At 40.2% G+C, this 223,316-nt stretch overlaps 13 protein-coding genes and 3 long non-coding RNA genes across 37 annotated transcripts in view; 10 read left to right on the top strand and 6 right to left on the bottom strand.

The window, feature by feature from the left end:
* Positions 1–15,613: 15,613 nt before the first annotated feature.
* LOC310737909 (uncharacterized protein) lies at positions 15,614–27,344 on the bottom strand. Of its 7 annotated transcripts, none has more exons than XM_083562666.1 (11): positions 27,180–27,344; positions 25,981–27,062; positions 25,821–25,911; positions 25,623–25,749; positions 25,392–25,502; positions 22,390–22,506; positions 22,115–22,260; positions 21,193–21,316; positions 21,025–21,111; positions 20,377–20,496; positions 15,614–17,310 (listed from the first exon to the last, which is right to left on the bottom strand). In XM_083562666.1, exons 7-11 carry the CDS (start codon positions 22,175–22,177, stop codon positions 15,995–15,997), a joined length of 1,710 nt encoding a protein of 569 aa, XP_083418792.1. In that variant the 5' UTR covers positions 22,178–22,260; positions 22,390–22,506; positions 25,392–25,502; positions 25,623–25,749; positions 25,821–25,911; positions 25,981–27,062; positions 27,180–27,344; the 3' UTR covers positions 15,614–15,994. The 7 variants fall into 7 exon arrangements, with proteins under 7 accessions (XP_083418792.1, XP_083418789.1, XP_083418790.1 ...); XM_083562663.1 differs by having other exon boundaries at positions 25,821–26,143; positions 27,031–27,062; positions 27,180–27,293; XM_083562664.1 differs by having other exon boundaries at positions 25,392–25,543; positions 25,821–27,062.
* Positions 24,573–160,151, bottom strand: LOC310737887 (NLR family CARD domain-containing protein 3-like). Of its 3 annotated transcripts, XR_014536914.1 has the most exons (12): positions 159,803–160,151; positions 158,962–159,078; positions 155,960–156,076; positions 154,941–154,989; positions 154,611–154,806; positions 152,179–153,955; positions 149,996–150,169; positions 148,759–148,935; positions 147,436–147,534; positions 105,675–105,869; positions 57,490–57,625; positions 24,573–24,648 (listed from the first exon to the last, which is right to left on the bottom strand). XR_014536914.1 is itself a non-coding variant. In XM_083562625.1 (9 exons), the coding sequence occupies exons 1-9, from the start codon at positions 159,853–159,855 to the stop codon at positions 147,516–147,518; spliced, it is 2,679 nt and encodes an 892-aa protein (XP_083418751.1). In that variant the 5' UTR covers positions 159,856–160,151; the 3' UTR covers positions 147,229–147,515. The 3 variants fall into 3 exon arrangements, 2 of the variants coding, with proteins under 2 accessions (XP_083418751.1, XP_083418752.1); XM_083562625.1 differs by lacking the exons at positions 24,573–24,648; positions 57,490–57,625; positions 105,675–105,869 and having other exon boundaries at positions 147,229–147,534; XM_083562626.1 differs by lacking the exons at positions 24,573–24,648; positions 57,490–57,625; positions 105,675–105,869; positions 158,962–159,078 and having other exon boundaries at positions 147,229–147,534; positions 159,803–160,140.
* On the bottom strand, positions 38,796–53,776 carry ilvbl (ilvB (bacterial acetolactate synthase)-like). The gene is made up of 15 exons (XM_083562658.1): positions 53,326–53,776; positions 50,251–50,452; positions 48,918–49,045; positions 47,044–47,182; positions 46,844–46,955; positions 46,653–46,752; positions 46,245–46,342; positions 45,890–46,026; positions 45,614–45,748; positions 43,439–43,553; positions 43,134–43,303; positions 40,421–40,491; positions 40,225–40,296; positions 39,924–40,029; positions 38,796–39,485 (listed from the first exon to the last, which is right to left on the bottom strand). Exons 1-15 carry the CDS (start codon positions 53,428–53,430, stop codon positions 39,307–39,309), a joined length of 1,869 nt encoding a protein of 622 aa, XP_083418784.1. The 5' UTR covers positions 53,431–53,776; the 3' UTR covers positions 38,796–39,306.
* Positions 59,552–65,418, top strand: LOC310737919 (uncharacterized protein). Of its 5 annotated transcripts, none has more exons than XM_083562685.1 (8): positions 59,552–59,682; positions 60,017–60,118; positions 61,380–61,479; positions 61,692–61,784; positions 62,822–62,938; positions 63,154–63,246; positions 63,386–63,502; positions 64,459–65,418. In XM_083562685.1, exons 2-8 carry the CDS (start codon positions 60,047–60,049, stop codon positions 65,298–65,300), a joined length of 1,434 nt encoding a protein of 477 aa, XP_083418811.1. In that variant the 5' UTR covers positions 59,552–59,682; positions 60,017–60,046; the 3' UTR covers positions 65,301–65,418. The 5 variants fall into 5 exon arrangements, with proteins under 5 accessions (XP_083418811.1, XP_083418814.1, XP_083418812.1 ...); XM_083562686.1 differs by lacking the exon at positions 59,552–59,682 and adding an exon at positions 59,713–59,877 and having other exon boundaries at positions 60,029–60,118; XM_083562687.1 differs by lacking the exon at positions 59,552–59,682 and adding an exon at positions 59,713–59,877 and having other exon boundaries at positions 60,029–60,118; positions 61,380–61,531.
* Positions 59,699–101,652, top strand: LOC310737991. 3 transcript variants are annotated; one of them, XR_014536934.1, is made up of 6 exons: positions 59,699–59,713; positions 84,877–85,041; positions 96,946–97,047; positions 98,078–98,210; positions 98,371–98,463; positions 98,541–98,607. It is a non-coding gene; the product is annotated as an uncharacterized lncRNA (long non-coding RNA). The 3 variants fall into 3 exon arrangements; XR_014536932.1 differs by lacking the exons at positions 59,699–59,713; positions 84,877–85,041 and adding exons at positions 96,625–96,805; positions 100,215–101,652 and having other exon boundaries at positions 98,541–98,658; XR_014536933.1 differs by lacking the exons at positions 59,699–59,713; positions 84,877–85,041 and adding an exon at positions 96,426–96,610 and having other exon boundaries at positions 98,541–98,616.
* LOC310737936 (uncharacterized protein) lies at positions 71,472–79,349 on the top strand. 2 transcript variants are annotated; one of them, XM_083562730.1, is made up of 6 exons: positions 71,472–72,256; positions 72,294–73,849; positions 76,381–76,513; positions 76,642–76,749; positions 76,827–76,934; positions 77,732–79,349. In XM_083562730.1, the coding sequence occupies exons 2-6, from the start codon at positions 73,799–73,801 to the stop codon at positions 78,565–78,567; spliced, it is 1,236 nt and encodes a 411-aa protein (XP_083418856.1). In that variant the 5' UTR covers positions 71,472–72,256; positions 72,294–73,798; the 3' UTR covers positions 78,568–79,349. The 2 variants fall into 2 exon arrangements, with proteins under 2 accessions (XP_083418856.1, XP_083418855.1); XM_083562729.1 differs by having other exon boundaries at positions 71,473–71,765; positions 73,781–73,849.
* On the top strand, positions 84,889–94,158 carry LOC310737905 (uncharacterized protein). The gene is made up of 6 exons (XM_083562657.1): positions 84,889–85,455; positions 85,595–85,708; positions 85,786–85,902; positions 90,069–91,253; positions 91,387–91,767; positions 91,842–94,158. Exons 1-5 carry the CDS (start codon positions 85,347–85,349, stop codon positions 91,602–91,604), a joined length of 1,743 nt encoding a protein of 580 aa, XP_083418783.1. The 5' UTR covers positions 84,889–85,346; the 3' UTR covers positions 91,605–91,767; positions 91,842–94,158.
* On the top strand, positions 106,262–126,685 carry LOC310737891 (uncharacterized protein). 2 transcript variants are annotated; one of them, XM_083562633.1, is made up of 7 exons: positions 106,262–106,635; positions 106,788–106,877; positions 107,928–108,060; positions 108,199–108,306; positions 108,384–108,500; positions 110,183–112,867; positions 126,584–126,685. In XM_083562633.1, exons 2-6 carry the CDS (start codon positions 106,806–106,808, stop codon positions 111,997–111,999), a joined length of 2,247 nt encoding a protein of 748 aa, XP_083418759.1. In that variant the 5' UTR covers positions 106,262–106,635; positions 106,788–106,805; the 3' UTR covers positions 112,000–112,867; positions 126,584–126,685. The 2 variants fall into 2 exon arrangements, with proteins under 2 accessions (XP_083418759.1, XP_083418758.1); XM_083562632.1 differs by having other exon boundaries at positions 106,776–106,877.
* LOC310737926 (uncharacterized protein) lies at positions 114,968–122,743 on the top strand. 4 transcript variants are annotated; one of them, XM_083562700.1, is made up of 7 exons: positions 114,968–115,382; positions 115,730–115,819; positions 116,397–116,529; positions 116,683–116,790; positions 116,865–116,981; positions 117,651–119,746; positions 120,766–122,743. In XM_083562700.1, exons 2-6 carry the CDS (start codon positions 115,748–115,750, stop codon positions 118,541–118,543), a joined length of 1,323 nt encoding a protein of 440 aa, XP_083418826.1. In that variant the 5' UTR covers positions 114,968–115,382; positions 115,730–115,747; the 3' UTR covers positions 118,544–119,746; positions 120,766–122,743. The 4 variants fall into 4 exon arrangements, with proteins under 4 accessions (XP_083418826.1, XP_083418824.1, XP_083418825.1 ...); XM_083562698.1 differs by having other exon boundaries at positions 115,718–115,819; XM_083562699.1 differs by having other exon boundaries at positions 114,968–115,577.
* LOC310738003 lies at positions 129,400–129,997 on the top strand. Its single transcript, XR_014536947.1, has 2 exons — positions 129,400–129,461; positions 129,541–129,997. It is a non-coding gene; the product is annotated as an uncharacterized lncRNA (long non-coding RNA).
* LOC310737899 (uncharacterized protein) lies at positions 131,506–137,512 on the top strand. The gene is made up of 6 exons (XM_083562647.1): positions 131,506–131,520; positions 131,869–131,958; positions 132,932–133,064; positions 133,203–133,310; positions 133,405–133,521; positions 134,906–137,512. Exons 2-6 carry the CDS (start codon positions 131,887–131,889, stop codon positions 136,468–136,470), a joined length of 1,995 nt encoding a protein of 664 aa, XP_083418773.1. The 5' UTR covers positions 131,506–131,520; positions 131,869–131,886; the 3' UTR covers positions 136,471–137,512.
* A 539-nt stretch (positions 160,152–160,690) lies between the features above and the next one.
* LOC310737918 (uncharacterized protein) lies at positions 160,691–166,745 on the bottom strand. Its single transcript, XM_083562683.1, has 5 exons — positions 165,943–166,745; positions 163,190–163,310; positions 163,023–163,109; positions 162,662–162,778; positions 160,691–161,997 (listed from the first exon to the last, which is right to left on the bottom strand). The coding sequence occupies exons 1-5, from the start codon at positions 166,006–166,008 to the stop codon at positions 160,937–160,939; spliced, it is 1,452 nt and encodes a 483-aa protein (XP_083418809.1). The 5' UTR covers positions 166,009–166,745; the 3' UTR covers positions 160,691–160,936.
* Positions 166,746–171,941: 5,196 nt separating this feature from the next.
* On the bottom strand, positions 171,942–188,862 carry LOC310738004. Its single transcript, XR_014536948.1, has 3 exons — positions 188,637–188,862; positions 187,804–187,892; positions 171,942–172,208 (listed from the first exon to the last, which is right to left on the bottom strand). It is a non-coding gene; the product is annotated as an uncharacterized lncRNA (long non-coding RNA).
* LOC310737538 (uncharacterized protein) lies at positions 175,027–181,545 on the top strand. Its single transcript, XM_083561889.1, has 6 exons — positions 175,027–175,502; positions 178,387–178,478; positions 178,679–178,751; positions 178,837–178,926; positions 179,006–179,134; positions 180,530–181,545. Exons 1-6 carry the CDS (start codon positions 175,100–175,102, stop codon positions 181,234–181,236), a joined length of 1,494 nt encoding a protein of 497 aa, XP_083418015.1. The 5' UTR covers positions 175,027–175,099; the 3' UTR covers positions 181,237–181,545.
* A 16,608-nt stretch (positions 188,863–205,470) lies between the features above and the next one.
* Positions 205,471–217,447, top strand: calm1b (calmodulin 1b). The gene is made up of 6 exons (XM_083562796.1): positions 205,471–205,625; positions 208,784–208,814; positions 211,390–211,533; positions 215,574–215,680; positions 215,770–215,905; positions 216,570–217,447. Exons 1-6 carry the CDS (start codon positions 205,623–205,625, stop codon positions 216,596–216,598), a joined length of 450 nt encoding a protein of 149 aa, XP_083418922.1. The 5' UTR covers positions 205,471–205,622; the 3' UTR covers positions 216,599–217,447.
* An 842-nt stretch (positions 217,448–218,289) lies between these two features.
* Positions 218,290–223,316, bottom strand: part of LOC310737925 (26S proteasome regulatory subunit 4-like) — an 8,213-nt gene continuing 3,186 nt past the window's right edge. The window contains exons 6-12 of one of the 3 annotated variants that reach the window (XM_083562694.1): positions 222,509–222,637; positions 222,151–222,247; positions 220,402–220,591; positions 219,822–219,973; positions 219,504–219,658; positions 218,378–218,554; positions 218,290–218,329 (exon numbers count right to left, since the gene is read on the bottom strand). In XM_083562694.1, the coding sequence (XP_083418820.1) occupies positions 218,420–218,554; positions 219,504–219,658; positions 219,822–219,973; positions 220,402–220,591; positions 222,151–222,247; positions 222,509–222,637 (858 nt within the window). In that variant the 3' untranslated portion in view covers positions 218,290–218,329; positions 218,378–218,419. The remainder of the gene's footprint in view (positions 218,330–218,377; positions 218,555–219,503; positions 219,659–219,821; positions 219,974–220,401; positions 220,592–222,150; positions 222,248–222,508; positions 222,638–223,316) is intronic. The other 2 variants (XM_083562695.1, XM_083562696.1) reach the window with 2 other exon arrangements.

The raw sequence follows: 223,316 nt of genomic DNA, 5'->3' as shown, positions 1-223,316 counted from the left end.
TACCCTAACCATAACCCTAGCCCTTACCCTAACCATAACCCTTACCTTTACCCTTACTCTAACCCTTATGCTAACCCTAACCCTAACCCTCACTTTTACCCTTACCCTATGGAATTTTACTACCTGACGAAATTATGGATTTTTAGGTGACGGGACATCAGGCTGTGTGGGACATGTTACTGATGTGATGAACAGAGTTGAGGGTTTATAGAAAAAGCATGTAGAAGAAGAGGAAGATGTTATCTGGAAGCCAGAGTTCGGTCTGAGGGTCAAGTCTGGGGTATACAATAGATATGAGGGATGACTGCTGTATGTCTAACTTCAATGCCATTCACTGTTCGGTCTCCTTCCAGATTGTCAGCACTGCCAGTCCTTTTAGATAAACAAGTGTGAAGTTCATGGTCCAGCTCTCTTCATCCATGATACACCTGTTCCATATAGGGTCACTGGCAGAGCCAGACAGACTCTTCCACCTCATCTGGAGATCCGGGTGTCTGGTATTCCTGAAGCAGGGCTGGGAGTGTTTAATAAAGTGGGAAACTGTTTCTGTTGGTGCACACTTTGGGCCTTACTCCGGTCACACTGTTGTCAGAGCTCCCAAATGGTCTAGCGGTTAGGATTCCTGGTTTTCACCCAGGCGGCCTGGGTTCGACTCCCGGTATGGGAAGGGGATTTTTTCTTAACTTACATTTTTTTTTACAATTTCTAATGTAACAATCGCTTTGTATTAGGTATTTTTAATATTATATCATTTTTATATTAATTCATTATTAACACTAGCCCTTACCCTTGCCATAACCCTTACAGTTACCCTTACCATCATGTTTCTATTGCTTTATAATCTGGAGGCTACTCACTATTATAATCCATCTTCAGTGATTCGTACTGGTCAAAATACAGTAAATATATTCTACCGGTTAATTAAGGAAACTGCATCAATTAAAGACACATTTTACTGTATAACCCCGACCCTAACCTTAACCCTTACCTTTCCCCTTACCCTTACCCTAACCCTTACCTTTAAACTTACCCTTACTCTAACCCTTACCCTAACTCTTACACTAACCCTTACCCTAACCCTTACCCTAACTCTTACACTAACCCTTACCTTTACCCTTACCCTTGCTCTAACCCTTACCCTAACTCTTACACTAACCCTTACCTTTACCCTTACCCTTGCTCTAACCCTTACCCTAACCCTTACTCTAACCCTTACCCTAACCCCTACCCTTACCTTTACCATTACTCTAACCCTTACCCTAACCTTAACCCTAACCCTAAATCCTAACCCTAACAGCTAACCTGAACACCAACACTTACCTTTATGCTAACCCTAACCCTTACCCTAACCTTTACCCTAACCCTTACCTTTACCCTAACCCTAACCGAACCCTTACCCTTACCCCAACACTTACCTTTATGCTAACCCTAACCCTTACCTTTACCCTTAGAACCCTTATCCTGACCCTAACCCTAAACCTTAATCTAACACTTATCCTTACCCTAACCCTAACCCGTACCTTTTACCTTACTCTAAACGTTACCCTTACCCTAACCCTTACACTATCTTTTACCCTAACCCTAACCCTTACCTTTACTCTAACCCTTATACTGACCCTAACCGTAACCCTAACCCTTACCCTAAACCTAACCCTAACCCTTACCTTTACCCTTACTCTAACCCTTACCCTAACCCTTATTCTAACCCTAACCTTTACCTTAACCCTTACTCTAACCCTTACCCTTACCCTTACCCTTACAGTAACCCTAACCCTTAACTTTACCCTTACTCTAACCCTTACGCTAACCCTAACTCTAACCCTTACCCTTACCCTTACCCTATGGAATTTTAATACCTGAAGAAATGATAGATGTTTAGGTGACGGGACATAAGGCTGTGTGGGACATGTTACTGATGTGATGAACAGAGTTGAGGGTTTATAGAAAAAGCATGTAGAAGAAGAGGAAGATGTTATCTGAAAGCCAGAGTTCGGTCTAAAGGGGTCAAGTCTGGGGTATACGATAGATATGAGGGATGACTGCTGTAGGTCTTCAATGCCATTCGCTGTTCGGCCTCCTTCCAGATTGTCAGCACTGCCAGTCCTTTTACATCAACAAGTGTGAAGTTCATGGTCCAGCTCTCTTCATCCATGATACACCTGTTCCAATTGGGGTCACTGGCAGAGCCAGACAGACTCTTCCACCTCATCTGGAGATCCGGGTGTCTGGTATTCCTGATGCAGGGCTGGGAGTGTTTAATAAAGGGGGAGACGGTTTCTGTTGGTGCATACCTAGCGCCTTACTCCGGTCACACTGTTGTCAGAGCTCCCATATGGTCTAGTGGTTAGGATTCCTGGTTTTCACCCAGGCAGCCTGGGTTCGACTCCCGGTATGGAAAGTGGATTTTTTTCTTAACTAAATTTGTTTTTTACAATTTCTAATGTAACAATTACTTTGTATAACCCTAACCCGAACCCTTACCTTTATCCTAACCCTAACCCTAACCCTTAACCTAACCCTTACCTTAACCCTTACCTTTATCCTAACCCTAACCCTTACCTTTACCCTTACTCCAACCCTTTTCCTGACCCTAACCCTTAATCTTACACTTACCCTTACCCTAACCCTTACCCTAACCCTTACCTTTAACCTTACTCTAACCCTTACCCTAACCGTAACCCTAACCCTAAACCTAACCCTTACCTTTACCCTTACACTTACCCTAACCCTTACCTTTATCCTTACTCTAAACCTTACCCTTACCCTTACCTTTACACTACATTTTACCCTAACCCTAACCCTTACTTATATCTTTACTCTAACCCTTACCCTAACCATAACCCTAACCCTTACCCTAAACCTAACCCTTACCTTTACCCTTACTCTAAACCTTACCCTAACCCTTACTCTAACCCTTACCCTAACCCTAACCTTTACCTTAACCCTTACTCTAACCCTTACCCTAACCCTTACCCTTAACCTTACCCTTACCTTTACCCTTACTCTAACCCTAACCCTTACCTTTACCCTTACCCTATGGAATTTCAATACTTGATGAAATGATGGATTTTTAGGTGACGGGACATCAGGCTGAGTGGGACATGTTACTGATGTGATGAACAGAGTGGAGGGTTTATAAAAAAAGCATGCAGAAGAGGATGATGTTATCTGGAAGCCAGAGTTTCGGTCTGAGGGTCAAGTCTGGGGTATACAATAGATATAAGGGATGACTGCTGTATGTCTAACTTCAATGCCATTCGCTGTTCGGTCTCCTTCCAGATTGTCAGCACTGCCAGTCCTTTTACATCAACAAGTGTGAAGTTCATGGTCCAGCTCTCTTCATCCATGACACACCTGTTCCAATTGGGGTCACTGACAGAGCCAGACAGACTCTTTCACCTCATCTGAAGATCCGGGTGTCTGGTATTCCTGATGCACGGTCTGTTTGTGCACACTTTGGGCCTTACTCCGGTCACACTGTTGTCAGCGCTCCCATATGGTCTAGCGGTTGGGATTCCTGGTTAGGGTTAGGGTTGGTGGACAGAGAAGAAGCAATGACCAGTGGCTACTTATTGGTTGTGAGTTACTTTGTGAACATGCATGTTACTGCAGGACCCGAGTTGGATAAAAGTAGATCTTTTGGATATGTTTGTTTTAAGATATACAAGAGGCAACAATTTGAGCGATACATTGATGCCAAGAGAGACATGAAGGCTAACTGGATGAGGTAAAAAACACTTTCATAACTCTGTAAGTCTATCAGGTCAGTGGTGTGGGTATTTTATTTTTGATTATATTAGAATATATTTCTTTCCCTGTTATCCCTTACTGGTGTCTCCTCATCCCTTTATCTTTCATCTCTTTTCTCTCTTGTGCTGTCTGTTTGTCTGGTTATTTTTTAGATACGTGAACTGTGCTCATGACATTGAAGAGCAGAATCTCGGGAAGCAGTTTACTCAGCAAAATACACTCCATCGACACCGGCGCATTCACACAGGCAAGAAACTGTATTACTGCACAACAGTGTGGGAAGAATTTTAATGAAGGGGGTAATCTCAGGACATCCCAGCATATTCACAACAGGTGTGGAAAGTGTTGTTTTTGAGAAAAGAGCTCTTAAAGCACACCCACGCATTCACCAGCGAAAAAAACGTTCGTTGCATCGAGTGCGGAAAACGTTTTAATCAACAGAGTCATCTGCAGCATCAGCAGCGCATTCACACCGGAGAGAAACTGTATCATTGCTTGCAGTGTAGAAAGAGATTTAAGGGCAAAGTGAATTTCCGAACCCACCAGCGCATTCACACGGGAGAGAAACTGTATTACTGCACACAGTGTGGGAAGAGCTTTACGCAAAAGAGTCACCTCGATGGTCATAAACACCTTCACACGGGGGAGAAACCGCATCAGTGCAGGCAGTGTGGGAAGACTTTCATCCGACAAAGTGATCTCAAGCAACACCAGCGCCTTTACACAGGAGAGAAACCCTTCTGCTGCTTGGAGTGTGGGAAGAGCATTAATAAAGCTAGTTCTTTCCAACATCACAGGAGAAAGGCCGTACCAGTGCTCCGGGTGCGGGAAGAGTTTCACTCAGCAAAGCCATCTTCAGTTTCATGAGTGAGTTCACTCAGAGGAGAAGCCACACAGTTGCTCGGAGTAAGAGTTTTATTCGAAAAAGTGATTTTCAGAAACATCGCCAAATTCACACAGGAGTAAGGTCCTATCAGTGCTCAGAGTGCGGGAGGAGCTTCACCCAACTGAGCAATCTTCAAAGACACCAGCGCATCCATGCCATCGAGAAGCCATATCTCTGCTCAAAGTGTGGAAAAGGTTTTTCACGTCAATGTCAACTGTGATTTCCGAACACACCAGTGCACTCATACTGGGGAGAAACCATATCATTGCACTCGGTGTGGGAAGAGTTTCTCCACTGTCAGTAACTTCTTGCTAAACACTATCTTGTATCTCCCTTGTAATTTGGATAGTTTATAAGCAAATGTTTCGGCAGAAAATACTTCCAAAAGACTTCATGAAGCAATTCCAATTCCTCGAGTAAATGTTTGGAGGTCTGAAAGGAATTTAAGCTCTACGAACCCAGTGTGTAAATAAATTTGTTCTCGGATTTTCTTTTTAAATACATAGTAATTTACTGAGGTGTTTCAGTGGTTTTTAACAGCACCTACAGAAAATCCTTACATTTTTAAATGGGTGTGGGATTTACAGAGCAGTATACGAGAAAAAAACGAAGACTTTTTGTATACAATGGTTTTGTGTTCACACATTTTAATATTTCACTGAACATCTCTAGAATAAAATGTTTTTACAGCAATATATAGATTATTTATGATAATTTGTTATAAGATAAACTCACTCACCTGACCAACTGATGTACAGTCTCATCCACAAGTAGATTAGATTAGATTAGATTAGATTTAACTTTATTGTCATTACACATGTACAAGTACAAGGCAACGAAATGCAGTTTGGGTCTAACCAGAGTGCAATAACAGCAAGTGCAGGATATACAGTTTTTACATGATTTACATAAGTTAAATAAATGTGTAATATAGGACTATAAACAGTCATTTACAGATGTATATGTACTATGAATATAATATAATATACAGATGGATATATATGTACCATGAACATAATATACAGATGCCTATTACTATACACAGAAATTTGCAGAAGGATGTGAACGGTGAGCATAATATTTTGCTATTACTATAAACAGTAAACAGGGTATATATATACAATGTTAGTACTGGAAAAGCTGGTAGGAATGTGCTTCCAGAAAGTTGAAGCTTTACCATCTTCTCAATGGGCTGAGGGTATGTTTAGGTCTGTGGTGTTTTGGGTTAGTTGAAAGCTGAACCTGCTTCAAACCTGCTAAAAACCTGCTTATTTCCAGCCTCCCTTGTAGCAAAAACTGGACCTGCTCATGGTAACCCACACGAATTCATAAGATTAGGTAACATTCAGGTTGACTAGAACTCCCACTGAATTTAGATACATTAAGTGGTCTGTTTTGATCCAAATGATCTTTGCTCATTTACCATGAGACTGTTCACTGTAGTGTACAAGGAGATGTTAGACATGCTCTTGGAGGCCTGCCCCTTACCTGCACCCTCTGATCTACAGTGGTGTCAGAATATAGAACAATAAAATGAAATCCCTTCTGTTGAAAATACATTTACACAATTACCTGTTCAAGAGCAACGAGGGCATGAAGAGTGCAGCCCCACAGACCCAGACTAACAGACAGGCTTTAAAGGTTTATACAATCAATCCTTTTTCTTAAAATGTGTCCTAGCATTTCTCATTGTGGCCTTGGAAACTATCTTTCCAGGTGTGCCTCTGTCCTAATGGTTCTTTATGGGATTAGAAACTTTCCAGCCAGGTTTTAAACCCCAGAGGCTGGGCTGATGCCAGAATTGAAGTTCAGAGCCTTCAGATTACTCAGCATGCCACTTCTTTTTATTCCACTGGGATGAAAAGCATCCATTTAATGTCCAGAACAGTTGCGTTATACAAGTCATGATATTTGGCCATTTGAGGTTCATAAAATGCTGATGGAACTTCTGGATTGTGCCAGACACACATGATATGGTCTATAAATCATATCAGTGGTGATCTGCTCTGTCTGGAGTGAATCTGTTTAACTTATTCGCAAAGTAAATTAATAGTTGCAGATGAGATTTTTTTCCATGCATCATGCTTGAGTCAATGTTGTAGGACCTCAGCAGGATATCAGAAGTAGCTCCATAGGAACCCATTGGCTATTACTCTCTACAGATGGTAAAATCCAGGTTGGACTTGTTTCCAGGCCTTCTGAAGCCAAAGTTATATTTTGCAGCCCAGCTATCAGTTTACATTCAGCTGAAAAATATTGCAGAATCTTAACCCTCTACTGCACACATTTTGCTGGTTCATGATAGAAATAATTTCGCATCATTTTGGGATATTTTATTGATAAAAATCCTTTTTGATTTTTTTCAACCACCCCTCCAAAAAAATGTTTTTTGTTGTCTAGGGGCAAAGTTGTGCAACAATGGTACAGAATCACAGAGAAAACTGTGAATTCACAGATCATATAACAAAACTCAAAAGTGTAACACATTTACAAAATCCTTTAAAAATGTAACAAAATAATTCAGCGCAAACGTTAAAAGCACTTTAAACATATTTACATATTAGATTTGATCCAGGTGTGTGTTTGTTTCATGTAGTGTGTTGTGTTATTTTATGTACCTCGTTCTGTGTAAAATTTCAAAAAACAGTTCTCTGCTGTTTTATACGTCACTTAGGGTGTTCCAGTACACCCCGGAACTATGCACCTTCTCTTCTTGTCACACATTATTGGCCAATGTGAGGTATTGTCCAAGCTGACATCCTGGTTAGGAATGGGAGCCATGGGCCCCTGCCCCTGCTTCCTCCCATCATTTTATGATTTGCACAGACTATGTGGTATTTGGGACTTGAAGGCATTCAGCGAATCCAACAAGTCAACACCTCCCATGTGCTAATTGTAAGTGAAGACTGCTGCAGGGAATGGGACCTCGATCTTTCTCTTTTAGCCTCTGTCCCATCTTTTGACATAAGATATAGTGTAAGCACCAACCAGTTGTCAAAGAACAATGAAATTAAAATCTTTTGATATTGTTTTTGCTAGGTGCAGTACTACATTCCCACTTGCCCCTACATCTGGAAGCTCAGGTGGATAGGCAGCTTTCCCAGTATAAATCTTAAAATTGTGTGGAATGCCGTCCTCCAAGAATTTGTAACCCCATTTTTTTGGTTTACTGGGGAGGTATTGCTTGAATCTGCTCTTGCCCTTAAAGAGTAATATTTGTTCATCCACACTTAATGTCTCACACATAGGCAGTTCTTTTAGCTTGGTAAGGATGTGATTTATAAAAGGCCGAATCTTGTATAGCACATTGTAGTCAGCCATTCTTGTGGGCTGTAAACTGTTTTTGCTGCAATAAAAAAAAAATCTTTTGATTACCTTTCACCATGCAAAAGGCATCACATCAGCAACACATGCAATGCAATGTGTTAAAAAACACAAGGGTTTATACTGTGCATAAATACAGTCATATGCGATGTCATAATATGTGATGACATCAAAACACATTGTCAGCAAAAACATCCTTAAATACTACCCCTTATTGCACAACGTTGCATTTACATTTACATTTGCGGCATTTAGCAGACGCCCTTATCCAGAGCAACGTACAAAAGTGCTTTGAGTCTCTAGTAATGAAAAAATCTACACTGGTATGCAATATAACAAACTTAATATAAATATAACCCTTGAATTCTACAAGCTTGGAAGTGCTTGTAGAATTCAAGGGTTATATTTTATATTAAGTTTGTAATCTTGCATACCAGTGCAGGTTTTGTTGTCCTGAGGCAACAAAAAGAAAAACGTAATTTCTAAAAATTCAAAATAACAAAAAATCTTTAGACCATGATAAAAAGCTTCTCTATGCCTTCACACATGCACATATATTTTAATTTACAGTTCATTTCAATTTAAATAAGATTACCAAAGTAAACAATATTACCTTGTCCTCACACCATGTGGCAGAAAAGGAAGTCCCGCCTTCAAATAATGATGCATATGGACTCCCAGACCTTATTGGATTGTTCCTTTATACTTTTTAACTATTCTAGTTGATTGCAAAATATTTAAAGAGACATCCACTAGATATAGGGTTTAAGAAATTATTTTGTTGCCCGAGGGCAACGCTGTGCAGTAGAGGGTTAATATTTTATTGACTCGACAAAAACTAAAAGTCAAACCTTGTTATTGCCAATTTAATTACATTTTATTTATACAGCACAAAGGGTAAAGGTGGTGAGGAAAAACTCTTTCAGATATCATGAGGAAGAAACCTTAAGAGATCAGACCCAAAAGGGAACTTTATCATAAATAATTTCTCTATAAATTTAAAAACATTAAATATACTCCTGGTTTGAGCAGAAACTTGTTACAGGTTTAAGTCTGTTGTACCAATTAGTAACTGTTCAATGATGGAAACTGTAAAGCAAACTGTTCTTAACGGTTCTTTTGAAGAGCATCTACAGTCCTTTTTACAGTTTCTGACTGGTACCATCCACACTAATCCCATTGTGATCTTCATGCTGTCCATCTGGGGCCCTCTTTAGCAGCAAAGAGTTTTTTTCAGTGGTAACTTTGATCAGAAGTAGGGCATCAGATTGGATTAAAGGCGGTGTCAAAGATGAAGAACTTTTTTTGTAGCTATGATGGCTGAACCCAATTCAAATTATACCAGACCTTCTAGCAGAACCTGAAACCCTTCCCGCACTCAGCATCTTTTATTTCTGGAACAAAAACATTAAGAAGTATTAGAATTAAAATGGTGCAAAGTGCCTGTGATTTCAACAGAAAACTCACTAATTTTTTACAAGAGTTACATTTACCCCATACTGTCGTTGTACAGAGATCTTCCTCATCATCCTCATCATCACTGATATGGTTCCTCCCCCGTGTGAATGTGTAAATGTGTTTGGAGGTGACTCTGTTGATTAAAACTTTTCCCGCAGTCCGAGCAGCAATGCGGCTTTTCTCCGGTGTGAACGCGCCGGTGTATCTGGAGGTCGCAAAGAGTACACCTGGAGCAGGAGATGATTTTAAACTCAGCATCTTTTATTTCTGGAACAAAAACATTAAGAAGTATTAGAATTAAAATGGAGCAAAGTGCCTGTGATTTCAAAAGAAAACTCACCAATTTTTAACAAGAGTTACATTTACCCCATACTGTCGTTGTACAGAGATCATCCTCATCATCCTCATCATCATCTTCATAATCAGACACCCCTCCTAAATATTTTTGCTCTGATGGTCCACAACCTCCACAATACAAATTCACCATGATGACTTACGGAGATCTTCAGGTTGTTCCTTTTTTACATGTTTCTGCTGGTCCACAGATAAAGATCTTGGGTCACCTGAAATTAACATGAAATACAAAACCACAATATGAAAGTTCTGTGAGTGCTGTGGAGCATCAGACTGGACAGTGATGCACATTTCTGTCTTACAGAACATGTCCTCATCTTCAGGTTCTTTCTTTTTTACAAGTTTCTGATGTTCTAGAGAGCTTGATGTCCCTTCACCTAAAGCCAAACAAGTTTCTGTTGGAGCAGGAGCATGTAGGTTTGTTTTGGAGACGCATGGTCGGACCTCTGATGATTCCATCGTAAGATCTTATTAAGAGATCCTGGAAGAGGAGAAAACTCCACTCACTACAGAACAAACTAAACACGTCAGTTTTGTAAGCATCTCCGCTTACCATCTTAAATGGTCATTTAAGAAATAAATGCTAATGCTAACAACTAGCAGTGTCTGGTCATGCCATCGTCATCACCCCGAGAGAGTTTTAGCAATTTCCTGATCACTAGTGATTAGAAGATCAGATCAGTTTACCGACTCTGATCTTTGAATCTTTGTTCAACAAAGTCAACAAATAAACAAAATGAAATTATTCCGACAAGTCTAATGATGTGAACGTTTTAATTGCAGGACAAAGAAAGAGAAAATTTGAATGCAGCCAAGAACAAATACTTAGAAACAGAAATAATTTTGTTCACGTTGTGTTTGGTGCAACATGATCAGTTTATTAGTTCATTTGTTAGTTGTAGAGAAATGTTTGAGTAAATAAGCGTAGATCTGCTTTACTTAGTGTTAAAACAGCTTATGCCAATATCCTCCAGCATTATTTAGTATTCAGCATTAATTTCAGCAGTATTACCCTCAGTGGTCGTCTAACACAGTGGTCCCCAACCCCCGGGCTGTGGACCAGCACCGGTCTGCTGGTTAATTGGTACCGGGCCGCACAAAAAGAATACATAACTTACATTATTTCCGTTTTATTTATTATCTAATTCTGAATGATGTTTTATTTTGGAAAATGACCGGATTCTCTGCTCCACATGTGTCTGTGACTCACTCTCGATGCATGTCATGATGTTTCGGTCACATGTCTTACCTCCATCCTCTACCTTCTTAAAGGGGCTCCGGCCGCTAACACATAATACATTACTGCTAAATTCAAACCCCCAAGCGATCAAAATGAACAAACAACAACACAGTGATTCATGTTTATTATTAGATTTAGAAAATTCCAGATTTAATGGTCGTATCATTTTATTTTGTTGTATTTATCCACCACACCTTAAAGACCGGGTTGTGAAAATATTGTCCCACATTAAACCGGTCCGTGGCGCAGAAAAGGTTGGAGACCGCTGGTATAACAGTTCTGCATTATGTAGAGATACTTAGTTATGTAACGAGTGAATGTACAGAGGAACTGCAGTGGACGAGCGCCTTGTAGTACGAGAATATCTGTGTATGAGACGTTTTACTAGTAAAAACCTTTGTAGGAGAACGAGCATATTTCTGGAAGACGAGCATTTCGTTTTGCTGCATTTGGTTCCAGTCATTAGTTTTGCTCGTCGCTTATCACATCCGTCCCCAGGCTTCATGCTCAGTCACCTTATGGACATTGAGTAAAAGACAGGATGTGGAGCTGGAGGTAGCAAAGCTGAAGATGTTGAGATGTTCGTTGGGAGTGATGAGAATGGACAGGATTAGAAATTAGTTTATTAGAGGGAAAGCGCATGTAGGACATTTTGGTGACAAGGTGAGGGAGGTGAGATTAAGATGGTTTGGACATGTGCAGAGAAGGGACATGGGGTATATCAGTAGGAAAATGCTGAGGATGGAGACACCAGGAAGGAGGAAAAGAGAAAGAGCAAGGAGGAGGTTCATGGATGTGGTGAGCAGTGTTGGGCAGTAACGTGTTACTAGTTACTAGTAACGCGTTACTTTTAAAAATAAAGTAACTTCGTTAGCGTTAGCGTGTGGTGCGTTACCCGTTAAATGAATGAATTTGGGCTGAAGTGTAGACTACAGCCTAACCTGCTTACAGCAGGAAGCATTGTAGGATTACCGGATTACCCTCTGTATACACGAAGAAGATGCACTGTGGGCGTGTCTCTGTTTATTCAGGTCTGTGCGGCAGTAATGGCGAGTCGAGGCGAGAGCAAGACGAGTTTCTCAAAGTGGAAATATGATCATTATTTCACTTTAGTTGAGCATAAAGACAAAAACTTTTTAGTCAAATGTAAGCTGTGTGTTTCTGGTTCGAAGCTCGTATCTACTGCGATAAACAGCAACTCCAATCTGTTGAAGCTCCTCCAGGAACTCCATGCCTGAGGAGCTAGAAGCTATGCGCTAACCCGGTGTTCTGTTCTACATTGTTGATAGTTTTTATACTTCAGCTGTGAAAGGAACATGTTTAAGAGCTCAACACAACAGCAGAAGCAACTTTAGTGTTTGATTGTGAATCTATTATTCAGTTTGTTTTGTTGTTTATTTCAGAAATCCTTGTGATATATTCAGTTTGTGCTGCTCTGACTTATATAAAATATAAAATAGTGTTTATAAAATAGTGTTTATAAATTACTGTGTTTAAGTCAGTTTTGTGTTTGTATGGATCATAACGCATAAAAGGGCATTAATGGAAACATTAAAGAACGTTCTTTAAAAAGTAACTAAAAAGTTACTTTTAACAGTAACGCATTACTTTTTGATGTAAGTATTTACCAAAGTAAAGGAGTTACTTTTTGAATGAAGTAACGAGTAACTAACTAGTTACTATTTTTTAGTAACTAGCACAACACTGGTGGTGAGGGAAGACATGCAGGTAGTTGGTGTGAAAGAGGCAGATGTAGAGGACAGGGGGGTATTGAGGCAGATGATCTGCTGTGGCGACCCCTAATGGGAGCAGCCGAAAGAAGAAGAAAAAGTCTCTTCTGGTCCAAATGGTTCATTTCCGTTACCAGGACCAGGGGTTTAATTTTCACCTGACAAATAAACAATGACTCGGATTGAATCAAATCATTTCAGTTTTTTGTACAGAAACTACGGCTCATTTACAGCCAACACCGAAAATACGAAACACTCGATCCTGAGTTCACTCTCCGATTTTTTTCTCAGAATACATTCTTTAAGACCTTTCATAGTGAATTTACATTATTAATGACCACTAGTGACCTTCAAGCAGTAATCAAAATTATTCCAAATAGTGTATACTTGTACACAATTTCAGCAACAATTAATTTAAGAAATTAACTGCATTATTTTACATGGATGAATCTCAAATAGGAAATAAAAATACTCTTCCACTCATTAAATAAATCATAAAATAAAATAAATATTTCACTATATTAAACTTCGCAGATTTGAATGGTTTTGTCATTAATCCGTTTTTCACTCGGACTGTATTCCGAATCTCTCGTTTTGATTATGTAGTGCACTATATCTAGGGTTCATACGCCCTGTATCCGGTGTTCACTTTAAAGGGAGTACATAGGGATTTGGGATTCGGCTGCTCCTGTTGAGGAAGTAGCAGAGATGCTCATTAAACTTACCTCAGGTTTTAGAGCAGAACACAGAGAAAATTCTCAAAACTGGAACAAAAACACGGGTTTATAGTTAAATTCATTAAATCTGTGAGATATTTTATATTATATATATATATATATATATATATATATATATATATACAGTGGGTACGGAAAGTATTCAGACCCCCTTAAATTTTTCACTCTGTTATATTGCAGCCATTTGCTAAAATTATTTAAGTTGATTCTTCTTCCTCATGAATGTACACACAGCTCCCCATACTGACAGAAAAACACAGAATTGTTGACATTGTTGCAGATTTATTAAAAAAGAAAAACTGAAATATCACACGGTCCTAAGTATTCAGACCCTTTGCTGTGACACTCATATATTTAACTCAGGTGCTCTCCATTTCTTCTGATCATCCTTGAGATGGTTCTACACCTTCATTTGAGTCCAGCTGTGTTTGATTATACTGATTGGACTTGATTAGGAAAGCCACACACCTGTCTATATAAGACCTTCCAGATCACAATGCATGTCAGAGCAAATGAGAATCATGAGGTCAAAGGAACTGCCTGAAGAGCTCAGAGACAGAATTGTGGCAAGGCACAGATCTGGCCAAGGTTACAAAAAGATTTCTGCTGCACTTAAGGTTCCTAAGAGCACAGTGGCCTCCATAATCCTCAAATGGAAGACGTTTGGGACGACCAGAACCCTTCCTAGAGCTGGCCGTCCGGCCAAACTGAGCTATCGGGGGAGAAGAGCCTTGGTGAGAGAGGTAAAGAAGAACCCAAAGATCACTGTGGCTGAGCTCCAGAGATGCAGTCAGGAGATGGGAAAAAGTTGTAGAATGTCAACCATCACTGCAGCCCTCCACCAGTCGGGGCTTTATGGCAGAGTGGCCCGACGGAAGCCTCTCCTCAGTGTAAGACACATGAAAGCCCGCATGGAGTTTGCTAAAAAACACCTGAAGGACTCCAAGATGGTGAGAAATAAGATTCTCTGGTCTGATGAGACCAAAATAGAACTTTTTGGCCTTAATTCTAAACGGTATGTGTGGAGAAAACCAGGCACTGCTCATCACCTGTCCAATACAGTCCCAACAGTGAAGCATGGTGGTGGCAGCATCATGCTGTGGGGGTGTTTTTCAGCTGCAGGGACAGGACGACTGGTTGCAATCGAGGAAAAGATGAATGCGGCCAAGTACAGGGATATCCTGGACAAAAACCTTCTCCAGAGTGCTCTGGACCTCAGACTGGGCCGAAGGTTTACCTTCCAACAAGACAATGACCCTAAGCACACAGCTAAAATAACGAAGGAGTGGCTTCACAACAACTCCGTGACTGTTCTTGAATGGCCCAGCCAGAGCCCTGACTTAAACCCAATTGAGCATCTCTGGAGAGACCTAAAAATGGCTGTCCACCAACGTTTACCATCCAACCTGACAGAACTGGAGAGGACCTGCAAGGAGGAATGGCAGAGGATCCCCAAATCCAGGTGTGAAAGACTTGTTGCATCTTTCCCAAAAAGACTCCTGGCTGTATTAGATCAAAAGGGGGCTTCTACTAAATACTGAGCAAAGGGTCTGAATACTTAGGACCATGTGATATTTTAGTTTTTCTTTTTTAATAAATCTGCAACAATGTCAACAATTCTGTGTTTTTCTGTCAGTATAGGGAGCTGTGTACATTCATGAGGAAGAAGAATGAACCTAAATGATTTTAGCAAATGGCTGCAATATAACAAAGAGTGAAGAATTTAAGGGGGTCTAAATACTTTCCGTACCCACTGTATATAAAAAGAGATATGTATCGATGTTTACCTCAGTGAGGAAAATCTACCGGAAAAGATCTGCAGCTTCTCTTCCACTGGTGCTGAGTTCATGATCACAGCGCCACCTGCTTATTTTATTATTTTATTTATTTATTTGTCACCTCCTATTTCAGTTAAACTAGAGATCCATTTGGTGAAATATGACTCCACTAAAAGTGCCCCTTTACACTTTCACTTGTTTTTGCCTTCAAATGTCTTTAAGTATCCAAAGTAGTGATTTATTATAACTATAATGTTCCTACTACTATTTTAATCACAAGATTCTTTAATCACCTCAGTTTATGTGAAAAGACTCGAATGTGACTCTCAGCACACTGATCTATTAATAGAATGATATTAATGACTCAGACACTGATTTATTACAATTATAAAGAGCACAAAACCTTCTTGTCGTCTATTTTAAAAAAATCATATGAGACCACGTGTGGTGGTGAGTTCGAGTCTGGAGTTTCTTCATTTATTCCTCTCTAAATGTTGTGCTTGCTGTTGAACTGATGCTGACCTGTATGTTGGTGATAAATAGATACACCAAGCACCGTAACGGAACGACTGACTTCACAAAATGTAGATGAGTAAAAAGATATTTGACTTTGAAATGTAGTGAAGTTACAGTAAAAGTCTCTCCAAATGGAAACACTTCAGTAAAGTACAGACACGTGAAAAGGCGACTGGTAAAGGAGCCTATTGGCTGTTAAAGGTATACAAATAAATCAGTTTCTATGAGATGTGAACATGTTGGTGTTGTTCAAGACTACTTTTCTGGGTGAAACCCTTCCCACACTGTGAGCACTGATGCTGCTTCTCTCCCGTGTGGATTTGCAGGTGTCTCTTCAGGTGGCTCTGTTGATTAAAACTCTTCCCACACTGTGCACAGCCATATGGCTTTTCTCCACTGTGAACACGCTGGTGTATTGTGAGACTGCCTTTTTCTCTGAACATCTTCTGACAATATGAGCACTGAAACAGCTTTTCTCCCGAGTGAGTGCGTTGGTGTCGCTGTAGATGGCTGCGTTGATTAAAACTCTTCCCGCACTCTGAGCAGTGATACGGTTTCTCTCCCGAATGAATGCGCAGGTGCAGATCGAGATTGCACTGGCGGTTAAAACTCTTGCCGCACTGCGAGCAGGAATACGGCTTCTCCCCCGTGTGAATGTTCAAGTGCCTTTGAAGGTTGTTGAGCTGATTAAAACTCTTTCCGCACTGTGTGCAGTGATAGGGCTTTTCTCCATTGTGAATGCGCTGATGAACTCGGAGATGACGTTTACCGGTAAACATCTTCCCACACTGGGAGCAGCGGTATGGTTTTTCCCCCGTGTGAACGTGTAAGTGCGCTCGGAGGTGACTCTGTTGATTAAAACTCGTTCCACACTGGGAGCAGCGGTACGACTTGTCCCTACTGTGAATGCGCTGGTGCACGTTGAGGTTACCTTTATCTATAAACATCTTCGTACAGTACGAGCACTGATAGGGTTTTTCTCCCGAGTGGATGCGCTGATGTCTCTGAAGGTTACTCTGTTTCGAAAAACTCTTGCCACACTCCAAGCAGTGGTATGGCTTCTCTCCGGTGTGAATGCGCTCGTGGAGTTGGAGATCACTTTTCCGTATAAAACTTTTCCCGCACTCTGAGCAGCGATAGGGATTTTCTCCGTTGTGTGTACGCTGGTGTACTTGGAGATTGTAGTGTTGGGTAAAACTCTTGCCACACTCCAAGCACTGATACTTCTTCTCTCCTTTGTGAATCTTCTGGTGTCGTCTGAGATAACGCAGGTCAGTAAAACTCTTTCCACACTGGGAGCAGGGATAGACCTCTTCCTGCATCTGTTTATTAGGCATGTTAGTGCCAAGTATATTAGAGGTGGATTGCTGAATGCTGGAGCTTGTTGTGGTCATGACAGTCTCATTTTTTATCTCCCCTAATTTCATGAGTCTCTCATATTCCTTATAGTGGTGCCTTTGGATGTGTTTGTGGAGGGAAATTTGAGATGTATAGAAAAATGAACACCAGGAGCAGTAGAAGATTCCATGGTTCATGTCTGGAGCAGAAAATAAACAGTATTAGAAACTCATTGTGGAAAACAGCTACCAGAATAAAAATTTAAGATTTAAGTGTAGACTGCATGTCATGCCTGGTCAGTGTGTGTATATATATATATATATATATATATATATATATATATATATATATATATATATATATATATATATATATATATATATATATATATATATATACAGTGAGGAAAATAAGTATTTGAACACCCTGCTATTTTGCAAGTTCTCCCACTTAGAAATCTTGGAGGGGTCTAAAATTGTCATCGTAGGTGCATGTCCACTGTGAGAGACATAATGTAAATAAAAAAATCCAGAAATCACAATGTATGATTTTTTAACTATTTATTTGTGTGATGCAGCTGCAAATAAGTATTGAACACCTGAGAAAGTCAATGTTAATATTTGTTTGTTTGCAATTACAGAGGTCAAATGTTTCCTGTAGTTTTTCACCAGGTTTGCACACACTGCAGGAGGGATTTTGACCCACTCCTCCACACAGATCTTCTCTAGATCAGTCAGGTTTCTGGCCTGTCGCTGAGAAACATGGAGTTTGAGCTCCCTCCAAAGATTCTCTATTGGGTTTAGGTCTGGAGACTGGCTAGGCCACGCCAGAACCTTGATATGCTTCTTACAGAGCCACTCCTTGGTTATCCTGGCTGTGTGCTTCGGGTCATTGTCATGTTGGAAGACCCAGCCTCGACCCATCTTCAATGCTCTAACTGAGGGAAGGTGGTTGTTTCCCAAAATCTCGCAATACATGGCCCCGGTCATCCTCTCCTTAATACAGTGCAGTCGCCCTGTCCCATGTGCAGAAAAACACCCCCAAAGCATGATGCTACCACCCCCATGCTTCACAGTAGGGATGGTGTTCTTGGGATGGTACTCATCATTCTTCCTCCTCCAAACACGTTTAGTGGAATTATGACCCAAAAGTTCTATTTTGGTCTCATCTGACCACATGACTTTCTCCCATGACTCCTCTGGATCATCCAAATGGTCATTGGCAAACTAAAGACATGCCTGGACATGTGCTGGTTTAAGCAGGGGAACCTTCCGTGCCATGCATGATTTCAAACCATGACGTCTTAGTGTATTACCAACAGTAACCTTGGAAACGGTGGTCCCAGCTCTTTTCAGGTCATTGACCAGCTCCTCCCATGTAGTTCTGGGCTGATTTCTCACCTTCCTTAGGATTATTGAGACCCCACGAGGTGAGATCTTGCATGGAGCCCCAGTCCGAGGGAGATTGACAGTCATGTTTAGCGTCTTCCATTTTCTAATGATTGCTCCAACAGTGGACCTTTTTTCGCCAAGCTGCTTGGCAATTTCCCCGTAGCCCTTTCCAGCCTTGTGGAGGTGTACAATTTTGTCTCTAGTGTCTTTGGACAGCTCTTTGGTCTTGGCCATGTTAGTAGTTGGATTCTTACTGATTGTATGGGGTGGACAGGTGTCTTTATGCAGCTAACGACCTCAAACAGGTGCATCTAATTTAGGATAAAATGTAGTGGAGGTGGACATTTTAAAGGAAGACTAACAGGTCTTTGAGGGTCAGAATTCTAGCTGATAGACAGGTGTTCAAATACTTATTTGCAGCTGTATCATACAAATAAATAGTTTAAAAATCATACATTGTGATTTCTGGATTTTTTTTTCTCACAGTGGACATGCACCTACGATGACAATTTCAGACCCCTCCATGATTTCTAAGTGGGAGAACTTGCAAAATAGCAGGGTGTTCAAATACTTATTTTCCTCACTGTATACATATATATATATATATATATATATATAAACCCTGTTCTCTGGGTTACTGAGCTAAAAACACACTTTATCCAGCCTGTAAGGAAATTGACAGTTGGCAACATAAAGGGTAATGTCAGCTAGAAATTCACTAAAGGTAAAAGTGTATAGGCCTTTGTTTCTAATTAGAATATAAAACCAACAACATTCCATATCCTGCGTTTGAGCTGCAACATCTAACAATCCCACAGAAGAGGTAATGTAGCAAAAACTGCTGAAAAAGTTAATGCTGGCTCTGACAGAAAAAAGTCAAAACATTCAGCTTGTTGTATATGGAGCCGTGTAACTGCAGAGCAGAGAGCCCACGCCAAGCCCTGTACCCCACCTACAGCTACCCCATGCATGCACCAGAACTGGACAAGGGAGCAACAGAAGATGGCCTGAGCTGAAAAATCATGTTTTCTTTTACATCATGTGGATGGCCAGGTGTGGTTTACCTGGGGAGGAGATAGCACCAAGAGGCCTTATGAGAATAAGGTGAAGTGACACAGGCAGTGTGATGCTGTGGGTGATGATCTGCTGGGAAATCTTGCTTCCTGGCATTCATTCAGATCGTTACTTATACCGTCTACCTAAACATTGTTACAAGACTAAGATACATATCTGCATTATAACACTTTCCTAATGGCCAGAGCTTCTTTCAGCACAGAACAGAACACCTTCAGGTTTTGTGGAATCCAGGCTCTGACAAGTCAAAAACGTTTTTGGTGGTACAAGCGAAACTGCAGAATATTAGTCAGGTGGTTTTTAAGCTGTGGCTGGTCAGAGTTCCTCTGGGGTGACTTGGCAAACTCAAAAAGAAAAATGTCCCGCTGTTGTATATAAAAAAAAATCTCAAGGAACTACACCCAATCAAACCAGGTAGGTACCTCAGGCATTATCCTCAAGTGAAGAGGTACAAGTCCTCAAGACAACACGCTTAACAAGTCCTAGTCAAGAGTCTTGTCATATTGTTGACATTAGCTGACAATACCATCTACATCACCTTCTTTTCAGGCATGAAAATTTTTTTTTTCTCATCAGTAGAATAGAGAAAGCTTGGTATCCTATACTGTGCTCTACCAAGTAAACTGATTAAGGGGTAAAACAAGCAGTTGGACTACCTGACCACTCTTTACTGAAGATCATCGTGATGTAGATGATGCTCGCTTACCCACATGATTCATAAGGTGTCTCCTGACTTATACTAATATATCGTAAAGCATACCAAATGTTGTATGAGAATGTAAGTGTCAGAAATACTCAACCCCAGTCTGTACTTGTACAGAGGTAGCCTTCATCTTCAGACTCCTCCTCTTTCACATGTTTCCTTTCAAATCCTCCATATTGGTTGTCTACATCTTCTACAGTGTTTGATGTTTCATCACCTGAAATGTAACAAGGTACATTTAGTTTCAGCTAAAGTTAATCTAAGAAAAATCAGGTGGAAACCAGTCCTTCAGCACTGGTCCAGTCCCAAATAAAATCTAGATAAATCTTAAAACTAGGTTCAAATTCTTATTGCATAAATAAAGTTAATAACTTGGGGAACTTAAGGAAGATGGATCATAATCAGCTTTAGAGCAGTTACTAAGGTGTCCTTTATGCAGTTATTCGAGCTCCAACATTGGTGGTGTTTCTGTATCGTTTATAAGATATTCCAGTGAGTGCGATGTATTGCTTTTGGTCACTTTACAAGTGCAGACGATTGCATCTTGATTATGTTAATGGTGCATAATTTACAGGAATTTGATCATGTGACCTGCAAGCCCACTTAATATTTTAAATAATTATGATTGTGACCTCTGCAGTTCAAATATTGTATTTACACAAATATTCCCAAAGTCTGGCTCACAATATCCAGTTACACCACTAGATAATGCAGTCAGGGCCATAACACTCTGCTGTTGTCTTACAGAGATAGTCGTCAGGTTCTTCCTTTTTCACATTATACTGTTGGTCCATGGGTGTGATGTATCCCACAGAGACTGGTGTGGCGTCACCTGAAATTTCAATTACTACATTTAAGTGATGTACAAATCCCAAATTGGGAAAAGTCATTGTAATGTGCTGTGTTGACTTACATGGGAATTCCTCATCTACAGTCTCTTCCTTTTTAACGTGTATTTGAAGGTTTACAAAGGTGATGTGCTCTTCAGATTCAGATGTTCCTCCATAAGCTCCAGCTGTATATTTTCCCCCACAATGCTAATGGCCAAAGAATAATAACACTTCAAATAAAGCAATATTGCATGAGCACAAATTGACTTATATGTGACTCACATGACAGTGATATCCCATATGAAAGACACAATACAGGAAAATATTGGTTATATGGTTTATTTTTGCTCCGTCTCACAGCTAGATATAGCTTTTGCATGTTGTAATGAAATGTGGTCTTGACACTGGGCACTTTTTGTTGCGGTCTGACTCTAATGGTTCCCAGCTCACCTCACACAGCATTGATCTGGTTTCAGACTCAATTCTCTCAAAACCGACTCACCATATTTAAACATTTACATCTACGGCATTTAGCAGATGCACTGGTTTCAGTGCCACTGTCTCCGTCAATTAATAAATCAACAATGGTTTACTAGGTTACAAACTCAGGATACCATCAGCCTAAAACTCTGCTGGGTGGTGTTTCCATTCATGGTAGAAGTCACAGCACTTCCTACAGGTAGTTGGGTTTTCCTTTCACTTGGCCAACTTTTTATGCCTGAAAAGAGTGAAACAGAGCATGTTTCACTCTGAAACATGCTCTGTTTCAGAGTGAAATTCCTCTGACTGGAGAAACTGAAGTAACTATTTCAATATCATGAACAACTGCTAGATTTTATCTAGAAACAGATAAATGGAGTAAATGTCCCTGTGATGATGTACGAAACATCAGAACTCTTTAGGAACTCCAACTGACCAATCAGGATAGTGGGGACAAACTAACTTTGCAAATAACCAACCAATTGTGGGAACACAACATTTAGTTAATGATCATGTGTCAGTTACCTGGGAGTCTGTAGAAGCAGGAGGATGTGGAAGGTTTCTCAGCTGTATCACTGCTGACTCCATTATCAACTCTTATGATCAGGTCTTTATGGTGTCTCCAGTTTTAAGCAGAGCTGCAGAACCCACTAAAATCTTCTTGCTAAACACTTTTCATGAGAAAATGATTAGTCACATCATTTGCTACATCACTGTTCCTGTCTCTATATCCTGCACTTCCACACCACTGGTTTGGGATTCACTGGCTAACTGTTAGCCAAGCAGGTACTTCAACTTACCTCAGGTTTTACAGTAAAACATGCTGAAGGTCCTCACATTGTTCCGTTAATATAGATATAGACCTAATATGTCATCATGAAGCCCAGCCAGGAGTATTTTCATGCAGAAATGTTTACCTAAGGGACAAAAATCAACGGTTCCCTCAAAATAATAGGGAGAAAAAAACAGCCATCGTCTTCTTCTGTTGTGAGTTCACAGCGCCCCCTGCTGGAGCGTTTTGTTAAGAGCGTTAAACACAAAACATCCCAATGCAATTCATCGCTATTTCTGGAACAAAGAGTATACAGTATGTTTAAATATTATTTGTATTATATGTTTTAAATGACTAAGTGTTAGCTTTGGACACATTAACACGTTTTTTATATATAATGTATATAATGTATAATCATCCTATAATGTATTAATCTCGTTCTGAGAAGCAACAATCAAAATCAAGATCAACAGTGAAACAAAATCAAAAATCAGTTTCTGTAATCTGTACAAATCGGTTAAAACATAAAAATCATGAGATATTTGAGGAATAAAAAATATATAAAATTTTAATTGGATTATCTGCTCATAGTACTGAGCAAGCAGCAAAATATGTCTGCAAAATATCTCAATTAGAGTTTAATAAAATAATAATAATAATAATAATTATTATTATTATTATTATTATTATTATTATTATTATTATTATTATAATATCATGAAGCACATCTGCAAACGTTTCCTTTGTTCACTTTATGGCGATTTGGGATGGATTGTTGACATTTGATTGTTGATCTCTCCTGTGACTTGCTGAAGAAGTCTATTACTTATTACACCACCATATTTCTACTGGTACTAATGATAATAATGATAATATATTTAAGAGTCCTCTGAAAATAACTCAACATACAGACATTATTATCTAAATAACTGGCAACAAAAATGAGTACCCTCAGTGATAATTCAATTCAATTCAATTCAATTCATTTTTATTTGTATAGCGCTTTTAACAATGAACATTGTCTCAAAGCAGCTTTACACAAATAATGCGGTGATTAAAAATGAATATGTTATATGAATATATATAACAGTACAGTGTGTACGTCTGAGGTTCTTCTGTTCGGTAAAATGTTTCCCACACTGAGAGCAGGGGTAGACTTCCTTCTGCGCTGGTTGGCTGAGAGTAGAAGAAATTTTTTGCTGAATACTGGCACTTCTGGTGAGTCTAAGGTCCTGATCTTTTAACTCTCCGACGTTCATCAGCCTCTGGTGTTCCTCACGGTGCCATCTTCTGATGTGTTTGTGGAGGTAAATTTGAGATGTAAAGGAAAGGGTACACCAGGAGCAGGAGAAGGTGTGTAAGTGGGGATTGTTCATTTCTGTAATAGAAAATGGAATGAAAAGGAATTGAAGAAAGTATGGATTGCTGTAGATGGTCAGAAGCAATCAGAAATATAAGCAGATTCCAGGGAACTTTAACAAAAGAGTTTGTGTACTGTTTTTAGATAGATATCATCCTATTACTTAGAGTTTGCCAACAGGCAATTGTCCTCAATTCTAAACACCATGTCCTTTAGGAAACCAGGCACCGCTCATCACCTGCCGAAACCATTACAAAAGTGAAGCATGACGGTGGCAGCATCATGTGGTCTGGGTGTTTTACTTCAGCAGGGACTTGCTAATTGTTCAGGGTTAAGGGAAAGCTGAAGTTTGCAAAGTACAGATATCGCCTCAATAAAAACCTGTTTCAGAGCATTTAGGACCTCAGTCTGGGCCAAAGGTTCACCTTCCAACATGATAACAACCTTGAGCCCTCAGCCGAAACAACACAGGAGTGGCTTATGGATGACCCTGGGAATGTGCTGGAGTGTCTGAATACTGGACATGTGATATTCTGATATGTTCTAATTTATAATAAAAATACATTTTAAAAATGCTACAGAATTTCTAGAATTGTTTTCACTTGTTGTAATTATGTGTAGATAAATGAGGAAAACAATCAATTTGAATGATTGTAGTATCAGTCTGCACTATAGAAGATACACTGAATACACTGTAGATGTTTCTCATGCTTCTATTTGCACTTCTGCTGGATGTAAATGCAGATGGGTTCACAAATGTGTGGTTGTCAACAAAAAAATTAAAGGGGGAAATAACAACCAAATTGCCCACAAAGCACTACAAGCAGCAGAGTGAGAAGGTAGAACCAGGGCACTCTTCAGAGCAAGGAATATTCCTTTATATTTAATCACTTAGAGTAGATGCTTTGCTAATATAAGGTCACTGGCCTACAAAGATGAAGAGGAGCCCAACAAGATATAACAAACATCATGGGATCAATTATTCAGGTCATTTACTTGATTTAAGAGGCAGAATTTGCCACCGGGGCAAATACGGCATCAAGAAGACAGAGGGTAAGATGTTACATTTACAGGATTTGGCAGATGTCCGCCTATCAAGAGCCTGAGCAGTTGAGGGATAAGGTCCCTGCTCAAGGGTGTAGCAGTGGCAGCTTGATTGTGCTGAGATTTTACCTTCCTATTAGAAGGACAACTGAGCTACCACTTATAAAGTACATATCAAGCTAGAACATTTCAAACAGTGACAATAGGTTCTCAGGAAAAAGAAAAATGCGAAAACCATCCAGATATCAAGGCGACTTTTAAACATGAAAACACGTGTCTTCAGGCAGTTGGATGAAGGTGTGGTGTCATAGTATTTATCATGGGGCATTACGTATGCCTGGCTCATAACATTCAGACGATTGCTGAAGGTAATCTGAGTGGGAATTAACCTAACTTTAAACTTAACTTTAGATGATTTCCTCCACCAGAGCCAGGAGGTCCATCCTAAATTAGAAATGCAATCACAATCCAAGAGTAGGGGATAAAAGTAAATAAATAAATAAATAAATGACATCCTGGAAATCTACTACAGGACTTTGGTTGGCTTCCAAAAAACCTCTATCATCTCACCATGTAAATATCTTGTTTAATATAAAAAGATTCGTAGAAATGAAACACTTATCAACCTGTTGTACAGAGGTAGAATTCATCTTCTGTCTCTTCCTCTTTCACATGCTTACTCTGAAATGTTCGATTCGGTTGGTCCAGTTTGTCTAACGAGTCAAATATTTCTCCACCTGAAATTCCACATGTAGATACCATCAGCTCAAATAACGCCCTTAAGAATGAGAACTGCCCTTGAGTGGTATAAATAGAACTGGCTAGTAGCTCCAAACAAGTACTCCATGTTATCTTACAGAGATAACCTTCATATTCAGGTTCTTCCTTTTTTACACATTGGTCCACAGGTGTGACGTGTCCTTTACTGCCTAAATTTCCTCCTCCTGAAGCCATACAGGTTTCCATCCAGAGGTCCCTATAAAGCTAAAGGCCAATGAGTAATCGTAATTACATACAGTTCAAACATCTAAAACTTTGAAAAAATATGGTGTTACCTCTGAGCCAGCTGTTTTTCTTTCTGATGTTTTTAGAAGAGCATGGCGATTCCATCATCAGCTCTTATTTTAGTTTTAATGGATCATTATCCTGAAAAAAGTAGCTCAAATCAATAGCACAACTTCAAAAGGGTTTATTAAGCAATACACTTCATGATACCTTCAAGAAGACGTGAAAAGACCAGGAGATCTTTGGTTAGAATGCATTTTTGCTCCATCATTTTCTATCAAACAGAGAACAAGGATTTAAAGTTCATCCAAACTGTTGAAGGCACATAGATGTACAGGACATCTTTAGATGATCAGGTGTCCAAAACCTTTTTCTATAAAGTGTTTATCACACAGTTGGATTTCAATCCAGCATATTAACGTAAATAGTCCAAGTTTCCTTTATGAGAACAACTAGTGAAGAAGACCTTCGGTAAGATTTGCAAGAAGCACAGCAAAGTATTTCAGCTGAATGTTTGGAGAAAAGATGTTTTAGAAACGAGTTTATTAGAGGGACAGGATTAGAAATGAGTTTATTAGAGGGACAGCGCATGTAGGACGTTTTGGAGACAAGGTGAGGGAGGTGAGATTGAGATGGTTTGGACATGTGCAGAGGAGGGACATGGGGTATATCAGTAGGAGAATGCTGAGGATGGAGACACCAGGAAGGAGGAAAAGAGGAAGAACAAGGAGGAGGTTAATGGATGTGGTGAGGGAAGACATGCAGGTAGTTGGTGTGAAAGAGGCAGATGTAGAGGACGGGGGGGATGGAGACGGATGATCCGCTGTGGCGCCACCTAATGGGAGAAACTGAAAGAAGAAGAAAAAGTTTGGAGAAAAGATGTAAAGCTGGTATAAAGCTGTTCTTCACGTCATACTTTTAGGATTTTTTTAATGTAAATAAGGTGGAACAACTGGACATTTATAGATTTGTTTATTAAAGTCAGTGTTCATACTGTTACATTACAGAGTTTGTTGCATTGAAGAAAAAGGAACATAAATGTGTATCTGAAAAACCCCAAAAAACATAGATGTTTCCACACTTTTTCCACACACTATGTCTCGTTGATACAATATTTCAAATGTCAAGATGACATTAGAAAGGCATTAATACCTGCAAGTCATTAACTATAATGTATTATTATTATTACTATTATTATTATTCCAAAGAAGAATAGCCATAATGGTTAAATAAAGTTTAATAAAGTAAAGCAAACATTACCTGTAGAAAGAGGAAAGAAAACTGGGAACACCCTTAAATACAGACACAATAACAGGCTTCAGCATTAATTCCATAGAGAGAGAGAGAGAGAGAGAGAGAGAGAGAGAGAGAGAGAGAGAGAGAGAGAGAGAGAGAGAGAGAACTCCAACCTGCATCTCCTCTTCTTCTGGTGTGAGTTTGAGGAGGAACTCATATTCACAGCGCCACCTGCTGGAGCTCTCTCTGGCTCACAAGGGTTGAACATGGCGCATCTGAGAACTTCCTGCTGAAGTAGCACTGTGTACTAATACAACTGTTTGACTGGTACAACCAAAGTACTCTAGGACTCAGGGGTGTAGCCATCATTTCAAAAGTGGGGGGGACGAAATGTGTAGTGTTACCTGTTTTTTTTCCCTCCACTAAAAAGAGTGAGGGGGACGAATTAACTTTTTATAAAACGTGCGGGGGACATGTCCCTCGCGTCCCCCGCATAATCTAAGCCCCTGCTAGGACTGCTTTACGTAATAAAGAATATTTATGAATAGTAAATAATCTGGTCCAAGACTTTATAAATACAGAACAACGCTTGGGTCTGATTTGTGTATTTGAGAATCTGTTTTTAGAATTGTACACGATCAAATTATTTATATCGTTCTTTAAATTCTACTTCCATTCACTTTTTTTGAAGATACGATTGTGTCATTTGTGTGTATATATACTGGATATAAAGTCATACTCCAGGTGTAGGTGTGAGCCGTTACAGTATTTTGGTGCACGATGTGGAGGTGAAGAACGGCCCGAGGATTCCGTGGATTATCACCTTGTACCTTTGGCACTTCCCAGCATTGAGAAGTTCAAGCTGTTATTGATGTTTGCAGGACAAAACTGACTGAATGGATCCAAAGAGTGATTTCTTTATTACATGTTTTATATACGACTCGTTACAGCTACAATTCCTCTGCTCTAAATCACACCCCGAGATAAAGTAGTGCCAGAAGATTACATTTATTTACATGAGTAAAATTTAATAAATACTTATTGATAGTGAATAAAGCTGCTTTTCTTCTCCAGTTCATCTCCAAATTCATGTTGTGCTTCGAGCCGTTTATCCGAAATCTCCATATTTACCATACAAGTTTCACCACAGGCAAAACTCCTCCATGGAGCTCAGTAAGGTCATTACATAATGTCTACAATAGCTGTCTCACTCTGGATGGAACCAGAACCGGATGTTACAAGGTGGTAGGATTTGAGACTAGTTTTGTAACACGCCAATAGATGGCAGTACAAGGCTGTGTGCACACTCACAGGAAGCACCGACCTTCATACATCAGTGTGTCAAAAGACATCGTCCTGTGTACGTTGGGATCTGTGCAACTGGTGGTATTCTGACCACGTGTGTTACCACGACTACTATTCTGACCAGGTGCACACCTTCATGCGCAACCACATTGTCTCACTTCCGCACCCATCCTACTCGCCAGCTTTTGCTCCTGTGGACTTCGTCCTCTTCCAGTAGTTGAAGATCCAGCTCGCCGTTTTGAAACCGTTGAGAACATCCGGCGCAGATCGCAGAAGATGCTCAACACGCTTCTAAAAGAAGATTGTCAGAAAATGTTCCAGAACAACACTGGGAGCACTATATTACTGTGCAAAGGGACTATTTAGAAGGTGAAAGTGTGTAAACGTAGATTATAAAGTACTTTCTTGTAATCAGAGCGAGTCTCCAAACTTTCTGATTCCACCTCGTACTTATGTTACAGGTGTTTATATGCAGCGTATTCATTTAGAACACTGATTCAACTACATGTGTGTTCAACCCGCACCTGAACTACAATCACAATCCAGGACTCAAACTTGACTGTGGTTTCTCAATGTTAGACGTTTGAAAGCACTGACTCTGTGTTGGAACACTTGTGTAGGTCGAATGCCCCCGAATTAGTAAATGTTCGTCCACATTGTACACACCGAAACGTTTTCCCAGCTACATGAAGGCACTGGTGTTGGACGAGATGGCGCTTGGTGGTAAAACTCCTTCCACATTGTACACAGCGATATGTTTTTTTCAGCTCGTCATGAATGTGTTGGTGTCGTTGGAGTTTGCTTTGCTTTGCTGGGCAAAACCTTTGCCACACTGGGAACAGCGGTACGGCTTCTGTCCCGTGTGAATAAACTGGTGCGCATTGAGAGTGCTTTGCTGGTTAAAACTCTTGCCACACTGTGAGCAGTGGTACGGTTTCTCCCCGTTGTGAATGCGCTGGTGTCTCTGAAGGTTTCCCTGCTGAGCGAAACTCTTTCCACACTCTGGACAGAGGTACGGTTTCTCCCCCGTATGGACCAAGTAATGGATCTGGAGATTGCCCTTGGTGGTAAAACTTTTGCCACAGTCCGAGCAGCGGTACGGCTTCTCCCCCGTGTGGCCACGCCGGTGTATCTGAAGGTCGCTGTGTCGGACGAAACTCTTTCCACACTGTGAGCAGTGATGCGGCTTCTCTCCCGTGTGGATGCGCTGATGGCGTCGCAGGTTGCTCTGATCGCTGAAACTCCTCCCGCACTCCGAACAGGGATAGACGTCTCTCTGCGTTTGCTGATCGCACGCATTCCTGCGAAGAGATCCCTCAACTCCGGAGATTCTCCCTGTCTCATCTTGTATCTCTCCAGATTGGACCAGTTGTTCGTATTCCTCATAGTGGTGTCTTTGGACGTGCTTGTGGAGGTACATTTGAGATGTATAGGAAAGTGAACACCAGGAGCAGGTGAAGACTCGTAACTGGGCATTGTCGATTTCTGGAACAATATACAGAAAAATAGATGTTCAAAGTATATTTTTTGCAAAATGTATTATCCAAAAAAAGACAGCATTTTTTTATTGTATAAGTCTCTGCTAAAACAACTGAAACAAGTTTACGTATCTGAGTGAAGTCACATCCACCCAAGGCTCTAAAGCAGGTCATTATATTATTACACTATATTACACTAAAAGGCTAAATATTTTTGGACATCTGACCATTAGATAGGAGATTTCTGCTCCATCAGTCATAACAGTGTGAGTAAGTCAGGCTCTGATGTATTTGAGGTGAGGAGGCCTGGGTTCAGTCAGCAATGAAAACACTCGAAATATTTTTCTGATGTAGGTAATCTGAAAGGCCATACATCAACCTCGTCATAATCCGCAAATGCTGGGAACAGAACCCCGACATCTGACTCTTCTACATCTTCCTCCTTCTTCTCCTTCTCATTTTATTTTCTGAGTGAGTGTTACAGTGTTGGTGTTACTTAACCACAGACTTTAGTGGTACAGAAGTAATCTTCATCTTCAGACTCTTCCTCCTTCATACACTTCATTTGAAACCCTCCGCTCTGCAGACCGACGTTTTCCGCCGAACTTGGTGTTCCTTCACCTGAAATCCCACTCTGACCTTCAGGGGTCTTACAGAGGTAATCTTCACCTCCTGGTTCTTCCTTTTTGACATGTATGTGGTGGTCCTCAGGTGTGATGCATCCCACTGCCACATCTGAAATTTCATCACAGAACATCAATGGTTCAGTCCCAAATTGGAATAAGAATAAATAATGAGTATCTGACTGAACAAGTCTTACATATGTAGCCTTCCTCTTCAGGTTCTTCCTTTTTTGTATGTCTCTGATGGTCCATGGGGAAGATGGGTCCCACATAGCCTGAAGTTCTACCACCTGAATCTGTACACGTTTCTCCACAAAGCTAGTGATCAAAAAATTATACTTATTTGCCAAAGATCATGAGAGTAGTGTCTGACGAGACAATGATACAATTGAACAATGTCAAATCAGAAAACAATGACAAAAACAGCCAGAAGAACATCTAAGCAATGTAGTGTCCAATATTCTGTCCTCAAGCTTTAACCTGTGACAAACCATTACCTGGAAACAAACAGGAGCAAGAAATGGTTGAAGACTATTGGAGGAGAACACTCAGACCTCTAATGAGTCTATTAGAAGGTCTTCTTGTGCTTCTTGTGAGGTCTAAATGGCTGTGATTCTGTAAAAGGAGATCAAATCACAAGCAGTGGATCAAATACTGGAATCTCCTTCATCCTCATACAAATGGGAACTTTTTAGGTTGTTCACATAAAAGGACATCAGAAGGAACACTGGGCTCTCCAAAGAAGGTGTCACATCATGAGGTCTAAGAAGTTCATAATTTTTTGCTAATCTCCAGCTAATCAGTGTGGATGAGATCTGTGGCCATGGCAACCTGGGGTTCTTATTCATGTCAGACAGGAGCAGAACCTGACCTGATGTTATATTGTAGCTCATCCATCTCAACGTTTGATGCTTTTCAGCTTAACAGGGTTCCAAGGAGTAACTATTTAAGTAACCTTTTCCTCCCTGACAGTTTGTTAGGCTTAATCCTAATCTCCTCCATTTACAGAAGTGTCCTTCAGTCAGTGGTTTTTGTTTTTGCACCACTCTGTATAAACTATAAAGATCACAGGAGATCAGAGCAACAGATTCTAAAAATGTTATTTTTAGAATCTGAATTTTTAGAATCATAGCAGGTCATCTTAGATTCTTAGGAAAGCACAGGTTCTCTAAGATAGTTTTTCACATAGGAGCTAATGATATACGCCTTCGACAGTCAGAGGTTACTAAGAGTAATATTATAGAGGTGTGTAAATTAGCAAAGGCAATGTCCGATGCAGTAATATGCTCTGGCCCCATCCCAATGCAACGTGGCGATGTAGCCTACAGCAGGTTATGGTCGCTGAACTGCTGGATGTCCGAGTGGTGCCCCAAAAACAATGTGGGCTTCATTAATAATTGGAGCATTTTTGAGGGCAAGGCTGGCCTGTTAGGGCGGGACGGTGTCCATCCCACTCGGGAAGGTGCTGCTCTCATTTCTTGTAGTATAGGTCATAGTCTCAGAACAGCACTAGTTAACAAGTGACTGTCTAGAGCCAAGGCCAGGCTAAACCGACCGTCTGCTAGCTGCACAGAGTCGTCACTCAGGATCCATCAAATTGAGACTGTGTCTGTCCCCCGAGCGAAACCAAAATATAGGAATTCTCAGAAAGTCTGTTTTAGTAACCTGATTAACATTAAATTAAATAGGACTGAACGCACAGCCAGCACCTCTGATCTAAAGATAGGATTGCTGAATATTAGATCTCTCACTTCTAAAGCGCTTAATGTAAACGAAATTATTACCGACCAGGAGTTTAAAATAATGTGTTCAACAGAAACATGGATTAAACCGAATGAATATTTAGCATTAAATGAAGCGAGTCCTCCTGGGTATAGTTACATACACCAACCCCGTCTAAATGGCAGAGGAGGCGGAGTCACAGCTATTTATAATAATAATCTAAGCGTCACACAAAAGACTAAACACAAATGTAAAACATTTGAAGTTCTTTACACCAGCATAAAATATTCAGTGTCTGAAAGCAGGTCCAGTCAGACAATTCCACTAATTATTATTTATAGACCCCCAGGGCCCGACTCTGATTTTCTCATAGAATTTACAGATTTCATCACAAATTTAGTTACTTCTCTAGACAAAGCATTAATTGTTGGTGACTTTAATATTGATTTTGATAATCAGGAAGACTCCTTAAGAGCAGCTGTTGTGTCCATTCTAGATTTAGTTGGAATTAATCAGAATGTTATAGGACCCACTCATAGTGGTGACACACTCTCGATTTGTTGTTAACATTTGGATTAAAAATAAAAAACGTAGTCATAATTCCACAGTCTGAAGCTATTTCAGACCATTATCTCATCTCTTTTAAAATCTGCCTCAGTCATTGCATTACTACTTCACCACGTTACTGTCAAGTCAAGTCAAGTTTATTTGTATAGCGCTTTTCACAACAGACATTGTCTCAAAGCAGCTTTACAGAAAACAACAGTGTTAAGCGTACCTTCACGTCAGCTACAGCAGCGCGTTTTATTAACAATCTTCCAGAAATTACGATATTAGATAGATCTCCGTCTGACCCTGCAGAGCTCGACTGGGCCACTGAACACCTAGAATCAACATTACGTTATACCCTAGATGATGTAGCTCCCCTTAAGACCAAAATGATCAGGGAGAAAAATTAGCACAGTGGTATAATGATCATACACGCACCTTAAAACAGACCACTCGAAAATTAGAACGTAAATGGCGTCAAACAAAATTAACAGTATTTCAAATAGCATGGAAGGAGAGCCTCCTAATTTATAGAAAATCTCTTAGTGCTGCTGATCAGCATATTTCTCCACCCTCATAGAAAATAACAAGCATAATCCTAGATTTTTATTCAGCACGGTAGCAAAATTAACAGGGAATAAAAGCATCAATAGGTAGTAATGATTTCATGAACTTTTTTAATAATAAAATTGAAAACATCAGGCAAAAAATCCAGACGGTTAATATAAATCCAAATTATTTTACAAGTAACCCTGTAGACAGCAGTGTCATAATAACAGACAATCAATTACAAAGTTTTACTCCTATTCATGAGAATGACTTAATTTCATTAATTTCCTCATCAAAATCATCAACCTGCATTCTCGATCCCTTGCCTACAAGTTTCTTTAAACAGATCATTCCAGAGGTAATTGAACCTGTTTTAAAAATAATAAACTCTTCCATTAGCACTGGTTTTGTACCAAAATCCTTCAAACTGGCAGTTATCCACCCCCTAATTAAGAAACCTGACCTTGACCCATGTCAGCTGTCCAACTACAGACCAATATCAAATCTCCCCTTCATAGCCAAAATTTTGGAAAAGGTTGTAGCACAGCAGTTATGCTCACACCTACTTATGAATAATATTTTTGAAATGTATCAGTCAGGATTTCGGCCTCATCATAGCACAGAGACGGCGCTAGTTAAGGTGGTAAATGACCTGTTATTGGCCTCTGATCAGGGTTTTGTCTCCTCACTTGTTTTGCTCGACCTTAGTGCAGCTTTTGACACCATTGATCACACTATACTACTTGCTAGACTTGAGAACGTTGTTGGAATAAAGGGAACGGCTCTCTCTTGGCTCAGGTCTTATTTGACTGATCGCTATCAGTTTGTTGATGTAAATGGTGAGTTCTCTACACTCTCTGAGGTAAAGTTTGTTGTTCCTCAAGGATCTGTCTTAGGCCCTCTGCTTTTCTCTTTATATATGCTGCATCTTGGAGAAATTATTCATAAACATGGTATTAGATTCCATTGCTATGCTGATACATGATACACAGCTGTAAATTTCAGCAAAGCCAGATGAGAGAGATCAGCTTAACAATGTTGAAAAATGTATAAAGGACATTAGACAGTGGATGCTCGATAACTTTCTTCTGCTAAACTCAGATAAGACAGAAGTACTTTTACTAGGACCACATGCAGCTAGAAGTGAACTTTCCGATTACGTAGCATCTCTGGATAGTGTTTCTGTTTCAGCGTGTACGGCTGTCAAAGACCTTGGTGTGATTATTGACTCGAGTCTTTCCTTTGAGTCTCATGTGAATAATATCACCAGGATCGCCTTCTTTCACCTTAGAAATATTGCTAAAATTATAAATATGATGTCGTTACAGGATGCAGAAAAACTAGTAGATGTTTTTGTAACATCTAGATTAGACTACTGTAACGCTTTACTGTCTGGGTGTTGGAGTAAGTGCAGAAATAAGCTTCAGTTAGTTCAGAATGCAGCAGCAAGAGTCCTCACTAGATCTAGAAAATATGAGCACATCAGCCCTGTTTTAATCATCTACACTGCTCCCAATTACATCTCACACTGATTATAAAATACTACTACTGACGTATAAAACACTTAACGCTCTCACGCCGCAGTATCTGAGTGAACTTCTGTACCAGGATGATCCTCCACGCCTACTTAGATCAAAAGGTGCAGGCTATTTGTTGGTACCTCAAATAATGAAGATTACAGCAGGGGGCAGATCTTTCTCTTATAAACCCCACAGTTATGGAACAGCCTTCCAACCAGTGTTCGGGACTCAGACACAGTCTCAGTGTTCAAGTCGAGGTTGAAAACATATTTATTCAGTCAAGCCTTTAATCAGTAAATTTTTTCTCAGGTAAAGGCTCAGATCTGGAGGAAATCTGCCAGAGTGAATCTTGCCGGAGTCCAAACTGCACAGTGACATTAACTTTCATACACCAACAGGGACACTTAATAATCCATATCCTTCTCTTCCTGTCACCCTCTTCTCTTTTTCTCTCTCTCTCTCTCTCTCTCTCTCTCTCTCTCTCGGTCGAGTTAAACATGCTCCTGAGGCTCCAGTGACCACTGTTCCTGCCCCTCTCCCCTCCGTGGATCTTCCCACTTCGTCCAGGCCTGCCTCTGGATAGTGTTCTCTTTGACTGAAGGCCACTCTGTGCAGCTGGGGAAGGTTTGTCATCAACGCCTTGGGTGGTTCCATGAAATTCCGGAGTAAGAACGGGAGCTTTGAGGATGGATTGGACTGTAGTTGATGTCAACAGTCTCCTACACTGACTCAGGAATACAGTTCGCTTCTGATCATCATCACTGCACCCCACAACATCGTATACCTGCTACAAATGGACATTCGGTGTAACCCAGATGAGGATGGGTTCCCTCTTGAGTCTGGTTCCTCTCAAGGTTTCTTCCTTATGCCATCTCGGGGAGTTTTTCCTTGCCACAGTCGCCAGTCGCCACTGGCTTGCTCATCAGGGACAAACTTACTCATAAAGAACATATTCATTTTTAATCACTGCATTATCTGTGTAAAGCTGCTTTGAGGCAATGTTCATTGTTAAAAGCGCTATACAAATAAACATGAATTGAATTAAATTATTGATTTTTTTTTTTTTTTTTTACATGTATTTATTGGCAGAACAATAAAAAAAAAATGGCAGAATAAATCTTTATATGGATAAATATCCCAGATCAGATGTTGCTAATCACACTGTAAGTAATGTAAATATTTCACATTTTATATATATATATATACACACACACACACACACACACACACACACACACACATATATACATACACCACATGTATACAGCAGAGTTTATGAACAGAATCCAAATCTTAAATCTCTGCTGATGTAGTGCACTGTACAGGTGATTACACCGCTGTATACACTGCTGATGTAGTGCACTGTACAGGTGAATACACCTCTGTATACACTGCTGATGTAGTGCACTGTACAGGTGAATACACCGCTGTATACACTGCTGATGTAGTGCACTGTACAGGTGAATACACCGCTGTATACACTGCTGATGTAGTGCACTGTACAGGTGAATACACCGCTGTATACACTGCTGATGTAGTGCACTGTACAGGTGAATACACCGCTGTATACACCGCTGATGTAGTGCACTGTACAGGTGATTACACCGCTGTATACACTGCTGATGTAGTGCACGGTACAGGTGAATACACCGCTGTATACACTGCTGATGTAGTGCACTGTACAGGTGATTACACCGCTGTACACAACGCTAATGTAGTGCACTGTACAGGTAAATACACCGCTGTATACACCGCTGATGTAGTGCACGGTACAGGTGAATACACCGCTGTACACACCGCTGATGTAGTGCACTGTACAGGTGATTACACCGCTGTATACACTGCTGATGTAGTGCACGGTACAGGTGAATACACCGCTGTATACACTGCTGATGTAGTGCACTGTACAGGTGATTACACCGCTGTACACACCGCTGATGTAGTGCACTGTACAGGTGATTACACCGCTGTATACACCGCTGATGTAGCGCACGGTACAGGTGAATACACCGCTGTACACACCGCTGATGTAGCGCACTGTACAGGTGAATACACCGCTGTACACACCGCTGATGTAGCGCACTGCACAGGTGATTACACCGCTGTACACACCGCTGATGTAGCGCACTGCACAGGTGATTACACCGCTGTACACACCGCTGATGTAGCGCACTGCACAGGTGATTACACCGCTGTACACACCGCTGATGTAGCGCACTGTACAGGTGAATACACCGCTGTACACACCGCTGATGTAGCGCACTGTACAGGTGATTACACCGCTGTACACACCGCTGATGTAGCGCACTGTACAGGTGAATACACCGCTGTACACACCGCTGATGTAGCGCACTGTACAGGTGATTACACCGCTGTACACACCGCTGATGTAGCGCACTGTACAGGTGATTACACCGCTGTACACACCGCTGATGTAGCGCACTGTACAGGTGATTACACCGCTGTACACACCGCTGATGTAGCGCACTGCACAGGTGATTACACCGCTGTACACACCGCTGATGTAGCGCACTGCACAGGTGATTACACCGCTGTACACACCGCTGATGTAGCGCACTGCACAGGTGATTACACCGCTGTACACACCGCTGATGTAGCGCACTGTACAGGTGAATACACCGCTGTACACACCGCTGATGTAGCGCACTGTACAGGTGATTACACCGCTGTACACACCGCTGATGTAGCGCACTGCACAGGTGATTACACCGCTGTACACACCGCTGATGTAGCGCACTGTACAGGTGAATACACCGCTGTACACACCGCTGATGTAGCGCACTGCACAGGTGATTACACCGCTGTACACACCGCTGATGTAGCGCACTGCACAGGTGATTACACCGCTGTACACACCGCTGATGTAGCACTTCAAAAAGGGAGAGAGAAGTCATTTGGGATTCGTCCGCTCACCCTTATTATTTATTTATTATAATTTAACTCACCTTCAGGTTTTAAAGTGGAGGCTCCTAAACATGCTGAAACACACACACAATTTATTCTAAATCCTTCCTGATTTGTGGTATTAATGTTAATATTTTCATAAAAAGATGAATAGCATCCCGGCGACTGAGTTCTCCTTCTGCTGCGGCTTCTTACAGATGTTCATGATCAGAGCGCCTCCTGCTGGAATCCTCTAGTCATCACCAGTAACTGGCAAATGTACACGGGCATATACAGGGGGGGATCTACCCGTGAGACTTTCTAAGTGTGCACCTGCAGAACAACATCTGTATCATTCAAACACCTGGGGAACACCTGCAAAAATTCACACCCCTGTAAATCAACGCTGATGCCCTCAAAACTATTTCCATTAGCTGATGCTCACTGCGCTGAAATGACGAGTAAACGGAAACTCGACTCTCCCTGTGTGATCACACAAACTAGACACATGGAAACTCCTTTATTTAATCTTTATTAAAAGCGACGCATCTCTGTGAATGCTGGCCAGAATGGTAAGGAAGACCTCCTGTTAATGGGAGTAAGTAATCTCCAAAACATCACACCCAAAGCAGAACCCAAAGCAGAAAGACAACATAGAAACTCATCGTAAATCATTAGCAGAATTAAGAGAATAAATATTAGAGACAGGTAAAGTTATATCATCTAAAAGCTCCTCTACAGATCTGCATCTGTAAAAAGCAACACCATGAACAGGCTCCTGTGAAGTTCTTGACCATATACGTCTTATACAAACAATAAAAGTCTGGATCAGGATCACAGCTTCATCCATGTTGATTCATTAGAGTCCATTACAGGCTGAAGAAGCTACAGAACCTTCTGAAATCTTCCCTCCTGGATGAATCGATGTTCAAGTCATTGATCGTTCCCTCAAAAACCCCAGAGCGTGTATTTTTTACCAGAATTAAATGATTTGCTTAAAACACAATATAGGCAAAAGTATTGGGACACCTGACTTTTTCAAGCCATACAGACACACACATTCTTTTGGAACTTCAGTGGCTTTGGGGGCATTACATTTTCATAAAACAGAAACCTGAAAATATACCAATTACACAATGTTTCACAGTTTCAGCGTTTATTTCTCCCTTTATAACTGCCTGTGTGACAAATGTGAACCTGTAACATGAACTTCCTGGATTTCAGTCATCAAACGTCCTGAATCGAGTGCTGACTGTAAGTTCAAACCTGATAAAGATGCAGAATTGAACACAAACTTGCTATAAGTGAAATAAATGCGATATCCTGCACCTGCCGAACAAAACTATAATTCACATTTTTATTCTTCATGTCAACGTCAGAAACTTTATCTGCATCATCTCATCTCTAAAAACAAGCAAAATAATACATCAAACTGAAAAAACTGAAAGGCAATCAATCAAATCCCTTTATCTTAAAATGTTTAGACGTCTTCATCTTCTGGTTTTTACTTTAAGCATTTTTTTATATATTTTTTTTCAAAGCAAATCATTTTCAAAAAATTTCTAAAAAATGCGTAAAAGTGTCAAATACGAAAACGAGATTGAAATGATCGAGGATTCTGGAATCTTCTCAGGATTCCGCTCCGGGTCTCTACACAGAGACAGACCCGTCCCTGAAGTTGGTTTTTCCGATGAGGACGTTCAGTAACACTGCCTTGCCCTCTTTACACTCCCTCTGTGCCTCTTTGACCATGTTCACCAGGCGCGACTCTTCCTCACGCCCAATCAGGTAACCTTTTCCTCCGTAACCCTCTGCAACTACATGATAATCTGGAGGGAAAAATCAAACAAAAGAACGTCATCGGCAGGAATCACAGGATGTATGTATTACATATGACCAAAAGTATTGGAACACCTGACTTCAAGCCATGTGTTTTTTCCTCTAACTTATACTATTAGGTTGGAGACACACTGTACAGGACGTCTTTGGATGTGGGGGCATGACATTTTTCCTTCACCTGAACCGGGAGACCCAAACCTGTTCCAGCAGAACAATGCCAGAGGCATGAAGATCTGCTTTCCGTGGGCTGGAGTGAAAGATCTCCTGCTATAAAGCTCAAACTCTACTGAACACCAATGGGATAAATGTGAATGCTGACTGCACCCCAGGACCCGACTTTACTGCCCATGTAGTATATATATATATATATATATTAATCACAGATGAGATTAAACCACATTGATGTCACACTGAATGTTAAATATTACCTGTAAATGCAAGACCACATGCCACGTTGCTGCCCAGCAGAGGCACCTGTTCCCTGGAGATCTGACTCCAACAAGCGTCATTTCCCACCAGTGCAATTACAGGGGTCTGTCAAAAGAAAAGTGTAATTCAAGAATATATAATGGTTTATTTTCAGTAGGGTTTCCTTCAATGATGTCCTGTGCATAATTATAAATTATATTTGTACATCATCTGTTAATGCTATGCGTATGTAAAGGATGTACAGATAGTTTTCATCGTTCAACCCTGACATCCGATTGGCTGTTGAATGTGATTTTATACCTTGTGTCTGGTAAAAGTATCAAACTCTGCCACGCTGTAACCCAGAGAACCATCACCATAAACAACCCATACCTATGAAGGAGACGTTTTCAGTTTCAGACAAAGACAGATACACTGTACAGACAGCCAGGAAAACATTATTAACAGTAATGGCACAGAAATAAACACCTCCTAAAACCTGTGAGTGATACCATACCTCTGAATCAGGGTGACAGAGCTTTGCTCCCAGGGCAAACCCTCCTCCAACACCAAGCGTCCCAAAAGCCCCTGTACAGAACAGAGGAGAGTGGAGTAAAGTAGAGTATAGTAGAGCAAAATAGAGTACAGTACATTACAGTACATACATGTTAGCATGAAGTGGATTAGAGTGAATGAAGTAGAGAAGGGTGGAGTGGAGTAGAGCAGAGCAGAGTAAAGCATAATAAACAAAGTAAAGCATGATAGAGCAGAAAAGAGTAGAACAGATACCTACTTACAAGAGAACAATATCTTTGTTGAAATTCATTCAGGTTTCAGGCTCAATCATAGCACAGAAACTGCTCTAGTTAAAATCACTAATGACCTGTTTTTAGCTTCAGACCAAGGCTTCATCTCTGTTAGTTTTACTAGATCTTGGTGCAACATTCGACACTATAGATCATGATCTCCTCCTCGATCGCTTACAGAATTACATTGGCATTCAGGAACAGGCAGGTTGAGCTGGTTTAAATCCTACCTGTCTGATCGTTTCCATTTCGTAGACTTAAATGGAGAGTTATCCAGGTTAATGCAAGTAAATTATGGTGTGCCACAAGGTTCAGTTCTGGGACCCCTGCTTTTCACAATAGACATGCTTTCCTTAGGAAATATTATTAGAAGGCATAAAATTAGCTTCCACTGTTATGCTGATGATACCCAGCTATATATCTCATCTAAACCAGGCGATACAGCTCAATTAACTCGCATAACTGAGTGTGTTAAAGAATTAAAAGACTGGATGACTCATAACTTTCTATTATTAAATTCTGATAAGACAGAGATTTTGCTCATCGGCCCAAAAACCAGTCCACAGAAGCTCCAGCATCTCAACCTGCATTTAGACGAATGTTCTGTAACCACTAGTTCAACAGTAAAAGACCTGAGAGTTATTTTAGACTTTTAAAAATCATATCAATCAAGTTACAAAAACAGCTTCTTCCACCTAAGAAATATTTCTAAGTTAAGAAATATGTTGTCTATATCTGATGCAGAGAAGCTCGTCCATGCGTTTATGACCTCCAGACTGGACTATTGTAATGCATTACTAGGTGGATTTCCTGCATCATTTATAAACAAGCTTCAGTTTGTCCAGAATGCAGCAGCCAGAGTCTCACAAGGTCGAGAAAATATCACCATATAACCTCAATCTTCTCATCCCTACACTGGCTTCCTGTTAAGTTTCAAATCCAGTACAGTAGCGAGTACTTTATTAATCCCAAAGGGAAAATCTGGTGTCACAACAGTCACAAAGACACAAGCAGCAGGGAGGACTAGACCTAATGAATGTACAGTGAAGTGGGAAGTAAAGTGGGAGTGTGTGTGAGAATGTTGTGTAGTAATTACATTCAAAATCTACACAGGTTCCTACACTTGAAAGTACATCATAAATTTCAGACACGTGGCCTGGAAAATACTTAAAAACAAATATAAATGCTTGAAAGTGCTTGAATTCTATTAGAAATAAATCTTGTTTAGTAGGATGGAGTTTTAATCTCGTCAGTAAATGTTCATTAGGAGTCTGGATACAATGAAATGTTAGCTGGATAGCTAAACTTATAGTGAATCAGAGAAAAGTATACCCGGTCTCCCCTTTACTACTAGAATATTTGTTTTTGGGATTTATATGCTAAAGCAGCGAAGCAGTGTTCTAGCGTTTTCTGTTGCGGTACTTCCCCGTGATTTTATTCTGGGAGGGGTTTCGACATTTGTGCTGTGACACTTGCTGTGTTCCAAAGGAAATTCTTATTAATAAGAATAAAAATCTACACTGTTTTAATTAAGCTTGTATATGCAGTCAATCAAAAGAGTCCAAAATATGAACGCTTTGAGTTCATTGAAATATTTCCAGTATGAACTCCATTGACTTCAGTGTATTTAATTTCATTCCCTTGAACACAACTTTAAGAAACGCTCGTAATAAATCAAACCTACTCATTCAACACATCAGGGTTACTATGAAATTTTAAATGTAAATGTTAAGAGCGACTTCCCGTGGGCTCACCACCTGCAGGAGGGACCGTAAGGGATGGTGCTGTGAGGATTGGGCAGCAGTCGAAGGCGGGGGGACTGCTGCCCCCGCGACCCGAATTACGGATAAGCGGGAGAAAATGAATGAATGAATGTTAAGAGCGAGTGAAACGTTAAAGATGGTGAGAGGTTCTGCATGACGCTATAGATGCCGGGGTGTGAATTTAAGTTGCTTGGTATAAAATAAATGGTGTTTAAAATGTCTTTGAATCTGGTGTTCATGAAACAGTTGGAACTCTGTCCACAGGTACATAGTCCCTACACTATGGATCATAAATATTTGGACTTTTGCAGTAGTTTTCTCTGGTCTTATGGGCCTTTTGGTGTTCCTGGTTCATTATTTCACTATCTCTCTGATGAGGTTGATCTGATTTGTCAAGCTAATGAAAGTCTGCACTAGGGAACAGAGTGCCATGCTGTGACTCAACCTGGTATTACTCCCACGGCCAGCTGTAGAGCTTATGAGGGCCTCCAAGCACTACATGGACATTGTTGCCCACTGGTAGACTTAGGATGACTTGAATAATTACAAGCAGGAACCCAGTGGCATTTATGTTATGCCAAACACTAAGATGATCAAGTAAGAGTTATTTAGCTACAAGAGTATATTCCAGTCTATGTTAGCCCCTGTCCATGGTTCTTACCTGGGTCCAGCCAGCAGAGTGGTCCTCGTGGTCTCATTATGTAAGCAGCACTGCCAACAAAGTCTCCTCCATCTGCAACGATGATACTGTCCTCCTCCATGAGCTCATCCACACAGTGCAGGACACTCAGAGGGTTCAGATGTCTCTCCAGCTTCTCATCTGCCTTGTCTCTACAAGAGTGAACCATTCCATTAGCCCAAAATCATACCCAGACTTTTGTAAAAAAAAAAAAAAAAAAAACACCTACGATTCCTACAGCATGGACAATAACACTAACACAAGTTCTTACAACACAAAAAGTTAACCTGTTTGCCTTCTCCTTTGCCTCGTCCCGCTCCTTTAGGCACTGAACCCATTCTTCAGGACATTTGTGTCTCACCAAACCTTTGGACAGCTGCAGCAAGAAGGAACCAACGTCACCTGAAGAAGAGGTAGCACAGTTTTATTTATGTAATTTGTAGGGAGTTATGTTGTGTCTTTTCCACACTTCTTTACCTGAAAGTTTGTCTTTAATCTTTTACACCTGTATCTTATAATGATTTATAACCCATGTCCTGTCATTCAGAAGATCCTGACACCTTTTAAAAATACTTTCCCCCACATTGACTGGGGTTGTTTTTAACCTGACAGTGTTGTCACAGTCTGCATTATTAAACATGCTATACAAATAAACACTGTGTCATTCAGGAACAGCTGCACATGCTTAAATACGCTCCATGCTTTTTGTTAAAAATACATTATACCAGGGTCAGGGTGAAGAGTGGATTGTGATTGGCTGGAAGGAGTTCAGGTGTGAATAGTGGATTGTGATTGGCTGGAAGGAGTTCAGGTGTGAATAGTGGATTGTGATTGGCTGGAAGGAGTTCAGGTATGAACAGTAGATTGTGATTGGCTGGAAGGAGTTCAGGTGTGAATAGTGGACTGTGATTGGCTGGAAGGAGTTCAGGTGTGAATAGTGGATTGTGATTGGCTGGAAGGAGTTCAGGTGTGAATAGTGGATTGTGATTGGCTGGAAGGAGTTCAGGTGTGAATAGTGGATTGTGATTGGCTGGAAGGAGTTCAGGTGTGAATAGTGGATTGTGATTGGCTGGAAGGAGTTCAGGTGTGAATAGTTGATTGTGATAGGCTTGATTGTGTTCAGGTGTGAATAGTTGATTGTGATAGGCTTGATTGTGTTCAGGCATGAGTTCAGAGCTTTGGTAGTTTGTGTTTGTCAGTTGAATCTAAATGAATGTGTTCCAGTTCCAGTTCCACCCACAGCTTTTGTACATATTTCCTTATGACCTCACTGAGCTCCATGGAGGAGTTTTGCGTGTGGAGGAACTTTTATGGTGAATACGGCGATTTGATAAACGGCTCGAGGCACAAGATGAATTAGGAGACAAACTGGCGAGTTCTCAAATGAGAAATAGAATAAAAAAACAGCACCAGGAGTAAAACTCCAACAGCTTCATTCACTATCAATACATATTTATTAACTTCTGGCACTACTTTATCTCCGGGTGTGATTCAGAACAGCAGAATTGTAGATGTAATGTGGAATAATATTGAAGGGTTCTTTTGATCCATGCAGTCAGTTTTTCTCTGCAAACATCAATACCATATTGAACTCTTCAATAATGGAAGTGACCATAGTCTGTGAGCTTCACCTCAGGATTCTTCACCTCTACATCTACACTAACATCCTGTAACACTGCACACCTAAACCTGGTTTATTACTTTATTACAGAACAGTAAAAAGTCAAAACAGCAGCATTTGATGTTTGAGAAAATACATTTGGGATTATACATTCACATCTACATCCACATTTACACTAAGAATAGGCCTGAATTTACAGTTACATCTACAGGATTTGGCACACATCCTTATCCAGAGCAAAGTAAAATGACCTTATTCATATACCTGAGCATGTGAGGGTTAAGGGCCTTGCTCAAGAACTCACGCACTTCCGATCAGAAGTCCAACACTTTAAACACTAATCTACCCACCTTCCAAATTACTACTGCAATTATCAGAAAACCTGTAAAGCCAGAAAAAGCCCAAGCAGAAGAACATTAATTCGAAGGCGTTTGAGTAAATGCAGCATCTGAAAAGGCATGTTTACCCTACATGAACCTGGTGTAACCTCATATGTGAATATTACACTTTTAAGTGTTCGGGTGCTGTTCAGGTTTTTAAAGTGATGTTCTGCCATAGTAGTTCCTCACCCTGAATAGTCACTGTGGGCTTCCGGAATAACAAGGTGGTCCTTAGTGTTTAAGGCATTGGACTTTGGATCCAAAGTATCAAATACCAGCCCCACCAAGCTGCCCTCCTGGGCCCCTGAGCAAGGCCCTTAACTCCATAACTGCTCAGTTGTATAAATGAGATAATGTGAATCACTCTGGATAAGGGCATCTGCCATATGGCATAAATGTAAATAAATGTGTTCAGCTTTAAATGATCAGGTGCTGTTCAGGAAGCGACAGTAGTTTCTCACCCTGAATAGCGACTGTGGGCTTCCAGAACAGGTCGGAGTTCTTCAGTAGCTGCGTCTTGTCTCGGTTGACCGCGATGATTTTACTGCGTCTGTTCAGCACCCTGCCGTAGCTCAGTCTGAAGTCACACACTGTGCCTGGTGGAAATGAATAATGAAAAAGCTTCTCAATCATCTAATCAAAGTTTCTTTTAACTTTTAACTCAGGTTTTACATATAAAACAGTTTTTACACATATTTTATGAGGCTTCGGTCAGCAAGATATTTGGTTCCTGTTACCTGCCAGCAGCACCAAATCAGCCTCTTTCAGGGCCTCTCTTCTGTTCTGTCTGATATGCAGAGGGCTGTTCTTACCCAGCATCCCTCTGGACATCCCACCCAGGAAGCAGGGAATACCTAAAGACTCCAGAGCTTTTCTGGAACAGGATAGGAACAGAAACGTACTCACAACTCTGGTGACAGGTCTTGGTGTTTGTAAACTTTGGACTACAGCATTTGGTGGACGCCCTTATCCAGAGCGACTTACATTTAGTTCATTCATATAACAGAGGCTATGGGGTTAAGGGCCTTGCTCAAGACCCCAAAGTACCACTAACCTTCCATCTCCACTGTATAAAATGAGAAATGTATGTACCTGACGTCTGGGGCAGGTGTCGGAGGGAGTGTTGCTTGGCTGCCCAGCACGATCACAGGCTTCTTAGCCCTGCTTACCAGCTCGATACACCTTTGCACCTGGAGGTGAGACAAATAGTGAGTCAAAGGTCAGGGAAATAAACATGCGTTATGGGATAGATTGGGGTAAAAGGTTCCTGATTTCAACACTACAGCGTCTTTATCTCCTGAAACATCGACCAAGTACAAGTTCTTAGCACTTTTAGAAAACCAAGAGCAAATCATTACCGACAGAAATATAAAAACAAATAGGGGGCACCTCAGCCGATGAGGGCAGAAGGGCAGGGGGCAGAAGGCCAGTGACTCTAGGCACAGGCACATGCGCCCCCCTTAAGAATTTTCAGGTCAGATTACAGATATTACAGCTCACCTCATCGTCGGTTGCTTTTGGGATGTGCACAGGCAGAGGGGAGAGGTCCCTTACTTCCCATGCTCCGGCAAAAAGCCTCGTTAGATGATTTTGAAGGTACCTACGAGATAGAGAAAAACGACGCTTTCAGGAGAAACCCAAACCGAAGACAAGCAGGCATTTGTGATCAGTTTTGCTGTCCGATGTGTTACCATGAAACAATTTTTCCGAGGATTCCTTTCGGAGTGTTTTTGGGAAAGAACTCTTTCTCTACAAGATGATAAGGATAAAGAGTGTCTATAGGGAACTCGATAAATACAGGACCTGAAACATACATAAAAAGAATAAAGATCTGCTCAGGGTTGAAGGTGAATCCTGTTCTGAGGGCCAGTGGGGTGCTGCTGAAGTGTACCTGGTGTACCAGACTGAGCGATGGCCAGGGCTTTCCTCAGAATGGGCACGATCTCCTTCACACTCCTCACAGAGGCACAGAACTTACAGAGCGGCTTGAACAGTGACATCTGATCAATGTCCTGCAAAGCTCCTCGACCCTACACACACAATTTACAATCCATTCAAATAAACATTTCATAACAGCTCTGCTTCACACACTTTGATTCTGACCTTCTGGATCTTTTATATTTTAGATTACTTTATTAATTTTTTTTTAAATAGAATGTATCATTTTCACACATTTAATCAGGAGTGCTAAAACTGGGAAGGTCAGAGTAAAAGTTCAGCCATGTTTCAGCACTCCTGGAGTACAGAGGGTTAAGAGCCTTACACAAGGGCCCCAAAAGTGCCAGCTTGGCGATATTGGGACCTAAACCCCGGACTTTCTGAACACTAACCCAAAGTCTTAACCACTGAGCTCCCACCTCCCCACCATGTATCAGTTTCAACATTTCCACTTCTTTTAATGTTTTAATCTCTTTCTTCAGATTAACGTGTCTTCCTTTTCCTCCATTATTTTTAAAAATTATTTATTGAGCACCGTCTCTGATTTTAAATCTAAAGACAGTTTTACATGCCCCCTACAGGTTACTGCTGCAAATATCTCTTGCTTTCAAAAGTATTGGAACGGAAAGTCAAATCAAATGCTTTTTGCTGTACATTTGCTGTACACGTTTAGATTTTATATCAAAACACCAATATAAGAAGAAAGACAAGAATTACAGCTTTTAAGCTCAACAACAAAGTGCATGGAATCTCTTGATGACAGACCAGACGTTTTTCTTGAGGTGTGCAAAAGTATCGGAACACCCAACATTATTTTTTTTATCTCTTGCTTGAATCAAGTACATTGAGGGATCCTCAGACATCACTAAACTAATGCACCCATGCATTTCCAGGCTTGTATGAACATCAGGAACATACTCAGTTGAATCAAGATCTACTGGTTGATGTCCAGTCAATTATTCGCCACCAAAGCTTACAACTGCATCCCCCAATAAGTGTACACTGTGTTTCTTGTTCACAAGATACAACAAACCTCAAATAAAAAGAATGCAGCAAAGATAGCGTCCAAAAAAAGCTTTCAATTACTTTCAAGCCGTGAATGTATATCTATGTTGTGGATCATGAGCCGATCCTTTCTTTCTCCTCACATTGGCCTTTCTCTCAATTTCATAAATGTTTCAGGATCATCTCGGTACTTCTCTGTGTATTCTAATTTGCTTATGCTGATGAGTGGTGTGTATCTTATGTAATGGCCTCTGATTTCTGCTCCCAAAATCCTATTTGAACGGTGGATTGTGACACCTTCACCCTTTGCCCTGTGGAGGTTGCTGCTGCTGCTGATTGTTTCGGGGACTTTGTTGTTTTTTCTTGGATATAATGTCCAGAACATTTAAAATAGTTGCCTTTGGTATTCCCAGTGCTCTCTGTGCAATCTCTCTCTTTTCTCATCTTTCTCCGATAGACAGCTCTCTGGTCTTCGTGTTTGTTTATCCTGACAAATGCGTTCTCCGCAATCAAAACCAAGAGCAGACGTTCAGAGCTATTCATTGTCTAAACAATCAGTCTAACATTCCGTCCGAAAAATGCTTTATAATAGTAAGAAATGATTCTGCTCACATGACACTCGGTTGGTCTGTCATCCTGAGTGCCATGGCTTTAGTGATTTGTTTTCTGTTTATTTACTGAGTGTTTGTTTAGTTTAAGTCCAGAATAAGTCTGATATGAATTAATCATGTACTGTTGTTTTTTCTGATTATTCTGCACAATCCAGTTGCATTATTGTATTTACTAAAGAGGTTCTTCACAGTTGACTGACTGAAAACAAACCTGTAGCAGAGTGGCAGCTGCTCCACCCATCAGCAGCAGAGGTGACTCAGCCATCTGAGCATTCTTCACCGCAGTAACTGTGTTGGTAAGGCCTGGTCCTGCGGTGACTGCAGCCACACCCACTGTACCTGCACAAGGGCAACATTTACCGAATATAAATAAATAAATAAATAAAATAAAAAAAGAGTTTTTTACATATCAGGTATCAAAGTGACATAATGAAACTTCACTGCATTCACATTCAACAAGCTGAATGTAGGCGGTATAAAAATCATCACGTGATGTGTCACACTGGGCCCAAACAATTCCAATGCTGTAACAGACAACAACCATAACGTGTTTGTTAATACGCAGTTAACCGAGAGGTATGCTCACAATGAACACGCACCGCTGACAAAACACAACAACGGAATGCAACTCATTGTGGGCGAGTACAAAGTTTACACTGCACAAACAATTCATCTTTGTTACTGTCAACATTTTTGCTAAGTCATGTGGTTGGTCTCAGTCTTTCCTTCCTTCCTTCCTTCCTTCCTTCCTTCCTTCCTTCCTTCCTTCCTTCCTTCCTTCCATCCATCCAATTAATTTCTGATCTGTCATATACACATCATATAATGGTGTGCTTAACGTGAAAAATGCTTAACATGGCTTAATGCAATAACGTTGTCTTGTGATATTAAGCGACATTGAGCATATTCCTGAACAGTTTTCTATTCGAGGAAAATGCTTACGCATAATAAAAATGCGTTACATTCGTATTCTGGACTCGTGTGCTTGTCTGTACATAGTGTGCTTTATTATTAACGTCTTCACTGAGTTTGGTTTTGTTTAAATGGTCACATTAAACCACATTAAACCTTTTCACGCTAAGTGTTTTAATATGTCCCTCTAAGGTCCATCCCAAACGCAAAATCCTATAACATTTCATCCCTTAAAAAAATCCCATAATGCACCACAAAAAATACAGAGAGCATTAAAGATCACTCTCTACGATCCCTTATTAGAAATGATGGCAGATTTTCTGAAGCGTCCTAACTGGAAATGTGAGTCGCTTATTCGTATTATTTTAGTTGTATGTATGTTATAGCTCTCAAAGTTTACTTACATTTTAATTTTTTATCAAAAATATATTCTATAATGGACCTGCTCAAGATTAGAACCTTAAAATGGGTAATGATCCAAAAACAGATCCACTATAAAGAGTCAACCAGATGATAAGGTTCCTTTTTGTGTCTGGTTCCTCTCAATGTTTCTTCCTCAAGCCTAATCGCTCTTAAAAATACAGACATCTTTTCTGCTTATCTTGAGACCTTCTGAAATTAAAGCACATTACCAGAGAGTCTGGCTACGGCATCAGCAGCAAACACAGCTGTGGCTTCATGACGCGTGTCCACGATACGGATCCCCAGTTTCTCACATGCCACCAGGATGGGGGAGATGTGTCCACCAACCAATGTGAAAACAAACTTGATGCCATGAGCCTGAAGCACCTCTGCCACACTCTCGCCTCCATGTCGAGGACTCGTCCTGTCAGTCTGACGGGGAAAAAAAGAGTTAATGAAGAACACAAAGATCCAAATCCACCAGTCAGATATTTTTTATGTTTTATAAATCTTATGAATTAGATTCATGTCCTGGTGATGGCTGGGTAGTGAGATATTAAACTCCCGATCAGAAGGTTGTGGGTTTAAATCCCAGAAAGAAGATTCTAAGAGGTATAAATAAGTTGAGGTAAATGGAAGTTGCTCTGGAAAAGAGCTAAATACTGTAAATAGCAGGAAGGCATGTAGAGTTTAAGAAAACATGAGATAGACTGATGTAGGTGAGATGGTGAGGAGGTTCCTGGGGTGCAGGCAGCATTTACATCCATTCATGTTCAATAGGGTTGGAGCTCTATAGAAGGAGATCTTCCACTCCATCCCATGGAAATCAGATCTTTATGGAGCTGGCTTTGTGCACAGGAGCATTGTCATACTGGAACAGGTTTAGGCCTCATAGTTCAAGTGAAGGCAACATTTGAAGGTAAATAGATGATGTGTTTTAATTGTATGGCTTTTTAAAAATAAATATCAATGATGCATTTGTAGTAAATGAACCTTTTTGAGAGAATCTCCATTCAGAGATAAGTATCAGAGTCTGATCCGAGTGATTTCAGGATAATTTCGTTTTTTTGTGTGTAAATAAAATGGCTCAGTAGGATTTCCACCCAATTCCACTTCGCTGCCATTAGCCAGAATATTCAATAATAAACAACCCTACTAATGTCCTTCTATCAGCACTTAGACAACGTACAGCTCTTTATGTGTTTATCTCCTCCCCTCACAGCGTCTGTGTGCTTTATTAGTCCATGTGAGGGATAAAAACTCTTCTAGAGTAAATAAACAGCCTTCCATTACCTCAGAAACATATCCAAAGACTTTGACCTTCTTCACTATTGCTGAGGGGAGAAGCTTAGCCATGCTTCTGGATCAACTTCATGTATCTTCTGTAATACTCTATCCACTACTATCCACTCTTATCTTGCCTACAGAGATCAGAAATCTGCTCGGTCACGTTATACATGTCTTTTAGTAATGATTTTATCACTGGATTTCACAAATGCCTTTGTGGTGTTGCTACACTTTAGCACAGAGAACTGATTATCTCTGAAATCAACGACTAGCCGGTTTTTCCCTCACGCTGAGGACCTCAGAGTTTTTATTGGTCGATGTTAATTATCTGGTTTGCTAATGCTAATCATTTTAACATATTTCAATTTTTTGTGTTTTGCTGTACTTATCTTATTTAGTTAGAGAAAACATCCAATATTACCCTTATAGCATGACAACAGATGGCAGCACAAGGCTGAACGCACAGTCACAGGGAGCACAGACCTTCATAAGTCAGTGTGTACATCAGTAGCCGTGCAACTGGTGCTGTTCTGACCACGTGTATTACCACGTCTGCTGTTCTGACCACGTGCGCACCCTATCACAAGCTCCTCACATGTGAAACAACACAATCTCAATTCCGCACCCACCCTAATCAGCAGATTTAGGATATTCAGTGCTCAGACTCCAATCTCTCTCTAAGACTCATCTTAATGAAGATGATCATAAACTACAAGATGAAACAGGGGACTGAATCATCAACCATCAATCATCTTGACCCCTTCCAGAGTGTCCACATGTCTAATGACTTCAGATGGTCCAGCACTAGAGGACTCTTTCCCATTGGCCCTGAATATGTCACTGATGTTCTTTAGCTGCACTATTGAGAATGTTCTCAGTGTGGTCGCAGCCTGGCACCCTGTCAGTTCTGCTGCAGAACAATGAGACTTACAGAGACTGGTGAGAACAGAAAACAAACAAACCACTTGCAGGATATCTTTGTGAAATGATGCCGGAGTAAAAGCACTCTATCTGCCAGATACTACCAGGACATCTCCATCTGCCAGATACTGCCAGAGCATCTCCATCTGCCAGATACTACCAGGACATCTCCATCTGCCAGATACTGCCAGAGCATCTCCATCTGCCAGATACTACCAGGACATCTCTATCTGCCAGATACTACCAGAGCATCTCTATCTGCCAGATACTACCAGAGCATCTCTATCTGCCAGATACTACCAGAGCATCTCTATCTGCCAGATACTACCAGAGCATCTCCATCTGCCAGATACTACCAGAGCAAACAAATCAACTCAAAAACTAACTTTCCTCCAGACCTTCAGAACACTCACTGATCCCATGAACAGTCTTCTGTTTTTGCACCTGGTGCACTACTATATCCCCTCATAAATATACATTTGGTATATACCAGTCTGAATTTGCATATTCAAAGTTTTGTCTGGTGTATATTTTGAGCACATTTGCATATTGCATTCACTCTGTGTGTGTGTTTACTGCAACAATAGAACTAGAGAAGCATGTCATCATATCTATATCTACTTCCTTAAACAGGTAGACCACAAAACTGATCAACAATAAAACCTGTTTAAATTAGAGGTGGTAGTTTAGGGGTTAATGCATGGACTTTGGAGCCGGTGGTCAAAAGCCACACCAAGCTGCCACTGGGCCCCTGAGCAAGGCCCTTAACCATAGCTGCTCAGATGTATGAATGAGATAAGTTGCTCTGGATAAGGGCATCTGCCAAATGTTGTAGGTTATGAACATTTGACCTTTCTGTGACCTTGCCCCCTAGTGGGATCAGTTCTGCTGGTTTTGGTGATCTTTCTGCTCACTCAGGAACTCGAGGTGGACCCCAGAGTATCATGTGCATAATAAAGTACTATGGAAATGATAATGTATGTAAAAGTGTTTCTTCTTCTTCTTGGAACAGAAGTAGGTATCATGAAATCATGCACCCACACTAAAGAGAGATCAGTAATAACCCGAGATGTTTATTAGAAGAAGACCTACAGTACCTTGTGGAACAGCTGGTAGATCAGTCCAAGTTTGCTAGCAGTAAAGCCAAGTGCCAGCAGCACAGCACTGAGAGCGCTGCAGCACAACACCGTCCACAGGTCCATGTGTAGGAGAAAGCTGGAGGATTCAGGGTCCAGGTGAGAACACCAGGCAATAAAGAGACTCCAGGGGAGGAGACAAAACTGCCTTCTGTCCTCTATCCCGGATATCAGTTCAGACTGTTCCGGCACTAAACATTACGCAACTTAATTCTCTCGTGCTGAACTTCTCACCTCCAGGAGCCGCTTATCTCAGACCTGTAACGTGTGAAGATCTCGATTTCGACGCGCGCGCTCCGCTATGTGCGCGTCCACGCCGCCGCATCCCGGAGCAACATTGTTTCAACTTTCAGCCTGGTGAAAGGTTAACGCGCGCTGCAGTGCGCATGCTCAGTCCCCGGGAGCGCGCAAAGTCTCGCGATCTCTCACACACACCAGTACGCAGAAGTAACACATTATATTGACTCGTGTTTCTGTAATTGAGTAGGTTTTTGTGTACTTTTACTTTTGAAAGTAGTTTTTAAAATCTGTAAATTTACTTTAGTTTTTGAAGTGTTGAATTTAACGCCATTTGAAATCATATCCGAGTCAAAAAATAAATAAATACAAATAATGCAAGGTGGAAAAATCGCACCCCGGTTTTGTACTTAAGTAACAGTTAATTGAAGTAAACATACTTTTAATTAAGTACAAAATTTAATTACTCTTTCCACCTCTGCTTGTTGTGTCATGAACTTCAGCTGTCCTCATTCCTATTTCTGGACCTCCCTGATTCATCCTGAAGCCTGGTTCTAATGAATATAAAGTTTGCTACAATGGATTTGACTTTACAATCACCTTTAAGAGTTTCACATTCACGTCTCAACAATAATAAAACGATAATGAATGCACATTTGTCGTCATCCAGGTGAAGATGAGATTCTCTGAGTTCTCCTCATGAAGTCTCAGGGAGTGTTTCCCTGCCATTATCACCACTGTCTTGCTCAGTAGTAGATAAACTTATATGGAGTGATTTGTACATTTAAAATGTATATCTGTCATCAACCTGTGTGGACAATATCTACTGTAGTTCATGCCACTTGGTGTTTGTCTCTCTCTAAAGATGTTTTTCATTAGTTGGAAACTTCTTGTTTATCCCAGAGTAGTTCAGTAAGATTTAGGTGCAATGACTGGGCAGGTCGTTCCATGATAGTTATTTCTCCAGACCACTGTTTGTCTTGTATGGTAAAGTCGGTTCCAATGAGACACAGTCCAGACAGAATTGCATGGTGCTGAAGTTTGGAATGGAAGCCATGGTGGTTCCACCTGTGTGTGTGTGTGTGTGTGTGTGTGGGGGGGGGGGGGGGGGTGAGGCAGTCTGATCACACCTCTGTTCTCCGTCTTACACAAGTTCTTCTGATGTCACATTTGGACTCCTAAGAACTTTCTTTTACTCATTCACTGTCCATTACTTGTGTGTTTTTGCCTTTTACTGAGTTCCTAAACAAAAGGAACATGCATGTGACTAAAAAACCACGAGGGACTCTGTGTTTCCACACTTTTCACGGAATCTGTATATGAGGTGGTATAAAAAAGTTTGGAGACTCGCTCTGTTTGCAAAAAAGTACTTTATTTATCTACAATTCCACACTATTACCTTCAAAAAAGTCCCCTTGCACAGCAATACAGTGCTCCCAGCGTTCTTCTGGAACGTGTCCTGGAAGCCTTTTTCTCAAAGCATGGCAAGCACCTGCTGCGATTCACGCTGGATCTCCACAGTGGTGTCAATCAGCTCCCGATGTACACAGGACTATGTCTTTTGGCACTTTGATTTACGAAGATTGGTGCTCCCTGTGACTGTGCGTTCAGCCTTGTGTCTAGTCTCGAAACCTTTTAATATCACCATATACCTGTGTTCAACTTCCTGTAGGATTAAACAACATAAATTGAATTAATTCTTTCAGAACCACAAATATGTATTTGAAATATTCTGATAATTGTGGGGAAAAGATTTGTTGTACAGTGGTACAACAAGAACTTTGGAAATTCGTGGATTTTCGGAACTCTCGGGGGTCTTAGAACGTAACCCCTGAGTGCTGAAATTCCATGAATTTTCCACAGCCCCTGTGGTACCTTAGTGAATTCATCTAGACATTACACCAGTTTCTTTTTGATGCACACAACAGAAAATGTGAAGTAATGGACATAAATGCTTTATTTATAACTCAAAATGAATAACTATAATGTTTTTAAATCTATATATGAAATTTTTCAGTGAAAACAGTTTAAAATGTTATGACTAACGTTCCTGAACGGATTCCCGCGCATTTTAAGATAATCCGCAATTTACTGTTAGTTACGTTCCTAATGAGAACACGCCACATATGACTGTATATTTAAATATACACAAAATGGGATTATGTATATTATATAAAAAGACTAAGTATTAAAAGGTTTATTTTAGAGTTTTAATCTTCTAAACTTGCGTTTATACAGCAGGGATTAAATATAAATCTAAATCTAAATAAATTACCACATTAACTATAACCACAGTTACAATCAATACTGTAAAATCAAATCCCAAATCTCTCCTCTGTGACCAGGTAGTAAACTTCATAGGGCGCATACTGTCCCCTTTATCATACTGTCCCCTTTATCATACTGTCCCCTTTATCATACTGTCCCCTTTATCACACTGTCCACTATCATACTGTCCACTTTATCATACTGTCCCCTTTATCATACTGTCCACTTTATCATATTGTCCCCTTTATCATACTGTCCCCTTTATCATACTGTCCCCTTTATCATACTGTCCCCTTTATCACACTGTCCACTATCATACTGTCCACTTTATCATACTGTCCCCTTTATCATATTGTCCCCTTTATCATACTGTCCCCTTTATCATACTGTCCCCTTTATCACACTGTCCACTATCATACTGTCCCCTTTATCATACTGTCCCCTTTATCATACTGTCCACTTTATCATATTGTCCCCTTTATCATACTGTCCCCTTTATCATACTGTCCCCTTTATCACACTGTCCACTATCATACTGTCCCCTTTATCATACTGTCCCCTTTATCATACTGTCCACTTTATCATATTGTCCCCTTTATCATACTGTCCCCTTTATCATACTGTCCCCTTTATCACACTGTCCACTATCATACTGTCCCCTTTATCATACTGTCCCCTTTATCATACTGTCCACTTTATCATACTGTCCCCTTTATCATACTGTCCCCTTTATCATACTGTCCCCTTTATCACACTGTCCACTATCATACTGTCCCCTTTATCATACTGTCCCCTTTATCATACTGTCCACTTTATCATATTGTCCCCTTTATCATACTGTCCACTTTATCATACTGTCCCCTTTATCATACTGTACACTATCATACTGTCCCCTTTATCATACTGTCCACTTTATTATACTGTCCCCTTTATCATACTGTGCACAATCATAATGTCCCCTTTATCATACTGTCCCCTTTATCATACTGTCCACTATCATACTGTCCCCTTTATCATACTGTCCACTATCATACTGTCCCCTTCAGCATACTGTCCCCTCTATCATACTGTCCACTTTATCATACTGTACACTATCATACTGTCTCCTTTATCATACTGTCCCCTTTATCATACTGTACACTATCATACTGTCCCCTTCATCATACTGTCCACTTTATCATACTGTCCCCTTTATCATACTGTACACAATCATACTGTCCCCTTTATCATACTGTACACTATCATACTGTCCCCTTTATCATACTGTACACAATCATACTGTCCACTTTATCATACTGTCCCCTTTATCATACTGTACACAATCATACTGTCCCCTTTATCATACTGTACACTATCATACTTTCCCCTTTATCATACTGTCCCCTTTATCATACTGTACACTATCATACTGTCCCCTTTATCATACTGTACACTATCATACTGTCCCCTTTATCATACTGTACACTATCATACTGTCCCCTTTATCATACTGTACACTATCATACTTTCCCCTTTATCATACTGTCCCCTTTATCATACTGTACACTATCATACTGTCCCCTTTATCATACTGTCCCCTTTATCATACTGTACACTATCATACTGTCCCCTTTATCATACTGTACACTATCATACTGTCCCCTTTATCATACGGTCCCCTTTATCATACTGTACACTATCATACTGTCCCCTTTATCATACTGTCCTCTTTATCATACTGTACACTATCATACTGTCCCCTTTATCATACTGTACACTATCATACTGTCCCCTTTATCATACTGTACACTATCATACTGTCCCCTTTATCATACTGTCCCCTTTATCATACTGTACACTATCATACTGTCCCCTTTATCATACTGTACACTATCATACTGTCCCCTTTATCATACTGTCCCCTTTATCATACTGTACACTATCATACTGTCCCCTTTATCATACTGTACACTATCATACTGTCCCCTTTATCATACTGTCCCCTTTATCATACTGTACACTATCATACTGTCCCCTTTATCATACTGTCCTCTTTATCATACTGTACACTATCATACTGTCCCCTTTATCATACTGTACACTATCATACTGTCCCCTTTATCATACTGTACACTATCATACTGTCCCCTTTATCATACTGTCCCCTTTATCATACTGTACACTATCATACTGTCCCCTTTATCATACTGTACACTATCATACTGTCCCCTTTATCATACTGTCCCCTTTATCATACTGTACACTATCATACTGTCCCCTTTATCATACTGTACACTATCATACTGTCCCCTTTATCATACTGTCCCCTTTATCATACGGTCCCCTTTATCACACTGTACACTATCATACTGTCCCCTTTATCATACTTTATCATACAGGCTAAACATATTCACAACAGGCTTTACAGAAATCAACAGTGAAGGTGAATGATATGTGTTTATCCCTGATGAGCAGCCGTGGCGACTGTGGCAAGGAAAAACTCCCTTAGATGTAATGAGGAAGAAACCTCGAGAGGAACCAGACTCAAAAGGGGAACCTCATCCTCATTTGATCAAGAGTTTGATCATAAATCTTTCAACAATACAGAACACTGGAGAGTGAGAACTAACATGAGCACTGGAGTATAAGATTATAAGTAATGTTCTTTCTACAGTCTTCTACAGTCTTTGTGGTTATAAAAGTAGGAGCTACTGAGCTCAACATTTGTGATCATCACAGATCCAGCATCAGCTTCTCCATGCCAGAGCCTTTAAACACTCCAGGAGGTCCAATGTCAAAACTCCACACATGTAGTGGGGCAAACCTCAGGGTGTCTCGGGATAGGGAGAGAAAGAGAAGCAGTGGAGAGGAATTAGCGTAGCTGCTGTTCATGATATTAACAGCACAAGTTGATAATGTGATGTGATCAGATGTTCTGGAGCACAAGGTTATGATGTGATGTGTGTTATGTGTAGGCTTTGCTAAAAAGATATGTTTTTAATCTACACTTAAACTGGGAGAGTGTATCTGAACCCCGAACACTGTCAGGAAGACTATTCCAGAGTTTTGGAGCTAAATGTGAGAATGTTCTACCACCATTAGTGGACTTTGCTATTCTAGGAACTACTTGAAGTCCAGAGTTTTGAGATCTCAGGGAGCGTGGCGGATTGTAGCGTGTTAGAAGACTGGAGAGAAACATGGAGATAAACAATTTAGTGTTTTATAAGTAAGAAGTTGTAGTTTGTAATCTTTTCGAAACTTAACAGGAAGCCAGTGTAGGGATGAGAAGACTGGGGTTATATGACCACCTCTGGTGGTTTCTAACCAAACCCATATGTAAGATATTTGGGTCTCCTACCCCTGGCGTGTTAGGTGGTATCAAATGGGCTGATTTGAGTTTTTTTTATTTTTTATTGTTGATCCCCTACTGGGATTTCACACAAATCAGTCTCTGGAGTGCACAGGGTGGTGCGCAAAACAAAAAAACGAGAGAGTGAGAGGTGTTTAAGTGGAAACACTATGTTGAGAAGTTATTAGTGATTAAAATAATAGGAGTCAGTCACTTTTCACAAAGATATAAGAATTTACATATACACAGTTTTTCCTTGTCTGTAGCTCTGCTTCACTCTCCAGCCCACTAGACAGCAGGATTTCCACCTACAGAGGGTAAAACGCCGAAAAAATAGAAGAAAATCAAGGCGGAGTTGTTTTATGTTATTCCCTTTTCATTGATATAATCATCTCCAGAGGGGAAATTTGATATTAACCAGATTTATTTTAATATAAAAGCTTGTTATTGTGTTTATTTGACTGCGTTTCTCTTTAATCCCTGAGGTAAATTCAACCAGCTGAGCTGTTGTAGTTTGTGGCGGAATCCCGAATCCCTCCTTCCTCCCTTCGAAGTGCACTACATGACGGGAGAGATAGAGTGGTGTAGTCACCCTGTGTAGTTCACTACCTAGTGAAAGAGGAGAGATTTGGGATTGGGTCTCAGTAACCCTGGTGGAGCTGTTAACCCGTAAACACAGGGTATTTTATAAACTGGATTTATTTACTGATTTACTTTACACTTTACTACAGTTTTATTTAATAGATACTATTAGGATATTTTATCTAATTAAAGCATGTGATGATTAATTTATAATGAAATCTTGATTTGTGATTTGAGACCCTTTTTAAGAACCTGTAAGACCTTCTAATGGAGTCAGCAGTGGTCCAACCATGTTACTGCAGAGAAGCTCCACATACTCCTGCTGCTGCTGTCTCACAGGTAACACTTTCTACCTACACATGTCTGATCTGTCTGAGATCTTATCGGATTATTAGAATATGGGATGAAGGTACAGGGCTGGGAGTCAGAAATCTGAGGTTAAGGTTGAAGATAAGGATCAGTTATTATCAGAATATGAGGTTGTATAAAAAAATAAAGCATTTTATATATAAAACAAGTTCTTCTGAAATGTGTCCTGAAAGTCTTCCTCTCCAAGCCTGTCAAACACCTTCTGCAATTTGCGGTGATTCTGTGCAATGATGTTTAAAACGGTGATCTACGAGCTGGATCTTCATCTTCAGGAATGGGGTGAAGTTCGCTAGAGCTGAATCTGTCAAGTAGGGTGTGTGTGGAAGTGAGATCATGTGGACTGTTCTCCAGCGATCATCATGCACGAGTTGCTGAACGGTTTAGACGTTTCCGGGGTTTGAGCTCATCCAAGGTCTTCCTGATCTCTTATGGTCGTCCAGTGATGTTCTTCTGCTCTTGTAGCACGAGTGCCGGTCGAAACACCTCGAATGACTTGTTGCAGCGCTGCTGTGTCTCTGTGGCAGATTTGCCAATTTTCATGCAGAATCTTTGTTCTTGTGTGGTGATGACGTGTAACACACGTGGGTCAGAGAAGCACCAGTTATACACTTTTGTCTCCAAACATTTTAACTTTGTATTAATAAACTGTATTTCTGTGCAAAATCTATGACAAATGTGAGTGAAATTAAAGCCACACGTCTGAAATCTCCAGAGTATGATGTTCTTGCACGAGGCATTTGGCGAGATGTCACAGTCTGACCTTGATGTTAACTTGCTGTCTTGAATGTGTTCACTTCTCACTGTAGAATGATGGACTTTAAATAGTTTGGAAATGGCCTTATAACCCTTCCCAGATTGATGGGCAGCAACAGCTGCTTCTCTAAGATCATCGCTGAAGTCTTGTTGTTTTAACACACACCTGAATGCTCCAGACCAGTAGACTGCTAAAACTTGGACTTTTATAGTGGAGATCACACTCATTCTTAGCTCAAATAATTAAAAGAATTTATTAGCAGCACCTGGCTGATGCTTAGCCTCTTAAATCCTATAGAAGCAGTAAGGGTGTACTTAGTTTTCCTCATATCTCCAGAGTAGATGGTATGGAATTCTTGTGCATCTCCAAAAAGATTCCAAAGATAGTTAGTAAGACTGTTGATGCTCATCATCTAGCGATGATTTTCTTTGCTAAATAATTCCTTACTTCTCATTAGCTCTGTTTGTTGATGTACAGAGAGAAACATCAAGAACATCGAGCTTTGTGGGACACATCAACCCTGTGGACCAACTGAAGCATGTAAAGAAGGATGAACCTGAGGATGAAGGCTATGGCTGTAAGTCAGAAGGACACAATGCAGCCCATTGTTACTGTTTATCCTGACCATGGTGGGTTTGAGGTTTATCTCAGAAACACTGTGTGTGCACACACACACACACACACACACACACACACACACACACACACACACACACACACACACACACACACACACACATTAACAACTACAGCAATCCAACATCACTGACTTATACCTTGAAATCTCAGGTGGAGAAACACCAGGGTCTGTGGGACACATTACCCCTGCAGATGAACTGAAATATATCAAAAAGGAAGAAGCTGAAGATGAAGGTTATTTCTGTAAGTTCAAGTTTATTTCTGAATCACTTTTCACAATGGTTTTTAAGCAGCTTTACAGAATTTTCGAATTGCGGGGTCAGCATCTACTTTTTTAAAGGTCCACAATCTTCATGAGGTGGGACATGAATGGGGCTGGAGGAACCTCAGGAAGCCTCGGGATGGGGAGAGAAAGAGAAGCAGTGGAGAGGAGTTAGCGTAGCTGCTGTTCATGATATTAACAGCACAAGTTGATGATGTGCATGTGATCAGATGTTCTGGAGCACAAAGTTATGATATGTGATGTGTGAGTTTAGGAGCTAAATGTGAGAATGTTCTACCGCCTTTAGTGGACTTTGCTATTCTAGGAACTACTAGAAGTCCAGAGTTTTGAGATCTCAGGGAGCGTGACGGATTGTAGCGTGTTAGAAGACTGGAGATACATGGAGATAAACCATTTAGTGCTTTATACGTAAGAAGCAGTAGTTTGTAGTGGATTTGAATCTTAACAGGAAGCCAGTGTAGGGATGAGAAGATTGGGGTTATATGGTGATATTTTCTTGACCTTGTGAGAACTCTGGCTGCTGCATTCTGAACTAACTGAAGCTTGTTTATTAATGATGCAGGACATCCACCTAGTAATGCATTACAATAGTCCAGTCTGGAGGTCATAAACGCATGGACGAACTTCTCTTCATTAGATATAGACATGTTTTTTAGCTTAGCAATATTTCTAAGGTGGAAGAAGGCTGTTTTTGTAACTTAGTTGATATGATTTTTGAAAGACAAGTTGCTCTAAAATTACTCCCAGGTCTTTTACCGTTGAACTAGTGGTTACAGAACATCCTTCTAAATGCAGGTTGAGATGCTGGAGCTTCTGTGTACTGGTTTTTGGTCCAATGAGCAAAATCTCCGTCTTATCAGAATGACATGCTCTATAAGACTAGAGAGAGATGAGAGTCAGATTAAACCAATACATTTTACTAGGTTATATTTGACCCCATAATTCCCTCAGTGTTCTACAGAAGTGAAATGATTAAATGTACTTGGTGAAATTTTAGGTGGAGAAACATCAGGCTCGGGGGACACTGTAGTCCACCAGAGAGGATTACAGATCAAATATATAAAAGAGGAAGAGTCTGATGACGAAGACGTTCCCTGTACAACTGCAGTATTGGGTTAAGTATCACTGACACTCATTCTGTTCCTGTAATCATTCCTGTGTAATTCCAAAGAATTGAAAGAGGCACATCTGAAAAGCGCGCGCGCGCGCGCGCACACACACACACACACACACACACACACACACACACACACACACACACACACACACACCTTTACCCCTACAGCAACCCAGCCCCAGATCACTCACTTACACCCTGATTGATTTCAGGTGCAGGAGCGTCAGGGGCTGTGGGACACATCACCCCTGCAGATGAACTGAAATCTATGAAAAAGGATGAAGATGAAGATGAAGATGATCTCTGTAAGAGTACTAAGAGTATAAGGCTTTATATTGGACTCATATGTTTTACTATGTTCATTTGCTCTCCTCCCCAATCCCCATGATCCCCTCAGTGTTCTACAGAGGAGAAAGTATTAAAATGTTATTGCTGGATTTTCAGATGGAGAAACATCAGGCTCTGTGGACACTGCAGACCAACAGAGAGGATTTCAGATCAAATATATAGAAGAGGAGGAGCCCAAAGATGAAGACTTCCTCTGTACAACTGCAGTATTGGGTTAAGTATCACTGACACTGTTCCACTCACTCTGTTCCTGTGTTCCTCTCATTAGAAAGAACCTCAGAGCCACATGTTTTATGCCACTCTCCATCACATAACTGTGGAAAAAAACACACACTGCTTTTAGTTGGAATTACCGGAGATGGAAAATATCCTACTCAAGTGAAAGTACAAGATACAGGTCTAAACATCTACTCAAGTAAAGTAAAAAGTAACTCATTTAAAATAAGAATTTACTGGGGCGTCCTAGTTTATTTAAAAAAACAACAAGGAGATCTAAATCTAAACTTTACATAGTGAAGTGCAATATAAAAATACAGTTCATATAACCATACACACAAACAGGAGTAATAATAATAATAATAATAATAATGTTGAATATGAAATAATAATTGAATAAATGTATTGATAATAGATTCTATGGAAAGATGACTTTTTCTTCGAACCAAATTGTTCCCCAATTGGTTTTTTTCTTATTTATCTCCTACTACTTTAGTTCAACATGACCATGATGTCATTTGGAGCTCTGCAGTGCCTGTGTGGTAACAAGGCTTATTTGTATGCAGATGTTTATATGCTTTTGTACCATTAGTTGTTTGGAAATTGCTTGGATTTTCCCTGGGTAATAAGACCAAAGGCTCTAGGAAGGTCGTTTAATATAATGAATTAACCTTCTTGTGTGACAAAGTAAGTGCTCTTAATGGAACTTGCATGACATGGATTCATTTGAGATTCCAAGAAGCATGAGATTCCGTACCCTTTGCTGGTATCTACTAGAAGTGCCAAACGTACCACAGGATGATTTTCTTTTTTAAGATAAGTAGAATTGCACGATTACACTATATGATACATCTGTAAGTCATAGCCTATAACCCTATAATAAATACAATATATTGTAGGTAGATATTTATTTTACAATACATTTCTAAACTTTTAAACGTTTATCCTTCTAGAAATGGATGATGGCCAGTCACAAGTCTTCACTTGCTCCTTGTGTTCGCTTTCCTATACATCTGAGATTTACCTCCACAAACACACCAGGAGATGTCACTTTGAGCAGTATAAGAGACTGGTTCCATCAGGAGAAATGAGATACGAGAATCCGACACCCAGGAGCAGCTCCGAGGTTCCGCACACTGAAGTGTGTGGTTCTGTCAGCAGTAAGGCGTTCAGTCCAGGCCAGAAAGACGTCCATCCTTGTTCAGAGTGCGGGAAAGTATTTTCCGACCGCAGTAATTTCCGACGGCATCAGCGCATTCACACGGGGAAGAAGCCGTATCAGTGCTCGCAGTGCGGCAAGAGTTTTTTTTATCGGCAGGGACTCAAGTCGCACCAGCTGATTCACACAGGAGAGAAACCGTACCAGTGCCTACAGTGTGGGAAGAGTTTCTCTCGGCAGGGGGATCTCCAGATACACCAGCGCATTCACACCGGAGAGAAACCCTACCACTGCTCACAGTGCGGGAAGAGCTTCAAACGACAAAACCACCTCAAAGCTCACCAGGTCATTCACAACGGAGTCAAACCGTACCACTGCTCGGTGTGCGGGATGAGCTTTCATCAGCAGAGTCAACTCTACACACACCAGCGCACTCACACCGAAGAGAAGCCGTATCAGTGCTCGCAGTGCGGGAAGAGCTTTCACCGACAGAGTCATCTCCAGGGACACCAACGCCTTCACACCGGACCAAAACAGCATCAGTGTCCGGAGTGTGGGGAGAGTTTTATTCGAAAAGCCGAGCTCCGGACACACCAGCGTGTTCACATCGGAGAGACGCTCTCCTGCTTAGACTGAATGCTCTTCAACTGTATTCGACTTGAAATGGAATGTGTTGAAGTTCGCAAAAGAACAATTTAAAATGTTAATCATGTTATTTATGTCCTGATCAGAATTAAAAATAACAAACCATCCACTCGCTCTCTCGATTTACTTTTGAGAATTATAATATTAAATCTGTGTTGGCTTTAGAGAATGGCAGAAAAGCCTGTTACTGAGAGAACACATGATGTTTTAATAACTTGAAACAATGCTGTAAGGAAGAGTGGGCCGAAATGTCTCCAAAACCACATGAGAGCCTTGGAAATGTCAGACATCTACAGATTCTCTCTGTCTCCCTTCTCACAGGGAGTAGGTTCATGCCTAGCAAGTGATTTCACTTTAACACCAGAACACCCAGGTTTCAGGATATAGAGGGGTTTAAAAGTCTAATGCAGCACCACTGTGTGGAGGAGAATGAGAATGTGGTGGTGGTGTTGTGAATTCTATTGGTGAACATGGTAAAGAGGGCAGGGGGTTCGTGTGTTCATGGCCTAACACTGGATGAGATCAGTGCTCAGGATGATGATGCAGTAATATAGAGCTTGGCACTGATGATGTGGTGATTAACACACAGGAAAGCATTGTCAGTGACGGCTGATGGAGAGCAACAAGATAAAAGTTTTTGAGTGCAACATTGAAAGTGTACTGAAGGTTAATGGTGGCTTATGTGCTCCTTCTAAAGTGGAGTGAAGTTCAGGCGAGTCTGACATGGTTGCTGTCTGTCAGCTGTTTCAACCCTATGGTTGCTTCATTTCTCTATGTTCACGTTGTCTGTGTCATGTGTCACCTTATCCGATTGGCTGCTGCCTCTTGATTGGAGCTGCCTCCTGATTGGTGCTCCCCACTTAATAAGTCACTTCACTACACCTTGTTAGGAGAGCCATTTTGGAGCTAAGGGCTGTTTGTTTGAATTCAGATGTGCTAGATGGTGGGCTTGAGAAGCTTTTGGAGATTTTCAGATCCATTGTTGGAAAGGGTGTATTCTACCCAATAGAACGTTTAATTTTTTTTTTCGGTGTTATATGTAAATAACAATGTAAAGCCTGTAAATAGTAAAATTGGGGTAGTATGGAGTCTCATGCCATTTCTTCTTGAAGACCCTGGTCTAGGTGGGTAGTTGGCATTGTATTTGTTTTTATTTTTGCTTAATTATTTAAGTTAGTGGTTAAATTATTTTGGTCTTGTCAGCTACTGAAGTCAATCACCCAATAAATCCAGTGTTATTACAGTTTTCCTGTCCATGCAAGTCCTTTGATGTTGTGCCTCTTCTCTAGATGAGACATAACAGAGGACTGCCCTACGCTCTAGCCATAGAACAGACCAAGAGCTGAGCTAAGAGTTCTTAATCCCTGGTTGTTAGAATGCCTTCCGTCTGTCAGCGTATGCTGATGACACAGTGATATACTCAGGTGAACAGAACAACATTCTGGAGACTCTGATATAATATCCTCAAACATTAACTAGAGCAAAAGTGATGTGCTTTTATTTGAGCACTGGTCAGTTAAACGTGCCCAAACTTTCAGGGGAACTTCTTTAAAAAAAAGAAGGTTTTAAAAAACTGGGAAGGAACAGTTGAGAAATAAAAGGTAATAAAAATAAATAAAAGGTAATTTAGATAAATAAAAATGGCTGGTAGCAAAAATGTCCTACAAGCGACACATGCACCAACTGTTGACCAGAACTCTTTTGGAAACCTGGGACTTGATAAACCACTGTTTGAAATGTTTGTGAAACACTTCGGGACTGACTGTAGATGATCATAATCTCTTTAAAGTGCTGAGACTTTTTTAGGATACAGAGAGTCGCTGATCTACTGACTACTAAAGAATCTTTCTTCTCCCTCCTCGAGTTTAATCTTTCTTACGTTTATCTCATTATCTCTGTCTCTCTCTTTGCCTTTCTCTTCATCCCTGTTAAATATTTTTACATGGTGTCTCTTAAGGGTTTATCTGCACTTCGGCAGGACAGCGGGATATGGAGACGGATGCGGAGACTCAATTCAATTCAATTCAATTCATTTTTATTTGTATAGCGCTTTTAACAATGAACATTGTCTCAAAGCAGCTTTACACAGATAATGCAGTGATTAAAAATGAATATGTTCTTTATGAGTAAGTTTGTCCCTGATGAGCAAGCCGGTGGCGACTGGCGACTGTGGCAAGGAAAAAATCCCCGAGATGGCATAAGGAAGAAACCTTGAGAGGAACCAGACTCAAGAGGGAACCCATCCTCATCTGGGTTACACCGAATGTCCATTTGTGGCGGGTATACAATGTTGCGGGGTGCAGTGATGATGATCAAAAGCGAAGTGTATTTCTGATTCAGTGTAGGAGACTGTTGACATCAGTGTAGGAGACTGTTGACATCCAATCCAGGCAGGCCTGGATGAAGTGGGAAGATCCACGGGGGGGAGAGGGGCAGGAACAGTGGTCACTGGAGCCTCAGGAGCATGTTTAACTCGACCGAGAGAGAGAGAGAGAGAGAGAGAGAGAGAGAAGAGGGTGACAGGAAGAGAAGGATATGGATTATTAAGTGTACCTATTGTTGCATGAGAGTTAAAGTCACTGTGCAGTTTGGACTCCGGCAAGACTCGCTATGGCAGCATAACTAAAAGGGAGAACCAGAAGGCAACACAGACATGAGGGATCTCTGGGATAAGAGACGGCCCACCACACCACCATCAACAAACCTGAGTGAACACGTGAATGTGAGGGGACGACAGCGTACAAATATCCCAGTTCACCAAACACTCTATATCAATGTTCCCTCCAGATCTGAGCCTTTACCTGAGAAAAAATCTACTGATTAAAGGCTTGACTGAATAAATATGTTTTCAACCTCGACTTGAACACTGAGACTGTGTCTGAGTCCCGAACACTGATAGGAAGGCTGTTCCATAACTGCGGGGCTTTATAAGAGAAAGATCTGCCCCCTGCTGTAATCTTCATTATTGGAGGAACCAACAGATAGCCTGCACCTTTTGATCTAAGTAGGCGTGGAGGATCATACTGGTACAGAAGTTCACTCAGATACGGTGGTGCGAGACCATTAAGTGCTTTATATGTCAGTAGTAAAATTTTATAATCAATGCGAGATTTGATTGGGAGCCAGTGTAGACTGATTAATACAGGGGTGATGTGGTCATATTTCCTAGATCTAGTGAGGACTCTTGCTGCTGCATTCTGAACTAACTGAAGCTTATTTATGCACCTACTCGCACACCCAGACAGTAAAGCGTTACAGTAGTCTAATCTAGATGTTACAAAAACATCTACTAGTTTTTCTGCATCCTGTAACGACATCATATTTCTAATTTTAGCAATATTTCTAAGGTGAAAGAAGGCGATCCTGGTAATATTATTCACGTGAGCCTCAAAGGAAAGACTCGAGTCAATAATCACACCAAGGTCTTTGACAGCCGTACACGCTGAAACAGAAACACCATCCAGAGATGTTAGGTAATCGGAAAGTTTGCTTCTAGCTGCATGTGGTCCTAGTAAAAGTACTTCCGTCTTATCTGAGTTTAGCAGAAGAAAGTTATCGAGCATCCACTGTCTAATGTCCTTTACACATTTTTTAACATTGTTAAGCTGATCTCTCTCATCTGGCTTTGCTGAAATATATAGCTGTGTATCATCAGCATAGCAATGGAATCTAATACCATGTTTATGAATAATTTCTCCAAGAGGCAGCATATATAAAGAGAAAAGCAGAGGGCCTAAGACAGATCCTTGAGGAACACCAAACTTTACCTCAGAGAGTGTGGAGAACTCACCATTAACATCAACAAACTGATAGCGATCAGTCAAATAAGACCTGAGCCAAGAGAGAGCCGTTCCCTTTATTCCAACAACGTTCTCAAGTCTAGCAAGTAGTATAGTGTGATCAATGGTGTCAAAAGCTGCACTAAGGTCGAGCAAAACAAGTAAGGAGACAAAACCCTGATCAGAGGCCAATAACAGGTCATTTACCACCTTAACTAGCGCCGTCTCTGTGCTATGATGAGGCCGAAATCCTGACTGATACATTTCAAAAATATTATTCATAAGTAGGTGTGAGCATAACTGCTGTGCTACAACCTTTTCCAAAATTTTGGCTATGAAGGGGAGATTTGATATTGGTCTGTAGTTGGACAGCTGACATGGGTCAAGGTCAGGTTTCTTAATTAGGGGGTGGATTACTGCCAGTTTGAAGGATTTTGGTACAAAACCAGTGCTAATGGAAGAGTTTATTATTTTTAAAACAGGTTCAATTACCTCTGGAATGATCTGTTTAAAGAAACTTGTAGGCAAGGGATCGAGAATGCAGGTTGATGATTTTGATGAGGAAATTAATGAAATTAAGTCATTCTCGTGAATAGGAGTAAAACTTTGTAATTGATTGTCTGTTATAATGACACTGCTGTCTACAGGGTTACTTGTAAAATAATTTGGCTTTATATTAACCGTCTGGATTTTTTGCCTGATGTTTTCAACTTTATTATTAAAAAAGTTCATTAAATCATTACTACCTATTGATGGTGTGCATGTGAGTGCAGTGCTTTTATTCCCTGTTAATTTTGCTACCGTGCTGAATAAAAATCTAGGATTATGCTTGTTATTTTCTATGAGGGTGGAGAAATATGCTGATCAGCAGCACTAAGAGATTTTCTATAAATTAGGAGGCTCCCCTTCCATGTTATTTGAAATACTGTTAATTTTGTTTGACGCCATTTACGTTCTAATTTTCGAGTGGTCTGTTTTAAGGTGCGTGTATGATCATTATACCACTGTGCTAATTTTTTCTCCCTGATCATTTTGGTCTTAAGGGGAGCTACATCATCTAGGGTATAACGTAATGTTGATTCTAGGTGTTTAGTGGCCCAGTTGAGCTCTGCAGGGTCAGACGGAGATCTATCTAATATCGTAATTTCTGAAAGATTGTTAATAAAACGCGCTGTTGTAGCTGACGTGAAAGTACGCTTAACACGATAACGTGGTGAAGTAGTAATGCAATGACTGAGGCAAATTTTAAAAGAGATGAGATAATGGTCTGAAATAGCTTCAGACTGTGGAATTATGACTACGTTTTTTATTTTTAATCCAAATGTTAACAACAAATCGAGAGTGTGTCCACCACTATGAGTGGGTCCTATAACATTCTGATTAATTCCAACTGAATCTAGAATGGACACAACAGCTGCTCTTAAGGAGTCTTCCTGATGATCAAAATGAATGTTAAAATCACCAACAATTAATGCTTTGTCTAGAGAAGTAACTAAATTTGTGATGAAATCTGCAAATTCTATGAGAAAATCAGAGTAGGGCCCTGGGGGTCTATAAATAATAATGAGTGGAATTGTCTGACTGGACCTGCTTTCAGACACTGAATATTTTATGCTGGTGTAAAGAACTTCAAATGTTTTACATTTGTGTTTAGTCTTTTGTGTGACGCTTAGATTATTATTATAAATAGCTGTGACTCCGCCTCCTCTGCCATTTAGACGGGGTTGGTGTATGTAACTATACCCAGGAGGACTCGCTTCATTTAATGCTAAATATTCATTTGGTTTAATCCATGTTTGTCAAACACATTATTTTAAACTCCTGGTCGGTAATAATTTCGTTTACATTAAGCGCTTTAGACGTGAGAGATCTAATATTCAGCAATCCTATCTTTAGATCAGAGGTGCTGCTGTGTGTTCAGTCCTATTTAATTTTATGTTAATCAGGTTACTAAAACAGACTTTCTGAGAATTCCTATATGTTGGTTTCGCTCGGGGGACAGACACAGTCTCAATTTGGTGGATCCTGAGTAACGACTCTGTGCAGCTAGCAGACGGTCGGTTTAGCCTGTCTGTCTGCTCCCTGGCCTTGGCTCTAGACAGTCACTTGTTAACTAGTGCTGTTCTGAGACTATGACCTATACTACAAGAAATGAGAGCAGCACCTTCCCGAGTGGGATGGACACCGTCCCGCCCTAACAGGCCAGCCTTGCCCTCAAAAATGCTCCAATTATTAATGAAGCCCACATTATTTTTGGAGCACCACTCTGACATCCAGCAGTTCAGCGACCATAACCTGCTGTAGGCTACATCGCCACGTCGTATTGGGATGGGGCCAGAGCATATTACAGCATGCATAGACTCCTAATGGGAGAAGATGGAGGAGGAAGAAGATGAAGAAGAATGTGAGTTTGAGTGATAGACGGTCTGAAGAACTCAGTTTGTGATGTGATGTCAATACCAACCTCCTCCAACAGATGGCGCTTCACCACCAACATCGATAGAAACCCACAACAGAGGGAGGAGCTGCAGGGTTTTTGTCCCTTTCTGAGCACAGGTTTCTCACAGATCTCATCATCTTTAGCGTGAAAAATCTTCCTGAAGGTGTTTTACAGTCGCAGGTTTCACCGAGTGTCTGTATTTCAGGATCTTCACTCCGTTCTCCTGTCATTCTTGAGGTAAGTTCCTCCAGCTGAGCTGTTCGGCTAACAGTTAGAGGCTGAATCACTTCCGGTAAGATGGCGCTCTTCATGCGGTCTCATCATCATCATCTTTAAGTGTCATTTGTTTACTTTGAGTGTAGTGCAGGAACTTCAGGAGAACAGACTTTAATGACTGTTTAATGACTGATCCTGGTTCCTCATTGAACAGAGATCGACTTTAGTAAGTGACAGATACAAACCCAGTGCTCCAGCAGCAGATCACAGAGCAGAAGATCATCATCACTAATCACAGGTTTATCACAAATCATCAACAATCCAGCAGACAGATTTAACAGCCGAGAGAACAGAATGGAGGAAACTTTCAGCTTCATCACCGCGATGAGACAAAACCCACTTGAGCACTTGTGAGAAAGAAGTGATTCCTGACACAGGAGTAATATTCAGGTGGAAATCCTGCAGGATTCATGTAGATTTAATAAATGATGAGTGTGTGTGTGTGTGTGTGTGTGTGTGTGTGTGTGTGTGTGTGTGTGTGTGTGTAAGTAAAAGAAGAGTTTTTCTGAGTGATGTGAATGTTCGGACTGGCAGTGGTGTGTATTGATCAGGAGTGTGTTCCCTGGCTGGTGTGTAACACTGCAGAAAGGTGTGTGTATACAGTAGTGTTGAAGAAAATGAATTAGTTCATGTACTTAATTAGTTTTTTCGTGTATCTGTACTTTACTGAAGTGTTTCCATTTGTGGAGATTTTTACTGCAACGTCACTACATTTCTAACTCGAATCTCTCACTTTTTACTTCATTTTGTAAAATGAGTCGTTCCTTTTTATTAATAAGGATAAAAACGTGACACACGCAGCGAGTCACCAATCAGGATCGAGCGCTAAAAATGATATGAACATTATAGTTATAATAAACCGGTACTTTGGATATTTGAGTACACGTGAAGGTAAATGCAGACGCTTCCCACTTCACGAACTGTCACGAATATGAACAAACCTGTCCTCAAAGTGAAATTTGTTCAGAGTCAAAAACAAAAAACAGAGGAGATCCGGTGTGAGCTGGTGGTCCGCCATAACCAGTCTACATGATGCACACTGGACTCTGGCTTTTTTTTTTTTTTTTTTTTTTTTTAGTAATTTTCATTTTTTATTACTTCATACAAAATATTGTATACAGTGTTTTTTTTATTTTATTTTATTGTTTGATGGTATTTATAGCTCTTGCGTCATTAGGAGATTTGCGTAGTCGATAACAAACACTGACAACTTATGAATTGATGGTACGAGCGGTTGGGAAGGTGGGCAGCGTCTGTACTCGAGTGAAAGTTTAAAGGGACAATTTAACTTTTACTGGAGTCACATTTTTCTGAATGTATCACTACTTTAATTCAACTACATGCTTTGTGTACTTCATCCACCACTCGCAATTACAGATCACACTGATTTTTATAGCGTCTCCTCCTGATATCTTCTAAATTCAATTCTGAGCAAAATGGATTGAAGATGGTGAGAATAATAGCTCTTATTTCAGTAGATTAGTAGAATTCAATTTCTGTGTTGAATATAAATAATTAAAAATTGTAATCGATCTAAAAAAGAACTAAGTAATAAAGCATTTAATTTTGATATAAAACCTACATTCATCCTTTTCTGAGGCAAAATCAGAACTTCTTCAAAAACCTCTTCCTTTCATTCTTAAAATTGACCCAGAATTGAAAACGAAATGCGACTGATTTAAAGATTGACGTATTTAATGCAGTTATTAGGAACATTTGCTTTATGTAAATCACAAGGTAAAGCTTAGAGTTTATCTGAACTGATCTAAGAGAAAAACTCTTTAAAGCACAGAAGGAATAATTAGAAACTAAATCTTCATAAACATCAATGAAACGAGCGAGAAATGTTTTAATACCAAAAGCATTTTATGAGCTGAATTTATATTATTTTATTTAATAGATATTTTATTTAATTAAATGATGTGGTGATTAACTTGTAATGAAATCTCGATGTGTGATTCAAACTCCTCTACTAGGACCTTCAAGACCTTCTAATGGAGTCAGCAGATGTCCAACCACACACTTCTGCTCCTGCTGTCTCACAGGTAACACTTGGTACCTACACTGTATGAACAAAAATGTGTGGACACCTGTCCAGAAGATTACTGTCTCTCTTTTCAACATCTCACTCCTTTCCAGATTTAGTCCCCTTTTCACTCCACCCTTCTGGGAAGATGTTTTTTTTTTTTAGGTTAATCTCTGAGCTAGCAGAAACTCAAAGGTCCAGGAATATCAGTCACACAGACAGCAGGACGTGTATGAAAGATATCCAGGTTATTGATGGAGAGAATGCATATACACCCCTCTGAGACTATTGAGTTACATTTCAGTGCGTGATGAACAAAAACATTGCTGAAAGCCGTAGTGTTCTTATACTTTTTTGATACAAATGTAAGCATCGATCATAAGGTGTCAGGGGACCAGGAGAGAATGCATCATGTTTGGGGGGATAAGGAAAGTATGCAGGTTAGAATGGCACGGCAGTGCTGCATTGAATCAAGAGTGATGTGTTGCATTGAGGCAAAACAAGATTGAATTCAAGTAGAAATACAGGCACGAAAACAAGAGTACCAGGATCAAAATAACACAGCTGTGTGTGTGTATGCTGTTAACCAGCGAAACCATCCCACAGCAAACACAATGTCTGCTCAATTCAATTTAGTTTTATTTGTAGTGCTCTTTTATTAAAGGATATTGTCTCAAAGCAGCTTTGCACAGAAAATAGTTATAAAAATGCATAAATTTGCTCCGTGTAATTGTAAGTTTAACCCTTATGAGTGAGCCAGTGGAGACAAGGAAAAACAAGCAACACAAGTAAGGAGACACAACCCTGATCAGAGGCCAATAAGTCATTTACCACTTTAACCAGCAGCGTCTCTGCTATGATAAGGCTGAAATCCTGACTGCTGCATTCCAAATCTTATTTCTAAGTAGGTGTGAGCAGAACCGAAGAGCAAACGAATTGCCCAGTACCCTCGCAGTTTGATCCAGAAAACAGGGCACTGAACTACTACAGGCAGATTCTTTCTGGTTAAATTGACAATATTCCTAATTAACCTTTTGGAACCTATTGCACTTTGTCAACCCTTATGTCTAGCTTGATAGAAGAGATGGTGAGAAATAAAGGAATCTCTAATCTGTCAAAGACAATGTGTAAAACAATTCAGAAATCCGGTCACCATGGAGTTTTAAACCAAACAACAATATGGTTTTGTGGCCATAGCTGACACCAAGATCCCCAAAAGGTCACCTGGTATCAACTAAGTTAATACATAGGGTTCTATATGTGTGTGTGAAAGTGCAAAAGGCAGGTTGAGGAGCTGGGTCAGATGCTCTCCTTTAGCTTTGAGTGATTTGTGGTTCATACTTCATGTAAATGTGGGTATGGTTGTTTTTTATGCATCCTCACTCATCTGCAACTCCACCTGTAGCATTGACATACAGTACATATACACCTACATGAACTGTTTCACCACTAAAGTCTCAAGGCATGAACCCAGTCAGGAAATAGGCAGGTTCAGCAGTTTTCGTGACAGCAATTGCTTTTGCAGGTCCTTCATAGGCTGCATCCCCCACCTTTCTAGGATTTAGAGATTTTTTACAAAAACTTTGATTTGTGATATTATCAAAAAATGTTCAACTAGATTTTGTGGAGCTTTTTGGAGATTCATTCAACCACAAAGGTGTTAAAGTCTGGTACTGACTGAAGTAAGGAGGCCTGTGGTGCAGTCCACATTCCAGTTCATCCCAAGGTTTAGGTCTCCTAGTTCAAGTGAAAGAAATATTTCATGTCCGTGCATCCAAAGACGTCTGGAAGAGCCACATTTGACATTTGGCTCAGGGTCTGGTTTCAAACCCTGCGTTAGGCCGAGTTTCATTAGATTCGTTACAACCCCAATTCCAAAAACATTAGGACAGTAATATAAATGTAAATCAAAACAATGCAATGATTTGCAAGTCTCATACATCTATATTCTATTCACAATAAAACAGACATCAAGAGTTTACATTGATAATATATACAATTTTAAGTAAAGCTAAAATTAATTAAATGTTAATTTGAATTTGATGGGTGTAATGGATTTCAGAAAAGTGGGCCATGTTTCCCAGTATATAGCATCACGTCTTCTTTCAATATACTATATCTGGGAACCAAGGAGACCAGTTGCTGAAGTTTTGGGAGAGGAATGTTGTCCAATATGTTTCTCATACCGGATTCTAGCTGCTTAACAGTTCTGGGTTTTCTTTGTTGTATTTTCTGTGTGATGATGCACCAAATGGTGAAAGGTCTAGACTGCAGGCAGACTAGTTCAGCACTCGGACTCTTCTACTACGAAGCCATGCTATTGTAATAGATGCAGTTACTATTGTAGCACAAGGACCCTGGAACCTTTCCAAATGTACAAGCAGCCATTCCACAGGCACCAAGTCACCACCATACCATCAGAGTTGCGGCTTTTGCCCTTGCATGCTAAAGATTTAACCTGCATTTGTGGATGACATAACAAACTGTGTTTAATGATTTCTGGAGGTGGTAATGAGCCCATGCAGTGATTTACACTATTACTCACCCTAGGCTTATAGTGATGCACAGACTGAAACATCTGCAGATTCATATGAAGGAACACCAGGCTCTTTGTGTCTCATCAACCCCGTGGGCGAATATGTTCATGTAAAGAAGGATGAACCTGAGGATGAAGGCTATGTCTGTAAGTCAAACGGACACATTACAGCCCATTGGATCTGCTCATTATAGTCATGATCATGGTGGATTCACAGCAACATGGCTGTAGATCACTGACTTGCATCTTGTGTGTTTTATTCTTAAAAATTTTAGATGGTGAAATTCCACGTGAAACACAACCAGAGCCTGTGGGACACATCACCCCTGTGGATGAACAGAAATATATAAAAAAGGAAGAACCTGAAAATGAAGACTATCTCTGTAAGACATCGGAGTGCATTCCTCCTACTGTTCTTCACAGGTTTACTTGACTTTAAATGTACTTTGTGTAATTTCAGATGGAGAAACATCAGGCTCTGTGGACACCGTCGACAAACTAAATCGATTCTATATCAAAGAGGAAGAGTCTGAAGATGAAGACTATACCTCTACAACAGCAGAGTGGGGTTAAGTATCACTGACACTTTTACACTTCTATGTTTTATATTTTTTCATTGTAAAGAAAAGTGAGGTGAGGTGAATCGGGATTGTTACATTGTTGTATCTGCTGGAAACTTTGGGTCACGTGCTAGACTAGCTGATTTATCTACCATGTCCAAGTTGGTCTTCTCATCATCTTAGGTTGTTAGCAAACTTGAGAATGGTATTAGAGTGTCTGCTCTTCCTTACTGCTTGTGGTCTGTGTAAGAGGAATTTCCAATGAAATAGAAATGGGTGAAGTCCCAGGTTTTTCAACCTACTGGTGAAATCCAGGGTTAATGCAAATTTCAGTAGATCCAGTGTGTCAGGGAGAGAGCAGATGAAGAAGTGTTTTGAAAACACTTAATCAAACTGAGGTCAGGGCTACTGGATTGTTAGCTTAGCCTTAAAACACAATAATGCTCTTCTGCTCGAGACCGGTCTAAATACACTGGGGGTCGGTCTTTTCTCATTGGTAAGGAGTTGCAGGACTTTTGGTGTTGGTGTGGAATATGGGTTTAGTCTTTCATTTGTTCTGACTTACTTTGTGAATGTGTTTCTAATTTCAAAACACATTTGATCCTGTTCCTGGCCCTGACCACTTAAAATCTGATTAAAGCAAGACACATGTAAATGCTAGGAGTGAATGGGACCATTGGCCACCTGGTCTTCCTGATGAACCATCACAGCCCTAATGCTGTCTGTTAGATCTTGTAATTTAGGCTGTTTAACAACTCAAAACCTTCTATTACACAATGAGTTTGTAATACTTCCATTTTTACAGGGTGGCACTCCGAGGAATATGAAACCCTGTATCAGAATGCTGTGCCATCAAGAAGCCCGAGTATTGAGCAAGATATCTACCCGTGCTTGTATTGTGAGAAGAGTTTTACTGGTCATTCAAATCTCCGAAGACACCAGCGCATTCACACTGAAGAGAAACTCCATCACTGTTTGGAGTGTGGGATGAGATTCAAGCAACAAAGTCACCTCCGGACTCACCAGAGCATTCACACTGGAGAGAAGCTGTATCACTGCTCAGACTGTGGCAAGAGTTTCGGCCGTTCCAGTAGTCTGAAACAACACCAACGTGTTCATACAGGGGAGAAGCCATATCGCTGTTCAGAATGTGGGAAAAGTTTTGGCCATTCCAGCAGTCTTCAACACCACCAACGTATTCACACGGGAGAGAAGTCCTATCAATGCTCAGAGTGTGGGAAGAGTTTCGGTCGCCTCAGTATCCTGAAACAACACCAACGCGTTCACACTGGAGAGAAGCCGTACTACTGCTCAGAGTGTGGAAAAAGTTTTGGCCATTCCGGCAGTCTTAAAGAACACCAGCGTGTTCACACGGGAGAGAGACCGTACCAGTGCTCGCAGTGTGGGAAGAGTTTTAACTGCCGGAGCACTTTAAAAGCACACCAGGTCACTCACACTGGAGAAAAGCCTCACCACTGCTCCCAGTGTGGAATGACTTTTTCCCGTCACAGCAGTCTCCAACGACACCTTCGCCTTCACACAGGAGAGAAGCCCCATCACTGTTCAGAGTGTGGGAAGAGTTTTTATCGACACAGTGATCTCCTGACTCATAAGGCCATTCACACAGGAGAGGTACCTTAGGGTCATGCCGTTTTAAACTCGAACCTAAATGCACAACAAATATGCATTTATTATAATGTATTTTTGCATCAACTCAGATGAACTTTGTAATTTTGCAGAGAGCAATCTAAATTCTGTCAAATGCTATAAATGAGAAAATGTATATCACACACTGCCTGTCCAAAAAATTGTTTTACCACCTTTAGCTTTGATTACTGCTGCACAAAGTCTTCTCCAGCACATCCCAAGGATTCTCTGTGGTGTTTAATCCATGTGTGAAAATGATCTTGTGCTCCCTGATCCACTTTCCTCTTTCATGATTTGAGCCTGATGAATCCTGGTGTTGTCATCTTGGAATCTGCCTTGCGCCATCAGGGAAGAAAAAATCAATTGATTGAGTAACCTGGTCATTCAGTATATTCAGGTGGTCGGCTGACCTCATTCTTTAAGGACATAACATTGCTGAACCGAGACCTGACCCACTGCAGCGACCCCAGATCACAGCACTGCCCCCACAGGCTCGTACAGCAGGCACTAGGCATGATGGGTGCATCAGTTTATCTGCCTCTCTTCTTACCCTGATGCGCCATCACTCTGGACTCATCAGACCACATGACCTTCTATTGCTCCAGAGTCCAATCTTTATGCTCCCTAGCAATTAAACCCTTTTTTTCCTGATTATCCGCACTGATGAGTGTTTTTCTTAAGGCTACACAGCTGTTTAGTCCCAATCTCTTGAGTTCCCTTCACATTGTACGTGTGGAAATGTTCTTACTTTCACTATTAAACACAGCTGTGAGCTCCACTGTTTTTTCCACTCTTTCATTTCACCAAACGTTTAAGTGATCACCGATCACGATCATTCAAGATTTCTTCCTGACAACATTTCCTTCTCGAAGATGATGTTTCCCCCACTACACTTTCAGTTTTTAATAATGTTCTGGATAGTTCTTAACCCAATTTAGTAGTTTCAATGGATCTCCTTAGATGTTTTCTTTGCTTGATAAATGACAATAATTTGACCCTCCTGAAACAGATGAACGTCTTTTCCACAACCATAGGACGTGTCTTCTGACATGGTTGTTTAAGAAATGAGAAGCTTAGCGGTTAAATAACTAAATCATCCATGCAGTAATTATCCAATGGGAGGCGCTGTCCTCTTTACTTAGTTAAATCCAGGTGGTAACTTTTTATTTGTTGGATGGGCAGTGAATATATATATATATATGTATGTATGTACAGTACAGACCAAAAGTTTGGACACACCTTCTCATTCAAAGAGTTTTCTTTATTTTCATGACTATGAAAATTGTAGATTCACACTGAAGGCATCAAAACTATGAATTAACACGTGGAATTATATATGGAATTATATACATAACAAAAAAGTGTGAAACAACTGAAAATGTCATATTGTAGGTTCTTCGAAGTAGCCACCTTTTGCTTTGATTACTGCTTTGCACACTCTTGGCATTCTCTTGATGAGCTTTAAGCGGTAGTCACCTGAAATGGTTTTCACTTCACAGGTGTTCCCTGTCAGGTTTAATAAGTGTGATTTCTTGCCTTATAAACGGGGTTGGGACCATCAGTTGTGTTGTGCAGAAGTCAGGTGGATACACAGCTGATAGTCCTACTGAATAGACTGTTAGAATTTGTATTAGGGCAAGAAAAAAGCAGCTAAGTACAGAGAAACGAGTGGCCATCATTACTTTAAGAAATGAAGGTCAGTCAGTCCGAAAAATTGGGAAAACTTTGAAAGTGTCCCCAAGTGCAGTCACAAAAACCATCAAGCGCTACAAAGAAACTGGCTCACATGCGGACCGCCCCAGGAAAGGAAGACCAAGAGTCACCTCTGCTGCGGAGGATTAGTTCATCTGAGTCACCAGCCTCAGAAATCGCAGGTTAACAGCAGCTCAGATTAGAGACCAGGTCAATGGCACACAGAGTTCTAGCAGCAGACACATCTCTACAACAACTGTTAAGAGGAGACTATGTGAATCAGGCCTTCATGGTAGAATATCTGCTAGGAAACCACTGCTAAAGAAAGGCAACAAGCAGAAGAGACTTGTTTGGGCTAAAAAACACAAGGAATGGACATTAGACCAGTGGAAATCTGTGCTTTTGTCTGATAAGTCCAAATTTGAGATCTTTGGTTCCAACCACCGTGTCTTTGTGCGACGCAGAAAAGGTGAACGGATGGACTCTACATGCCTGGTTCCCACCGTGAAGCATGGAGGAGGAGGTGTGATGGTGTGGGGGTGCCTTGAAGGCATACTGAACCAGCATGGATACCACAGCATCTTGCAGCGGCATGCTATTCCATCCGGTTTGCGTTTTTGGACCATCATTTATTTTTCAACAGGACAATGACCCCAAACACGCCTCCAGGCTGTGTAAGGGCTATTTGACCAAGAAGGAGAGTGATGGGGTGCTGCGCCAGATGACCTGGCCTCCACAGTCACCGGACCTGAACCCAATCGAGATGGTTTAGGGGTGAGCTGGACTGCAGAGTGAAGGCAAAAGGGCCAACAAGTGCCAAGCATCTCTCGGGGAACTCCTTCAAGACTGTTGGAAGACCATTTCAGGTGACTACCTCTTGAAACTCATCAAGAGAATGCCAAGAGTGTGCAAAGCAGTAATCAAAGCAAAAGGTGGCTACTTTGAAGAACCTACAATGACATTTTTCAGTTGTTTCACACTTTTTTGTTATGTATATAATTCCATGTATAATTCCACGTATTCATTCATAGTTTTGATGCCTTCAGTGTGAATCTCCAATTTTCATAGTCATGAAAATAAAGAAAACTCTTTGAATGAGAGGGTGTGTCCAAACTTTTGGTCTGTACTGTATATGTAGCTATATACATATACCCTTACACAAATGTGATTGTTTAAATGTCCAATAAACAAATAATCCAGTCTGTATGTAGAATTTTTATAATTTCTTTTTTTAAACTGACATTCTTGCACACACACACATCACTGCTTCTAGTTCAGCAAGGGTCAACAAAGGTGTATACTGATGCATTTATCTGAGATGAGTGATGGCGAGATCAGCAGGAGGTGCTGTGAACATAAACTCCACTGTAAAGTCTCACCAGAAGATGAGCTTCAGATGTTTTGTGTGACATCCTTAAGTAGATGATCATCTACCTAATAGAAAAGTCCTGAGAAGGGGTGTAACAGTACACGTATTTGACCCGAAGCGTTTTGGTGCAGGACCTGCGGTACGGTGCAGATGTGGACGAAATGTAATCCGGGCAGAGCTTTTTAAATGCACTGTTCTTGTATCAAAAACATGTTTGTTCTGCTCATGTGTGAAATTGCTGCCACAGTTTTTCAACAGTCTCACAATATGGATTATTTCACGTTTTATGTACAATAAATGAAAGATAGGAGTTTATTTGTGAATAAATACATTAAGTGGATAAATAAATGTGTGCGTTTGATAAACACAACATGGTTAAAGTATGCTGAATTAAGTAGAACGTATATTTAGGAATTCAGCGACCCGAATTATGGATAAGCGGGAGAAGATGAAATGAAATATATTTAGGAAATAATTCTTCTTCTTTTTTTGGCTGCTCCCACTAGGGGTCGCCACAGTGGATCATCCGTCTCCATACCACTCTGTCCTCTACATCTGCCTCTTTTACACAAACTACCTGCATGTCTTCCCTCACCACATCCATGAACCTCCTCCTTGGCCTTCCTCTTTCCCTCCTACCTGGTGGCTCCATCCTCAGCATTCTTCTACCAATATAATTCATGTCCCTCCTCTGCACATGTCCAAACCATCTCAATCTCGCCTCCCTCACCTTGTCACCAAAACATCCTACATGCGCTGTCCCTCTAATAAACTCGTTTCTAATCTTGTCCATCCTCGTCACTCCCAACGAAAACCTTAACATCTTCAGCTCTGCTCCCTCCAGCTCCACCTCCTGTCTTTTACTCAATGTCACTGTCTCTAATCCATACATCATCGCAGGTCTCACCACAGTCCTATAAACTTTCCCTTTCATTCTTGCAGATACCCTACTATCACAAATCACTCCTGTCACCCTTCTCCACTCACTCCACCCTGCCTGCACTCTTTTCTTTACTTCTGTAACACACGCTCCATTACTTTGCACTGTTGACCCCAGGTACCTGAAATCCTCCACCTTCTCCACCTCTTCTCCCTGCATTCACACACATGTACTCTGTCTTACTCCTACTGACTTTCTTCCCCCTTCTCTCCAGCGCATATCTCCACCTCTCCAGGCTCTTCTCAACCTGCTCACTACTCTCACCACAAATCACAATATCATCCGCAAACATCATAGTCCAGGGAGACTCCTTTCTGACCTCGTCCGTCAACCTGTCCATCACCACTGCAAACAGGAAAGGGCTCAGGGCCGATCCTTGATGCAGTCCAACCTTCACCCTGAACAAGTCTGTCGTTCCTACTGCACACTTCACTGCTGTCACACTGTCCTCATACACACCAGACTTCCTCATACAATACCACAACTTCTCTCTCCACCCTGTCGTACGCTTTCTCTAAATCCACAAACACACAATGCAATTTCTTCTGATCTTCTCTATACTTCTCCATCAACATCCTCAAAGCAAATAAGGCATCTGTGGTGCTCTTCCTTGGCATGAAACCATACTGTTGCTCACAGATGGTCACCTCTTCTCTCAGCCTGGCTTCCACTACTCTTTCCCATAACTTCATGGTGTGACTGATCAACTTAATTCCCCTGTAGTTACTGCAGGTCTGCACATCTCCCTTATGCTTAAAGATCAGTACCAGCACACTTCTCCATTCCTCAGGCATCTTCTCACCTTCCAGAATTTTGTTAAACAATCTGGTTAAAAACGCCACTGCCATCTCTCCTAAACATCTCCATGCTTCTACAGGTATGTCATCTGGTCCAACCTACTTTCCACTCTTCATCCTCTTAATCGCTGCTCTCACTTCCTCCTTACTAATCCTATCTACATCCTGCTTCACCAACTCCACATCCTCCAACCTTCTCTTTCTCATTTTCCTCATTCATCAGCTGCTCAAAATACTCCCTCCATCTTCTTAACACACTCTCCTTACTAGTCAACACATTTCCCTCTCCATCCTTTATTGCTCTTACTTGCAGTACATCCTTCCCAGATCGGTCCCTCTGCCTGGCCAATCGCTATAAATCCTTTTCTTTTCAAAAATTAAAATAAAGTGTATATAAGTGTTTTTTTTTCCTACATTTAATTTCCTAAACATATTTAGGAAATTAAATGTAGGAAAAACACTTATATACACTTTACTTTAATTTTTCTAATTAAATTATTTTGCCAATTTAATCAATTACTCAATTTAATTAGTGTATTGTATTAATTTGATTTCCATTTATTTTTTATATATTTTCTGTAAGATAAGAGAACGTAAAGCTGCTTGTGTAGTGTAGTACTTATGAGTGTAGTACATGGAGAACTTCACAGTGCTGTATGTACATAATACATAGTGCAAATATACCCAGGGGCAAAGTATTATATAGTGTATTAAACCACATTCTTAACATGTTATTTATTTATTTATTTATTTATTTGCTGGTTTATTTACTGCCTGAATGTGTTTATTTATTAATTATTAGTTTATTCTCTATTTTCAGTGTTAAAGTCTAAACACTTGAGTATATAATGTTCCTACTCAATGGTTGAGCCATGTGCATTCACCAGGGTCCTTATAATGAACCACCTCAGATGAAATGGTCACAAGATCTATAATTTGTTTAGAAATATTCTACCAGATGCATAAAAATGTAAGGATTGCTGTCTACAACGTCAAAAGGTCTTTGGATCAGGGGGGGTGAGTTCTAATCCCTTCAACAAGCTGCCACTGCTGGTGATGAAAAGAGAGAAGCATTTTTATATCATTTGCTTTTTGAAGGACAAATCTTCCACATGGCCTTTGGGTAAGTAGGAATATAACTTTACCCTTCCAAGCTGAAGTTTGGAGGTGAATGAATCCTAAGTGTCTTGGTAAGATACTGTGAAATGACCAAACCCTGCTTAGAATCATGAAACCCGCCATGTGATGAGCAGATCAGTGTATGATGTGATGTGAGTAACACACTACTCCAGCAGGTGGCGCTTTACAATGAAACCACTTTAAACCCACAACAGATGAAGAGGAGCTGCAGGGCTTTTTCTCTGACTGGATTTTCTTTCAGATGTAATAAAATTTAGGGAATAAACCTTAATTAATTATTTAAAAATTATTCATTTTAAATAGAAGGTTTTTATTGTGTTTATTTGATTGCGTTTCTTTTTAATCCCTGAGGTAAATTCAACCAGTTGAGGTGTTCGGCTGAATCCCTCCTTCCTCCCTTCGAAGTGCACTACATTAGGGAGAGATAGAGTGGTGTAGTCACCCTGTGTAGTTCACTACCTAGTGAAAGAGGAGAGATTTGGGATTGGGTCTCAGTAACCCTGGTGGAGCTGCTAACCCGTAAACACAGGGTATTTTATAAACTGGATTTATTTACTGATTTACTTTACACTTTACTACAGTTTTATTTAATAGATAGTATTTTTGATATTTTATCTAATTAAGGGATGTAATTATTTATTTATATTTAAATCCCGATGTATGATTTAAGCTCCTTTTCTGGGATCTTTAAAACCTTCTAATTGAGACAGCAGAGGTCCAACCATGTTCTTGCAGAGAAGCTCCACATACTCCTGCTGAATCCAGAATCAAACCTTTATTTTCTGTGCTGATTAATTAATCATCCCAATAGGATTGTAGTGATGCAGAGACTGAAATGTCTACGTATACAGATGGAGGAACATCATGCTCTGTGTGTCTCATCAATCCTGTAGAACAACATACACAAATAAAGATGGAAGAACCTAAGAATGAAGACTCTTTGGGTAAGTCAGAAGGACATACAGTCCATTGTTACTGCTTATCCTGGTCATGATGATGGTGGTTTTAAAGCTTATCCTGGCAACACGTCTTCAGATCACTGACTTCCAGCTTGGGTGTGTTTTGTATGATTTTTACTGTAAGATTTTAAATGTGAAATTTCAGGTGACGCAGCACCAAACCCTGTGGGACACATCACCCCTGTGGAAGAACAGAATCATCTCAAAAAGGAAGAACCTGAAAATGAAGACTATCTCTGTAAGACAGTATGGTGTATTCGTCTTTCTGTTCTTCAGAGGTTTACTTGACTTTAAATGTACTTGGTGAAATTTCAGGTGGAGAAACATCAGGCTCTGTGGACACCATAGACCAACTGAGAGGATTTCATATCAAGCTTGTAAAAAAAGAAGAGTCTGAAGATGAAGACTTTCCCTGTACAAAAACAGAGTGGGGTTAAGTATCAGTGACACTGTTACACTTCTATACTTTTTATTTTTTTATATCATTGTAAAGAAAAGTGAATCGAGTTGAATATTTTATTGGTTACTGTTCTTATCGATTCTGTTATTGATACTACTCTATAATTTGGTGCAAAAAGACATGATGTGATAGTTTTAGTTCTTAAAATCTCATTACTGCAGAACTACACTACTGCAGTTTACAAATGCCTTTAGACAAACAGAAAAAAGACACATAAAGCCTTTTTTTGTTGTTAATAAAAAGGTTTTTAAAAGTGAGAGAGAGATTTTCTCAGCATTCCACAACATATCTGAACATGTGTACTGGAGCACAACAGGATGCAATGGAGAATTCTGGCATCTCTAACAATTATACTGACTTATCTATTGCCCACTCTACCTTCACCAGATTGACTCCACTGTAGTGAAGGGCAATAAATCTTTCACAATCATTTTAATGACAGCACTATGACACACTATGCTGTTTTTCAGGTGTCATCTTCACATGCATCACTGTGCTGAATTTGCTGTCCTGTGTGTCTCAGGCGGTGTCTCTGTCAAATTTCTTACTGACTCTAAATCACTTATTAGCCAATGTTTCCTGTGGTGTTCTTCATATTCAGATTTACATTTTAAAACCGTTGTGGTGTCCTAAAACTCTACTAGTACTAACTAAAGACTTATTTTATAATGAATAGTATGGACTCAATCAATCAACCAATCAATCTTTATTTATAAAGCACCTAACATCTAGCAGGTAGAACCTAGGTGCTGAACAAAGTGCAAGAGGCAATGTGGAAAATAGTAATAAAATCTAGGGTTAACCCTAACCCTAACCCTAGAATTACCATAAGTCATAAAATATACAATATTATAAAAGAAAAAAGTAAATCGTAAGAACTAAACAAAAGAGAAATAAAACAAGCATTAAAACACAACAAATAAAATAAACGTTAAGAAGACAGCACACCCTCTACTACACAATACAGGCTTTGGTGAAAAGGTTGGTCTTTAGTTTAGGTTTAGAAATAGAGAATTCCCTTTCAGAGGTGAGATCAGGAGGGAGGGAATTCTAAAGTTAGGAGCTGCCACTGAGAAGGCGTGATCACCCCACGATTTATATCTTGTTCTAGGCGCTTTGAGCAGTACGTGATTAGAGGACCTGAGAGTTCGGCCATGGATGCACAGAGAAGTTGATTTAAATAGGTTGGGGTCGTACCAGACAGATTTGAAAACAAATAATAGGATTTTATATTGAATCCTGTACTGTACTGGGAGCCAGTGGAGAGAGGTGTGTACACGCTTACTGGTACCAGTTAAAAGCCATGCTGCAGCGTTCTGAACCAGCTGTAAATAGAGAGTGGACGGCGTAATGCCTGAATAAAGAGCAGTGCAGTAATCTAATCTGGAACTAATAAAAGCATGAATGGCTTTTTCCAAGTCTTTTATTGAAACGAAAGGCTTCACCTTTGATAGTAATCGAAATTGAAAGAAGCTTGTTTTTACAGCTGAGGTTACTTGCGTCACAAAATTCAAATTGATGTCAAATATGATGCTTAGGTGGCGAAAATCGGCGGTAGTATATATAGGGGGAACAACACCCGGCCAATTATCCATCCCTGTGGTACACCATAGAGTTGAGAGACGCCCTGTACAATCGGCACAAGTGCTTCTTTGGCATATTGTGCTTTTCTCTGCTGGCAAGGAAATGTTCTTTTGAGTCAATGCAAACAAAGAACTTGAAAGAACCAGTGCCGGACACAGTGAAATATTGATCATGAGAGGAGGCAGAGAACCTTGGCCTTTTTTTTTTTTTTTTTCTTCTTTTTTTTAATGGCCACTTCATTCTCCACTCTCTTGCTGTTGTTAAACTTCAGGTTGCTGCACTAAAGGGAAAGTTGATCCATTCATTATTGTCCAGACACTGAGGGCTCAACAAATTCTTTGGATCTTGACAGATCCATCTGGCCCCAGGTATTAAAGGTTGTGGGTTGGTCTTGGCCCAAAGAAATGGCTGAGTCTTCAGAGGTTCTGAGAGGATTCCTGCATGGATCCCCATGGAGATGTGGTGCTCCAGGTTGTAGTACAGCCCCATATTGGCTGCATTTTACACAGAACTATTTGATCTGTAGTCGCTAGCTGGATGGTGTTTATGGCTAGTTGATGGGTTTCTTTAACCTGTAGTAAATGTCTTCAGAGGTCAGTTGTAGAGTGTTATCTGAGTAGTGGAGATGCAGGGGTCTTTTGTCAGTAGGGAGGAGTTGTAGGACTTTTGAAGAATATGCTTCAGCTTTTCAAAATAGAATTTTAGCTGTTCTGACCTATGTCAGTGTATTTCTGTTTTTAAAACATTTGATCCTGTACCTGGCCCTGACCACTTACAATTTAATTAAGCAAGACATGTTAATGCTAGGAGTGAATGGGACCTTTGGCCACCTGGTCTCCTGGTGATCCATCAAAGTCCTTTGTTTCATCTGGCTGGTTGTTTGATCTTGTTATTTCTTCTTATTATTCTTTCGGCTTCTCGCATTAGGGGTCGCCACAGCGGATCATCCATCTCCATACCCCTCTCTCCTCTACATCTGCCTCTTTCAACCCAACTACCTGCATGTCTTCCCTCACCACATCCATAAACCTCCTCTCTGGCTTTCCTCTTTTCTTCCTTCCTGGTGTCTCCATCCTCAGCATTCTCCTACTGATCTAGCCCATGTCCCTCCTCTGCATATATCCAAACCATCTCAATCTCACCTCCCTCACCTTGTCTCCAAAATGTATTAAATGCACTGTTTCTCTAATAAACTCATTTCTAATCCTGTTCATCGTCATCTCTCCCAACGAACATCTCAACATCTTCAGCTCTGCTACCTCCAGCTCCACCTCCTGTCTTTTACTCAATGCCACTGTCTCTAAACCATACAACATCTCAGGTCTCACCACAGTCCTAAACTTTCCCTTTCATTCTCACAGACACTCTTCTATCACAAATCACTCCTGCTATCACTCTTCTCCACCCACTCCACCCTGCCTGCACTCTTTTCTTTACTTCTCCAACACACTCTCCATTAATTTGCACTGTTGACCCTAGGTACCTAAACTCCTCCACCTTCTCCACCTTTTCTCCCTGCAACCGCACCATTCCACTGCCCTCCCTCTCTTTCACACACATGTACTCTGTCTTACTAACTTTCATTCACCTTCTCTCCAGCGTGTACCTCCACCTCTCCAGGCTCTTCTTAACCTGCTCCCTACTCTCACCCCAAATCACAATATCATCCGCAAACATCATTCCTGTCTGTCAACCTGGCCATCATCACTGCAAACAGGAAAGGGCTCAGAGCCGATCCTCGATGCAGTCCAACCTCCACCTTGAACCAGTCTTGTTTATACTGCACAATTTAGTGCTGTCACACTGTCCTCATACATGTCCTGCACCACCCTCACATACTTCTCTGACACACCAGACTTCCTCATACAATACCACAACTCCTCTCTCCACCCTGTAGTACGCTTTCTCTAAATCCACAAACACACAATGCAGCTCCTTCTGACCTTCTCTATACTTCTCCATCAACATTCTCAAAGCAAATTATGCGTCTGTGGTGCTCTTCCTTGACATAAAACCATACTGCTGCTCACAGATGGTCACCTCTTCTCTCAGCCTGGCTTCCAATACTCTTTCCCATAACTTCATGGTGTGACTGATCAACTTTATTCCCCTGTAGTTACTGCAGGTCTGCACATCTCCCTTATTCTTGAAGCTCGGTACCAGCACACACCTTCTCCATTCCTCAGACATCCTCTTACCTTCCAGAATCTTGTTAAACAATCTTGTTAAAACTCCACTGCCATCTCTTTTAAACATCTCCATGCTTCTACCGGTATGTTATCTGGTCCAACCGACTTTCCACACTTCATCCTCTTAATCGCTGCTCTCATTTCCTCCTTACTAATCCTATCCACTTCCTGCTTCACTATCGCCACACCATCCAACCTTCTCTCTCTCTCATTTTGCTCGTTCATCAGCTGCTTAAAATACTCCCTCCATCTTCTCAACACACTCTCCTCACTAGTCAGTTTGATCTTGTTATTTAAAGTGCTTAAAGACTTAAACCCCCTCCAGTACACAATGAGTTTGTAATACTTTTATTTCTCTCCTCCAGGAAAAGATGTCCAGCTACCAGTCTTCTCCTGCTTCTGGTGTTCACTTTCTTATACATCTCAACAGTGCCTCCACAAGCACATCACAAGTTGCCACTCCAAGGAATATGAGAGACTGATAAATCCAGGAGAGACGATGTATCAGAATGTGTTGCCATCAAGAAGCCCCAATATTGAGCAAGATATCTACCAGTGTTTGCATTGTGAGAAGAGTTTTACTGGCCAGAAGAATCTCAGAAGACACCAGCGCATTCACACAGGAGGGAAACGCCATCACTGTTCAGAGTGTGGGAAGAGTTTTAAGCAACAAGGTCACCTCCGAACTCACCAGCGAGTTCACACAGGAGAGAAGTCATATCACTGTTCAGACTGTGGGAGAAGTTTTGGCCATTCCAGTAGTCTCAAACACCACCAACGCATTCACACAGGAGAGAAGTCATATCACTGTTCAGAGTGTGGGAGAGGTTTTGGTCGTTCCAGTAGTCTGAAACAACACCAACGAGTTCATACAGGAGAGAAGCCGTATCAGTGCTCACAGTGTGGGAGAAGTTTTGGCCATTCCAGCAGTCTAAAACATCATCAATGTGTACACACAGGAGAGAAGTCCTATCACTGCTCAGATTGTGGGAAGAGTTTTAAGCAACAGAGTCACCTCCAGACTCACCAGCGCATTCACACAGGAGAGAAGCCGTATCAGTGCTCACAGTGTGGAAAGAGTTTTAATCGCCAGAGCACTTTAAAGGCGCACCAGTTCATTCACACAGGAGAAAAGCCTCATCAGTGCTCACAGTGTGGAATGACTTTCATCCGTCACAGGAGTCTCCAACGACACCAATGCGTTCACACAGGAGAGAAACCCTATAACTGTTCAGAGTGTGGGAAGAGTTTTATTCAACGAGACGATCTCCAGACTCACCAGCGCATTCATACAGGAGAGAGACCATATCAATGCTCACAGTGTGGGAAATGTTTTGTCCAACAGAGTAATCTCCAACGACACTACCGTGTTCACACAAAAGAGAAACCTCATCACTGCTCAGAGTGTGGGAAGAGTTTTATTCAGCAAAGTGAGCTTCAGTCTCACCAGGTAATTCACACTGGAGAGAAGCCGTATAACTGCTTAGACTGTGGGAAAAGTTTTGGCCATCGCAGTAGTCTCAAACGGCACCAACAAGTTCACATAGTAGGTAAGCTCTGTCATTGCTTACAGTGTGGGAAGGGTTTTAATTGCCAGAGAAATTTAAAATTGCACCAGGTCACTCACACTGGACAAAAGCCTCATCAGTGCTCACAGTGTGGCAAAACTTTTTCCCATCACAGCAGTCTCCAGCGACACCAACGCATTCACACAGGAGAGAAACGCCATCACTGTTCAGAGTGTGGGAAGAGCTTTATTCAACAAAGTGATCTCCAGATTCACCAACGCATTCACACAGGAGAGAAACCGTATCACTGCTTTCACTGTGAGAAGAGTTTCGCCCAGAGGAGTAATCTTGAACAGCACCAACGCATTCATACAGGAGAGAATCACCTTTTAGAGTGTGGGAAGAGTTTTATTCAATAAATCCAGATTTACCAGGTCATTCACACTTGAGAGGTTTTGACCTTAGGGTCATGCCATATGAAACTGTGAATTTTGCGGTCTAAAATCTGAAACCTGTCAAATTAAACAACTGTGTGTGTGTGTGTGTGTGTATGTATGTATGTATGTATGTATGTGTGTGTATATATATGTATGTATGTATGTATGTATATATATATATATATACATACAGTGTGACCTCGATACTCACGGGGGTTACGTTCTATGTCCTCTCGAGAGTAACAAAGAATCGTGCGGTTTTGACTCTCCTTCAGATGGTTCCTTTTTCAAGGGAAATTGTATATGTACTGTAAATTCAACATAAATTGTGAAATTCTTGGTATAAACATTTTATTTACTGCTACAAATGTGTAAAAAACTATTTTATTATTTTCGTGACACTTAGTCTGGATCCAAATGAAAAGACGCAAACTATTGAATTCGCAAGCGTCAAAGTCATGAGTATCACGGTTCAACTGTATATATCTAGAGACAGAAAGAGAGAGTGGGTTGGATATATTAGGCATCAAATGAACATTTCGTCCTCATTAGTTATGTGATAGAACCAGTAAAAATGGCCAAGCAAAGAATTGAGGGAGTTTGACAAGGGCCAAATTGTGGTGTCTGATCTGTGTCTATAAAGTTATGCCTGGTTGGTGTGTATATATGTGTGTATATAAAATGTACAGTGAGAAAAATAAGTATTTGAACACCCTGCTATTTTGCAAGTTCTCCCACTTAGAAATCATGGAGGGGTCTGAAATTGTCATCGTAGGTGCATGTCCACTGTGAGAAACATAATCTAAAAAAAAAATCCAGAAATCACAATGTATGATTTTTTTAACTATTTATTTGTATGATACAGCTGCAAATACTTATTTTCCTTACTGTATGTTATTGTTTAACTGTCAAAATGAACAAATAATTGTCTATACATAGAATTGCTTCATATACACTTTTAAGATGATGTATTCTTACACAAAACATTGCCACAAGCTCAGCATGAAGTAGAGACATTGGTGGCTCTCAAGTGGAGATTGTGAGAGCCGTTGATGTTGAGTTATCATTACGTGTGTTCCTGAAGTCAACAACCATCTTTTTTGTTGTATTCAAGTTTAGAGATAGGCTGTTGTACCTCTGTACTTCATCTCCGTACGCTGACTCGCCATTTTTGGCAAGCATCGATGTATTGCATTCTAGCCAAAAATAGAGATAGAATAATGAAATGAGAAGTGATAGCTTCTGATGTTGTGATTTGTGGTGAGAGTAGTAGGCAGGTAGAGAAGAGTCTGGAGATGTGGAGGTACACGCTGGAGAGAAGAGGAATGAAAGTCAGTAGAAGTAAGACAGAGTACATGTGTGTGAATGAGAGGGAGGGCAGTGGAGGGGTGTGGTTGCAGTGAGAAGAGGTGGAGAAGGTGGACAAGTTAAGGTACCTGGGGTCAACAGTGCAAATTAATGGAGAGTGTGTTAGAGAAGTGAAGAAAAGAGTGCAGGCAGGGTGGAGTGGGTGGAGAAGAGTGATAGCAGGAGTGATTTGTGATAGAAGAGTATCTGTGAGAGTGAAAGGGAAAGTTTATAGGACTGTGGTGAGACCTGAGATGTTGTATGGATTAGAGACAGTGGCATTAAGTAAAAGACAGGAGGTGGAGCTGGAGGTAGCAGAGCTGAAGATGTTGAGATGTTCATTGGGAGTGATGACGATGGACAGGATTAGAAATGAGTTTATTAGAGGCACAGCACATGTAGGACGTTTTGTAGACAAAATGAGGTGAGATTGAGATGGTTTGGACGTGCAGAGGAGGGACATGGGGTATATCAGTAGGAGAATGCTGAGGATGGAGACACCAGGAAGGAAAAAGAGTAAGGCCAAGGAGGAGGAGGATCCGCATTGGAGACCCCTAATGGGAGCAGCTGAAAAAAAAAAAAGGGGTAGCTTCTATGGTAAAGATGTTGGACTTCTTATTGGTAGTTTTATGAGTTCAAATCCTTGAAGGTCTTGAAAGGCCTTTAAGCCTCAATTCCTCAGTTGTATAACTGTGATAATTGTAAGTTGCTTTTGGATAAGAGTGCCACAGTTCACAAATAGATGAATGTTTTTTCTTACAGAAATCTAAATCATATTGACTGAGGGGCAGTTACATCCATCACAGGGCTCACCAACCTCTGGCTCTGGATCCACATGCCTCTTTTCAGACCCATTGCTGTGGCTCTCTGCAACCTTGCAAAATGACATGTAAATGAATAAACATTTTCGAACAGGTATTGTATTTATTTTATTTTATTTTATTATTTGTTCCACATTGGACAGTGTTTCAAAGGGAACAACCCTCATTTAAGTGTTCGAGTTATCACATGTGACACTAAAAATAAAATTTCATTATTTTCTCAATTAAACTATGTCACTTACTGTTTAATTTCTGGTGCTTGATTAACATGTACCTGATATTAAGGTTCAAATACCTGCTCTTGCAAGTTAACTTTAGAAATAAACTTTAGAAGAGAACAGAGTTTAATTTTGTGTCGACAGATTTATTTGCTTTCGCTACCAAATATGTTTGCCTGCAGCAATGTTTCTAATCATAAGCTAACAAGGCGGTCACCTAGGGCACGACCAGCTGGGGTGGTGCCCGTGCCCTCACCCCTTAAAATTATTTACCGTTTTTTCTGCTTAAGTTTAATATATAGTTTATTTTTACATGTTTGAGTTCAGAAAATGTTTCATTGATTATTTTTATGGAAGGTTGCAATTTTTTGTATAGTGTGGGTGTGGAGCATTGTTGTGGGAGACTGGAGCCATGGGGGTGGCAATAGGAATCTCATCTAGGGTGCCAAAAAGGCTAGAAACGGCTCTGCTGGCAGGTTTGTTATGTGGTCAGAAATTGGCAAACAACAAATAAAGTCAAACGTTGACTGACATTTCTAAATGAAGAACACATTTGCTGAGCACTACCCAGCCAGAGATGAACGGAAAAGAACCAATTTAGAAGTGCTACAGAAAGCTGAGTAGAGCAAATTTAACCTTATACAGTGGATAAAGTCTCCAAACTCAACAACAGTTCAAGTTTTGCGGCAAAGCAGGCGTTAATAACGTGCGGAAAGTCGTTCACAGATGGAGTTTATATGAATGTATAAAGAAGAATTGTTCATTAAAGTTTCAGAGCATCTATTCTCAGATTAAAAAAATAAAAGTGAAATTGTTCAGAAAATTATAGAGATTTGCTTCTTTTTGATGTGAAAATAATGAGGAATCAAGCGCTGGGTTCTTTATTGTGAAATGAACAGGAACTGAAACTTATTGTTGACAAAACTTTCCAAAGTAATTCTTAATTTAAATTCAAAGAAAAGCCAAAACAAGAGTTCACTGGTAAACATAAAAGTATAACTTAAGCAGTGCGACACCACTCTCCTATTCCGTCAACCTGTCCATCACCACTGCAAACAGGAAAGGGCTCAGGGCCGATCCTTGATTCAGTTCCACTTCCATCTTGTAACAGTCTGTGGTTCCTACTCACACTTTACAGTTGTTACACTGTTCTCATACATGTCCTGCACCACCCAAACATACTTTTCTGACACACCAGACTTCCTCATACAATACCACAACTCCTCTCTCCACCCTGTAGTACGCTTTCTCTAAATCCACAAACACACAATGCAACTCTCCCTTATTCTTAAAGTACCAGCACACTCCTTCTCCATACCTCAGGCATCCTCTCACCTTCCAAAATCTTGTTAAACAACCTTGTTAAAAACTCCACTGCATCTCTCCTAAACATCTCCATGCTTCTACCGGTATGTCATCTGGTCCAACAGACTTTCCACTCTTCATCCTCTTAATCTCTGCTCTCACTTCCTCCCTACTAATCCTATCCACTTCCTGCTTCACCATCTCCACACCATCCAACCTTCTCTTTCTCATTTTCCTCATTCATCAGCTGCTCAAAATACTCCCTCCATCTACTCAACACACTCTTCTCACTAGTCAACACATTTCCATCTCCATCCTTTATTGCTCTAACTTGCAGCACATTTTTCCCAGCTCGCTTCCTCTGCCTGGCCAATCACTACAAATATTTTTCACCACTGCCATTTCATACTTTTAGCAAAATCTACCACCATCTGCCCTTCTACATTCCTCTCCTTAAAGCCATACCTTCTAATCACCTCCTCATCACCTCTGTTCCCTTCACCTACATGCCCAATAAAGTCTGCCCCAATCACCAATCTTTCATTCCTAGGTTCACCTTCTACCACTTCATCCAACTCACTCCAGAAGTTTTCCTTCTCCTCCACCACGCAACCCACTTGTGGAGCATAAGCACTTATGACATTTATCATCACCCCTTCAACTTCCAGCTTCACGATCACCACCCCATCAGAAACTCTCTTCCTTTAGAAGAGTACAGTATGATAGAACAGATAGAAAATCTCCAATGTTCCTGCTCTTACTCCCTTTCCACTTGGTCTCCTGAACACACAACATATCTACCTTTCTCCTCTCCATCATATCAGCTCCCTCTTTCCCTTTACCAGTCATAGTACCAACATTTAAAGTACCAACTTGTAATTTTAGCTAATTTCTATTGTTTCCTCAGCTTTAACCTGCAACAATAGGGAGCGGTTATTTTATTTAGATCTTCTCAAAACCACCCGTGAATTTCCACACTTGACTGAAATGAGCAAACCCTGCTGAGAAACATGAAAACCTCCGTGTGATAAGCAGATCAGTGTATGACTTTATGTGAGTAACAGATTCCTCCAGCAGGTGGCGCTTTACAATGAACACTACTTTAAAACCACAACAGATGAAGAGGAGCTGCAGGACTTTTCCCCTATTTCTGAGTGGATTTTCGTTTAGATATAATCATCTTCAGTAGAAAAATCCTTCATAAAACATATTTATATAAAACCAGAAACTTTTTATTGTTTATTTGACTGCGTTTCTCTTTAATCCCTGAGGTAAATTCAACCAGCTGAGCTGTTGTAGTTTGTGGCTGAATCCCGAATCCCTCCTTCCTCCCTTCGAAGTGCACTACATGACGGGAGAGATAGAGTGGTGTAGTCACCCTGTGTAGTTCACTACCTAGTGAAAGAGGAGAGATTTGGGATTGGGTCTCAGTAACCCTGGTGGAGCTGTTAACCCGTAAACACAGGGTATTTTATAAACTGGATTTATTTACTGATTTACTTTACACCTTACTACAGTTTTATTTAATAGATACTATTAGGATATTTTATCTAATTAAAGCATGTGATGTTTCATTTACATTTTCATCCTGATGTGTGATTTGAAGCTCCTTTTGTAGAACATTTATGACCTTCTAATGGAGTCAGCAGTGGTCCAACCATGTTCCTGCAGAGAAGCTCCACATACTCCTGCTGCTGCTGTCTCACAGGTAACACTTTCTACCTACACTGTATGCACACCAGTTTGTGGACACGTGATCATTAGATTGCTAATGTGTCTCTTCAACCTCTCACTCTGCAATTAGTCTACATTCACTCTGATAATGAGCTCCACACTTCTGGGAAGATGTTTTACTAGATTTTGTGGAGATTCATTCAGCTACAAGGGTGTTAGTAAAGTCAGGTACTGATGTAGGTGAGAAGGTGAGGAGGTTCCTGGGGTGCAGTCAGTGTTCACATTCATCCCAAAGGTGTTCATTATGGTTGGAGCTCTATAGCAGGAGATCTTCCACTCCAACCCATGGAAAGCAGATCTTCTTGTAGCTGGCTTTGTGCACAGGGGCATTGTTATGCTGGAACAGGTTTGGGTCTTCTAGTTTCATGCTACTGCAACTAAAGAAATCCTAAACTATTGTGTGCCTCCAACTTTGTTGTAACAGTCTGGAGAAGATCCACATATGTCTGTAAAAGTCACGTGTCCCAATACTTTTTTACAGAGTTGATTTTTATTCTGTGTAAATGTTCCTGAAGATCTAAACAATTATGACCTTCTTTATTTCTTAATGAAGTGACTGGCTAGATCAGTTTGTAGAACATGAAAATCAGGGTCTGGGTTCAAGCCTCAGTGAAAACTCTGATGGATGTTCTCTTACAGTAATGATGAATATCGATGTGTTGTAGTGATCAGTGTGATGAAATATTGAATGCTGACAATAAAAGTGAATAAAAACGACCTTGTTTTTGTTTCATCTTATTGGTAGCTTCACTTCTTCTCACAGTTATGACTTGTGTCTTCAGGGAATCTTATAAATAAATGCAAAGTGTCATTTTTTTATTTACACTTTTTGAGATTTTTACACACTTTTGAGATTTCCTCAGACAGAATGACCAGAATTAAGTCTTGATTTTAGATTAGATTAGATTCAACTTTATTGTCATTGTGCAGGGTACATCTACAGAGCCAATGAAATGCAGTTTCAAATGAAATCTTCTGTGCTGATTAATTATTACTCTGCCTAGGCTTGTAGTGATGCACAGCCTGAAACCTCTGCAGATACAGATGGAGGAACATCATGCTCTATGTGTCTCATCAATCATGTGGACCAACATAAACAAATAAAGAAGGAAGAACCTGAGGATGAAGGCTACATCTGTAAGTCAGAAGGACATACAGTCCATTGTCACTGCTTATCCTGGTCATGATGATGGTGGATTCAAAGCTTTTCCTGGCAACACGTCTCCAAATCACTGACTTCCAGCTTGGGTGTGTTTTGTATGATTTTTACTGTACAATTTTAAATGTGAAATTTCAGGTGAAGCAACACCAGACCCTGTGGGACACATCACCCCTGTGGAAGAACAGAATTATGTTAAAAAGGAAGAATCTGAAAATGAAGACTATCTCTGTAAGACAGTATGGTGCATTCCTCTTTCTGTTCTTCAGAGGTTTACTTGACTTTAAATGTACTTGGTGGAATTTCAGGTGGAGAAACATCAGGCTCTGTGGACACTGTAGACCAACTGAGAGGATTTCATGTCAAGCTTGTAAAAAAAAGAAGAGTATGAAGATGAAGACTTTCCCTGTAAAAAAACAGAGTGGGGTTAAGTATCAGTGACACTGTTACACTTCTATTCTTTTTATTTCTTTATATCTCATTGTAAAGAGAAGTGAGGCTTCTCATCATGTTGTGTTGTCAGCAAACTTGATAATAGGGGTGGTTGCTCAGTGGTTAATGCTCTTTGTTACTGATTGGAAGGTCAGGGGTTCAAGCCCTGGTAACTCCAGGCTGCCACTCTTGGGGCCCCTGAGAAAGGCCCTTATTCCTGTGTGCTCCAAGTGTGCTGAATTATAGCGGACCATGCACTCTGACCCCAGCTTCCTAACATCGCTAGGGTATCTGAAGAAAGGATTTCACTGTCAAGTACATGTGACAAGCATAAAGCATCTTTTTTTTTCTTTTCCTTTCAATGGTGGTCAAGTAGTAGTGGCCACATATTAATAAATTTACAGTGAGTACAGCCGGGGGCTGAGGGCACAATCCCAGGGGGGCTTTCAATGCTGAGGGATGTCTGCCCATCAATTCTGCTTGGAGTCATGGAAATTTCAGTAAGTCCTGGGTGTCAGGATCTGAGACTCAAGTTTTCTTTACCTACTTTACTGCTTTGCATGGGTTGTGGAATGCAGCCTTGTACTCACTGATGTTCTCTGTGGTGAGCCCCACATTATAGCCATTGCTGTTAGGGCTTGGACCATTGGAAGGCGGGTTGGTACTGATGATGTGCCCTGCCTGCATTACTACACTACAGATTACAAGTCTGGTTGGTGACTGAATAGTATGGACTTGATGGTAGCCATGTAGAATTGGCACAGAAGCTTCTTTGGCCTATTGTGCTTTTCTCAGCTGGCAAAAAATGTTGTTCCGAGTCCTTGCATGGAAGGAACTTGAACAAACTAGTGCCGAACACAGTGCAACCTTGGATCATTAGAGCAAGCAGATAAACACTGTCTTTTTTTAAATGTCTATTTTTCAGTGTCTTGCTATTGTTAAACTGCAGGTGGTTTTCGATTGCACTAGAGGGAGGCTTGGTCCACACATTATTGTCCTGAATGAGACCAGAGACTGAGGGGTCAACAGCTTTTTTGAATCTTGTACCATTGCTCAACAAAAGTTATTTGTGTAAAATGAGAAGAGCAGAGAGGTGAGCATACACCCCTGAGGTCTCAGGAGATGAAGGTTGTTGGCTTTGGCTTAAAGAACTGGCAGAATTTTTGGTGAAGGAGGTTTAGAGAGGATTCACGCATGGGTTCCCATGGACATGAGGTGCGCCATGGTGCTTTCGTCTTTGGTAAAGAGTTGCAGGACTTTTGGAGAATGTGTTTTATCTTCTCAAATAGTAATTTATCTGTTCTGACCTATTTGGTCAATGTGTTTCTATTTTTAAGACACATTTGATCCTGTACCTGGCCTTCACCATTTATAATCTGATTAAGCATGACACATGTTAATGCAAGGAGTGAATGGGACTATTATCCACCTGGTCTTCCAGTGATCCATAACAGCTTTAATGCCTTCTTCTCATCTGTGCTGGATGTTTGATCTTGTAGTTTAGAGTGCATAGACCCTCCATTGTAATACATTTTATTTCACTCCTTCAGAAAAAGACGATATCCAGCTACCAGTCTTCTCCTGCTTCTGGTGTTCACTTTCTTTTACATCTCAACAGTGCCTTCACAAGCACATCACAAGCTGCCACTCCAAAGAATATGAGAGACTGATAAATTCAGGAGAGAATCATCAGAATGTTGTGCCATCAAGAAGCCCCAATATTGAGCAAGATATCTACCAGTGCTCGCATTTTGAGAAGAGCCAGCGCATTTACACACAGGAGAAACTCCATCACTGCTCAGAGTGTGGGAAGAGTTTTAAGCGAAAAGGTCACCTCCGGACTCACCAGCGAGTTCACACAGAAGAGAAGTCATATCACTGCTCAGAGTGTGGGAAGAGTTTTGGTCATCCCAGTAATCTGAAACAACACCAACGCGTTCATTCACTAAAGAAACTTCATCACTGCTCAGAGTGTGGAAAGAGATTTAAGCGAAAAAGTCACCTTCAGACTCACCAGCACATTCACACAGGAAAGAAGCCGTATCACTGCTCACTGTGTGGGAAGGGTTTTAATTGCCAGAGAAATTTCAAAGTTCATCAGGTTACTCACACTGGAAAAAAGCCTCATCACTGCTCCCAGTGTGGAATGACTTTTGCCCATCACAGCAGTCTCCAACGACACCAACGCATTCACACAGGAGAAAAGCCTTTTCAATGTTCAGAGTGTAGGAAGAGTTATATTCGAAAAAGCGATCTCAAGGCTCACCAACGCATTCACACAGGAGAGAAACCATACCACTGCTCAGACTGGGGAAAATCTTTTGGCCAACGCAATAGTTTCACACGGCACTAAAACGTTCACGTAGTAGATGAACTGTTTCAGTGCTCACAGTGTGGGAAGAGTTTTAATTGCCAGAGAAATTTAAAATTGCACCAGGGCACTCACACAAAAGAAAAGCCTTATCAGTGCTTACAGTGTCGGAAAACTTTTGCCCATCACAGTAGTCTCCAACGACACCGACGCCTTCACACCGGGAAAAAATCCCTTTCGCTAATCTGAGTGTGGGAAGAGCTTTATTCAACAAAGTGATCTCCAGATTCACCAACGCATTCACACAGGAGAGAAACCGTATCACTGCTTCCACTGTGAGAAGAGTTTCGTCCAGAGGAGTAATCTTGAACAGCACCAACGCATTCATACAGAAGAGAATCATTTGTGTGCGAAGAGTTTTATTCAATTAATCCAGATTTACCAGGTCATTCACACTGGAGAGGTTTTTGACCTTAGGATCATGTCATTAGAAACTGTGAAGTCTGCATTCCAGAAGTTTAAACTTGTCAAATTAAACAACTACTTCTTCTTTCAGCTGCTCCCATTAGGGGTTGCCACAGCGGATCATCCATCACCATACCACCCTGTCCTCTAAATCTGCCTCTTTTACACCAACTACCTGCATGTCTTTTCTCACCACATCCATAAACCTCCTCCTTGGCCTTCCTAGTTTCGTAGTGGCTCCATCCTCAGCATTCTTCTACCAATATAACTCATGTCCTTCCTCTGCACATGTCCAAACCATCTCAATCCCGCCTTCCTCACCTTGTCTCCAAAACATCCTACATGGGCTGTCCCTCTAATAAACTCATTTCTAATCCTGTCCATCCTCGTCACTCCCTACGAAAACCCCAGCATCTTTAGCTCTGCTACCTCCAGCTTCGCCTCCTGTCTTTTACTCAATGCCACTGTCTCTAATCCATACAACATCTCAGGTCTCACCACAGTCCTATAAACTTTTCCTTTCATTCTTGCAGATACCCTACTATCACAAATCACTCCTGCTATCACTCTTCTCCACCCACTCCACCCTGCCTGCACTCTTTTCTTCACTTCTCTAACACACTCTCCATTACTTTGCACTGTTGACCCCAGGTACCCGAACTCCTCCACCTTCTCCACCTCTTCTCTCTGTAACCGCACCCCTCCACTGCCCTCCCTCTCATTCACACACATGTACTCTGTCTTACTCCCACTGACTTTCATTCCCCTTCTCTCCAGCTTGTACCGCCACCTCTCCAGGCTCTTCTCCACCTGCTCACTACTCTCACCACAAATCACAATATCATCTGCAAACATCATAGTCCAGGGAGACTCCTGTCTGACCTCGTCCGTCAACCTGTCCATCACCACTGCAAACAGGAAAGGGCTCAGGGCCGATCCTTGATGCAGTCCAACCTTCACGCTGAACCAGTCTGTCTTTCCTACTGCACACTTCACTGCTGTCACACTGTCCTCATACATGTCCTGCACCACCCTCACATACTTCTCTGACACACCAGACTTCCTCATACAATACCACAACTCCTCTCTCCACCCTGTCGTACGCTTTCTCTAAATCCACAAAAACACAATGCAATTCCTTCTGTCCTTCTCTATACTTCTCCATTAACATCCTCAAAGCAAATAAGGCATCTGTGGTGCTCTTCCTCGGCATAAAACCATACTGTTGCTCACAGATGGTCACCTCTTTTCTCAGCCTGGCTTCCACTATTCTTTCCCATAACTTCATGGTGTGACTGATCAACTTAATTCCCCTGTAGTTACTGCAGGTCTGCACATCTCCCTTATGCTTAAAGACCGGTACCAGCAAACTCCTTCTCCATTCCTCAGGCATCCTCTCACCTTCCAGAATCTTGTTAAACAATCTGGTTAAAAACTCCACTGCCATCTCTTTTAAACATCTCCACGCTTCTACCGGTATGTCATCTGGTAGAACCGACTTTCCACTCTTCATCCTCTTAATCGCTGCTCTCAGTTCCTCCTTACTAATCCTATCCACATCTTGCTTCACTAACTCCACATCATCCAACCTTCTACCTTATTGATTTTCCTCATTCATCAGCTGCTCAAATTACTTCCTCCACCTTCTCAACACACTCTCCTCACTAGTCAACACATTTTTATCTCCATCCTTTATTGCTTTAACTTGCAGTACATCCTTCCCAGCTCGGTCCCTCTGTCTGGCCAATCGGTATAAATCCTTTTCTCCTCCCTCACTGTCCAACCTCTCATACAACTCCTCATATGCCTTTTCCTTGGCTTTCGCCACATCCCTCTTAACCTGCTGCTGCATCTCCTTGTTCTCCTGCCTACTTTTCTCATCACTCTGTCGATCCCACTTTTGTTTTGCCAACCTCTTTCCGATTATGCTCTCCTGCACTTCATCATTCCACCGCCACGTCTCTTTGCCTTCCTTTCTATTTCCAGATGTCACACCAAGTACTTTTCTAGCTGCCATCCTCATCACTCCTGCAGTAGTGCCCAATCATCCAGCACCTCCTCACCACCACCGAGCCCCTGTCTTACCTCTTTCCTAAACCTCACACTACACTCTTCCTCCTTCAGCTTCCACCATTTTATTCTTCTTTCAGTCCTCACTCTCCTCCTCTTCTTCTTCGCCTCCAAAACCATCCTACAGACCACCATCCGATGCTGTCTAGCTACACTGTCCCCCGCTAACACCGTACAGCACCGTACACCGTCTCCAATCTTCTTCAGATTGCATCTCCTGCATAGAACATAGTCCACCTGTGTGCACCTTCCTCCACACTTATAGGTCACCCTTTGATCCTCCTTCTTCTTAAAATAAGTGTTCACCACTGCCATTTCCATCCTTTTAGCAAAATCCACCACCATCTGCCCTTCTACATTCCTCTCCTTAAGGCCATACCTACCATCACCTCCTCATCACCTCTGTTCCCTTTACCTACATGCCCATTAAAGTCTGCCCCAATCACCAATCGTTCTTCCCTAGGTACACCATCTACCACTTCATCTAATTCACACTAGAATCTTTCCTTCTCCTCCATCTCACAGCCGACTTGTGGAGCATAGGCACTGATGACGTTTATCATCATCCCTTCAACTTCAAGCTTCACTTTCATCTCCCTATCAGAAACTCTCTTCACCTCCACTACACTCTTACTGTACTCTTCCTTCAGAATCCCCCTACACCATTTCTCTTTCCATCCACACCATGATAGAACAGTTTAAACCCACCTCCAATGCTCCTACTCTTACTCCCTTTCCACTTGGTCTCCTGAACACACAACATATCTACCTTTCTCGTCTCCATCATATCAGCTCCCTCTCTCCCTTTACCCGTCATAGTACCAACATTTAAAGTACCAACCCGAACCTCCACTCTCCTCCACTTCTTCTTTTCCTGCTGTCTCTGTAGACGTCTTCCTCCTCTCCTTCTCCTCCTTCGGCCAACAGTAGCCCAAATTCCACCGGTACCCTGTCGGCTAACGATACCTGTGGTGGTCGTTGGTAACCCGGGCCTCGACCGATCCGGTATGAAATTCTCATTTGTGATCCGCATATTCGATTTGGCACATGTTTTACACTGGATGCCCTTCCTAACGCAACCCTCCCCATTTACCCGGGCTTGGGACCGGCACTAAGAGTACACTGGCTTGTGCCTCCCTAATGGCTGGGTTAAATCTGTCAAATGAAACAATTGTGTTAAATAAATAAGTTCAATGCACACAGACTGAAGTAGTTTAAGTCTTTTGTTTTCTTTTAATTGTGATGATTTTGGCTTACATTTAACAAAAACCCACCAATTCACTATCTCAAAAAATTAGAATACTTCATAAGACCCAGTGGCGGGCCGTGTATTTGGTACCTGGGCCTTCAGTGGGGACTTACCTGACTTAAACTCTTAATCCACCTCTTAATCCCACCACTATCATGTCGCAATTATAGATACCATCAATACAAAAATGCAATATAACAACACATGGCATTACAGAGAGACATTTCACATATGGAGGTGAAAACCATTTTACTAAAACAACAAACCCAGTTAAGACTCCAAACCTCTACACTACAACCACAACTGTGCACCTATAACATCTGGAGCAGTTCAGTATCAATATTTGTCTAATAACATGACAAAAACATAAAAATGTAAATAAAACACAAATTGAAATTGACAGCACTTTAATCCAATGCCATCATAAAGATACAGACAACAGAGAGCGAGTAGGTGTGTTCTACTTCAAGTGGCACTACGCTGCTGATATATGGTATGACGTCAGCGTGGAAAATTTTAAATGCACCCGAATTGCTAATGCACAGCATATGTTATAATCTGATGGGTTCCCCTTTTGAGTCTGGTTCCTCTCAAGGCTCCTTCCTCATAACATCTAAGGGAGTTTTTCTTTGCTATGGTCTTCCCAGGCTGCTCATAAGGGATAAATACACATCATTGACTTTAAATCTTATCTCCTGTAAAGCTGCTTTGAGACAATATCTGTTGTGAAAAGCGCTATAGAAATAAACTTCACCTTGGTTCATAGTGTGGTTCACCCAGGGTGTGATTCAAGCTAGAACTGCCATTGCCTGTTAGTGGTATACTTATCACCAACATACAGTTCAGTGTCAGTTCAACAGAAAGCATTTAGAGAGGAATAAATAATGGAAGGAACTCTTGACTCGAACTCACCACAACACCAAAATGATAATAGAAACATTATAGCCATAACAAATCAAAGTACATTGCCTACTTAAATTATGTGAAGGCACATACTTTTATACTTTTACTAAAGTCAAAGTTTTATAGGAGCACTTTTACTGAAGTCATAATTTACTGAGTGAATCTCTACTTTAGCTCAAGTTTCTGCTTCATGTACTTCATCCACCACTGCTTAGGAGGTCATTCAGCAATCAATTTTCTGCATAAGTAGAATCCATATATTCATTATAGCATCTGTTGTGTAAAGGTATGGGTGAAGACCAAATAATTCACAAACACTGAGGCTAAATGTCCAGACGTCTGTCCACGAGTCACAGGATATTTTCTTCAGCGTTATTAAACAGGGTCATGTGGTAAGTCATATCTGACAGGACTGTGGTTCAGATTTTGTAGTAAAATTTTATTTATATCTTCTCAAAACCACTATTAAAGTTCCACACTTGACTAAATAAGCAAACCCTGCTAAGAAACATAAAAACCTCCGTGTGATGAGCAGATCAGTGTATGACTTTATGTGAGTAACAGACTCCTCCAGCAGGTGGCGCTTTACAACAAATACTACTTTAAAACCACAACAAATGAAGAGGAGCTGCAGGACTTTTCCCCCATTTCTAAGAGGTTTTTCTTTTAGGTATAATCATCTTCAGCCGAAAAATCCTTCATAAAACATATTTACATAAAACCAGATGGTTTTTATTGTGTTTATTTGACTGCGTTTCTCTTTAATCCCTGAGATAAATTCAACCAGCTGAGCTGTTCTGATAACAGTTAGAGGCTGAATCCTGAATGTTTTCCTGTTCCCTTCGAAGTGCACTACATTAGGGAGAGATAGAGTGGTGTAGTCACCCTGTGTAGTTCACTACCTAGTGAAAGAGGAGAGATTTGGGATTGGGTCTCAGTAACCCTGGTGGAGCTGCTAACCCGTAAACACAGGGTATTTTATAAACTGGATTTATTTACTGATTTACTTTACACCTTACTACAGTTTTATTTAATAGATACTATTAGGATATTTTATCTAATTAAAGCATGTGATGATTCATTCACATTGTCATCCTGATGTGTGATTTGAAGCTCCTTTTGTAGAACATTTATGACCTTCTAATGGAGTCAGCAGAGGTCCAACCATGTTCCTGCAGAGAAGCTCCACATACTCCTGCTGCTGCTGTTTCACAGGTAACACTTTCTACCTACACTGTATGCACACCAGTTTGTGGACACGTGATCATTAGATTGCTAATGTGTCTCTTCAACACGTGTCTCTTCAACATCTCACTCCACATTTCGTCTCCATTCACTCTGATAATGAGCTCCACACTTCTGGGAAGATGTTTTACTAGATTTTGTGGTAATTCATTCAGCTACAAGGGTGTTAGTAAAGTCAGGTACTGATGTAGGTGAGAAGGTGAGGAGGTTCCTGGGGTGCAGTCAGTGTTCACATTCATCCCAAAGGTGTTCAATATGGTTGGAGCTCTATAGCAGGAGATTTTCCACTCCAACCCATGGAAAGCAGATCTTCTTGTAGCTGGCTTTGTTCACAAAACCAGCTTTTTTTGTTGTCATGCTGAAACAGGTTTGGGTCTCCTAATTTCATGCTACTGCAACTAAAGAAATCCTAAACTATTGTGTGCCTCCAACTTTGTTGTAACAGTCTGGAGAAGATCCACATATGTCTGTAAAAGTCAATACTGTGTCCCAATACGTTTTTACAGAGTTGATTTTTATTCTGTGTAAATGTTCCTAAAGATCTAAACAATTATGACCTTCTTTATTTCTAAATGAAGTGACTGGCTAGATCAGTTTGTAGAACATGAGGGTCTGGGATTCAAGCCTCAGTGAAACTCTGATGGATGTTCTCTTACAGTAATGATGAATATCGATGTGTTGTAGTGATCAGTGTGATGAAATATTGAATGCTGACATTAAAAGTGTATAAAAAAAAATTTGTTTTTGTTTCATCTTATTGGTAGCTTCACTTCTTCTCACAGTCATGAGTTGTGTCTTCAGGGAATCATAAATAAATGCAAAGTGTCTTTGTTTACTTTTTTGGACATTTTAAAAATAACCATAACCATCTGCTACTCCATAAAGCCTGAGTGTAGCATCAGCATGTAACTGCTATTACAATGTAAGGATCCCATAAAAATCACTTTTGAGATTTCCTCAGACACAATGACCAGAATTAAGCCTTGATTTTCTGTGCTGATTAATTATTACTCTGCCTAGGCTTGTAGTGATGCACAGCCTGAAACCTCAACAGATACAGATGGAGGAACATCATGCTCTATGTGTCTCATCAACCATTTGGACCAACATAAACAAATAAAGAAGGAAGAACCTGAGGATGAAGGCTACATCTGTAAGTCAGAAGGACATACAGTCCATTGTCACTGCTTATCCTGGTCATGATGATGGTGGATTCAAAGCTTATCCTGGCAACATGGCTTCAAATCACTGACTTCCAGCTTTGGTGTGTTTTGTATGATTTTAAATTTAGATGGTGAAATTTCAGGTGAAGCAGCACCAAACCCTGTGGGACACATCACCCCTGTGGAAGAACATAATTATGCCAAAAAGGAAGAACCTAAAAATGAAGACTATCTCTGTAAGACAGTATGGTGCATTCCTCTTTCTGTTCTTCAGAGGTTTACTTGACTTTAAATGTATTTGGTGGAATTTCAGGTGGAGAAACATCAGGCTCTGTGGACACTGTAGACCAACTGAGAGGATTTCATATCAAGCTTGTAAAAAAAGAAGAGTCTGAAGATGGAGACTTTCCCTGTACAAAAACAGAGTGGGGTTAAGTATCAGTGACACTGTTACACTTCTATACTTTTTATTTCTTTATATGTCATTGTAAAGATAAGTGAGGCGAATGTTTTATCTGCTTGAACCATTGGTTTAAATCTTCATCACACAAATTGATGGATTAGCTGATTTATCTTCCACCTCCCAGTAGGCCTTCTCATCATCTTGTGTTGTCAGCAAACTTGATAAGGGAGGTGGTTGGTCAGTAGTTAAGGCTCTGGGTTACTGATTGGAAGTTCAGGGGTCCAAGCCCTGGTAACTTCAGGCTGCCACTCTTGGGGCCCCTGAGCAAGGCCCTTATTCCTGTGTGCTCCAGGGGTGCTGAATTATAGCGGACCATGCACTCTGACCCCAATGGTGTTTAAGTAGTAGTGGCCACATATTAATAAATTTATAGTGAGTACAGCAGGGGGCTGAGGGCACAATCCCAGGGGAGCTTCCAATGCTGAGGATGTCTGCTCTTTCATTTTGCTTGGAGTCATGGAAATTTCAGTAAGTCCTGGGTGTCAGGATCTCAGACTCAAGTTTGCTTCACCTCCTTTACTGCTTTGCATGGGTTGTGGAATGCAGCCTTGTACTCACTGATGTTCTCTGTGGTGAGCCCCACATTATAGCCATTGCTGTTAGGGCTTGGAGCATTGGAGGGCAGGTTGGTACTGATGATGTGCCCTGGTTAGTGGAAGTCTGGTTAGTGAGCCCCAGTAACTCCAGGCTGCCTCTCTTGGGGCCCCTGAGAAAGGCCCTCATTCCTGTATGCTCCAGGGGTGCTGAAGTATAGGTAACTTGGAAGGCTGGTTGGTGCCTTTGTCTTCGTTAATACGCATTAAAGTCTGCACTTGTCTGGTTGGTGACTGTATTGTATGGACTTGATGGTAGCCCTGTAGAATTCGCACAGGAGCTTCATGGGCAAATTGTGCTTTTCTCAGCTGGCAAAGAAATGTTCTTCTGAGGCCTTGTCCACAAGGAATTTGAAAGAACCAGTGCCGAACACAGTGCAACCTTGGATCATTAGAGCAGGCAGAGAACCACTGTCTTTTTTAATGTCCATTCTCAACGGTCTTGCTGTTGTTAAACTGCAGGTGGTTTTGATTGCACTAGAGGGAGACTTGGTCCACACATTATTGTCCTGAATGAGACCAGAGACTGAGTGGTCAACAGCTTTTTTGGATCTTGAACCATTGCTTAACAAAAGTTATTCCTGTAAAAGGAGAAGAGCAGAGAGGTGAGCATACACCGCTGAGGTCTCAGGAGATGAAGGTTGTTGGGTTTGGCTTAAAGAACTGGCAGAATCTTTGGTGAAGGAGGTTCAGAGAGGATTCACGCATGGGTTCCTATGGACATGGGGTGCTACACGGTGCTTTTGTCTTTGGTAAAGAGTTGCAGGACTTTTGGAGAATCTGTTTCAGCTTCTCAAATAGTATTTTATCTGTTCTGAACTATTTTGTCAATGTGTTTCTATTTTCAAGAGACATTTGGTCCTGTACCTGGCCTTCACCATTTATAATCTGATTAAGCACGACACATGTTAATGCTAGGAGTGAATGGGACCATTGGCCACCTGTTTTTTCTGTTTTCTGCTTTAATGCCTTCTTTTCATTTGTGCTTGATGTTTGATCTTGTAATTTAGAGTGCATAGACCCTCTATTGTAATACCTTTTATTTCACTTCTCCAGAAAAAGACAATGCCCAGCTACCAGTCTTCTCCTGCTTCTGGTGTTCACTTTCTTATACATCTCAACAGTGCCTCCACAAGCACATCACAAGCTGCCACTCCAAGGAATATGAGAGATTGATAAATTCAGGAGAGACAATATATCAGAATTTTGTGCCATCAAGAAGCCCCAATGTTGAGCAAGATATCTACCAGTTCTCACATTGTGAGAAGAGTTTTACTGGCCAGAAGAATCTCATCATACACCAGCGCATTCATACTGGAGAGAAGAGCCATCACTGTTCAGACTGTGGGAAAACTTTTGGCCATCCCAGTAATCTGAAATACCACCAACGCCTTCACTCACTAAAGAAACTCCATCACTGCTCAGAGTGTGGAAAGAAATTTAAGCGAAAAAGTCAGCTCCAGACTCACCAGCGCATTCACACAGGAGAGAAGCCGTATCAGTGCTCACAGTGTGGAAAATGTTTTGTCCAACAAAGTATTCTCAAACAACACCAACGCATTCACACAGGAGAGAGGCCCTATCACTGTTCAGAGTGTGGGAAGAGTTTTATTCATCAAAGAGAGCTCCAAGCTCACCGATTTACTCACACTGGAGAAAAGCCTCATCACTGCTCACAGTGTGGGAAAACCTTTGTATATCACAGCAGTCTCCGACAACACCAACGCAATCACACAGGAGAGAAGCCCTATCACTGTTTAGAGTGTGGGAAGAGTTTTAATCATCAAAGAGAGCTCCAGGCTCACCAGGTTACTCACACTGGAGAAAAGCCTCATCACTGCTCACAGTGTGGGAAAACTTTTGTATATCACAGCAGTCTCCGACAACACCAACACATTCACACAGGAGAAAAGCCCTTTCCCTGTTCAGAGTGTGGGAAGAGTTTTATTCGGAAAAGCCATCTCAAGGCTCACCAACGCATTCACACTGGAGAGAAACCATATCACTGCTCAGACTGTGGAAAATCTTTTGGCCAACGCAATATTTTCAAACGGCACAAACAAGTTCACGTAGTAGATAAGCTGTTTCAGTGCTCCCAGTGTGGGAAGGGTTTTGATTGCCAGAGAAATTTAAAAATGCACCAGGTCACTCACACTGGAGAAAAACCTTATCAGTGCTCACAGTGTGGGAAAACTTTTGCCCATGACAGCAGTCTCCAACGACACCAACGTGTTCACACAGGAGAGAGACGTTATCACTGTTCAGAGTGTGGGAAAAGTTTTATGCAACAAAGTTATCTCCAGATTCACCAACGCATTCACACAGGAGTAAAGCCTTATCACTGTTCAGAATGTGGGAAGAGTTTTATTCATCAAAGTGATCTCCAGACTCACCAGCGCATTCACACAGGAGAGAAACCCTATCACTGTTTCCACTGTGAGAAAAGTTTCGCTCAGAGGAGTAATCTCGAACAGCACCAACGCATTCATACAGGAGAGAAACCGTATCACTGCTTCCACTGTGAGAAGAGTTTCGCCCAGCGGAGTAATCTTAAACGACACCAACGCATTCACACAGGAGAGAAGCCCCATCACTGTTCAGAATGTGGGAAGAGTTTTATTCATCAAAGTGATCTCCAGATTCACCAACGCATTCACACAAGAGTAAAGCCCCATCACTGTTCAGAGTGTGGGAAGAGTTTTTTTCATCAAAGTGATCTCCAGATTCACCAACGCATTCATACAGGAGAGAAACCGTATCACTGCGTCCACTGTGAGAAGAGTTTCGCCCAGCGGAGTAATCTCAAACGACACCAACGCGTTCATAAAGGGGAGAATCACCTTTCAGAGTGTGGGAAGAGTTTTATTCAATAAATCTATCTCCAGACTCGCCAGGTTATTTACACTGGGGATCAGGAAGGGGGCCCACACTTTTTTTACACTACTGTACACACACACACACACACACACAGATCAGGCATAACATCATTAATAACATTGAGTGGTGAAGTGAATAACACTGGTATTCTCCTCATTGTGGCACCTGTTAACAGGTGGATAAAAGCAGCAAGTGAACATTTTTCCTCAAATTTCAAGTTCAAAGCAGGAAAAATGGAAAGGATATAAATGTAAGGATTTGAGAGAGTTTGACAATTGACAGTGGTCAGTATCTATCAAAAGGGCTCCAAGAAAGGAACAGTGGTGAACCGGCGGCAGGGTTGTGGCCGTCCGTGGTTTATTGATGAATGTCGGAAGCAAAGGCTGGGCCGTGTAGTCCGATCCAACAGACGAGAGCTCCTGTAGCTTAAATTGCTGAAGAAGTTCAAGCTGTTGATGGGTCTGGAGTGTTTGAGCAGAAAATGAGGGACCAACACAATATTTGGCAGGTGCTCATAATGTTATTTCTGGTGGGTGTAAAAAAAAAAAAAAGGAAAAAAAAACTGAGCAGGTGAAGGTTAAGGGCCTTATTGCTGTGCTGTGATTTGTTCTCACACGTTTCCAATCAGAAGTCTGCCTTATCCTTCTGAGCTTTCTCACTCAAACAACCTTCTTCAGCAGCATATTTCCAATTTCATATATTACAAGTTTTTTAATATAATGTGGGGCACACTGAATATTTGGACAGTGGTATGTTGGCAATGGTATGATGGTCCATCACAAGGATTTACAACGACGGCTCTGGAGCAACATGCCTCATTTCAGCCCCCTGCTGTGTTTCCCTGCAACCTGGACAAATTGACACGTAAATAAATGTTTTTTTTAAACAGGTTTTGAATTTATTTATTTTTCTTCTTTTTTTTGTTACACAGTGAACAGTGTTTTAAAGGGAACAACCCTCATTTTATTGTTTGAGGTAACCGACACTACTATCACTACTTTTTTGCCCTTGGCCCTTTTTTCTACCTGGTCTTGAGGTTCCTAATCAAAGGCTAACAAGGCGGTCACCTAGGGCACGACCAGCTGGGGTGGTGCCTACGCACTCGCCCATTTAAATTATCTGTTTTTCTGCTAAAGTTTGATATATAATTTATGTTTACATGCTTGAATTAGGGCAGTTTTGCCATGATGATAATTCTCGTCACCCCATGGCTCCAGTCTCCCACCACAATGCTTCACACCCACACCTTACAAATAATTTGCAACCTTCTATAAAAATAATAATTGCAAAACTGCCTGAATTGAAGTATGCAGAAGATAAACTATATTAAACTTAATATAATATATTATAACGGCTCTGCTGGCAGGTTTGATATTTGGTTAAAAATTGGGCAACAAAAAATCAAGTCAAACGTTGACTGACATTTCTGAAAAACAAAGAACATAGCATTTGCTGAGCACTACTCAGCCAGAGAGGAACACAAAAGAGCTATTTTAGTGCTGCAGAAAGCTGAGCAGAGCAGATTTAACTTTCTACAGTGAATAAAGTCTCCAAACTCCACAACAGTTCTAGTTTTGTGGCAAATCAGGAGTTAAAAACACAGAGAAAATATCGTATGTTAAAATATCAGAGCATCTATTCTCAGATTAAACAATAAAAGTAAAATTGTTCAGAAAATTAGAACTATGCCTTTTTTTTTGCTGTGAAAATAATGAGGCATCAAGCGCTGGGTTCTTTATTGTGAAATGAACAGGAACTGAGATTTAATGTTGACAAAACCTTCCAAAGTGATTCTTAATTTAAATTTAAAGAAAAGCCAAAACAAGAGTTCACTGGTAAACGTGAAAGCATAAAGTCAGCAGTGTTACACCACTCTCCGATCGCCATGCGACATTTCTACATCTTGCCAGGGACAAAAATATGTTCTTTGTTTTTTTCTTCCGGCTGCTCCTGTAAGGGTCTCCCCGGCAGATCTTCCGTCTCCATACCCCCTGTCCCCTATCCATAAACCTCTTTTTCTCCTTCCTGGTGGCTCCATCCTCAGCATTCTTCTACCGATATACTGCACAAGTCCCTCCTCTGCACATGTCCAAACCATCTCAATCTCACCTCCCTCACCTTGTCTCCAAAACGTCCTACATGCGCTGTCCCTCTAATAAACTAATTTCTAATCCTGTCCATCGTCGTCACTCCCAATGAACATCTCAACATCTTCAGCTCTGCTACCTCCAGCTCCACCTCCTGTCTTTTACTCAATGCCATTGTCTCTAATCCATACAACATCTCAGGTCTCACCACAGTCCTATAAACTTTCCCTTTCACTCTCACAGATACTCTTCTATCACAAATCACTCCTGCTATCACTCTTCTCCACCCACTCCACCCTGCCAGCACTCTTGCCACCTAGCAAGTGCAGCTAAGCAGCTACATTACATCTGCTTTAAACAACAAATAGTTTTCTATTCATTTAAAGTTTTGCGGCTCTAAGCTAATTTGATTTGGTGGGAGAGATTAAAATGGTTCTTTTGGTTGCAGAGATAACAGGCCCCTGGTCTATCAGAAAAACTGCAGGTTTGCTTGATTTACTTAAGTATAAAGGAGAAAGTGCCACTGTAATGTGATGATTACAGGCGAGTGCCACCCGCAGTATTTTGGACAGGTGAGGATGAACATAGGTAAGGAAGTTGTTTTGTTTTGTTCTGTGTTTTGGCAGTTACTGAGTCCACGTCCATGATTCGCTATTTCAAGTTCATTGTCACTGGCTGTTTGTTGCATTCTTTTGTTTTGTTGTATGTAGTCTGTTCCATTTTTCATGTAACACCATATGTTACTTCCCTACCCTAGACTCCAAAAAATACGTAACAATGTACTGTATCCACCACTGCTCAGGAGGTCATTTAGCAATCAATTTCCTGCATAAGTAGAATCCATATATTCATTATATTCATCAGTAAGTCATATCTGACAGGACTGTGGTTCAGATTCCTGAGTAAAGTTGCACTGCAGCTTGTGATTTTAGACAATTTCTATTGTTTCCTCAGCTTTCACTTGTAACAATGGGGACAGGTTATTGTATTTAGACCTTCTCAAAACCACCATTAAAGTTCCACACTTGACTGAAATGACCAAACACTGCTAAGAAACATGAAAACCTTGATGTGAGTAACAGACTCCAACAGCAGGTGGCGCTTAACCGTGAACACCGCCTTAAACCCACAACAGATGAAGAGGAGCTGCAGGGCTTTTGCCCCCGTTTCTGAGAGGATTTTCTTTTAGATATATTCATCTTCAGTCGGAATAAAATCTTCATAAATTATGTTTATTTTAAAAAAGAAGCTTTTTATTGTTTATTTGACTGCGTTTCTCTTTAATCCCTGAGGTAAATTCAACCAGCTGAGCTGTTGTAGTTTGTAGCTGAATCCCGAATCCCTCCTTCCTCCCTTCGAAGTGCACTACATGACGGGAGAGATAGAGTGGTGTAGTCACCCTGTGTAGTTCACTACCTAGTGAAAGAGGAGAGATTTGGGATTGGGTCTCAGTAACCCTGGTGGAGCTGTTAACCCGTAAACACAGGGTATTTTATAAACTGGATTTATTTACTGATTTACTTTACACTTTACTACAGTTTTATTTAATAGATACTATTAGGATATTTTATCTAATTAAAGCATGTGATGATTCATTTACATTTTCATCCTGATGTGTGATTTGAAGCTCCTTTTGTAGAACATTTATGACCTTCTAATGGAGTCAGCAGAGGTCCAACCATGTTCCTGCAGAGAAGCTCCACATACTCCTGCTGCTGCTGTCTCACAGGTAACACTTTCTACCTACACTGTATGCACACCAGTTTGTGGACACGTGATCATTAGTTTTCTGTGTCTCGTCAACATCTCACTCCACATTTAGTCTCCATTCACTCTGATAATGAGCTCCACACTTCTGGGAAGATGTTTTACTCTATTTTGTGGAGATTCATTCAGTGACTCAACGTCCATGTGAAAAGTCACGTGGACGTTCTCTTACAGTAATGATGAATATCGATGTGTTGTAGTGATCAGTGTGATGAAATATTAAATGCTGACAATAAAAGTGAATAAAAAGACCTTGTTTTTGTTTCATCTTATTGGTAGCTTTAGTTCTTTTCACAGTCATGAGTTGTGTCTTCAGGGAATCTTATAAATAAATGCAAAGTGTCCTTTTTTTCACTTCTTTGGACATTTTAAAAATAACCATAACCATCTGCTACTCCATAAAGCCTGAGTGTAGCATCAGCATGTAACTGCTATTACAATGTAAGGATCCCATAAAAATCACTTTTGAGATTTCCTCAGACATAATGACCAGAATTAAGCCTTGATTTTCTGTGCTGATTAATTATTACTCTGCCTAGACTTGTAGTGATGCACAGCCTGAAACATCTGCAGATACAGATGGAGGAACATCATGCTCTATGTGTCTCATCAACCATTTGGACCAACATAAACAAATAAAGAAGGAAGAACCTGAGGATGAAGGCTACATCTGTAAGTCAGAAGGACACACAGTCCATTGTCACTGCTTATCCTGGTCATGATGATGATGATGATGATGACGATAGATTCAAAGCTTATCCTTGCAACACGGCTGCAGATCACTGACTTCCAGCTTGGGTGTGTTTTGTATGATTTATAATTTAGATGGTGAAATTTCAGGTGATGCAACACCAGACCCTGTGGGACACATCACCCCTGTGGAAGAACAGAATGATGTCAAAAAGGAAGAACCTGAAAATGAAGACTATCTCTGTAAGACAGTATGGTGCATTCCTCTTTCTGTTCTTCAGAGGTTCACTTGACTTATGTACTTGGTGGAATTTCAGGTGGAGAAATATCAGGCTCTGTGGACACTGTAGACCAACTGAGTGGATTTCATATCAAGCTTGTAAAAAAAGAAGAGTCTGAAGATGAAGACTTTCCCTGTACAAAAACAGAGTGGGGTTAAGTATCAGTGACACTGTTACACTTCTATACTTTTTATTTCTTTATATGTCATTGTAAAGAAAAGTGAGGCGAATGTTTTATCTGCTTGAACCTTTGGTCCACATCTTTAGCACACAAATTGATGGATTAGCTGATTTATCTTCCACCTCCCAGTAGTCCTTCTCATCATCTTGTGTTGTCAGCCAACTTTATAAGGGAGGTGGTTGCTCACTGGTTAAGGCTCTGGGTTACTGATTGGAAGGTCAGGGGTTCAAGCCCCAGTAACTCCAGGCTGCCACTCCTGGGGCCCCTGAGAAAGGCCCTTATTTCTGTGTGCTCCAGGGGTGCTGAATTATAGGTAACTTGAAGCATTGGAAGGCCAGTTGGTACCAATGATTTGCCTTTGTCTTTGTTAATACACCTTTAAGTCTGCACTTGTCTGTTTGGTGACTGAATAGTATGGACTTGATGGTAGCCCTGTAGAATTGGCACAGGAGCTCCTTTGGCATATTGTGCTTTTCTCAGCTGGCAAAGAAATGTTCTTCTGAGTCTTTGCTTACAAGGAATTTGGCTTTAAATTACAAGATCAAACCATTTTCATCTGTGCTGGATGTTTGATCTTGTAATTTAAAGTGCTTAGAAATTCAAACACCCTCCATTGTAATACTTTCATTTTTCTCCTCCAGAAAAAGACAATGTCCAGCTACCAGTCTTCACCTGCTTCTGGTGTTCACTTTCTTATACATCTCAACAGTGCCTCCACAAGCACATCACAAGTTGCCACTCCAAGGAATTTGAGAGACTTATAAATTCAGGAGAGACGATGTATCAGAGTGTTGTGCCATCAAGAAGCCCCAATATTGAGCAAGATGTCTACCAGTGCTCACATTGTGAGAAGAGTTTTACTGGCCAGAAGAATCTTAGAAGACACCAGCGCATTCACACAGGAGAGAAACGCCATCACTGCTCAGAGTGTGGGAAGAGTTTTAAGCGAAAAAGTCACCTCCGGACTCACCAGCGAGTTCACACAGGAGAAAAGTCATATCACTGTTCAGACTGTGGGAAGAGTTTTGGCCATTCCAGTAGTCTCAAACACCACCAACGCGTTCACACAGGAGAGAAGTCATATCACTGTTCAGAGTGTGGAAAAAGTTTTGGCCATCGCAGTAGTCTCAAACGACACCAGCGTGTTCACGTAGTAGAAAAGCCATATCAGTGCTCACAGTGTGGGAAGAGTTTTAATTGCCAGACAAATTTCAAATTGCACCAGGTCACTCACACAAAAGAAAAGCCTCATCAGTGCTCACAGTGTGGAATGACTTTTGCCCGTCACAGCAGTCTCCAACGACACCAACGCATTCACACAGGAGAAAAGCCCTATCACTGTTCAGAGTGTGGGAAGAGTTTTATTCAGCAAAGTGATCTTCAGATTCATCAACGCATTCACACTGGAGAGAAACCATATCACTGCTTTCACTGTGAGAAGAGTTTTGCCCAGAGGAGTAATCTCGAACAGCACCAACGCGTTCATACAGGAGAGAATCACCTTTCAGAGTGTGGGAAGAGTTTTATTCAATAAATCTATTCCAACTCACCAGGTCATTTGAAACAGAGTTTTCAAGTCTATAATCTGAAACCTATCAAATGAAACAAATATATATAATATACACACATACAGGTGCATCTCAATAAATTAGAATATCATTAAAAAGTTGATTTATTTTAGTAATTCAATACAAAAAGTGAAACTGGTATATAGATTAATCACACACAGACTGATATATTTCAAGTGTTTATTTATTTTAATTTTGATGATTTTCACTTACAGCTAATGAAAACCCAAAATTCAGTATCTCAGAATTAGAACATTGTGAAAAAGTTGAATATTGGAGACTCGTGGTGTCTCACTCTAATCAGCACATTAACTCCAAACACCTGCTCAGGTTTCCTGAGTATTTAAATGGTGTATCAGTCTGGTTCAGGCGCCACAATCATGGGGAAAGACTGCTGACTCGACAGTTGTTGACCCCCCGATCATTGACCCCCTGCACATGGAGGGGTGAGACACAAAAGCTCATCGCTAAAGAAGCTGCAGTTCACAGACTGCTGTATCCAAGCACATTAATGGAAAGTTGAATGGAAGGGAAACATGTGGTAGAAAAAGGTGAAATGAAGCCTATTCAAGAATTTGTGGAGAATCACAAATGGATGCAGCTGTGGACTGCAGCTGAAGTCAGTGCTTCATGAGCCTCCACACACAGACGTATCCATGGGCTACAACTGACTCATTCCTCGTGTCGAACCACTCCTGAACCAGAGACAACATCAGAGGTGTCTCACCTGGGCAAAGGACAAAAAGTACTGGACTGTTGCTTAGTGGGTCAAAGTCGTCTTTTCAGATAAAAGAAAAAGAAATTTTAGCATTTCATGTGGAAATCAGGGTCCCACAGTCTGGAAGAAGAAGAGAAGAGGCACAGAATCCAAGCTGCTTGAGGTCCAGTGTAAAGTTTGCACAGTCAGTGGTGGTTTGGGGAGTCATGTGATCTGCTGGTGTTGGTCCACTGTGTTTTATCAAGTCCAAGCTCAGCACAGCCGTCCACTAGAAAGTTTTAGAGCACTTCAGGCTTCCCTCTGCTGACCAACTTTATGGAGATGCTATTTTAATTTCCCAGCAGGATTTGGCACCTGCCCACACTGCCAAAAGCACCAAAAGTTGGTAAAATGACCATGGTGTTGGTGTGCTTGACTGGCCAGCAAACTCACCAGACCTGAACCCCATAGAGCCGACCTGGGCAAACTACGGCCCGCAGGCCACATCCGGCCCTTTGTACGTCCTTGTCCGTCCCGCGTGAGGCCAATCATAAATTACAGGGATGCACCGAAAATTCGGCCACCGAAAATCTTCGGCCGAAATACCTAAATCACCGAAACAACACGGCAGAAACACAATTGTAATGACGCAATAAAAAAGCGCAGCAGCACACGGTTATCTGGATAAGAGCGATTTGCAAAACATGCAATGCTGAAATTTCAAGAGGGGGTGTATCTGCAAAGAGTTTCTCCAAGTCGGGATGAATTTATCACCTTGAATCCAAACATCCCGATTGCCTTCTAAATATGAGAAGAACGCGGCGCAGAAAAGTAAAGTGAATCTGAGCATGCGCACTCCGTCTGTAGCGGACATTCTTGAAAAGGCAGGAAAGTTTTCCAGTGATGGTGCCGAGGCAAAAGGCATAACACACAAACTTCTGGAATTCATTGCCTTAGATCAGTGGTCTCCAGTGGATCGACGAGTTGATCTTTAAAACATTCCCCGTGGGTCCCGAAAATAATAATAATTATAATATAATATTATTTATTACACGGCTCTTCTTAATGCTGTAGATTAGAACGTTCCATTCACTTGAATGGGCTTCCAAACGTTCGGCGGTCAATTATTTTCCTTTAACAGATCCGCTGCTAATTGACCGCTGTCTGTCTGTCAATATTATGAATGGTAACAAATAAATAACAATAATTTATAAATATAAATAAAACACTGGTGATTGATGTATTCTTTGAATTACAATGCATTGATTTTAGTGAGGTTAGTACACACTCATAGCCATAAATGCAATGGTTCTAATAATTGACATAATATTTTCTTTCGGTGTTTTGGTTTCATCATTTTTGGTTTTTGGTTTCGGCCAAGAATTTTTATTTCGGTGCATCCCTAAAATTTTATCGTTGGTGTGGCCCTCTGACACAATTCAGGTTTCTCATGTGCCCCCTCCATAAAATAATTGCCCACCCCTGCAATAGAGAATCTCTGGCGTATTGTAAAGAGAAAAATGAAAACAAAGAAACCAAAAAAATGCAACTGAGCTAAAGGCCACTGTTAAAGAACCCTGGGCTTCCATACCACCTCAGCAGTGCCACAGACTGATCACCTCCATGCCATGCCCAATTCAGGCAGTAATTAAAGCAAAAGGAGACCTGACCAAGTATTGAGTACAGATACAGTAAATGAACAAACTTTCCAGAAGGCCAACAATTCACTCAAAATGTTTTTATGATTGGTCTTATGAAGTATTTTTTTTTTTATTAATTATTAGAAATAAACACTTGAAATATATCAGTGTGTGTGATTAATCTATATAGTGAGTTTCACTTTTGTATTTAATTACTAAAATAAATAAACTTTTTAATGTTATTTTAATTTATTGAGATGCACCTGTACACAAAGTCAAGCACAGCAGCAATACATTCAAGGTTTCTTCAAGATAAAACCATGTCAACGACTGGCAGATGCAGTACAGTGCAGTTGAGAACAATTATTGCCTGTTTAATGCGTTTTATTTATAAAAAGAGATATGTGTTGTCCAGGCACTTGTGCAGTGTCATTTTTATGTCACACTTGTGTTGGGGCACATGACTTTTCTCATGGGCCTCCCTGTGTCACCCCATTTAAAAAATCCAAAAATCGCCCCTGTAGGCATGTGGTCATAATGTTCAATTTAATTCATTTTTATTTATGAGCAAGCTGGTCATGACTGTGGTGAAAGGAAAAACTTCCTGAGATGCATAAGGAAGAAGAAGGAGATGACAGCATCCAAATATCCCAGTTCACCAAACACTCTATATCCATGATCCCTCCAGATCTGCTCCTTTACCTCACAAACACCTACTGACTAAAGACTCCACTAAATAAATGTGTTCAGCCTCGACTTGAACACTGAGACTGTGTCTGAGTCCCGATCACTGATTGGAAGCTTTTCCATAATTGTGGTGTTTATAAGAGAAAGATCTGCCCCCTGCTGTAGTCTTCATTATTTGAGGTACCAACAAATAGCCTGCACCTTTTGATCTAAGTAGGCGTGGAGGATCATACTGGTACAGAAGTTCACTCAGATACTGCGGCGTGAGAGCGTTAAGTGCTTTATACGTCAGTAGTAGTATTTTATTATCAGTGTGAGATGTAATTGTGTAGATGATTAAAACAGGGCTGATGTGCGCATATTTTCTAGATCTAGTGAGGACTCTTGCTGCTTCATTCTGAACTAACTGAAGCTTATTTCTGCACTTACTCGCACACCCAGACAGTAAAGCGTTAAAGTAGTCTAATCTAGATGTTACAAAAACATCTACTAGTTTTTCTGCATCCAGTAATGACATCATATTTCAAATTTTAGCAATATTTCTAAGGTAAAAGAAGGAGATCCTGGTGATATTTTTCACGTGAGACTCAAAGGAAAGACTCGGGTCAATAATCACAACAAGGTCTTTGACTGCTGTACACACTGAGACAGAAACACCATCCAGAGATGCTACAGAATCAGAAAGTTTACTTCTAGATGCATGTGGTCGTAGTAAAAGTACTTCCGTCTTATCTGAGTTGTTATCAAGCATCCACAGTCAAATGTCCTTTACACACTCTTTATTATTTTTAAAGCAGGTTTAATTACCTCTTGAATTATCTGTTTGAAGAAACTTGTAGGTGAGGGATCGAGAATACAGGTTGATGATTTTGATGCGGAAATTAATGAAATTAAGTCATTCTCTTGATTAGGAGTAAAACTTTGTAATTGATTGTCTGTTATAATGACACTGCTGTCTACAGGGTTATTTATCAAATAGTTTGGATTTATTTTAATCCTCTGGATTTCTTTCCTGATGTTTTCAACTTTATTATTAAAAAATATAATGAAATCTTTACTACCTATTGATGGTGTGCATGTAAGTGCAGTGCTTTTATTTCTGTTCATGTTGCTGCAGTACAGAATAAAAATCTAAGATTCTGCTTGTTATTTTCTATGAGGGAGAAGAAATATGCTGATCAGCAGCACTAAGAGATTTAACGTTCTAATTTCCGACTGGTCTGTTTTAAGGTGCACGTATGATCATTAAACTTTGTAATATTGTGCTTATTTTTTCTCTCTGATGATTTTTGTTTTAAGGGGAGCGCCATCATCTAAAGTGTAACGGAATGTTGATTTAAGACTTTTAGTGGCCCAGTCGAGCTCCAGTCGGATCAGACGGATATCTAATTAATGTTGATACTCTGGAAGATTATTGATAAAACTCACTGTTGTAGTTGACATGAATGTGTTTAACACGGTAACGTGGTGAGGTACTAATGCAGTGACTGAGGCAGCTTTTAAAAGAGATGAGGTAATAATCTGAAATAACATTAGACTGTGGAATTATGTTGTGCCTTGTTGGAATGTGTGTGGGTGTGTATATACAGTACAGACCAAAGGTTTGGACACACCTTCTCATTCAAAGAGTTTTCTTTATTTTCATGACTATGAAATTGTAGATTCACACTGAAGGCATCAAAACTATGAATTAACACATGTCGAATTATATATGGAATTATATACAGTGAGGAAAATAAGTCTTTGAACACCCTGCTATTTTGCAAGTTCTCCCACTTAGAAATCATGGAGGGTCTGAAATTGTCATCGTAGGTGCATGTCCACTGTAAGAGACATAATCTAAAAAAAAAAATCCAGAAATCACAATGTATGATTTTTTTACTATTTATTTGTATGATACAGCTGCAAATAAGTATTTGAACACCTGAGAAAGTCAATGTTAATATTTGGTACAGGAGCCTTTGTTTGCAATTACAGAGGTCAAATGTTTCCTGTAGTTTTTCACCAGGTTTGCACACACTGCAGGAGGGATTTTGGCCACCTCCTCCACACAGATCTTCTCTAGATCAGTCAGGTTTCTGGCCTGTCGCTGAGAAACACGGAGTTTGAGCTCCCTCCAAAGATTCTCTATTGGGTTTAGGTCTGGAGACTGGCTAGGCCACGCCAGAACCTTCATATGCTTCTTACAGAGCCACTCCTTGGTTATCCTGGCTGTGTGCTTCGGGTTATTGTCATGTTGGAAGACCCAGCCTCGACCCATCTTCAGTGCTCTAACTGAGGGAAGGAGGTTGTTCCCCAAAATCTCGCAATACATGGCCCCGGTCATCCTCTCCTTAATACAGTGCAGTCGCCCTGTCCCATGTGCAGAAAAACACCCCCAAAGCATGATGCTACCACCCCCATGCTTCACAGTAGGGATGGTGTTCTTGGGATGGTACTCATCATTCTTCTTCCTCCAAACACGTTTAGTGGAATTATGACCCAAAAGTTCTATTTTGGTCTCATCTGACCACATGACTTTCTCCCATGACTCCTCTGGATCATCCAAATGGTCATTGGCAAAGACGTGCCTGGACACGTGCATTTAAGACGTGCCTGGACACGTGCTGGTTTAAGCAGGGGAACCTTCCGTGCCATGAATGATTCAAACCATGACGTCTTAGTGTATTACCAACAGTAACCTTGCAAACGGTGGTCCCAGCTCTTTTCAGGTCATTAACCAGCTCCTCCCGTGTAGTTCTGGGCTGATACCTCCCTTAGGATCATTGAGACCCCATGAGGTGAGATCTTGCATGAAGCCCCAGTCCGAGGGAGATTGACAGTCATGTTTAGCTTCTTCCATTTTCTAATGATTGCTCCAACAGTGGACCTTTTTTCACCAAGCTGCTTGGCAATTTTCCCGTAGCCCTTTCCAGCCTTGTGAAGGTGTACAATTTTGTCTCTAGTGTCTTTGGACAGCTCTTTGGTCTTGGCCATGTTAGTAGTTGGATTCTTACTGATTGTATGGGGTGGACAGGTGTCTTTATGTAGCTAACGACCTCAAACAGCTGCATCTTATTTAGGATAATAAATGTAGTGGAGGTGGACATTTTAAAGGCAGACTAACAGGTCTTTGAGGGTCAGAATTCTAGCTGATAGACAGGTGTTCAAATACTTATTTGCAGCTGTATCATACAAATAAATAGTTTAAAAATCATACATTGTGATTTCTGGATTTTTTTTTTAGATTATGTCTCTCACAGTGGACATGCACCTACAATGACAATTTCAGACCCCTCCATGATTTCTAAGTGGGAGAACTTGCAAAATAGCAGGGTGTTCAAATACTTAGTTTCCTCACTGTACATAACAAAAAAGTGTGAAACAACTGAAAAATGTCATATTGTAGGTTCTTCAAAGTAGCCACCTTTTGCTTTGATTACTGCTTTGCACACTCTTGGCATTCTCTTGTTGAGCTTCAAGAGGTAGTCACCTGAGATGGTCTTCCAACAGTCTTGAAGGAGTTCCCCGAGAGATGCTTGGCACTTGTTGGCCCTTTTGCCTTCACTCTGCGGTCCAGCTCACCCCTAAACCATCTCGATTGGGTTCAGGTCCGGTGACTGTGGAGGCCAGGTCATCTGGCGCAGCACCCCATCACTCCCCCCTGGTCAAATAGCCCTTGATGCCTTCAGTGTGACTCTACAATTTTCATAGTCATGAAAATAAAGAAAACTCTTTGAATAAGAAGATGTGTCCAAACTTTTGGTCTGTACTGTGTATATATATATATATATATATATATATATATATATATATATATATATATATATATATATACACATATATATATACATATATATATATATATATATATATATATATATATATATATATATATATGTATATATATACACATATATATATATATATATATATATATATATATATATATATATATATATATATATATATATATATATATACAGGTAGTCCTCTACTTGTGATACGTTACAACGACCCCATCGTAAGTCAAAAATATCGCAAGTCGAAGATGGTACTATGATGGTACTATGACTGTGACAGTCTTTTCTGATTAGAATTTTTATTTTCTGCTTTAAGCCTCTTCTTTTTTCACTACGAGCAGGAGACATTCACCACTAGATAGGAGTTTTATCACACAAACTATGATACCCAATAGTACATACATTACAAGGGTCATGCTGTAAGTCATATCTAAAAAGACTGTGGTTCAGATTCTTGAGTAAGGTTGCACTGCAAGCTTGGGAGTTTGGACAATTTCTATGGTTTCCTCGAATTTACCCTGCAACATTGGGGACTGTTTATTTGATTTAGATTTTTACAGAACCACCATTAAAGTTTCACACTTGACTGAAATGACCAAACCCTGTTCAGAAACATGAAAACCTCCGTGTAATGAGCAGATCCGTGTATGATGTGACGTGAGTAACAGACTCCTCCAAGCAGGTGGCGCTTTACCGTGATCACCACCTTAAACTCACAGATGAACAGATCAATGTTGTCACAAACCTGGATTTTCGTTTAGATATATTCATCTTCAGACAAAAAAATCCTTCATAAATCATATTTATTTTAAAACAGAATCTTTTTATTGTTTATTTGACTGCGTTTCTCTTTAATCCCTGAGGTAAATTCAACCAGCTGAGATGTTGTACAGTTTGTGGCTGAATCCCGAATCCCTCATTCCTCCCTTCGAAGTGCACTACATGACGGGAGAGATAGACTGGTGTAGTCACCCTGTGTAGTTCACTACCTAGTGAAAGAGGAGAGATTTGGGATTGGGTCTCAGTAACCCTGGTGGAGCTGTTAACCCGTAAACACAGGGTATTTTATAAACTGGATTTATTTACTGATTTACTTTACACTTTACTACAGTTTTATTTAATAGATATTATTGGGATATTTTATCTAATTAAAGCATGTGATGTTTCATTTACATTTTTATCCTGATGTGTGATTTAAAGCTCCTTTTGTAGAACATTTATGACCTTCTAATGGAGTCAGCAGAGGTCCAACCATGTTCCTGCAGAGAAGCTCCACATACTCCTGCTGCTGCTGTCTCACAGGTAACACTTTCTACCTACACTGTATGCACACCAGTTTGTGGACACGTGAGTATTAGATTGCTCTCTATTGATCTCTAATGCCTTCTTCTCATCTGTGCTGGTTGTTTGATCTTATAATTTAGAGTGCTTAAAAACGTAAACCCCCTATTATACAATTATTTTGTAATACTTTAATTTCACTCCTTCAGAAAAAGACGATGTCCAGCTACCAGTCTTCTCTTGTTCACTTTCTTATACATCTCAACAGTGCCTCCACAAGCACATCACAAGCTTCCACTCTAAGGAATATGAGAGACTGATGAATTCAGGGGTGACGATGTATCAGAATATTGTGCCATCAAGAAGCCCGGGCAGAAGAATCTTAGAAGACACCAGCGCATTCACAAAGGAGAGAAATGCCATCACTGCTTAGAGTTTGGGAAGAAATTTAAGCGAAAAAGTTACCTCCAGACTCACCAGCCAGTTCTCACAGGAGAGAAGTCATATCACTGTTCAGATTGTGGGAGAAGTTTTGGCCATTCCAGTAGTCTCAAACACCACCAACGCATTCACATGGCAAAGAAACTCCTTAACTGCTCAGATTGTGGGAAGAGTTTTAAGCAACAGAGTCATCTCCAGATTTACCAGCACATTCACACAGGAGAGAGGCCGTATCAGTGCTCACAGTGTGGGAAGAGATTCATTCAAAAGAGCACTTTGACAGCACATCAGTTTATTCACACAGGTGAAAAGCCGCATCAGAGCTTACAGTGTGGAATGACTTTTGTCCATCACAGGAGTCTTAAACAACACCAACACATTCACACAGGAGAAAAGCCCTATCACTGTTCAGTGTGTGGGAAAAGTTTTGAAATGACGTAATTTAAAACGACACCAACAGGTTTGCGTAGGAGAGAAGCCTTATCATTGTTAAGAGTGTTTGGGGGAGTTTTAATCGCCAGAGCACTTTCAATGTGCACCATGTCACTCAGAGTGTGAAATTACTTTTACCCATCACAGCAGTCTTAAACACCAATGCGTTCACACAGGAGAGAAGCCCTTTCACTGTTCAGAGTGTGGGAATTGTTTAATTCAAAAAGGTGATCTCCAGATTCAACAAAGTGTTCATACAGGTTCCACTGCCTCCACTGTCAGAAGAGTTTCACCCAACAGAGTAATCTCAAACAGCACCAACACACCAGCAAGAGGTAAGATTTTTGTGGAAAGAGTTTAATTCAATAAATCTACCTTTAGATTCACCTCACACTATTTGAATTTAGGATCATGTCATGTGAAGCTGTGAATGTTGCAGTCTAAAATTTTAAACCTGTAAATTTAACAAATGTGTATATACAGTGGTTCAAATTAATATTTGATACACTGCAGATTTTTCAAGTTTTCCCACTTACAAAGAACTGAGAGATCTGTAATTTTTATCGTAGGTACACCTCAACTGTGAGAGACAGAATCTAAAATAAATCTGGAAAATCACATTATATAATTTTTAAATAATTAATTGCCTTTTTATTGCATGAAATAAGTATTTGATCACGTACCAACCAGCAAGAATTCTGTATCTCACAGACCTGTTAGTTTGTCTTTAAGAAGAGCTCCTAACCTCCACTCATTACCTGTATGAATTGCACCTGTTTAAACTCGTATAATACCTTTTATAAAAGACACTTTGTGTACGTGTGTCGATTACGTCCACACACGTAATCAATCAGACTCCAACCTCTCCACTATGGGCGAGACCAAAGAGCTGAGCAATTTTGCCCCTAGAGCACACTAGGGGCAAAATTGTAGACCTGCACATTGCTGGGATGGGCTACAGGACAAGAGGCAAACAGCTTGGATAGAAGGCAACAAATGTTGGTTTAATTATTAGAAAATGGAAGAAATTAAAGATGACAGTCAAACTTCCTCGGACTGGGACTCCATGCAAAATCTCGCTTTGTGGAGTATCAATGATTCTGAGAAAGGTAAGTGATCAGCCTAGAACTACATGGGAGGACCTGGTCAATGACCTGAAGAGAGCTGGGACCACAGTCTCAATGGTTACCATTAGTAACACACTGCGGTGTCACAGATTAAAATCCTGCAGCACACGCAAGGTCCCCCTGCTAAAGCCAGCACCAGGCCCGTCTGAAGTATGCCAAAGACCATCTGAATGATCCAGAGGAGGCTTGTGGGAAGGTCATGTGGTCAAATGAGACCAAAATATAACTTTTTGGTATAAACTCCACTATACGTCGTGAGATTTTGGTCATCAACCTTCATCCCTCAGTAAGAGCATTGATGATGGGTTGTGGCTGGGCCGTCCAGCATGACAATGACCCCAAACACACAGCCAGGGCAACTAAGGAGTGGCTCCGTAAGAAGCATTTCAAGGTCCTGGAGTGACCTAGCCAATCTCCAGACCTGAAAACAATAGAAAATCTATGGAGGGAGCTGAAACTTTGTGTTTCCCAGCATCAGCCCTAAAACCTGAAAGATCTGGAAAAGACCTGTATGGAGGAGTAGGCCAAGATCCCTGCTGCAGTGTGTGCAAACCTGGTCAAGAACTACAGAAAATGTCTGACCTCTGAAATTCTAAACAAAGGTTTCTCTACCAAATATTGTTATATTTTTCTATTGTAACAAATACTTATTTTATGCAAGAAAAAGCAAATAAATTGTTTAAATATAATACAATGGGATTTTCTGGGGTTTTTTTTTTTGTTTGTTTGTTTTTTAGATTCTGTCTCTCACAGTTAAAGTGTACCTACAATGAAAGTTACAGATCTCTCCGTTCTTTGTAAGTAGGAAAACTTGAAAGATCAAAAGTGTATCAAATACTCATTTGACCTATTGTATATATCTTCTTTTTCTTTCAGCTTTTCTTGTTAGGGGTCTCCATGGCGGATCATCAGTCTACGTACTACCCTGCCCTTTAAATTTGCCTCTTTCAAACCAGTCTTCCCTCACCACATCCATAAACCTCCTCCTTAGCCTTCCTCTTTTCCTCCTTCCTGGTGGCTCCATCCTCAGCATTCTTTTACAATACACCCCATGTCCCTCCTTTACAAAATGTTTTCTAGCAAAACTGAGCCTTTATGTTCTTTTTGCTCAATAAAATGGCTATAATCAGTAGAACCACATGGTATTAAACTTTATAGTGTTTTTCTTTTTTTTGTAATAATCTCAGATTTGTTATTTATGATTTTATGTATATATTTATATTTACGTTTTGATGTAATATGGCAATTAAATGCACTAAATGGGTTTAATATTCAAATATATTCTTGTATGCAATTTCAGCAATAAAAGTTTCACATTTTCCTAAAAAGGAAACAAGTTTTTTGTTCTTTTTTAGAGGCCCATCTTATTTCCGAATGTATATTTATTTTTGCACTTTAATAAAGAAAAAGTACTTCTTATCCAAATACTCGTGGGAATAATCGGTAGAATACTCTATTAAAATAATCGATAGCAACATCTATTTGAACAATAAAGGCTGTATGTTGATTTATTTTCAGAGAGCAGCAAATCTATACTGCTATACAAGCTGCACTTAACCCTAACCCTGATTATCTTTTAATCATGGCACCTGTTAGTGGGTGGGATATATTATACAGCAAATGAACATTTTGTCTTCAAAGTTGATGTTAAAAGCAGGAAAAATGGGTAAGTGTAAGGATTTAGGGCCAAATTGTGACTGCTAGACAACTGGGTCAGATCTTCAAAACTGCACCTCTTGTGTGCTGTTACTGGGCTGCAATGGTCAGTATGTGGTCCAGATGGTCCAAGAAAGGAACAGTGATGAACCAGCGACAGGGTCATGGGTGGTCAAGGCTCATTGATGCTGGTTGGGAGCGAAGGCTGGTCCATGTGGTCCGATGCATGTTTGGAGCGAAGGCTGGTCCGTGTGGTCCGATCCAACAGTTTAGCTCCTGTAGCTCGAACTGCTGAAGAAGTTCATGCTGTTCATGATTGACGGGTCTATCATGTATCAGGTATATTATTGTTTATTACTATATCAATGTATAAAAATTATGTCTATATCTAGAATTGCTTCATATTCACTTTTAAGGTGACATACTTTTCCCACTATTTCAGCATCCAAGAAGTAAAGACACTGCTGGGCTTCTCTTGTTATGGAGCTCGTGTTGAGGGACCAGGTGAACACCAAGGAATTTGGCGTTCTCCATGATCTCCACTGGGGAGCTGTTGATGCACAGGTTGGGTGATCACTACTTGTTCTCCTGAAGTCAACACCCATCTCTTTTGTTTTATTCAAGTTTAGAGACAGATTTTTGGCTTTGCACGAGTCTGTTAACCTCTGTACTTTATCTCTGTACTCTGACTAGCCATTCTTGCTGTTGAGACGCACCACAGTTGTGTCAATGGCAAACCTAATGATGTGACTGTTTACTTCTTGGCCCTTGACTCGCAAGTACCTTATATTGAGGTCCAGACGTCTGTCCCAGAGTCACAGGATATTTTCTTCAGCGTTATTAAACAGGGTCATGCGGTAAGTCATATCTGACAGGACTGTGGTTCAGATTCTGTAGTAAAATTTTATTTAGATCTTCTCAAATCCACCATTAAAATTCACACTTGACTAAATGACCAAACCCTGCTGAGAAACATGAAAACCTCTGTGTGATGAGCAGATCAGTGTATGACTTTATGTGAGTAACAGACTCCTCCAGCAGGTGGCGCTTTACAATAAACACTACTTTAAAACCACAACAGATGAAGAGGAGCTGCAGGACTTTTCCCCCATTTCTGAGAGTTTTATTATTTTTTTTTTTATTTAAAACCAGGAGCTTTTTATTGTGTTTATTTGACTGCGTTTCTCTTTAATCCCTGAGGTAAATTCAACCAGCTGAGCTGTTGTACAGTTAGTGGCTGAATCCCGGATCCCTCCTTCCTCCCTTTGAAGTGCACTACATTAGGGAGAGATAGAGTGGTGTAGTCACCCTGTGTAGTTCACTACCTAGTGAAAGAGGAGAGATTTGGGATTGGGTCTCAGTAACCCTGGTGGAGCTGTTAACCCGTAAACACAGGGTATTTTATAAACTGGATTTATTTACTGATTTATTTGACACTTTACTACAGTTTTATTTAATAGATACTATTAGGATATTTTATCTAATTAAAGCATGTGATGTTTCATTTACATTTTCATCCTGATGTGTGATTTGAAGCTCCTTTTGTAGAACATTTATGACCTTCTAATGGAGTCAGCAGAGGTCCAACCATGTTCCTGCAGAGAAGCTCCACATACTCCTGCTGCTGCTGTTTCACAGGTAACACTTTCTACCTACACTGTATGCACACCAGTTTGTGGACACGTGATCATTAGATTGCTAATGTGTCTCTTCAACACGTGTCTCTTCAACATCTCACTCCACATTTTGTCTCCATTGATACTGTTACACCCCCACCTTGAACCAGTCTGTCGTACCTACTGCACACTTCACTGCTGTCAGACTGTCCTCAAACATGTCGTGCACCACACTCACATACTTCTGACACACCAGACTTCCTCATACAATACCACAACTCCTCTCTCGGCACCCTGTCGTACACTTTTTCTAAGTCCAAAAACACACAATGCAACTCCATCCGACCTCTATTTGTATCCTCTATACTTATTTATCAACATTCTCAAAGCAAATAATGCGTCTGAAGTACTCTTCCTCAGCATGAAACCATATTGTTGCTCACAGATGGTCACCCCTTCTCTCAGCCTGGCTTCCACTACTCTTTTCCATAACTTCATGGTGTGACTGATCAACTTTATTCCCCTGTAGTTACTGCAGGTCTGCACATCTCCCTTATTCTTAAAGATCGGTACCAGCACACTCCTTCTCCATTCCTCAGGCATCTTCTCACTATCAAAAATCACGTTAAAACAATCTTGTTAAAAAGTCCAAACAATTAATTGTTTAAGGTCTAAACAATTATGACCTTCTTAATTCCTAAATGAAGTGACCGGTTAGATCAGTTTGTAGAACATGAGACTTAGGGTCTGGGTTCAAGCCTCAGTGAAAACTCTGATGGAAAGCGAATAAAAAAGACCTTGTTTTTGCTTCATCTTATTGGTAGCTTCAGTTCTTCTCCCAGTCATGAGTTGTGTCTTCGGGGCATCTTGTAAATAAATGCAAAGTGTGCAATTTTTTTTTTCTTCACTTTTTTGGACATTTTAAAAATAACTATAATCATCTGCTACTCCATAAAGCCTTAATTTCTGTGCTGATTAATTATTACTCTGCCTAGGCTTGTAGTGATGCACAGCCTGAAACCTCTGCAGATACAGATGGAGGAACATCATGCTCTATGTGTTTTACCAACCATGTGGACCAACATAAAAAAATAAAGAAGGAAGAACCTGAGGATGAAGGCTACATCTGTAAGTCAGAAGAACTTACAGTCCATTGTCACTGCTTATCCTGGTCATGATGATGCTGGATTTAAAGCTTTTCCTGGCAACACAGCTTCAGATCACTGACTTCCAGCTTGGGTGTGTTTTGTATGCTTTTAAATTTAGATGGTGAAATTTCAGGTGAAGCAACACCAAACCCTGTGGGACACATCACGCCTGTCGAAGAACAGAATTATGTCAAAAAGGAAGAACCTGAAAATGAAGATTATCTCTGTAATATAGCAGAGTGTATTCTTCCTTCTGTTATTAAGAGACTTGCTACTGCCAGAGAACACTTGCCATTTAATGTACTTTCTGAAATTTTCAGGTGAAGAAACATCAGGCTCTGTGGACACCGAAGACCAACTGAGAGGATTTCATATCAAGCTTGTAAAAAAAGAAGAGTCTGAAGATGAAGACTTTCCCTGTACAAAAACAGAGTGGGGTTAAGTATCAGTGACACTGTTACACTTCTATACTTTTTATTTCTATTTATATGTCATTGTAAAAAAAAGTGAGGCGAATGTTTTATCTGCTTGAACCTTCGGGCCACATCATCAGCACACAAATTGATGTACTAGCTGATTTATCTTCCACCTCCCAGTAGGCCTTCTCAACATCTTGTGTTTTCAGCAAACTTGACAAGGGAGGTGGTTGCTCAGTGGTTAAGGCTCTGGGTTACTGATTGGAAGGTTCCTAACATCGCTATGAAAAAATGTTCACTGTGCTGAAAAAGAACATGTGACAAGAATAAAGAATCTTTCTTTTCCTTCCAATGGTGGTAGAGATGCAGAGGCCACACAGTAATACATTTAGAGACAGTACAGCAGGGGGCTGAGTACACAATCCTGGGGGGGCGGTTTCAGGGTTATGGATCTCTGCCCATCCTTACTGCTTGGGATCATGTTAATTTTAGTAGGTCTGGTGTATCAGATCCTGCATTAATACACGTTGCAGTCTGCACTTGTCCTTTTGGGTGGCTGTACAGAATGGACTTGATGGTAGCAGACAAGGAACTTTCAGACAGGGAACTTGAAAGAGCCAGTGCCAGGCACAGTGCAACCTTGGATGATTAGAGTAGGTAGGGAACCATTGTATTTTTTAATGTCCATTCTCCACTTGCTGTTGTTAAAATTCAGGTGGTTTTGTTTGCACTAGAGGGAGGGTTGGTCCACTCACTGAGGGGGTCAACAAATATTTTTATCTTGACAGAGCCAACCAGACTACAGGTTATAAAGGTTGCATGTTAGTCTTGGCCTAAAGAACTGGTTATGTTTTTGTTGAAGGAGGTTCTGAGAGGATTCATGCATGGGTTCCCATGGAGATGACGTGCTCTGGGTTGTAGTACAGCCTAGCCCTAACCCTAACCCTAACCCTAACCCATGTTGGTTGCATCTTCCCACAGACTTATTTGACCGGTAGTCAGTAGGTGGATGGTGTTGATGGCTGGTTGATGGACTTCTGTAACCTGCAGTAAAGGTCTTCAGAAGTCAGTGGTTGAGTGGTGCTGATGTGGGGTCTTTCGTCTTTGGTAAAGAGTTGCAGGACTTTTGGAGAATGTGTTTTAGCTTCTCAAAATAGTCTTTTCATTTGTTCTGACCATCTTTGTCATTGTGTTTCTATTTTCAAGAGACATTTGATCCTGTACCTGGCCCTGACCACTTAAAATAAAAATTGGCCACCTGGTTTTCTTGATGATCCATCACAGCTCTAATGCCTTCTTTTCATCTGTGCTGATCTTGTGTTTGATCTTTTAATTTCAATCTTGACCTTGTAATTTAGAGTGTTAAAAAACTCCTACTGTTGTAATACTTTTATTTCTCCTCCAGAAAAAGACGATGTCCAGCTACCAGTCTTTTCCTGCGTCAGGTGTTCACTTTCTTATACATCTGAACAGTGCCTCCACAAGCACATCACAAGCTGCCACTCCAAGGAATATGAGAGACTGATAAATTCAGGAGAGACGATGTATCAGAATGTTTTGCCAGCAAGAAGCCCCAATATTGAGCACGATGTCTACCAGTGCTCACATTGTGAGAAGAGTTTTAATGACCAGAAAAGTCTCAGAAGACACCAGCGCATTCACACAGGAGAGAAACGCCATCACTGCTCAGAGTGTGGGATGAGATTTAAGCAAAAAAGTCACCTCCAGACTCACCTGCGCATTCACTCAGGAGAGAAGTTATATAACTGTTCAGACTGTGGGAAGAGTTTTACCCGTTCCAATACTCTCAAACATCACCGATGCATTCACACAGAAAAGAGGTCATATCACTGTTCAGAGTGTGGAAGAAATTTTGTCCATCCCAGTAATCTGAAACAACACCAACGCGTTCACACAGAAAAGAAGCTTCTTCACTGCTCATATTGTGGGAAAAGTTTTAAACAACCAAGTCACCTCCAGACTCACCAGCGAGTTCACACAGGAGAGAGGCCATATCAATGCTTACAGTGTGAGAAGAAATTTATTCGACAGAGCGCTTTAAAAGCACATCAGTTTATTCACACAGGTGAAAAGCCGCATGAGTGCTCACAGTGTGGAATGACTTTTGTCCGTCACAGGAGTCTCAAACGACACCAACGCGTTCACACAGGAAACAGGCCCTATCACTGTTCAGAGTGTGGAAAGAGTTTTATTCAACGAGGCGATCTCCATACTCACCAGCGCATTCATACAGGCGAGAGACCATATCAGTGCTCACAGTGTGGGAAATGTTTCGTCCAACATAGTAATCTCCAGCGACACTTCCTTGTTCACACAGAAGAGAAACCTTATCACTGCTCAGAGTGTGGGAAAAGATTCAAGCATCAAAATAACCTCCATGCCCACCAACGCATTCACACAGGACAGAAGCCATACCACTGTTTGGAATGTTCAAAGAGTTTTATTCAAAAAAGCGAGCTCCAGACTCACCAATGCATTCACACAGAAGAGAAGCCATATCACAGCTCCGAGTATGGCAAACGTTTGGGCCAACTCACCAGTCTCAAACAGCACCAAGAAGTTAAATCAGCAAAGAAGCCGTATCAGTGCTCACAGTGTGGGAAGAGTTTTAATTGCCAGAGAAATTTAAAAGTGCACCAGGTTACTCACACTGGAGAAAAGCCTCATCACTGCTCACAGTGTGGGAAGACCTTTGCCTATTACGGTAGTCTCAACCGACACCTACGTGTTCACACAGGAGAGAAGCCCTATCACTGTTCAGAATGTGGGAAGAGTTTTAATCAGAAAAGAGATCTCCAGATTCACCAACGCATTCACACAGGAGAGAAACCGTATCACTGCTTGCACTGTGAGAAGAGTTTTCCCCAAAGGCGTAATCTTGAACAGCACCTATGCATTCGCACAGGAGAGAATCACATTTTAGATTGTGTGAAGAGTTTTATTCAATAAATCTATTGCAACTCACCAGGTCATTCACACTTGGGAGGTATTTGACCTTAGGATTATGCCATTTGAAACTGTAAATTTTGCAGTTTAAAATCGAAAACTTGTAAAATGAAACAAATGTATATATTCACCTTTCGGACATATTATGATCACCTGGCTAATAATGTGTTGGTCTCCCTTTTGCTGCTCAAACAGTCCAGACCTGTTGAGTATTAATAGCATCAACTTCTTCAGCAGTTTGAGCTACAGGAGCTCGTCTGTTGGATTGAACCACACGGACCAGCCTTCGCGCCCCATGAGTCTCGGCTATCCACAACGCCGGTTCACCAGTGTTCCTTCCTTGGAACACTTTTGATAGATACTGACCACTGCAGACCAGGAACAGCCCACAAGTGCTGCAGTTTTGTAGATGCTCTGACCCAGTTGTCTAGCCATCACAATTTGGCCCATGTCTAACTCCCTTAAATCTCACAAAAGTGAGTACACCCTACCCCTCATATTTTAGCAACCATTTTTGTATCTTCTCAAAGGACAATACTATAGAAATGAAAGTTGGATATATTTGACAGTAGTTATTGTGCAGCATGCAAAGCAGTACAGATTTACTGTCCTTTGAAAATAACTCAACATACAGATATTATTGTCTAAATAACTGTCAACAAAAGTAAACATGTCAAAACTGTGTCCAAAGTGTGAATATTTTGTGTGAGCACTATTTTTATCCAGCACTGCCTTAATCCTCCTGGTCATGGAATACACCAGAGCTGCACAGGTTGTTGTATATTATTATGTATATTGTTATTGTTTAATAATGTTATTGTTTAAATGGCAAAAAATTAACAAATAATTCAGTCAAGAATTGCTTTTAATATGACATAATCTCACAAAACATTGCCACTAGCTTTCTGTTTCAACCAATGCTATCTCCAGTGTCTGCATCTCATGGCTAATAGGCGATCTCAGAGATTTTCCCTTTTTATGTACAACCCAATTCCAAAAAAGGTGGCACACTGTGGAAAATGTAAATAAAAACAGAATGCAATGATTTGCAAATCTCAGATTCATAATCTATTCACAATATTGAATAATTAAACTCTATTTAGACCATTTTAAGGAAAAGATTTCCTTTTGAAATTATACGCTGCAACATGTCTCAAAGAAATTGGGTCAGGGCCATGTTTCCCACTGTGTAGCATCATGTCTTCTGTCCGTATACATCTGGGAACTGAGGAAAACAGTTGCTGAAGTTTTGGTAGAGGATTGTTGTCCCATATGTCCGATACCAGATTCTAGCTGCTCAACAGTACTGTACCGTTTGTTGTATTTTTCCATTTCATGATGTGCCAAATGTTTTTAAATGGTGAAAGGTCTTAACTGCAGGAAGGCCAGTTCAGCACCTGGACTCTTCTATTATGAAGTCATGCTATTGTAATAGATGCAGTATGCAGTTAGCACTGTCCAAGACCTATCCTTTCTGCATATAACCATTTGTTAAAACATGTACATACCGTTCAGTGTTGATGGAGCCTTTTTAAATTCCCAAGCTGCCCATTCCACAGGCACTAATGCACTCCCATGATCCAAGATGCAGCTGTTTGAACTGAGCACTGATAACAAGCCAGATGGTCCCTATCCTCTTTATTCCTGAGGACGTGGTGTCCATTTTTTTTTTTTCAAAAAAGAAATTAAATCATCTGGTGCAAAGAGCCTTGTAAGTCTCTCTGGATAATCTGGCATCTGCCAAATGTTCTAAATGTAATGATCCGTTAACAGTTTTGATTTTATTACTTACTTTTAAGTGAAACCTGATAGGTTGTGTGGCATGTTTGATTTGACAGTTGATACTGCAGTTCTGCTTATGACTTAAACCTCCTTTTTCAGACTTCTAGCAACTATCTGACCCTAAAGGCCTTATAATGGAATTAGAAGAGAACACGCTGTGTCTGGGTGTCTTGTTGTTTGTGGGTCAGACGAACGGACGGAGTGGCATTGTTGTATTGTTGCTCTTTTATTTACGTGCCGAGCATCAGCGTGGGATGCACGTTCTGGCCATACCGTGCTGTGGCTAACGTGAACACGCTAGCATTCAGCTCCTTAGCTAATCATAAAACAGCAGAAAAAAATCATTGGTGCTCCCCTGCCCACTCTCCAGGACTTGTACCATACAAGAACCAGAAACCGGGCAGAAAAAAATTACAGTACAGAAACACTTTATGTACTGTTAGTGTTAAGACGGTTTTCACACACATTTCTTTGTCTGTTCAGTGTCTATAGAATATTTACGATGTTAGTCTGTAAGGAAAACAGGGAGTCTTATCTGGGCTCACACATCTCCGGCTAGTATATCTTCTTGTCTAAACAGGAAACAAGTTTAGGACAGCCTTTTCTCTGTATGTGTGTATGTGTGTGTGTGTATATATATATATATATATATATATATATATATATATATATATATATATATATATATATATATATATATATATATATATAATATACGTTCTGTGTCTGCAATAAACCAGAAGAGGAAGAACATTTGCTGCATTGCTGTGTATTTCTTCTTCCCTGATATCAGAAAGGCACCACGGGCATAGCAGGTCGTATGGAAAACCTTTCCAAGAATTAAGTTTTGTTTGGGCATGATAAAGATCTAACATGTACATTACTGAGCTGTATCCCTATTTATTACCCACACTGTCTATACTTTCTCACATTGTATGTCTTGTCTGTTTTGTCATGTATAGGCTTTATTTATATCTGTACTTTTGAGAGTCACTAACAGCTGGAACCAAATTCCTTGTGTGTGTCAACACACTTGGCCAATAAACCTGATTCTGATTCTGATGTAAAGGTATATGTAACAGATTACCAGATTAGCTAAGGAGCTGAATGCTAGCATGTTCAAGGACTATATGTGTTTTATATACTGTATATTAGTGTGTCTGTTTCACTCCTCAACACTGTGACGATCCGCTGAGAGGTGGCCTGATAAACTGCTGCTATATACAGTACAGACCAAAAGTTTGGACACACCTTCTCATACAAAGAGTTTTCTTTATTTTCATGACTATGAAAATTGTAGATTCACACTGAAGGCATCAAAACTATGAAGGAACACATGTGGAATTATATATGGAATTATATACATAACAAAAAAGTGTGAAACAACTGAAAAATGTCATATTCTATGTTCTTCAAAGTAGCCACCTTTTGCTTTGATCACTGCTTTGCACACTCTTGGCATTCTCTTGATGAGCTTCAAGAGGTAGTCACCTGAAATGGTCTTCCAACCGTCTTGAAGGAGTTCCCCGAGAGATGCTTGGCACTTGTTGGGCCTTTTGCCTTCACTCTGCGGTCCAGCTCACCCCTAAACCATCTCGATTGGGTTCAGGTCCGGTGACTGTGGAGGCCAGGTCATCCGGCGCAGCACCCCATAACTCTCCTTCTTGGTCAAATAGCCCTTGATGCCTTCAGTGTGACTCTACAATTTTCATAATCATGAAAATAAAGAAAACTCTTTGAATGAGAAGGTGTGTCCAAACTTTTGGTCTGTACTGTATAATTCTGCTTTTCTGAGGGGTCGGAAGACCTGGATGTGTACCCAACAGCCATGGAATTAACTTTATTATTCTTGTTGTATTTTCTTCTGCTTTTTGCCATTGTCATTGCCTTTTTGTGATTGTGTTTTGTGTGTGTGTGTGTGTGCAGGTAATTTGGCTTGGCCATACTGTGATTTGCTTCTTCTCCGTGTGTCTGGGAGACCAGTTCTAGTGTGAGGGAAAGTTCCTCTCTGCTTGGTGGTGGTTTCCTTTGGTGTGCAGTGTTCGACAGGTGGGGTTGTGGTGTCGTATGAGTGCACGTGTGTTTGCTGTGGATAGGAGATCATTAGGGTAAGTAACCCATCCCTGGAGTCTGAGCATTCTTGTGTGGTAGAATATGTATGTTCTACATGCATCATATTTTACAGATTGTATTTGATTTTTAAACAGCTTTGTCATCTTGACATACATTTCCTTTGCTAATATGCTAACTCTGAAACAAAAATCATCATTGAAAGTTATGCAGTCACCTTCTTGCAAATTTGCCAAACACACTAGTCTACTGTATATGAAAGGTATCTACATTAAAAGGTTTGATTTCATGATAAATTGTGTACATGAAGTAAAACATACATTTTCATTAGTACAATCCACAATACAAACTACAATCCATTTTTAATATTTCAGAGACCTCATCTTGGTTACCTCATTCCAAATTTTTGCATGTTTGAATTTTTGTCTATGATTTGTCTTTTTTAATTATGTTAATTTTTTTTATTTTGTATTTATATATATTTATTATATATATTTATTATATTTATAATATACATTTATTATTAAATTTAACTTGTGTAATTTCCTTGTAAAATAGTTTATTTTCTCTTGTTTTCTTTCTCCTTTTTTTTACTTTTAGAAGTGAATTTTGGGAGTGACATTCCAACATTTTTTACTCCAGTTTGGGAAAATCACTCATATGCAGTGTTTCAAGTTCCAGATCAGGAGAAAGTGCACATTGATTACTGCAATGATATCTCAATTTTACTTTGAAAATGTGAAAATAATGTTTAATGTTGCAATGTTTTAACATAATATCTTTGTTTGATTTGGTTCCTTTTTTATTCCTGTTACTTGTTGGCACACGGGCTGTAAACAGTTGCCTTAATTTAAGTACTGCATTATATTCCACTGATCGTTTATATTTTGTTTTTTTTTTTTTTACTCAGGAAGCACTTGCAACACAATAAATGTTTATAAATGTAACATGTTTGTAACTATTTATTTAATACAACCCCTGGCAAAAAGTATGGAATCACCCTTCTCAGAAGATGTTCATTCAAATGTTTAATTGTGTAGAAAAAAAAACAAGCACATATATGCCACAAAACAATTTTCACTCAACAATCCAAACTTCTGGCTGTATAAAATACTTTAAAAAAACAAAACAAGGAAAGATAACTATAGTCAATTACAACTGTTTTTACAGATCAAACAGAGGAAAAAAATATGGAATCACACGAATCTGAGGAAAATGATATGGAATCACCATGCACTTTGCATTTCTAAAACAAACACCTGTATCTGATTACAACTGCTAATTAGTCTGCAGTTAAAAAAGAGTGCTTGCACACATTAGTGATGTGTTGAACCAAGTTGATTGACATAACTCATGGCTCCAACACGAGAGATGTCAGTTGAAACAAAGGAGAGGATTATCAAACTTCTTGAAAAGGTAAATCTTCACTGAATGTTGCAAAAGATGTTGGTTGCTCCCAGTCAGCTGTGTCTAAAATCTGGACCAAGTACAAATCCAATGGAAAGGTTGTAAAAGAGAAGCGTACTGGTAGACCAAGAAAGACATCAAAGCGCCAAGACAGAAAACTTAAAGCAATATGCCTTGAAAACAGAAAATGCACAACAAAACAAATGAGGAACAAATAAGCAGAAAGTGGAGTCAATGTCTGTGACCGGACTGTAAGAAATCGCCTAAAAGAAATGGGATTTACATACAGAAAAGCCAAACGAAAACCATCATTAACATCTAAACAGAAAAAAAACAAGGTTTCAGTGGGCTAAAGAAAGACAATCTTGGACTGTGGATGACTGGATGAGAGCTATATTCAGTAAAGAAATCCCGAATCTGCATTGGGCAGGGTGATGATGCTGGAACTTTTGTTTGGTGCCGTTCCAATGAAATTTATAAAGACAACTGCCTGAAGAAAACATGAAAATTTCCACAATCATTAATGATATGGGGTTGTATGTCAGGTAAAGGTATGGGAGAGATGACAGTCATTACATCTTCTATAAATGCACAAGTTTATGTTGAGATTTTGGACACTTTTCTTATTCCATCAATTAAAAGGATGTTTGGTGATGGTAGCATCATTTTTCAGGATGATAATGCATCGTGCCACAGGGCAAAATCTGTGAAAACATTCCTACAGGAAAGACATATAATGTCAATGGCATGGCCTGCAAATAGTCCGGACCTCAATCCAATTGAAAATCTGTGGTGGAAATTAAAGAAAATGGTCCACGACAAGGCTCCAACCTGCAAGGCTGATCTGGCAACTGCAATAAGACAAAGCTGGAGACAGAATGATGAAGTATACTGTTTGTCATTAGTTAAATCCATGCCTCAGAGAATTCAAGCTGTTATAATAGCCAGAGGTGGTGCAACAAAGTACTAGTAGTGTTTTTATTTGTTGATTCAATATAATTTTCCTCAGATTTGTGTGATTCCATATTTTTTCCTCTGTTTGATCTGTAAAAACAGTTGTAATTGACTATAGTTATCTTTCTTTGTTTTTTTTTTTTTTTTTTTAAGTGTTTTATACAGCCAGAAGTTTGGATTGTTGAGTGAAAATAGTTTTGTGGCATATATGTGCTTGTTTTTTTTTTTTCTACACAATTAAACATTTGAATGAACATCTTCTGAGAGGGGTGATTCCATACTTTTTGCCAGGGGTTGTAGAATCAAGGACATGTAAGGTAGTTATATTAAGAAAGTAATAATACGTTTTTGGAAAAGAATAAATTTTATGTAATCTTTTTCTTCTTCTTTTAGCTTCTCCCATTAGGGGTCGCCACAGCAGATCATCTGTTCAGTAATCTTCTGATCACTACCCTGTCCTCTACATCTGCCTCTTTCAAACCAACTGCCTGCATATCTTCCCTCACCACATCCATAAACCTCCCCTTTGATCGTCCTTTTTTCCTTCTTCCTGGAGGCTCCATTCTCAGCATTCTCCTACCGATATACCCCATGTTCCTCCTCTGCACATGTCCAAACCATCTCAATCTCACCTGTCTCAAAAACATCCTACATGTGCTGTTCCTCTAATAAACATGTTTCTATCCTGTCCATCGTCACTTCTAATGAAAATCTCAACATCTTCTGCACTGCTACCTGCAGCTCCACCGCCTGTCTTTTACTCATTGCCATTGTCTCTAAACTATACAACCAGTCCTATAAACTTTCCCTTTCACTCTTGCAGATACCCTTCTATCACAAATCACTCCTGCTATCACTCTTCTCCACTCACTCCACCCTGCCTGCATTTTTTTTTTCTTCAGTTCACTAACACAATCTCTATTTCTTTCCACTGTTGACCTCAGGTACCTAAACTCATCCACCTTTACCACCTCTTCTCCCTGCAACCGCACCACTCCACTGCCCTCCCTCTCATTCACACACTCTCTGTCTTACACCTACTGACTTTCATTCCCCATCTCACCAGCCTGTACCTCCACCTCTCCAGGCTCTTCTCAACCTGCTCCCTACTCTTACCACAAATCACAATAGCATCTGCAAACATCATAGTCTACAGAGACTCCTGTCTGACCTCGTCTATCAATCTGTCAATCACCACTGCAAACAGGAAAGGGCTCAGAGCCGATACTTGATGCAGTCCAACCCCCACCTTTAACCAGTCTGTTCCTACTGCACACTTCACTGTTGTCACGCTGTCCTCATGCATGTCCTGCACCCCCCTTACATACTTCTGACACACCAGACTTCCTCATACAATACCACAACTCCTTTCTCCATCCTGTCGTACACTTTCTGTAAATCCACAAACACACAATGCAACTCATTCTGACCTTTTCTATACTGTCACACGAAGTACCTTTATAAGTCTCCCTCATCACTCCTGCAGTAGTTGCCCAATCATCCAGCACCTCTTCACCACCACCGAGCCCCTGTCTGACCCCTTCCCTGGACCTCACACTACAGTCTTCCTCCTTCAGTTTCCACCATCTTGTTCTTCCTTCAGTCCTCACATTCTTCCTCTTCTTTTTTACCTCCAAAGCCATCCTACAGACCACCATCCAATGTTGTCTAGCTACACTGTCCCCTGCCAACACCTTACAGTCTCCAATCTCCTTCAGGTTGCATCTCCTACATAGAACATAGTCCACCTGTGTGCACCTTCCTCCACTCTTATACGTCCTCCTGTGCTCCTCCTTCTTCTTATTCACCACTGCCATTTCCATCCTTTTAGCAAAATCTACCACCACCTGCCCTTCCACATTCCTCTCCTTAAGACCATACCTACCATCACCTCCTCATCACCTCTGTTCCCTTCACCTACATGCGCACTAAAGTCTGCCCCAATCCCCAATCACCAATCGTTCATTCCTAGGTTCACCTTCCACCACTTCATCTAACCCACTTCAGAATTTTTCCTTCTCTGTCTCACAATCCACTTGTGGTGCATAAACACTGATGACATTTATCATCACCCCTTCAACTTCCAGCTTCACGTTCATCACTCTATCAGAAACTCTCTTCACCTCCACTACACTCTTACTGTACTCGTCCTTCAGAATAACTCCTACGCCATTTCTCTTTCCATCCACACCATGATAGAACAGTTTAAACACCTCCAATGTTCCTGGCCTTACTCCTTTTCCACTTGGTCTCCTGAACACACAACATATCTACCGTTCTCCTCTCCATCATATCAGCTATCTCTCTCCCTTTACAGCCATATACCAACATTTAAAGTACCAACCTGAACCTACACTCTCCTCCACTTCTTATTTCCCTGCTGTCTCTTTAGACATCTTCTTTCTCTCCTTCTCCTTCTTCAGCCAACAGCAGCCCAATTTCCACCGGTACCCTGTTGGCTAACGATACCTGTGGTGGTCGTTGGTAACCCGGGCCTCGACCGTTCCGGTATGAATTTCTGATTCGTGATACGCATATTTGATTTGGTACATGTTTTACGCTGGATGTCCTTCATAACACAACCCTCCTCATTTATCCAGACTTGAGACCATCATGAAGAGTGCACTGATTTGTGTAACCCATTTTTCTAAATCTTGTTTCTCTCCATTTCCATGCTCCAAATATCTCCATGCTTTTACTGGGATGTCATCTGGTCCTACTGACTTTCCACTCTTCATCCTCTTAATCGCTGCTCTCACTTTCTCCTTACAATCCTATCCACTTCCTGCTTTACCATCTTCACACTATCCAATCTTCTGTCTCTCTAATTTTCCTCATTCATGAGTTGATTTTTTATTACCTCAGAAATCTTTTTTTTATATTATTTTTTTAATATATTTATTTTTTATATTTTTTTAATATAACTCACAACCATTACTATTTTTTATTACCTCAAAAATAATAACTTTTTTTTTTTTTACCTCAGAAATCATTATTTTTCTATTACCTCAGAATCATTACTATTTTATATTACTTTAGAAATCATATTTTTTATTAGCTCAGAATCATTATTTTTTTATATAGAAATCATATTTTTTATTACCTCAATCATTTTTTTATTACCTCAGAAACCATTACCTTTTTATTACCTGAGAAATAATAATTTTTTTATCACCTCAATCATTAACATTTTTTATTACCTCCAAAATACTTTTTTATTACCTTAGAAATCATTTCTATTTTTTATTACCTAAGAATCGTTATTTTTATTACCTCAATTATCATTATTTATATTACCTCAGAAATCATTTATATTTTTTATTACCTGAGAATCATAATTTTTTTCTTTAGAAATATTTTTTTTTTTAATAACCTCAGAAAATGTTTTTTAATTACCTCAGAAATCATTTATATTTTTTATTACCTCAGAAATCATTATTTTTATTACTTCAAAAATCTTTTTTTATTACCTCAGAAATCATTACTATTTTTTGTCACCTCAGAAATCAGTCTGGTGCCATTTCTGAGGTACCAAAATTTCGTGATTTAAAAGAAAACAGTCATTTAAAACACTATAAGTATAAAATAGTGTAATAAAAAAGCACTATACCATGAACGACTCTTGACAGTTGACTGGCTGCATCCAAATCGGATACATGAAGCGAGTAGGGCGCCAAAGCAGAGTGTCATTTCGGTGAATCGAATCTTTTCTCTAAAAAGATTCGTTGACCGGTCCTGAGTGTAAATAACATTATTACGCCAGTAGGTGGCGACAAACGAGCGTTTGAATCATTTGAATCTTTAGGGTATTTAAACACAGTTTGCTTATTACTACACAAAATAAGTCAACGACCATCATTTGTCTTTTCTTGCAAAAAAGCCTGAAGAAGAGTGTGTTTATGGTAATGTTCCTATTTAAGTACATTTTATTTTTATGACGTTATTGACTAATCATTTTTAGAAAATGTTCTGATTTACAGTTTGGATTACAAGACCCTGTATTCAGTTATCACAAAAAATATATTATTTTTACAAATAACACTAACTTGTTTTTCTTTTTTTAAGGATATAAATGGAGTACAAAGCGTATTTGAATAAAGAGGCACTAGCACCACAAAAAGGCAATGGACACAATACAATTATTTTTTTATTATTATAATTTTTTGCTGGTTCTGCAGGATTGTTTACTTGTGCAGTATGTGTTCTGGATGTCCTGCTCAGTCTCAGACTTTAATAGAAAACATGCAAATAAATCCAAAATGAGAGGCGGAGTCATGGTCAAAAACAGAACAGGGTCAAGATATGAACAAACAGGAAACACGAGGCTTAGTTTAAGATCCTAAGCATCTACACTGTGAGGGTGGGTGGGTGTTTAAATGCCTACAGGTATGCTCAGTCAGAAACTTGGTGTGGGATCGTGCTATAAAGTGACCCCATAAAATTTTCCTGTAGGTGCGTATACTATTGTTATTCTGAATTAATATGGTACTTTGAAGACTTTGTATGTTCTGTGTTTTTCAAAAAAACTATATACAAATATTAAAAAAAAATCCCAATTGAGAAGATAGAATCCAGGTTGTCTAAATACTTTGAAAACAAATCGAGCAACACAACCATGGCCTGATATTCTACAACACGTATAAACAGTAAACAAATGTTTATGCACTTTTTTAAATTAAAAAACACTGAAATATCACATCTCTGTTTTGTGTTAATGATTTGGTATTAGAAATTTCCATTTGGTATATGAGAGACTGTCCACCAAAATCTTTGAAATGTAGGATTAAAGGTCCTGTCTCTGGACAGAAGGCTTGCAGTGAGACTCCTGTCATTTGTCAATCATGAGTCTCAATGCTGAAAGACAGAAAAGGAGACCATATCAATCATCAAAGTCCTTACAAACAAACCATAAAATACACTTCATTTACATTATAACTATTTAAAAAATATATATATACACTATATGTACAAGAGTAGTTTTGCAGCCATATGTGGTTCTGACATACCTTTATCCATATAGTGTACAAAATGGAAAAACAACAATGTTTCCTTGTGCTATCGGGTGCTGGAATGTGTGTAACTGATAAACCGTTTATGGTTATTATAAAAAGGTGCTATATAAATATATAAAAGCGATATGAATTTTTGTTTTGATTTGGTTGGAACTGTGTCAATGTATTTTAGCACTTCATAAGGACCACAGAGGTGTAAAATATTCCTTTGACAATTTTATTTGATGTATTATCAGGCTAAAGGTTTACGTATAAATAAAAGGCTAGTGACTTTGTCAACAACATTAGTTTCTTCAGCTAATCTGCTAGATAAAGGCTAAAGCAGCTAAATATAATGAAAAATATACATCATAGACAGGTTTTGGGTTAAGCTCTGAATATTTTCTTAGATGATTCCCACTTTATGTATCATATGTTTCCTTCTGGCATTCGATATAAAACTCCTAGTATTAAAACAAATAATTGTAGGTATTAATTTACCCCCCAGCTGTAAAGTTTTTAAATTGAATGTATATACTGCTTGGAGAAATTGTGTGTTTGTATTATGAGTTTGAGTTATTTGATTTATGTTTGGTTATGTTATGTCTCATGAAATATTATTTTATGCTGCAACCAAAATGCCTTAAGGAAACAAATAAAGATGAACTGAACCGAACTGAACTGAAGAAGGTAACAGTAAAGGTAATGATCTCCAAGACAGTGGCTACTTTTAGTTTAGAGAATAAGGTGCTATATGCATATACAGTCCATAATCAAGTGTAATTAAGAAACCTTTACCAGGGATGTGTACTGGAAGCCCTGGAAATGTCTATCATGAGAGGAATAACAAAAATCACACTTGATTTGGCAAGCAAGCAGCTAACAAGACCTAATAATGTGTTAATGATAAAATAAAATATCACAAAACACCTTTTGTGTACATTTGTTAAGGGTGAGGCAAATTACCTAACCCCTGTTACGCCACCAAGCACAAATGCATCTGTCAATATCTGATTGCCACTGATATTTAGTGTGTATTTAGTGGGTGTGTTTGTGTTGTGAAGGCAGCAAGAAGTCAGGAACTTACTGTAGTTTCTCCAGTTTACACTGGGGATCCTTCACTAGATCATTGAGCATCTTCACTCCTACTTCGTCTGTTTTATTACCGTAAAGATAGATTTCTCTCACGCGTGATGAGGGGTTGGACCTCAGAGCTGAAGCCAGAGCGGCACATCCTGCACCTGTAACTTGGCAGCAACACATCCTGCAAAAACAAAACCCTCTCACACTTAAAATACAAACTTGATTACAGGTAAAGTATGCAACATAGTACATGAACACACATGTCTATGCTGTTTACTATCAGTGCTTTCCCTGAACAACCACCAAGATCACCACAGAACCAGCCTGCATGGCTGATGCTGAGAAAAATGCTACTGTATCAGCCAAACTTCCATCAACCCTTTATCAACATCTCAGCATCCTTTTAACAGCAGTCAATCAAAACACTTTCCTATCCATCCTCATGAGAGAATGTGTGGATTGGCATTGTGGTAGTTTGCATCTTAATTAAGATAATATTCATAACAGCAGGGATCTCCATCTGCTCCATGGTCCCACAAGGCCCAAAGTTGGATTCTTGTCTGTATGGCACCCTCGCCCCCCCACCACCCCTTTCATCACGGTAAGAACATACACAACTAACCAGTGAAGTGAACATCACTCATCTCTTTATCATGGCACCTGTTAGTGGGTGGATATTTTTATTAGGCAGCAAGTGAACATTTTGTCATCAAAGTTGATGTGCAAGAAGCAAGAAAAATGGGCAAGTGTAAGTTTATGAGTGAGTTTGACAAATTGTGATGGCTAGATAACTGGGTCAGAGCATCTCCAATACTGCAGCTCTTGTTGGCTGTTCCTGGTCTGCAGTGGTCAGTGTCTATCAAAAGTGGTTCAAGGAAGGAACAGTGGTGAACCGACAACAGGGTCGTTAGCAGCATCCTTTCATTGATGTACATAAGGGGGGCGAAGGCTGGCCGTTGTGGTGTGATGGAACAGACAAGCTCCTGTAGCTCAAATTGCTGAAGAAGTTCATGCTGGTAATTCTCTATAGAAATGGTTTTCATAGCAGCGCTATGTCAAAGACACTTAAATCATATTCTCTTCTCCTCCTTGAAGACACTTATGATCCTGCATGCCTGGCAGACAACTCATATGTCATTACTTTTTCTATACAAACTTGTCTTAGTGTGTGTGTGTGTGTGTGTGTGTGTGTGTGTGTGTGTGTGTGTGTGTGTGTGTGTGTGTGTATATATTAAACTCACAAGAGCATCTCCAGTGTACACTGTGGATTCTCCAGTCCAGCACAGAGCATCTTCACTCCGGAATCCTGCAGGTTATTGTAACTCATGTTCAGTTCTCTCAGATTGGAGGAGTTGCAGCTGAGAACCGAGGAAAGAACTCTGCAGCTTTCCTCTGTCAGGTTACAATCACGCAGACTGGAAGAGAAAAGATAAAACGTCAGAACATTTCTCTCAAAGATACAAATATTAAATTGTAATCAATCGCAGTGTCTTTTTGGTTCTGGAGAGACTGTTTTAACAAAGTAGGTCATTGATAACTAAGAAAATAATAATCATAATAATAATAAATGAAATATTTGGTTATATCAGTGACAGATTTAGCTGGATTCCCAGACTGACTAATCACTTACTCAAAACTAACCATGGAAATGTGGAACAACATCAAAAAGTTTCTTGCTCTATGTAAATCTTAATATAAAAGTATAAGAATGCATATTTTATGCACAAGTTTCTGATTTTACATTTACAACATTTGGCAGATGCCATGATCCAGTGCAACTTACAATTTTCCTATTTGTACAACTGAGCAGAGGATGGTTAAGCATCTTGCTCAGTGCCCAGAACCAAGCAAGCTGCTTTCCATTGTCATTTAATTTTGATTTGTTGCCTAAAGCAAATCAAGTCAGCTTGCATTTGCAATCGTATCAAAATTGTTGTTATTAATAGTTATTAATAGTTACTCAGCAAGTTTGGACAACTTTACAGTCAAACTCTACAGTCAGGTTCATGACTTTTTCATCATTAACAAAGAATTATTTAAGAATTATTTATAACTCTGTCTAACACAAATAGCAGATTTTAGTCTCTCATCCTTACCTCATTATTTGACTGACAAGTAAGTAGATAAAAGTTCAAAAGTTTATTTGAATTCACATTTAAATTTGTTTTCATTAAATCTGTTACTCTCAATATAAAGTTATACAAAGAACTGCTGCTACCAGTAAGGCAAGTCAGCATTATGTTGAAAAATTAAAAACCCCTGAGAGATAGAAAAAGACCATTAGGAGAATGTATTTATTTTGCATAACATTTAAATAAAAGAATACACAGGTGTGCTCAAGATTCCTGAAGTTTTGTTGGACCACTGAAACATTATTTCACTGGTGAAATAAAATCCTCAGTTCAGGTGTGGCCTAGATCCAAATCAAACATAAAAAAATAAATCATCAGAGTAAAAAAAAAAAAAAAAAAGTAATGTAAAGCATTAACCTCAAAAACAGGAACCCCAGGGTAGAGTTTGCAGAAACATTTAAAAAGGCTTCTGACAGCAGAATGAATTGGGAAGTGTAAGTAAAAACCCATTAGACAGAAGTTCACAGTGTACAGTACAACCCAGCAAACATAGTGGGTTTACGGTGGGGTGTCTGTGAGCAGAACAAACAAACACTCCTTCCACATTTGGATTAGCCCACACATGGCCTACTGTAGTTTTGGCATTTGGCCTCCTTAAACATTTTCTGTGGGCAGACCAACCAAGCTGCCACTGCTAACCCCTTGAGTAATGCCCTGTAACTCTCAATAACTCAGCTTTATAAAAAGAATAATTGTAATTCTCTCTGGATTACAATGTCCAACAAATTTAGTAAATGTAGACGTGTGGGCAGCCCACACTCAGGTCACAATACAGATATACGGGGAGAAATTAAGGTACAGCCACTATAATGAAGAAGCAATCATTATCACAATATTTTGTGACCAAAGAGGCATGTTTCCTTAGTGGTAGACAATAGGTCTGATTTCCACCCAGCAAACATGCTCCTTTGGGTTCAATGTGGGGCTACTCTGGGCAGCACATTATTGGGATCTTTTACCTGGCATGAGTTTTACCGGGCTGAGTGTGGCTGCCCATGCTAAGTAGAGTGGGCCCACAGTGGAACCCAGAAAGCAATTCAAGACTTTTTTAAGACTAAGAAATGAAACCTTATTCAATGGTTATTGGCCTGAAGTTAACAGAATTGAGCATGCACTGAGGATAAAAAAATGCCCCGAAGATCAATCTGGATCTTGGTCATTGCAGAACTGTCTGGGTCTCATTGGTGGCCCACCCTGTTCTAACTTCTGTCAGAAGAGAGCCGCAGTAAACATACATTGCACAGCATCACCATGCAGTAATGTATAACATTTATAAAAATTTAAACACTCACATGGCTTTTCTGGATGCTTTGATCACTGGCAGAAGTCTCAGGAGACATTCCTCTGATCGATCATATTTTCTCAAATAAAACTCATTCAGCTCCTGTTCGGAGTTCAGCAACACAAACACCAAAGCTGACCACTGAGCAGGAGAGAGTCTGGATCCACTGAGACGACTGTTACCTTTGCTGCTCACATAAGTTTGTACTTCCTGCACTAGTGAATTATCATTCAGTTCATTCAGACAGTGGAACAGATTGACTGTTTTCTCTATAGACAGATTCTCCCTGATCTTCTCCTTGATGTAGTCCACTGTTTTCTGATTGATGTGAGAGCTACTTCCAGTGTGTGGCATTAAGCATCTTAAGAGAGTCTGATTGGACTCCAATGAGAGACCCAGAAGGAAGCGGAGGAACAGGTCCATGTGTCCATTCTCACTCTGTAAGGCCTTGTCCACTGCACTCCTGAGGAACTCAGACATGTTTGTCTTGTTGAAAATACCAAACACAACAGTAGCTTGATCTTGTGCGAGATCCTTGTAGGTAAAAGAAAGAAATACATATAAAGCAGCCAGAAACTCCTGAACACTCAGATGTACAAAGCTGAATACTTTTTCAAAGTGAAGCCCAAACTCCTCTCTGAAGATCTGAGTACACACTCCTGAGTACACTGAAGCATCACTGATATTAATGCCACACTCTCTTAGGTCTTCCTCATAGAAGATAAGTTTGCCTTTCTCCAGCTGTTGGAAAGCCAGTTTTCCCAGTGCCAGGATGCTTGCTCTGGTCTGCTTAGGATCATGGTCACATTTCTGATGGTACTTTTGGTCCTTGTGTTTGATCTGAAATATCAAGAAGCGTGTGAACATTTGAGTCAGAGTCTTGGGGATCTCTCCACTGTCTGCTTCACCCAACATTCTTTCTAGAACAGTGGCTGAGATCCAGCAGAAGACTGGGATGTGGCACATGATGTAGAGGCTTCTTGAAGCCTTCACATGGGTGATGATTTTATTGGCCAGGCTCTGATCACTTATCTTTTTGTTGAAGTACTCCTCTTTTTGAGGATCGCTGAAGCCTCGTATCTCTGTTACCTGGTCTACACACTCTGGAGGGATCTGATTGGCTGCTCCTGGGCGAGAGGTGATCCAGACATGGGCCGAAGGAAGCAGATTCCCCTTGATGAGGTTCGTCAGCAGCACATCCACTGAGGCTGATTCTGTCACATCACTCAGTATTTCATTGTTTTGGAAGTTTAGAGGAAGTCGACACTCATCCAGACCATCAAAGATGAACAGAACTTTGTAGTAGTTACTTTTCATGGTTTGCAGTCGTCTTATTTCTGGAAAGAAGTGATGAAGAAGTTTCATCATACTAGAATTTCTCTGTTTCATCAGATTCAGCTCTCTAAAGGGAAGTGGAAACATGAAGGTGACGTCCTGATTTGCTTTTCCTTCAGCCCAATCCAGAATGAACTTCTGCACAGAGACTGTTTTTCCAATTCCAGCAACTCCTTTAGTCAGCACACTTCTGATGGACTTGTCTTTAAAGAGATCATTACATTTGATGGGTGTCTCCTGTGTTGATGGTCTTCTGGATGCTATATCAATCTGTCTCACCTCATGTTCATTATTAACGTTTCCACTCCAACCCTCTGTGATGTAAAGCTCTGTGTAGATCTCATTCAGAAGTGCTGAACTTCCATGCTGTGAGATTCCTTCATTAATCCTTTGACTTTTCTCTCCCAGGTTAGATTTGTGTGTTTGCTTAATTTCAGAGACCGGGTCAAGCTCTAGTAAATAGAGAGATCAAATATTTCAATGCACAATTAAATTTAATGCAATAAACACTAAGCACACTTATTATTACTAGTTTGAAGTTAATTATTCTCTTAAAACGCCATGTCTTAACAAGAATTTTATTTCTCTCAGATTGAAGCCATAATAATGATTACGGTGGTTATATTTATTACAGAATAATTGATCCACATTTTATACATTTAAGGATACATTTTGACAAATCACATGTGAAGAAAAGAAGTGGGTGTGGCCAAATAACATGGATCTAATTGGGGAAAGAAGAGGGTGTAGCCAAATTACCCATAACACTAAGCGGCAAAAAAGGAGTGGGCATGTCCCAAATACCTTTGGCTTGAAAGGGGGATAAAAAAAAATGAAGTGGGTATGGCCAAATCACTTGCAGAAATAAGTGGGAAATGAAGTGGGTGTGGCCAAATCACTTGTGGCAGTAAGTTTGGAAATCAAGTGGGTGTGGCCAAATAAAAAAAAAACAAAAAAAAAACAGCACATTCAGTTTATATAGTTCTACAAATCTGTCCATCAAACACAACTGATTCTATTTACGAACTTATATCTAAAGACGTTGGATTGGAATTGTCCAGCAGGAGGCCTATCATGATCAGTGGAATCTACTAGAAGAACTCTTACTGTTGTTCAATGCATTTGCGAGATCCACATGCTTTGTGTTCTTCAGGACATGGAGTGTGATCTTCAGCACTGCATCATTGACCACTTCCAGATCCCCCTCATCCTTTACGTCCACCTCTGGGCATTCTGAAGTCAGGAGTTTTTTATACCTCTTTAGCTCATTCTTTATTAGTGTGAACATTTTGTGTTCCACATCCTGGATAGAAACACACAGTAACAGATCAGGAAATATAATACTGAAAGAGTGGAGATAAATCTGTAACTTGTTCTAAAGAATATTAAATGAAAAATTCTGCAAAGAGGGGAAACACACATAACAAGTGCACACACCTTGAATATGGAACCCAGCTCAGTGTTGTTTAAGTTCTTTTTTTGTGATCTGTTACCAAACAAAAACACACATTTATAAATACAAAAATATGTAAAACTATCCTCTTTTCAAATTCACCCTAAAATTTCCGATGCATCTCCAAATCCCTAACCTTCAGATGTTTTAACCTTTAGAAATGTTCACGGCACAGCAAAGTATTTCAGCTAAATGTTTGGAGAAACGAAGTGTTCGGATGCTGAGAGGGTGTTCTTCATGATGAGAGAGGACTTTTCAATAAAGTGGAACATCTGTACATTTATAGATTTGCTTAATCAATCTTCAGACCGTTACGATACCAAGTTTTTTTTTGCATAAAAATAAAAGCAACATGGATGTGTCTCTCAAACAGTTTCCACACTTTTCATAGGCTGCATGTGTTCTGCAGGACCCGGTTTTCTATTAAGCATATTTTATTGGACAGTTTGGAATCATTTGAGGACTTGTCCAGTAAGATATGGTCATATGCAAACATAAAACATCTTATATAATCTCAACTGCTACATTCATCTTTTTGTTTAATTTACAAATTATATTGTATTTGTTTTATTGTATCTTTTTTTTTTTTTTACCTCTGTACAGGGTTTTTTTGTCTCAGATGCTGAAATTCCATTAAAATCTGTACTAAAACTTTATAAATATTGTATGTTTCTGATGTTCTCTCTGCTTCAAATGTTGTAATAATGATTGCGTGAACATATTTGCTTTACAAAAAATATTTATATCCATGGAATTAATGAAAAAAAAAAGGAATAAAAAGCAGTGTCTTAGCAGGAAAATGATTCAACCAGGTCACTATGCTGACCTCAGATCAGTAGAACGTCAGCCATTTTTCAATTCGATTGGACATTCCATTAAGTGACTTCTGATTACATTATAAAGATAAAAGGTTTTGTGCATATAGTGGACAGCCTTTATATATAGAAATAAAGTTGAGTGCAAAAGCAGTGTCTTAGCAGGAAAATAAACAAACCATGCTGACCTCTGAACAGTAGAACTTCTGCTATCTCTTAATTCGATTGGACTTTCCATTGACTTATCACTCTTCATGGACACACAGCTGGGTTCTGGTGGGTCTGACATTTTTCTCTTTTTCATTCTGGAATGCAGATTTTATTAGAGTAAATAATAATATTATATTATTTAAATGTGCATATAAATGTCATATACAGTATTCTAAAATGTCTACTAAATTCTGAATACTTTATATGGATAAAGATTTTTTCCATATGGTGGATAATCTCCAAATGCATGGAAACTAAGTTGGGTGCAAAAGCAGTGTCTTAACAGGATAATGATCACACCAGTTCAATATACTAACCTCAGAATAGAAGAACTCTGTCCATGTCTAATATGTCTAATATCTAATCTAATACGATTCGACGTTCCATTGAGTGATCACTCTTCATGGACACACCGCTGGGTTCTGGTGAGTCTGACATTTTTCTCTTTTCCTTTCTTTAATCCAGATTTTATTTGAGCAAATATTAATATTTTATTGAGATGTTTCTAGAGGGTATTCAGGCTTTAAGTTACAAGTATTTGTGCTCACACTACCCTGTCTGATCTTATGTGCAGTAATCTACCGGCCGCCCAAATCAAGCAAGGATTTTTTAATTGAGTTCTCAGAGTTTCTAGCAAAGTTTGACAATGTTCTAATCTGTGGTGACTTTAACATTCATGTTTGCGGCCCCTCTGATAAGCCTACTAATGATTTAAAGGCATTTTTAGACTAGTTCTGGCTCAGTCCATGTCCTGTCCCACTCATAGGTTAGGTTACACTCTTGACCTTATTATCTCTCGTGGGGTGATTGTGTCAACTTGCGAGGTCATGGATTTTCCCATATCTGACCATTCTCTAATACGATTTGACATTTGTGCTGTTTCACCTGTACCAACGTCCACTGCCCCTCATCGCCGTCGCATTATTACCTCATCTACAGTCGATGATTTTATTGCTGCCTTCTCTGTTTCTGATCTCGCCTCTACTGATGAATTGGCATCGCCTATTTGTCCTGACCGTTTCCTTGCCTCCTTCCATACCATCTGCTCCCAGATTATGGACTCTGTTGCACCCTACAAGGTAAAGTCGACCAATGTTCCTGTGGACCCCTGGCTCAATGATACAACTTGGGCCCTCAGGCGCCGGTGTAGACACGCTGTGCGGAAATGGAAGAAGGATAGGCTGCAGGTGTCACTCGAGATGTTTACGGACAGTCTTGCCACCTATCAAAGTGCACTGAAGGAAGCTAATGGACAGTAGGGCCACCGCCCTGGAATTTCATTCAGCACTATCAATTCTGTCATAAATCCGGTGTCTGTCGCCTTGAATGACGTTTTTGTAAACACATGCAATGCTTTCAAACAACATTTTTTGTACAAGGTTTTGTCTGTTAGACAAACCATTACACAAGTCCCCGCTGTTTCCATCTCTACTCGTGCAGCACAATGTGTGCTAGAGAACTTTGATGCAGTTACTTTGGTGGACCTCAAAAAAGCTGTCCACGAGTTAAAGCCCACCACCTGTCCTCTAGACACTGTTCCTGCCAGGATTTTGAAGGAGGCTGTTGACATCATAGGTCCCATCCTTGTCTCCTTCATAAACAGCTGTTTTAGCGTGGGTACTGTTCCCGCTGCTCTCTAACACGCTATTGTTAGACCGCTGCTCAAGAAACCCAATCCTGATCCCTCCATACTATCCAACTTCCGCCCTATATCTAACCTGTCATTTCTGTCTTAGTTGATGGAGAAGCTTGTTTTCGACCAGCTTCAGTCTCACCTTCAACTGAACGACATTGGTAATACATTTCAGTCTGGCTTCAGGTCAAAAAATAGCACTGAATCAGCGTTATTAAGGGTCCACAATGACATTGTTGGAGCCCTGGATGGTAAAAGCTCAGTGGTTCTGGTATTTCTGGACCTGACACCGTGGATCATGCTAACCACATCTCTCGTCTTCAACATGTTGTTGGTCTGCAGGGTGCGGTGCTTAATTGGTACTCATCATACCTCACTAACAGAACTTTTTCAGTGGTGTTTAATGATCATTCTTCATCAGTTGCTCCTCTGTCATCTGGTGTGCCTCAGGGATCTATTCTTGGTCCTATTCTGTTTTCTCTCTATATGTTGCCATTTGGTCAACTCATTTCCAATCACAAAGTTCAATTTCATTTCTTTGCTAACAACCTCCAGATCTATCTTCCTGTGATTCTGAGTAATAGTTCTGTATTGGACCCTCTCCATAATTGCCTTGAGGATATTAAACAGTGGCTTTCCCAGAACTTCCTTCATCTGAATGAAGAAAAGCCTGAGTACATCCTGTTTAGAGTTTTGGTCCTCTTACTTCTCAGTTTGCACCTACCATGTGTAACCTGGGTGTTATTTTTGACCAAGGTATGCAATTCGATAAACAGATCGGTGCAGTAGTGAACACGAGCTTTTACCAGCTAAGACTCATCAGCAAGGTCAAATAATTTTTGTCCCAATCTGACCTTGAAAAAGCTATACATGCCTTTATCAGCGCGAGGATTGACTACTGTAATGCTCTCTACATTGTACTTAATCATTCACTTCTCAATCGGCTCCAAATGGTGCAAAACGCGGCAGCACGTTTTCTCTCCAACACCTCAAAAGACTCACACATCACCCCGGTCCTCCGCACGCTTCACTGGCTTCCGGTGCGGTTAAGGGTGGAGTACAAGGTCCTGTTGTTTGTGTTCAAGGCCATCAATGGTCTTGCCCCGGCCTACCTCGCCGAATTAATAATGGTCTACCAACCAGCCAGAACTCTCCACTCCTTTTGGTTGCTGAAAGGCGCTCCATAAATAAAACTTGATTTGATTTGATTTGATGTGCATGTAAGTGTAATATACAGTATTTTTAAATGTCTAGGGTTTGTGCATATAGTGGACAGTCTTTATGTGTAGAAATAAAGTTGAGTGCAAAAGCAGTGTCTTAGCAGAAAAATAAGCAAACCATGCTGACCTCTGATCGGTAGAACGTCGGCCATTTTTCAATTCGATTGGACTTTCCATTGACTGATCACTCTTCATGGACACACAGCTGGGTTCTGATGGGTCTGACATTTTTCTCTTTTCCATTCTGGAATTCAGATTTTATTAGTGTAAATAATAATATTTAGGAAAATGTGCATGTGCAATTATCATTTTCTAAACCTCTAACAAATTTAATTCAGAATACACAGCTGACTTTTCCAGCCATGTGTGTTTCTTCCACAAACGTGCTACAAAAGAATTGACAACATGAATTATTTTTACTTGAACTAGGAGACCTAAACTGGTTCCAGCATGACAATGTGCACAAATCCCCAGCTCCATAAAGATCTGCTTTACATGCTTGGAGTGGAAGATCTCCTGCTATAGAGCTTTTGAACATGAATGAATGTCAACGCTGACTGCACCCCAGGCCTCCTCACCTCACCTACATCGGAAACTGACTTTACTAACAACTGCGTGGCTGAATTATTCTCCCCAAAATCTAGTAGAACATCTTCTCAGAAGAGTGGAGGTTAATATAACAGAAAATAGAGACTAAATTTGGAATATGTTCAGAAAAAAGCACACAGCAATCTTATGTTCAAGGATCTACAAACTTTTTGCTATTTATAGCGAATATTAATAATAAAATCCTGCGAAACACAGCAACAGAAATGAGAAGACATGATTAGATTTTAGCTTTTAATCAAAATTATTTTGAAGTTGTTAGAATAGTTCACCTCAGGCCTGCATTCAGTGCTATTACACAAGCTGGAGCCAAATCTAAACTTAGTTGAAAAGATTATAGAAGGTTTGTAAAAGTAACTCACCTCTTGTCTTTCTTTAAGTCCTGTTTTTCACACAAACTCCTTTTGGAGGACATGTGTCCTGCTTCAGAGTACAGCAGAACTTAACCTGGTTACTTCACTCCAGCATCGAACCCTGGATCTGATCTCACTCAATTTACAGGAAATCACTTACAAATCGACTAAAACTCCTGCTGTGTTAAAAATCCACTATAAACCCAAAAAACTGAGCTGCAGTCAGGGGAACACCGACAGCTTTACAGTCCACAACTGCAGATGGAGATAATTCGTGTTGTTTTTCCTCTGGAAAATGTTTATTTTATAACGTCACAAAATGGATCCTTTCTTTCACTTTCGCAATAAGGGGGAGGGGCATACACACACACACACACACACACACACACACACACACACACACACACACAAAACAGTGTACAAACCAACAGACATACACAATACTATTTCAATATATATATATGCAAATATAACCATATATGATGTTATTAAATAGTGTTTGTATATTTGGCAGTTATTATAGAACAGGAAACAGGAAACAGTTAGTTGATGTATATATTTATCAGTGTGTGTGTGTGTGTGTGTGTGTGTGTGTGTGTGTGTGTGTGTGTGTGTGTGTGTGTGTATTTAAATATATCATTTATTTTATTTTTATATATTTATTTATTTTTAGTCAGAAATATGATCTAGTATATTCCCCTTAAGTAGTAGCACGGAGCTCAAGACTTTGACATTCGACTAAACCGCTCTACAGCCTTTTACATTCAGGTGCAATGGTCGGGTGTCCAAATACATTTGGTGATATTGCACAGCAATGCCGATTGATTGACAGATGACTTTTCAGGGTTAAGTGAATGAAGAGAGAAACAATATAAATACACAGTATACTAATATATAGATATAGATATTTATAGATATATAAATATACATATATACATTTATATACAGTAATTGTATAACTACACACTTAAAAAAAAAAAAAATCGTGCAAGTATGATCATTTGGATTTCCAAATTCATGGAACAGAAGCTGAATGTAAGTACACTTATCTTAAATATTTTAAAATATAAAAAAATTATAACTGTTCTAAAATGTTCATAATAATAATGAAAGGTATGATAAGTATGATGTAAGGTCAGTTTTTTAAGAGCGCTCTGTGGGATAAAACTCGTCCCACAGAGTAAAGCAGTGGTACGGCGTGTCTCCTGTGTGCAGGCAGAGGTGGTTTTGGAGACCAGTATGCTGATGAAAGCTCTTCCTACACAACGAGCAGTAATAGGTCTTCTCGGCCGTGTGGATGACCTGGTGTGCTCGGAGATGCCTCTTGCCTCTGAAACTCTTGCCGCAATCGGAGCAATGATAGGGTTTCTCTCCGGTGTGTATGCGCTGGTGTGTCTGGAGTTCATTCTGCCGGGTAAAGCTCTTCCCACACTGTGAGCAGCGATATGGCTTCACCATAGTGTGAACCAGAAGATGATCCTGGAGGTTACTGTGGCGGATAAAACTCTTGCCACACTCGGAGCACCGATACGGCTTCTCTCCGGTGTGGACACGCTGGTGCTGCTGGAGATAACTTTGCTGAGCGAAGGTTTTTCCACACTCGGAGCAGTAATAGGGTTTCTCCCCCGTGTGAACGCGTCGATGCCGGATGAGATTGCTCTGGCGTATAAAACTTTTGCCGCAGTCCAAGCAGCGGTGTGGCTTTTCTCCCGTGTGGACGGCTCGGTGCTGCTGGAGATCGCTCTGGCGGATGAAGCTCTTGCCGCACTCTGAGCACCGATATGGTTTCTCTCCTCTGTGGATGACCTGGTGCTGCTGGAGGTAACTTGGCTGGGCGAAACTCTTCCCGCACTCCAAGCACTCGTACTTCGGTCCTCCGCCGTGAAGGCGCTCGTGTCTCTGCAGGTTGCACTTGTGGGCAAAGGCTTTTCCACACTCTGAGCAGCTATGGGGTTTTTCTCCGGTGTGAACACGAAGGTGTCGGTGCAGGTTACTCTGCTGGGAAAAACTCTTCCCACACACAGAACAGGAAAAGATGTCTTTCTGCACTTCTTCATCAGTTGTCTTAGTCTTCAGGTTCTCATATTTCCGCTGATGTTCTTTATAGTGCAATCTTCTGATGTGCTTCCGGAGGGAAAGTTCAGATGGGCAGGGAAGTGAACACCAGGAGCAGGAGAAGTCTTGTAACTGGGGAGGGTTCATTTCTGAAACAAAGAAAAAATATTAATAAACTCAGCATGATTCAATTCAATTAAATGACTTTGTCCCAAAGCAGCGTTACAGAATGTAAGAATTATAGAACAAAAATTTTAATAAGTGAAGTATGTGTATTAACATTTATGGCATTTGGCAGATGCACTTATCCAGAGCAACTTACATTTATATATTCATACAGATCTGGGGTTAAGAGCCTTGCTCAGGGGCAGGGAAGTGGCAGCTTGGTGTGGCTGGGATTTGAAATCTTGACCTTCCGATCCAAAGTCCAACGCCTTAGTCTAGCGCCTTAACCACTAAGCTACCACCTCCCCATATTTATCCCCAATGATGAAGCCTGGGGTGACTGTGGTGAGGGAAATACTCTCTTAGATGGTATGAGGACAAAACCTTGAGAGGAACAGACCCATCCTCATCTGGGTGACACCAAGATTGTGATTATGAATCAAAAAAACAATACAAACACCAGAAAGTGAGAAAAATCATGAGCACCGGAGTGTGTGATTTTGAGGAATGTCCTTTCTACAGTCTAATACAGTCAGGTGGAGTTGTGGCACCAGGAGCTCCTAAGACAATAAATTAGCTCAACATATTCATGAGCTCAGAAAAGTTGGGAAAGTATTTGAACCAATGAAACTTAAAACTGAACATTACCACAGACTGTTGCTGTACAGATGTAGCCTTCTTCATCTGTGTCTTCATCTTTTATATCCTTATTCCCCCTATGCAGGTCCTCCGCAGGGCTGATTTGGCCCACAGATGTTCCTTCACCTGAAATTCCATTATCCACATCAAAACTGTGTTTTATACACACACACACACACACACACACACACACACACACACACACACACACATATATATATATATATATATATATATATATATATATATATATTATATATAAAATCAAAAAAAAAATTTATTTATATATTTTTAGTCAGAAATACGATCTAGTATATTCCCTGAAGTAGTAGTATGGAGCTCAAGACTCTAATACTCCCTGATGTATTACAGTGGTAGTCTTCATCCTCTGCTTCTTCCTTTATTACACGTTCCTGTATGTCCCTAGGTGTAACGTCCCCCACAGAGCTCCATCCACCTGAAAGCCCATCAGATTAATTTACACCACGACTGTGTATAAACGGTATCACAAATGATCACTAAAATGAGACAAGTTACAGAGAAAGTCTTCATCATCATGTTCTTCCTTTTTTATGCGTTTCTGATTGTCTACGGGGCTGTGGTGTCCGTCAGAGCCCGATGTTCCTCCACAGGTTTCTGTCTGCACATCTTCGAAAAGCTATGAAGAAAAATACTTATTCAGCAAAGTAATAATTGTGCAAATAGATCTTCCAGGTGAAAGAATTATTGATATTTTTGCCCCTACACACATTTTAAATACAGAAGAAACATGTTGAAATCCTGTTTAGACCCTCCTAAGACCCACTTGAGACCCTGTTGAGATCCACCTAAGACACACCTGAGAACCCCCATGTGACCCTCCTGAGGATCCGCTGAGACCCAGTAAAACCTGGTGAGAGACTTTACTGAGACCCACTTAAAACGCCACTATTACCCAACTAAGACCCATCTGAGATACCATTGAGACCTGTTGAGAACCTGCTGAAACACATCTGAGACCACAATAAGATCTGGTGAGACTAAGACCTAATAAGTCTGCACTGAGACCCACCTGAGACCTTGCTGAGACCTGTTGTGATCCCACTGAGACCCACCTAAGACTCACCCAAAATCCACCTAAGACCCACCTGAGAACCCGCTAAGACCCCGCTGAGACCCACCTAAGACCCCTGTAAGACCCCACAGAGACCACACTGAGACACCGCTTACACCGTACTGAGATCCACCAGAGACCCTACTGATACCATGCTGAGACCTGGTGAGACCCTGCTGAGATCCCACTGAGACCATGCTAAGACCCACCTGAGACCTCTGTGAGACCCTGCTAAGACCCCACTGAGACCTGGTGAGAGCACCCTTAGACCCCACTGGGACCCACCTGAGACCTCTGTGAGAACCTGCTAAGACTCCACTGAGACCTGGTGAGAGCACCCTTAGACCCCACTGGGACCCACCTGAGACCCCTGTGAGACCCAGCTAAAACACACCTAAGAACCACATAAAACCCACTGAGACCCTGCTGAGACCTGGTGAGACCCTTCAATTGAAATTGATATGTACTAAAAACTAACTGGCATTTTTTCTATTTTGTTGCCTTACAACTTGGAATTAAAATTGATTTTTATTTGGATTTCATGTAATGGACATACACAAAATAGTCCAAATTGGTGAAGTGAAATTAAAAAAATAACTTGTTTCAAAAAATTCTAAAAAATAAATAACGGAAAAGTGGTGCGTGCATATGTATTCACCCCCATTGCTATTAAGCCTCTAAATAAGATCTGGTGCAACCAATTACCTTCAGAAGTCATGTAATTACTTAAATAAAGTCCACCTGTGTGCAATCTAAGTGTCACATGATCTCAGTATATACAGTATATACACCTGTTCTGAAAGGCCCCAGAGTCTGCAACACCACTAAGCAAGGGGCACCACCAAGCAAGCTGCACCATGAAGACCAAGGAGCTCGCCAAACAGGTCAGGGACAAAGTTGTGGAGAAGTACAGATCAGGGTTGGGTTATAAAAAAATATCCAAAACTTTGAACATCCCACGGAGCACCATTAAAGCCATTATTAAAAAATGGAAAGAATATAGCACCACAACAAATGTGGCAAAAGAGGGCCGCCCACCAAAACTTACGGACCAGGCAAGGAGGGCATTAATCAGAGAGGCAACAAAGAGACCAAAGATAACCCTGAAGGAGCTGCAAAGCTCCCCAGCGGAGATTGGAGCATCTGTCCATAGGACCACTTTAAGCTGTACACTCCACAGAGCTGGGCTTTACGAAAGAGTGGCCAGAAAAAAGCCATTGCTTAAAGAAAATAATAAGCAAACACGTTTGGTGTTCGCCAAAAGGCATGTGGGAGACTCCCCAAACATATGGAAGAAGGTACTCTGGTCAGATGAGACTAAAATTTAGCTTTTTGCCCATCAAGGAAAACGCTATGTCTGACGCAAATCCAAAACCAGTCATCACCCCGAGAAAACCATCCCCACAGTGAAGCATGGTGGTGGCAGCATCATGCTCTGGGGATGTTTTTCATCAGCAGGGACTGGGAAACTGGTCAGAATTGAAGGAATGATGGATGGCGCTAAATACAGGGAAATTCTTGAGGGAAACCTGTTTCAGTCTACCAGAGATTTGAGACTGGGACAGAGGTTCACCTTCCAGCAGGACAATGACGCTAAGCATACTGCTAAAGCAACACTCGAGTGGTTTAAGGGGAAACATTTAAATGTCTTGGAATGGCCTAGTCAAAGCCCAGACCTCAATCCAATTGAGAATCTGTGGTATGACTTAAAGATTGCTGTACACCAGCGGAACCCATCCAACTTGAAGGAGCTGAAACAGTTTTGCCTTGAAGAATGGGCAAGAATCCCAGTGGCTAGATGTGCCACGCTTATAGATACATACCCCAAGAGACTTGCAGCTGTAATTGCTGCAAAACGTGGCTCTACAAAGTATTGACTTTGGGGGGGGGTTAATAGTTATGCACGCTCAAGTTTTCTGTTTTTTTTTTTGTCTTATTTCTTGTTTGTTTCACAATAAAAAATATTTTGCATCTTCAAAGTGGTAGGCATGTTGTGTAAATCAAATGATACAAACCCCCAAAAATTCCAGGTTGTAAGACAACAAAATAGGAAAAACACCAAGGGGGGTCAATACTTTTGCAAGGCACTGTATAATGATCAATTCAACTGAAGGAGTTAAGAAGCTGCAAAGTTTGATGACCAATTCTACAGATACTGCAGAGTTCTTATCACTATATCTACATCCATAACATTTACCTGTGTGTAAACAGGAGTGTGTGGAGGATTTCTGCAGCCCAGTTGTGCCTCTGCTGATTCCATCATCGACCTTCAAATCAATAATATGCAAAAAGTGGTTAAGAAAAGAGTGAGCAAAAATCTGGTTTTTTTTTTTTTTTTGAGAACATCTCATGGAGGGGAAAACAGAGGACTCACAATTCACAACTGGAGTGGCAAAACAAACACACACACACACACACACACACATCCAGACCTTCTCGTCCAACATCAGTGTCTGACCTCACAAATAGTCAAAAATTCCCGCGAACACACTCCTAAGCCTTGTGGAAAGTCTTCCCAGAAGAGTTGAAGCTGTTATAACTGCAAAGGGTTTGACAACATCATATTAAATCGTATGGATCAGATGTTACTCAAGTTCATTTGCAAGTAAAGGCAGACGAGCAAATACATTTGGCAATATAGTGTATGTACACACACACACACACACACACACACACACACACACACACACACACACACAATGTGGACAAAACTATTAGAACACCTGACTTTTCCAGCCATATCACTTGAACTAGGAGACCCAAACCTAATCCCTGTGCACAAAATCAGCTCCATGAAGATCTGCGTTCCAGGGGTTGGAAGATGTGAAAGATCTCCTGCTATAGAGCTCCAACCCTATTGACTGCACACAGGGCCTCCACACCTCACCTACATCGGTATATGACTTTACTAACACACATTGTGTTATGGTTTAAAAATAGTGGATCATCTTATCAGAAGAGCAGAGGTTAAGATGGAGGTTATAATATTTTTTGTTTAAAATACTTTCACTTCATTTAGACCAGGGGTGGCCGAGCCGCATGCGGCTCTTACGTTCATATTGAAGTTTGTGTTTGTTTGTTTTTTTAATGTGCGTGTTCGCTTCGCTTGAGTTCAATACGGTATTTTAAGACTGGAATGAGCTTAGCCCTTACTGGGAAACTTTGCGGTATATCAGACGAAACACAATTGTAATGACGCAATAAAAAGCGCAGCAGCACACGGGTATCTGGATAAGAGCAACATGTCTGCGGTGTGAGGAGAGCGATTTACAAAACATGCAATGCTGAAATTTTAAGAGGGGGTGTATCTGCAAAGAGTTTCTCCACATCGGGTTTAATTTATCACCTGAAATCCAAACATCCCGATTTCATTCTAAATATGAGAAGAACGCGGCGCAGAAAAGTAAAGTCAATCTGAGCATGCGCACTCCGTCTGTAGAGGACGTTTTTGAAAAGGCAGGAAAGTTTTCCAGTGATGATGTCAAGGCAAAAGGCATAAAACACAAACAAATATGGATTTCATTGACTTTTGAATTGAATTTTCATTTCGGTGCATCCCTGAAATATTATCGTTGGTGTGGCCCTCTGACACAATTCAGCTTTCTCATGTGGCCCCTTGTAAAAATTAATTGCCCCTGCGGTATATTCATCTCACGCGCATGCGCATTTGACGAAAATACCGTATTAACCTCAAGCGAAGTGAACACGCACATTAAAAAAACCACAAACAAAGTCCTTGTTTTCTATCCTGAAACACGTGAAATCAAAGCATCGATCTGTTCTGACTGACACACGTGAAAGAATTGCTTCGAGTGGCAACAACGGAATCCGAGGCAGATTTGAAGGGGATTGTTTAAGGCAAGGATGCCAAAAGTCCCACTAAGTAACATGCATAGTAAAAGAGAAACGCTATTATAAATTATTATATTTTCGTTTGTGGACTTGGTTAAACTAAGAGTGTGTGTGTGTGTGTGTGTGTGTGTGTGTGTGAGACAGTGCACACAATGTTCATTGTTGAAAATGACTGTCCTGTGGTCTTAGAACTGTAGGAGTACATTTGTGTCATTATGTTGGTGTGTGACATTTACAATAAATCTGGCTGAGCAGAGGGGTGTGTGTGTGTGTGTGTGTGTGTGTGTGTGTGTAAGAGGAAGGATGGGTTATGTTCATGTGTGCCCATGTGTATGATGTGGCTCTTTGCAGAAAACCGGTAAAAAATGTGGCTCTCGGTCTCTGACCGGTTGGCCACCCCTGATCTATACTTTAACTTCAAGTTCATGTCACACATTACCTTCTATTGAGTTTTGTGGGCATTGCTGTATGCAAATGAGCTTTGGAATGTCAGGAATGTTTTTTGAATATTGCAACTGATATACATATATACATAAATATATCAGTATCAGGTCGTGTGTTTCCCCCCTCGGCCTTCAGTGATGTTCTACCTGAATCAATCCACCTTTTAATCCCATCATTACGATGCTACATCTACAGAAACCATCAGTATTATAGAGAAGTGCAGTAGATCAGAGCTGCATCACTCACAGGATCTCATACAGGGAGAATGAACATCACCACTAAAGCAAGAAACACAATGAACACAATTCAACACGTCTCCTTTCACTGTAGCCACAACTGCACCTCCACATACATCATCTCCAGCAGAAGCATCGATATTCACCTCATCACATAGATTTCATGCATTGTTTTGTGCATAACGGTTTTTATATATATATATATATCCCGGCATCGGATAAGCGGGAGAAGATGGATGGATGGATATATATATATATATATATATATATATATATATATATATATATATATATATATATATATATATATACAAAAAATATATATACGTACAAATAATAATAATAATAATAATAATAATAATAATAATAATAATAATATGTGTATATATATATATATATATGAGACCTGATATTGATAGAAAAACACAATTCCAATGTAATAATGATGTAATGTTTTTGGTTTGTTTTCTAATCAACACAATAAATCAGCAAATATTTAAATATAAATGACTTTGTATGTTTTATTTTTAATGAAACACAATTATAGCTGAACCATTCTGTGTGTGTGTGTGTGTGTGTGTGTGTCACAGCAGATCAGTCTGAACTTACCTCGGTTTTACATCAATAATGTACTGAAAATCCTTCAACACCGACAAAACCAAGATTGGATATAATAGAAGTAGTTTCAGTCAAACAGCATTAAGATCAAACAGCAAATATATATAAAATAATTATAATAAACAGAAAGCTGCAGCTTTTCTTCTTCTCTGCTGTGTTTACAGTAGAGATTATGTTTACAGCGCCTACTGATGGAAAAGTCCGGATATTGCAGCTCAGTTATTATAATGGGAAAACCCCAACACTTTCCTGTAAATGTTTTTCAAGTCACTTTATTGTCATTTCAAAAATATAATGTACAAAGACCTACAAAGTGTGTGAAAAGTGTGGAAATACTGAGTGTTATGGTGCTTAAAAGACACATGCAGGTTCCTTTTGTTCTATATAACAAACTATATGATGTAACGTTCTGAAGATTGACTCTGACCAAATAAAATTTAGAAATGTCCAGACTTTATTTTCAGTGAAAAATCCTTCCTTGAAGAACAGCTTTACACACTCCGGCATCCAAACAGTTCGTTTATCCAAACGAAGCTGAAATACTTTGTAAAAATCTTCAAAGATGTTCTCCACTAGTTGGGCTAAACATGTTGCAGAAACCAAACAATATACTGATACTGATAAAAGAAAAAAAGGATTTATTTATATAATCATTTCAGTATAAAAGCAGTGTTGTCAATCAGCCTTGAAGTGATCTGGTTCATCTCCAGAAATCACCTTATTTTTGGAAAATATGAATTGTTCTTTGTTTAAATGTTCTTCTGGTGCCCCTGTAGTGGACTGCTGGCATGAAGTTTTATTCCTGGTGTGTGTTTTGGGGTGCCAATATTTATTAACTCTTTCTTTATTAGTAGAAAACACATAATAATAAACGTTTAGTAGCTAAATGTGAGAATGTTCTACCACCTTTAGTGGACATTGCTATTCTAGGAACTACTAGAAGTCCAGAGTTTTGTAGGTAAGAAGCAGTAGTTTGTAGTGGATTTGAAACTTAACAGGAAGCCAGTGTAGGGATGAGAAGATTGGGGTCATTGGGGTTACATTATATGATCATATTTTCTCGACCTTGTGAGACTCTGGCTGCTGCATTCTGAACTAACTGAAGCTTGTTTATTAATGATGCAGGACAACCACCTAGTAATGCATTACAGTAGTCCAGTCTGTAGGTCATGAACGCATAGACGAGTTTCTCTGCATCATATATAAACATGTTTCTTAAACATATTGCATAAATAAATATTTCTAAGGTGGAAGAAGCCTGTTTTTGTAATGTAGGTGATTTGATTTCCAGAAGACAAGTTGGTGTCTAAAATAACTCTCAGGTCTTTTACTGTTGAACTAGTAGTTACAGCAGTGCCGGGCCGTGCATTTGGTACCTGGGCCTTCAGTGGGGACTTACCAGCTTATTCCACCTCTTAATTCCACCACTATCACGATGCAATTATAGAAATCATCAATACTACACAAAAAAAAAAACAATATAACAACACGTGCATTACAGAATGACATTTCACATCTGGAGTTGAAAACCATTTTACTAAAGCAACAAACCCAGTTACACTCCAAACCTCTACACTACAACCACAACTGTGCACCTACAACATCTGGAGCAGTTCACAATCAATATTTTTCTAATAATATGACAAAAACCAAATAAATAAATAAATAAAATACATTCTACTCACCAGAGATGCAGACTCATAATGCATACTCACATAATGTACATCGCTCATCAGAGGCTGTAATCCAGTGGTACCGCTCATATTCACTGGTCTGGAAGTGGAGAACAAACCCTTTCCCGGGCTGAGACACGCTGGCTATCTTCAGGGTTGGCCGACCTCTCACGATGTCTAGCTTTTCTGGAAAAGTCTGCCCTTGAAAATTGATTTTTAAGAATGTCTGAGACATTTCTCTTCCTCTGTCAGCTATTGTGGATGTAAAATGTCTACCTCAGATGTAATAATGTGTGCAGAGCTACAGACATAAAGAAACAGACCCATTGCTAATATAGTCTAAGGTACATAGGCCAGCACTAATTCTGAAGGCTCTGGGCAGATTAGATTGACATGGCAGCACATAGAGGTTGAATTTCTATTTGGACAAATAATCGAACATCCACATTCACGTACTGGAAGCAGTGCAGCCGAGAGAAACTCTACGACATGAAGAGAATAAACTGTTGTGAATAAATCAATACAATTTCATGGAACAAATATTAGAATTTCAGTTGTAAATGTAGGTTAGTGCTTCTGATAGTGTTTCGGCCAGCAGAAGGCCTTGCTGGCCCTGACGGCCCACCAATGATTTACAGTACATGCTTTCTAAACGCAGGTTAAAATGCTGGAGCTTCTGTGTACTGGTTTTATCAGAATTTAATAATAAAAAGTTATGCGTCATCCAATCATTTAATTCTCCAAAACATTCAGTTAACCGAGCCAATTGAGATGTTTCGACTCGTTTTGATGAGAAATATAGCTGGGTATCATCAGCAAAATAGTGAAAGCTGATACCTTCTAATAATATTTTCCAAGGGAAGCATGTATATTGTGAAAAGCAGGGGTCCTAAAACTGGACCTTGTGGCATCCCAAAATTTACTTGCATTAACCTGATAGTTCTCTATTTAAATCTACAAAATGGTAATGATCAACCAGCTTAATGCCTGTTTCTGAATGCCAATGTTTGTAGGCCATTTAGGAGAAGATCATGATCTATAGTGTTGAATGCAGCACAAAAATCTAGTAAAACTAACAGAAAGATGAAACCTTGGTCTAAAACTAAGAACAGGTCATTAGTGATTTTATCTAGAGCAGTTTCTGTGCTATAATGGAGCCTGAAACCTGACTAAAACTCTTCAAAGAAGATATTGATTTCTTGTAAGAAGGAACAGAACTCTACAGACACAATCTTTTCTAAAATCTTAGACATATAGACATATATATATATATATATATATATATATATATATATATATATATATATATATATATATATATATATATGAGTGACGTCTGCTCCGTGAGATAATATTAAATCTAATGTGTGAGTTTGACGGAGCTCATGTTTATAAACATATCCTGACGGTGTAGACTCCTTTAGACCCATGTACCCATTTGGTTTTATCCATGTGTCAGTGAGACGAGACAGAGTATGTTCTGTCTCCTCTCCTATACTCCCTTTTCACCTATGACTGCATACCTGCCTATGCCTCAAACAACATTGTAAAGTTTGGAGATGACACCATGGTGGTAGGCCTGATCAGAGGCTTACAGGGAGGAGATCCAGCACCTAGTAGCATGGTGTGAGGACAATAACCTGGAACACCAAGAAGACGAAAGAGATCATTGTGGAATTTAGACTAGCCGGCAATCACACTCACGCTCCCATTCACATCAACTGAGCTGCTGTTGAGGGTGTACCCAGATTTCAAGTTCTTTGGAGTCCACATCTCTGAGGATCCCACCTGGTCTCTGAACCCTTGTATCCTGATCAGAAAGGCACAACAGCGCCTGTTTTTTCTGAGGAGACTTAAAAACTCCTGTTTGTGCTACAGGATACTGGAGACCTTTTACTGTTGTACAATTGAGAGCATTCTCACTAACTGCATCTCAGTGTGGTACAGCTGCTGCACTGCTTCAGACCGTAAAGCCCTTCAGAGGGTGGTGAAAACTGCCCAACCAATCATCGGCACCCAACTTCCCACTTTGGAGAACATTTACTGTAAATGCTGTCTGCAAAGGGCTAGGGGCATCATCAAAGATACCTTTTACCCCAACAATGGACTATTCACCCTTCTCCTATCGGCCAGATGCTACAGGTGCCTCAGAGACGCACAATAGACTGAAGAATAGCTGTAGCTGTTACTGCACTGAACAGCTGATTCAATACTGGATTGTAATTTTCTGTGTATTTTGCACTGTTAATCCACTACACATTTCTTTTCACACCATCCATAATTCACATTTGCACTACTGTACATTCCACCCATATTCATACTGTATATACTGTATCACACATACATGTACATAACTATATCAAGTCATTTGAGTATATTATCTTTGTCTATGCATAATCTTTGCACAGTATATTGTATATTGTACTGTATATTACTATATATATATACCATATACAATATACTGTGCAAAGATTGTACATTATTCACCCTCATCCCTGTATATATGGACCTCATAACCTATTTATCTGCTGTTATTTATTGTAAATAAGCCACTTGTGCACATCTGGTTAGATGCTAACAGCATTTCATGGCTATGTTCATGTACCTTGCACAATGACAATACATTTGAATCTAATCTAATCTAATCTAATCTAATCTATTTTGTCTGCACTGTTTGCACTCGGTTGTACACGATGCACTTTATTCAATTCAATTCAATTCATGTTTATTTGTATAGCGCTTTTAACAATGAACATTGTCTCAAAGCAGCTTTACACAGATAATGCGGTGATTAAAAACGAATATGTTCTTTATGAGTAAGTTTGTCCCTGATGAACCCTGGCGACTGTGGCAAGGAAAAACTCCCTGAGATGGCATAAGGAAGAAACCTTGAGAGGAACCAGACTCAAGAGGGAACCCATCCTCATCTGGGTTACACCGAATGTCCATTTGTAGCAGGTATACGATGTTGCGGGGTGCAGTGATGATGATCAGAAGCGAACTGTATTCCTGAGTCAGTGTAGGAGACTGTTGACATCAACTACAGTCCAATCCATCCTCAAAGCTCCCGTTCTTACTCCGGAATTTCATGGAACCACCCAGGGCGTTGATGACAAACCTTCCCCAGCTGCACAGAGTGGCCTCCAGTCAAAGAGAACACTATCCAGAGGCAGGCCTGGACGAAGTGGGAAGATCCACGGAGGGGAGAGGGGCAGGAACAGTGGTCACTGGAGCCTCAGCAGCATGTTTAACTCTATGTGGCAAGGACATTCACTTTAGTCCTTAACTCTGTGTTTTGTTATGTAGTTTTATGTTCTGTGATGTAGCTCTATGTTGTTTAATATAGCACCATGTGCTGCAGCAGCAATATATAGTAGAAATAACAATAAAAGCTTCTTGACTTGACTTGAAGTACAAAGGTTCTTTCTTTTTCTTAAATTAAAGATTACAACTGTAATTTATAACTTTAAATATAACTTCAGTGTAGTGTCCCTAATGAGCTCCACTGTAATGGTGACTGTGGTGAAGGAAAAACTCCCTGAGATGAGGCATGAGGAAGAAATCTTGAGAGGAACCTCATCCTTATCCACAATTACGACTATGCTTAAATTACAGTTTCATCATTGCTGAGGTTAGCCCTTATTCTAGAAGTAGGGTTAGACAACGGTGTCAAAACGGTGACCTTTGAACTGGATCATATTTGGGAAGAAGGTGAAGTCTGCAGGATGTAGGGTGGGTGAGATGTGAGATCATGTTACACGTGTGAGGAGGAGCTCGGTGATAAAATAGCAGCAGTTTTGGCGCACTGACTTAGGTTGGTGGAGGAGCAAATGTAAGGTCATGTCAGGCTTCAGTGATTCCTACAGACTCATAGCTTGAGGTTCTGCATTTTTCAAGTACGGATGGATAGTCACACCTCATTTCCACATTCAGTTCCGCTGAGCAGTTTGTGGTCTAGACACCTGCACAAAGAAAACCTTCCGCTTGTACCAGTTGTCAAGGCAACTCCAAAATCCACCCCTCAAACACCCCCCCCCCCCAGCAAAAAAAAAAAACGATTAATATTTAAACTTGAAACTTAAAACAGTAATGACATTTTCTGTGTTCGGAATCAGAGCATGTCCCAGACGCAGCATCATCACAGCCTCATGGATAATAAGCATTTGTTTGCAGGGAATATGAAGTCGTGATAACGAGGAAAACTACTTTCTTTCTGTTGAGAACATCCACTGCCAAAAACAGTTATGGTTCTTATCCATGATGCTGCATCTGGGACATGCTCTTATGTCAAATTCACAGAAAAATGAAGTACTGATCACGAGGAAACAGTGATCAGGAGCAAACAAGAAATAAATATTATAATGCATGTTGGACTTCTGTTCTATCCGCTGTAGAGTGAAGAAACGTGTGTATCCACCTGTTTCCTGGGGGCGCTGCTGTAAATAAACCGTTATGGGTAGAACTTCCGCCGGAAGTAGTAACCATAGTAGCAGTACTGACTGCTCTGGACAGACGGCAGTATGGAGTGTTGATGTGCGTTTTGTTTTTCAGGTCTGGAGGTAAATATGATCACATGGCGTTAAAAAGCTCGGGAACGACGTGTGCTGTTCGGGGTTGCACGTATAACCAGACGAAGCTGAATCTGTGGCTCAGAGAGCAGTGTTTTATTCACAAACCCAAAGTGCGCTCTGAATGTACCTGCGAGAGAAGATACAGATTTCACCGACTTCCGAAAGAAGACGAAGCGAAACGACACTGGCTGAAAAACCTGAATTTAAAAAGGCCTCCTAAAACGCTGTACGTCTGCTCTTTTCACTTTGTGGATAAACAACCAACCAAGAACAACCCCTATCCCACTCTTTACCTTGGCTATGAGAAACCTCCAGACAACAACCCGCGGGTCTTCAGGGTGGAGGACACTTCCAGCTCTCCAGGTAACTTCACTCACCAAGAAGATTGTGCACATCTGTCTCATTTGTGATGAAACAATCCTAAACATGGGTTGGAGTGGAAGATCTCCTGCTATAGAGCTATGGTTATGAGGTGCTCCAGTAACCTCCTCACCTTCTCACCTTCATCAGTACCTGACTGATTAACACCTGTATGAATCTCCACAAAATCTAAAACATCTTCCCAGAAGAGAAGAAGAGGCACAATAGGGAGAGAATTGTTATAATTAGTCTTTAGCTGCATTGTCATGTTTTATTATTATTCATAACTATAATCACCGTGGAGGATCTGCTTCTCAAATATAGAAGCTTTTATTTTACATCTGATCGGAGGAACGAGCCTTTTCTTCTTGTTTTCTCGTGATCACGACAGAATTCTTCTTGGTGTAAAGTTTCTTTGTCGTTATCACGAGAATGTTATAATGTTCACGGTTATTATCTGTGATGCTCTTGTGCACAGAAAACTATTCACTGATCAAACAATGTTTCATGATGTGGAGATCACGAGAGAATTCTGTGAGTCCGTCTCTGTGTGGACACGTGTCTCAAATTGTGATGTAATTGACTATTTGCTGATTATTAGTAAATAGTAAATAGTATTGCTGTGTTGTTGTTATAATGCTGTAGTTAAGCTAGTTATCATGTCAATACTATTACAATTCTAATTCTAATGATGAGAAAGCAGCAAAAACAGCTTGATTGCAGTCAGTCAGCAGCTCCTACCAGCTCTTAGGAGGAACATCTGAAACAGCAGTGGCACAAGTTCACTGACGTCAGCAAGCTCAAGTTCAAATCCAAAAATCTCACTTTTTTACTTTGATCATTTACATATTTCTCTGAGATTCCTCCTCTACTTATAAAATCTCCTTTACCTCATTCTCATATTTTATCTCTTTCTTTATTTTAAACCTCGCTGATCTCCTTCTTACCCTGTTATATATGTGATTTCTTTTCTCTTTTCTCGTTCAAACACATCTATTGTTTTTCTGGTCTTCGATGTCAAACTGTTACTGTTGTACATCTCTCTTTTAGTGTTTTTCTTTTACTAAAGATTGACTTTATTTGCTTGTATATAGTTCAGTACACAGATTGCTTGGCGCTAAAGTGAAGGTGTTATTTAGTCATATATGTTTTATCCTTATTGCTCCTATATTAAGGTTAGATTGTTGGGGAATACTGCTCAAATGAAATAGAATAGACTTTATTTGTCACATATACATTACAGCACAGTGAAATTCGTTCTTTCTATATCCCAGCATGCTCAGAAGCTGGGGTCAGAGCACAGGGTCGGCCATGATACAGTGCCCCTGGAGCACAGAGGGTTAAGGGCCTTGCTCAAGGGCCCAAGAGTGGCAGCTTGGTGATACCGGGGCTTAAACCCCCGAGCCTAACCCACTAAGCCTCCACTCCCCCGAAATGAATGCTGAATAATTAATAATGCTGGAGGATATTGGCTGTTTTAACGCTAAGTAAAGCTGATCTATGCTGAATTACTCAAACATTTCTTTACATGATCACAAGAAGAAAAATAGATATTATAGAGCATAGTTTTTTAGGACTTCTGTACATTTCGGCATCTGACCGGAAAAACCCGATTAGTAAAAATGTTTCACAAATGATTTCCTTAATGGGAATTTATAGGAATTAATTTTTAGGGAAATTTATATAAACTACAGTGTCTACTGTGTCACAAGCCGACATGCATGCAAACGAATACAGATTTCAGAAAATGATATTTTTAATATTAATAATGAATATTCTTATTTATCCTGTTTATATTATAAATATTTAGATTATGAATGATAATCTTTATTTTATATGGAAAAACAGTAACATCTCAAAGCTCTTTCCAAGCATAAAAGAAGAAATAAAAATAAAGACTTGAAAAATAAATAAATAAATAATATTACTGATAAAAATAATAACAATTTAATAAGTAAATAAACATATAAGAATTCATCCTAAAATAAAAAGTTTACATAAAAGCTATTTAAAAAAAAGGAAGTTTTAAGAGTGGGGGGATTATATATTATATCTGACGTTCAGATTGTGAAGACGCCCCCTGGGGTGAGAACAGGACCGTGTTTATGATTACAACAGCAGCTCAGGAGAACAGATAGATGAATCGAGCACTTCATTCATTACAGATTACTGCAGCAAACAGGATGTAAACACGCACCAATTATTCATCATGTCATAAAACGAGAGCTGAAACCAGTCCTCAAGTAAATCGAGTAATTCGAGTACAAAAAAAGGCAAATACATCGTTTACTGAATTTACCTACACACAGAGCACTGTGTTTCCCCACAGACCATTATTACTGACGCACCACCCGCTAACCTCTGGACCGCTCTGGGGTCTTGTTACAAACGTGGGGCTGGAAATGTGCGTGTAACACAGAAGATGCTGCAGAATGAAAAATGGAGGAACGAGGAGAAAAGAGTGAGGGGTGAAGAGAAGATTCAGACCAAAGAAAACGAAAAGTTTCTGAAGTTTGGGATCATTTTTAACTAAAACATAAAGAAAACAAAGTACATATTTTTATTTATGATTTTTATATTTTTATATTTGTATTTGCATTTTGATGTCATATGGCATTCAAATGCACTAAATGGGACCAGTTTTCACAGATATTCTTGTGCGTAATTTCAGTAATAAAATACATTCATTTTTCTAAAAGGCCAAATTTATTGGGACACCCAACTTTCCCAACCAAAATGTGGTTCTTTTCCATACTGTTAGCACAAAGGTTTTGGATGCTGGAGTTCACTCAAACTAGCAGACCCAAACCTGTTCCAGATCTGCTTTGGATTGGAAGATGTGAAAGCTATTGAACCGTATTGAATTAATTATGTTTTATTTCTCCAGATTCTGGATCTTTTAGACAGTTTGTAATGGAGGCAGCAGAGGTGCTGCCGAGGCCTTCAGGAAAACCTCTACACACTCCTGCTCACTCACAGGTAAGTGTTAGGTGTTAGTGTCACCTGTGTGGATTTTGTCTTTCACTTTGTGCATGTTAGAGGAGAGCCACCAGATACAGTAGATGATATTTATGAAAGCCAGGACGAGGGTGTGTAATCAAGCAGACCATCTGATACGCTGATATCTTCATGGTCTATAACCCTTCATGTCTTTCATGTTATTCCTCTGTGATCAATAGGTGTCTGAGGACATGAGAACAAACCATCACAAACCTATTAAAAAGGAAGACAATACAGATAAAGGCCACCTCTGTAAGTCACCAAAACTTCATTTGGGACTGAAATAGCATCACAAATCTCTGTACTGCACTTCCGGACCGTGTTTGTGGAATTTCAGGTGGAACAGCGAGCACCGAGAGACACGTCGCACCTGCACATGGAAAGAAACCTGTAATAAAGGAAGAACCTGACGATGAAGATTACCTCTGTAAGAAAAACAAAAACAACTATTTAATTCTGTGCCTTAGAGATTTATTTGAAATAACTGTAAATAGTGCATTTTCCAGGTGAAGGAACATCAAACGGGGTGTTGCCCAGTCGCTCTTTGGACGACCAGAATGAAAAATTTAAAATCATGCTTGTGAAAGAGGAAGAGTCCGACGAGGAAGGTGGCATGTGTACAACAACAATTTGTGGTAATGCTGCTACTGTAACACTCACCAAAACTCACAAGAAAAATGAGACAGCTTTACAGCAGGTGGTCCACACCACCACTAACTGCAGAAGCACGTATAGCATCCTGGTCCTGAGTTTTTTTAAATATAGTCTGCTTTGTGTATTTCTTCAAAACATTCTGTGTTACACGTATAATTCAGCTCTCTAGGTATATCATTAGGTACTAACGTCTCCACTACATCTACATACTTTGCGAAGATAGAGACAGGGGTCTTGGTTTCCATAAAGTCTATCATATCCTTTGCCTTATCCAGATTGTTCCCTTGATCACTTAAATAGGTGGATCAGAACATCAGTTCTGCAGATTAATCGGATTTTAACACCGATATTTGATTGGCTGTTAGCAAAAATCCTTACCGATAGTTTTTCCAGGTCAAGTCTGTTTCTGGAGCAGTTGAGAAGATCCCTCATCATTATACAGTACGAGAGTGGCCTCTAGAGGCAAATTACTGACACCACATGCCATGTCTTTTGACACGTGAGACACGTCAACACGCTGTACCTCGTTCATGTTTGTTCATTAACTAAAGTTAACAGATGAAATTAACTTAATTTAAAAATGTAAATGATGAAATTAACAAAAATCACTTCTATAGCATTTCCTCTTCTTCTTCTTCTTTCGGCTTCTCCCCAGAGTCCAGAGCATTGATTTTACAATTATTTGTATTTTCTAAGGTTCAGTAGTATTTTTATGGAGTGTTATGTTTGTTTTTTACCCAGTATCCATAAAAAAAATGGCACAAATGTAAATGCTTTTTTATGACTGGCTTTTTTATGAAGATAAAATATATACAGTATATACAGATATATATACAAACACACACACACACACACACACACACACACACACACACACACACACACACACACACACACACACACACACAAGTAAGACAGAAAGGGATGAATATGGCTATTGACAGTAGTCCACATGAAAAGTGTCCCAGTGTGATGGTCATTAAAGAGTCTATGTGCTGATATTAAAGTGACACTGAGGTGTGCCAGTCCAGTGTTAAAGTGTCAGTTGTGCAATTGTGCAAAAGAAGATCCACCCTAGCTATCTCTATCGGTAATATCCGCTATCGCTCGACCTCTAGGAGCGAACACAGCTCTGTATTCCCACTCATGGACAAGGTTGGGCTGGCGGATTACCTGACTAGAACAGCATGAGGAACATGTGGCATGTGGTCAAAGCTGCTCCGTCATGCCATGTCACGTTAGCAGAAGATCTCGCTCTTGCACAGGTTTACGGGGAATATCAATGATGCCTTCCATTGCTTTTGGTCAACCAGGAGTTAGAGTTTGTGTAACTTTTTGTTCAATGCATATCTAATCGTTCTCATTTTCTTCTCCAGAAATGGATGACGTACAGGTCGTCTCCTGCTTCTGGTGTTCTTTGTCCTACACGTCTCAAACCGACCTCGAAAGCCACATTAGGAGAGCCCATAATGACGAATATGAGAAAGTGGTGATCTCCGGAGAGATTCAGAACCTAATATTTACTTCAGAAATACCTTCTGACTCCTTTCCAAGCAAAGTTTATTGCTGCGTGCAGTGTGGGAATAGGTTTACCAACAAGAGCAACCTGAAAGCGCACGAGCGCACCCACACAGGAGAGAAACCGTATCAGTGTTCACAGTGCGGCAAGAACTTCACACGCCAGAGCTCTCTCCAGCAGCACCAGGTGGTTCATACGGGCGAGAAGCCACATCGCTGCTTGGAGTGCGGTAAGACTTTTACTCGCCAGAGCTCTCTCCAGCAGCACCGGCGCATTCACACCGGGGAGAAACCGCATCACTGCGAGGAGTGCGGCAAACGCTTTCCTCGCCAGAGCGACCTCCACAAGCACCAGCGCATCCACACAGGGGAGAAGCCGTATCAGTGCTCACAGTGTGGCAAGAGTTTTAGCCAAAAGGGTAACCTTCAGACTCACCAACAAATCCATACAGAAGAGAAGCCGTATCAGTGCTCACAGTGCGGCAAGAGCTTCGCCTGGCAGAGTACGTTCCATACGCACCAGCGCATTCATGCAAGAAAAGCCATGTCAGGTGTCACAGTGTGAGAAGAGTCTTACGAGAGATCTTTTTTAATACAGATTCATGGTTTCACGTGTGATCATAATATACTCAATATCATGAGATTTTTCAGCTCTTCAGGACACAATATGCTGTGGCTTTTTAATTTATATTTGATTTGTTTTTTCACCCTGGAGATTGATTTGGATCTGTAAATCGATCAGCGCAAAACGGATTTTATCTCTGTAGAACGTTTAACATTAGAACTTGTCCCAAAGCTTCTTTACAGAAAACTTTCACTAGTAATTCATGCTGCTTGAATAAACCGGGCAGCTAAACTCTGTCTTCATATCTTCTTCTGTCTGGTGTTTTCATCATTAATACAATCCGGAATAAATAGAAGAGCCTGTATTTGTCACATATACATTACAGCACAGTGAAATTCTTTCCTTCGCATATTTCAGCTTGCTTGGAAACTAGGGTCAGAGTACAGGGTCAGCCATGATACAGTGCCCCTGGAGCACAGAGGGTTAAGGGCCTTGCTCAAGGGCCAAAAAAATGGCAGCTTGGCAATACAAGGGTTTAAACCCCCGACCTTCTGGTCAGTAACCCCTGAGCTTTTACTCTCCGCAAAAACTACATGTACTCCCCTTTCTGGGAAGATGTTCCACTACAGTTTGGAGTGTGTTTGTGCAGATTTGTACTGACTTGGGTGGGGTGAGGAGGTTCCTGGGGTGCAGTCAGCATTCACATTCATCAGCAAAGCTGTTGGAGCTGTACAGCAGGAGATCTTTAATTCCAACGCACAGCTTTGTGCACAGTGGCATTGTCATGCTGAAACAGGTTTGTGTCTCCTAGTTCAAGTGAACGTAAAATGTCATGTTACAAAGACGTTGTACTTTTGGTGAAGAACCTCATGAGGCTGGAAAAATTACATTATTATTATAGTATTGCAATACTTTTGGTAATGTAGTGTATAATGCCATAGAGAGTGTCAATGGTTATAAAGTTAATTTATATAGTAGTAGTTATATAGTAGTAAAACTTCTTACCACACATTCACGTCAAAATTACTGAAAGATTGGAAGAAAGAAAGCGTGTTCAGTAGGGTTGTGCACAGAACTCTATAGCAAAAGATCTTCCACTCCAACCCATTTCTATATGCTACAGCATCTAATGACATCTTATACAATTGTGTGTCCAATTTTGTGCCAATATTTTGGTACAAATACCTTGGCAGTTTAGGAAGGACCTTCTACAGTGGTCAAAGACAACATTCCACTCGTATTTGTGAAAATTAATCGCTTGATATTAATGTGTCATGTTGGCCGGGTTGGGAAATCAGTGTTCTTAGCTCCCATATGGTCTAGCGGTTAGGATTCCTGGTTTTCACCCAGGCGGCCCGGGTTCGACTCCCGGTATGGGAAGCAGCACTTTTTGTATGTTACGTTAAAAATGCACTAATAAAAAAGTAATAAATAGAAGTGTAATTAAAATAAATAATTTGATTGTTTTTAAATAATTTAACGGGTTTGACTCCCGGTATGGGAAGCAGGTTTTTCTACAGGAGTGTAATAGCACTAAATAACTTATCTATTCTGAAAGAAATTTCACCTGTGAAATCATTGGTGTAATAAAAACAACAACAACACATAGTTCTCTGAGAGCTTTGGGGAACTCCTCCAAAGGCACCATTAAGTCTTCTTCTTTATAGTGTAATATACATGTCATATATCAACAATCCTGCTGTAAGTTCGTTCCAGTTGACATGAGACTCAAATAATTTTCAGGATATAATACAGAGAGTGTTGAGCATCACTACAGTGAATATGGAGAACATTAAAGTCATTGTGTGTGAAATATTGGGAGGAAATGGATTTTAATAATCTGTAATAGTGCCTTATTAAATCTGGTGACCCTGCGGTAAGTGTGTTACAGTTCACTTTTCATTATTTATTCAGCACTTTATTACTGAATAACAATAATACATTTTTTTTTTAATTCCTCTATTTGGAATAATAATAATCTTAATGCCGATGTTTGCATTTACGCTGTTTGCGTAGTGAACGTCTCTAGACGATCTATTTTAAGATGCATTTTGGCAACAGCGCCCTCTATCGTCACAACATACGATGGTCACAGAATCTGGTGTAACACCGGCACTAAGAGTGATCTGACCTGTGTAACACTAATGTCCGGGTGAAGAGCAACATCGTCGCAGATAATGATGACTTACATAAAATACAATCTGAACTGAATACATTTGATGACGAAGAATTTAAAAAAGGTTTCTAGGCATTGATACCAACATTAGACACATAAGTGGGAGAGATTTTCACCACTAGTAGGTTAGACGTCACGAAGGGGCGGGGCTTACACTTTTATTATTTACAATTAAACACTAAAGGAACAGCTCCCATATGGTCTAGCGGTTAGGATTCCTGGTTTTCACCCAGGCGGCCCGGGTTCGACTCCCGGTATGGGAAGCAGGATTTTTAATCTACAAGAGTGTGAAACCACTAATCAATCACAAAATCTGACTTTGCTGATTATATGAAAGCATATTAAATTTAAGTCTAGAGGTGATAAAAAAAATACTAATGTTGCTAGATCACTTTATTCTTCACTTCAACATTAGTTAGCAAAACCTTGACGCTGACCTTGAACCACCTCTCTGAGGCCTGCTTTGGATGAAATCAGAGTTATGAGGTTTTATTTTGAGGATTCAGTCTCATTTGTAGACTTGTCCCCCAATGTGACTATGCTAAAGCTATTTCCAAATATAAAAAAAAATCTGTTTATACTATTTCACAGTTCAAAGAAAGTAAATTTGTCTAAAGTGCAATATTACCTGCAATACGTGCAATAACACCTGTGTGAAATACTACCTGCAATACGTATTTTTTCCTCATTTGTAATTTATACATTGTGTTGTGTATAAACTTGTATACTATAGTATGTCTATTCGTCTATTCTTTTATATATTTGCATTTATTTTTTATTTTTTATTGCTGCTGTAACAAAAAAATTTCCCCACTGTGGGACGAATAAAGGTTTATCTCATCTTATCTTATCTTAAAGTCTTTTTGCTCAGGCCGTAGAGCAACAAAGTTCTTCAACCATGTCACATCCATGCTATTCAGGTTTGTTTGATCAAAAACTGTTGATGTTTATTTCACATAAGAAAATGATTACACAGCCAGATCCTAAAATACTGTCTCATTTGGAATCACAGAGCAACCAAACGCATGGGAGACCTGGGCAAATAAGAAAGGACCTTCTACAGTGGTCATCGGGAAACTAGCGGCTGATACGGTGCAAAAAAAACACTATCAGAACGTTTCCCAACCAGAAACCGTGGGTGGATAAAACCATCCGCGACGCTCTGAGATCCCGCTCCGCTGCCTACAACACGGGGCTTGCCACCGGGGACATGGACTAGTACAAGGCTGCGTCTTACAGTGTTCGCAGAGTGGTGAAGTATGCAAAGCGGCGCTACGGGAGAAACCTAGAGTCACAGTTCCAACATGGTGGCTCTATGAGCCTGTGGCTTTAAAACACCATCTTCTAAAATGGTCAATGCGGACGTTTCTCTGGCAGACGAGCTAAACACCTTTTACGCTCGTTTCGAGGCTGCAGCTAACCACGCTAGCGGCGCTAGGGGCACAACCAGCGTGCATGCCGAGAGAGCCGGAGAGGTAAAACACGTTCACCATCTCGGAGCATGACGTGAGGAGGGCATTCAAGAGAGTGAATACCAAGAAGGCAGCAGGACCAGATGGCATCACAGGTCGGGTTCTGAAAGCCTGCGCTGACCAGCTAGCACCGGTGTTCACTGAGATATTCAACCTCTCACTGGAACAGTCTGTTGTCCCCTCATGTTTTAAACAGTCCACCATTGTTCCTGTCCCGAAGAAACCCCAGCCCACCTGCCTCAATGACTACCGCCCTGTAGCCTTGACCTCAGTAGTGATAAAGTGCTTTGAGAGACTGGTCAGAGACTTCATCACTGCATCACTACCTGACACACTGGACCCACTACAGTTTGCATACCGTCAGAATCGCTCTACTGAGAATGCCATTTCACATCTCCTCCACACTACAATCAGCCACCTGGACCAAAGAAATGGGAATTATACAAAGATGCTGTTTGTTGACTACAGTTCAGCATTTAACACCATAATTCCCTCCACACTCACCTCTAAGTTGGAGGTCCTGGGACTTAGCCTGCCGCTGTGTCAATGGATCTCTAACTTTCTGACTGACAGACCACAAGCCGTACAGGTGGGAAAACACACCTCATCCACCCTCACCCTCAGCACTGGAGTTCCCCATGGTTGTGTTCCAAACCCCCTGCTGTACTCACTCTACACATATGACTGTGTGGCCACTTCCAACTCCACAACTATCATCAAGTTTGCTGACGACACTGTTGTGGTGGGTCTGATCTCCAACAACGATGAGACGCCTGGAGAGATGGTGCCAGGAGAACAACCTTCTCCTGAACGTCAGCAAGACTAAGGAGTTGATCATGGACTTCAGCACGAAGCAGGAGCGGTCATACCATCCGCTAAACATCAGCGGGAATCCAGTGGAAAGAGTGGACAGTTTCCGGTACTTGGGTGTTCACATCACACATCACACACCTGTCTTGGTCCTGTCACACCAACACCCTGGTGAAGAAGCCCGGCAGCGTGTGTACCATCTAAGATGCTTAAGGGACTTTAAACGACCCTCTCAGGTGCTAAAAATCTTCTAAGCCTGCACCATTGAGAGCGTTCTGACGGGTAGCATCACTACTTGGTTCGGGAACAGCACCATGCAGGACAGGTGAGCCCACCAGAGGGTGGTGCGGTCAGCTGAACGTACCATCCACACTGAGCTCCCTGACCTGCAGGACATCTACAGCACGCGGTGCCGGACCAGAGCCAGGAAGATTATGAAGAACCTCAGCCATCCCAACAATGGATTTTTTTCTTTGTTGCGGTGGGGGAAACGCTTCTGCTCCCTGAAAGCGAACACAGAGAGAATGAGGAGGAGCTTCTTCCTGCAGGCTACTCGGAGTTTAAACCAGGAAACACCCAGGATCTAAAAACTGGATCTAAAAGCTGGTCACACTCTCTCCATCATCACACTTCTGCAAATATTTTCTTTTTCTTTTTTCTCGCACTACAAAACTTTAAACCCTGAACAGTCACGGTTGGACTTGCACGGCACAGTGCACTTATACCACACCATACCTCACACGTTTACCTTTAAGACAATCACATTAACCACTTTATGTGTTTACTGTTTACTGTATCATAAGCATACCCTGTATATGCAATTCTCCTATTTTTTTCATATATATATATATATCTTTAGCTTTATATATTTTATATTTTACATCGTTTATTGGTTTTATTTATCTGCCTTCTTTTCCCCTTGTTTTATTTCTTCCCCCACCCTATTCCCTCATGCTGGTCAGTCGTATAAAGCATTTCACTGCATGTCGTACTCTGTATGTATGTGTAGGTGACGAATGAAATTTGATTTGATTTGATTTGGTCAGAGACAACAAGAGTGGCCACCACACTCACCTTAGAACATTGATTGCTCAATGATAATTAATGTGTCATGTTGGTCAGTTTGGTAAGTAGAGCATCTCAGTTCCCATATGGTCTAGCGGTTAGGATTCCTGGTTTTCACCCAGGCGGCCCGGGTTCGACTCCCGGTATGGGAAGTAGGATTTTCTTGTGTGAAACTACTGAGTAATCTCAAAATCTGATTTTTCTCTACTGTGCATTTCATATTTAGGCCCCGTTTGTCTCAACATATAGGGAATAATTATATAAAAGTATATATAATTATATATACTTATATATAATTAATGTCTAGAGATGATGTAAAACATATTGCTAGATCACTTTATACTTCACAGAGAGACATTAATAATCAAGGAGGCATTTAGGAGGTAAAATAACTCTTCTTCATCAGTAAATAAAAGAACATCAGAACTATGAAAGAAAATCTTCTCTGTGGCTGTGATTATTATGGATCGTTATGGATTGTAAAAATAATTTGCACTTGGTTGCACAAGATACACTTTATGTGGTGAGGACACTTACTTAAGTCCTAAACTATTCTGTTCTGTTAAGTAGCCTTATGTTATTAAATGTATCACCAGGGTTCCAGAGGAACATGGTCTAGTTTCACTGTGTACTGCGTCAGATATATATGGTAGAGATTAAAATAAATGCTTCTTTATGTGACTATACTTGATTTGGGCAGAAACAAAAGGATCAGCCATAAAGTCTATCCAAAATCCCCTCACCACCTATACATGAAACCATCCCACTGATTCCATTTCTTCTATGTAGAGACCCATTTCATTTTGAAATCATGAACTGTTGGGTTTCCATTGCTAGAACCTCTGTGTAATTTGACTTGTATGTAATTATAGTATGCCTAGCTGAAAAGCAGTCAGAGAGCTCACTGTATACCACCCAAAGCTCCACAATGTACACGTAAACATCAGAACTGGACCATGGGGCAATGGAGGAATGTGGACTGGTTAATGAATCCCATTTTCTTTTACATCATGTGACGGTCAGGAGCATATGTGCGTTGCTTACCTGGGGATGAAATGGCATCACTATGGACAGAAGGTGAGCTAGTGGAGACTGTGATACTCTCGGTGATGTTCTACTGGGAAACCTCTATACTAAACACAGAAAGTGGGAAGGTATTCACTGAGATTCCATTTGATCAAAAAAACTGTTGGTGTTTATTTCACATAAAAAATGATTACACAGCCAGTGGACAGTCAGATCCTTAAATACTGTATCATTTGGAATCACAGAGCAACCAAACGCATGGGAGACCTGGGCAAATAAGAAAAGACCTTCTAGTGTGGTCAGAGACAACAAGAGTGGCCACCACACTCACCTCAGAACATTGGTTACTCAATTAAAAATCTATAACTACTCAGCTCCCATATGGTCTAGCGGTTAGGATTCCTGGTTTTCACCCAGGCGGCCCGGGTTCGACTCCCGGTATGGGAAGCAGCACTTTTTGCATGTTACGTTAAAAATGCACCAATAAAAAATAATAAATAGAAGTGTAATTAATTTAAATAATTTGATGGGTTTAAATATTTTAACGGTTTTGACTCCCGGTATGGGAAGCAGGTTTTTCTACAGGAGTGTAATAGCACTAAATAACTTATCTATTCTGAAAGAAATTTCACCTGTGAAATCATTGGTGTAATAAAAACAACAACAACACATAGTTCTCTGAGAGCTTTGGGGAACTCCTCCAAGAGCACCATTAAGTCTTCTTCTTTATAGTGTAATATACATGTCATATATCAACAATCCTGCTGTAAGTTCGTTCCAGTTGACATGAGACTCAAATAATTTTACCTGTGAATTTAAGGATTTAATAAAAACAACAAAACTTAGTTCACCTGTGGTGGTCTTTGGTAAAGACTAATCCGGTATGAGTTTCTCATTCGTGACTCGCATATTTAAGTTGGCAGATGTTTTAAGCTGGATGTCCTTCATAACACAACCCGCACTATTTATCCAGAAATATATATTTATGATTTATAATGAAAAATATAGACAGCTATTAGCTCAATATGTAGAAATACAATAAAAGCGAAGTATGAATACGTATTTTTAAAAAGTTCAGTTACATGCTGACATTGATACCAACATTAGACTCAAGTGGGTGGGACTTTCGCCACTAGTGGGTTGGGCTTCACGAAGGGGCGGGGCTTACACGGTACACTTTTTTTTACAACGCCGAAAGAAAGAAAGAAAGAAACCATCAAGAGCTCCCATATGGTCTAGCGGTTCGGCTGGGGTCCTGTTCCTCATGTGGATGAACATTGTTACAAACACTCTTCATTACACAGTTATTAAACGGAAGGTGGGAAGGTGTTCACTGAGATACCGTCTGCGTTTACCTCCCATATGGTCTAGCGGTTAGGATTCCTGGTTTTCACCCAGGCGGCCCGGGTTCGACTCCCGGTATGGGAAGCAGGTTTTTTTTTAATTATAATTATTATTATTAACTATGCAAAAAAGACAAAAGAAAATAAATTGAAGAACAACAAAATGCACACTTTTATTGATGTTATTTTCTCACAAAAGCATTCTTGTGCTACAAATATTCTCTTTTCAGTCGTTCTTCTTTAAGCCATACGGTGGCAGTAGAGACTTTCCTTAAAGCTCATGATGGTGCGCAGGATATCTTTAAATGCTGGAGCATGACATTTTCTCCTTTACTTGATCTTGGAGACCTAAACTCGTTCTAAACTTGTTCCAGTATGACAATGCCCCATGGAGATATGCTTTCCATTGGTTGGAGTGGAAGATCTTTTGCCATAGAGCTTAAACCCTATTGAACCTCGTTGAGGCCTCCTCACCTCACCTACATCAGTACCTTACTCTACTAACATCCATGTCTCTGAATAAACACAAATCTCCACTAAATCTAGTGGAACTTCTTCCCAGAGGAGTGGAGGTTCTAATAAGAGCAAAAGTTGGAAATGGTGCAAAAAGAAGCCTTGCCAATCTTATAGTCAGGTGTCAACATGCTTTTGGCCATGTGTAACTGTAATAACTCTAATAGGTAATGTAACTCTGAAAGCTTCAAACACTCGCAAATAAAAAATGCAAATTCTTCTTAAATATAAAAGAATGCATAAAGGGTCTAAAACACCAAAACAACACCGAAATATCAAATCTTCTGCTGAAGTGAAGATCTCACTGATCATGTTCTGCTCTGTTTAGAAGCTTGGAAACATTTTGTGTGTTCTCACAATCCAATAAGCCACAATGAGGAAGTGCTGAGAGAGTTGGCATGAAAACAATTTCATGTGGTTTTCTCAACAAGTTTGTTCTCATTTTGTTAAGTTTATTACACAATATACAGTTTTGTATAATATTATATATCTTATATTAATGTATAATAATATAACCCAGTCATTAGTGATGCACAGGTCAGGTCTTAGTGACGGTTTCAATCCCGGATGAATGTGGATGTTTGTGTTAGGAATGACGTCCAGCGTAAAACATGTGCCAAAATAAATATGCAGATCACAAATCAGAATTTCATACCGGATCGGTCGAGGCCCGGGTTACCAACAACCACCACAGGTATCATTAACCAACAGGGTCTGAGTGGAAATTGGGCTACTGTTGGCTGAAGGAGGAGAAGGAGAGGAGGAAGACATCTACAGAGACGGCAGGAAAAGGAGAAGTGGAGGAGAGTGGAGGCTCGGGTTGATACTTTAAATGTTGGTACTATGACTGGTAAAGGGAGAGAGAGAGCTGATATGATGGAAAGGAGAAAGGTAGATATGTTGTGTGTTCAGGAGACCAAGTGGAAAGGGAGTAAGAGCAGGAACATTGGAGGTGGGTTTAAACTGTTCTATCATGGTGTGGATGGAAAGAGAAATGGTGTAGGGGTGATTCTGAAGGAAGCGTACAGTAAGAGTGTAGTGGAGGTGAAGAGAGTTTCTGATAGGGTGATGATCGTGAAGCTGGAAGTTGAAGGCGTGATGATAAATGTCATCAGTGTTTATGCTCCACAAGTGGGTTGTAAGATGGAGGAGAAGGAAAGATTCTGGAGTGAATTAGATGAAGTGGTAGATGGTGTACCTAGGAAAGAACAATTGGTGATTGGGGCAGACGTTAATGTGCATGTAGGTGAAGGGAACAGAGGTGATGAGGAGGTGATGGTAGGTGTGGTTTTAAGGAGAGGAATGTGGAAGGGCAGATGGTGGTAGATTTTGCTAAAAGGATGGAAATGGCAGTGGTGAACACTTATTTTAAGAAGAAGGAGGATCATAGGGTGACGTTTAAGAGTGGAGGAAGGTGCACACAGGTGGAATATGTTCTATGTAGGAGATGCAACCTGAAGGAAATTGGAGACTGTAAGGTGTTGGCAGGGGACAGTGTAGCTAGACAGCATCGGATGGTGGTCTGTAGGATTTTTTGGAGGTGAAGAATAAGATGGTGGAAATTGAAGGAGAAAGAGTGTAGTGTGAGATTCAGGAAAGAGGTCAGACAGGAGCTCATTGGTGGTGAAGAGGTGCTGGATGATTGGGGAGCTACTGCAGGAGTGATCAGGGAGACAGATAGAAAGGTTCTGTGGCAACCCCTAATAAGAGCCAAAAGTAGAAGAAGTAAATAATATTATATTATATAAGAATTATATGAAAAGGTGATGAAGATTGTTTATTTGTCACATACATACATACATGTGATGTAATGAATAATCTAATTTCATGGTGCAACATCAAATAATTTATTGGCTCTCAGATCCTCAAGATTTTCTCCGATGGAGCACTGACAAGATTCTGTGCTCAGGGTCTCTGATAATTATTTTGGCAACATGGTTTGTTGTATCCCTTTTTTCTGTCTCTCTCTTTTTTCTCTCTGTCCAGCTACACATGCTCCTGTGGAACCAGTGATCTAGTCTCCTTGTTTTCCTTAGACCTACCTGATCCATCCTGATGCCCTACATCTGGAAGAAGTTCTCATCACCTGAAACCACTCTCTGCCTGGTCATAAACTTAAGAATAAGGATGGGTTTCCTGGTTCCTCTCAAAGTTTGTTCCTGCATCTGTGTACACAACAAGATGTTAATTTGGAGTCTGAGAGCTCGGGTTTCATCATTCAATTACTGCCGTACCTAAAGATGGGAGAGTTTTATCATTTATTCACAAGTCATGAACAATAAAGGCTCAGGGTCATGTTGCTTATTACTCACGGCTAATTACGGCTGTGTTAAAAATGCTAACGTGCTGGTGCTTAGGGCAAGTTGGAGAGCATAAAGAACACAAATGGACATGGTGTTAAAGGCTGATGCACTAAGGGGAATATGATTTCTCTATGATGAACAAGTTTTTATAAGCATTTTTAGTAATTTCTATTAACATTCCACATTAGGTCTCCATTCACTGTTATAATAAGCACCACTTTCCTGGGAAGGTGTTCCACTAGATATTGTGGAGCTTTGTGGAGATTTTTTCAGCTACAATGGTGTTAATTAAGTCAGGTACTGATGTAAATGAGGTGTGGAGGCCTGGGGTGCAGTCAGCAATCACATTAATCACAAAATGTGTTTAATAGGGTTTATATATTGAAGGAGATCTTCCACCAATTCCGACCTATGGGAAGCAGATCCTCATGGAGTTGGCTTAATGGGGCATTTGTCATGCTGGAACATGTTTGGGTCACCTAGTTCAAGTTAAGGGAAAATGTTATGCTGCAGCCAAAGATGTCCTACACAAATTAACCTTTAAACAACTAAAGTTTGTGCTTGTCGAGGAACCATATATGGGTGGAGAAGTCAGATTTCCAAAAACCTTTGGTCATATAGGTGAATCACATGAAACACAGAGAAGAAAATCAGAACATAAATTTGAGCAAAACAGTGACGAGAACCATGGAAGGACGTGTGTGAGCTACAGTGTGTATAAGGTGAGACTACATACATGCAAAAATACATGTTCTAATCAGGTTCACAAGGATCTTCTGTTTTAATCATCTACACTGCTCCCAATTACATCTCACATAATTATAAAATACTACTACTGACGTATAAAGCACTTAACGCTTTCACACCTCAGTATCTGAGTGAACTTCTGTACCATTATGATCCCCTACGCCTACTTAGATCAAAAGGTGCAGGCTATTTGTTGGTACCTCAAATAATGAAGCCTAATAATGATTCTGAAGATCATGGATATGGAGTGTTTGGTGAACTGGGATATTTGGATGTTGTAGTCTCCTTCTTTACATGCGTTCACTCAGGATTGTTGATGGTCATGTGGTGGCATCTTTCATCCCATAGATCCCTCATATCTGTGTTACCTTTTGGCTCTCGCTTTTAGTTCTGCTGCCAGAGCAAGTCCTGCCGGAGTCTTCCCTGTCACCCCTCTTCTCTTCTCTTCTCTTCTCTTCTCTTTCTCTCTCTCTCTCTCTCTCTCTCTCTCTCTCTCTCTCTCTCTCTCTCTCTCTCTCTCTCTCTCTCACATGCTGCTGAGGTGTCAGTGACCAGTGTTGCTATCCCTTTATTCTCTGTAGATCCTCCTGATTTCTTCCAACGTTCTACCTCTGGATGGATTTCTCTTCGTTTGTTGGTCACTCAATGCAGCTGAAGATACACAGACTAAAGATCCATTAAGAGCTTTCTCAAGAAAGTTGAGGATGAATTTGGACTGTAATTGTAATCAACAGTCTGCTCCAATGTGCTAAGGATCACGGTTTCCATGTACATTTCTGCTTTTAAGCGTCCATCACTACCCTCAACAATAACAGGAAGTGTGATGAATGGACAATTAGTGTTGGGTATGTAGATGAGCTTCCCTTTTGAGTCCGGTTCCTCTCAAGGTTTCTTTCTCTGGATTTTTTCTCCTTCACCACAGTCACCACTGATTCACTCGTTAGGGGAAAAACTTTAGGCGTTAGGCACAAAAATTCCACATTCTGACTTTATAACCTCTTTATTTATGTAAAGCTGCTTTGGGAAAATGTCCTTTGTTAAAAACGCTCTACAAATAAATCGTAATGGAATTGAATTGAATTGAATTGAGGTGTGTATGTAAAGTGACAGATGAGCCAGACATGGACGTGCGGTGGCTTCTGGCTAATATTGTCCATAGTCCTGACAAACATGTGATTAAGTGTTATAGTCATAACTTTCTTTACTTCTTACCTTGTCATCTACAAGAGTGCAATTAGCCACACGTTTGGGTCATGATATGGGAAAACATGTAACATGAAGAATATCATCATACCATAACCATTATTATCATCATCAAGGTTTTCATGAGAACATCTGCCAGATAGCAGAGTACAAACGTGCATTTCTTTCATAAGCCTTTTTACAGTCCAGGCAGATGGACAGAAGCTGGAAACTCTGTGAGAACTGCAGCATCGATCTTCCCTCTGCAGAGAAACCGCAAACGTACGACCGAATTCTTCCCGAGACAGCAGTTTGATCAGAGCGAGAGAACAGAAATGAAGAGAGAGAGAGAGAGAGAGAGAGAGAGAGAGAGAGAGAGAGAGAGAGAGAGAGAGAGAGAGAGGAAGGACGTAATGCATCCATGTGAGTCCTGCATTGCTCTGCATTATGGGCAGTTTTATTGCCACTGCATTGCATCTGAAGCACGGCTTCCCCCATAAACACACCCCCTAGTTCCTTCTCAAGTGTGTGTGTGTGTGTGTGTGTGTGTGTGTGTGTGTGTGTGTGTGTGTGTGTATGTGTGTGTGTGTGTGTAGATTCTGGGAGTAGATTACTGCACAGTTCAGTAGGGGCATTCATCAGGCTGAGGAAATCCCTTGCAGGGCATCCCAGCTCAGCATTTTCCTTGAGGTGGTGTGTGTGTGTGTGTGTGTATATCTGTGTGTATGTGTGGATTTCTGTGTATGTGTGAGGGTCTTTATGCATGTATTTGTGTTTTTGTGTGCATCTGTGTGTTTTTGTGTGTGTATGTATGGGTATCTGCGTGTGTGTGTGTTTTACATTCTACATATCAGACTTAAGTGTCTGTACATCTGCACTTATCGGCCAGCTGTTCATAGAGTGTTGGGTTTATAGCTGGTTCTTCATTTTGGTGTGTGTGTGTGTGTGTGTGTGTATTTGTGTGTATTTATGTGTGTGTGTGTGTGTGTGTGTGTGTGTGTGTGTGTGTGTGTTAGATTAAATTAAAGATAGATTTAACCTTATCGTCACTGTGCAGCGTGCAAGCACAGAGTCAATGAAATGCAGTGTACGATGTGAGTGTGTGTGTTTATATATACTGTATATATAAAATACACACACACACACACACACACACACACACATAGACTCATGTATGTGTATATGAGAATGAGAGTGAGTGTGTGTGAGTGTGTGTGTGTGTGTGTGTGTGTGTGTGTGTGTGTGTGTGTGTGTGTGTGTTACATGTCTTCCAACTCCGCACTCTAAGCTGCTTTTCTCAGTTTTCTGTGGTTCGAGTTTCCTGTGTAACAGACAGCTCTTTTTTTTGCATTACATTACGTTGTATTTCTGTTTCTTTTTTCTTTCGTTCAGATCTCTGGGTTCACAGACAGGGTGTCTAGACAGCACTTCAGAACCTCCCTCTTTTTTTATTATAAAGTCACAGTCACATTTAGTAGATTTCAGGACAGTCTTTTAATTTTAATTTTAATAATAATGAGATGAAACAGAGGAAAAGGACGATAAAGGAATGACAGAGGAGGGAAAATAAAACCCACCCCTGAGGTGTTCAGTGTTATATGTCAGCAGGTCAGGATTTTGAGGAAAATATTGAGATATCCACCTGGTTCTAGTAATGATTGTACTTATTTGCAGTCTTCCCATAAACTTCTAAATCTTTTTGTTTTACAGGATGGTCAGAACATTTATCAGGATTGCTGAAATGAGCAAACGAATCTTCAAAGCACCAGTTTGTTACTAGGAGTTCTATCCACTAACCGAATGCAGCTTTCTATGTAAATTCGGAAAACGTAATATTAGGAAAGAAAGCAGCAACCTTATGAACAATAGTGGCCATACTGCTGTGGCTGAGTAGGTGAGTCAGCTCCAGAAGTGCAGATGTTTCTGTCGTGTTATACTCGTGGTCCAAGCCCTGAACAATGACTTACCTCTGCAAGTTTGTTACTTCCAAAAACCCAGAGTAAAATATATAAGGTCCTGAGGGTGTGCTATTTTCTGACTTCCCCAGACTACTCCTGACTCCACAAGACTCCCACAAAACTTCCCCAGGTTCCCCCAGTCTCCCTCTGACTCCCCATGACTCCTCCAGACGTCCCCAGACCCTTGATTGAGACAAGGATTGAAACATTGTTAACGTGAAACCGGGGTTACAGTTATTGGAAAAGTGCTGCATGACCAGTCCTTTTTTTTGGCAAGTTGTAATGGTTGCAGTGATCAGGTCCGATTTCACTCTGAGTCAGAGTCTAAATCTGCCAGTAGGAGCATTGTGTCAGCATTCAGGAGAATGCAGGAGAAAAGTCAGATCCAGACCTTAAATCATTAATACGGCCAACACCAAGACAACAAGAACATTACTATTGCCCTGGTGCTTTTCACTGGTTTCAGTTATAATGTTTAGGCTTTAAAAATAAGCATTATTAAGGTATTTTCACCTGAGTTTACAGTCCAGGTCTTCTCATTAGAATATCAATTCTTTACCAGAACACTTGCAATGGGGTGTGTGTGTGTGTGTGTGTGTGTGTGTGTGTGTGTGTGTGTGTGTGTGTGTGTGTGTGTGTGTGTGTATGCTCTTAGTTTCCTTTATTTTTATATACTCTGCATTTTGCGGTCTGAGTTTCCGCTGTAGCAGTCAGCACCTGTCTGCTGATCTCGCTAACTTCACTTTCACTCCGTGGTTTAATTTGAACACTTTAATAAACTCTGAGCAGGATTTCACTTGGGGCCTTCAAACCACTAACTTCGCTTCAGTTCACCATGCAGAATAAACAACTTCCTTTGTAACTGGTATCTCCAGATGTTTAAACCCATTCAAATGTCATGTCTTGTCTTATAAAGTAAACATCGGTTCATTTTATGGAATAATTTCAAACTTAGGTGTTAGTTTTAGTGTAGAGGGACTTCAGGATCCTGGTGGAGACGGTACGCAGCACATCACCCACAACGAGGATCATTGTGTCAGGACCTCTTCCCACTTACCAGCGAGGGGCTGAGAAGTTTAGTAGACTTTTAGCTCTAAATGAATGGTTACAGTCATGGTGTCGAGAACATAAACTTCTCTTTGTTAATAACTGGAACTGTTTCTGGGAGCGTCCTAGGTTCTTCCGCCCTGATGGCCTGCACCCCAGCAGAGTTGGAGCAGCAGTGCTATCAGATAACATCTCTAGGATACTACACACCATCTGACTGGTAAGACATCAAGAAATCTTCAACTATAAGAACACGCATACTACAGACCAAATAGTTACAAGTTCACACACAGCCCAGTTTATAGAAACCGTATCTATTCCTCGTGTAGTAAAACCAAGAATTACATACACAAGATCCAGAAATAATCTTATAGCAGTTAAAACTGAAAAATGCCAGATAAACAAACACAACAAAGTTCTAAAGTTCGGTCTTTTAAACATTAGATCACTTGCACCCAAAGCACTGATTGTAAATGAGATGATCACAGATAATAATCTCTCAGCACTCTGTCTCACTGAGACCTGGATTAAACCAGGTGATTATAAGGGTCTAAACGAGTCGACACCGTCAGGATATGTTTATAAGCATGAGCCCCGTCAGACTGGTCGTGGGGGGGGTGTAGGAACCATTTATAGTGCTTCTCTTAATGTTAGTCAGAGATTAGGATTCAGCTTTAAATCATTTGAAGTGCTCGTTCTTAAAATTGCACTTTCAGAGATGCATAGAAAACTCGCTCTGGTCACCGTGTACAGACCCCCAGGACCCTACGCTGATTTTCTTCATGAGTTTGCTTGTTTTCTCTCAGACCTCCTGATCAGCTTTGATAAAGTGCTGCTTGTAGGAGATTTTAATATTCATGTAGATGATGAAAACGATGCCCTAGGATTATCATTTTAACTCTTTTGGAGTTAAACAAAACGTCACCAGACCAACCCACCGTTTTAACCACACACTAGACTTAATAATATCCCACGGAGCAGACGTCACTGATATAGATATTTTACCCCAGAGTGATGACATCACAGACCATTATCTCCTACTGTACACACTACCGGTAGAGCAGATTAACCGTGTTTCACCACGGTATCGACTTGGTAGGACTATTATTCCAACCACTAAGGACAGATTCATAAATAACCTGCCTGATTTATCTCAGTTTCACATTAAACCCATAAATGCTGATCATCTTGATGAGATGGCGAACAACATAGACCTTATCCTCACTAGCACTTTAGACACTGTTGCCCCCATCCGGTTAAAAAAGGTTCGAGAACAAGCACCTGCACCTTGGTATAATAGTCATACGCATGCCCTAAAGAGAACAACACGTAATCTGGAGAGAAAATGGAGGAAAACTAAATTGGAGGTATTTAGAATTGCGTATAAAGACAGTATGCTTAGCTACAGACAGGCGCTAAAAGCTGCTAGAGCTAAACACCTGAGCAAACTCATAGAAAATAACAAAAACAATCCCAGGTTCCTTTTCAGTACAGTCGCTAAATTAACAACAAATCAGGGATCTGAAAAATGTGTTCCATCACAGTTTAGTAGTGAAGACTTTATGAATTTCTTCACTAAAAAAATAGATAACATTCGAAAAACAATTGTGGCAGTTCAACCTCTGACAGCATCTCCCGACACAATCGTACTTACAACCCCACAACTACACTGTTTTACATGTATAGGACAGGAAGAGCTGTATGATGCTATTATGAAAGCTAAATCAACAACATGTCAGTTAGATCCAATTCCCACTAAACTACTGAAGGAAGTGTTATATACAGCTGGTGAGCCTCTTTTAAATATTATTAACTCCTCACTATCGTTAGGTCATGTCCCTAAATCCCTCAAGTTAGCAGTTATTAAGCCCCTCATTAAAAAACCTAATCTGGATCCAAACACGCTATCGAATTACAGACCAATTTCAAATCTCCCATTTATGTCTAAGATTTTAGAAAAGATTGTCGCTGCCCAGCTATGTAACCACTTGCAGGAGAACAATATCTTTGAAGAGTTTCAGTCAGGTTTTAGGCCCCATCATAGCACAGAAACTGCTCTAGTTAAAATCACTAACGACCTGTTTTTAGCTTCAGACCAAGGCTACATCTACCTATTAGTTTTACTAGATCTTAGTGCTGCGTTCGACACTATAGATCATGATCTTCTCCTCGATCGCTTACAGAATTACATCGGTATTCAGGGACAGGCATTAAGCTGGTTTAAATCCTACCTGTCCAATCGTTACCATTTCGTAGATTTAAATGGAGAGCTATCCAGGATAATGCTAGTAAATTATGGCATGCCACAAGGGTCAGTTCTGGGACCCCTGCTTTTTACAATATACATGCTTCCATTAGGAAATATTATTAGAAGGCATGGAATTAGCTTCCATTGTTATGCTGATGATACCCAGCTATATATTTCATCCAAACCAGGCGATACAGCTCAATTAGCTCGCATAACTGAGTGTGTTGAAGAAATAAGAGATTGGATGACCCATAACTTTCTGCTATTAAATCCTGATAAAACGGAGATTTTGCTCATCGGCCCAAAAAATAGTACACAGAAGCTCCAGCATCTCAGCCTGCATTTAGACGGTTGTTCTGTAACTACTAGTTCAACGGTAAAAGACCTGGGAGTTATTTTAGACAGCAACTTATCTTTTAAAAATCACATCAATCAAGTTACAAAAACAGCCTTCTTTCACCTTAGAAATATTTCTAAGCTAAGAAATATGTTATCTATATCTGATGCAGAGAAGCTCGTCCATGCGTTTATGACCTCTAGAATAGACTACTGTAATGCATTACTAGGTGGATGTCCTGCATCATTAATAAACAAGCTTCAGTTAGTTCAGAATGCCGCAGCAAGAGTTCTTACTAGGTCAAGAAAATACGATCATATAACCCCAATCTTATCGTCCCTACATTGGCTTCCTATTAAGTTTCGAATAGACTACAAACTACTGCTACTCACTTATAAAGCACTAAATGGTTTGGCTCCCATGTATCTATCCAGTCTCTTAACACGCTACAATCCATCACGCTCCCTGAGATCTCAAAACTCTGGGCTTCTAGTAGTTCCTAGAATAGCAAAGTCCACTAAAGGCGGTAGAGCATTTTCACATTTAGCTCCTAAACTCTGGAATAGTCTTCCTGACAGTGTTCGGGGTTCAGATACTCTTTCCCAGTTTAAGTGTAGATTAAAAACATATCTTTTTAGCAAAGCCTACACATAACACACATCACACACATCACATCACAACCTTGTGCTCCAGAACATCTGATCACATGCACATTATCAACTTGTGCTGTTGATATCATGAACAGCAGCTACGCTAATTCCTCTCCACTGCTTCTCTTTCTCTCCCCTTCCCGAGGCTTCCTGAGGTTTGGCCAGCTCCAGTCACGTCCCACCTCGTGAAGATTATGGACCTATGGATGATCATGGAGAAGTAGATGCCGAGTGTTTAAAGGCCCTGGCATGGAGAAGCTGATGCTGGATCTATGATGATCACAAATTGTTTTGTATTGTTGAAAGATTTATGACCAAACTTTTGATGTCACCCATATGAGGATGGGTTCCCCTTTGAGTCTGGTTCCTCTCAAGGTTTCTTCCTCATATCATCTAAGGGAGTTTTTCCTTGCCACTGTCGCCACGGCTGCTCATCAGGGACAAACGCACACCATTCACCTTCACTGTTGTTTTCTGTAAAGCTGCTTTGAGACAATGTCTGTTGTGAAAAGCGCTATACAAATAAACTTGACTTGACTTGACTACAGTAACAGCTGAGGGAACACATCAAGGATTTTATATATATAAAATAAGTAATTTAATATATTCCTTATATTCTTTAATAGACAGGAGATTTCATACAAGAAGCTCCATCTTTTGCTTCAAAAATCTACTAAAATATCCAAATATAATTTATATTTCTCTTTGTTCTTTTTCTGGCTGATAATTTTAGCCTTTTATTTTATTAATTTCTTCTTTTTATTATTAGTAGCTACATGAACTGGATGCTTTTTTATTGCATTATTTAACTGTTTAACTATTCTGTTATATTATGTCTATACTTCTCCTGCACTGGAAGTTCCTGACACGAGGTCAAATTCCTTGTGTGTGTAAACATACTTGATAATAAAGCTATTTCTGATTCTGATTCTCTTTGTTGTCCTTTGGAGTCCAACTACCAACACATGACTACATCATCCAGCTTACAGTCCCCCAGGCAGATGTCCTCAAATAGACACACTAAAAAGACCTCATTTATAAAGACAGAGTGACGTATTTCTCTTTGTGGAACTCTGGTATGGAAGTATGGAACCCTGTGAAACCCTCTGTAGAACCCTGGTTCTTCGATGTTTACTGAGTGTACTATTTTGAGACCTTGAGTGCTGCTCAATTGTATCAGTTCCTAATCAGGATCTTAATCTCATTTTGCTCAGGTCTAATCATCTGCTTGTGAATCGACAAACTCTGCCTGCTTTTTGACTACATTTTGGAATCAAATACCTGCTGAATACTGTAACTCATAACACACTGTATATTTATCAATGTGCTTCTACCAATACACAACACAGCAGGAGATTAGTATTTGCTTCTTTTTAAACATCACATTAGACATTTTCTGTTTGTATGAGCTCCATTCTTCTGGCAAGATGTTCCACTAGATTTTGTGGAGATTTGTGGAAATTCATTCAGACACATTGGTGTTAGTAAAGTCAGGAACTAATGTAGGTAAGCTGAGGAGGCCATCAACATCCACATTCATTCATGTTCAACAAGGTTGAAGCGCTATAGCAGGAGATCGTCTACTCCAAGCCATGGAAAGCAGATCTTTATGGAGCTGGCTTTGGGAACAAATAGCTGCACAAACAGGTTTGGGTCCTCTAGATCACTTAAAGGGAAGATTTAATGCTCCAGCAATAAATAGAAGTCTTGTACAATTGTGCGCCTCCAAGTTTGTGCTAACATTTTGTGGTTAACCACATCTGGGTGGAAAAGCCAGGTGTTCAAATACATTCCGATCATAATTATTTTAGTCGTGTTCTAGGGTTCTTGATCTCTACTAGCTCTTTAAAACATCTCACGACTCACTACACAGTGAGAAATATCAAAACAACCAGCATAAAAACAATCCGTTAGATAATATAGATTTTCTTTTAATATTGAATAAAAGTAAAGAAGCCAAGGTTCGATTTTTGCAGCTGAAACAGAAACACAACAGATTTACAGCAGATCTATTCTCGATATCTACTAATATTACATTTAGACTTTTATATTTATTTATGGGCAGCTATGTTGTTACATTGTGGGTTTGTGTTCGTTTCCTGCTGATTCAGAAAAACTCCTCAATAATAATATTAATAATAATAAATACTTAAAAGGGATTTTCCCTTTTAATAAACGGAGCACACACATACTTTCATACCCTGAAGCGTACATTTGCTGTGTTGTCATGCTGCAATGTTTCTGCTTTATCACCCAGGTGGCTGTCCTCACGCTGCGCTTATGTGTGTGTGTGTGTGTGTGTGTGTGTGTGTGTGTGTGTGTGTGTGTGTGTGTGTGCTCAGTATTATGCAATGTGCTCTCTTTCCAGGCTGTTTATTCTCGTGCTAGTATGGGGGTTTCTCTCAACACACACACACACACACACACACACACACACACACACACACACACACACACACACACACACACACACATTGTTTGCATGTGTAACATTAAAAAATGTACCTATTAATAAATAAATAAAAAAACGTTACATTTTTTTAACTTTAAGTGTGCTTTAATAAAGTAACAAATTGGTATGGTTTACAGTTTGCTGTGTTGAAACTCTGACACACACACACACACACACACACACACACACACACACACACACACACACACACACACACAGTCATAAACCAAACATAGAATATAAATGTTTTTCAATGTAATGATCATTATACATCATTACATTAAATCATAGAAACTAGATATTGTATAAGAATATCCGTGTGTGTGTGTGTGTGTGTGTGTGTGTGTGTGTGTGTGTGTGTGTGTGTGTGTGTGTGTGTGTGATATAGGATTAGTCTCTCTGCTGCACCTGGCTGAAGGGGTGGATTGTAAACACTACTGATTCATTTCCTTATCAAATATTGATGCATTTAATGAACAGATGGAGTGTCCTGAGTGAGGCAGGGGTCTAGCTTTGTGTCTGTGTGTGTTCAAATAACACACACACACACACACACACACACACACACACACACACACACACACACACACACACACACACGTCATCATTTCCCTCAGGACTCAGAAGGCACTCTAGTGTGTAGTTATAGTGCAGAAAAAGGAGAGTGTGTGTTTGTATATTAAAGATACTACATTACTATCTTATACTTAATAATAGGCAAAATAGTGATAATATCTAAAGTATATATTATACAATATACAGATAATTACCTCTTGTCATACAGAGATCAGAGTAACAACATACACAGTACTGATCAAAATATTCCAATTGTTCTCTGGTCAAAGGGCTCTAAAGATTTCCTTTGACCAAACAAATCTATAAATGTACAGATGTTCCACTTTAATAATAAATCCTCCCTCAGCATGAAGAACAGCTTTACACACTCTCAGCATCTTTTACAGCTGAATCTCAGCTGAAATACTTTGCTGAGTCTCTTGTAAAACTTGCCAAAGATGTTCTTCACTAGTTGGAGGTTTCTTGTTCATCCCAGAGCAGTTCAGTAGAATTTAGGTGCGGTGACTGGACAGAACATTCCATGATAGATATTATTTTATGATATTATGATATAACAGTTATAACAAATTTCTGTTTGCTCTCTAAATAACACTTACAGAACTCAGATGTACGCTTCTGCTTATTGTCTTGTTGAAGTATGGAATGGTAGCCATGTTGGTTCAGGATTCCTTTCATCTGCATATATACTGTATAATGAGTTTACCAGTGGCAGGCTGTGCATTTGGTACCTGGGCCTTCAGTGGAGAGGAACCCGACTTAATCTACCTCCTAATACCACCATTATCATGTCACAATTATAGAAACCATCAATACAATAAAAAAAAAAACACAATATAACAACACGTGGCATTACAGAAAGACATTTCACATCTGGAGGTGAAAACCATTTTACTAAAACAACAAACCCAGTTACACTCCAAACCTCTACACTACAACCACAACTGTGCACCTACAACATCTGGAGCAGTTCAGTATCAATATTTGTCTAATAACATGACAAAAACATAAAAATTTAAATAAAATTTAACCTACTCACCAGAGATGCAGACTCATAATGTGCAGCGCCCCCCAGAGGCTGTAATCCAGTGGTACCGCTCGTATTCACTAGTCTGGAATTGGAGAACAAGCCCTTTCCAGCAGTACAGACTTTGAAGGCCCTGGGCAGATTAGATTGACATGGCAGCACATAGAGGCTGAAATCTGACTGGACAAAAAAAAATCCACCTACAAGTACTGGAAGCAGTGCAGCCGAGAGAAACGCTACGAAATGAAGAGAATAAACTGTTGGGAATAAATTAATACAATTTCAGGGAACAAATATTAGAATTTAGTGTGTAAATGTAGGTCAGCAGAGATACTTTGCTGACCCTGACCTCCTGACACTGATATATATATATATTAATATTTGTGGACAGCAAACGCTTTATATATAATTAATATATTTTATATTTCCTTAATGTAATTCAAATCAAATTACTGCAAAATGAAAATCCCCTGAATCATAGATACTAAATACGCATGAATAAAAAAAAAAACCTGAATAAACAAAACAAATCAATCACTCAGCCAATCAATTAATTAATCAGTCAATCAATCAGCTCCATAAAAACACAAGGTTGGATGAACATATGGAGGATGGAGGAACTATCATACATTTTAAGGTATATTTAAGAATCTTGTTAGTAAAAAATATATGATTTGCAAATGAAAGTGAATAAAATGTTTGTAAATTAAATATGAAGCTCCAAAAAATAAATCTCACAGCGCATTATTAATACATTTTATTAGATTGCATCTCTGAAAAACCGATCAATACTATACACATGTATCCTTCCGCGCCAGTAGAGGAGCGGGAGGATACAGTACGGTGAAGGTAGTAGTAGTTTGGCTGCTTCAGTGTGTAGGACCACTTTAGGTAGATTTCGCATTCGCCTGAACAAAATGTATATAAAAATGTAAAAAAATAAAATAAAATAAATGAATAGTAGCGAAAAACCTACTGGCGACGTGCATTAATATGTTAAAACGTATTAATAAAGAATCCAGTGTAAATTATCTACTTATTTAGGTAATTTCTGTTAAAAGGAATTACCTTTTTTTTTCTTTTTTTTTTTTTTTTTTACAAATCCTAAGAATTAAAAAAGTGAATGCTTTGTATGATAATTAAAAATACACATTTAGGATTGTTATCGTTTTTTAATCGTTTTGTATGATTTTTTTTAATCACTTTTAGGCTGAAATATATGTTTATATCGCTGTATATTAGTAATAACTGGTTCGGCCACCAGCAGCGCCCTCTAGTGGAGAGTGTAAACGCGGAAGTGCGCAGAGGGAGTGCCCCGGATGGAGGAACTCCCTGGCGGCACGGCGTGGCGGAGGGATACATTTCACACACATCCACACAGCAGACAGAACAAACAGCATCGCTGCGCCCCGTAAACCGCTTCCGCCCTAAGAGTCTCACTCCGCTCTACAAACAACATGGTGCGTATAAACGTTTCTATTATTTACTATCTATATTTATTCTTACATGTCTATATTGTTACATTTGTTTATCCTATTTGACATTTTGACGTTTTCTGTTTACCGGCGCACAAATATACGGCCTTAATATAGTCCCGATCTGTCTGTCTATGTGAGCTGGAAATTCGACATCAAACCTAAAACTCGAATTTATACAAGTAAAAAAAGATTTGTTTTAAATATAATGTTGTAGAAGAAACGCGTGTTAAATGTGTGGCATTGCCAGAATAAGGACAAGGAGAAGAGCCAAGCTGAACTGCGGGATTTAATGATGCAGCATCTGTCGGATTATTATAGGCGGATGGATATTAATTAATTAATTAACTCACCAATTAATCAATCAAATGAATTAAATGATTTCTTTATGATAATAAAAAAAATCACAATTTACATCACAATCACAATATATATAAATATATATATATATATATATATATATATATATATATATATATATATATATATATATATATATAAAATTTCTCCAAAATCAATCCTGTAGGACATGTAAGAAGTTCAGCTTCTTTAGAGTTAAATTCCAGGTCCTGAACATCTGGACAGAAGTTAATCAGTGTATCAGAAATCAGGAAGGATCCAAAGACCAAAGTGATCCTGATATAAACAGCATGGACATGTCAGTAAAAGAAAGGTAAAGATCCTGCATGAGCTGTAGGGATGATAACGTGTGTGTTGTGTGCTTATTTTATTGGAGTAATAAAATTATAAAATAAGATCAGTTCATCCACTCAATCGACCCTCAGAGCCGCCGGAATTTTTTATTTACATATAATAATAATAATAATAATAATAAAGTAGTGAGAAACATACAAATATAAATTAAGTATTCTTGGGATAAATAAAAGTGTCTGTAGAATTCAATATGCAACAATATATGGCCCGAATACGACCAGAGAATATGATGATTTTTTTTTATAGGGGATGGAGGGATAGAAAGATAGATGATTGAAGAAAGGATGGATGGATAGAGGGACAGAGTAAACAACTCACACAGACAAGGAAACAATTATAGTACAGGAGTTATTCATGGACTTGTGTGTGTGTGTGTGTGTGTGTGTGTGTGTGTGTGTGTGTGTGTGTATACACTCTTAAGCAGCTTTCCAGGCTCAGTGGGCTGAAATTGTACTGTGTTTGTGTGTGTGTGTGTGGGGGGGGGATTATCAATATGAATCATCATCCTTTAGTCATAAATAATAATAATAATAATAATAATAATTATAATAATAATAATGCCAGTTATATAATTAATAACTGATATAAATGCCCAAAGAGTTTGTGTGTATGCACAAGTGTGTGTGTGTGTGTGTGTGTGTGTGTGTGTGTGTGTGTGTGTGTGTGTGTGTGTGTGTGTGAGAGAGAGAGAGTGTGAGTGTGAGTGAGAGCGTGTGAGTGTGGATAAGTGTTGATGAATCAGCATGTTGTTCTGTATCTGTGTGTGTGTGTGTCTGTGTGTCTGTGTCATGCTCTCCTTGTCCACTGATCTGAACTGGAGATGCAGTGATGTTTATATTGTAGCAGATCTTCACTCAGACTCATGTATTATATTATTATAGAAACCCAAACACGTCACGTCACATCCAACCCAAACACACGTCACGTCACATACAACCCAAACACACGTCACGTCACATCCAAACCAAACACACTTCACGTCTCATCCAACCCAAACACACTTCACGTCTCATCCAACCCAAACACACGTCACGTCTCATCCAACCCAAACACACGTCACGTCACATTCAACCCAAACACACGTCACGTCACATCCAAACCAAACACACGTCACGTCTCATCCAACCCAAACACACTTCACGTCTCATCCAACCCAAACACACTTCACGTCTCATCCAACCCAAACACACTTCACGTCTCATCCAACCCAAACACACTTCACGTCTCATCCAACCCAAACACACTTCACGTCTCATCCAACCCAAACACACGTCACGTCTCATCCAACCCAAACACACGTCACGTCACATTCAACCCAAACACACGTCACGTCACATCCAAACCAAACACACGTCACGTCTCATCCAACCCAAACACACTTCACGTCTCATCCAACCCAAACACACGTCACGTCTCATCCAAACCAAACACACGTCACATCAATCATGTCCAAACCAAACACATGTCACATCTGAGTATTTAACAGTATTTATTTTTTTATATTAATTGTAATCCAGCAGCAACAATAACATCCAGTTAATACACTATTTATTAATAATAAATAATGTATGGAGGCTGAAAGTAAAGACTGTGGAGACTGTGTGCTTATTATGTGGAGACTGTGTGGAGATTGTGTGCTGATTGTGTACAGATTGTGTGGAGACTGTGTGGAGATTGTGTGGAGACTGTGGAGATTGTGTGCTGATTGTGTACAGGTTGTGTGGAGACTGTGTGGAGATTGTGTGGAGACTGTGTGGAGACTGTGTGGAGATTGTGTGCTGATTGTGTGGAGACTGTGTGGAGACTGTGTGCTGATTGTGTGGCGATTGTGTGCTGATTGTGTGGAGATTGTGTGGAGACTTTGTGGAGACTGTGTGCTGATTGTGTGGAGACTGTGTGGAGATTGTGTGCTGATTGTGTGGAGACTGTGTGCTGATTGTGTGGAGACTGTGTGCTGATTGTGTGGAGACTGTGTGCTGATTGTGTGGAGATTGTGTGGAGACTGTGTGCTGATTGTGTGGAGACTGTGTGCTGATTGTGTGGAGACTGTGTGGAGACTGTGTGCTGATTGTGTGGAGACTGTGTGCTGATTGTGTGGAGATTGTGTGGAGACTGTGTGGAGATTGTGTGGAGATTGTGTGCTGATTGTGTGCTGATAGAAGAATCTGTGCTGTCAGTCAAACTTGCTTATTAGCATATTAGGCCCTGCCTGTTATAACTGGACCATTGGTTGGTTGATTCATTTATTAATTAATTTTATTGCAGTATTTTTGTATTAAACACTTTGTCCACCTGCTTACACGTTTCCTGCGTGGGTTCTAGAGTTTAATTATAATATACTTTATAATAAGTGTTTATCTGCTTAATGTGGTTTTATACACAAATAAAAGAATAATAATAATAATATTTTCCTGTGCTGTGTGTTGAAGGCCGACCAGCTGACAGAGGAACAAATTGCAGGTAAGAGCTGATGACAACCCCGAGAATTTCCCTCCAAGTCTATTTTTTACTTTTATTACTTCCTCTTTTATTTCTCTCATTTTACTTCCACTTCTTTCATCGTAATCCATTTCTGTTTCCTCTTAATTTTATTCTACAACCCCAGTTATAAAAAAGTTTGGGATGCTGATTAAAACAGAATGCAATTATTTGCAAATCGAATAAACCCATATTTTATTTACAATGGAAAACATATCAAATGTTTAAACTGAGGATATTTACCATTCTAAGGAAATATATAAGGTTACATTTAATGACTGCTATAACAGTCCATATATAAAGTGGTGTGAAAAAGTGTGTCCTGATTTCATGTTTTTTGCATGGTTTTCACACTAACGTTTCAGATCATCAAACTAATTTAAATATTAGTAAAAGATAACACACGTAAACACAACATGCAAAAAAAAAAAGTGTTTCCCCCCCTGTTAAAACTGTGGTTTATCACACCTGAGTTCAATTTCTCTAGCTACATCCAGGCCTGATTACTGCCACACCTGTTCACCATCAAGAAACCACTGTATCTGGAAACTGAGGAGACCAGTTGCTGAAGTTTTGGGAGAGGAATGTTGTCCAATATGTGTCTGATACAGGATTCTAGTTGCTGAACAGTTCTGTGTTTTCTTTGTGGTGTTTTTCATTTCAATATGTTCATTCATCATTCATTTATTTTCTCCCACTTATCCGTAATTCGGGTCGCGGGGGCAGCAGTCTAAGCGGACCCCCGCCTTCGACTGCTGCCCAATCCTCACAGCACCGTCCCTTACGGTCCCTCCTGCAGGTGGTGAGCCCACGGGAAGGCGGCGCCACGTCACTCCGACGTCACGGACCTTGATATTTCCCTCGTAAGGGACCCCCGGAGCATAGAGGGTTAAGGGCCTTGCTCAAGGGCCCAAGAGTGGCAGCCTGGCGATACCGGGGCTCGAACCCCAGACCTTCCGATCGGCAACCCAGCGCCTTAACCGCTGGAGCCACCACTCCCCCATCATTTCAATATGTGCCAAATGTTTTCAATTGGTGAAACTGTCTAGATGGCAGAAAGTCCAGTTCAGCACACAGACTCTTCTACTACACAATCATGTTGTTGTAATAGATGCAGTAAGCATTGTCTTGCCAAAATACTCAAGGCCTTTCCTGAATAAGATGTTTTCTGGATGGAAGACGTTTTCTGAGAGACAGAAGATCATAATGATTTTCGCTCTTGTCTCTTATGCAAAAGATTTTTCTCCAGATTCTTCGAAACCTTTGATGATGATATTTACTGTAAATGATGATATTCAACTGTTTTCCAATTTGATGTTGAGGAACATTTATTCTGAAATTGTTCCATAGTTTATAGACAGTGTTTCACAAATTGGTGAAGCTCTCCAGATCTTTACTTCTGAGAGACTCTGCTTCTCTAAGATAATCATTCAACTGACTTGCTGTCAATTAACCTCATTAGTTACTAAATCTTTCTCCAACTGTTTCATTTTAATAACATTTATTTTGTTCCAGGCTTTTGTTGCCCCGCCTTTTTTGACACTTGTTTCAGACATTAAATTCAAAATGTTCACTTATTTTTTCCTTAGAAATGTTACATTTCCTCAGTGTACACAATTGATATGTATTCTATGTTCTATTGTGCATAAAATATGGGTTTATAAGATTTGTAGATTGCATTCTGTTTTTATCTTACACAGCTTCCCAATCTTTTGGAATTTGGGTTGTACATTTCTTCCTTTCTCTCCATCTATCTGTTCATTCATCAATTTCCATTTTTCTTGTCTTTTTTTCCTTTCATTCTCTTTTCTTTATTTGTTGTCTATTGTTCTTTTTAATTTGATCCCTCCTTCTTCCTCTTTCCTGGTCCACACATTCCTTTGTAGAGCTCTATTTCATTTTGTTTATTTTTCCACCCATCAGTTATCTTTCCTCTCACTTTCTTTTCCTGAAGTTCTTTCTCTTTATTATAATCTTTACTATACAATACACTATAGAATATTAGAATACAGAGACATGGTTTCATGAAGTGTGTTTTGTGTGAATGGGGCGCGGACTCTTGCCCTGCCACTCCTAAATAAGTGCATAAGAGTAATACAAAATTAAAATGATAGACAATAAAAGATAGATAGTGTTTTAAGGAGATTTTATAGAGGAGTGTAAAAGGATGGGTGAAAAGTAAGATGAGAAAGTGAGTAAGGGATGGATGGATAGATAAATGGATGAATAAGAGGTCAATAGAAAAGTGGAAAACAGGAAATATACAATATAGAGAAGAAAAAAATGTTGGGAGAAGGAAATGTATAGAAAAGATGACTAAAATAGAATAAGAGAAAGAAAGATTAAAAGTTAAAGTGACAAAAAAAAGAGCGATAGAAATAACGCATAATGAAATAAGAAGACAAAAAGAAAGAACGATAAATGAAAGTATGCTGTGTTTATAATGTGTGTATGTATAATGAGTGTGTGTGCTGGCAGTTGATGACCTCAGGTTAGAGAAGCATGTTGGTGTGAAGCTCCGCCCCTGATGATGTTTGTCTGTCTGTTTGTTTGTTAGAGTTTAAGGAGGCGTTTTCGCTGTTTGATAAAGATGGAGATGGAACCATCACCACTAAAGAGCTGGGAACAGTGATGCGCTCTCTGGGACAAAACCCCACTGAGGCCGAGCTGCAGGACATGATCAACGAAGTGGATGCTGATGGTGAGAAAGAGAGACATACAAATACTTTTACACTCATCTCTGAGAGAGAGAGTATTTGAGAAATAAATTGAAAAGAGAAAACTGATAAATTGAAAAAGAAATGTAGAATGAGATAAAGACAGCAACAAAAGAAGGAGAGAAAAGGATACAAAGTAAAAGAAAGACAAGGCAAGATAAGAGAGAAAAAAGAGATCAAACAGGAAGATGGCAAAATAGAAGCAAATAAATGGATGAAGAGAAAGAAAGAAAGAAAGAAAGAAAGAAAGAAAGAAAGAAAGAAAGAAAGAAAGAAAGGTAGCATAAAATAAGGGAAGAAACAGAAATGAAGTAGAGAAGAAAGAATGGGGAGAAGTGAGTAATTATTAAGTGTATAAGTTCCTGGTTTCAAGGTCGAACTCATCTCTACACCCGCTTCTGCTCTGACATCGTGTGTTTACAAAATGCAAAAATGAATGTCACCTTTAATCCCGTCTCCACCTGAGAATTTCCCTCCAGGTGGACAGTGATCAGATAACCGCTTTTAAAGCTTTATTTACAGCTTATTTTTTACCTCTACTGAATACTGACACTGCTGCTTCTCAAACTACTACTGACACTGCTGCCTCTCAATCCACTACTGACTACTGACACTGCTGCCTCTCAATCCACTACTGACTACTGACACTGCTGCCTCTCAATCTACTACTGACACTGCTGCTTCTCAAACTACTACTGACACTGCTGCCTCTTAATCTACTACTGACATTGCTGCTTCTCAATCTACTACTGACACTGCTGCCTCTCCATCTACTACTGACATTGCTGCTTCTCAATCTACTACTGACACTGCTGCCTCTCCATCTACTACTGACATTGCTGCTTCTCAATCTACTACTGACACTGCTGCCTCTCCATCTACTACTGACACTGCTGCCTCTCCATCTACTACTGACACTGCTGCTTCTCAAACTACTACTGACACTGCTGCCTCTTAATCTACTACTGACATTGCTGCTTCTCAATCTACTACTGACACTGCTGCCTCTCCATCTACTACTGACACTGCTGCCTCTCAATCTACTACTGACACTGCTGCTTCTCAAACTACTACTGACACTGCTGCCTCTTAATCTACTACTGACACTGCTGCTTCTCAAACTACTACTGACACTGCTGCCTCTCCATCTACTACTGACACTGCTGCTTCTCAAACTACTACTGACACTGCTGCTTTTCAAACTACTACTGACACTGCTGCCTCTCAATCTACTACTGACACTGCTGCTTCTCAATCTACTACCGACTACTGACACTGCTGCCTCTCAATCTACTACTGACTACTGACACTGCTGCTTCTTATCTACTACTGACTACTGACACTGCTGCTTCTCAAACTACTACTGACTACTGACACTGCTGCCTCTCCATCTACTACTGACACTGCTGCTTCTCAAACTACTACTGACACTGCTGCTTCTCAAACTTCTACTGACTACTGACACTGCTGCCTCTCGATCTACTACTGACTACCGACACTGCTGCTTCTCAATCTTCTACTGACTACCGACACTGCTGCTTCTCAATCTACTACTGACTACCCACACTGCTGCTTCTCAATCTACTACTGACTACCCACACTGCTGCTTCTCAATCTACTACTGACTACCCACACTGCTGCTTCTCAAACTTCTACTGACTACTGACACTGCTGCCTCTCGATCTACTACTGACTACCGACACTGCTGCTTCTCAATCTTCTACTGACTACTGACACTGCTGCTTCTCAAATGACTACTGACTACCGACACTGCTGCTTCTCAATCTACTACTGACACTGCTGCTTCTCAAATGACTACTGACTACCGACACTGCTACTTCTCGATCTACTACTGACTACCGACACTGCTGCTTCTCAATCTTCTACTGACTACCCACACTGCTGCTTCTCAATCTACTACTGACTACCCACACTGCTGCTTCTCAATCTACTACTGACTACCCACACTGCTGCTTCTCAAACTTCTACTGACTACTGACACTGCTGCCTCTCGATCTACTACTGACTTACGACACTGCTGCTTCTCAATCTTCTACTGACTACTGACACTGCTGCTTCTCAAATGACTACTGACTACCGACACTGCTGCTTCTCGATCTACTACTGACTACCCACACTGCTGCTTCTCAATCTACTACTGACTACCCACGCTGCTGCTTCTCAAACTACTACTGACTACTGACATTATTGCATCTCAATCTACTACTGACACTGCTGCTTCTCAATCTACTACTGACTACTGACACTGCTGCCTCTCAATCTACTACTGACACTGCTGCTTCTCAAACTACTATTGACTACTGACACTGCTGCTTCTCAAACTACTATTGACTACTGACACTGCTGCTTCTCAAACTACTACTGACACTGCTGCTTCTCAAACTACTACTGACACTGCTGCTTCTCAAACTACTACTGACTACTGACTACCGACACTGCTGCTTCTCGATCTACTACTGACTACTGACTACCGACACTGCTGCTTCTCGATCTACTACTGACTACTGACACTGCTGCTTCTCAATCTACTACTGACACTGCTGCTTCTCAAATGACTACTGACTACCGACACTGCTACTTCTCGATCTACTACTGACTACCGACACTGCTGCTTCTCGATCTACTACTGACTACTGACACTGCTGCTTCTCAATCTACTACTGACACTGCTGCTTCTCAAATGACTACTGACTACCGACACTGCTACTTCTCGATCTACTACTGACTACCGACACTGCTGCTTCTCGATCTACTACTGACTACTGACACTGCTGCTTCTCAATCTACTACTGACACTGCTGCTTCTCGAACTACTACTGACTACTGACACTGCTGCTTCTCAAACTACTACTGACTACTGACTATCGATACTGCTGCCTTCCGATCTACTACTGACTACCGACACTGCTGCTTCTCAATCTACTACTGACTACCGACACTGCTGCTTCTCAATCTACTACTGACACTGCTGCTTCTCAAATTACTACCGACACGGCTGCTTCTCGATCTACTACTGACTACCGACACTGCTGCTTCTCGATCTACTACTGACTACCGACACTGCTGCTTCTCAATCTACTACTGACCACTGACTACGATACTGCTGCCTTTCGATCTACTACTGACTACTGACACTGCTGCTTCTCAATCTACTACTGACACTGCTGCTTCTCAAACTACTACTGACTACTGACTACCGACACTGCTGCTTCTCGATCTACTACTGACTACCGACACTGCTGCTTTTCAATCTACTACTGACACTGCTGCTTCTCAAATTACTACCGACACGGCTGCTTCTCGATCTACTACTGACTACCGACACTGCTGCTTCTCGATCTACTACTGACTACCGACACTGCTGCTTCTCAATCTACTACTGACTACTGACTACGATACTGCTGCCTTTCGATCTACTACTGACTACTGACACTGCTGCTTCTCAATCTACTACTGACACTGCTGCTTCTCAAACTACTACTGACTACTGACTACCGACACTGCTGCTTCTCGATCTACTACTGACTACCGACACTGCTGCTTTTCAATCTACTACTGACACTGCTGCTTCTCAAATTACTACCGACACGGCTGCTTCTCGATCTACTACTGACTACCGACACTGCTGCTTCTCGATCTACTACTGACTACCGACACTGCTGCTTCTCAATCTACTACTGACTACCGACACTGCTGCTTCTCAATCTACTAACCACTGACACTGTGGGAGTCTGGGTGATGAACTGGCCTACCTGCAGTCTAGATTTTTTCACTATCATCACACACAGTCAACTGTCCCAGTGCAGTAAAATATCAGCACTTGGATTAGTGGAACAGAACTAATTGTTTTATAATATGATGCATCACATTTGCACCACCTTGAGTTCAGTCTCATTATCTGACCCAAGGTTACATAAGTTCATTTCCAGACCAGATCCTTCTTGTTGTTGGAGAAACAGAAATCTGTAGTGGAATGTTAATGATGGTGTGTTCCTTCTCTCAGGAAATGGAACAATCGACTTCCCTGAGTTCTTAACCATGATGGCCAGGAAGATGAAGGACACAGACAGTGAGGAGGAGATCCGCGAGGCCTTCCGGGTTTTTGATAAGGTTTGTCTAAGGTGCACACGATACACATCACACATCCAGGGTATGATTCTGTCCTGGAAGCTGATATGATGTCTAATTTGTGTGTCCAGGATGGAAATGGCTACATCAGTGCTGCAGAACTACGTCACGTCATGACAAACCTGGGCGAGAAGCTCACGGACGAGGAAGTGGACGAGATGATCAGAGAAGCAGATATTGATGGAGACGGTCAGGTGAACTACGAAGGTACAGAAGAAGGCTTCATCTCCAATTTCTCCTGCAGATTTATTTACTTATGCAGAAACTGCTCACACTGGAGACTCCTTCAACCTGACACTAATCCCTAACTGCTCAGATCTCTTCTCGGATTAGATAGTCTGAGCTCTGAGTAGTGGTTTAGAGGTTAGGGCTAGTGTTGATTAGGATTATCGGTAAGGGTGAGAGATTAGTGGTGTAGAGGTGAATATAACATTAGGATTATTGGTGACGATCGGATTTTAGAATTGAAGGTGGAGATTATAGAATGGCGAGGAAAATCTGCCCGAGTTCGGATTAGTGGATGAGAGAGTTGAGATTTGGGATAGTGTTAATAAATAGGATTAGTAGTAAGGGTTAGATATTAGGATTAATTTAAGAAAGTTAGAGATTAGTAGTAAAGATTAGAGTTTAAGGGCCCAAGTTTGACATATTGGCGATATCGAGACTTGAACCCCCGACCTTCTGATCAGTAACCCAGCACCTTAACCACTGAGCTCCCACAGATTAGTATTTGATTTAGCGCAGAGGGTTAGTGATCATTCAGTTGTTAATAAGCATGGATCAGTGGTGGCTAATGTTAAGAATGAGGGATTATATATGATAAGGGTTTTGATGAAATATTTTATTAGCAAAGTGTTTTTCTTTTTTTCAGAATTTGTACAGATGATGACTGCAAAGTGAAGCGTCCTGCAATCTCAGAAGAAAAGTTTTATTTACCTCTTATGGAAAAAAATACACTTATTGAGAGATGTTTCTGTACAGAAAATGTTTGAATGTTGAAATGAAAACTTCATCCTTTTGTCCACACGGATATCAAATCAAACAATCTGCATGCAATAGTTAGTACTCTCTCCTTCCCTGCAGACACCCCCCCCCCCCCAAAAAAAAAAAAAAACACACACTCAAACCAATAAATAACCTGCAGCTTCCTACACACTCCACACACGTTACTCTCTGGTCACGTCTGATCTCACCATCCCTCCATTTCTTTTACCTGCATGCAGAGTGACTGCGAGTTTCATAAAACTCATGACTTTTTTATCTCAAGATGAACAGCTACTGATGTGTTTCTTAGGCATGTGCTGATATTTATGTACGTACACACACACACACACACACACACACACACACGCACACATTTATATATAAATTGAACTTATTTAAAATCTAAATCAAATCTAAAAGTCAGAACAGTTCCTCACAATAATATCACACATGCCTAATGAATAATCTCTGGGAGAAAGGGACTGTTACTGTCTGCTCAGAATCTTTTTTTAAAAACTAATAAAAATATGTTAAAGTTTTAAACATTTGGCATGATTTAGGTTCCAGTGATGTTTATTTTTTTGGTGTTCATTTTTGCTTGGATGATCACCTTCCACTGTGGAGGAGAATCGCATGCATTATTAATTATTATTATTATTACTAATAAAAAACACATTTCCTTTGCTGAGTTTCGTTTACATCCATTCCAAGTTGTACATGCTACATTTTCTTTTTTTTTTTTCGAAAATAAAAAATCATAAACAACGGTGTGTTGTAATTATTTATGGCTCATTTTATTGAAACTTGAAATAACACATGGTCTCCCTCCCTCCCTCTCTCTCGCTTCCTCCCTCCCTCATGTGTATTTGCTTATTTAGCGGTGTTTCTCTCTGCCAGACTTTGTTGTCTTGTCTCTTACAGTGTTAATAAAGAAGCTGTCCGTCAGTGTCTCATAACCTGTCTTTTTCCCTAAATCTGTATCTCTATAACCAATCCAACTCTGTATATTCAGGTCCATCTTCTCTCTCTCTCTCTCTCTCTCTCTCTCTCTATTTCAGTTCATGCATCATTCCTAACTTCCCTCCACTCACAGATCCTTCTGTACTTCCATCTTTCCCCTCCTCCTTTTTCCCCACAGGTCCTTCCATCCATTTTCCTTTACTTCCTTTTCCCTACACACCATTTTGTTTTTCCTTCCGTCTTTTCATTACTTTCCGTTATTGTGTATGTGCTTTCTTTCCTGCAGTTCTAACCCACACATCCTCCCTTCCTCTACTCATTTGTAAATCTCACTCATCTCTTTTATATTAACACTAGAACAAAAAGGCTAAAAATAATCCCTGTAAACCTCTTTACCTTGTTGACCAGGTAACCAGTTGCCCTGCCCCCTGCTCATGACATCACTTCCACTGCTTCAGTTTCAATGGTTTTGTGTTGTTTATTGACAGTTTTGTCTTGAGCATGTTCTTGAGTCTTTTGCTCATGTTCCATATTTGTACATGAATTTTAACATAAAAACAGAACCACCACATTTCATCTGCACACACACACACACACATACACACACACACACACACACCCCAGAGAACAACTCACAGGCAAAAATATATAAATAAAAAAAACATTTATTTTCAGTTCCACATAGTCCTTTTCACTCACTCACACACACACACACACACACACACACACACACACACACACACACACACACACACACACACACACACACACACCGGGTTACAGGTACAAGCCTTCTGGAGTTCCCTCCTGCTTCTTATACAAAACGTTCTCTTTAGACTTCTTAAAATCTTCATTAGTGACCTTCATCCTGCGCTCACGGAGCGCCATGAGTCCGGCCTCGGTGCAGATCGCCTGACAGACACACACACACACACACACACACACACACACACACAGTAAAAAAATTAATTTTTTTTTAAACGTTAAATGTTCATTCATTAATGTTTATGAGCCAGTTTGCTCTGATGGAGGGAGTCTCCAGTGTCAACACTTTCTAAAAGGTGAGAGAAGATTAATATCTGCTATAACATTACTCAGAACCTGTTTCATGGACATTTCACAGCATTAATATAACTATAAACCTATAAAAAGTATGACATGGAGTCATTGTAATGTGTAGTCTTTCAGCTCTGCCCCGCCCACTAGTGGAGAAAGGTATTAGTGCAAGCCTTATACACTATAGATCAGCCATAACATTAAACCCACCTGCCTAATATTGAGGAGTTCCTCCTGGGCAGTAACAATGATTAGGTAGGTGGTACGTGTCATAGTATCATCTACATGATAGCCAGGACCCAGAGCATCAAACTGCCTCATCTGGCCTCAGCATCACTCACATTGTCTAGGTTGCTTTCCCCCCCCATTATGCATCCTATTGCCAACTTCATTCATCGCTCCATCATCCACTGTAGAAGCTTTGGGTGGTGTACTGGGGTCAGCATGGGCTCTCTGACTGTTCTACAGCTAAGCAGCAATAATGACCCATGACCCAGTGTCCAGCTCATCAGTTCTCCTTCTTTGTTAGAGGTTAGGAGTAGGTACTAACCCCTTCATACCAGGATAAAACACATTTAACCTGGTGATTTAGAGACGCTCTGACCCAGACGTCTAGACGCCACAATTTTGGTAAAGACGCTCTGATTCTTTACCATTTTTTCACAACTGACTGTTAACCTGCTTAAAACAAACTGACTGCTTGTGGATTTGATCTGGTATCACACACATTGGTGTATCACAAACACACACACACACACACACACACACACACACACACACACACACACACTCTGCTCAATCGTACCTTGATGTCGGCTCCAGAGAGATCGTCTTTCGCCAGTATGAGTTCATCAAGAGTGACATCATCAGCCAGAGTCATCCGGCTGGTGTGAATCTGGAAAATTCTTTTCTTGGTCTTCTCATCAGGCAGAGGAAACTCAATCTTACGATCGATCCTGCCTGAAATGACCACGACACATGGGTTCTCATCAGGAAACGCTGTTATGGATTTATTCCCTTCAGTAGCTGAGTGTATATTATATGACTGTGCGTTTATAGTGTACTGTAAATCGTTCCAGTGTGACACGTTCTGTGTGTGTGTGTGTGTGTGTGTGTTTAAAACCTGGTCTGATGAGCGCAGGGTCGAGCGTCTCGATGCGGTTCGTAGCCATGACGACTTTAACATCTCCACGCGAGTCGAAGCCGTCCAGCTGGTTGAGCAGCTCCAGCATCGTCCTCTGAATCTCACGCTCGCCTCCGGAGTTTGAGTCGTACCTGCGGCAAACGAGGAAATCAGATCAATCTTTTAAATCAGATCATTATTTCTGTTTTTATTCATTAACCAGAAAACAATGTAAATGAAATACAAATAAGAAGATTTGTCTCTCTGTTCATCATTAATATATTAGAAGTCTTTTTTATTTAGAAATCATTATCCAGTCGTTCCCAAGCTTTCAGTATAAACTGAACAGTCACACGCACACTAAATGTTCCAGTATCTGCATCGCTGTCAGGGTTTCTGCAGGTTTCACAGTCAAATGTAGGACTTTTTAAGACCTATTTCATTATTTCAAAACAAACAAAAAAACAAATGAAATAAATCTGTTTCTGTGGTACAATCCGAGAGATTCACCCCAATATTCTGATTGAAATCGTATCTGAAATGGATTTTTACGGCGCTGAATTTCGCAGCGTTGTCGTACCTCTTGGTCCCGATGGCGTCGATCTCATCGATGAAGACGATGGAGGGCGCGTGCTCTTCGGCCACTCTGAACAGCTCACGCACCAGTTTGGGTCCGTCGCCCAGGTACTTCTGGATCAGCTCGGAACCCACCACACGCAGGAACGTCGCTGACGTCTGATTGGCTACTGCTTTAGCCAGAAGGGTTTTACCTGCAGTGCGACATAAAAAAAAATAATTACTAATAATAACAATAATAATATAAAAACAGAATTCAAAATATATAAATTATGTAAAAGAAATACACTGAAGAGAGATTTTTTTTTTTTAATGAAATAGTTTTAGTTTTAAATAACTATTTACTTTTTAATATCAGTGAATAAAAACAGCCTGACTCCTCCCCCTTCTTTTTCAAAGGACACCTTAATATAATAATTCAATAAATAAATAAGCACTTTATGACTAGTACTAAAAAACTAGCTTAAAAAAATAACACTTTTAAAAATCCGTTTATAGTTTTCATCTGAACTGTTTTTTTTTTTTAGGGTTTATTTATAATTTACAAATAAATGCTGTACTTTTTCTTTATTGAATAACAATAATGTACAAGAGAAAATAAAACAGATCCTTTATTTAGTTTTAATTGCTGAAATTGTATAAAAGAATATCTGTGAAAACTAAACCCATTTAGTGCAAAATAAATCAATAAAAAAATTAAAATCTATTTTGAATGAGTTTAAAACAAAGGCAAACGCACTGTACTGTGTTTTCTTTATGTTTTAGTTTGAATTAAACACAAACTTTGGAATCTTTCTGTCGTTTTCTTTGGTCTGAATCTCTCCATCGCTAGTTTCATTCTGCAGCATCTTCTGTGTTACTGAGTTTAGCAGGTGGTGTGTCAGTAATAATGGTCCGTGGGGAAACACGGTGCTCCATGTGTAGTTAATAAAACATTTGTATTCTAATTACTCAAGTTAATTGAGGAATCGTTACAGCCCGATTTTACATATTTTTTTATATTAGTTCCTAAAGATTTCATTTTTAATATTTTAATAACTAAACACATATTATTATTTGGCCAAACGTTTGTGGACACTTCACCATATCCTTTTTGTGCTTTGTGAACTTCCACATTTAGTTTATTCTTATATCAGGGCTCCAGACAAAACAATAGGTGCAAAATAAAATTTTTAAGTGCCACACAAGAATTAACTTTAAAAACACTTTCTTCTTGCCATCATTTTACAGCATGGCCTGGGAACTGAAGCGATCATACAGGCGGTGTTGTATTTGATTTTTACCCCTTTCCATTATCTTTCAGCACGCAGTCCACCTGCACGAGACACTGCAAGTGCTAACGGTGTTTTCTGTGGCGCGCTTTTCACTATTATGTGATCACGAGCATTTTTACGCTTTTGACTATTGCAGTGTTTTTGTACCATTTTCAAAAAGTTGGAGCTCTATAGCAGGAGATTTTCCACTCTAACTCATCTAAAGCAGATCTCCATGGAGCTGGTTTTGTGCACAGGGGCATTGTCATGCTGGAACAGGTTTTGGGTCTCCAAGTACAACAGAAGCTCCAAAGTCTTTAAACAATTGTGTGGAAAAGTCAGGTGTCTTTGTCTGGGTCATGTAGTGTAGTGTGTATTAGGAATAGGATCAGAATGGGGATGAATATGGGGCAGGGGAGACTGGATAGAGGAATTTGATAATTTATCATGGTTATATAGTCGTTCTGATGAAGTGTGAGTGTGATGAGATCGAGACTGACCGGTTCCGGGAGGTCCGTACAGAATGACTCCTTTAGGAGGTTTAATTCCCATTTCCTCATAATACTCTGGGTGTGTGAGAGGCAGCTCTACTGACTCCTGTACATCAGCGTGCGCACACACACACACACACACACACACACACACACTTTAGTCACACGTGCATATAGCTGAACGAGCTGCTGTTTCAGATTAGAAATTCTCAGCAAGCACGTTCTCCTAATAACAATAACGTGCCGCAGGGTGACAGCCGTCAGCACATCACAGGTGTGACAGGTGTGAATTTACCCAGAATTCAGCAGAGCAGATAAATGAGCTCAGGTAAGTGAGTGGAGAAGAGTGTTAGAGAGACGTTCTTGCCTTGATCTCCTGGATCTGACTGTCCAGGCCTCCGATATCAGCGTATGTCTCCTGAGGAGCTTTCTCCACCTTCATCACCGTCACCAGGGGATCAGTGTCATCCATCAGCACACCGATCACCGCATGGACCTGCATATACACACACACACACTTATTATTGTCTTCTTATTCCAGTATGAAATTCTGTCATCATTATTTAATAGAGGGTCATTATGATTCCATTTCAGATAATAATCAAAAAAAATTAAACAGAAATGTGAAAATATCAGGGTTGGCAGATCATCCGTCTCCATACCCCCTGTCCTCTACATCTGCCTCTTTCAAACCAAAAACTTGAGGTTGGGGTTGAGGGGCAGAGCACAGTGAACGGTATATATACATACATACACACACACATACACATATATACATATATACACACACACACACACACACACACACACACACACACACACACACACACACACACACACACACACACAAGATAAAAATTAGAGAACAATTTATAAACAATTGAACAATTCTAAAATAATGTGATCTTCACTGCTCAACAGTTGAAGGAGTTTTTGTCGTGTCTATACCATGCTACCAGAACACCTCCACAAAATAACTAAGGCACTAAAAAAAACAATATTATTTTCCAGAAAACAAAAATTGATCAAAATTAGAGAACACTTTCAGATTCCTCCCAGTTATGGGTGTTAATCTGGTACCTGGTGCTAATTTCCTTGATTATCTGGCAACCCCTATTTAACTGGCAGCCTAACTTCCAGTTTCACTGACTCTGCGAGATGGTGCGCCGTACTAA

Source organism: Silurus aristotelis, assembly GCF_946808225.1.
Source record: "Silurus aristotelis genome assembly, chromosome: 15".
Classification (NCBI taxonomy): Eukaryota; Metazoa; Chordata; class Actinopteri; order Siluriformes; family Siluridae; genus Silurus; species Silurus aristotelis.
This window is presented reverse-complemented; position numbering and strand designations above follow the sequence as displayed.

Bases quoted from the DNA above. Each gene is read 5' to 3' on its own strand.
- LOC310737909 (XM_083562664.1), bottom strand. From the start codon at position 22,177: ATGGAGTCAGCAGTGATACAGCTGAGAAACCTTCCACATCCTCCTGCT. The intron at 21,317-22,114 runs GTAACTGACACA...TTTGGCCATTAG, and splicing joins CTGCTTCTACAGACTCCCAG to CATTGTGGGGGAAAATATAC. The intron at 20,497-21,024 runs GTAAGACAACAG...GTTACATTTCAG, and splicing joins AGAACCTGACGACTATCTCT to GTGATGAAACATCAAACACT.
- ilvbl (XM_083562658.1), bottom strand. From the start codon at position 53,430: ATGGACCTGTGGACGGTGTTGTGCTGCAGCGCTCTCAGTGCTGTGCTG. The intron at 46,956-47,043 runs GTACACTTCAGC...TGTATGTTTCAG, and splicing joins CGCTCAGTCTGGTACACCAG to GTCCTGTATTTATCGAGTTC. The intron at 45,749-45,889 runs GTAACAGGAACC...CATTTCCACCAG, and splicing joins TGATTTGGTGCTGCTGGCAG to GCACAGTGTGTGACTTCAGA.
- LOC310737919 (XM_083562685.1), top strand. From the start codon at position 60,047: ATGGAGTCAGCAGTGGTCCAACCATGTTACTGCAGAGAAGCTCCACAT. The intron at 62,939-63,153 runs GTTAAGTATCAC...GATTGATTTCAG, and splicing joins CTGTACAACTGCAGTATTGG to GTGCAGGAGCGTCAGGGGCT. The intron at 63,503-64,458 runs GTTAAGTATCAC...TTATCCTTCTAG, and splicing joins CTGTACAACTGCAGTATTGG to AAATGGATGATGGCCAGTCA.
- LOC310737936 (XM_083562730.1), top strand. From the start codon at position 73,799: ATGGAGTCAGCAGATGTCCAACCACACACTTCTGCTCCTGCTGTCTCA. The intron at 76,514-76,641 runs GTAAGTCAAACG...TAAAAATTTTAG, and splicing joins TGAGGATGAAGGCTATGTCT to ATGGTGAAATTCCACGTGAA. The intron at 76,750-76,826 runs GTAAGACATCGG...GTGTAATTTCAG, and splicing joins TGAAAATGAAGACTATCTCT to ATGGAGAAACATCAGGCTCT.
- LOC310737905 (XM_083562657.1), top strand. From the start codon at position 85,347: ATGTCTACGTATACAGATGGAGGAACATCATGCTCTGTGTGTCTCATC. The intron at 85,709-85,785 runs GTAAGACAGTAT...GTGAAATTTCAG, and splicing joins TGAAAATGAAGACTATCTCT to GTGGAGAAACATCAGGCTCT. The intron at 91,254-91,386 runs GTAAGCTCTGTC...TTCCCATCACAG, and splicing joins CCAACAAGTTCACATAGTAG to CAGTCTCCAGCGACACCAAC.
- LOC310737891 (XM_083562633.1), top strand. From the start codon at position 106,806: ATGGAGTCAGCAGAGGTCCAACCATGTTCCTGCAGAGAAGCTCCACAT. The intron at 108,061-108,198 runs GTAAGTCAGAAG...TTTTAAATTTAG, and splicing joins TGAGGATGAAGGCTACATCT to ATGGTGAAATTTCAGGTGAA. The intron at 108,307-108,383 runs GTAAGACAGTAT...GTGGAATTTCAG, and splicing joins TAAAAATGAAGACTATCTCT to GTGGAGAAACATCAGGCTCT.
- LOC310737926 (XM_083562700.1), top strand. From the start codon at position 115,748: ATGGAGTCAGCAGAGGTCCAACCATGTTCCTGCAGAGAAGCTCCACAT. The intron at 116,791-116,864 runs GTAAGACAGTAT...GTGGAATTTCAG, and splicing joins TGAAAATGAAGACTATCTCT to GTGGAGAAATATCAGGCTCT. The intron at 116,982-117,650 runs GTTAAGTATCAG...TTTCTCCTCCAG, and splicing joins CTGTACAAAAACAGAGTGGG to AAAAAGACAATGTCCAGCTA.
- LOC310737899 (XM_083562647.1), top strand. From the start codon at position 131,887: ATGGAGTCAGCAGAGGTCCAACCATGTTCCTGCAGAGAAGCTCCACAT. The intron at 133,065-133,202 runs GTAAGTCAGAAG...TTTTAAATTTAG, and splicing joins TGAGGATGAAGGCTACATCT to ATGGTGAAATTTCAGGTGAA. The intron at 133,522-134,905 runs GTTAAGTATCAG...TTTCTCCTCCAG, and splicing joins CTGTACAAAAACAGAGTGGG to AAAAAGACGATGTCCAGCTA.
- LOC310737887 (XM_083562625.1), bottom strand. From the start codon at position 159,855: ATGTCCTCCAAAAGGAGTTTGTGTGAAAAACAGGACTTAAAGAAAGAC. The intron at 156,077-158,961 runs GTCAGCATGGTT...TCTGCATTCCAG, and splicing joins CGACGTTCTACCGATCAGAG to AATGAAAAAGAGAAAAATGT. The intron at 154,807-154,940 runs GTGTGTGCACTT...GTTTCTATCCAG, and splicing joins AGCTGGGTTCCATATTCAAG to GATGTGGAACACAAAATGTT.
- LOC310737918 (XM_083562683.1), bottom strand. From the start codon at position 166,008: ATGATGGAATCAGCAGAGGCACAACTGGGCTGCAGAAATCCTCCACAC. The intron at 163,110-163,189 runs GTAACTTGTCTC...ATGGGCTTTCAG, and splicing joins TGATGATGAAGACTTTCTCT to GTGGATGGAGCTCTGTGGGG. The intron at 161,998-162,661 runs GTAATGTTCAGT...TCTTTGTTTCAG, and splicing joins CTGTACAGCAACAGTCTGTG to AAATGAACCCTCCCCAGTTA.
- LOC310737538 (XM_083561889.1), top strand. From the start codon at position 175,100: ATGTGCGTTTTGTTTTTCAGGTCTGGAGGTAAATATGATCACATGGCG. The intron at 175,503-178,386 runs GTAACTTCACTC...TTATTTCTCCAG, and splicing joins GGACACTTCCAGCTCTCCAG to ATTCTGGATCTTTTAGACAG. The intron at 179,135-180,529 runs GTAATGCTGCTA...TTTCTTCTCCAG, and splicing joins GTGTACAACAACAATTTGTG to AAATGGATGACGTACAGGTC.
- calm1b (XM_083562796.1), top strand. The intron at 208,815-211,389 runs GTAAGAGCTGAT...TTTGTTTGTTAG, and splicing joins GACAGAGGAACAAATTGCAG to AGTTTAAGGAGGCGTTTTCG. The intron at 211,534-215,573 runs GTGAGAAAGAGA...TCCTTCTCTCAG, and splicing joins CAACGAAGTGGATGCTGATG to GAAATGGAACAATCGACTTC.